The sequence below is a fragment of the Lynx rufus genome, unplaced genomic scaffold, assembly GCF_022079265.1.
Source record: "Lynx rufus isolate CCGP_SWC_20201006 ecotype Redwood Valley unplaced genomic scaffold, mLynRuf1.p SCAF_3, whole genome shotgun sequence".
NCBI lineage: Eukaryota > Metazoa > Chordata > Mammalia > Carnivora > Felidae > Lynx > Lynx rufus.
The window spans coordinates 133,507,413-133,795,770 of NW_025814845.1; the positions used below are offsets into that span (position 1 = coordinate 133,507,413).

A 288,358-nucleotide genomic window follows, 5' to 3' on the forward strand; every position below is an offset into this window, starting at 1 on the left:
CTCTCTCTGTCTTTCAAAAATAAACATTAAAAAAATAAAAAATAAAAATCCTCTTAAAAACAGTCTAGTAATGTTTTAAATGACACCTTTATCTACCAAAACTCCAATTGCACAATGACTAACAGGAGACATTTGCATTTGTATACAGAAAACTTTTCCTTCTAATCATGTTTATTGCATAAGTAGATTTTTAAAGTTACCAATAGTTTAATACCTTTATGAGAAATGTAAATGATAACAGACCCAAATCATAAGACTTCATGGGCTAAAAGAAATGTCTTTACAATTTATAGTAAGACCAATTTTCTTGTTCAAACTTACCTCCTTATTATAAAACTTGTAGTAATATTTAGTTTTTTAAACAGCTGATTTTTAAAATTTTCTGGATATCTTATTTCACTACAAAATAATTACAATGAAGTTGGAATTTTATATATATAAATGCTAATATGTATTGCATGTTTACTGCGTGATGAGTTTTCTATATACTTCATATTGATTTATTTTTTTTTAAAGATCTTATTTTTAAATAGTCTCTACACCCAATATGGGGCTCAAACTTACAACCCTGAAGTCAAGAGTTGCTTGCTCTACCCACTGAGCCATCCAAGCATCCCTATATTGGTTTATTTTTATTATTTTTTAAATTTTTGTTAAAGATTTAAAAATTCTTTTTTAGGTAATCACTACACCCAGTGTGGGGCTTGAACTTACAACCCCAAGACCAAGATTTGCATGCTCTACCGACTGAGCCAGGCAGGACCCCATATTGAGTTATTTTTAGAAAATAAGTTACACATTCACAGAATATAATCAAAGAATGAAAAAGACATGTAGTGAAAAGTTTCCGGGACATTCAGGAAATTCTTACACAATTTCCACCAGGAAATTCCAGCTGTAGAGGACATCAATGCTACCATTTCCTGAGTGTTTTTCTTGAGCTTTTCTGTGATCATAGTGTTTTTCTTAGGCTTTTCTGTGATTATACGAGTAAATGTATATATATGTCATGTACTTTCCATCACCTGTTTATATACATTGCTTCTTCTAATTACCAATAATATATTTGGGTAATATCCCATTAAATAATAAAAATATTTCCTTGTTTGGGGCACCTGGGTGGCTCAGTTGGTTAAGCCATGGACTTTGGCTCAGGTCACAATCTCGCAGTTCACAGTTTGTGAGTTCGAGCCCCACAACATGCTCTGTGCTGACAGCACAGAGCCTGGAGCCTTCTTCAGATTCTGTGTCTCCCTCTCCCTCTGCCCTTCCCCCATTTGTGCTTGCACTCTCTAACTCTCTCTCTCTCTTCCCCTCTCTCTCTCGTAGAAATAATAAATGAATAAACTTAAAAAATATGTCCTTATTCTTTTTTTAATGTTTATTTTTGGGAGAGAGAGAGACACAGAGCATGAGCGGGAAAGGGGCAGAGAGGGAGACACTGAAGCAGGCTCCAGACTCTGAGCTGTCAGCACCGAGCCTGACTCCAGCCTCAAACTCATGAACTATGAGATCCTGACCTGAACTGAAGTCAGACACTTAAAGGATTAGCCCCCCAGACACCCCATTTTCTTGTTCAAATTTTTGCAGCATGGTATTTGATTGCATGGGTCCAAAACAGTCCTTTGTAGATGGAAATTTAGATTGTTTCCACTCTTCTTACTATAACAACACTGCAATAAATTTCAGCATATGATTAATAATTTGTTCATTTAAAAGTTCATCTGCTTGGGGCACCTAGGTGGCTCAGTCGGTTAAGGGTCCAACTTCGGCTCAGGTCATGATCTTGCGGTCTGTGAGTTCAAGCCCTGCGACGGCCTCTGTGCTGACAGCTCAGAGCCTGGAGCCTGTTTCAGATTCTGTTTCCCTCTCTCTCTGACCCTCCCCCTTTCATGCTCAGAAATAAATAAACGTTAAAAAAGAATTTTTTTTAATAAAAAAAAGTTCATCTGCTTGAACAGGAGTGCTGTTTCGAAGGGGCACATGCACCCTAATGTTTATAACAGCATTATCGACAATAGCCAAAGTATGGAAAGAGTCCAAATTTGTCCATCTACTGATGAATGGATATATGTATGTGGATACTTATACCACATATATATAAATACAATGGAATATACTCAGCAATCAAAAAGAATGAAATCTTGCCATTTGCAACATGGATGGAACTAAAGTGTATTATGCTAAGCAAAATAAGTCTGTCAAAGAAAGACAAAAATCATATGACTTCACCCATATGTGGAATTTAAGATACAGAACAGATGAACATAAGGGAAGGGAAGCAAAAATAATACGAAAACAGAGAGGAAGATAAACCATAAGAGACTCAAATACAGAGAAACTGAGGGTTGCTGGAGGAGTGTTGGGTGGGGGGTGGGCTAAACAGGCAAGGGACATTAAGGAGGGCACTTGTTGGGAATGAGCACTGGGTGTTATATGCAACTGATGAATCACTAAATTCTATTCCTGAAATCATTATTACACTATATGTTGACTAACTTGGATTTAAATTTTAAAAAATAATTAAAAAACAAATAAATAGTACCTCTGCTTGATAAATTCCAGCTAGAGGAATTGCTGGTCAAAGGTTTGTACTTGTGTTTGTGATTTTGATAGATAGCCAAACTTTTTTAGGTGGCTGTACCTATTTCTACTCCCTCAAGCAATATATGAGAGTACCTGTCTCCATCATATTCACACCACCCAATATATGATTAAATTTTTTGATCTTTGCCAATCAGGAAGGAAATGCCATACTTATGGTTTAAGTGAATTTTCTTATTAATCCTTATAACAGTAAGTACTATTATCATCACCATTTTATATATGAGGAAATTAAGGCTTACAGAAGTTAGATTACTTGCTCAAATTACTCAAGTAAAAGGTGGAAGGATCAAGAAATTCACTCTCTACATTTTGAACAAAACCCCTATTATGTCATACAGTATTTCCATTAAGGAACACAGCCAAATAGCCTTGAAACTTATATTCTTATTTTTTTTAATGTTTATTTATTTTTCAGAGAGAGAGAGAGAGAGAGAGAGAGCACAGGCAGAGAGCCCAATGCAGGGCTCAAATTCATGAACCATGAGATCATGACTTGAGCCAAAGTTGGACGATTAACCGACTGAGCCACCCTGGTGCCCTGAAACTTAAATTATATTTCTCATAATTATTTTTGATGATTCAAGAACTTAATTCAAAAGTTTTGGCTGTGTTTTGCAGTATATCTGTGTCAGCATTATCAATATGATTATCACTGAACAATAAATGTGTGTTCTAGTTCAAAAAACATCATAATAGATACCAGGTGAAACAGCTTTAATGGTCTGATATGACATCATCAATTCTGAAAAGTTTCATTCCATTTCTCAAAATTTCGGCCCTCATAATCCATACCCAGTGACCTGGTTTCATAGCTAGTTGAACACAGAGAGATAAATTTATACTAATCAAAATAAAACTTCATTAACCCCAGAATGCTGATGTTACAACAACATGCTTGATGTATAAAAGGTTAACATGAGGGTTACAATAGCAGTTTTCTTCTCCATAGTTCAAAGCGATTTGCAAATATTCTGGTTTTCCTCACATATTAAAAAAAACAGCCAAAAATCATGTGACTATTTCCTGCCATCTTTTGACATTATTGGAGAGTGTGTGTGGGATGGAGGAACTAACGATATGAGAATCATGTGCTCACAACATTTCAAGCTCCAATTTGAAGACATTATGTATGCATTTACTGGGTGTGGGTTTTCAGCATATTACAGGTTTGACCTGTTTGCAGCTTTCATGGCAAGTTTGAGGTCTCTGCCTGCCAGCAGAGGTTTCCAAAGAGAAAACACGTTGTTACATCAACCTAAGCTCACAGCCATTAAAGTTTGCCTAAGAATCTCCTGAGTGGCATTTTATGTCAATGGAGAAAATAGAGCATTTAATAAATGGTGTTGGGACAAAATAAGTGGCTATCTGGAAAAACAATAAAATTGGAAATATATCTCACATCTTGTATCAAAATGAATTCCAGATGGATAAAAGATTTAAATGTTAGGGGGGATAAAAGTATGACTAAAAAAATTATCGCAGGTGGGAGATATTGTATGTTCTTTTATGGTATGCCACTATACTCAGAGCCCAAAAAAAGGAAATATTAATGAATTAGATTTTCAATTTTTAAAAATTCTGCCCACCATAAATGAAGTCAAAGACCAATGACAAACCGGGAAATTTTTATTCTAACAGATATGACAAACTAGGTATTCGTTTCCATGATGTACAAAGAGCTTCTACAAATAAATGAGACCAACATCCTTAGAAAAGTGGAAAAATGATATGAGCTTCCAGTTTCCAGAAATGGAAATACAAAGTGCTCTTAAATTGATATTTAAATTCCCTCATAAGAGAAGAAATAAAAATTAAAACTACACCGCTTTTGTGATTGTCAAAAATTCAAAACTCAATTGAGGCTCTATTCAAGCCTCAATTGACCAGGTTACGGGAAACTTGTATATTCGTATATAACTGGTGAAAGTAATTCGGTAATATTTTAATATCAAAACACAAATGCTTATGCTTTTTTTAAAGTTTATTTATTTATTTTGAGAGAGAGTGAGTGGGGGAGGGACAGAGAGAGAGAGTGAGAGAGAGAGAATCCCAAGCAGGCTCTGCACTGTCCATGCAGAGCCTGATGTGGACTTGATCTCACAAACTGTGAGATTATGAGCCAAAATCAAGAGTCAGTCACTTAACCAACTGAGCTACCCAGGTGCCCCTTATGCTCTTTGACCCATCAATCTTACTTCTAGAGAAAGGTAATTTTAAAGAGAGTGGCTTGGAAAGGATTCACTGAAAAGGTAAAAACCTGAAGGAGGTGAAGGAGTGAGCCATGCTAATATCATGGGAGGAACATCCCAGGCAAAATACCAAATGCTAAGGTGAGTTGAGAGAAGGTATGTTATAGAAACAAAGAGGACCACCCTGGCCTGAGTAGAATAAGCAAGGAGGTAGAATATTGGGAGAAATGTCAGAGAAGTGTTAGAGCGGCACATGTAAGGTCTTAAAGGCCATTTTATTAACTTCACCTTTGACTGTAAGGAAATAGGGAAATCACTGGGATATTCTGAGCAGTGGAATGACCTGATGTGACCTACATTTTTAAACAGATCATTTTAGGGGCGCCTGGGTGGCTCAGTGGGTTGAGTGTCTGACTTCGGCTCAGGTCATAATCTTGCGGTCCGTGAGTTCGAGCCCCGCGTCAGGCTCTGTGCTGACGGCTCAGAGCCTGTAGCCTGCTTCAGATTCTGTGTCTCCCTCTCTCTCTGACCCTCCTCTGCTCATGCTCTGTCTCTCTCTGTCAAAAATAAAATAAACATTTTTAAAAAAATTTTTTAAATAAAAAGATCATTTTAGCTGTTATAATGAGAACAAAGGACTGGGTTAGAGATCACCTGGGAGGCTATGGTAAGAGGCAAGAGATGACAATGGATTGAATCAAGATGACAACAGTATATGTGGGGATAAATGACCAGACTGTGGGTTCTGCTGACAGATTCTATTTGGAGTGGAGAGAAAGAAAGTGTCTAGAATGATTCTAAGATTTTTGACCTCAACAACTGGAAAGACGGAGTTGCCATCAAATAAGATGGAGAAGTCTAAAGAGAAGCAGATTTGGAAGGAGTCAGGTATCAAATTATGGACATGATCAAGTTGAGGTGCTTGTGAGGCACTCAGATGGTTATGTCAAAGAGCTGGCTGTATGAATTTGGATTTCTTAGAAGAGATCCAGTCTGAAGCTATAGAGTAGAGACTGGATAGCAGGCACATCTACCAGTTATCAGGAGGGGCAAAGAAAGTGTGAGGAGGAAGCATTGCTTTTGTTTTAGGGAACTAGCCTACAGGTACCACACGCTACGTAGGCTCATATTCCATCAGCAAAATTTTAGTTCCATGTCTGTGGTTAAATGCAAGGAAGCCTGGGAAATGCAGTGTGTATGGTCAGGTCTGTGCTTAGCTACAGTTCTATCATTTTGGAAGAAAGGAGGACGGATTTTAGTAAGTAATTAGAACTCTCTGCAAGGGAGTGAGTCTAATTACTGACCGAGGCATTTAATGGTAAGTGATGAGGAATGAGAGGATCCAAGGAGAATGAGACATAACCCATAAGCGAATGGTGGTAGAGTCAAGGGACTGTAGATCTCAGCAGAATGACAGGGCTGTTGGAGTCAGGGTCCTAGAGGGAGTAGGGGTGGTACTAGAGGGACGCTTGGTGTTGAGAGTAGGAAGGAGTTACTGTTACAGATAATGTCTATGGTATGGTTTCATAGTGAGCGATTGGTAAAGGGTGAAAGGCAAAATTATAGGAAGAAGAGGTTAAGGAACTAAAGCCAGGATATTTGAAAGCTGACCAAATGGATATTGAAATTACTTAGAATTATGTTAGGAGTACTACTGGAGAAAGTGACCACGAGTCAACTGCTAATCTCTGAGAAATAAGAGCAAGTGACAATAAGGGACAGTAGGTGGTATATCTAATGACATGAGATTCAAAGCTGGAGATTTGGGGGAAGCAAGGAGCACCCTCACTCTGTCTCTAGGCCAAGGGCATGTAGGATGTGATGGAGATAAGGACCACCACTAGAGAGGGCTACAAGGGAAGAGTTCATCTCCTGGAGAGGTTCAGAATTCAGCTGGAGCAGGACAATGAAAGGGGACCTTCACAGGACAGGCTGAGAATATGTAGGAATTTTGCTGCTGACAGATTAGGCATTATAGTGAGCACAGGGGATGCATTTTGAGAGTAGGGGAGGGTGGGAGAAGGGAGGAGAATGAGATTAAGAGCTGTATGGGGATTGGAGTAAAGGAGGTGACCTGGGAATCCACTGGCTTCTCGCAGTGATGATGTAAACCGGGATAAAGGGATAATGTGATTAATCCTGATGGTTTCAGGGTAGATAATGTTAGTAAGGCTGTGCATGTTGTGGGGTAGGAAGGACTGAGGCCTTTCTAGAAATTCTGAGACCACCTCTTTGCTCCTGCCACTGCACAGAAAGCCAGGGGAAGGAAGGGTCTGAAGTCCTACAGAGTAAGAAAAACAGATGTCATTTTAAAGGACTTCCCTCTCCTGAGGAAGAGCAGGGTTCTCTTCAGGCTTCTCTGGATTAAAGCTTCTAATGTTTTCTGGTGGCTCCTCAGCCTCACTTGAGGCCACATGACAACAGGGAAGCCTGCAGGTGAAGCTGCAAAAATGATCAGTTCTTTCTCCACATTCCCAGGCTCTATTCATTAAGCTGTGGCAGAAGTCTCAGGTCAGGGGAACTTCCTGTCACATTCCTGCTGCCTAAGAAATCTTCCACTTTCAATTTCGAACTCCAGAACAGAGAGGGTCTCTCCTCTCGGCAGAGGTGCAACCTCTCTAGTGCCTCGGCAGAGGTGCCTCTGCACCTCGGCAGAGGTGCAACCTCTCTAGTGCCTCAAACATGCCACCCCCTGCCACCCATCGCCCCACCCACAGAGTACAGAGGCTGCACACACTTTTCTTAGCCCATAGCAATGGCTACCGACCTCCATGGCCATGTCTATAAGGTGGTAGGTAGACACAGGAGGATGGGAGCAGTCTGCAATGATGATAATCTTCCAGGAAACAGACTAAATGTGAGTGGTTGAAGTGATAGACAAAATGTACAGAAGGGCTCCCCTTAAAAATCCCTTCTCCACCTCTGATACCGCTTAGTCTGTGGGTGTAACATGTTCCTTACTTAAATGACCAATTATATCTTTGATGTTGAGGCAGCAGAAACCCTTTTTAAAAGAAAAGTTTAAATTACCCTTGATATGCAATGAAAATAATATTTCAGGAAAACTCACAGGTAGAAAAACTTTAGCATTTTTCTCAAAGTCTGAGGAAATCAGAAATATTTACCTCCTCTGGATCTCTGAGTGACTCTACAGGAGGAGAATTTAATATCCAGGTCATTTTGTCTCTTTAATTAAAACCAAAAAAGTGTGTGTGTCTATGTGTATGTGTGTGTATAGGGGTGCTTGGGTGGCTCAGTCAGTTAAGCATCTGACTTCAGCTCAGGTCATGATTTCATGGTTCATGGGTTCGAGACCTGCGTCAAGCTCTGTGCTGACAGCTCAGAGCCTGGAGCCTGCTTTGGATTCTGTGTCTCCCTCCCTCTCTCTCTGCCCCTCCCCTGCTCACGCTCTCACTCTCTCTCTCTCTCAAAATATAAACATTTTTTTAAAGTTACATATATGTTATATGTGTATTTATAGAACAGCCTGTCAAGTCTGTTCTGTGGTATAACCAAGCCATAATTTGTCATCCATTTTAAGGAATTATAATTCTTTTGAGGCCTTTCCTGGAATATCCCCTAGATTCTTCCTGTTGCATTTCTAGTTTATGAATCAAGCCTTTCATTCATTTATTTATTCAACAAGTATTTCTTAGCAACCATTCTAGCATAGCTTTAATCACTTAGGAGGTTATAAGGGCAGTCCATTCCCAATCCTGTGAGAATTTACAATCTATTTGTAAGAGACTATAGCAAGAGAAAAAGAAAAAGGAAAGAAAGAAGAGAGGAAGGACACAGAAAGAAAAATGCATTTAAAGTGGTCAAAATATATGTGTTATCTTAAATTCTAAAGAAATGTGAAACTCATGAAAAGAAAACTAGAAAACTTTACTGTGGGACATGAAACAAGGCTTGCATAAACAGAGAGACTTGGTAAGGTCTTGAATGAGCCGACAGTATTGGAGCTATATCAAATATGCCCAAATTAATTTAAAATTCAGTACACTTCAATAAACATACTAACCCAGGATTTTAAAACTTGACAAGTTTGATCATAAAAACCTTTGAGAAAGGTAAATACTAGCCAAAATAATTTTGAGATTGAGGGACTGGCCCTTGACAGATATCAAAATATCCTCTAAATCTTTAATAATTACAGAGTATGATAATTAACTGGAAAGGGGGAAAACAAATAGAAGAGAATAGAAAGCCCATTAAAAACAGTTGAGACTTGGTGGAGCCTGGGTGGCTCAGTCAGTTGAGTGTCCAACTTTTGATTTGGGCTCATAGTTCATGGGACTGAGCCCCATGTTGGGCTCCATGCTGATAGCACGGGGCCTATTTGGGATTCTCTCTCTCACTCTCTCTCTCTGCCCCTCCCCTGCTCACACACTCTCTCTCAAAATAAACAAATAAATATTAAAAAAAAAATTGAGACTTAATGCTAACTTCTAATAGTTTTTCACATTACTGGACACCAGTCTAATTTATGATGATAGAACACAGTAATTTTTTTCTAGGTTTATTTATTTTGAGAGAGAGAGAGAGAGAGAGAGAGAGAGAAGGAGCATGAGTGGAGGAGGGGCAGAGAGAGAGGAGAGAGAGAGAATCCCAAGTGGGCTCCAGGCTGTCAGCTCAGAGTCTAACACGGGGATCCATCCCACAAACCGTGCGATAGAGATCATGACCTGAGCCGAAATCAAGAGTTGGACGCTTAACTGACTAAGCCACCCAGATGCCCCGGAACACAGTGATTTTTAAAATATAACTTAGATGGAAAAAATTATAATGCTGTGCAAACTTTCTTGCATTCTCATCTCCTTATTTATATTTAATAAAGTTTCTCAGCATTTATGACTATAAAAACAAACAAAAAGCATAAATGAATGTTGAACCTGTCTCATTCTTACAATGAATAATCTTCATCCGGAGGAGTGAATAAAATTGAATCCAGCTCCATTTGTCACCGAGAAAAGCATTTACAACACAATTTAATTTTTTATGTTTAAGAATGACAAATTTTGGCACAAAAACAGACACACAGACCAATGGAATAGAATAGAAACCCCAGAACTAGACCCACAAACGTATGGCCAACTCATCTTTGACAAAGCAGGAAAGAACATCCGATGGAAAAAAGACAGCCTCTTTAACAAATGGTGCTGGGAGAACTGGACAGCAACATGCAGAAGGTTGAAACTAGACCACTTTCTCACACCATTTACAAAAATAAACTCAAAATGGATAAAGGACCTAAATGTGAGACAGGAAACCATCAGAACCTTAGAGGAGAAAGCAGGAAAAGACCTCTCTGACCTCAGCCGTAGCAATCTCTTACTCGACACATCCCCAAAGGCAAGGGAATTAAAAGCAAAAGTGAATTACTGGGACCTTATGAAGATAAAAAGCTTCTGCACAGCAAAGGAAACAACCAACAAAACTAAAAGGCAACCAACGGAATGGGAAAAGATATTTGCAAATGACATATCGGACAAAGGGCTAGTATCTAAAATCTATAAAGAGCTCACCAAACTCCACACCCGAAAAACAAATAACCCAGTGAAGAAATGGGCAGAAAACATGAATAGACACTTCTCCAAAGAAGACATCCAGATGGCCAACAGGCACATGAAAAGATGTTCAGCGTCGCTCCTTATCAGGGAAATACAAATCAAAACCACACTCAGGTATCACCTCACACCAGTCAGAGTGGCCAAAATGAACAAATCAGGAGACTATAGATGCTGGAGAGGATGTGGAGAAACGGGAACCCTCTTGCACTGTTGGTGGGAATGCAAATTGGTGCAGCCGCTCTGGAAAGCAGTGTGGAGGTTCCTCAGAAAATTAAAAATAGACCTACCCTATGACCCAGCAATAGCACTGCTAGGAATTTACCCAAGGGATACAGGAGTACTGATGCATAGGGGCACTTGTACCCCAATGTTTATAGCAGCACTCTCAACAATAGCCAAATTATGGAAAGAGCCTAAATGTCCATCAACTGATGAATGGATAAAGAAATTGTGGTTTATATACACAATGGAATACTACGTGGCAATGAGAAAGAATGAAATATGGCCTTTTGTAGCAACGTGGATGGAACTGGAGAGTGTGATGCTAAGTGAAATAAGCCATACAGAGAAAGACAGATACCATATGGTTTCACTCTTATGTGGATCCTGAGAAACTTAACAGGAACCCATGGGGGAGGGGAAGGAAAAAAAAAAAAAAAGAGGTTAGAGTGGGAGAGAGCCAAAGCATAAGAGACTGTTAAAAACTGAGAACAAACTGAGGGTTGATGGGGGGTGGGAGGGAGGGGCGGGTGGGTGATGGGTATTGAGGAGGGCACCTTTTGGGATGAGCACTGGGTGTTGTATGGAAACCAATTTGTCAATAAATTTCATAAAAAAAAAAAAAAGAATGACAAATTTATGTTATATTGATAAATTTCATACTACTAATAATTACACTGATAGAGTATTTTAACATTTAGAGCCTTAATTAACCCATATTTTTTTATGGAGTATAACAATTGAATAATCAAAGATTTTCAAGTATAAAGGTTGTTATACATTAAGATAAAATCATGTGGGAGAATTGGTGTAGAAATATTAGTTCAGGGATATCAAAGCATGATGAAAAATTTCTGGCTACTTTTTTTGAGTTTATTTATTAATTTTGAGAGAGACAGAGTGAGTGGGGGAGGGGCAGGGAGAGAGGGAGAGAGAGAGAATCCCAAGCAGGCTCTATGCTGCCTGCACAGAGCCTGATGCAGGGCTCAAACCCCTGAAACTGTGAGATCATGGCCTCAGCTAAAATCAAGGGTCAGACACTTAACCAACTGAGCCACTCAGGCACCCCAAAATTTTTGGCTATTAAAGAAAAGCTGGCACTTTATTAGGACACTTAGATTTAATATGATATATGTTTTTTTTTACACTGATGTAATATGGTTTAGCAACTTTTTTCCCAAAAAATGAAATGTAGTTATATTTAGCTCTCACTTACACCTTGATTAGAAAATAATTAAGAAGTGTAGCTCAAAGAATAAGCATTTAATTGTGGGAAGGAGGAATGGGAAATGCAGGCTTGTTAAGCAAGCATTTTGGTAGCCAGAGGGTTGCATGAAGGTGTCTTCTTACTAAGTCTTGAAAGAGAAGAAACTGAGGGGAGTCAAGTAAATTTAGAAGAAGCTGACAGAAAGACCCATACCTAAAAAGGAACAACAGAAATGAAAATTTCAAACCATTCTTTAGGCCTTCATTTCAGAAAATGTGTTCCCTGAAACATGAGGTTTCCACAAGATGTCAGTTGCCGGTTGTTCTGCGAAAACAATGAAAACAAATTTTATAGTGATATTTTTCTTTTAAAATACATCTTTTAAAAATCTACATGAGAAGTTACTATATATTGATGTAATTGTTTATGTGATTGTTCTACAATAATATGCCTTGTGGGAGTATAGCAGAGCAGTTAAGAGGACAGATTCCAATACCAGACAGATGAGTTCCGTTTACAGCTCAGCTGTTTACTGGTTGCGTATAGCTACATAGCTTTGTGTATCAGTTTTCTTATCTGTAAAATAGGAATAATAATAATACTTCCCTTGTTGTCACAGACTAGAAGTCTGGAGTTCTCTCTTGTCTAGCAAGAGAGTGGACGCAGAATTGTATACAAGAGAGGGTTAAGTCTGGGAGGAGACAAGAGACCCAAACAGCGTTTTTGTCTCCATATTTACTGAGCTCACAAGATATTACCCACGTGGTGAACGTGAAGAAAACAAGATCTCACACACGTGGTGAACGTGAAGAAAACAATCATAGAGTAATCATTAACTTGTGTGTGAGTAGCAAAGGCTGGGGGGTGGGGAGTGGAGTTTGTGATCAAAGTACAATAGATTATTGGCTTCAGATGGAAAGCGATTTCCTGCAGGTGATATAACAAGTTACTCGTGATCCCATTACAGTACAGTATCTGGCTAGCTAACCTTGGGTGTTTTCACCCTGTGGTGGTGGCTTTCTGCCCTAAGCTTTTTTCTAACCCATTTATGTAAGTAGAACCTATTTCCCCACACCTCATGGGTTGCCAGAGTTAAATGAGATAATACAAGGAAAATGCATAGAACAAAGTCTGGGACACAGAAAGTGGTATGAATGGCCTTGCTATTATTTTTTTGTTATTTATTTATTTATTTATTTAGAGGGTGGAGGGAGGCACAGAGAGAGAGAGAGAGAAAGAGAGAACCTATTTCCCCACACCTCATGGGTTGCCAGAGTTAAATGAGATAATACAAGGAAAATGCATAGAACAAAGTCTGGGACACAGAAAGTGGTATGAATGGCCTTGCTATTATTTTTTGTTATTTATTTATTTATTTATTTATTTATTTATTTATTTATTTATTTATTTAGAGGGTGGAGGGAGGCACAGAGAGAGAGAGAGAGAGAGAGAAAGAGAGAATCCCAAGCAGGATCAGCACTGTCAACGCGGAGCCCGACTTGGGCCTCAATCTCACCCATCATGAGATCATGACCTGAGCTGAAATCAAGAGTGAGGCCCTGAATGGACTGAGCCACCCAGGTGCCCCTGACCTTGCTATTATTTTTAAGAAATGGTGTGTCAGGACGCCTGGGTGGCTCAGTCGGTTAAGCGTCAACTTCAGTTCAGGTCATGATCTCGTGACCCGTGACTTCACCTTCGGCACTGTGCTGACAGCTCAGAACCTGGAGGCTGCTTTGGGTTCTGTGTGTCTCTCTCTGCCCTTCTGCTCATACTCTGTTTCTCTCTCTTTCTCTCTCAAAAATAAATAAACATTAAAAAAAAAAAAAAGAAATGGTGTGTCACATTTAAGGATATCAGAGATGACTTAATATATGAAAAAGGGGCACTTGATATGCAAATTGGTGCATAATCAGCTTAAATAACTAATAATAGCCATGTTGTATGTTATTATTCATACAACTAATTTTAACTTGTTACTGATTTGTGCTGGTCTATGTGATTTATCTTTTAAAATGTTTCATACCTGGAGCGCCTGGGTGGCTCAGTCAGTTAAGCGTCTGACTTTGGCTCAGGTCATGATCTCATGCTTTGTGAGTTGGAATCCCCATTCGAGCTCTGTGCTGACAGCTCGGAGCCTGGAGCCTGCTTCTGATTTTGTGTTTCCCTCTCTCTCTGCCCCTCCCCTGCTCACGCTCTGTCTCTCTCTCTCAAAAATAAATAAATGTAAAAAATAAATAAAATGTTTCATACCTTTTACAGTCACTAAAATTAAAAAATTCGTTTCTCTAACTTAAAGTATAAAGTTTAAAGAAAAACATAAAACAAAATTTAATTCCTTCTAGCAATTAATCTGAAATCACATTTTGCTGTCTAGTTTAATCCAAATCACATCTCATTAACTCTTGTAATGTTTTATAGGCTGAAAGCTTAAGTTTGAGAAAGGCTGGATTTCACCATAAAATTACTAAATTTGTTAAATAAAAGTATGAATTGTCAGAATACCTGCATTAAGTTTTCTAGTTGGACTCTAGCACTATGCAGCACTATTTTACTGTTAAAGATAACACTAAATGACCATATATGAACATTTTTTTTTCAGCTGGATAAATTTAACTGTAGACTTGGTCAACACTACTGGTAGGTGCCAATGGATACACATTAACTTTTTTAAGCTACTAGATTTATATTCAATACACTGTAGTAGTAATGCTCTGGTTTTTACCTTGGTAGTATACTAAGCAATTGACTAAGAATTTTGCCAGTGATTTCAATACATGTGATTACGTAATGAGTTTTATGAAGTGTTTCATTCACTACAACAATAATTAGCTATCTTTTGATCTTAAATAATTAATGGAATCTCAATTATTCTTGGAAGAAAGAAGGCAGACATAGAATAGCAATTTTTAAACTTTTTGGGGGGTTTGAGAAATCAAAGAAAATCAGAAAATTATGGACTTCTTCCAGAAAAAAACTGCACATTCTTACAATACATCCTATATAATTTAGGGGATCTGGGTGATATTTCTCAAAGTATCACCCATGAACCATCTGCATCCAAATTTCTTGAGGTTCTAGTTAAAAGTTCAGATTCCTGAGTTACACTGAAGATTTACTGGATTGGAATCTCATAGGATCAAGCCCCAAAATAAGACTTTTAACAATGTCCACAGTAAATCTACTTAAAAAACTATTTTGGGGGGTGTCTGGGTGGCTCAATCAGTTAAGCGTCTGACTCTTGGTTTTGGCTCAGGTCATGATCTCATGGTTTGTGAGTCTGAGCCCCACACTGGACTCTGCCCTGAGAGCACAGAGTCTACTTGGGATTTCTCTCCCCTCTCTCTGCCCCTCCCTAACTTGCTCTCTCTCAAAAAATAAATAAATAAACATAAAAAATAAATTATTCTTTTAAAGAGTTTACTTTTAAGTAATCTCCACACTCAATGTGGGACTCAAACTCACAAACGCTAGCTCAAGAGTCTCATGCTCTACCAACCGAGCCAGCCGGGCACCACAAAAATAAATTATTTTTGTCAAAGGAAAAAGCACATACACACACAAGTACATTCATATATATCGTTTTAAAAGTCAAATAGTACTGTAAAGCTTATGATAAAAACCAGCGGTCTTCTACCCAACCCTTCTCCACACCCATTCCCAGCCCTTCAGGTCAACACCCTCAACTTTCCTAGTTAGTTTCACTGATAATTTTCCTCCATATCTTTATATGCTTATATCACTATTTTCTTGATTTGCCTGTTGACTTCCTGCCATTGTGAATAAATACTGGAATATCACTTCCCAACTCCACTTTTCTTCTTCTATGCTCCAATATCGTTATGTATAATTTTTTTAATTTCATTTTTTATTTTTTAAAATTTACATCCAAATTAGTTAGCATATAGTGCAACAATGATTTCAGGAGTAGATTCCTTAGTGCCCCTTACCCATTTAGCCCATCCCCCCTCCCACAACCCCTCCAGTAACCCTCTGTTTGTTCTCCATATTTATGAGTCTCTTCTGTTTTGTCCCCTTCCCTGTTTTTATATTATTTTTGTTTCCCTTCCCTTATGTTCATCTGTTTTGTCTCTTAAAATCCTCATATGAGTGAAGTCATAGGATTTTTGTCTTTCTCTGACTGACTAATTTCGCCCAGCATAAAACCCTCCAGTTCCATCTACGTAGTTGCAAATGGCAAGATTTCATTCTTTTTGATTGCCGAGTAATACTCCATTGTATATATATACCATCTCTTCTTTATTCATCCATCGATGGACATTTGGGCTCTTTCCATACTTTGGTTATTGTTGATAGTGCTGCTATAAACATGGGGGTGCATGTGTTCCTTCGAAACAGCACACCTGTATCCCTTGGATAAATGCTAGTAGTGCAATTGCTGGGTCGTAGGGTAGTTCTATTTTTAGTTCTTTGAGGAATCCCCATACTGTTTTCCAGAGTTGGTGCACCAGCTTGCATTCCCACCAACAGTGCAAAAGAGATCCTCTTTCTCCGCATCCTCACCAACATCTGTTGTTGCCTGAGTTGTTAATGTTAACCATTCTGACAGGTGTAAGGTGGTATCTCATTGTGGTTCTGATTTGTATTTCCCTGATGATGAGTGATGTTGAGCATTTTTTTATGTGTCGGTTGGCTATCTGGATGTCTTCTTTGGAGAAGTGTCTATTCATGTCTTTTGCCCATTTCTTCACTGGATTATTTGGTTTTTGGGTGTTGAGTTTGATTAGTGTTATATATAATTTTTTGTTAAATCAATAGCATTACATCATTGAAACTGTATAAATATTGTTCACTGAGCCAAGTAATGCATTGCAATCACACCTCTATTTCTGTATAAGCTTTTCCTTTTTCTGAAGTTAGTAATTGCCTCATTTTATCTTTTGTATGGTTTTCCATCTACCTATTGTTAGTTTTTCCTCCTTGTTCCAGTATCTCTGCCATATACTTATTTATATTATGTTCTGTATGCTCAAACACTTCTATTCCATTTATCTCAGCTGTTCCTGGAGCCCTCTACCATCCTCCTCGTCTCTGGCCTGGTTGTTTTTCACAGGTCCTGGGACATTCCTTCCTGCCACAACTTTCCCTGCTGCTTTTCTTTCTAGGATCTTCTCCTGTATCTTCCATTTTCATATTTTAATCCCCTATTTTGCTAAAATACATCTTCCAGCTTCTTAAGAAAGAATGGAGGTATAATGCTTGAGACCTTGTATATATGAAAATTTTGTATATTCTACATTACTTGATTTACAGTTTAGTTTTGTGAAGGATTCCAGGCCGAAAACAGTTTTTTCCTCTGAATTGTTAAGGTAGTGCTTTATTGTCTTCTGCCATCAAGAGTGGTTAGTTGCAATTCCAATGCTATTTGAATCATTCCATTTTTTGTGATCAGCTTTTTTTCTCTGAAAAGTTTTATAATTCATTTCCTTATCCAAGGTGTTCTGAAATGTAATGATGCTATACCTTGAAGTGGGTTTTTTAAAAAGTGTGTTGTTCTGGGTGGGCCCTATCCGGGAAGTTTTCTTCTATTATTTCTTGGATAATTTGTTCCCCTGTGTTTTCTCTGATCTTTTTTTTTTTTTTCAAGTTTATTTATTTTTGAAAGAGAGAACGAATGAGCAGGGGAGGGGCAGAGAGAGAGAGAGATAGAGAAAGAGAGAATCTCAAGCAGGCTCCCTGCTGTCAGTGAAGAGCCAGACATGGGGCTCAATCCCATGAACCATGAGATCATGACCTGAGCCAAAATCAAGAGTCAGACACTCAACCAATGTAGCCACCTGGTAGGTGCCCTGCTTTTACTTTCTTCATGCTTTTCTTACCATGTTGGAGATATTCATCAAATGTTGTGATTCTTGGGTTGCTATTCATATTTAAGAATGAGACTCTAAAAATTGTATTAGAGGGGCACCTGGGTGGTTCAGTTGGCTGAGCATCTGATGTAGGCTCAGGTCATGATCTCGTGGTTCATGAGTTTGAGCCCCATATCAAGCTCCCTGCTGTTAGCATGGAGCCTGCCTTGGATCCTCTGTCCCCACCCCAACCCACCCCTCCCCTGCTGTGCTCTCTCTCAAAAATAAATAAACCTTAAAAAGAAAAAAAAAGTAAACATTTCATTAGAAATTCCCTGTGTGAGTACTAATTTGGGAAATTCACAAGTAGATGCTGTAGTAATGAACTAGCATTTTACTGAGCTACCCCAACTGTAAATGTCTGGAGAGCTTTTTTTTTTTTTTTTTTTTTTTTTTTTTTTTTTTCTGTCACTCTTCTATTTCTCTGGGAACTGAGCATTTCCTTAATGCACCTTTTCTGATCCACTGAGCAAAAGTTGTCTGGCTGGGCAGGGTCATTTTAGAAAGGAAACTGGGGTCTAACTATTTCATATGTAGACTTTCACCTATCCCTCCTATTTTGAGTCTGCACCTGATTTCCCCTTCAGTGACCTGGCAGATCCCAAATGTTGAGGATTTACAGAGTCTCTGAGGGGAGCTGGCCCTCCCCTTCATTCTTAGATTTTGAATTCTTCCTCTCTGCTCAATTAATTACTATTCCTTCGTCTACTTTCTATCTTCCAAACACTTATCCTTGGCCAAATACTTGTTGCAATCTGTAATTCTCTGTTTTTCCCTCCTCTTATCTTTGTTTTTTGTGGTGCATACCTTTTTTGTTTCTTTGCTGTCATTTTAGTGGGATTTGACGAAATGGGGGTAGAAGCAGAATGCTTATAGACAGATCACAATTTTAAGCAGTACTCCAAAGTGTGTCTTATTCAACACACACTTCAGTGCTACTGGCTAGAACACAGTTGGAATACTGGATGACTGCTAAGTACATGAACTTGATGAATTTATGTAGTATTAATGATTTAAGAAAAACAAACTGGGGCGCCTGGGTGGCGCAGTCGGTTAAGCATCCGACTTCAGCCAGGTCACGATCTCGCACTCCGTGAGTTCGAGCCCCGCGTCGGGCTCTGGGCTGATGATGGCCCAGAGCCTGGAGCCTGCTTCCGATTCTGTGTCTCCCTCTCTCTCTCCCCCGTTCATGCTCTGTCTCTCTCTGTCCCAAAAATAAATAAACGTTGAAAAAAAAATTTAAAAAAAAAAAAAAAAAGAAAAACAAACTATGATGTTTATTGAACTTTTGACCTAAGGCAGGGGATCATCAGAACCTAAAATTAAAAATCCCTGTCAAACAAAAAAATGAATAAGAAAGAAAGGGAGAAAGAAAGAAAGAAAGAAAGAAAGAAAGAAAAAAAGATAGGAAGGAAGAAAGGTCATAAACATGTTAACTGTAGCTATTTCTTTTTTTTTTTTAAGAGATCCTACATTTATTAATTTTTTAAAGTAACCTCTACCCTCAACATGAGGCTCAAACTCACATCCCTATGACCAAGAGTTGCGTGCTCCACTGACTGAGCCAGGCTAGTGCCCCTACTTGTAGCCGTTTCTATCTATATATGGACACAGTATTATATTCATCTTTGTATTTTTATACATCTTCTAAATTTTATGCATTGTGGATCAGTGTATTGAGTGTGAATGAGTGTATGGGAGAAAATTTCAGACAGAGTTGTGAGCTGGAGGAGGGAGCATTCCTGGCAGAGGAGGCCTGGTAAAGAAATAAAAGAAATAAAAGAACATTAGTGTGGCTAGAGGATAGCAAGTGAGTGAGAGGGTGATGTGAGATGAATTTGGAGAGGGAGAGACCTAATAAAGTGGAAGGCCACGTGAAGAATTTTGGATTTTACTAAGTGCAATGCGAAGCCACTAAAAAGTTTTAATCAAAGAAGTGACAATAAACAATGTGCATATATATACTAAAGTAGGCTCCATGAAGGGGGCATGTGGGTGGCTCAGTTGGTTGGGTGATCTCATGATTCGTGGGTTCAAGCCCCATGTTAGGCTCTGTGCTGACAGCTCAGAGCCTGGAGCCTGCCTCAGATTCTGCGTCTCCCTCTCTCTCTGCCCATCCCCCTCTCAAATAAATAAATATTTAAACATTTTTTCTTTTTTTTTTTTTAAGTAGGCTCCATGCCCATTGTGGGGCTTGAAGTCACAACCCCAAGATCAAGAGTCACATGCTCTATCAATCAAGCCAGACAGGCACCTAGAAACAATTCATATTTTTAAATGATCCCTATTGCATGTAGAATAGATTGGAGATGGGGCAAGAAAGTAACCAATTACAACTCTTGGAGACAGGAGATAATGGGGACTTGGACTAGGGTGGTAATGGACAAGGAGAGAAATGGATGTGAGAAATATTTTGGATGATGAGAGAAAGCAAAAGGTTAAGAATGCTTTCTAGGTTTCTGTTGTAAACAAATGTGTGAAAGCAAATTTATGTGTAAAGAAGAAGAAGGCAAGAGACACAGGATTTGGAAAAAAAAATAATTGGGAGTTCAATGCGGGATGCTTGTAAGTTATCCATTGGACACATCAAATAGCTGGTTATCAAGATCTAGAATGGAGGTTAGGATCAGAGGTAAATGGTTAGGTATTATCTATATATAGATGGCATTTAAAGTCACAGGAATGGATGAGTTTATCTAGGAAGAAGAAAAGTATGCATGAAAAGAATAGAAGACAGAGAAGAAGAGAAGCCTTGAAGAGTTTCAAATTTAAATTTTTTTTTTAACGTTTATTTATTTTTGAGACAGAGAGAGACAGAGCATGAACGGGGGAGGGTCAGAGAGAGGGAGACACAGAATCTGAAACAGGCTTCAGGTTCTGAATTGTCAGCACAGAGTCCGATGCGGGGCTCGAACTCACGGACCGCAAAATCATGACCTGAGCTGAAGTCGGCCGCTTAACCGACTGAGCCACCCAGGTGCCCTAAGAGTTTCATATTTTAAAGGATAGGGAGAGGAGGACTCTCCTGAGGAGACTGAGGGAGTAACTAGTCAGGTAGTTTAAAACTAGAAGAGGTCTATGGTACCAAAAATGAGGGTTTCAAAAAGGGAGAAAGTGGTCAATTGTATTTATTGCAAAGAAGACAGGAAAAACGCCCCTTGATTTCGGCACCATGGAGGTCATTGATGGCTATAGTGAGATTATCAAGTGGATTGAGTTCTGCTGTAAATACCAGAGAATCAATTTACAGTGGATTAACCCTTGCAACATCAGAGTCAGTTGGATCCAATTTTAGAGTTTGAGTTTCTTTTCTGAGAGGTTCTAACTATTTACAAGGATGGGTATTTCATGACCTTTATTCTTTCTTAAACTCCTGTTTTTTCCAAAGAACAAAAAGTAAGTGTACTTTAAAAACGGTCTAGCTTGCAATTACCATATGGGTCCACTGAACCCTTTCATAATTTATGGGATCCCACTGATCTTAATTTTCTTTACCTTTAAACATTTTGCTATAACATCATCCAGGAATTATTTCAGCATTACTCAACAACTATTCCCAACTATGCTAGAGAAGACAAAAATAATAAGAAAACAATTTGGAATTGCCTAGAAGGTTGATTCAATGGTAAAATAAATCATCACTATTACATCATCCTACTATTATCTTATTGTATTGTCCAAAGCACTACATCATCTCTTAAGAAGGTATAAAAAAAATCTGGAGACATTATCTATGTAGTTTTTTATTAAAGCTTTTATTAATCACTGATGAGAATTCAAAAATTTCAGTTTTTCCCCATAATGCCAAAGAAAAGAAATTGATAGAGGAAAATACTTCAAATATATTATAAAAATCAGAAAATAATTGCAAAAAGATAAACAAAAGCACTCTAGACTTTAATGATGACGGTGAAATCTATCATATACAAGTGAAATACCAGATGATCAGTCTTTATTTATTTTTTAAAGATTTTGTTTTTGTTTTTGTCTTTTAAGTAATCTCTGCACCCAATGTGGGGTTCAAACTTACAACTCTGAGATTAACGGTTGCATGCTCTACCGACTGAGCCAGCCAGGTACCCCTAGATGATGAGTCTTTAGATAATGGTATCCTAAATTTTCTCAAACTCGAGAACTGATAATTCCACGATATATTTTTATTTATTTTTTAAATATCTATTTACTTACTTTTGAGAAAGAGAGAGAGAGAGAGAGATCAAATGGGGAAGGGACAGAGAGAGAGGGAGACACAGAATCCGAAGCAGGCTCTGTCCGGGCTACGACCTGTCAGCACAGAGCCCGACATGGGGCTCGAACTCACAAACTGCAAGATCATGACCTGAGCTGAAGTTGGAAGCTTACCCAATTGAGCCACCCAGAGGCCCCTCCACAATATATTTTTAAAGATAAAAAGGAAATATGGTATTCTTAACCATTCCACAGGAATGACTTCATTATTCGTTATTTTGCAACAAGGACTTGAGCCATCCAAAAAAGACATGATGTATTCTGTCATCTTTTTTGACGTTTTGCATCATATATACTTGATATAGTTTGCAAGTCAACAACTGCTAAAGGCAATGTATATGCAAAGGTGATTGGAAGGAAATCAAGATGTAGAGAGGAAAAATGCATTGAATTGCTAATTCTTTTTTCCTTTAGTTTTATTGAGATATAATTGACATGTATTGTATAAGTTTAAGGAGTCCAATGTGTTTGAGTTGCTAGTTCTAATGTTGTTTATAAATCTAAAAATGAAAATGTTTCACAGCCAAGAAGTAAAGAAGATGGCTATCTTCAATACAATTGCAAGCCATCAAAAATTTCAGAAGTGTTTTTGTTGATTCAAGTGCAAGAAGAAGCAAAAGTAATAATAAGCTAGTGCATCTGAGATGTATTCTTAATCTGGAGTCAGTATTTATGAGATGATTGTGTTCCTGGTTCAATATGTTATGTTGACTGATCAATAGTTGTATTTAAAGGATATGGCCTGGGGCACCTGGCTGGCTGAGTCAGTGGAGCATGTTCAGTCTTGATCTCAGTGTTGTTTGAGTTCCATGGGCATAGGGATTACTTTAAAAAATAATAATAAAGGACATGGCCCATTTAGGGTAATTTTCCTTTAATTGCAGGAAAATATAGAATAAAAATTTGAATTTACTATGTTTAAATTCTTATTAAACATTTAAAATTGTTTTATTATTCCTTTATTCTTGCTTCTTATAAGTGACTTGCAAAATGACTTAAAAATATGAAGTAAAAAGCAGATCCATTGGTGATGATTGGTGTACTGAGGGTTAAAGAAGCAGGGGTTTATTTGTTTCATGTAACAAGCAATAGAGGACACAAAACAGGACCCTCTCTTACAGACTGTTTTTGGCTTCAGATAACAGAAATATCATCTCATCAAATGGGGAAGGTCAGCTCAGGGTAGAGGTATTATGGATCAACAATGTATTAAGGACACAGCTTGCTTCCACCTCTGTGCTCTGCCATCTCCAGAACTGGTTTCATACCCAGGCCGGTAGCAAGATCGGTAGCATTACATGTAAACACACAACATATACAGGGAGAAAACAACAACAACCCACATCTCTCCTTACAGTTCTCTATTAAGACCGAGAAAACATTCTCCAGGATCACTTTCCTCTGGCTCCTTTCCTTCTTGGCTAGAATGGCCTCAAGCGCTCATTCCTGAACCAACACCTTGCAAAAGCAATGAGATTACCCTTAGATCACTTAGACAGAGTTTGGGGATAATGTCCGTTTACCCTGAGGCACGCTGGCCTGGGGGAGGGATGGACACCTGAACAAAACTGGGGTTGCGTTGGGAGGAAGGGGTAACAGATATTAGGTAGGCTACAGTGTACCAGGCAGTCTAACTGTACAATTGAAACTCCTAAAGGAACTTCCAGAACACGCATTAACTGGAGAGAACTGTCACCAGGACTCAGAACAGAATAAGTAAATCAGCTCTTTTACAATTCCCCCTTTTCCATCTTAAGTGTTACTCTAACATCTCCCAAGAATTCAGGATATTGTTTTACTTCCTCCTCTTGACAGCTGCATACAGGAGCAGCCAGCTGATAGATTTTCTAAGAGGGAGTGAGGGTATAAAGTGAATTAGATGTATGGAATCAGGAGACAAGCCACACAACTGTGCTGGAGACTGGGAGTGGGACAAGCTTCAGGGAAGAGGCAGTGACCAGTGCATGACAGGCAAAAGATGAGGTTTTGAAGAGGCCTTGAAAAGACAAGAAGAGAAATAATGAAACTGGGATAGGAGAGCTGTCTAGAGCTAGCTCCCCAAATTTTGCTGGTTAGGATTTTTGCTTGCTTTTAGAATTTAGAGCGAGAGGTGTGGCCAGAACCAGAATGAGGAAGAATGTTTGTTGAAAGGAAGCAAAGTGAGAAAAGGGGGAGAAGGGAAGCATTTTAGTTCCTTTTTTTTCTCTCCTAACTGAAGTTGGTCCTTAATAGTTTGAGATGCACATACTCCCTTTATAGTTGCCCAGTGAGGATCAAAATTGAGGGTGATGTCTGGGGCAGGCTGATTTTTAAATTGCCTCTTTTGGGTGATGCTGCACATTTGGACTGGGCTGGAATTAAACTAGTCCTTGGAGGTGAGGAACAAGGGACATCATGCCAAATTCCTCTTTAACGTGCAGTTACAAAAGTTGTAGGCTATCAACAGTATGCACTTCAGTTTGGGGAATAAAGGACATTTTCTGAGCAAGGACAGGGTAAGGGAGGGTGGTGAAGTTCCCCCCATAATATGACGTGGGGCCATGTCTTAATAAAGTCACAATAGATGAAGCCAGTATCTGCTATATAGGATACTAACCAATACTAGTGGTCTCATGAGGTAGATGCTCCCAGTAAACAGAGAGAAATACCAAAGTTGCAAATCAGGGTTCTGTATACACTCCATTGTGCAAAACAAGGATTGCTTACTGGCAAGAACACTTAATCCACCATTTTAATAGTAGAGATCTGAAAGGAAAACGTGACTGAGTTTCAATTTCTACCATCTTTCCCTTACCTTTGTGAAATTTCAGCACATCATTGTTTACAGCTAGTTTACTACAAGAGCCAGAAGAGGTATTTTTGATTACTTATATCTACGGAAATACATTTGCTTTTTTTGAGTTTCCAAGAGTCCTTCTTTGAACAAGTCTAAGGGAATCCAGGTGAGTCACCGTTCACTGCTCATGAAGAAGCTAGGAGAGGCAGGGTTGGAATCTTACTTTTATCTCTATGACTCCTCATCAGAAAAACTGAAGATCTAACGCTATAAGGCAGATTAAGAAGCTGCTTTGAGTCAGGCACGTTCCTTCACCACCACAGCCTGTTGGGAGAGTTCTGCACCAGAGACTAAAGTTCTCACCGAGATTGGGTGGGACTGGATAGGAAAGCCAAGTCAAATACCCCTCCCTTCTCCAAATCAAATAACATCTATCCGTTGTTGCTATCAGATTATTATGTGCCTTGATGGTTAAATATGTACTAGGAAAGCATTCTCTTGTTATAAAATAGCTTCTCTTAATTTTCTAAATCTATGTGGTGAATTCCATGTGTTTTTTAATTTCACAAGCAACTTTTTATATAACTACGGTATAGTGACCCAAGATGCTAAAGATTGAACAACTAAGGAGTTTAAATTAAAAATCAAAAAAAAAAAAAAAAAAGACGGAGAGATCTAATCGATATGGTAGAAACATGCCAATATCTTGGGTGTTGTGACATTCGAATCAGTCCTGTGAAACAGCAACCTCACGTCTTAAACCCTTTCCAGCGCCATGGGGTTTCTATAAACGAGCCCTTGCACCTGCACAAAGCCAGGACCCAAGTTCAGGGGCTTTGTCTCAAAAGAACAAAGATCGGCCCAGCCGCTCTCTCGCTTTCGAAAGAATGCAGCCACCTCCAGCCCCACGCGCCGCTCGCGGAGCCGCGTCCCTCCCGCAGCCCACCCCGGCCGCGCGGCGACCGCCCCCGCCTCCTGGGCCCCTTTAAGCGCCGCGACCGCCCCGCCTCCGCTCCCCGCGTGCTGGGAGCACAGGGCCGCCAGATCCGGGCCTCGCCTCCCACCGGGGTTACGTGAGCCCGGGGCGGGCGGCCGCCCGGCCAATGGCCGCCGCTTGGGCGGCCGCGCTCCTCCCGCGCCGCCGCTGCCGCCGCCGCCGTGGGGCTGCGGGCTCCTCCCGCAGGAGATAACTGTCAGCGCGCGAGGCGGCGGCGGCGGCGGGCCGGCTCAGTCATATGACCGGCCTCCGGCGGCCCCGACGCCGAGCAGAGTTACTCAGCCGCAGCGGCCCCGCGCTCCCACAAGGCTGGGCGGCCGCGCCGCCGCCGCCGCGATGGCCCCGCCGCCGCGGCCGCCGCCCCCGGCTGCGCGCTGAGCTGCCGGCCCCCCGAGCGCCACGGCCGGAGCTGCAGCGGCGGCGGCAGCATCATGGCCCCGACCCTGCTCCAGAAGCTCTTTAACAAAAAGGGCAGCGGCAGCGGCGGCAGCTCGGCGTCGGCGTCTGCCCAGGGCAGGGCTCCCAAGGAAGGACCCGCGTTTAGGTGAGGGGGCGCCGCGAGGCGAGGCTGGAGCGGGACCGGAGTTGGCTTCGGTACCCGCCGGGGGAGGGAAGGAGAAGGGAGTGGGCCGCCCGGGACGTCGCAGCCCAGCGCCGGCACCGGGTCCCGGGCTTGTCATCGTGGACGCGCCTGATCCGAGTGTGGCTCCGAAACCTCTGTGACCGGGAGGGTCCTTTCCTCCCTTCCTCCACTTCCTCCCTCCCTCTCTTTCCCCGCTACTCAGGGTCCCTTCCTCCTTGCAGAGAGTTCTCTTGTGTTCCTTGGGATTCCCAGGCGTGCGCTTGCTTGGCTGTGCAGACGGGAGATTCGCCCTGAATTGGGGTGAACCCCTTCCCGGCAGAGCCGCCTGGACGCCTCTGCGGGCGCTGCAAAGCTGTGTGCTGTCATTTTGAGGGCAGCTCCAACCCATTGTGTACGTGACAGTATTTTGAAGTTATGAAGGAGCAACAGTCACGAAAAAGGCATCTTCCTTCCTTCTTGTTGTGTGTGACAAGCTCTCAAACGGATGAATGAAAGTGTGTAATTTGCACATCTTTTCGAAGGTTGATGCCGCCTGATGTATGGAAAGAGGGAGTAAAATGCTTTTATGAAATGGCTGAGGTTTTAATTTAACAGTGCTGATGCACGTATTTAATAGATCCGACCTTGTGAACACACACCTTTGACTAAGAATTGACAGTATTTATTGAGCGCTTACCATCTTAAATGCTTTATGGTGATTTCTTTCATTTATGTATTTTTTTTAACAACCCTGTGAGGTAGGTGCTATTTTAACTCCCATTTTACAGATGAGGAGACTTAAAGTCGGGAGAACTTCAGCAGCGTGTCCGGGATTCACCACAGTACAGCGGCAGAGCCTGCATTTTGACCCAAGCAGTTTGACCCCAGAATCCACTTTTTAAAATGTCTGCGTTAATTCTGCGTTCGAGAGCTAACTTTTAGAAGATGACTTAAAATGCCCGGTGTTGCCTTTCAGCACACTTATGTTGGGAAGTTTATTCATGTACCTATACCAGTTTTATCCAGCAAGTTTTTAAATCGAGTATCCACTTCCAATGGTGACACGCTGCTACCGCTTTTTGGCCAGAATGTCTTGCAGAAGCAGTTTATTATTAAACAAGTTCAGAACCAGTATTAATAGACCTTTTAAGAGTTTGAAGTGAAACTTCCGAGTAAATTTTGGATTAGGTTTTGTATTCTAGAGTTTGCTTTTCTTGAATTCCGTTCATTTAAAAACATAGCTCCTCGCTGCAGTTTTGTGAGTATTACATACCAGTATTTTGTGTTCGTGAAGTGTGTGTGGGTGTGGTGTTATTTGGAAGGTAAATCGTGAGGACTTTAAACTACCCTAGTTAAATTCTCCTGTTTCCTTTAGGCCGACTGAATCCTTATAATCTGAGTAGGGAATCCCGTTCCGTTCACCACTTTGAGTACTACTGATGTCGTGTCCCTTCTCAGAATGGTAGAATTACTTCAGACCCAGGGTATGGAATTTCTTCTCTTCCCTGCAAGTAACCCAGACTCGACTAAGGGAACAAAGCCCGGAGAGAAAAGGGCATGTGTGTTACCAGTGTCTTTACTTTGGCAGCCCTTGTCAAGGACATTTAAAGCCATTTTAATGTTGGTGGAGATAGTGGGGTTACACTGTCACTGTTTCCTGTGCTCTCTGCCCAGTTGCCCACCGCCATTTCCTCCAGCCACAAGTTTAATTGAGTGTATTTTGAACAAAAAAATTGTGGCTATATTTAGGGCCTGGCCATATTAGGGAAATTGATTCCCACTTTGTGGGAACATTTTCAGTATAGTGTTCTGATGTCCCATTGCTGTATAATGAAGAACACAAAAGTATGCCAAAGACTTTTTTTTTTTCTTGACCTCGTTAGGATTTTCTACAAGTTTTTGAGGTAGAGTTTTGAGATAGGTAGGGAGAATTGGAGCTCTCAGCTGAACGTTTCACTTGATGAGGCCCTTTAGCAGTGTCCCTGCCAGGGGTCATCATGGAAAAAGAAGTGAACTAGCAGATGCCTGTACAGACTCAGGAAGGTGGGGACAAATCAACCAGCGCACATCAGATCAACAAAGGACACCCAAGCAAGTCTTTCCTCCTGCTCTCTCCACCTAGTGTAACTCTGAGATGCAGTATAGCCCTCCTGGGAAAAGTCTCCTAGAAAATTTCCTGTAGTATAACCCTCCTGGGAAAAGTCTCCTAGAAAATTTCCTTTTCTTGCCTTGTGCTTCATTTTATTCACATTTTACGAAATAGGAGCTGGCATGTGCTTTTTGGGGAAGTGGGTGCCTTCCTTATACAGGGGATTAGCTGCCCTTAGGAATCCACTTTATATATGAATAGATTTTGAGAAGTTAAGCTAAAACCCTCAGGTTAAAAATCTAGTATTCCTAACATGAATTTATTTGTCAGGGCATTTAAATACAGTATGTAACTTGTAAATCTTGAGGATGAAATTCTGCTGAGGAATCCGGTAGACTTTTTGGGCAGTTTTATAGCTTTTATTACATATTTTGGAGAAAAGCCTAAGTAAAATTAAGATCCAAAACTGTATTTATTAATTAATTTGTTGTTTGTTTTAGAGTTTGTGGAAGCCTTTTTTTTAATTTTAATTTTAATTTTTGAGAAAGAGAGAGAGCGTGAGCAGGGGAGGGGCAGAGAGAGAGGGAGACACAGAATCCGAAGCAGGCTCCAGGCGCCCAGCTGTCAGCACAGAGGCCAACAAGGACTCAAACTCGTGAACCGCGAGATCATGACCTGAGCTGAAATTGGAAGCTTAACCAACTGAGCCACCCAGGCACCCCAGTGGAAGCCTTTTTATATCTTTTCTCTTTCTGTCATCGACTTTCACTAGTTATTTTAAACTTTTCTCCAATTCTCTGAAGTTCTGCCTTTTGTCAAGTTTGCCCTTCATGTTACTCTGTTTACTCTTGTGCACCTCCTAGTCACTTCCCTGGGTTTCTTACTGTTCTCTCACCCCCTGGTTTTCACTCACTATAGTTGATGAAAGAGGAAATTTTCTGTCCAATCTGAGTAGCTAATATCATAGGTCGTTTTCAGATCTTCATGTTTTCTGGCATTCCATCTAAAAAGGGAATCATTGGGGCGCCTGGGTGGCTCAGTCGGTTGGGCGTCCGACTTTGGCTCAGGTCACGATCTCGCGGTCCGTGAGTTCGAGCCCCGCGTCGGGCTCTGGGCTGATGGCTCAGAGTCTGGAGCCTGTTTCCGATTCTGTGTCTCCCTCTCTCTCTGCCCCTCCCCCGTTCATGCTCTGTCTCTCTCTGTCCCAAAAATAAATAAACGTTAAAAAAAAAATAATAAAATAAAATAAAATAAAAAGGGAATCATCACAGTCAAGGTTCCTTCTTAAATGTATTTTATTTGGGATATCAACAAAAGCCCTTTCATAGCTTTGAGGAAAGAGACTTCTAGGAAAACAAAAGAAATCAAAAGAGATTGAATTTCCATGTTTGGGAGAAGTAGTTAGGAACAATATATGATTATGGTATCTGTGAAGTGTAAGCTCTATTTAAAGTTATAAAGTTCCACTATGGTCTTGAAATTTGAGAGTATCCTCTATTTGCTGGTCTTCAGAAAGCTTTCACTTTGAATTAGTTGGTATATAAATATTTATTTGAACAACTCTTTGTCCTAGAAAGTTAAAGTAGAACAAAAAGAGGTGATATGTCTAGAGGTTCAAGTCAGGAATAAAATTGGGTTCCTGGTCACCTTGGATTTGAGATCAGCATGTTCATATAGGAAATTTTAAAAGCCAAGGTATGCCTGTATGCTCATTGACTTGCATATCTGGTTCAGGTTTGAGGTTTTATTTTAAAGTTTGTGTTTTGTTTTTTTTTTTCAATGTCTCTTAAATTAGTAGACCAGTCTTCACCTAAAATATATATATGCAACAGAGAGGTGAAAAGCTCATAGGTTGTCAAAATATTTTATTTTGGACCCGTTAGATGAAGTGAGTAAGCTTATATATCACCTGGGACATGAGGAATGAGTGGAGGCATTTCAGCTGTTTGGTAGCTAGCTATAAAATGCTAGAAGTAGACTCCATTTTTTCTCCCCTCCAGTCCTGAATATCTAAGGCCAAATGGCCTAGTTAGTACTAATCCATATTGTTCTGTTAGAACAAATTTAAGTAATCTGTTACAGGGTTAGTATAAGTATAATTTAATCCACTTATCATCATTATCAAATAACATCTGATGCCCATGTGCTTGTGGCTTTGGCTCCACCTGTACAAATCAAGGTAGGACACTCATGACACAGGACACAGATTATTTGCCAAGATAAATAAACGGCAAAGTACACATTGGACACTATAACAAGAAGATCACTGAAACACTGATAAAGAGTAAATCTTTACGTTAAGTAAGGCATTAAGAACTCGCTGTTCTCATGTTTCGTGTGACTGAGGGTAGGAGTATAAATTAGTCTTCTCTTGGACAGAGGGAAATTACACAGAAGGGCTTCCTCCCCGCCCAGTGCCAGCTCCCAGGATATATGCATTTCTAATGAGATTTTTCTGAAGTAGGGAGAATATTCTGGAGAAAACTCAGTGTAGTTCCACTGCACTCATTTTTAATGCCTATAACCTAAGACATGTGACACACATGGGACAAATAGCACTTTTGATTTCTTTTTTTTTCTACTTTCTAAAAGTCTTCTTGGAAGTTTCCTTGCCTGCTGTTTTGGATTTATTGGCATACTCTTTACATCCTGTCTCCTTGTCCTGATACATGCCGTACACCGTTGGGGGTTATTAGAGATTTTTGGCAGAGGTAAAGAAGGGACTGTTCCAGCTAATGCAGTGGGCTCTGTTAAAAGCACTTGGAAGACAAATTGAGGAGATCATTGATTTAGTCTTGCCTCAGTCACCATGTCGACATGGGCCTGAACAAGTCTCTTCATTTCTCTGGTTCTCAGTTTTATCATTTGTAAAGTCACAGCACCAGTCCTATGTCATAGGATTACATAGGTGGTACGGAGGTAATATGATGAGTTTGAAAATCTTTTTCAAAATAATCAAATGTGGTGCAAACTGATTTTAAGTATTACCAAGGAGCCTTTTAAGTCATGGAGTTGAGTATTATTCACATTCAGGCTTTTATTAAAATTAAACCATTTTTCAGAGACTTGAGATAGAACTGAAGTGACATGTTTTTATTTTATACTTTTTTTTTTTTTTTTACCTTGACATTGTTAGTGGTGACATAGAAACCCAAGTTTTCAGAGGAGTGTTAAAGACACACAGCAGGCTGTAACTCAGACCTGGATAGAGGTGACTGAGAGTTCAGGAATATTTTTAGGAGTATGGTGTATTTGTTTTTCAGAATTATATGCTATTTTTCTTATCAAGAAAAAAATCTTATTTAGCTGAGGGGGGAATATTGTTAGGCAGAATGATACCGTTGCACAATGGATGATACTCTGCAGCAGCCAAATCATTGTTTTGTGTGTGTGTGTGTGTGTGTGTGTGCACACGTCTACGTATATGTATACACACACAGAAAGGAGTTCTCAGTATAAAAAGCAAAAGCAAGATACAAACTTACAGGGATAGTTTTTAAAAATAGGAATGTGATTGATGCTGCATGTACGGAAGAGAGCAGCCCTGCACACCAGCCGGTGGCTGCCAAAAGGGGTGGCTGAAAATTTAACTTTACTCTTTTGTGTAGGATTTTTTGCTGGATTTTGCTCTGATGAATTTGTGTGGCTTTTGTGGTTTCAATTATTTTAAATGTTGAATGCCTTTGAGTATTTTACACTGTGAGGTGGAGGTGTGTGGGGAGGGTAAGGATAATATTTGTGGAGAAGCCTGATTTGAATAAAAACTCTTTGTAGAAGTTTTCCTCTTCATTAAAATAACTGGTAGTTCCTGTTATTAAAAGTAATATGCAGTGAATTTTAATGTGCTTAAAACCTCAGTCCATTACAAGCCTCAGGAGGCCAATTTAATTGTTGGTATTGATAACTGTAGGCAGTATACATGTGCAAAATTTTTACTAGTTGGGCAGGGTCACTGCTTCCCCCACGCTTCAGAGCCCACTGTAATCTTCATCAGAACGGAGGTTAGGAGCTGCCTGCAGGTCTTCAGTTGGTGACTGAGAGAGAGCTCTAATTAAGATTTATTTGAAATGTGTTTAGAAAAAAGTGTCACAACCTTCTAGATGTGGGAGAACTTGGAGAAGTTAAGGGACTGGGATCAGATATCTTTAAAGCTAGGATATGTATTATAATTTTAAGTTCTGAAATGTGAATTGGTCATGTTACACATTGTCATTTGGCTTAGTACGTGGTATTGAAAGATGGGCCAGGCATGTGGTGTTGTAATGCATAGAGTATAGATCTAAAGAGAGCGTTGATTTTTGTCATTGTGGCTTAAGGTTGTGTTTCTCATGGCTTACTTGTGAGGTCAGTGTAAGGAAGCCACTTTGCTGTTTTGTTTCCTTGGCAAAGGAAGTTGTAAAAGATTGTCTTTGCGCTCATGAAATGCTTTGGCTGTCTGTGTGAACTCCTGGTGGGTGAATCTGATTTGGAAACTGGCACTGTGCTGATTTCTCCAGCCACTGTTTTTCTTGGTGTGGGCGAAAAGGAACAAATGTTTTATCCTGATTGTACGAGTCCCTTGCCTAGTGTGAATTGTTAGGACTGCACTATGAGGTCATGTCCTTGGCTGTAAAAGTAGTATGTCTTTCCCTTTTGCTGAAATATTTGGTGAGTTCCTACTTACCAAGTATTCTTTATCTCAGGTTTGTGAAAAATGATTATTATGTAAAAGAGGAAAAACAGGATGGACTTTTCCAGCTAACTGGGCATGTAATAGTGATTTCCCTCAACTCCACCCCGTCTGTAAATGGAACATCCATGACTCACTTCTCAGGGCCACACAGGCACTTTTGTAACCAGTGCTTGAATGGGAGGGTGGGATGGGGATGGAAGGAGATGGGCTGGCATCCCACTTGTGTTTAGCCAGAATCTGTCCAGCTGCCTTTATAATGGACTTCTGAAAAGGACAATGTGCCTTCTCACACACCATGCTACATATTTTTTTTTCTTATTGCATTTTCTGTTTGTGCCAAAATAATGCAATATATTAAATGCAATAAATGCATTCATTAATACTGTAACGTTGTGGGTAAGTGTTGTATAGCAGAGTGTTCTTTCTGTTACCTAAGATTTTGATATTAGCATGGATAATCTGGATCCCTGATTACCATATTGCTTTCTCCTTAACTGTATGCCTTTCATTTATATATATTTAGAATAGTTTCCTAGTTATTTGTCCCCGTATTCTTGCTTGTACTCTAGAATTTGTGCCCAGCATAGTGTTGTAAAGAGATAATGTATACTGCTTAATAAAGCTGACCTTATCACCACACCTGACTTTTTTAAGTCATAAATGAGGACTTTTCTGTACTTGCTAGAATACATCTTTATTTTTTTTAATGTTTTTTTTTTTAATGTTTTACTTATTCTTGAGAGAGAGAGACAGAGAGAGCATGAGCGAGGGAGGGGCAGAGAGAGAGAGAGGGACACAGAATCCAAAGCAGACTCCAGGCTCTGAGCTGTCAACACAGAGCCTGACATGGGGCTCGAACTCACGAGCCGTGAAATCATGACCTGAGCCGAAGTCAGACACTCAACCGACTGAGCCACCCAGACGCCCCTAGAATACATCTTTAAATAAGTGATCACTGGTGTTTGATTATTCACTGATGTCTAATTGAAAATGACAACCAGGGGCGCCTGGGTGGCGCAGTCGGTTAAGCGTCCGACTTCAGCCAGGTCACGATCTCACGGTCCGTGAGTTCGAGCCCCGCGTCAGGGTCTGGGCTGATGGCTCAGAGCCTGGAGCCTGTTTCCGATTCTGTGTCTCCCTCTCTCTCTGCCCCTCCCCCGTTCATGCTCTGTCTCTCTCTGTCCCAAAAATAAATAAACGTTGAAAAAAAAATTTTTAAAAGAAAATGACAACCAATTCATGCAAGGTCCCTAAGTGAAAGTATGCGTGGGTGCAGTAGAAATTTATCTCCAGAAAGCTGAGGGGGACAGACTGAGAACCTACATATCTGGTGGGGACTTCAGTCTAGTTTCCAGCAAGGTTAGTTGCACGTTGGAAGTTAATGATTATGTAGCACATGTGAACAGCTTAAACTCTGTGTGTTTATGATGGAAATATTTTTTTTCTAAGAAAATTGATAGTCCACGTATTTAAATACACCCTGGGTTACGTTGTATAATAGACATAAGTAGAAATTGAACAGGTACATGAATTTACTTGACAACATAGCAAGAAATAAACTTACAAGTGTCTGCTTTTCCTTGATTTAGGGTACTTGAGACGCTGTAATACTGAATGTAATTCTAAGTGCAGTACTGCTAAGATTTAATGGTCAGTTATCGTTGAATTTTATTTATTGGTGGCCTACTCTAACAAAAAAGTATGTGTGTGTGTGTGTGTGTGTGTGTGTATTTAATGTTTTGTCCCTGAAACTTTCCAGAGAATAGATTAACATTTAATCTAACAGTTTGACAAACAGAAAAAAAGAATTTGCTTACAAGTACACATGTATCAGTTAAATGGCATCAAGTGGATTTTTGCATTTCATTGGATAAATTATGCTAACTAAACTTTTCATTCAGTTGTCATGGCAACTCTATTTCTTCACAAGTTGAAGACAAGTTAGATGTTAACCTGCACATTCCTGGAGAGATGAAACAGGTGTTGATTTAAGATGTGTTAGGAAGAGGGAACAAAATCACCAGTCTAATCTGTTCTGCCTTTTAACACCTTGTAAATACTTCATACTGCCAACTCTCTCTCCCTGGTGTATCCTGAAGATTGGACATTTTCTTTTTTCTTACACTTGAAACCATTAGGGTTATAGAAAAAAAATTGTGTGTTATCAGTTACCTCTTAATTGTCCTTATTTACCCAAGTCTTTTATAAAATATGATGGAGAAATAGTAATAAGATCCTGTAAATTTCCCACTTTATTTATTTGTGATTTTTTAAAATTTACTTGTTTTGAGAGACAGGGAGAGCAAGAGGGAGAGAGAGACTCCTCATCAGCACAGAGCCTGATATGGGGCTCGAACTCCTGAACCATGAGATCATGACCTGAGCCGAAACCAAGAGTCAGATGCTTAACTGACTGGGCCACTCAGGTTCCCCTAAATTTCCCACTTTAAAGCATATATTTGAAGTAATTGAATGAAACAAGGAAGTGTACATGCTATGGTTAGAGCACTGATATGGGAGTTCTTCTAAATCCTAGTCCTGTCATTGTGTCTGTAGTGCTTAAGGTAGTGCTAAATGGTTGCATTTAATAAATAGCTGTTGAATGAATGAATGTATTTAAGAGTTTTGAAAACTGACAATCCTTAAAGATTCTCTGGTATTCCAGAATCGGATCTCTTGAAATAATAGTGCTTTTTTTGTAGGGAACTTCTTTCTTTATGTTTCTGGCATGCATTGTGGCATTGCTTAAAGGAATCTTATTTTATACAACTCAATTTCTTTCTTCCCAGTAATTATATGAAAAATTTTCTGGTATATAAATCATAGGATAAATATTCTAAAGGGAACTGTCTTCTCTTCAAAAAACAAAAAAAACAGCAAACGCACACACACACACACACACACACACACACACCCAACTAAACTAAAAAGACACCTAAGTAATATGTCTGAGACCCAGTTATAAAATCTCGTAGCTGTTGAAAGTAAACTATTGGAAAAGTATTATGTATTATGAACCTCTCAAATTATTAGCCATGTTGATAAAATGTAAAACTCTGTTCTATACTTTTTAGATTTATTTGAATTCTTGTGTGGTTTGGTAGAACTGTAATACATTATATGATGAACTTCACTCAATTGTTTTTTTCATGTTTATGATATAGCACACTTAATTATAAAAACAATATTGGTATTTTGAACCCTACAGGAACTGTGTGCATGTTCCATGAAGTAAGTACTTTAAAGAAAAGGTGGAATTATTTCTGCTTTCCATTTGAGAAACTAACTTAAAAATGGGTTAGAAATCTGACATGTTCTGGGGCGCCTGGGTGGTGCAGTCGGTTAAGCGTCCGACTTCAGCCAGGTCACGATCTTGCGGTCCATGAGTTCGAGCCCCACGTCAGGCTCTGGGCTGATAGCTCAGAGCCTGGAGCCTGTTTCCGATTCTGTGTCTCCCTCTCTCTCTGCCCCTCCCCCGTTCATGCTCTGTCTCTCTCTGTCCCAAAAATAAATAAATGTTGAAAAAAAAATTTTTTTAATAAAAAAAAAAAAATAGAAATCTGACATGTTCTTTAAGAAGCTCTTAACCCAGACTGATGTATAAAGATGACCTATGCTGTGTGAGGAAGTGAGCTATGAGTAAACAGTTTTCCCAAGCATAACAGGCAATGACTATTTGCTTTAGAATGGTACACTGAATAAGTTAGTTGCTAGGGCAGAAGGAGGTAGAAGAGCAGGAACTACTGTCTCTGCCCAAAGGGTGAAGAAGGACCCCTGGTAGCCTCTTGGTTGTTTCTCAGTGTGAGGGTCTCCACAGAAACCCCGTGAATATTGCTGCCTGGCCCCCGCTGTGGGATTCGATACATTTCTTAGTGCCGTGTGTTCCTGAAAATTGTCTATAAATTATGATTTGACTTTGTTCAAGATTATGAATTTTAAATGCACCTGATGAAGAAAAATGAGACAATATAAAATGATATACATTGAAATATAAACCTGTCACTTCACACCCCTGATCACTCTTTCCAGAGGCTACCATTATTGTAACAGTTTCTTTTATATCCTTTCAGAAATATTCAATGCAAATATAAGAAAAAAAAATACTCTCTTTTCGTTCATGCAAGATGGTAGTTGCCTGTATACTGTTCTGCGTTTTGCTGATAAGTTACCTACTATTCCATTGAATAAATGCATGTATCAGTACTTTAGTTAGTCCCCACGGTTCTGTTTTTTTTAAGTTTATTTGTTTTGAGAGACAGAGAGAATGAGCAGGGGAGGGGCAGAGAAAGAAGCAGAGAGAGAATCCCTAGCAGGTTCTGCACTGTCAGCACAGAGCTGTGGGGCTCGAACTCACGGACTGTGAGATCATGACATGAGCCTGAACCAAGAGGCAGACACTCCACTGACTGAGCCACCCAGGCACCCCAAACCCTGTGGTTCTTAAATCTGGCTGGACATTAAAGTCATCTAGAAAGATGTAAATGCCCAAACTGCTCTCTCAGATCCAGATTCTGAGCTGAAGTCAAATGTTTAATCAACTGAGCCACCCAGGGGCCCCAGGGGGGGCTTCCCATTTTAATTGTGCCAAGTAATAGATATTAAGTGTAAAAAGCTAAGTGATAATATGAGAAGCAGTGGACTCCTGGGCCAAATATCCAGTGTCAGATTAAGATGAAAGCAAACAGCAAGGGCTCTTTAATCTGAGCTGGTTAGGGGAGGCTTTACAGAGGAGATAAAATCTGATGGGAAAACAGTTTCCGAGAGATGAAGAGGAGGAAGATGATTTATCTTAGAAGTATTCCTGGATTAATGAATGAGCTGTTTGTTTTTTTGTGTGTTTTTTTTTTTTTTTTTTTTTTTTTTGAAATAAGAATGCTCCAGTGAGGCAAGATCCATTGGGACCAGATTGTGCAGGGCCTTGAAAGCATTATTAATTTTCAGTATAAATTTAAGTATCCCAAAGAGACGATGAGGGGTCTTCAATCTATACCTTGAAGGTTAATAGAAAGTGTAGGGACTTTGTTATGGGTCTGCATTTCTTGTGTTCAAACCTGGCTCCCCCACTTACGAGGTATGCCACATCATCCTCTCTTGAAATTTTTTCAACTGTAAAATGGATGTAAAATCGCTTTTCATGTAAGGTTGTTATGAGGACTAAATATATGTCAGTTGTGTTACACGGTGCTTGGTACCTATCAGGCATTCGATAAATGGCAGCTCTCGTAACTCTCAAGAGACTTAAATATAATGTCTCTCCCCCCAGTTTCTCTAGCTACTTCCCTGCATTAATCCCATCTCTTGAGCATCTCCAGACTGTAGGGAGATAGCAGGTAGCTTGTCGTCATCAAAAAGTGGAGTTCCTTCTTTGAAGGCATTCGGGGAGTCACTACAATTTTGAGTAATGGATTGGTGAAGCGTGTTGCTCAGCACAGGGACCTTAACCTAACTTTTGGTGCTGGGCTCCAAGTTAGTGCAGTTTTACTGTGTATGATATCAGCAAGCAGAACTTATCTGTATTTCTTAGTCTTCCCGCTCTCCCCCAATCCCAGACCTCTCATCTCCAAAGGGAAAAGCCTTAACACAAGCCAGTAACATCATGCTCCCACCTTTTATGACTTTCTTCCCAGCCTGTGACAGAACCCATGCTTGGTAAACCTATCAGATATAGTTATCTGGGTTTTGCTTTTTGTTTTTTTGTTTTAATAAAACTTTAGTGGTTTAGAGCAGTTTTAGATTTAAATAAAATTGAGGGGTAGGTACAGAGATTTCCCATGCAGCCCCTGCTCTCATGCATGCATAGCCTCCTTCATTATTGTCATCGGTGTGGTACATTTGTTGCCAGGAATGAACCTACACTGACCCATTACCCAAAGTCTGTAGTTCACTTTAGGGTTCACTGTTGGTATTTTAGCTTCTGTGAGTTTGGACAAGTGCATAATGGCATGTATCCATCCTTATAATATCACACAGAATATTTTCACTGCCCTAAAAATCCTCTGTGCTCAGCTTGTTCATCTCTCTCTCCAGCCCCAGATATCTCTTTTTGTATCTCAGGACCTCTTTTTTTCTTTTAAGTAGTTTCCTGATAGTTCTGCTTCTTGTGTTGATTAACTTTCCAGTCATTGGTGAAAAGCCAGTTTTGGCTGTGTCCTAAAATTCCAGATTTACACCCAGGAGAGGAGTGTGTGTTTGAAGACTAGCTCAGTTACTCATGATAAGTCACATTTTTTACAAATGGAAAGGGGGGTGCTGGGAATGGGGAAATGAGGAAACAAGAAAAAGGAAAAGCTTTTAATTGTCCAGTAATCTTATCTTACTGAAGTGCTGAGTACTGCCCCTAATAATTTCATGCAGTACTAGTTTAGATAATGTGCCAAGAGAAGTGTGCAACCTCTGCTCTTTCCAAATAAAGCTATTAAAAAGCAGCCTAGTTCCAGTAGGCGCAAACTCAGCACTTCATAATTTGTTCGTCATTGTGTCTTCCTTCTTCCAGTCTTCCCTCCTTCAAGTCCAGGGTGTGTTGGACTTTGATCTTACACCTGATTACCGTGCTGTACTGCTCTTTGGATTATGCCGAGTATTGAGTTTTACAGCTTGGACCGTTAAAGTCAATATTGTGTTGAACGCAGCAGTAGCTATGTGAGTTCTCTTGAGCTTGCCTTGACCTACTAGCATGTGAAGTAGCTGTTTAAGAGGAAGATTCTTTTCAGAATTGTGTCATAATTGGCACTTGATTGTCAGAATTGTTTTTTTAATGTTTAGTTTTGAGAGAGACAGACAGAGCATGAGTGGGGGAGGGGCAGAGAGAAGAGGGAGACAGGATCCTAAGCAGGCTTCAGGCTCCAGACTCTGAGCTGTCAGCACAGAGCCCAACACGGGGCTCGAACCCATGAACTGAGAACCTGAGCCGAAGTTGGATGCTTAACCAACTGAGCCACCCAGGCATCCTGATTGCCAGAATTGTTGTGGTCCAATCAGCGGACCATAGTAAGTAGGTAATTTACCTTGGATTAAAGTATTGCCATGATGTCAGACCTCCTTCCTTTTATTTTAGAAACCTTTATGTGTAAGGCACTAGGTCACAAGTACCTCAGAGATACTTTTAGTGGAGGAGGGATACAGTAATCCTCAAGGAGAAAATAACAGGGTCTCTCTTCTCCTTCATAACAAATCCTAAAGTATTATTCATCTATCAGTTATCACCTTTTTGTTTAGAAGACTCCCCTTTTCTTCCCATCCTAGAAATATTTGGGATATGGGGCCTTGGCCAACTCTGCCCTAAGAGGTGCAGCAAGGAGTTTTTATATTTCTCTTCTTTTTTTCTTTCTTTTCTTTTCCTTGCTGGCTGGAATTCCCAGTGAGGGTTTTTCTTCACCATCAGATTAGTTCCTGTGTGACCTTTTGGGGGCAGAGGAGAAGCTCATTTGACCTGCATTGGTTTAGGCTCTGGGTGGCCTAAAATCCTGATAGCTAGAATTCTCCATCTGGTCCCATCCAGTTCCAGAGTCTGGCCCAGCCCAGCTTATTAGGATTTAAGGGTGAGATTTGGCATCAAAGCTTAGCAAGTAATTAAGGGCTTATATGTCTTCCATTGCTTTCTCTGAATGTAGTTTCTTTGAGGACCTAACTGGTATGCAGGGAGGAATGTATATGAGGCATATTTTAGAGGAAAAACTGAATGGGATATGAAAGTGAGGGAGAGTGAATTGTAAACGAAGAGAATAAATAATTTTTAAAAAGTAGTAATATTGTGGCGCCTGGCTGGCTCATTCGGAAGAGCACGCGACCCGTGATCTTGGGGTTGTATATTCGAGCCCTGTGTTGGGTGTAGAGCTTACTAAAAAAAAAAACAACAACAACAAAAAAAAACAGTAGTAATATATAAAATAACTTCAAGGTTTTGAGCCTGAGTAACCTGGGAGAATGGCAATAGGACAGCTGTAAGGAGAAATTACTTCTAAAAAGAGAGTATATACGTTTGATTTGCACATGCTGAATTTTTTTTTTCAGTATATGAAGTTTATTGTCAAATTGGTTTCCATACAACACCCAGTGCTCATCCCAACAGGTGCCCTCCTCAATACCCATCACCCACCCTCCCCTCCCTCCCACCCCACAAGCACATGCTGAATTTGAGGTGCAGTTGGATACTCCACAAATAGTGCTGTTCTTGAGGCAGTAGTTATTAGGGCAGATACTAAGCCAGTACTTGCCAGGGGGCCCAGGAAACCCATAGTTTGTTCTTAAGACTTTTCTTTTTCTATTCACTTCCCCAAGATTACTTTTGTCACAATTCTATTTGTTCTTTCAAACTTCGTTCAGATGCCACCTCTGGGATTGTCTTTGTGACTGCCTCAAACAGGTGTGCCCTCTGAACTCTTAAACTTCAAGTTTTGTTTTTGTTTTTTTTTAATGGCACTTACCGCATTCTACTAGCTGGTTTTTTGTTTTGTTTTTTAATTGTCTAAGCACTACCAGATTATACCTTAAGTGCACGGAACATTATATGTATGTATGTTCCTGCAGTGCATAGCATAGCACTGAGTCCATTAATAGGAGCTCAGTAAATATTTAAATATACTTATTTAAACCTGTTTATTTTCAGCCAGTACCTCTAGTTAGAGAAATATAAATTTATTAGTTGTTATCTAGAATTCCTTTTAAAATTTTTGTATAAATTTTCCTCTTTGAAGCTTTAAGAATATCTCTTAGTGCTTGTATTTCAGAATTAACCAGCAAGTGTGTTTATCCCATTTATTTTGTTTACCCCCTTTTTGTAATTACTTTTCAGCTGCCAGGTGATGTAATTTTTTTTAACCTGAGACTTCTCTATAGATCATTTTATTTTTTTCTATACAAGTTTCACTTTAGATTTCTGAGGTTCACTGCCAAGAAATGTATGACATATTCTAGTAAGGATATCCTTTTTTTAGAGATTTGGTCTATCATAAGAATAGCTTGAACACCATCTTTACCTAAACTGACCAGACTTTTGCCCAAACCAAAATTTATTTGGCATTTACTTATCGTTTGTTCAAAGGACCCTGAAAGATCTGCTGTGTGTTCCCTTTAGTTGGGCATTTTCCTGGTGAAAATGTATAGTGCCATTTATAAGTATGGCCCTATCCCTGGCCACTCGGTAACTCATATCAGTTACAAAAATGTTCAGTTCAGTATTAACACCCATCACGGAAAGACCCCTCTGTTTATACTTCTCCTTCCAGAGAAATGTTTGTTTATTCCTACTTTTGTTTTCTGGTCCTAATCCAGTTCTCTGTCTAAGATAAATATCCCACTAGCTTCACACTGTTTTATCCTCATAAAAACAAGTGGCCAAATACCTGTCTACTAATGAAGTTAACATCATGAAAACGTTAATGGCAAATGAGATTCAGATGAATAAAAGGAATGCTTATTTTGGTTTCTCATGGACGTGGTTAAAAAAACAAACAAACCCCAAACCTAAGTTTACTAGTGCATAAATCATATACTATTACAACTTCACTGGGTTATCAGAAGTTCATTTCTCCCATTTGAATTTTATGGGTATCAGTTTTGAAATAAGTGGGCCAACCAGGGCTTGAAAGTATTTATTTCACCCATAAATCACGCCTATTCTCAAATGGTAATAAGAGTTGACAGCGGTTTTTATTTTCCAAAGACTGCACTTTAGTTAGGGAAGAGGAGAGGTTCTGATAGTCGACTCTCTGCAACCTTTATTCTGTGAGATTTCTTGCTCCCTGGTTCCTAAAAATGTAGTGACAGATTAACCAGAATCAAAGGTATTGCAATCTGATCTCTGGGAGGTTCCTTCTCCGTATTATTCTTTGTGATTTCTTCTTCATTGATGCTGTACCTTTAATTTGCCACTTTAATTTGCTTGGATGAGGTAATTTCTTAGTGGGATAGGGATAGAAAACACCAGGGGGAGAGATTATTTTCTGAGTATTGCTTTTTAAGGCCCCGAGTTTCCTCTTAATCCCCAGGTCTTTGATTTGAATTTTATATCTGAGACAGGAGCACCTGTGACTCCAGGTGGCTGCTGCCCTTTCCCAGTAGTCTAGGAGGGGGCCATCAGGGGTTGGAGGATCTTGTACTTAGATGTTGTTGAGAAAGTTAGGAATATTCCCTGCCCCCCATGAGTAGGATAAGCTAAAGGTCCTTTTAATTGAATCATTTCTTTTCCTTGGCAAAGACAACGAAGATCTGTTTAGCCCATGCAATGTAGTGGTGATAGTTTCAAAGCAGAAACAAGCCATGCTGTAGGATTAGGAGGCTGAAGTTAGGAATTACATGCGATGCAAACCAATTTTTTGGGGCGCCTGGGTGGCTCAGTCGGTTAGGTGTCCTACTCTTGATTTCAGCTCAGGTCATGATCTCACGGTTTGTGAGTTCAAGCCCCACATTGGGCTCTGCACTGGCAGTGTGGAGCCTGCTTGGGATTCTCTCTGTCTCCTTCTCTCTCTCTTTGTTCCTCCCCCCACTCACTCAGGAACACGCATGCATGTGCTCTCTGTCTCAATAAATAAACTTAAAAAAATAAAAATAAGACATATTCCCCATGATTTTCTTTTATAAAAATTGTGGGGAGAGATGTATATGGGTTGAATGTGCTGCTGTGTATTAAAGACCAGTATTTCAGAGAAAGGGTAATTAATAAGATGGACTTAACTGTAATAGTTCACATTTCCATGGGTTTTATTTTCCAAAGCAATTGTATTATATAGAATAGAAAACAGGCATATTGGCCAAGGTCACAGAGATAGTTGCCAGAATGGATATGGCCAGATCTGGAACACAGACCTGAGGCATTGGGCCTCAGCCAATTTTTAGTCCTATAAGTATGGCAAGTTCCTTTGTTTTGTACTTTAATAAAAGCTGCTATGAATTTGTAACTAAAATGCATCTTTTTTATTTTTAATGATCATAAATCTGCATTCTTTTTTTTTTTGGCATTCTTTTTTTCTTAATGTTTATTTTTAAAAGAGAGAGAGCAAGTGAGCACAAGTGAAGGAGGAGCAGAAAGAGAGGGAGACAGAGAATCCATAGCGGGCTCCACGCTGTCGGCACAAAGCCCAATGTGGGGCTTGAACTTGCGAACCAGGAGATCATGACCTGAGCCGAAGTTGGATGCTCAGCTGACTGAGCCACCCAGGCACCCCTTGTGTTCTTTTGTGTGCTGAACCTTTGTGTTATTTTCATTATATTTTGGTATTGAGGTGCTCAGAGCTGTAACCTTTAACTCTTAAAGATACCTTTAAGCTCCTTCACATGGCTGGCCCTGTCTCGTTTCTCTTTGCTCTTCCCCTCACACTTCTTAACACCAGTCAAAGTGAACTTGTCTCAGTTCCTCAAAAAGCTTTGAGCTTTCCCTTTATAAAGATGGCTTTGCCTGGAACTCACTTCCTCCATTCTACCTTAACCTACTGACTCCTACCTAGTGTGGTGGTTAGGAGTGGGTGTGGGCTTTGGAACCAGACTTCACATTTCCAGTCCTGACACCATCACTTAAGAGCTGTGAGATCTTGAATCAGTTACTGAACAGCTCTGTACTGTGCTGCTCTTTGGTACGTTGGGAATAGTAGTAACCACCTCATGGCACGTTTGTGAGATTTAAATGGGTTTGCTTTTGCGATGTGAGAGCAATGCCTGGCACTTAGTATGTGCTGATATCTGGAAGCCTGTGCTGATAATGCCCGGCTCTCCAGTGGCCTAGATATATGTACCTCCTGCTCTTTCTCATATTCATCATTGCACTTTGCACCCTACCTGCTGGACTGGAGTTGCCTGTGCACGCCCCTCCCTCTCTATTTAGGGCGAGGGATGACCATGCCATCTTTGTTTTTCTTTGTTTTTATTTTTTTAAGTTTATTTATTTATTTTGAGAGAGAGAGAGAGAGAGAGAGAGAGAGAGAGAGAGAGAGAAGCAGAGCACACAAGTGAGAGAGGGGCAGAGAGAGGGAGACAGAGAATCCCAAGCAGGCTCCGAGCTGTCAGCACAGAGCCCAACGTGGAGCCTCAACCCACAAACGGTGAGATCATGACCTGACCCGAAGTCAAGAGCTGGATGCTTAACTGAGCCACCCAGGTGCCCCAACCATGCCATCTTTGTATTATTCGCTTTGGGATACAGCTCCTGGCACTTAATATAGGCACTTGGGAAATGTTTGAATACATAAATAAGCAAGGCTGTGTCACTTTATGTCATAAGCTTAACGTCTTTGACCTCAGCTTTCCTTTCCTTTAGTGGAGACCTTTTAAGCTTTTATTTGGAACTTTTGATGGGGCTAATTTTAGGACAAGGGAGGTGATAGAAACGATCATCTTCTAGTTTAGCTTTGGCTTCATTATGGAAGCTTTTGGAGTTGTAACACATTATTGCTTTAGTGTAGTTTATTCTGTGAGAGAAGAGGCTGAATATAAGGACAGGCCTCCTGAAAAGTTGCTGTGTTCGTTAAAAAACGTTAAAGTGGGTTCCACAGAGAACAGGCTAGACTCATGAGGAACACCCGATTGATGTTGACCACAATCTGGATTTAATCTAATAATTGTTACAGCCTCCCTGGAAATCACAGGATTTCCCGGCATTCAGCTTTTGTTGGCAATCAGGTGTGCCTATGGCCATAATGTAGCCATTTAACTTTTCCTCCTTACTAGCTCTGTCTTTATAGTCAAGAATAAAAACAATGTAAAAGGAAAAGCTTATGTAAGAGTAAAATAGTTTCTGGCTGAAAGTAACAGATTTTTTTCTACTCTAGGGGTGGTAGTCATCTGGCATGGTCATGGCAGATCCCCTGATGGTAGGGTGTTCCAGGTGAAAATAATGCCTGACTTAGGGGAAAAGGAAGAGGGAGGAAGGGGTTTGCTATGCTGCTGTGATTCTTTTGATTAATGCCATTAAAAATTTGGAATACTTGGAGAATGAGACTAACAATTAACTGCTGCAAACTTTTGTATTTTCAAGGGACAGTAGTAAAAAGCAAAGGTTAACTCCAAACTGGACTTTCACAACAGTGTAATTTGAAAAACAAGTTCCATTTCTTGTTTGTTCTTGCCTTCCTATGTCTTATCTGCCATGATAGAATAATGATAATAATACAATTTAGTGAGCACAGACTATGTACAGGCACTGTTCTAATCACTTTCTATATGCAGCCAATGTGTGTGTGTGTATATATATATATATATATATATATATATATATAGTATTTACAGTTTATTATATAGCCTTTTATTCTTTCCAAAGAAAGCAAAGAAGGATGCATGGTAGTATATATATGTGTCAGGTTTGAACTCCACCTCTTCTGCTTACTAGCTGTGCAATTTTGGACAAATTACTTTCTATCTCACTTTTTCTATCTAAAAACAGAAATAGAGTCTCAATTAGATGAAGTAGTGAGAGCAAAGTACTGTGCTAGGCTCATAGAGTGGCTCAGTTGTGTTAGCTAAGTAAGTAAAGAACCACTTGTTATACTGTCTTCTACTGAGTGTGACCTTTGACTTGATTGGTATCCAGGGAAATTTATGAAAAATTTCAGAGCATTTCTACTATGGCTCCAACCGGGAAGTTAATTAGGTATGTTTATCTGTGCTTCTGCTGGTGTTACCATTGTCTACCAATAAGAGATGAGAGTACTGTAACCTCTGCCCAGGCTTACTAGACCTTTCCCCATCTCCAGTCACCCCTTGTCATTGGTTCGTTCTTTCTTTCTTTCTTTCTTTCTTTCTTTCTTTCTTTCTTTCTTTCTTAATGTTTATTTATTTTGAGAGCCAGTACAAGCGAGCACAGGGGAGGGAGGGAGAGAGAGCGAGAGCGAGAGCGAGAGAGAGCGAGAGAGAGCGAGAGAGAGAGAGAGAGAGAGAGAGAATGAATCCCAAGCAGGTTCCATGTGCTTTCAGTGTGAAACCTGATTCGGGGCTCAAACTCACAAACTGCAGGATCATGACCTGAGTCAAAATCAAGACTTGAAAGCTTAACCGACTGAGCCACCCAGGCACCCGGTTCCTTATTTCTGTGCAAAGTCAGAAAACATTAGAGCAGTGTTTCTCCACATGAGGAAGCGATGCTTCCTCATTGAACTAGTCTGTTTCTCAGACCAAGAGGGGACTGTGATGCATTCATGGTGTCTACACCACTTCATATTATTCTTCTTAAAGCTATACTTTCCTGCAACAACAACTACTCCTTATCCTCTTGGTTTTTGAGCACTCTCCTGCCATCCTTCCTTCCCCGCATAGCCCCTAAGAGCAGGATTGGGGTGTGTGTGTGTGTGTGTGTGTGTGTGTGTGTATGTATCTAGGTGTGTCTGTGTAAAATAGCAGCCTCTTACCACTTGGAAGGCATTTTCCCTTGGTTAAGATGTTAAAGATTTGTTATGAAGAACAATTCACTTATTTATTAGAATAATGGCTGTATTATAGGTTAACTTGATTTTTGTAGGAAAGCCAGGTATTCTGACCACACTTTATAATAATGTTTCTGATTTGTACTCTGAACTCTAAAGTTATTGAATGGATTTGTAGACCCTATACAATAAATCTTCAAAAACTTCTATTGAACATCTTTGATATTTCAGATATAATGAATTGGTAGAATACAGAAATGAGTAAGACACATCCCTGCCCTGAGCAGTTCAGTTCCTGAGGGTTTATTTCATCCTGTTCCATTGTAACGTGTAATAGGACCTAACAGGGTACCAAGGTAGAGGCAAGGAGGCCTTACAAAAGTGCTTAATGCTTGTTAAGTGACTAAAGTCTCTAAGCTTGGTAGATGCCTTGATTTTTCAGTACCCCCCCGCAGTTAGCACTTTCTTAGGTTTTTATCTTCCCATATAGTTAAATGCTAAATATATATGTTGTTCTCATATTTGAGCTCATAATTTTTTTATTCTTGTTGTCTTTCCAGTATTGTTTCTACATGGCTCTGTAACTTCATTCTTTCTTTTTGTGTTCACAAATACTCCAGGCTTTAGATATTTTTTGTTTCATTTTTGTTTTTCTTTCTGCATTGAGAACCTTTAAGAAGTTTTCATGTTGGTATGTTTGTGATAGTAGGAATGTTACTAGTCACAGCTGGCCAGTGTCTAAATGCAGGAAATTCTCTTTTGGAATGTCATTGCTTTCCACAGGCTTAGAGGGTAATGCCTGCCCAACTGTCAATGTATGCCGTCAGTAATGACCATGTGTGTTTCATTTCCCACACCTTCTCTGCCTTGTATAGAATAAAGGGTGAAGGTTATATAAATTGATAATTTTGAGTGCATTATTAAGGGCTGGGATAGGTAAGAGGTGGTGGAGGCAGTGTCCCTGAGCAGGTGAGAGACAATGAGACTCAGAGACCAGGGTCTATCTAGTCTTTCCGCTGGACTAGAAAAAGCAAAGCTTTTTCCCATAGGAGGCAAAGGTGCGTGTGGGTAAGTGGCTTCTGTATGCCAAGCACTGTGCTAATTTCTGGGAACAAATGGAAGATTGAGACATGATCTGCTCTCAGGGAGGTTTCAGTGTAGCAGAGGAAATCACCACAAAAACCTTATCAGGTACTAACTACAGTCCATCTTCATTATTCATGGATACTAGCTTTGTAAGTTCGCCTATTCATTGAAATTTGTTTATAACCCCAAAGTCAATATTTGTGATGTTTTTATGGTCATTCAGGGACATCCACAGAGTAGCAAATATTGGAGTCACCTGATGTGTATATTCTGAGCCCAGGTCTGGCAGGACAGCCTTTTTTTTTTTTTTTTTTTTTTAATGTTTATTTATTATTGAGAGACCGAGACTGAGCGTGAGTGGGGGAGGAACAGAGAGAGAGGGAGACACAGAATCCGAAGCAGGCTCCAGGGTCTGAGCTGTCAGCACAGAGCCTGATGTGGGGTTCGAACTCAAAAACCGCGAGATCGTGACCTGAGCCGAAGTCGGACGCTTAACTGACTGAGCCACCCAGGCGCCCCAGGACAACCTTCTTATATCAGCTCTCATACTGTAAACCAGTTTTTTGTTTTTGTTTTTGTTTTTCTTTTTTCAGTCTATTTAGTGTTGAGGTCGAGTTTTTTGTTTGGTTGGATTTTGTTTTTGTTTTGTATCTTTGTGCTTTTTGTTGGTGATTTTGCCATTTAAAATGACCCCAAAGTATTGGGCTGAAGTGCTGTCTAGTGTTCCTAAGGCAGGAAGGCAGTGATGTATTGTGCATATAGAGACCATATATATGTTACGTAAGCTTCATTCAGGCATGAGTTGTAGTGCTGTTGGCTGTGATTTCAATGTTAATGAAGCAATAATACATGTATATTATATACATATGTGTATATATATTTACATAAGTATCTTTTTAAAATTATTTTAGAGAGTGAGTGTGTGTGCCTGAGTGGGCAGAGGGGCAGAGAGAGAGAGAGAGAGAGAGCGAGAATCTTAAGCAGGCTCCACACTAAGTACACAGCCCGAGGTGGGCTCGATCCCATGACCCTGGGATCATGCCCTGAGCCAAAATCAAGAGTCACATGCTCAACTGACTGAGCCACCCAGACACCCCAAGATTAAATATTAATCAATTGATGAAAACACTGTGGCCACAGACCTCCAGGAACTTAACCCTGTATTTCCCCTGAAAGCAATGGTTTATTACTCTCTAATTCACTTGTTGCAGAGACTTTGTAGAACATAAGTAGTACGAATGATGAGAATTGATTGTACAATGGAAGCTGTGCAACGTTAGAGTAGAAAAAGTAAATGGGCAATTTATTCTGAGTTTTGGGGGCTGTTCCACCTTGAGGGAATGATGAGGTGGGGAATCAAATCAAAGCTGAATTGTAGGGCTTGAAGATAAGTAAGTAAAGCCAAAATGGGTGTGATGCAGGAAGAAACAGGATGATTATGTAGTCAGAGGTCAGGCTTGGAGGGAATAAGATAGCTAGAAGACTAGGAGGTTGTAGTCACAGTCATATTGGAAAATGAGTGGGGGTAGAAATCAAGGGTATTTTTATTTTTTTTTTTAATTTTTTTTTCAACGTTTATTTATTTTTGGGACAGAGAGAGACAGAGCATGAACGGGGGAGGGGCAGAGAGAGAGGGAGACACAGAATCGGAAACAGGCTCCAGGCTCTGAGCCATCAGCCCAGAGCCCGACGCGGGGCTCGAACTCACGGACCGCGAGATCGTGACCTGGCTGAAGTCGGACGCTTAACCGACTGCGCCACCCAGGCGCCCCAAGGGTATTTTTAAAGCCAGAGAACAGCAAGCACATTTGTTGTTGGATTGACCCTTGATGGGAACAATGTTGAGTTCCCAAGGGATGATGTTGTGATCAGAGGGCCCAGAGAGTTAACAGACAATTTCAGTGCCCATGGGGTGTAACTGTGTGCATGTTTTCAGAGATTCCAAGAACCCTGAGACACGTTCCAGGAATCTTAAAAGCCCTGGTGTAAAAGCAGATATAAAGAGGCCTGTGCAGAGTATTAAATGAGTGGCAGGGTTCTTTACTGCACAGAGTACAGTACACCTTTTTGGTTTACACCCCCTTTGTACCATGGGAAGGACATGAGGAAGGATCAACAAGATTTGTTTGTTGATTAGATTTAGGGAGAAGAGGGGAGAAATGAGGTGAATAGTGAAGGGTTGGTCGAAAGTGTTGACTAATTGTCATGAGATCCTTTTTATTCTATAGAGGAGCTAGGTTGATGTTATACTTCCTCAGTTTTCTCTGTTATCTCTTGGTGTCCCAAGTTCTTCAATTTTCATTTCCCTTGTCATGTGATTTTCATTATTATAACATTTGAGATCGGCAAGCGTGCATACTTACGGTTTGGTAAATAGAGGTAATGATTCTTCTCAGTTCTGTTTGCGTGGGGGTCTGGAATGAGCCAGCTTCCTCTTGACTGTCTGTAAGGTTTCACTGACAACCATGGACACTCTGACTTGGACACTTGCTTTGCAAATTTTCCCACCGGCCACCAGGTTAGGTTTTGTATTTTTTCTCATGGGTCACTGTGATGGGGTTTGGAAACAAAGGAGAGGCAAATCGTATGCATACACCACCACTGTAATTCTTCTCCAGAGTTTTCTAGAGCTGTGCTGCTCATCTGGGTAGCCACATGTGGCTCGTGGACACTTGAAATGTGGCCAGTCTGAATTGAGATGTTCTTGAAGTATAAAATTTACACTGGATTTTAAGGATTTAGTGTGAAGAAATGGATGGAAAACAATTCATTAATTTTTATATTGATTACATGTTGAAATAAGATTTTGTATATGTTGGCTAAATAAAATAAATTGTTAAAACCCACTTCACCTGTTTCCTTTTGCGGTTTTAAAATGTGAGTAATAGAGGGGTGCCTGGCTGGCCCAGTCAGTAGAGCATGGAACTCTTGATCTCTGGGTTGTGAGTTTGAGCCTCACACTGGTATAGAGATTACTTAAAAATAAAATCTTTAGGGGCGCCTGGGTGGCGCAGTCGGTTAAGCGTCCGACTTCAGCCAGGTCACGATCTCGTGGTCTGTGAGTTCGAGCCCCGCGTCGGGCTCTGGGCTGATGGCTCAGAGCCTGGAGCCTGTTTCCGATTCTGTGTCTCCCTCTCTCTCTGCCCCTCCCCCGTTCATGCTCTGTCTCTCTCTGTCCCAAAAATAAATAAACGTTGGAAAAAAAATTAAAAAAAAATAAAATCTTTAAAAAATATGGGTACTAGAAATTTTTAAATTATATAGGGTCTTGCAATATATTTCTGGTGGACAGTGTTTTAGTGCTCCCTTTGAATTTCCAGGGAATAATTTGAAAATGACTATTAAGTGGCACTACTTTTTTTTTTTTTAAGTTTTTAATTTTATTCATTCTGAGAGAGAAAACACAAATTTGGGAGGGGCGGAGAGAGAGGTAGAGAGAGAATCCTAGGCAGGCTCCTCACTGTCAGCACAGGGCCCGATGTTGGGCTCAGACTCATGAACTGCTAGATCATGACCTGAGCTGAAGTCGGACGCTTAACCGACTGAGCCACCCAGGCATCCCTAGACGGTGCTACTACTAAAGACCAAATTCTTGGGACCGTTGAAGTTGCTGATGTACCTGAATATAGCTCTTGTAAAAAATCCTGTCATGAATACTAAAAATCCTCTGTGCTAAGAAAACTTCTCCCTAAGAAATTTTTTCTTTTCCTTTGGAAATACTCCAATAATAAATAAACATTCATGACATTCACGACAGTTCTGCTGGATGGTGCATGACTGAATCCCTTTAGGAATCAGGGTTATCATTAGATTGTGTTTTGGACTAATCAAATACGGTCAGATTTTTAAATGTGTAATTATTTTTCAAAGGAGCATTTGAATCTATGTCACCTTGTGCTGTGGTATAATAGAGTTTTGTTTTCCCTGAGAGTGTGACTATTTCCATAATTTAGGTGAACAGCTATTTGTGAGGCAGCCTCAGTAAATGTGACAGAAAAGAGGTTAGTTCTAACTTAAGCACCATTTACTAAGTGCCTTCTCTCTGCTCAGTGTTAGCTAAGCTACACATGTAAACACAACAGAAAGTAAAGATGTGTGCATGTCCTCAAGAAGTTTGTCATTTGGTTTAGGAGTTCATAACAGACATTCTAACATTGTGTATGTGGTGAGGTATGAGGAGAGATGTATACCTTACAATAGTGGCAAAGCATTGAAATCTGAGAATTATTTATTACAAAAATGCAGATTCAAGGTTACTTTGGACAAACACCACTTCCACGTGTGTTTTTTTGTGTGTGGGAATTGTTCATGGCCTGCAGCTGTTCTTCCCTACACCGTGACAATGGCAGTGTGTTAAGGCACAGAGACTGTTGTCTAAGGTGTGGCCAATGGGAAGAGTTTAACCATGGTTGTTGGGAGATTCTGCACTTTAAGAAACAAATAGAGAATCCTCCGGAGGCATTGCGTATAGAACCCATTCTGTCTTCCCTTTATAGATGTTGAAACCTCTTCAGAAAAGAGTCATTGTGGGGTGGGGAGTTTTTATGGGATAGATGGCCCTTGGTTTGGGTCCTGGAAAAACTTTGAGGATCTGACTTGGAGAATTAGAGGACGGGTGTCTTGGGAGGGGAGCTGGTATGGTTGAAAGTACACAGGAGGTGGAAAAGGAATTTATCAGTGGAAGAGAGAATGCTTTATGTTAATTTGAAAGCTAATTATTTCATAGATATAATTTTCTAGCTGTTGCACTAATTTGTTCTAGAGTTTATTATTCCTAAGGGACTTTGCAATGAGTCTATTTTAGACGGCTTAATTGCCTGGAGCTTCCAGAGAATTGGCCGTGTTTTGGGGTGGGGGGGGGAGAGGTGACTGACTTTCTTGGATAAAATTATTATTTGCCACATGTCATTGTGGCCAAAGTTATTTGTCTTGGCTTCGTGTTGTATATATACAATGCAGTCATCTGTGAGTGTAGCAACTCAGATAGGACAGTGAGTACTTTTAAACACGTGCATGTAAAACACATCACGTTTGTCTAAAGCTATACAGTTTTGAGGGATTTTCACATGCTCACGTGTAATATTTTTAACATCCTTCTAAGACCGGTAGAATAAGAATCACCATCACCCATTTATCCAGCTGGGGAAACTGAGGCTTAGAGAGCTGAGTTTCTTTTGTCTGAGTCACGTGGCTAGTGAGTGACTGTGCCAGAACTAGATATAGCTCTTTCCTTCTAGTCCCGGGTTCCTTTCCCTAGTATGACACCCTCTCAGCAGAGACACTGCTGACGGTGACTGCTCATCTGGTTGCTGGCATCTCCTGAGTTCCTAGTACTCAGCCTTGTCATGAGGAACTGACTCAGAGAAATGAGAGTCTGCTGATTCAGAGCCCAATCTTTTTCCCAGCCTCTCATTTCCCAGCTTTCTCTTCTCATAAGTTGATTTCTATCCACTCCCAAGCAACTTTTTTTTTTAGTATCTGTGGCTACTAGAGTGGTGGCAGTGGAAGTTGTGACGTAGACTGCCATGTCTCCACAGGCAAGGGTCAAGAGGGAATTAGAAGTACTACATGCTCCAGATAAATAAAACTTCTCCTTCTCCAGCTTTCATGTCACCAGTGGTGAGTGAAGAGAGGGCCTTGTACTCTGATACTTCTACTAAGACCCTCTCCTCCTCGTAACCCCACAACCCTGATAGCCCTGTTATACCACCACCACATCTGCCTTGAGACCGTTAGCACACGAATTCCATTTTTCTGTGTATCATCAGCATCCCGAACAGGGCCTGGCACATCAAATATTCGAAAGGATAAATAAATGGAGTCCTAAGTCTTTAGATAGCATATATTAAAGGCAAGTTCATAAATTATTCTGCAGTGCCAATGAGATACCTTTTTTTTAAGTTTATTTACTTATTGAGAGAGAGAGAGAGAGAGAGAGAGAGGATCCCAAGCAGGCTCTGCACTGTCAGCACAGAGGCCGATGCGGGGCTCGAACCCATGAACTGTGAGATCTGTGAGATCGTGACCTGCGCCAGAATCAAGAGTTGGATGCTTAAACAACTGAGCCACCCAAGTGCCCCAAGATATCTTGATAAATTGTAGAGGAGTGTCATATGCTTTTTATTTTGTTTAATCCCATTTGGTGTTTTGTTTACAGCACAGATTAATGAATAATTTGTAGTTACAAAATTATCTCCAGGGCTATAATAGTTATAATAATAGTTATTGTTTGTGTAATGCCACTTACAGTAATTTGATTGCATGATTTATTCTTCTGTGGGATAAATAGTTGTATCTCCATGTTATAAATGTAAAATTATAAATGGTTAAAAATGTTTTTTTTAATGTTATAAATGTAAGAGAGAGGGAGATAAAGGTCTTTTTGCAATGAAACCTTCTCCAGAAAGACTGAGAGACCAGTTTCGTGTGGGACACAGGTTAGTTTACCTGAATGGAACAAGGTATATAAAAAGGTGCAGAACAGGGGCACCTGCCTGGCTCAGTCAGTGGAGCAGGAGGCACTTGGCTGGCTCTTGATCTCTGGGTTGTGATTTCAAACCCCATGTTGGATGCAGAGATTACTTAAAAATTAAAAAAAAAAATTAAAAAGAAGGTACAGAACAATGAGAGGGCTTATTGCAGGGGGGTTTAATGCTCAGCCAGGGTAACTAAACCTGTAGTTGTGGCTTGGGTGTGTGAACTGCTGTATTTCAGTACTAACATCGTTTTAGGGCTTGGACTTGGAGTAATCCAAGCTAAGTCTGTTCCAAAGCATCAACAGAAAAGTTTCCTTATGTTATAGCTGTACATCCAAATGGAAGGGAGATGGAGATAGTGGAGAATTCTCCACTTGGTATTTTTTCCAAGCATGCTTCTCATGAATTATACAATTTGGTAAGAATAGTGACAGTTTTGATGGGGAGATTGGGAGCACTGAAAACTGGCAAAAATGCAAAGCCATTTTTGGTCAAATGAGTAGAGCAAGCAAGCAAATGTGTTGAATAGGAATTTCTGCAACAACTCTTCAAGGTAACTTTTTTTTTTTTTCCAAATTGAATTCATGTTTAATAATTACAGGTACCATGCGCCCCACCCCTTCCCCCTGCCCAGGCAGCAGCAGGGGTGGTGCAGGGGCTGGGGCATATGCCCCTAGCAGGGAGGACAGCAGTCTCATGAGTGATGTGCAGAAAATAAAAAAGGATCCTAGGGGCAGGCAGTGGTGCCCCCCAAAAGACACACCAAATTTCAAGATTTTGTCTGTATCTCAGTGCCCCAGGGGGAAGAGAGGAGACATCAGGCAGCATCCTGGAGAGAGGCTGCAGGCAGCCCCACGCCAGCCTGCCTCTTCAGCCATTTTATTAGCTCAGACACACGGCACTACAGGCACCCATTGCTGCCACCACACCCCCTGCAGTCCTGGCCACTGGCCGGGTCATCCGAGTGTCCATGGGACTCCAAGTCCCCAGCCCCACCTGCCCTCAGTTGTGGTCAGATTCCTCCTCTTCTTTACTTTGTAACTGGGTGCCCTGATCACATGCTTTGCTGAGAATCAGAGACCTGTGAATGATTTCAGAGATGATGACCCCAGCCCAGTGGCTCACTTTCCAACTTCTTGAGCAGATCTGGACTGCTGATACTTATGCTAAGGTCCAAATGCTAGTGACAGCCCAGCTTGACATCAGAGTTAAACTTTAAAAGTTGTGTAATATTTTCTTGCTAAGGTTTCTAACTTTAGGAAGTCTTCAAAGTAATTGTGTGGTTATTAATTTCAGTGAAACATGGCATGAGTTGTAAAAATCATGCATAAGGAAAAGAGATTCTAGATTGAAGTCTGATATTGACCCTTAAAAAAAAAAGTGATTAAGGTTTTTATCTAAATTGCTGGTTAACTAGCTGATTCCAAAAAGGGTGAGTCATTTTACGGAGACAAAAAGGCAAGTAATGCCCCTTCTGGTGGGTGGAGAGTTACACAGCAGAGCCTTACAACCTTGAATTAGCAGGCCTGGTGCCTTTTTTTTTCCCCCCATGTGAAAGTTTAGAAATGAAATCAGTACAGCCGCAGTTTTATTGTAACTCTCATCCTCAGAACCACTGTTTCATTTATTAGACTGGGAATCTCCAGGAGTCTCATCTTTCTTTTCCTTATTTATGTTGTCAGCATGCTGGTACTTGGTTAGATAGCCTTTTGAATAGCACTTTTTCCAAAAAAAAAAGTATAATATGTGTAGCTTAAAAATCATGTCATTGTTATGTATATTGTATTGCTGCTAAGTACTAAACTAAGTCTCCAAATAAAGGGAAATTGGGAGTTTTGTTTTTAGTTAGATATTGAAAAAGAGTATATGCTATATACTTTTTTTTTTTTTTTGCTAGCTTATATGAATCTTAATGATAGCAATTACGTTGAAGGACAAATTGTGTTGAGTAGAATTGCACTCTTACAGGGTGAATGCTTTGCTTTTCCTTTCAGCTGTCTAAAAATGTTTTGACTCTGACAATTTCCTTACAATAAAGCCTGCAGAATTGTTATAAAGAAATCAAATGATCATTACTGGTTTGGCAGGAAGAATTTAAAAAGTAAAGTAGCTTCACCCATTGTTTGTAAATAATACATACCCTACAAATGGAAAGTAGAGAAAAATAAAAGGAGAAACATTCTTAGTCTTGCTATTCAAAGACATTCTGATATTTCTTTCTAGTTCTTTTTTTTTTAGGTTTGGGTTTAAAAGCACTCTTGTTATCAGAAGTACATATACAATTTTGTATTTTTATTTAACTTTGTAATGTGAGAATTTTTCTGTGCTTCACAGATTTCTTGAAGACATGCCACTTACTCATTCTTTCATTTGCTGAGACCCTTTTCTCTGCTGGGTGACAGATGCTTTGTTCTTCAAAATATGGGTATATGGGAGTGGGAAATAATCTGCATTATAATTAGGTACTGCAAGATCATCCTGAATTTTCATGTAACTTTTATCTAAAGCTGAATGCTAAATTGTCTCCCAGGTAGCTCCTCATTTTAAGTCAAAGAAGTAATATGGATTGATTTTATTGTACACTTGAGCTAACTGTGTCAGGCTTAAAAAATCCCTCTGCTTTGGAGTCTGCCCCTCAGCCGAAGGGCTGAACTGGGCAGGGTCAAGAGAGGAGGGCAGAGCAGGCATCCTGTGGGATGGCTGGTGTGCTTGGCTCCTGTACAGGGATTGTTTACCAGAGAGCAGGGCAGGGTTCATGGCAAGGTGTCTGACAAGAGACTTAGTCACCCACAGTGCACATGACTGGGGCCTTGTCCTCACAGAGGACTGAATTCGTGAGAATCTAAACATCATAAGTGGCATGAGGTTCAAGATGTAGGAGAAAGAATTTGACTTAATTTATCAGTCAGTGATACCCAACTGCCTCCTCCATACCCTCTTCCTAAATCAGTCCTCAGAGGGTCGGGTGTAGATGTGCACCTCCCAGCAGAATACTGTGAGGATGAGTGGTGTGGCTCACTCCTTAGCAGGGATGCCTGGACTTAACATCCTGGCTCTGGCTCTGCCTCTGGCAGGCTACATACTTTGGACCAGTTCCTTAACCTTTCTGTGCTCCATTCTCTCCTGTTAAAAGAAGATAGTAGAGCCACCGACTTCCTGTGATCAAATTGAAACACTGTTAGAACAATGCCTGGCATTGTTAATAAGCACGTAATAAACCTAGCTGGTTATTATGTACCTTGTGTGACCCAGTTTGTACATTTTGCCAAATTTCCTGAGTGCTGAGCTTGTCAGTTAAGTTTACATGGCATTATGGCAGGTGTGTTCTTTTCTGATTGCACACTGAACTAGTCTTGTGAGGATGGGCCACTGCTTAGGTATTGCGAGCTGTTCATGATCACACATATGTGAAACAGCCAAATATTGACCAACTAGGTGTTGATCCTGGATCTGTTTCTAAAGCCCATTCTCTAAAAGCACACTGCTTCAAGAAAGGTTCCTCATCCCCTTACCTTATCCATTTGTGCTGGCCTAGCGTGAGTGCTTTTTCTTTAAAAAAAAAAAAATAATAATAAACTTCAAATTGAACTATAAGATACAGACAGAAAAGTGTACATATTCTTGTATATGTATATTCTTGCTATGAATTCACAGCACCAGCACCCAGATAAGAAACTCAGTAGTTTGCCAGCATCTCATAACCTTTTTGTGCTTCCTTCTGGGGATTGTGCTTTGAAAACTACTGGTAAAAAGGCTTGTGATCCGTTGTTCGTGGATATGGAAAAGGTTTCATGGAAGAGAGGGAATTACCCCAAGAAAAGGATGGTTAGTTGTAGTGGCTCTGGATCAGGAACCCCATACCTTCCCCTTTGTTTGTTGTTTCTTTGAATAGGCAAAGAAAGATTTTTTATAGAAAGATTTACAGATAATTAGACTTGACTTTTTGGGGCCTATGTTAGGCCTTCATTTTTCCTCTCTTTAAACCCATCTCTCTCAATTGTGGCTTTGGAGTTAATTTTTCATTACATACAGTGATCGCTGCTTTTATCACCTGAAGAGTGTGAAGTCAAGGGAATGCAGAAATGCTTGAAACATTCCTGACTTTAATTGTCCCAACTCTAAATCAGGCATGGGAATGGATTTTTCCTCAGATGCCAAATCTTTAGAGTTGCAGTGGGTTTCCAGAATATTGCATTGGAAGGATTTGCAGAGGAGTCTGGGGACAACAGGAAACAGTGTTCTGGTTGATTAGCGATTTTGGCTAATGGCAAAAGAGATTTGGACTAGTGTTTTCAGTAGCAGTACCAGATATTTGCCTTGTATGATCTGAGTGATACTTAATGCCATTTCTTGACTTATAAACTTAGCACTATTCTCTAGGACCACTTAGTACTGGCTGTGAGAATGGAAGCAATGCACATATAGGTTAAAAAGTGGAACCAGGGGTGCCTGGCTGGCTCCATCGGTAGAGCATGTGACTCTTGATCTTGGGGCCGTGAGTCCGAGCCCCACACTGAGGGATTGAGTTTACTTAAAAAAAAAAAAAAAAAAAAGTTGAACCAGTAGTCTTCCTTCCTTACACATATCACATGACCTCAGAGTACTTCCACACTTCCCTCATCCTCCCTCTAACATCTGATCAAGTTCATGTGAATTATGACAGTATCTGTGGTGTCAGCAGCAGTTCCAGTCAATGTATTGAACTGCAGGTGGAGTGTGGGAGTCCAGGCAGTGACTGTAGATACTTTTCTAAATGTGGAAACATGGCTGAACCTTGCGAAGGAAATAGAGAACTTTACCATGGGTAGCATTACAAATAGGTAGTAAATTTTGTATGTATATTACTTAGTATTTAAGAGCAGGATATCCAGGTGCTAATGAATAACAGTATGGGTACCTATATTAGAGTATGATTCCATTTTGGGAAAGAGAAGATTGAGAAAAAAAGAAAGATCAGACTGAGGTACAGAACAGAATTTGGGGCACTGAAGATCTAAAGATACCTTTCTCTTAGCTACTGTGTGAGCTGCTCTGATTATTGTCAAAAACTGACCTCTGTGCTTTGGAGCCAAAATGTAGACAGAGTTTGGGATAAAGAGGAATGATAGCTTTCTTGCTTTGACAGGCAAAGGAGGCAAAGGAGACTGGCCTTCAAAAACTGCAAGCCCTCCGATAGGAAGGGGTTGGGGGGTTTTATAGGGAAATACAGGATCTAACTGGTTTTGGGAGGAACCGTACAAGCTCCTAGCCTTCTTTGTCAAGTCTTTAGGGTGGTACTGGGTTTCTGAAACAAAAGGGTAAGAAGGGCGGAGGGGAGGTTTGCAGAAGAGAAGGGAAAGGTTATTGTAAAAATCGAGCTTTGCTGAAGCATTAGAGCAGCCATTTTGATTTTTGTTCAACTTTATGCTTTTAAGCAGTTTCCTAATGTCTCAGAAGAATGGTTGTGATGATACAATTATTACTTGTTTTTCCATTTACTGAAGAAGTTTTAAAACTCTCATTTAAATATAAGGACATTTGGAGTCTTATAGAGGCATCTCTTTTAAGTACAATGGTTGTGGATTTGATGTACATCTGTATTACGTTTTATCAGATTTTGAACTGTGGAATTAAGGATTGTTAAGGGGAGGGACGGAGGAAATGGCTTTTTCACTTTTTAAAAGTTTTGAAGTTCTTTCCGTTAAGATACCACATGAGTCTGATTGGAGTGAACATGGAATATTAAAGCTTCTAAAGGAACTTCTGCTGTAATAAGTGGAAGAGTGTGTGTTGAGTTTGTGTGTTTAATCACAGGCATCCTCTTGGTCAGAAAATGTGCATCAGACTGTTAAAGGAGCACTGACACTGCTTGTTGCAGGCAGATTCATATCAAAGTGTTAATGTAAATATTCAGTGGTATTGAACCTATCAAAAAGTGATCTGTTGAGTATCTACCAAGTATAAGACCTGTATGACGTACAAAGATGAATGCCAAGACCCAGATTTTTTATACTCAAAATATTTATGATCTAGTTAGGCTCATGAGATATGTACACCGCTCTGTTGCCAGGCAGTTACATGTTAAGGGTTAAAGGTGTGGTTTAAAAAAATTGTAGGGGAATTCAAGGGAGAAAAAGATCTTCCAGCCTAGAAGTCATCATAAGGAAGATGAAATTTTTACCAAGGAAGTGTTTCTCAAATGTGTGGTTCCCAGGCAGGCAGCAACAGCGTCCTAGGAACTTGTTAGAAATGTACATTCTCAGACTCCACCTCAGAACTGCTGAATCAGAAACCCTGGGGGGTGGGCCCAGCAATCTGTTTAAAAGCATCCGAGTTTGAGCCCCACTCAGACAAGGAAGTGTTGGATCAAGGGTATGCTGACTGAAGTCAGGGAGAAACAGTGACTGGTGTATAGTGTTTGGTTAAAGGCGGCTGGCTGAATGGAAGGAACGTGAAGAAGAAGGGGTTTAGTTAGAGTTTCTTGAGCCGTGTGGTTTAGCTTCTGTTTAAGGGAATTCTTTCCCAATGCACTTTGATCCTTATTTCATCCAATTATCCTTCGTAATTATATTGTCATGTTCATCTCTTATTATTCTGATCATTGAAGATGTTTGCATCATAGAGATAAGGGATAGAATTTGTATTTTGTAAGAGAATTTAAGGCTTTGGAAAATGTAAAATATCAGAATGATTGAACAGCTTTGTGGCTAGCTATGAGGTTAAATATTTGTTCAGAATACATGTTTAAAAAAAGGGTTTCATGTCCTTTCATCAGGTCCTAGATAAACATCTTTTAGAGATTTTAGTTTTAAAACTTAAATTCAGTTTTACATGTAAAAAATGGGGTATGTTCCCCCAGCATTTCTTCTACATATTTTAGAAAATTCAGTTATTTTGGCATTTTTAAACATCCTACCCCTTCAACATTGAACATGTTAAAAAATAAAATTCATCCGAGTATATGTGAAGATCTAATTGGCTTTATCAAATGATTCATGAATCCGGCAATATCCCATCTAGAAAATAGAGGGGTGTTCTGAGGAGTTGTACAAAATGGAAAGTTTTTATGGGAAGGAGAGTGGAGCAATAAAGGTATATGCAAAAAAAAGAAAGAAAGAAAGGAAAGGGCAGGGGTCTCGTCTTCCTTTGTAGGAAGGGAATGGAGGGGACCCAGCTGATAGATTTCCTCATTGGTGCTTATCTGAAAATTCCTGATTGGCAGGTGAAGACATTTCTGGGGGAGGTTGAACCTGCAGTTAACTTAGTTATGAAGCTCTGGTTTGATGACTTGGTCTGGCTGGAGTAACACCATGTGAGCCCTGTGGTTTTCTTTTTGGCAAACTATACTTTCATTTCTCCTGTGATTTTAGAGGAGGTGGACCCTTGGTGTTGGAGACATTGATTCGGGGCCTCACTTGGGCCACTTGGGAAGTGGAAATGATAACCTTCCTTTCAGCCTTTGCTCATCCAGCTGCGTGGTGCCTAAAATGGAAGGGTTACAGTGCTTCCATAAGTGAGCTTCTGATTCTCTGTTTAAAAAGAGAAAGTGATTTTAAAGACAGTTCAGGGGAAAAAAGAAGAACCCATGATCACATGGTGGCCACACAGTTAAGCTTTAAGGTCAAAATGTGTTCCCCTTACTGGAAAAATGGATTCATTCTCTCCTAATCTGGTTTTACCTTGGCACTATCAATTTATCACGTGCAGAGAAGTCTAGTCATTGTTGTAGGTGTGTTGCAATCTTTACTTCTCAAGGGAGGATGTATTTAAGATCTTTTTTGGGTTTGTTATAAAGGAACTTTAGGGTCACATATATAATAATGTCATAAGGTAATTGTGGCCTCTACCACGATATCGTTAGATTTTTCTCACGCTTATGGAGTGAAATATTTGGCTTCCGTGTATAAAGATACATTTAAAACCTCCTGAAACTTGGGGCACCCCGGTGGCTCAGTTGTTTAAGCATATGACTCTTGATTTCAGCTCACGTCACAATCTTATGGTTCGTGAGTTCGAGCCTTACATCCAGCTCTGCGCTGACAGTGCAGGGCCTGCTTGAGATTCTTTCTCTTTCTGCCCCTCCCCTTTGTGTGCTTTCTCTCTTAAAGTAAATAAGCAAACTTAAAAAAATAAAATAAAATAAAACCTCCTGAAACTGAAGACCTGCCAAAGGTTCATCAGATTTTAGTGATCTATTAATATTTTCTTCAGCCTAATTCGAGGATGAGAAAGAGGAAAAGGAGTTGAGACAATCCCTTATAGTTTTCAAGATCTGACCTGTGTTTTAGGGACCAGTGCTTTTTATTTCTTCTAAAAGAAAAATTATTTTTTCCATGAACTCACAGTACTATGGAAAAATTATATTAATTCCATAGCATTATTTCATTTTACAAATGAACTATGTTAGTGTCAGAAGTCAAAACTGAACTACTTTTGTCCTTGTGTTCTGGTATTTCAGGGCTTTCTTGGCTTGAATATACCCAGGAATTAGGAACTCAGTGCAAGAGTTGTGAGGATTTATGGCTTCTCACTTACTACTTTTCTTACGTATGTGTGTGTTTATATAATTTTTCATATACACACACATCTGTATATTTGGTATTAAAGAAAGGATGTGTCCCTACTCTCCCTCCCCCACATCACCTCCTGTACATCAAGCCCTACCTTTGTTGTGCGTAACCATCTCCCTCACTTGCTATGGGTAGAGTTTTGCAAGGTTGCAGAGTAAGACCTGTCAGCTGACGCTTGCTCACATGAGAGCCATTAAGAGGGTGGTGTGGCCAATGTCAGAACAACCTTGCAGCTGAAGGCAAGTCACTGCATTTGCCCAGAGCCATATGAATGGGTCTTGTGACCAATTAATTGACTACTACATAATCTCCAACAGGGGAGCACAGATGGAATGAGTCAGCCCAAGCTGCTCAACCTGTTGAGTGTTTTGTCTTTTGCTGACCCAGAGTACAAGCTTAGGAACAAAAGTAGGAAGTGGGATTTGGACTTGCTTGTTTTAATGGTCCTGCTGAGAGCATATTTTATAGCATTGGATACATCTGACTTCCTAATACTTTGGCAGGCTAATTTACGTAACAAATGAATGTTCCTTTTTTTTAAACTTTTGAAAGAGGAAATTAGTAGGCTGCTGCCAAGTAGCTTGCCTCACCTACTGTATAGGGAGTACAGGGATTACTTAGGACGGCTGGTCAGTGTGGAGTATCCCTCAAACAGCAAAGGATCTTCAACATTTGTGTCCACGTCCATGTTGATAGTCAGGATAAACCGGAAGAAAGTTCATACACTCAGGACATGTGTGGCGGCACTACGAAGACAGCAAACCGGCCAGGGGCCCGGCAGGATTCAGCCAGATGTGTGTGCGGTGCTGGTTCTGGTGCTGCGAGGACTTACAAGACGCTTTTACGCACAAAGACTCGAAAACGTGCCAGGGTAGGAAGGGGCACTGATCGCTCGGAACTCAGCAACAGGTTTGAAACTTCAGTTCTGTTTTAAAATCTCAGAGAAATGTTTATTTAATTCACTGTGTACCAAGCGGGATGAAATTCTGTTGATCCAAAACTTGTTTGTTAAGAATACTTTGTTTTAGTAGTACGTGGGGCCATTGATGGGTGTGCGGAAACAAGTCCTTTCCAGTACAAAAAAGGTGCAGGCATGGTTCTTATTATTTTTTTGACTGTTTCAATTCTACTACCCATCTGCTTTCTTAACTTTTCCTTACTTATCCTGGAGCCAGCTCGCAAGAAATGGTTACATCCTTGTCCTGTGTTGAAGTTTGAACAATACTATTCACAGAGGTCATCAGGAAAACGAGTTGCGGTCCTGAGGGTCCACCACAGTTGGTAGATGGGGCACAGGACTGGAAGTTATCTCTTAGTCTGAATGGTAGGTGGAGGCAGGATGGTGGGAAAGAGCCCAGTTTCTTCTGGCAAATTATTTTCATGAGAAGGATTGGAGTTATGCCGGAACTAATTTTAAGAGTGGAGCTTACTTAAAGAGAGTAACATTATACTTGCTGTAATCTTTTAGGTTCATTATGTCATCCACTTTGGAAGAATTTATTAATTTAATTAGTAATAGCTCTTAAATGAAACATATTTATAAAGAATTTTATTGCATATCAACCAAAAGGAAAAATGCAGTGAGAATCTGATGTAGATAACTACTAAAGAGAGTCAAAGTTAAAAGTTAAGCTCTGATTCTCATGATTAGTGTAAAAGTAAGTTTCTAAATTCACTTACATATTTTTTTCCTTATAAGAAGTTTTCTTAAAATTATGTTTTATAAACTTTTTCCATCAATATGGTTCTTGGTTGGTTGAAAATAATCAGGATATAGTTTCTGTCATATAAAAATCATTGTCTTTCTTTAGTAGAAACTTAATAAAATGGTATATAATCTACTCCAGTATAAACCCAGTAGATTGGAGAGTTAGGGAGAAGTGTGGAAATCATTTTATAGGGGCTGGGTCACATGCTATCCACTCAATTAAAGGGAGATATTTATAGAGGGAGCAGTAATGAATGATGTGGTACATTAGAAAAATACATTTGAGTGTTCAGATAAGAATTTCACTTTTGTACTTTTTTTTGGTTAATTTTTTTTTTTTTTTTTACAATTTATTTATTTTTGGGAGACAGAATGAGACAGAGCATAAGCAGGAGAGGCGGAGGGAGAGAAAGAGACACAGAATCCAACGCAGGCTCTAGGCTCTGATCAGCAGAGAGCCCGACGCGGGGCTTGAACCCATGAACCGTGAGACCATGACCTGAGCCCAAGTTGGATGCTCCACTGACCGAGCCACCCAGGCACCCCTGTTTTTATCTGTTTCTTATCAAGATAGAACAGCTGAGTGATACAAGAGAGTAATGGATTGGCACTCAGTTGATCTAGATCCTGATTCTGATCCTGATCCCCACCTCTGCTGCCCAGGAAAAGCCTTTAACCATGTGGGAGTCTCCTGGCTTTTCTGTGTCTCACTTTTCAACTCTAAGCTATGAAGTTGGTTTAGACTATTTTAAAAAATCCTTTCCTCCTCTGAAATTCTAAGATGTAGCATCAGGACCTTTTGTATTCCCTATATTTATTCATATGATTCTAGATTCCCCAAATACATATTAGGGGTGAGGGGGATAAGAAAATAATATTCAGGGCCACATAAAGTTTTCTTAAAAACTTCAAAACATTTTGGTATGAGCTTCTGCTTCTCAGTTTCAGTGAACTTAATATTCTTCAGTGGATTTTAATCATTTTTATTTAAACAACACGTTAACAAAAATTTTTCATATCCATTATTGCCTTTTCTTATTTTAACTTCCTTTAGAGTTACTTCTTTGGTGCTGAGACTTTTTTTTCCTCTTGTTTAGAATTTTGCGCAGTGATGACGTATACTCGTCAATTAATTGGAATTCATCTCTAGTCAGACCAGTTGTCTTGGTAGACCTCATCTACTTTGTCTCCCCCTTCCTACCATCTTGAAAACGTGATCGTTATTTGCAGCGTTGTGCTTGGTTTCCTGTATTTCTTTAGGACTTGAGCCAGTCTCAAGGGTAGAGTGAATTATTGACAGGAGCTTGCACTGTAGGGATCTGGCTCGAGAGTGCTCACGAGTTATCTGTTTGTCCAAGTCAGGTGGCAGTCAGTTAAGTATGACTTCCAACTCCCTCTTTGCTCTTGGGTATCTTAAATCAATACTTTTAGGTGGTCTTAGCTGAGTGCACTGATAAGTAGGTTTCCCCCCCTATCTTTCCTCATGATTTTCCAGTTACTCAGAGGTGAAGAGAAAGACTCCACACATGTAGAGGAGTCATGTTAGATACCTAACAGTGGCCACAGTGTAAAACTGCCACAGTTCAGTGCAGAAGGAAACGTTTTTCTTTCTTTAATTTTTTTTTTCTTTTTAACGTTTGTTTATTTTTGAGAGAGAGAGAGAGAGTGAGTTTGTGAGTGAGCGCTGGGGAGGGGCAGAGAGAGAGGGAGACACAGAACCCGAAGCGGGCTCCAGGCTCTGAGCTGTCAGCACAGAGCCCAGCGTGAGGCTGGAACTGATGAACTGCGAGATCATGACCTGAGCCGAAGTCGGAGGCTTTACTGACTGAGCCACCCAGGTGCCCCTGCTTTTCTTTCTAATTATGGTCCACGTGGAATCAGACTTTTCAGGGTGGAAGTGTGTCCTCCGTATCTTCACTTCCATTCTCCTTAATCTCTAGAACAAAAGATATTGGAGGTTCATTTATTTCACAGAATTCCAGAATCAGCAAAAACCTACAGAGTTTGATGAAACATTTTAAGTGGTTTGTCAGTTAAAAAAAAAAAAAATCCTCTCTAAAACCTCACATCTAGTAACTGTTATGAAGCTGGACATAGGGTGCAGTCTTCAATAATCACTTCCTTCTTTTTTCTTAAAATATCAACCACAACAAAGCTGCTAATAACTTGATTTTGCAAACTTTAGTAGCAAATTAGATAAGTCCAGAAGGCTGTTTTTGTGAGAAATCCGGGAGTATTTGCCAAGCTTATCAGTGAATCATTGTTTCTCTGATAGCAGGAGAGAATTTGACATAACATTTTCTTAAAAAGTATACGCTACCCACACCAAAGAGGAACTGAAACAGAGCACTTCAGAATCAATTGTGCTTTAAGTTGCATATCTTGGGAGTTTGGATTCAGCAGAGACTCTCTGTACTGCTTTAGAATCACCAGGATAGGAAGGGCCAAAGAATTAATGAGTGTATGTATTAGACTTGTCTACGATCTGGATGAACGAATTCATTACAAAAAAGAAGGAGGCATAGATTGCTTGTGGTAGTTACTCAACAAGAAAAGAAGTACAGAAACCAGGGTTTATTTTCTTTCCCCTAGTTAACTGCTTCACAGAGATAGGCTGACCATGATTTTACTACCAGTCTTTATTTATAGCAGTTAGGACTACTGACAAGGAAATATAAAAATAGTCGCAGATTTAGAGAGATATGCTAAGGCAACAGACCAAAGAATTCTGTTCTGGAAGATTTTAGCAAAAAGGACTAATGCAGGTTGCAGGGTTAGGGAGAGTGTTTTTCATTGTCTTCTTCACTTAGCTACGCTGTGAAAACTCTTCTGCTTTGATACTATGTAGAAAATGTAGCTGTCCAACAGGTTGAATGAAGTGGGTAGAGGAAAAAAAAAAAAAACAACAAACCCTAGTCAGCTGATGGTCTTGTGCTTTGTGACAAGCTTCACCGAGAGGTTGAAATTGCTGGGTGTGACTCTTTCAGATGCATTGAGAATTGCTGTCACAAGTTCTTCTGCCCTTTCTGCATTCCTTCCCTTTTCACTGATTTTATGTGCCATGAGGAATTTTCTTTGACTAGCGAAGAGTTTATTTCCACTGGTTGATGGTTGGGATTTAGAGATATAATTTGAGAATATGTGAATGAATGAAAGCATGCAGTGGTAACTTAATGTTGCTGCAAAGTCACGTCTAATTTAGGTTTAAAAACATTCAACTTGACCCTCTGAGGCCACGTCTCTTCTTGGGAATGAATCAGAGCAGCCTTGGTATAGAGGGGTTTTGAAGGGAGTGTGAACTTGCTTCATGTAGACTGACAACTGACATAAACTTTTGTCTGGGTCTTATCCTGATAAGTGTTAGTTACCATAACTAGTTAAGTCCAGAAGACTGTGTTTCAGACAGAGGACAAGGATACTCCAACTCTGGGGTCTGCAGCCCAAGTCATTGGGCAGCTTCTGAAGCCTTTATCCCTCAAGTTCCCGCTCAGCTGTACACTGAACTGGAATACTCAGCTGCACGGGTCCATGATTCCTGGTTCTTCTGTTAGGACTCCTGTTGTGAGTCAGGCTGTGGCTTAGCCTTATCCTTTTATTGTTATAGTAACAAAAGCTGAATAACTGCTGAATAATGATGCAGCAAGCCCTGGTGGGAATTGGTGAGAACAGTAATCTGTGACCCATCTAAGATTATAATTAAAGTCCCCATCAAAATTCACCAAAGAAAGAGAATCTAGCCTTTGGGCTCTAGAAACACCAAGATCCCTGGCAATTCTCTTCCCCTTTTGTGGGATCCCAAATTTATATGGATTGTTGGGTATCAGGTGTATATCCATCCATTAGAGTTTTATCTTGAAGGGTTTAATCCTTCTCTTATTAGTTTAGAAAGGTTTAAAAAAATACTCTCAGGTCTTTATAGAACAGATGTGAATTAAAATGCTATCTTTTTTTTCTTAAAGTTTTTTTTCAATGTTTATTTTTGAGAGACAGAGTGTGAGCGGGGGAGGGGCAGAGAGAGACAGGGACCCGGAATCTGAAGCAGGCTCCAGGGTCTGAGCTGTCAGCACAGAGCCCGATGCAGGGCTCAAACCCAGGAGCTGTGAGATCATGACCTGAGCTGAAGTCGGAGCTTAACCTATTGAGCCACCCAGGCTCCCCCTTTTTTTTTTCTCTTGATGTGCCCTTTCCTTTCACTTGCACGCCTCAACCTGCCCAAAGGCAAAAAACAAATAGTAACACTAAGCTAGTTGTTTCACTTACTGATTTTTAAAAACTCTGATTCTAGCGGCACCTGGCTCAGTCGGTTAAGTGTCTGACTTTAGCTCAGGTCATGATCTCACTGTTTGTGAGTTCGAGCCCCATGTAGGTCTCGCTGTTGTCAGTGCAGAGCCTGCCTCAAATCCTCTCTTCCCCCTCCCCCCACACCCCCCCCACTCTCATCTGTTCTGTTAAAAATAAACATTTAAACATAAAATTAAGTTAAAAATCTGACTCTAACATGTGAGAACCTACACCATAGTACCAGATACAGTGGAAGCATCTTTGATCTGGGGATCTTCTCTATCCCGATCTCATGATCTGTGTTTCTATTTTCTCTTGTACAAAAAAATAATAGAAGTGGTAGATTAGGTCAGTGATCATCAAATATGTGAACTGTTTTTTTAAAAATGTAGCTTCATGAGGTTCGTTTCAGATCCACTTGAGCAAATTTCTAGAAGTGGAGCCTGTGAGGCTTTATTGACTAAAAACAAACAAACAAAACAATTGAAAGAGTTTCTGGGGTGATTCTAATGATGTGTCAAGTCATCAGATGGGTGGTGTCTGAGGTCCCTTCCAGTCCTAACATTCTGAGTATCTGTCAGTGACTGACGGGTAACAAAACTGTTAGAGAAATGTGAAGACCTTGGGTAATCAGTGGAGCCAAAACTGTCTCAGTGGTCATCTTTGCCATGTGAGGGAGCAAGCCGTACGGATATTTGAGGAAGTGTATTCTCAACAGAGGAACTAGTAAGGACAGAGATCCTAAGGCAAGACCATGTGTGCCGTGCACTCTAAAAAGAAAAATGTTGCCAAGGGGCAAAAATCATTTGGATTCAGAAAGTGAATTGTCCTTCAAGGGAATGTGAACGGACCCAAGGTGGACTGGTAGATAGGGCTAGCAGCTGCACATCGTGATAGGAGAGGCAGGTGGGGGTTGTCTGCTGCCTAATCTCTCCCCCATTGGCCGTTGCTTGATAACAGCAGTTCCTATGATCAGAACTCATTTCTTTGTGTTTAAGCATTGTTCTGTCAAGGCAGTCGGTGATACCTTAATGTGAGCTATTATGAGAACTTGTTCCTCTGTCAGGAAGAACAAGACCACATGAAAGGATTGGGCTCATTCTATAGAGCAGAAAATGTAGGACTGACCTTCTCCTTTCCAGCTGAGTGGACAGGCTGAGGGGAGACAGCTTGTAACTCAGCCGAACAGGGGCAGAGACTTTTGATGGCCATATCCAAAGCTCAAATAACATGTCCTTGGTTTTTATCTTCACGGGGAATTCTCTAGCTGACTATAACACACCAAAATGCTCTTCAGAGAATAATCCTATCACAAAACTGTAAAACTAGTGCTCATTACTGAAAGTTCCTGTGTTTTAAAAGTTCCCTTGACAATTGAGAAAGTTTTTTTTTTTTCCTTTTAAATAGACTTTATTTTTTAGAGCAACTTTAGGTTCACATCAAAATTGGCAGGAAGTACAGAGAGTTCATCTGTTCTTTCTGCCCCCCCTCACGTGCACAGTCTCCCCTACTATCAATATCTTGTATCAGAGTAGTATGTTTGTTGCAGTTGATGAACCTGCACTGACACATCATTATCATTCCAGACCATAGTTTACTATGGTTTATTAAGGTTCACTTGTGGTGGTGTGCATCCTATGGGTTTTGACAAATGTATAATGAAATGTACCCATCATTATAGTATCATACAGATCAGTTTCACTACCCTAAAAATCCTCTGTGATCTGCCTATTCATCTTTCCCTAACCCCTGGCAATCACTTATCTTTTTACTCTCTCTATAGTGTTGCTTTTCTAGAATATCATTTGGTTGGAATCATGCAATAGGTAGCCTTTCTATTTTATTTTACTTTATTTTTATTTATTTTTATTTTTTACTTTTAAGTTTTTAAAAAATTTATTTTGAGAGAAGGAGAGAGAGAGAGAGAGAGAGAGAGAGAGAGAGTGAGTGAGTAGGAGAGGACAGAGAGAGAGAGGGAAAGAGAATCCCAAGCAGGCTCCATGTTAGCATGGAGCCTGACATGGGGCTTGATCTCATGGACTGTGAGCTCATGACCTGAGCCGAAATTAAGATTCGGTTGCTTAACTGACTGAGCTACCCAGGCGCCCCATATGTAGTCTTTTTAGATTGTCTTCTTTCAGTTAGTAATATGCATTAAAGCTTTCTCCATGTATTTTCTTGGCTTGATAGCTCATTTCCCTTTACCACTGAGTAGTTATCTGTTGTCTGGATGTAGCACAGTTTATCTATCCATTCACCTACTGAAGGACATCTCGGTTGTTTCCAAGTTTTGGCAATTAGGAATAAAGCTACTGTAAACATCTCTGTGTGCGTTTTTGTATAGACATAAGTTTTACTCCTTTGGGTGAATATCAAGGAGTATGATTGCTGGATCATAAGGTACGAGTTTTTTTTTTTTAAGAAACGGCCAAACTTCCAAAGTGGTTATACCATTTTGCATTCCCACCAACAGAGAATGACAGTTCATGTTAATCCACATCCTTGTCAGTATTTGGTTTTGCCAGCATTCTGCCATTCTAATAGCAGTGTAGTGGTATCTCACTGTTGTCTTAATTCGTGTTTCTCTAATGACGGATGACGTAGAGCATCATTGATACATTTATCTACCATCTCTGTATCCTGTTTTGGGGGGTGTCTGTTCAGGTCTTTGCCCATTTTTTAATGGGGTTGTTCATTTTCTTATTGTTGGGTTTTAGGAGTTCTTTGTATATTTTGGATGACAGACCTCTATCAAATATGTTTTTTTGCAAATGTTTTCTCCCAGTCTGTGGCTTGTCTTCTCATTTTCTTGTTACTGTCTTTCATAGTTGAGAAGTTTTTAATTTAATTTTTTTTGTTAGTAGTTTTTCAGGCAGGGGAGACGTTTTTAATTTTAATAAAGTATAGGTTATTGGGGCACCTGGGTGGCTCAGTTGGTTAAGCTTCCAGCTCTTGATTTTGGCTCAGGTATCTGTGGTATTTGGCATCAGGCTCTCATGCTTGTAAAATTAAGCCCTGCATCCGGTTCCATGCTGAGCATGGAGCCTGCTTGGGATTCTCTCTCTTGCCCTGCCCCCTCCTCCCTCCCCTACTCTTGCTCATGTGTGAGCCTTCTTTCTCAAGTAAGTAAACATTAAAAAAAAAAAAAATAAAGTCCAGGTTATCAATTGTTTCTTTCATTACATGTGCTTTGGTTGTCATCACCATGTCCAAGGTCATCTAGATTTTTCTCCTATGTTATCTTCTAGGAATGTTAGAGTTTTGCATTTTACATTTGGGTCTGTGATTCATTTTGAGTTAAGTTTTTGTGAAGGATTTAAGATCTGTGTCAAGACTCATTGTTTTACGTGTGGATGTCTATTTGTTCCAGCGCCATTTGCTGAAAGGCTGTCATTTCTCCATTGTGTTGCCTATGATTTTTTTTGTCAAAGATCAGTTGACTATATTTGTGTGAATCTGTTTTTGGGTTCTCTACTCTTTTCTGTTGATCTGTTTGTCTGTTCTATTATCAGTACCCTCCTGTATTGGTTACTGTAATTTTGTAGTAAATCTTCACGTTGGGTATTTTTAGTCTTCCAACTTTGCTCTTGTCCTTCAGTGTTATGTTGGCTCTTCTGGGTCCTTTGCCTCCACAAATAAGCTCTAGAATGAATTTCTTTATATCCACAAAATAATTTGCTGGAAATTTGATTGGGATTGTATTGAATCTATAGATCAAATTGGGAAGAACTGACATCTTGAGTCTTCCTACCCATGAACATGTAATGTCTCTCCATTTATTTGGTTCTTTGATTCCCTTTATCAGAGTTTTATAGTTTTCCTCATATAGATCTTATACATATTTTGTTAAACTTATACCTAAGTATTTCTTTTGTGGGATAGTGGGCTAATATTAATGGTATGGTGTTTTTAATTTTAAATTCCTCTTGTTGGGGCGCCTGGGTGGCGCAGTCGGTTAAGCGTCCGACTTCAACCAGGTCACGATCTCGCGGTCTGTGAGTTCGAGCCCCGCGTCAGGCTCTGGGCTGATGGCTCGGAGCCTGGAGCCTGTTTCCGATTCTGTGTCTCCCTCTCTCTCTGCCCCTCCCCCGTTCATGCTCTGTCTCTCTCTGTCCCAAAAATAAATAAACGTTGAAAAAAATAAATAAATAAATTCCTCTTGTTAATAGCTGGTATATGAAGTATTTTTAAAATATTTTAACAGGTGTATTTTTCAGAACAGGACCACATTTATGTCAAGCTAGCTACTTGCCTTTTTTCTTTTTTCTTTTTCTTTGTTTAAGTTTATTTATTTTTGAGAGAGACAGAGACAGCATGAGCAGGGGAGGGGTAGAGAGAGAGGCAGAGAGAGAATCCCAGGCAGGCATCCCACCATCACACAGAGCCCCATGCATAAACCATGAGATATGACCTGAGCTGAAACCAAGAGTTGGGCACTTAACTGACTGAGCCACCCAGGCACCCTGTCCTTTTTTCTTTTTAAATTCCTCCATCTTTTTCTCTTTGTAGTTACTAAACTTATTTTAAGATAGTTCTTAAATGTTTTTTTCTGATTACCAAAATGATACAATTTTATTATGGAACATTTGGAAGATGCAAACAAATATAAAAATGAAAATTCAAGTTACTCATAATGCTATCACACAAATTTTACTACTGTTAATACTTTTATTTTCTTATAGTCTTTTATTGGTACATAAATATAAGCTGTATTAACTGAATCATATTCAGATATCAAGTTACAGAATCTGCTTTTTTACTCAGTATAATATTTTCCCCATGTTATTAAAATGTTTTCAGGAGCAAGTTTTCATGACTCTGTAGTATGTTCTTAAATGGATGGCTTCAAAACTTAAGGTATGTTCTGCTGGTGGATGTTTGGGTTTCTAGTTTAGAAAGAAACCTATTCTTATTCACATTTCTGACAGTCTTCTTGGCAGATAATTTTCCTTGTAGGAAATTTTCCTTCCCCAATGGAATTTGAAAATTGGGAGATAGAAATTGGTCAGATAGATAGAAACCAAAATATCTACATTTGGAAATGGTTACTATATGTAACAACAAGGAGTTACCTAATAACCTTAGAATTAGACCTGTTCACCCACCTTGTCATAAGCAGCTGAAGACACACATAGGCCTTACCACATAGGGGTTCACCCCTATAAAACTTGATGTTGAGTAGTTGAAGGTTAGATTAGTTTGTGTGTGCTCTGCAAACAGATAGATACCAAAGCATAAAGGACAGTTTATCAATCAGAAATCATTCTTCTTCCCCTGGGAAGGAGCAGGTAGGAGTGAAGACAGATAGGAATGTTAACACTAATCAGGATTGTGCCTCTACTTGGAAACCTGAATCAAAGGTAAGGAATACCCCGCCCCCCAACTCTAACACCTTTTATAGGTTAAATCACCTCTTGAAGCATATGAATGTGAGGATTTTTTCCTTAACATTTTAAAAGCATTTTCTCTATATGCCTTCAGAGATAATTCATTCACTTGGTTCAACAATAAAAATATATATTTGAAATATATTTTTCCCACCTCATTATTCTTCCCCATGCCCTTCAGGTAATCGATTTTATTAGTTTTTTATAAATCCTTTTTTTTTTCCATTTAAAAATCCATTTAGCATTTTCTTTTTCTTCTTTTTTTTTTCTTTCTTTTTAACTCCGGCATTCTCCCCTTTCTTGATTGCTACATCTTGATCTTCTTTGCTGAGTCCTCCTTTTCTCCCCACCCGTTAATGTTGGTGTGCTTGAAGGCTTAGTCCTGGACCTCTTCTCTACCCACACTCACTTTCCTTAGTGATCTCATTCAGCCTTTGGCTTGAAGTACCATCTGTTTGCCAGCAACTCCCACATTTATAACTCTAGCCCAGACTTTTCCCCTGCCCTCCAGGTTTGTATACCCAACAACTTGTCCCACCTGCAGCTTTCTCTCTCTTGATGGTCGTAGTTATGACTCCTCTTTTTTTTTTTTCCCTTCCTTACACACTGTATCCAATTCATAGCAATTCCAGCGGGCTCTACCCTCAAATACTACCCCAAGTCTGACTACTTCTTGCCACCTCCACTATTACAACCTGGTCTATGCCAATGTCCTCTCTCTTTTTATTTTTCATCATGATGAGTATGCTATTTAATGCCTATTCAATCCATCCCGCCACCCACCTCCCCTCTGGTAACCATCAGTTTGTTGTCTATAGTTAGGAGTCTGTTCTTGGTTTGTCTGTCTTTCTCCTTTTTTCCTTTGCTTATTTGTGTTTCTTAAATTACACATATAAGTGAGATCATGTGGTATTTGTCTTTCTCTGACTTATTTTGCTCAGCATTATACTTTCTATCTCTATCCATGTTGTTGCAAATGACAAGATTTCATTCTTTTTTATGGCCAAATAATATTCCATTGCATGTATATATGTGTGTGTGTATGTATATATATATATATATATATATACATACACACACACATATATATGTGTGTACACACACATATATGTATATATACCCATACATCCTTGGGTGGGGTGTGTGTGTGTATATATATATATATATATGTGTGTGTGTGTGTGTGTGTGTGTGTGTATAATATTATATATATAATATCATACCTTCTTAATCCATTCGTCTATCTTGGGCTACTTCCATAGTTTGGCTATTGTAAATAATGCTGTAATAAACATAGGGATGCATGTATCCCTTTGAATTTGTATTTTTGTAATTGTGGTGTAAATCCTCAGTAGTGCAATTCTTTGATCATAGGATAGTTCTCTTTTTAATTTTTTGAAGAACCTTAAAGGGATTGAAGATTTCCCTCAAAGGGAAAAGGATTTTCATTTTATTATGAAATATTTCAACCATAAGGAAAATACAGAACATGGTATAATAACCATATGTGTACCCACAACCAAGTTTTGTTAAATCTTAACATTTTACCACTCTTGCTTCACATATATAATTAAAAACAAAAGATCTAAAACACGAGGGGAACAGATGTTGCTTCCTACATAGTCCTTACTGGGCCCAGTCTTCTCCCTTCTTCCTCCTTCCAGAGGTAACCACATTCTGAATATTTGCCTCTGCTATATTTTTAGTTTACTGGTTATAATGTATCCATAAATAATACTGGGTCACACATATTTAACATTATAGAATGAGTAGCATACTGTACATATTATTTTGAAGAATTGCATGTTTTTTGAAATTTATTCATATTCATGTACCTCTAGTTCGGTAATTCTAAATTCCAGTATAGCATTCACAATTTATGTATCCATTAGTCTATTGATGAACATTTTAATTTTGTTTTTACAAACTATTTTACTGTTATAAACAATGTTGCAGTGAATAGTATTGCCCTTGTCTTTTTCTGCACATCTGTATGGATTTCCATAGGGTATATGCCCAAGAGTGGAATTGTTAGGTTTTACGATACGTGAATCTTTGGCTTTACTAGATATCCTTCAAAGCAGTTGCCTCAGCTTCTTTCCCAACACAGTGCATGAGTCTTCCCACTGCTCATCATCCTTGGGTGGGGTGGCGGTGGGGGGCCTGTACACAAAATGTATCTTGTTTCTTTTAAAACAGCTTTATTGAGATGATTCACATACCACACAATCCTCCCATCTAATGTGTATTTATACTTCAGTGGATTTTAGTGCATTCACTGAATTGTGCAGTCATCACCAAAATCAACTTCAGAACAGTCCATTACCCCCAGAAGAAACCCCACACAAAATTTAACTGTCATTCCACAATTCCCCAATCTCCCTACCTCCAGCTCTAGTCAGCTGCTAATTTGCTGTCTCTGTAAATTTGCCTATGCTAGACATTTTGTATAAGTGAAATCATATAATATATGATTCTCTGTAGTTGATTTCTTTCACTTACCATGCTTTCAAGGTTCACTCCTGTTCTAGCATGTATTAGTATTTCATCCCTTTTTATTGCCAAACAATACTCCATTGTATGGATGTGCCACATTGTGTTTATCCGATGATGGACATGTGGTTGCTTTCCACATTTTGGCTATCATGAATAATGCTGTATAAACATTCCTGTACATGTTTTTTTTTTTTTTTAATGTTTATTTATTTTGAGAGAGCACATGTGTGCGCACTTGAGCACCAGAGAGAAAAAGTACAGAAGAGGGGCAGAGAGAGGGGGAGAGAGAGAATCCTAAGCAGTCTCCACACGGTCAGCACAGAGCCCAGTGTGGGGCTTGACCTCATGAATGGTGAGATCATGACCTGAACTGAAATCAAGAGATGGACACTTAACTGACTGAGCCACCCAGGCACAACCCCAAACCCCGGACATGTTTTTATGGACTTTTTTTAGATGAAGAAATCCTGGATGCCAGGAACAATAGGCAGAGGTCACAGGTGTCCACCTGGTGCAGGTGGGTGAGAAAGGAGCAGGGAGCCCTTTCTCCAGCTCACTTGGCTGCCATTGCTTGGAGCTTCCCCATCATCCTCACCTTCATGTGACAGGCATGGCAGCATGAGCACTTCCTAACCACTGCTTCAGCCTTTCCCTGTGAAGACTCATGGCCACTCACCTGCCTTTCTGTGGCCTTAATAAGTGTTCCGGCCTCCAACAGCATCTTATTTCAACTACCGACTCCCAGACTGCTGGTCTCTCTCTCTCTAGGACAGCAATCCAGTATTGTCTTTTGGAAGGCTTGTCTTCCCTGCCCAACCAGAGAGAGCATTTTCAGGCAAATTTGTCAACTATCTGGGCCATATAATTTAAAAACCAGTCTTTGAAGGTGCTGGCCAAGCTCCTGGCCTTGTTTTGTCTGCTTCATCCCCATGCCTCTATAACCAGGAGTAGACTATAAAATCTGGAAATCTCTTAGAACCAATTGAAGAAAAAACTACTTCTGATAGACTAATCAGGCTTTTTACCTGGGAGACTAGAGTATTCTTGTGAATTTTGCCTTCAAAGGTCAGAACTATTCTTCCTTTTCCTACTTTTTAAAATTCGATTTAGGGGCACCTGGGTGGCTCAGTCGGTTAAGTTTCCAACTTTGGCTTGGGTCATGATCTTGTGGTCCATGAGTTTGAGCCCCACATTGGGCTCTGTGCTGACAACTCGGAGCCTGCAGCCTGATTCGGATTCTGTGTCTACCCCTTCCCCGCTCACACTCTGTCTCTGCTCTTTCTCAAAAATAAATAAACATTAAAAAAAATTTTTTTTAGGGGCACCTGGGTGGCTCAGGCGGTAAAGTGTCTGAATTTGGCTCAGGTCATGATCTCGAGGTTCGTAAGTTCGATCCCCACGTCAGGCTCTTTGCTGATAGCTCAGAGCCTGGAGCCTGCTTGGGATTCTGTGTCTCCCTGTCTCTCTGCCCCTCACCCGCTCATGCTCTATCTCTCTTTCTCTCAAAAATAAACATTACAAATTTAAAAACTTTTTAAAATAAAATTCAATTTTTATAAACTAAATTTTTAAGTGTTTCTTTTATGTAGAAATCAGCAAAAACAAATCTGTATTCTTCCTTCTTATACAAAAGGTAGCATGTTCTTTTTGCTGTTTGAACTTTCAGTATAATTTGGAGATCTTACAGGCATTGCTGTCATACTTGCACACTCTTTACAGTAGCTGCTTGGTATTTTGTTGCGTGAATTTGACAAATGATATTATTTACCCCTACCAATGTCTTCTCCAGTTGTTTCCAGTCTTCTGCTCTTAGCAAACATGCTGCAAAGATATATGTATCTATGTACATACATATATATGTATGTGTGTACGTACATAGATACACATATATGTATACATACATAGATATATGTATGTATGTCTGTATATGTACGTATACATATGTATATGTATGTACACATATATATGTACACACACACATACATGTTTATATCTGTTTAGTTCCAGAAATAGAATTGGTGGGTCCAGGGTTAAAAATAGTTGTAATTCTGATATCTATGACAGTTTACTCTCCTGCCCCCACCATGTAGTTCTACTTTTTTGTGCCTCTGCTCGTATTAATTGCATAGGGTGTCTAACTTTTGGAATTTTGCCAATCTGATAGGTGTATGAATTTAATTTGCTTTTCTCTAAGAGTAAGATTTAACATCTTTTCATATATTTAAAAATCATCTTAATATTTTTTCTATGAACTATCTGTATACATTGCCCAGGTTTCCATTGGTTTGTGAGCCCTTTTCTTCATTGGTTTCTGGTCCTTTTTATAGTAGGGGGATTAATCTTTTGTCTGTGATATGAGCTACTAATTTTTGGTGAAGTTTCTTTGATAGCAGTTTTTGTTTTTGTACATAGTTGAGGTAATTCATACTGTATACATAATTCTGTGTTCTGCTTTTCAGTCTTAACATTGTATCACAAATATTCTTATTTTTCAAATGTAACAGGTTTTTATACTTCAGAAAGAAATGCAGAGGGATGTCCTGGAATGTAAAGGATGTTACCCTGACTTGTTTGCTACTAATATTAAGGTGATAACATAGCAGAGTTGGAACAGCACAGAATCTGGAATCAGGAAACATTGGTTTGTGTCCTGTCTTTGCCACTTACTGGTTACAATTTTTTTTTTTTTTAATTTTGAGAGAGAGAATCTAAGCAGGGGAGAAAAAGAGAGAGAGAGAGAGAGAACACGCAAGTTAGCCCCGGGAAGAGGCAGAGAGAGAGAAAGAGAATCCCAAGCAGGCTTTGCGCTGTCAGGGTGGAGCCTGGTGCAGGGCTCGAACTCATGAACCGTGAGATCATGACCTGAGCTGAAACCAAGAGGCCAACACCCAACCAGCTGAGCCACCCAGGCGCTCCTGGTTATAACTTTTTAAAAGTCTCCTAATTTCTATATAAAACATGTAATACACGCTCTCACGGGACTTTTGTGAAGATTACTTCAGGTGAATTCTGTAAAGTGTTTGGCAAACTCTAAAATGTTAGGTAATTATTTGTGCATGTGCTGTGTGGCTCTCATCACCAGAGCCTATATCCAGACGTCAGACTTTCTGGAAGTTGTGTCTTTAGGCTCTGTGAGATTGTGCAGTAAAAAAAGGTCAGCTATTTAATATGATAGAAATCAATTTGATACAGTACTAGAGCAGTAATAACAAACTCAGAGGCTATATGTAAATAGGTTTAATAAATGAGAAGAGGGGTTACTTTTTAGAGAGAAACTTGTCCTGTCCTTGGGGAAGCAGGGGATGAAGAAGGGCAGGACAATGTGGTATATGAATACTGACAAGCTCAATAAATGTCATTGTATGAAGCCAAACTACATATTTGAAACTGAATCTAAATGCCTTGAATTCATTAAGGTGGTTTCCCTGTGGGAGTTCACCCACTGCCTCATGCTTCAGCTACCAAGAAGCTTTTTAAAGCAAACAGTAATTAAGGTTGTTTGTCTTAAGGCAATAATACAATCTTTGATGGGTTAAAAAAAAATAGAATGTTTCTATTGTATTCCTCAGTTTCATGATTTATTTTATTTTTAATTTTTCAAGAAGTAGTATAGTCATATGGTTAAATATTCAAAAGGTACAAAGTCTCAGTGAGTACTTACAGCACACTTACTGTGTGCCTGGCTCTTTGTTAATCCTCAAACACTTATGAGGTAGGCATTTTGCAGATGAGATACTGAGGGACAACGAGGTTAGGTAACTTCCCAAAGTCACGAACTAGAAAGAGGCAGAGTGAGGATTTGAGCCCAGGCCACCTGGCTCCAGGGTCTATATTCTATGCTGTTTTAACAGATGTGTATTAAATAGTTTTAGACACAACCAGTCTTACAACTCATTATTTATCTTTCTAGAGATACTCTATGTACATATAGTAAAATCCAGAGTTTTTCCTACATTTTTTCCTTTTTTAAAAAAAAAATACATATGAGAGCATTCTATACACAATGTTTTGTACTTCTTTCTTCCTATTAAGATGATATCCTAGCTTATTATAGAATCATAAGGATCTTCCTCATTTGTTATTGTATCTGTATAGTACTCCATTGTATGGATGGACCATAGTTTAACAGTCTTGTGTTGATGGTTGTTTCCAGTCCTTTGCTATTCCAAACAGTGCTACAGTGAAAATCTTTTTGTACATAATCATTTTGAACTTTTGCAAATTGATCTGTAGGATCAATGCCTACAAGTGGAATTGCTGGGTCAAAGAGTATGTGTGTTTGCACCCATGTTGTTCTTCCCCCTCTCCCCCAACCCTCTTATTTTGGTTCTGCCCTCTGCCCCATGGCCCGGCCCTGCACTGCTGCCCTCTGACCATTCCACACGTGCTCGCCTGTACCCATCTCTTTTAGAGCTAATATTTTACAAACAAAGATAGGTACAGTTTCTGTTGATTTTGGCTTTCTCATTTTGCAAACAAAAGACCTTATGGAGATAACAATGATTTAGACCTTGGGAATCTTCTAGGAAAATAGTATTATTATGTTATCTGTGTACAATTTAAATGGATCTAGAATTAATGTATAAGCCAGTGTCTTGAATATTTATCTGTGATTAGCATATAAGTTCCATGGGTGGGTGGAGAAGGTGGGGAAACCTTACTTCAAAGAAGATATGAAATCATGTTGATGCAAGTTAGCTTTCAGCAGGGCCATTATGCATTTCAGTAATCCTAAAATATAGTAATGAATGTTGACTGTTGGGGTTATGCTGACAAGAGTGTGAAAGAATTAGCTCAGTGAATATTAAAATTAAAGCATGCATGGAGGTGTACAGTGTACAGCAAAGCTTTTTTTTTTTTAAGTTTTTTTAATGTTTATTTATTTATTTTTGAGAGAGTGAGACAGAGCATGAGCAGGGGAGGGCCAGAGAGAGGGAGACACAGAATCAGAAGCAAGCTCCAGGCTCTGAGCTGTCAGCACAGAGCCCGACGCGGGGCTCGAACCACGGACTGTGAGAACATGACCTGAGCCGAAGTCGGATGCCCAACCAACTGAGCCACCCAGGTGTCCCAAAGCTTTTTTTTTTTTTTTTTAATCTATACACCCAACATGGGTCTTGAACTCATAACTCTGAGATTGAGTCACATGCTCTTCTGACTGAGCCAGCCAAGCACCCCCCACCTTTTTTTTAAATATAGGTAGCTTCCAGTTTATAGATACCAGAAAAGAATGAGTAGTGCTCTTTTATGAATTCAAGAAATTATTTTGGAAAATATGGTCCATATTTAGAGATTCTGTGAGTTTTTAAAGGGCAGAAAGAGAAAAACCTATTAATAGCAACAATAAAATCTGGCAAAGCTAGTCAGGGGTGGAATTCTGGTTGGCATAGTCACCTGCCTACTCAGTGACCCTCTTGCCTCAAAAGAACTTGTGCTTTTCCTCTGCAGATTTTGTTAGCATCTTTTGAAAATTCTATCAGTTAAAGATGCATTTATATTAAGAAACATGTTTGTCAAAGTATAGAGTATATCTAGAAGGGTTAAAGGATGCTGTGCAGTAATGTGGATTAATTAAGATTGCTTTCCTCTTAGTACTTGGCTGGGGTCATCTATTCCAAATTATACTGTGCACACACTTTATAGACGATTTGGAATTTTAGTGTGTTAGAGTTGGAAGAATGAGACCTTGAGAGGTGATTTTAGCCCCAACCCATCATTTTTATAGGGGAAGAAACACTGGACTGAGAGATGAAGCAGTGTGACCAGGATTGAACTGTCGATCTTGCCTAGAACTCAGGCATTCTAATGCCCAGTACAGTGCTTTGCAGTTTTGTGGATGCCCATGGTGGCCCCAGGGCAGTGGGGGTGTGGGGCATGGTGACTTGAGGGCCACACATAAACTTTACCTATTTCAGAGTCTTACCTGACATGACCCTGAACTCAGGAAAAAAGGAAGGAATTCTGTCTTTTCCTCCTCTGTACTTCATAGTTCCCTGTTCATAGCATCCAAACCTCAGGCTATATTGTGACTCATAATGTTTTGTTATTGCTGTGTGAACTCATTATATGAAGATTTACGTGGTTTTAGCTTGTGACCCTTACAACCATTTATAGCCTTATTTCAGGGGGAGGGAGAAACAAGTTCTGAGTTACAACCTACTTACACATAAACTTGATTGTCATCTTTGTTATGGATCAGTTATATTTGGAATAATGTTGGTTGGACTGAATGTTACTTATTCCAGTCTTTTGACCTTCCTTAAGACATAGTAAGTATTGCATTGGTCAACAATCTCTTATCCTACAATTCTAAAATCCTAAAATCTCTGAAAAGATTTTTAGAATTAACCTGAACTATTGTGAAGCTATGTATAGTTTCTGTCTAATCCGCTCAGCATAAATATTCATAACTTGGCCTGGTGTTACATTTGTTTGATTTGGGGATTTGGTTATACCTTGAACCCTGGAGGAGGTATTACATAATACCTTCTTTCTAAAGTATAAAAAATTCTGAATTCTTAAATACCTGGCCGCAAAGATCTCAGTGAAAAGATTGTGTATCTGAACTTATCTTTGATTTATGCTTTACAGTTTTAAGAGTACTTTCATACTTAGTCTTTGTTTTTCCCAACAACCTTGGGAGAGGTAGATAAGGCACATAGATACACTTTGGGAAAGCTAAGCCCTGGATAAGTGCTTTCCTAAAGTCACCTGACTTGAAAGTTGCAGAGCTAGAATTAGAAGCTCTGTTTACCCTGGTTAATACTAATCCATGTCCCAAGCATCACATCCTCTGTGACTTGCACCCATCTCTTTCCCCTACAATGTGGATTCGACCTCTTTGTCCTGTAAGTTCTACAAGACATATGGACATTAATCTCAGTATCTGTGACAGTATAGTTTACTTAAGTGTTTGTATGTTGGCCTTCCCATAGCAAATTGTAAGAATTTTGAGGTGGAAACTGGATCTAGTTAATTTCTATTCCTGGTATATCTTTCATGGTACCTGGGTCAAGCCAGGTCCTAAAATTGCATGGAAGGAGGGGCACCTAGATGGCTCAGTTGGTTAAGCGTCTAGCTCTTGATTTCTGCTCTGGTCATGATCTTATGGTTTGTGGGATCGAGTCTAGCATCAGGCTCTGCGCTTGGGATTCTCTCTCTCCCTTGCTCTCTGCCCCTCCCCAACTCTTGCTCACATGCTCTCTCTCAAAATAAATGAACTTCAAAAAAGAGTTTTTAAAAATAAAAAAATAAAATGGCGCGGAAGGAACGAATGCAGGAGTGTGCTTTAGGGCTCTTGTTACTAACAGTGCTCTTTGTACGTCATGCTGCTGATTATAGGGATTTATTCTTTCCCCACATTTCTTCTACAAAAGGAGTAAAGGATTTACATATCACCTACTTTGTTAAAGACAAAGTTGTAGCCAATATCCAGTATAAATTTTTTTGGTAAAATAACAATGGGATACATTTAACTGGAATCATTTTTAAATTATATCTTTAGGCTAGCTTTATGCATAAAAGTTTCTGATAAGAATTGGAGTCTTTAAGTACTTTTCTTACTATACTGTTGACCACAGAACAGAAATTCAGTGGTGAGTTTTTATGTAGTTACTCTGCAAGTAAACTTGGCAAGTTTTACAGCAAAGACAGTTTCACTGTAAAATAGGAACATCAATTAATTTCCAAATTACCTTTCCTGTTTGCTTTCTTTCTGAGAGTAGTAACCCAGACCAAAACAAAACAAAACAAAGCAGAATTCCAAATTTGTTACTGCCATTATTTACATAATTCTTTTTCTTGAAATAATTAGTGTGGTACTGAGTGGGGAATAATGTACATTTGTGCTGACAGGGTGAACGCTGTTGCCATCTCAAACACAATTTCCCCTTTTCTCCACCTCTAGCTTTCCTTTATTTTTAGGTAAGAGTCATTAGGACTTCCTCTCTACTCTTTTTCCCCAAAATTTACTTATTTTGAGAAAGAGAGATCAAGTGTGAACATAAGCACGGGAGGGGCAGAGAGACAAGAAGACAATCCCAAATAGGCTCCATGCTGTCAATGCAGAGCCCAACGTGGAGCTTGAGTTTATGAACTGTGAGATCATGACCTGAGCCAAAATCAAGAGTTGGAGGCTAGGGCACCTGGGTGGCTCAGTCTGTTACGCATCTGACTTTGGCTCAGGTCATGATTTCGCAGTTCGTGGGTTCAAGCCCTGTGTGTGGCTCTGTGCTGACAGCTCAGAGCCTGGAGCCTGCTTCAGATTCTGGGTCTCCCTTTCTCTGCCCTTCCCCCACTCACACCCCATCTCTCTCTCTCTCTCTCAAAAAATGAATAAACATTAAAAATATATATTTTTTAAGTTTGATGCTTAACAGACTGAACCACCTAGGCACCCCCTTCCTCACTATTCTTGAGCAAACCTTTCTAGAGGGTTTCTGTTTGATTTTAGAAACTTTTTTGAGAAAGAGAAGAGGAGCAGTGAGAGTTGGTAGAAGAAACACAGAATAGGGCTTAAGAGTAAAATATCATCATAAATACAGTAAAAGTTTCATCAGAGCAGGAATTATGATTTGTTCACAGCTGTATCCCAGTGGTTGGAAGAGTGCAAGCACCCAGTAGGCATGTGGGAGCTACTTGTTAAATGTTTTTGCCATTTTCTGTTGTGATTGTTATTGTTGATTTTTTTGTTTAATTTTACTTTTTCTTGGACCACTTAAATTTCTCTATCATATTTTATTTATTCATTTATTTACTTTAAATGTTTATTCATTTTTGAGAAAGTGTGAGTAGGGGACGGGCAGAGAGAGAGGAGGATAGAGAATCTGAAGTGGGCTTTGTGCTAACAATAGAGAGCCCGATGTAGGACTCGAATTCATGAACTCTGAGATCACCACCTAAGCTAAAGCCAGCCAGTCAACCAGCTGAGCCACCCAGGTGCCCCCTACCTTTTTTTTTTTTAATTTTATTTTTAATTTTTAAAAATTTACATCCAAATTAGCTAGCATATAGTGCAACAATGATTTCAGGAGTAGATTCCTTAATGTCCCTTACCCATTTAGCCCACCCCCCCCTCCCACAACCCCTCCAGTAACCCTCTGTTTGTTCTCCATATTTATGAGTCTCTTCTGTTTTGTCCCCTTCCCTGTTTTTATATTATTTTTGTTTCCCTTCCCTTATGTTCATCTGTTTTGTCTCTTAAAATCCTCATATGAGTGAAGTCATAGGATTTTTGTCTTTCTCTGACTAATTTCACTTAACATAATACCCTCCAGTTCCATCCACGTAGTTGCAAATGGCAAGATTTCATTCTTTTTGATTGCAGAGTAATACTCCATTGTATATATATATACACCACCTCTTCTTTATCCACTCATCCATCGACGGACATTTGGGCTCTTTCCATACTTCAACTATTGTTGACAGGGCTGCTATGAACATGGGGGTGCATGTGTCCCTTTGAAACAGCACACCTGTATCCCGTTGATAAATGCCTAGTAGTGCAATTGCTGGGTCCTAGGGTAGTTCTATTTTTAGTTTTTTGAGGAATCTCCAGACTGTTTTCCAGAATGGCTGCACCAGCTTGCATTCCCACCTACCTGACTTTTTAAATATTCACATTCTTAGATCACAGGACTGCCCTCTAAACTCTTCCTGTGAACTTGTTGTTGACTATATAAGGGTTATTTCCTTGCATGAGAGCAAAAGGGAAAACATTTTTGAAGTATTCATCTTTCATAGATCATGTTTCAACATGGCTATACTTGAGCCCACTTCTAGCCTGACTCCTATAAAAGTTCAAAGGACCAGTCAAGCATGAACACTAGAATTGGTCTTGGAGGATGTTGGCAAATCATACAACTACTTGTCTCATCCTTATTAGCCATGACTCCTTGAAACCCTGGGTATGCAAGTCACTACCACCATTCCATTTGCTCTGAAAATGGCTTTGTCAAACAGCTTTAGTTCTCCTAAAACACAAGTCAGATGATGTCATTTCCCATCTCAGAAAGTTGGAATGGCACACCACTGCTTGTAGAAGCAAACATACATTCCTTGGCTTGACATTCAGGGTCCTCCACAAGTAGGCTTACACTGTCTTTCCAGCCTCATCTCCTGCATAATTCTTCTGTAGTAGACATGTTTCAAGAAATTAAGACTTTGACTTTGTACCATTTGACTTTTTGTATTTATGTCATGCCCTCATTCTGCAATGACTCTCTCCCCTGTTTACGTTACATGTGGCAAGAAAAGCCTTGCCATTCTTCCTAACTTCATCAGTTCAGATATTTCTTCTTCTGGAAACCTTTCCTGGTTTTTTTTGTTTGTTTGTTTGTTTTTTTTTTTTTTTTTTTGCTTTCTATATTCTGCCTAACCCTTTTATTTTCATGTAGTTACCTATATGATTGTATCTTGTAGATTTTAAATGCCTAGAGAATAAGGACTTACCCAGTTCTTATTTATTGTATCCCCCTGACTGCCAGGCTTCTTTGGCCTTCATTGGCTCGTAGCAGCATAACTCCACAATCTGTCCATCATCACCTTCCCTCTGTGTCTATGTCCAAATTTCCCTCCTCTCGTGAAGACACTAATCACCCTCATCTAGTATGATTTCATCTTAACTCGATTACATCTGCAAAGATCTTCTTTCCAAACATGGTCATGTTGACAGGTACTGTGAACTAGGAATCGAACATACTATTTTGGGGGACACGATGAAACCCACAACACATGGTTTTATATATTTTATTTTATTTTATTTTATTTTATTTTATTTTATTTTATTTTATTTTATTTTATCTATTTAGAGAGAGAGAGAGTGGGAGTGGGAGAGAGGGAGAGAGAGAGACTCAGGCAGGCTCTGTACTGCCAGTGCAGAGCCCGATGTGGAGGTCAAGTTCACAAAACTGTGAGATCATGACCTAGGTTGAAGTTGGATGTTCAACTGACTGAACCACCCAGGTACTCCTGATTATATTTATTTTATTTTATTTTATTTTATTTTATTTTATTTTATTTTATTTTATTTTATTTATTTTATTATTTTTTTAATGTTTGTTTATTTTTGAGAGAGACAGAATGTGAGTGGGTTGGGGCAGAGAGAGAGGGAGCCCCAGAATTCAAAGCAGGCTCCAGGCTCCAAGCTGTCAGCACAGAGCCTGATGCAGGGCTTGAACTCATGAGCTGTGAGATTAAGACCTGAGCCGAAGTCGGACACTCAGTCAACTGAGCCACTCAGGAGCCCCTGATTATATATATTTTAAAGAGAATTCTGTTTTCTGTACTTAAACTCATTTGAACTATTGCTTGTCACCTTTCAGATAAGTAATGTAGACTTTGGTCACTTTCTTCCTGCTCTTGATGAGTAGTTACAGAAATAACAGCTGGTTTCAGTTCCAGCCGGCAGATGTCACCATCATGGACTCTTAAAACTGAAAAGGGTCCATCTAAGTCCTTTTGTTTAAATTTTACAGTAAGAAAAGGTAGATAAACCATCTTACTTTTTTGTGCGTCAGCTCAGATGGCCATGACCAGAGTAGATAAATAAAACCAGGGGCCTTACTTTCAACCAAGGCAAAGCAATGAGGTAGTTCTCATTAGAATAAATATCTCTTAAATAGATATTTTAAGGCAAAAGCCCACGGCTTATTTTTTTATACCTCTTTGAGTCATGCAGAGTTGCCCTTAGTAAAACACCAGGAACCATGGCTGTACTCACAGAAGCCCCACAATAACTTTGGTTGAATGTTGAAGTGAATGTGAACATGCAGAAAATGCATGTGGCATGTGATTATGACTCAGTGAAGCCCTGTGTTATGGAGGATCCCAGGGAAAAAAGCTGACAGTGCGCTGGGAGATTTCCGCAGATTATCTCCTTTAATCTTCACACCAGGTTTTACAAGTACTGCTTGAGGGGGGACTTTCTTAAGGCTGTAACTCCAGTGGGAGGCAGACCTGAGATTTGATCCCAGGCCTGCCTTATTCTGAAGCACTCTTTTAATGTCCTTTGTCCTGCCTGTATTTTCTTCATCAAATTACTCAACTGTAATTTCCTCTACATTAGTATTAGTGATGAAATTATAATTAGGCATTAAATAAGGCAGTATTCATATGGAAGCTGGAGAGTGGAGTTTGCCTTATATAAAGCATATCTTTTGAAGGTATTTGGGTCAAAAAATTAGACAATCCAACGTATGTGCTTTCTGCCTCCTATCTTTTATTTCCATTCCTTTAAAATTGAAAAATAGCATGAAACATTTAATAAGGTGGTATGATCCTTATTAAATCTTAGCTCTTCTAGTCAGGCTGTCCTCAGTTTGGTATTTGAGTCAGGGTTACTCCTCAAAAATAAGGATTGAACAATTTGCTGTGTAAATTATAAAGCTATTTTGGCAAAGTGTAATTGTTAGGGCAAAACAGATGGAACAAGAAAAAAAGACAAATCCTCTTTGCTTTTTCATTTTTAATAACTTCAGCCTATGTACTATGTCTTAATAATTTCAGAGGTTTTTTTTTTTTTTTAAATTCTTAAAAATGTTTTTTATTTATTTATTTGGGGGTGAGGGAAGGCCAGAGAGAGAATCCCAAGCAGACTCCCATGCTATTAGCACAGAGCCCTATGCCAGGCTCAATCTTACAAACCGTAATATCATGACCTGAGCTGAAATCTAGAGTGGGATGCTTAACCAACTGAGCCACCCGGGCGCCCCCAGATATTTTTGTTATGTAATCTCTGTACCCAACATAGTGCTCAAAGTTACAACCCCAAGATCAAAAGTTGCATGCTTTACCGACTGAGCCAACCAGGCGCCCCATAGAGGGTATTTTTAATGGCTTTATGTAATTTAAAAATTTAGTGGTTTGGGGCACAGTCTTCAGGACTTCTTGGTTGTAAGTGACAGAAAACTAACTCCAGGAATAGTGCTCACTCAGAAGCTGTTGGCTTCGATTGCCAACAGGAATCTGCCTCATCCCACTCCTTCCCTCTGCTTTCTTTCACCCTGACTTCATTTTCAGAGATAGGCTTTTACCTCATACTGGCAAAAATAGGCACCAGGGTTATCATTTCCTAGCTGAGCAGCTAAGTTGGGGGACTGGCTTTCATAACCTAGCTGGAGGTTGTGTGGTCATGTCTGATTAGCCAGGCCTACATCACAGACTGTCTCTGGACTGAGAGTAGAAGAAAATGATTTCTAAAATAAACTTGCCATGTTGTTATCAAAACTGGGAGGAAGGGATGCTTGGGCATGATAACTCAGAATATAGGTTGTTAGAAGAAGGTACAACCAGAGCTTTATATTTTTTGGTGTTGGGATTTAAGAAAATTAATCTGCTACCCTGAAAGAACATATTCAATATTAACTACTATTGCCTGAAAAAGGAAAGAGCCAATAATGCACAGTTTGTGGCTGGTAAAAAAAAAAAAAAAAAATATTGTACCATTAACAATTCTCTTAAGTAATTATTAACATTTTGGAGCACTTACTGTGTGTCAGCCTCTATGTGAAACACTTTACATATTTCATTTAATTCCTATAGCAGCCTTGTGAGGTTGACATTAATATTCTCATTGTGCTGATGAAAAAAATGGAAACTCAAAGTATGGATTTGATCCAGATGTGTCTGATTTCATTGTAGTTGACTGTCTCTTAGTTTAAACAGTTTGCTTTTGTCAATCTATCTATGTGACTTCCTATCATCCATACCTTGGGGACTCCTCCTACTTCTCCAGCTTTCTCTAAGCAGGAGGCATTCCTTTTGTCTCCAGTACCCTCGCAGCCTACCGCTAACTCTTATTAGTTCTGCCCCTAATATCTGTTCTCTTTCTTCCACCTCCGTTGCTGTTCCTCTAACCTTCCTGATGAAGGGCCTGAACTCTGATAATAAATTCTCTTTGGCCTTCTTACCTCCAGTCTTAATCTCCCCACCCATGTTTTCCTTAGAGGAACCAGGTTGAATTTTTAAAAAGTGTAGACTTGAGTTTATCAACCTTTGTACATCTTGGCTTCTCATTGCACTTAGGGCATGATCCTGACCCCTGCCTGTCTTCCCAGCCTACTCTCTTCCTACCCTGTTCTTCATTCTCACACCTTATCTCTTTAGCTCTTACTTCTTCAAGTCCTATTTAAAAATCACTTCTTAAATCCTCTGTCTGGTTGTTGTTGTTGTTTTATTAAGTAAGCTCTGCCCCCATCGTGGGGCTTGAATTCACAACCCAAGATCAAGAGTCACATGTTTTACCAACTGAACCAGCCAGGCACCACCTTCACTTCCTTAAATCCTTAGGGACTTCCCTGCTCTTCAGATCTGAAAATAAGAAACACTCATCATATCCTTTTCCTTTTTGCACTTATGACAATCTGTAGTTATACATTTATATCATTATTGGCCCAGTATTCCCCACTAAACCATGTTCTCCATGAGGGCAGGGACCAATTCTATTTAGTTAACTTCTGAATGTCTAGCATCTGGACCACAGTGCCTGAAACATAGTAGGCACTCAAATATATGTTGACAGGATTAACAGACTAATAACTGAATATGTCCAAAGCAGTGCATTTTATATTTACTTTTTTACTTTTTTAAAGTAAGCTGTATGCCCGTCATGAGGCTTGAACATAGGACCCCGAGATCAAGAGTTGCACGCTCTATTGACTGAGCCAGCCTGGCGCCCCAAAGCAGTGCATTTTAAGTGATTGCCCTTTTTTATAGTCCTCACATTCTGATTACATTTATTACTCAAGAGCAAACTTATGTTTAGAGCAATTTTATCCCAGCAGCTTTTAATGTGAAGTTATAATTGACTTTATTAAGCAATTCATAAATGTGGCTACATCCCATCCAGCAAGTAGAGGGGCTCTCTGAAGAGTTGTACAAAATGGAAGGTTTTTACGGGGAGGATGGAACAAGGAGTTAATAGTAAGAGACAAGAAAGGATTGTTTCAGGCTAGATCATTTTCCCTTAGGGGGAAGGACAAGGGTCTTATCATGCAGATTACTTCATCTTCTTTTAGGCTAGGAGTAGGCCCATGTGACAGATTACCTCATGTTAGTCAGAAAATTCCTGATTGACTGGTTAAGACTATTTCTAGGGGAGGTCTAAACAGCAGTTAAGCCAGTCCTGGTTTGGTGACTTGGATTAAGTGACACCATTTTGGGCCTGTGGTTTTCTTTTTAACAGGAGTAAGCTGTGCTTCCTCCATTGCTGATTGTTGTTAGCAATTCAGATTCTGTACAGTGATGCACTTGGTTTTCAAAACTTCTGTATCCAAGCCAGCTACTTGGATCCAAGTTCTAAAATTTAGGATATGTAATTCCACTCATTTTCACCTGAGCCTGGTGGGTGGGAGAGGAAGAGAGGAGAAGGCTCCACTCACTTGCTCCAAATGGTTCCCTGGCCAATAACACAGAAGCTGGAACATTCCTGTACCTCAGGTGTACCATTCCCAGAATCCAGGAATCCAAATTTAGCTTTCTGCACACATCCTTATGGTTTTTGGTTGCTATCTTTGCCCAAAGTGGCCTTGGAAGGAGAAACTTTCTCTCCAATGATTTATTGTTTACAGCAGTCTTCCAAACCTTTGCCATGGACAATGGCCCATTAAAGCCCACAGACAAGGCTGTCTGCCCCTGGTCAGAGGCACATAGGCATGTTGGCTGGGAATTTTAGCTCGCCATGACCATTCCAAGTGTTGTGGATTGTGGATAACGTAACTTCTTTCTCTCTTTTTAATCCATAGTTGGTCATGTTCGGAGTTTGACCTGAATGAGATTCGCCTGATAGTTTACCAGGACTGTGAGAGAAGAGGAAGACAAGTCTTATTTGATTCTAAAGCGGTTCACAAGATTGAAGAGGTAGCAACTCAGGTATGAAATGCAGATTTGCTTTCATCTTTTTAATTTGTGCTTTTAACCACCTCTCTGAGCAGTCGTTTATTAGTTCATAATCTTCTCTTTGAGCTCTACTGTATGTGTCATTAAGGTTCAGAAGCAGCATAAACAAAGGCTCTCCGCCACCCCGTCCTGCCGCATTTGTATTCTTATTAATATGCCAGGTGAAACTTTTACCAGAGAGTCATGACAGATGCTCAGCAGTGTACTGTAAATATTACTAGAGGTAAATTTGCTGGTGAGTTGTAATTCAGTAGGATTTTGATGCCAAACACGTGCTATGTAATAGGAAAGCTGAGCACTCTAAAATTCAGAAAGTGTTAGCCTGAAGGGAAGTTAATAGATCCTTCTGTCTGGTATTTCTCATAGATAGTAAAGAGGTATTACATAGCACTGGGTTCAACAAGATTAAATAGCTTTTCTTACTATAGGGCTTCAGTATGCTAACATACACTGTCCTCTTCAAAAGGGAGTGTTTCTCAAACCCATTTGACCAAGGAAACTTTATTTACTTCCTTTTTTTAGTGCAAAGCAGGGGGAGGGGAAGGGGGAGTGTTGTGGGGTGGGGCACGGCAGGATCTGGGATTGGGTTAAGTGAGGGCAGAGCAGCCCTTGATCCCCTGGAGCCAGAACAGGAAAGGTTAAGGTCACATGTCCAGGTGAGGAGTAGAGTCTGGTCCTCCCTGAGTCTTCTGGACCTCAGCCTGAGGTACTTCTAAGTTGTCGCCTTTAGACTTTTGATTCTTTTCATGTTCAGTAGCTTGCTATCTATACTGACCAAATTCTGGAAGTTCATCGCATGTGTAGCTAAGTAAATGAATAGTTTATATCACAGTCTTTGTTTCATCAGGGCCAAGGAGCTGTTTTCCTGCTTTTGATAAGGATCATTTCTGCAGGAAGGAAGCATTTGGTTAAAGGCAGTTTAGCTGGGTAGATTCCATAGTACTTTATAGTGGAAGTCTGCCAGGTAGCTAATCATTACAGTAGTTGTTGGGCTTGTTGGGTTGGGGGGGGCGGGGAATCTCTCAGGTGATTCACCTGTAGGCTTTAATGGTAGATTTGTATCAAAGTTTAGGTGAGCCAGCACTTGACAGGACATGATTTCTCCCTTAATTTCCCATATCATTTCCTGTTTCCCTGAAGGCCTTGCACAGATGGTTTAGTTGAAACACCCACACAGCATCACTAGGGCTCCTAATGGTGGTAACAGGTTGAAGAAAAAATTCTCACTGGCTTTTCTTTTTTTAAAGTTTATTTACTTATTTATTAATTTAGAGAGAGTACATGCGTGCATGCTGGGGGGAGGGACAGAGAGAGAGAAAGAGAGAATCCCAAGCAGGCTCTGCACTGTCAGCACAGAGCTAGATGTGAGGCTCGATCCCATGAACCATGAGATCATGACTGGAGCCGAAATCAAGAGATGCCTAACCCACTGAACCACCCAGGTGCCGCTCACTGGTTTTCAAAGGCAACTGGAATTTTGGTATATCAGAGCAGTGATGACACTGGAGTCGGGAATATAAGCTTTCTTGGAAGTGCTCATTTAGTCAAAAAGGTAGCTAGGTCCAGAGAGGTTTGTCATTTTCCCAAGGCTACAGAAAGAGTCCAAACAAGTAGTGCTCGACTCACCATCCCAGGTGCTATCTCCAATTATAGACTGCTCAGTATGTTGTACCCCAGCCAGAGGGTCTAGCAGTCTGTGAGGCAGGTGTGGACTTAGTGTCACTTTGGGCTCTCTGAGGGGCTGTGTTGGGTTAAGTGGTATTAAGTAACAACTAGATCTGAAGAGGGTGTTGAAGGAGTGCCTGATACCCGGGAATTACCAAGTACGACTTTGAATGCTGTCACTGCTGGAGTGACTAATGTTATGGACCAGCACAGTATGTGTTTTCCGTACATTCTTTTCCCATTTTCAGCCCCCCACTCCCTTGGCAAGCACAAAACATCATGAGTTTGTATCAGGCACATGACTGCAGGCATTTGCATTAGACCACCAGTGTGACTGTCACATTGGAGATTAGATAAGCTGCAGTTGCATTCATGTTTTTCCAAGCAAAAGCTGCACACAAAAAGGCAAGTAAGACTCAGACAGAATAGAAATAACCTACCATAGATGGCACGGGATGCTTCTGTAGGAAGCAATATAATTTGGTGTAGGCGGAAGGGAAGAATTAATAAAGGTGTATCTTTATACCTTTATGTCACTGTCATAAAATTAGCAGTGAACTCTGTTTAGGGACTGTATAGCAGATAATCTTATATTACTCCTAACCTTTAAAGGCCACTTTTCCATCACATGATGTATAATTCACAGGAGCTCCTGTTTCAGAGTTTTGGTTTATCTTTCACAAACTCTCTCCTGTTACTTTTAAAGGAGTGCTAGAGGAGGTGTGTCATTAAAAACACAAACCCAGGCTTTCCAAATTAGTAATTCTGCTTTCCTAGTTCGTTGCATTTGCCTGGTACAGGGCTAACATTTGGAGCATCGTCTTTCTCCACATGAATTTTATAGATTAGGACTTTCCATTAGTACTAATGGGTCCTCTAGTGACCCAAACAGAGAGATCAGATCTCACTGACGATTTCAGGAGTCGAAATCCATGAAATCTATGAACTGAACTGTAAATAACAGTTGAATCACTTATGGCGAATAGTCCTACTACAAGACCACCAACTCCTGTCTAGTTACCCTTCTTCAGACCCCCAGGGACCACATTCTTGTCCTCATAGAGAAGGAAAAAAAGCTTCTGGTTTTCTGTGCAGCTTAGGCACAGCATAACAGAATGATTTGACAAAGAAGTTCCCAATGAAAAGCGTGCTGAGGAAGCCCGATATACTTAGCAATCCCTTATCTTGCCTGTCTGTCAACCCAGAAAACAGAGGATGTGTCTCTTAAAATGTCAGCCAAGTGCTGTCAAGGAAGCGGCGGCGGTGGCAGCAGCAGCAGCACCTCTTCCCATAGTTCTTCCGGGGCATCTTTACAACATGCTAAGGAGCAGCTTCCAAAGTACCAGGTAAAACCATCCCTGCCCAACCAGATGCCCCGTGGGGCTGAAGTCATTTACTGTGATTTCTCCACAGGGAATAATAGCTGCTGGAGGATTCTACTCCAGGGACATGAGCATAAGTATTCCACAATGTGCTCTTAAATGTGTCCTGTCAGTGCTCTTTTCACACTTTGGCTTTTCTCTCTCCATAAAAACTGTATCCGAGTCGAGGTGATCAAGTATAATATATGAATTCTATATTATAATGATGAATGAGGAAGACATATTGCAAATGAGGTAAATGCTTTTGTTTTGCTCTCTTTGTTGTTAGAACTAGATTAAAACACACAGTTTCCAGTTTTGGCATAAAAATTCTAAGGATTCTGGGAATGTATATGGGCATCCTAAGAAAATAGCACTTGCCAGTAGGAGGAAGAAAATCTTGTTTAGAAGAAAGAAATGGTAAGATCTAACTTGAGTGTGAGGGATAACAGGGCTAGTGGCATCTGTGTGTGTGTGTGTGTGTGTGTGTGTGTGTGTGTGTGTGTGTGAGAGAGAGAGAGAGAGAGAGAGAGAGAGTGTAAAGGATAGGGATTTGGGTTATTGAGAAATATTGGCTAACTAGAAATAAGGGAAGAAATGTTTCATAAATACTGAAGAGCAGGAGGATATAAACTGATGAAGAATGTATCAAATTTTTTTTTTCTTTTTTGACTCGTGGAATTTTCCATGTTGCTGGAAAAGCAAAACTGGGTAAATTGCCAGCAGCCACAGGTCTATAGAACTTTGTTAATTTCATGTTCAGGATTTGTGCCACACATTTGCCCTTATTTCGCAGTGCTCCTCAGTTTCCAGGAGGTTTGTGATTTAAAAAGTATACAGTGAAAGTTTCAACTAGTTGAGAATCACAATTGGCATATAGACCCTGTACCCCAAGGAAAAGCAGATTATAAAATGGAGGCGGTAGGTGGAAGTTATTAATAAAAAATGTGAAAGACAGTTGGTTTCTGTCTGCATGTAGTGAGAAGAGGTTGGCGTGAGCTATAACCAAACAGAGAGGAGCCTCGTTAAACAAGGCTGAGAGATTTGTTTCTCTTTCCTCCTCTGCAAACATGTATAAGTAGGTTGTGTATGTGTTTGTTAGTGTGTGCATGTACTTGTGTGTATATAATGTGTGTGTGTGGATTTGAAGTTTAAAAAAAAGATTGAGAAGACAGTGTTAAGAATGATTCCCATGTTTTGGCTTGGATGGAAAGCACGCTAGCAGAGAATGCAGGGCTGGATGGGCTGGATCCTGGACCATTGTTTTGTCTTGGTCAGGGTGTGCTGGGGTGCCCGCAGCACACTAGTTTGGTTGACATTCACATCTATCATGTTCATCAGGTGTCTAGAATCCTACATCCAAATACATTCATTCACGTATCGTTATAATACATTATTGTATAATATGTGTTACATTATCTTTACATACATATAATGATACCTGAATGAATTCATTTGGATGTAGGATTCTAGAGTTCAGGGAGAGGTCTGGGCCTGGAGATAAAAGATGTGGGAAGTATTCCTATGTAAAGAATAACCAAAATCCTAAGAGGGGTTGAGAATGCAGACGGTGAGTAGGAGTGTCCTCTGAGGAACAATCCTGTTCAAGGGAAGATCTAAGAAAGAAGATTCGACAAAGAGGGTAAATAAGAACACCAGATACCATGAGACATGTTTAAGAAAGCAAACTGGAAAGGGTGCATTGGATTTGACAGGAAGGCAGAAGTCATTACTAGAGCAGTTTGAATAGATGAGGCTGCAGTAGGTTAACAAGCAGATGAGATCTGGGAAAGTGGAGGTAGCACAGGCCCCCCTTTTGGATGACGAAAGGGATGAGAAAGACTGGCCAGAAGGTACAGGGGTCAGATGTTTTTGAAATATTTTTTCGTAAAACTTCAGAGGTATCAGACCATCTGTCATCTTTTGGACCCTCACAAAACCCTACCTGTGCCAATTGGCATTTTCATTCAACACTATTAATTATTGAGGTGAATAATGCTGAACTGTATTTTTATTCAGGATATATATATATATATATATATATATATGTATTTTGAAATTATTATTTTTTAGAATTTAAATTCAAGTTAGTTAACATACAGTGTAGTCTTGGCTTCAGGAGTAGAACCCAGTGATTCATCTCTTACATATGACACCAGTGCTCATCCTGAAAAGCACCCTCCTTATTGCCCATCACCATTTAGCCCCAACCCCCCACCTCCCTCAGTTTGTTCTCTGTATTTAAGAGTCTCTTATGGTTTCCGCCCCCTCTCTGTTTTTATCTTATTTTCCCCTCCCTTCCCCTATGTTCGTCTGTTGAATTTATCAAATTCCATGTATGAGTGAAATCATATGATATGTCTTTCTCTGACTGACTTATTTTGCTTAGCATAGTACCAAGAAAAGAGTTACCCTTTTTTTTTTTCAGAACTTAATCTTTAAAGTTTATAAATGGAGATAATAAAAATCTTTATTTTTCATAGCAAGATTAAAAACGATCTTTGATGAAACACTTGGATCCTACATGAAGATACTGTGTATACAAAATCATGAACATAAGTAATAATATGGGAAAAAAATAGGCAGTCACCATTATGGATTAAGACTGTAAAATGATCAGTTTCTGCTTTGAGAAATAGTTTTAATTATCTGCTAATAAACTAAAGAAGAACCCCATAGATCAATAAATGTTATTTTCTTAAAAAAAATTTTTTTTTTATGTTTATTTATTTTTGAGACACAGAGCACATGCAAGGGAGGGGCAGAGAAAGAGGGAGACACAGAATCCAAAGCAGGCTCCAGGCTCTGAGCTGTCAGCACAGAGCCCAGCAAAGGGCTCGAACCCACAAACCATGAGATCATGACCTGAGCCAAAGTCAGACGCTTAACTGACTGAGCCACCCAGGTGCCCCAAATGTTATTTTCTTTTGCATCGCACATCATGTTGTGCCACATATTAACTTTGATTTTGGTTTCTTTAATGTATGAAGTACACAAGACCCGCTTCTGATGTCAACATGCTAGGGGAAATGATGTTTGGCTCGGTTGCAATGAGTTACAAAGGCTCCACTTTAAAGATACACTATATACGGTGAGTTTGGGCTGCTTTTCCTACTATTTGTGAAAAACGGAATGGTGAAACTGCTTTCTTATTGAAAAATACTTTCTCTCTCTCTCTCTTTTTTTTCTTTTAGTTCTCCTCCACAACTGATGATTAGTAAGGTGTTCTCAGCTAGAATGGGCAGCTTCTGTGGGAGTACAAATAAGTAAGTGTGGGATTTTGTACCAATCCACCCTCCCTCCCCATTTTTTTAAGTGGCTGTTTCTGGAAAGAGTAGTTCTTTGAGAGCCATACATATTTTTGAAATAAGAAGTGAGATGAGTCCACATTAACAAAGAAATGGCCATTTTCCTGCACATAATGTATATGAAAAGGCCTTTGACTTTATTAGCTGGCCTTAAAGACAAATGACTGTTTATTTCTCAATGCTGTTTTATCTTAAAAACAAAAACAAAAAAACTGGTTGGCTAGTTAATTTATTTCTAAAGAAATGAAGCACATAGTGAGTTTTTTCAGGCTGTGGGGCACATGTATGGCAGGCTGGGTCATATGTGCTCACCATCTATTCAGCTGTCAATGTCGTCTCTATGACTGGTGGGTACCTGGACCAGGCCATATCCTGATCTTCACTCCTGAGTTTTTTCCTCCTCTAATTTTATATTTCTTTGTAGACAAAGAAAACTGATGTTAACTCTCATTCTGGTACATTTGTTCATACACTTTGAACTTTTCAAGCAGAAATATTTCATATGCTTCATTTTTGAATAAAACAAAACATTTGCTATACTTTCGTAAGTTTGAAAGAAGTTTGTTATAAATTAAAGGGATATTCTTAGAGGCCAAATGAAGGCCGTTCTTTTTTCATAATCTTGGGAAATTAAAAATATTTTTCTTTGTAGATTTGGGTACCTTTGAGTAATTCTGCTTACTCTTCAACAAAATAATGAATTTAACTTGTTTGAGCATTTAACATTGGTCTGGCATGACTTAAGCCTATATGAGAATTGATGTTTTTTTTTGTGAGATACTCTTTTTCAGACCCTTTCAGTTATACACTAATTCCCTATAATAGAATATCGAGCTCACATTTAAGTAAAAATTATTTTGGCCCTATTAATGTTGTATTCTCCTTGAAGTCTTGATATTTATTTTACTTGTTAATAAATCAAGTAAATTATTAAAATTGGCTTCTCTCACATTTGTGTCTATGAGTAATTCTAACTTCTTAGATGTTGTGAAGTCAAACTCCTATGGGAATCATAATTTCTGTTATATCCTCCTCCTGGAAAAACTTTCTAAATTGCTCATAGATGTTAACTGAGAGTTCAGCTCAATTTCATTTTGAAGTTTTATGTGAAATTACCCTTGAAATGAATAGTAACATCTTGAGTGTCAGTTACTAAAACACAATTTAGAAATGAATAGCGATATCCTAGGTGTCAGTCACCAAAGCCAAATTTGTAGAGTTCCATGTCGCATTATATAATGTAAAATTGTTAGGAATACGTTGTTTAGTTTTATAGGTTGGACTGCCTTCAAAAAGTTTTTTTGTTTTTTCCTTTCCCCTAAAGTTTAGTTTCCTTTGGTAGATGTGAGACTTTATTCATTTATAAGGAAAGTTGGAACAACTGGTAAATTGCCTGTGTTTGAGAGTTTGTTAGAAAACAGTCTTATTCATCTCTTGATATTTTTCTTCTCTCTCTCCTTTCCCCTCCTTCTCTGGACGTAGCTTACAAGACAGCTTTGAATACATCCACCAGGATCCTAATTTGGGAAAACTCAACACAAATCAGAATAACTTGGGTCCTTGTCGTACTGGAAGTAACCTAGGTAAAATCAGCCACATAACTGGGCTCTTTCTTTCTGAATACCACTATTGTGGGTGTGTGTTTTGCTTTATTTGAGTTTGTTGTTTTGTTTTGTTTTTTTTTGCATTATCTTTAATCTGTGTTTATTTTTGTGTGTGTACTTTGTTGGCCCTCTTCCGTGTGTCTCTGTCTCTAGGTCTGCTGCAAGCATGCGGCAGCAAACTGCTACAGGGCGTAGCTGAAGGAGGACCTCTCCGGCTCACCCGGAGCGCTTCTTTCTTTGCAGGTTTGTGTGGAATGCTGAGAACAGTGTGACCCACACACATTAGTAATAACTCCTGTGCAGTTTCTTAGAAAAAAATCCTGTTTGGTGCCTCTCTAGAAATCCAAGGGGCTCTTGAGATAATAGTTTCAAACGCAGCCAAGTTCACGGTGTTTTGAAAAATTCCACCAATGAACTTCTATTGTAAATGTCTTTGCTAATACCCCAGTGTAAGCTGATTTTGATCTGAAATGAGCCCTTAGTGTTTCTAAGAGGATTATATTTTCTGATTTTCCTGGGCCTCTTCAGGTCTGAACTGTTTTCCTTTCCCATGGTATATACTTCTATCCATTTAGTCACCTGCATCCCCACCTGCACAGAGTTTCTTCAAAAGTCACCTAATAAGAGCATGGAAGACCTCTCTCTCTCTCTCCCTCTCTCTCTTTTTCTCTTCCTCAGCCACCTCATCTCTCCCTCTCTCTCTCTCTACTTTCCACCCCTACTCTCTCTAGCATTTAAGTAGTTTAAATGCAGTTTCTAGGTTCTTTACAGGTATAATCATCTCGGTCTCTCTGGGTAGGTAAATTCTTAGATTTAACTGGCCTTGCTAGCTAAAACTGTTGAATGTCTGTTGAAGTCTGGCATGATTAACAAGTGTGGGGAATCTTCATTACTAACATTAAAGGTTATGTTTATGACAAATGGTATTCCTCATTCTGTTCTTTGTAGCTGGAAATGTGCTAAGCTCTATTAGTTAACTGACACCCCGATGAAAGTGACACCTTCCCACCTACTTAGAGTGAGGCTAACATGTTTATATGCTCTCTTCAAAATTATGAAAATAAACAGTCTTCAAAAACTATCTGGAAAGTATAATAATCAGGCAGGGCCCTGGGTTTCTCATACATTGTAAAGCTTACTATAGCAATATGTCCTCTACCCTCTAGCTCAATATGTATGATGAATCTGAAGCATTCCTACAAGTCTGTAATACTTTGGAGTGTTTTCTAAAATTCATGCCAGGATATTCGTTTTTCTCAGTAACTCTACAGTGATACTGGGTGTATATGGAAAAGAAATGGAGGAAGAAATATTTGAAAATGAAGGGGTTTTTATCTGCCAAGAGAGTGGGTTATAAACAGAAACATTTTTTAAATTTAAGAAATGGTATTCAAATATTTCTGTTTCCTAAGTTGCCTATAGTTACTAATAAAACTGATTATAAAGCATTTTGAAAATACAGTGCTATTTAAATATTACTAATGATGAGGACAATGGCTGGAAGTATCTGCCTGAGAATGTTTGTTCATTTTATCAACTGCATGAATAGTTTATTATTCAGTTTGCTTTAGAAATAGGCACCACTCCAACAAGTTTTTGTGCTACAGTAGGGTAAAGACAGGTAATTACTTGGTTCTGTTTTTACTCTCACCATTGTGTTTTATGTATTTAATTTTGCTTTCTCGTTAATTTTCATATATACACATATGCCAACCATCAATAGCAGTAGCCTACTTTGAAATGTAAAAATTACTGTAGTGGCTTTTAAACAAGGCCTTCTTTGGAAGTTCAATAACATTGTTACCTTTTGCCTTTATCTTAGCACATAGCACTCCAGTTGACATGCCAAGCAGAGGACAGAATGAAGACCGGGACAGCGGTATTGCTAGATCAGGTATTTGCACTTCCTTTTATATGTTTAGTTGATAGAGTGAACTATCTGTAATGATTAAGTAGGTGGGAAAATAGAAGACAGGTCTCGCCTTCTGGGTTTTTTCCTTTGCCATATTCTTTTTTTTTTTTTTTTTAATTTTTAAATATTTATTTATATTTGAGAGAGAGAGACAGAGTGCAAGCAGGGAAGGGGCAGAGAGAGAAGGAGACACAGAATCCGAAGCAGGCTCTAGGCTCTGAGCTGTCAGCACAGAGCCTGACGTGAGGCTCAAACCCACCAACTGTGAGATCATGACCTGAGCCGAAGTCAGACGCTTCCCTGATTGAGCCACCCCGACGCCCCTCCTTTTCCATATTCTAAGGTAGTCTCATGTGTCTGAAGATCCAGAACGTTGATATACAGCATCTAGGAGTGATTGTACAACATGGACTAGTTTTTTCTAAACCTAAACTCATATGAGACTATATTGTATTTGAGAAATTTCTTTTTTTTTTAATTAAAAAAATTTTTTTTAATGTTTATTTTTGAGAGAGAGACAGAGTGCAAATGGGGGAAGGGGCAGAAAGAGAGGGAGACACAGAATCCAAAGCAGGCTCCAGCCTCCAGGTTCCGATCTGTCAGCACAGAGCCTGACGCAGGACTGGAGCCCACGAACTGAGATCGTAACCTGAGCCAGTCAGACTGACTGAGCCACCCAGGCACCCCTAAGACAGCAATTTTGACTGAGAGTGATTTTGGTTCCATGGTGGTACCCATTTCTTCTTGCCTTGAAATTCAACCCTAACGAAACTAGCTCCAGTGCCAGCCAGCCCTGTTCAGGTGGGCCCTACCAGGGCAGGGAGCTGAGCTTTGGGACGTTAAGATCTTCAGTACACATTCACAGCCTTTGAGGAACTGATGTACTGATGCACTGATGTAGCTCAAAGCTCAGCTACTCCTCTAGTAGAGAATGCTGGCAGCACCCCCTAAGGAATGGGGAAATTCTCCTAAGACCATTGAATACAAATCAAATTTAAAATTTAAAATTTAAAAACAGTGTTCTCTTTAGCATTTCATGAGTTACTCTTTACCTTCTCAGATTTCATGTTTGTACAAAAATTGCTTTAAATGAAAATGATACAAGTCTAAGCAGCAGGAGTTACATTTCTGACCAATGGCTCAATGCTCAAGTTTACAAAAAAAGATTATGAAGACCAAAAGCAATCAATTGTTTTTATTTCATCATAAATAAAATCCGGTGTACTTTATACGTGACATACATAAACAAAGGAAGGGGATTCAGTAACAAATGACATTTCATTTAATAACTCAGGAGCAGAGTTGTACCGAGTGGGATGAAGGACCCTGGTACCACACAAAAGAACATGAGGACTCCTTTGAGGTGTGTCTAAGGGCCAGAGATGGATACAGAAATGAAAGGAAGGCAAGGAAGAAAGGCATCTGAGGCACTGGCTGGCTGGCCTGTTTGGTGAAGGTGTCCTGTATCACTGGTAAAACCAGTGGGGTGCTCTTAGTCTTTAGTGGAAGGCAGAGGCTGCATGTCTGATGTGTGCATCAGGCAAAAAAAACCCACACTCCTCCAAGGCCTCCATTTCCAGATCACTGCTTCACTGCCCTTCTTCTACAGCACAGAATCTACCTCAGATCTAAACCACAAATCAAAAATCGTAGCGGAATCATGTACAAAGGCAGAAACCGAGAGATCTTAAAAGCAGTATTAGAAAAGTTTAAGCCTTGAAGGAATGAGAGAAGGGGTAGCTAAGATAAAATCTAGATCAGCCTGACTCTAGGACAGAAGAGAGGGTGACTGGCAGGTCCTCCCGCAGAGGTGGACGGATTTATCTCCACAGACACCTTTCTTCCTCTGATTTTATTTTCAATACTCAACAAGCAAATTCCCAGTAAAATTAGCTCAAGGAAGCTTCCTTTTAAAAAGAAATTTCTCATGGGGCACTTGGGTGGCTCAGTCAGTTAAGCATCTGACTTCGGCTCAAGTCATGATCTCACAGTTCTTGAGTTCAAGCCCTGCCTCAGGTTCCCTGCTGAGAGCAACAGAGCAGAGCCTGCTTGAGATTCTCTCTCCCTTTCTTTTTCCCTTCCCCACTATGCACATGCTTTCTCTCTTTCACTCTCAAAATAAATAAATTGACTTTAAAAAAAGTAGTAAAATAGGCAGAAGATCAGTATGAGAAAAACTTTAACATGTATTCTCAAACATTTTTATTCAAGTGTTTTGAAATGAACCTTCAGTGTAAGAATACACATCATCGTAGTATTCAACTAGGACATGTGTTTTGGCCACTCTGCAGGTACAGGGTGGACCCCACCCCAAATTTGGTTTGGATGTCGAGACTAGTGACACCACACACATGCAAGAGGGTATGAAAGTATTTATCACTCACGTAATGACACTTCCTGGTGAGAGCAGGATGGGCTTCCCAAGCTGGTCAGAAAATGACTTGACAGGGGTGCCTGGGTGGCTTAGTCAGTTAAGCGTCTGACTTCAGCTCAGGTCATGATCTCATGGTTTGTGGGTTTGAGCCCCACGTCGGGCTCTGTGCTGGCAAATTGGAGCCTGGAGCCTGCTTTGGAATCTGTGTCTCCATGCCCCTCTCTCTGCCCCTCCCCTTCCCACGTGTGCATGTATTCTTGCTCTCAAAATAAATAAACATTAAAAATAAAAGAAAGAAAATGCCTTGAGAGAAAGGGAAAGGAGATGATCTTCAGGTTTTTATGATGGTTAGGGGGTAGGGCCAGGGTGAGGGCTTCCACACACAGGTTGAACTTCCTAGTGGTTCCAAAGGAGAAAGCCTCTAGGCTTTCTCATCACCTTGCCCAGATGTGGGGCAGACAAGGAAGAGGTTTGAGAGGAGAAGCTTAAAAGGTATCAGCAGTCAGACATCAAAAAATGGAGTCAGACTATTTATTACAACGTGTGTCACCATTGAATAATGCAAAATGACATCCCACTTGGATCTGAATTCTTCATTGATTTAACTGATAGAGTGCTTTGTAAAGAGTGGCAAGAGTCAAGGAGGGTACTGCTTTGTTTGTTGTCTGTGTGGGAGAAAGGCCGTGGCATCCCATTGACCTTGAGTGTATAAATGTAGGCAAAGGCTTGAACTCACTTTATGTGAGTCTTGGCGGTACTGATTGTGCTCCTCTGGGAACACAAGAGAATGGGAGGCCCCAAGGAGATGCTGGGACATCATCTCCTACTCACTTTCTGTCTCCCCTGGGAAATTGTTGTGAAACTGTCTCATCACCTCCAGGCTTCAGATAAGGTTTGGAGCTTTCTGCCCTGCCCACCTGAGACTAGAAGTGCAGACTAGAGAATTGCTGAGCTGTGGTCTCCAACTGCTCCCCAGCACCAGGGCCTCCTACAACTCAGGGTGTGGGCATCTGATCCCTTTTGTGTCAGTACTGTCCTTTTTGGCGTGTGAGGCAGGGATCACTGGGGACTGGCACTTTTGGTTTATTCTTCTTTCCACAGACTGTGTAAGAAACTGTCCCAATCTAAAAATGTCTTGTTACATCATTACTCTCAAGCCTTTACTTTGGGCTTTGCCTTGCCTTCTATATATGAACTTGGCAGTCTGTAATGTAGCTTGGACAGAACTCCATTTCTTCATTTCTTTATACTTCTCATATTTTAAGTCAGACCTTTGGTTATTCTCCTGGCATGAATGTTTGTTTTCCATTTCACAAATTTGCTAACTCTTTTGCTTTACCTTTTTCCTTTCTACATTTGCATTCTTATTACCCGTTTAAGAAAAATTAGAATAAAAAAGTAATGCAGATAGCATCCCAAACTAGGGATCTAGAATAATTCTAAACAAAGATGTGTGATACAGTTATAGAGAGATTTTAAAACTTTATTAAAAGAAGACCTTCCCTTGTGAAGCCAGACAAAATAACTCTCACTTATATGGAAGAGCAAAGAACCAAGAGAATTTTTATTCTTTGCAAAAGTCTTTGTAGGCACTTCATTCTTAGACTACAGACTATGAATTAAAAGGCATACAAAGGTTAAATAACTTGGCACATAATTGTAGAGGCTTGATCACCAAGGCTCGGCTAGAGTTTATATCCTAACTAAGGAATTAAAATTTAAGGTGCTTTCAATGAAATATTATTCAGTGCTAAAAAGGAATGAGCTATCAAAGTGGGACAAAATATGAGAGAAACTTAAATCATATGGCTAAGTGTAAGAAGCTGAGCTGAGAAGACTTACCTATTATAGGAATTCAACTGTGTGACATCTGGAAAAGGCAAAATTATAGAGACAGTAAAAAGATCAGTGGTTACCAGGAGTGGGGACAGGGGCAGGGAGGGATGAGTAGATGGAGCACAGAGGGTTTTTAGGGAACTGAAAATATTTTCATTGATACTGTAGTAGACGGTACATGTCAGTACACGTTTGTTGGAACTCAAAGTACAACACTAAGAGTGAACTCAGTGGTGAACTATGGATTCTGGCTGATGATTTTGTTTGAGTGTTGGTTCATCAGCTGTATCAAGTATAGCACTCTGGTGTGTGATATTTGTCATGGGGCAGGCTCTGTGTATGTGACAGCGGGGGCTATATGGACAGAGCTCTGTACCTTCCACTAAGTTTTTCTATGAACCTAAAGCTACCCTAAAAAATTCTCTATTTTTAAAAATTAACGTGTTTGGGGGCACCTGGGTGGCTCAGTCTGTTGAATGTTGGACTTTGGCTCAGGTCATGATCTCCCAGTTCTTGAGTTCGAGCCCTACGTCAGCCTCACTGCTGGCAGCACGGAGCCTCCTTCAGATCATTTGTCCCCCTCTCTTTCTGCCCCTCCCCTGCTCACACACTCTCTCTCTCAAAACAAACAAACAAAAAAAATTAAGGTGTTTTGAAATCGTGGTGGTGAGGACATTTTCTTTGTCTTTTCACTGAGGGAACTTGATAGGAATTTTATTAAAACTTAAAAGACCTGGGACACTTTTGAGGACCCCATATAGTCTTAAAATCACTCTGTGGTTTGGTAACTATGATGTGTTAACTAAAATTCGATTTGCCAATTAATGTATTTATTTGGTTTATTGAAAATGGCATTTTCCTATCCGACAATAATCACAGCTCTATTAATTGACCTTTGAAAATGCTTCTGTTCCTTTGTAATGAGAAATACAACTGGTACACTTTAAGGAACCTTGTATTTTTCAAGTGTTGAAGCAAAAACTCTAAGCGAAGTACCATCAGTGTTACAGCAAAAAAAGATGATTGCTGTGTTTTGGATGTAGTGCCCTCTGTGCCAAATATAAAAAGTGTTCAGGGTCAGAGCTGTACTACTGCTGTCCATCACCATCACCGCCTCCACTACCACCACAAAACGACAACAACAACAAAAGAATGTTTTGAAATGAGGGTAGGGAGGAAAAAGGGAAAATCCATGTGCTCTGCATACAGCTTTGACCGCAGGAAACTTTTAACGAACTCACGCTTTGAATTCTCTGTAGAAATTTGCCTCCCTAATGCTTTGTTTCTGTCATAATTACCGATTGAGACAGACATCGCTGTTCTTCCCATAACCATTTGCTCACTCTTCATGCAGCAATATTTCTTGAGCATCTTATGTGCCAGGCGTTTTCGTAGGATATGGGGATAGATCAGGGATCATCTTGATCCATGATCTCATGGAGTTTATATTTAATAGAGGAAACACAGATAATAGATAGTAAAATGTAGGCAAGCACTTATACTGAGGAAAAGTAGAACATATGGGGTGCTCGTGGGAGGCCTCTCCAAGAAGGTGAAATGTTCAGCTGACTGGATTGCCATGAAGATCAGAGCAAAGAGCATTTTGGGCATGGAACAGCTAGTGCAGAAACTGAGAGTGGAAACAGGCTTTGGAGCTTTGTGTGTAAGGAATAGCAAGGAGGCTGGAATGTAGTAAGGGCGGGTGGTATAAGATGCACTTGGAGAGGAAATAAGGGGCCTAATCACATTAACTTAGTCTTCTCACTATGACGGGATTGTTTCCAAATACACATAGACCCGTGCCAGTCCAAGCTGCAGAAGAGACAGAAGAGTCTAGCCAACTACCAAATGCATTAAACGTTAATGAAACAGTTATCTGAATCCACCCTTTTCTCATGAAAATGGCAATGAGTTGTAGACCAAAATTAGGGCTGTTCTCCCATTTGAGAGTTATTAACTATATTAATAGCTTCCTATTGTGTGTGATCGACGATGATATACCATAGTACTTTAACATAAAAATCATATTAAATAGTATTAACATATTTTGATAAGGAAATGCTTGATAGCACTTAAGCCAGCACTTTAGCTTAATATTTCACTTATATACCATAAAAAATTTTATTCGGTATTTTATAATGAGAAAGGATTATTCTCTTCTGTGTTTTATTTTTTTTAATTGTTTCCCTTCCCTTTCACATGTCTATTACAAATCCTAGGTTGTTTTCATAATCAACTAATCAGAACTAATAACATTTTAGTACTCCAAAATGTTGTATACTTAGCTTTCCTGTTCCAAGAATTATCAGAGGGAGTAAATAGCCAGCATTTATTGTGGGGGCTAATAAGTATTTTGCATGTATTGATTTGTTTAATCCTCACAGGAACCTTATGAAATAGGTCACTGCTTTTCAAACTTCTCTTTTGTCTGAAGTTCATGCTAATTAATGCATTTTATGTTATGATCCAGTAACAAACATCTTTATACATAACAAAAGTTTCATCAGTTAATAGCACTGCAATATACTCTTGTGTTTTTTCTTTTTAATTTTTTATCTTTTTTAAGTATATTTATTTTGAGGGAGAATGCACAAGCAGGGGAAAGAGAGAGAGAGAGAGAGAGAGAGAGAGAGAGAGAACCCCAAGCAGGCTTCGCGCTGTCAGTACAGAGCCCAGTGTGGGGTTCCATCTCACGAACTGTGAGATCATGACCTGAGTTGAAATCAAGAGTCAGATGCTTAACCAAATGAGCCACCCAGGTGCCCGCTTTTTTTTTTTTTTTTTTAATGGTGGTGTCAGTTCACTAAATAATTCACAATGCACTAGCAGATTGTAGTTCTCATGGAAAATACTGAGGTGTGGTGTTTTACTGTCCTCATTTTACAGATGAGAAAGCTAACAGTTTAAGTAAACTGCCCAAGTGTTACATGTAACAACTGGTGAGTAGCAGAGGTAGGATTTGAACCAGGAGCCTGGGCTTTTACTCAGTTTACTAAACTGAATTGTATAGCTATACCTTTAATTTCCAGAATAAATTTGGCTCTCAGAGTCATCTCCATCTTGCCTCTGTGACAGGGAAAAAAATGTTTATGAAACAAGTACTGCCCCTCAGACCTGTCCTCCACCTGCCAAGAAGTTGAATTGATTAGCATAAGTCAGGGAGAGACAGGGGACCCTGAAGATTTAGGAATAGGGAATGAAGAGTTTGTGTACCTTATGGGGGACTTTTAGAGCTTGAGGATGTGGCACAAATGTCTAATTGGGATTTTTTTATTAAGTAGTTTTGTGTGATTTTGAGGAAAAACTCTCTTCTATCTCCCTTCGACATTGTCAGGAAAATTACCCACCACTGATATTTCAAATAAGGATTTGACTTTGGGCAGTTAAGTCCAGCCTCAGGGTGAAACCAGGTCAGAACAGAGGCAAGCCTGTTGGGGCCAGCCACATCTGGGTGATACTTTAGTGAAGAAGTGCCATACGTTCACTAACGATTTATTGCCTGTTGTGTTCAAGGAGCTGTCCTGGCTGGATACAGGGATGCAAAGCTGATTTAGATGTACCAAACACATTTGTTATGAGTAGTGACTAAATTAGAAGAAAACCATGTCACACACCTCTGCTGTGCAAAGAACCTTGAGTTGTTTTGCATCTAATTCCGTAGCCTGGCAAGTTCATTGCTATTCATGTAGGTTTGAAGCTCCACGCAGGCGGATGTGTGTCTGTCTTGTCCACCAGTGTATCCCAGTTGCCACACGCAACACCTGGCACATTGTACACACTCCAGCATTTGATGACTGATTATTGACTAACAGCCAAGTAACTCCTGGGGTATTTAAGAAATCAGGTCAGGGAGTCAGGTTATTTACATCTGCCTATGAAAGCATAAATTAAAATGTAAAACTTTATATGGGAAATTACCTTATCAAGTGATATCCATGAGCATAATATATTATGTGTCCTGAAGTCAATTTCCTTTGTCCTGTGATCTGCTTCTGAAAACATTGACCAACTTTCAACATAGCACCCCATTTTCTTTTCCACTGGACTGACTTTTCAGTGTCTAATTCCTTAGCCCAAGGAAAGTAAAAGAGTCTATCTTCTTTCATTCTTCCAAACGAGTAGACCTCCATCAAGCAGCTCTGCTTTGTAAGAATGCCTTTGCCTACCCTGAAAGGGACGGGTCCCTCCCTGCCTGTTAAAGAAGTCTGGGCTGGCATGTCAGCTCACACTGAGAGCCTAAGTGCAGGCATTTAATACTTTGTAGACGAAAGAAGCAGAGAGAGGCTCTGAGGCAAAAAAGTAATCCAAGCAGAAAATATATTTAAGACTAGAGGTTGCTTTTTCACAGCCAAGGAAGTGGCAATGGGGAACTGGTTGCTGGAGGGAAGGAGCATAAATATGTATTGTGTATTTGGAGATAGGGGATTGGAGAGAGGATACTATGTGGAGGAACCACTTATTTGCCTAGATTTCACCTCAAAATAGAGAATGAAGAAGTAGTTAAGAGGAGAAAATATATGTCCATAAACATTGTATATGACATTAGTTATCAGGTGTGTAACAATGATGCTGTGTGAACCGTTGTCCTGGAAATCTGCATTTACATTCTGATGAAGTTAGTATTAATTATGTTGCCTTTTTAATGTGGGGACTCGTGATTGATGCAGTTGCTATGTCTGTAATCCCTATTTTTTAAATTTATTTTCCTTTTTAAAGGATGTTTTCTTTGTAAGAGAGAAGTCATAGTCTCCCCCTGCTGGATATGGCTGGTAGAACCCGAAAATTTAGGTCACTTGGCATGTATGTTGTGTAGCTACGAGAGGATTCATTTACCTGGACTTTGAACTTTCAAATTTTCTTCCCCACAGCCTCACTTAGCAGCCTTTTGATTACGCCTTTTCCATCTCCAAGCTCCTCCACATCCTCTTCCAGTAGTTACCAGCGCCGCTGGCTTCGAAGTCAGACGACAAGTTTGGAAAATGGCATCATTCCAAGGAGGTGAGTTGCAAGTTTGCTCTTGCCGAGAAAGGTACTAGTTGCAGGCAGCTCGAACAAACTGGCAGTACTCACCTGTTGTCAGTGGAAAAAGAACTAAGACCTCTTGGTTAGCTTCAGCTTAGGCTGAAAATTTGCAAGTGATAAGTTTTATAAAAAGAATAAATATAGAAGCCAAACAGCAATCTGGTTTGGAAGACACTGGGGAATAATCTGGGTCATTGTGCCATGTACGAGCTAGACTTGGTGTTATTTAAGGTGAGTGTGCTCTCTCTTTGAATTGGCTCCCTTCCAGATACAGCTCTTGGGAGCTAGAGGGGTGGAATAAATCTCTTCCTTGGCTTACTGTGACACCAGTGTGGTCTTTGGAAACCTGTGAACTCAAGGATTGGGACATACTCTTTTCATAAAACTTAAATTCTTAAACTAAGTGGTCACGACTCTGATTATAAAGATGGCCTCGAGGTATATTCTGCCTTCATTGCAGTTGAATTTTAGTTCTAAAGTTTAGTTGTTTTGCAAAATACACATGGTTGGCTCGTTATGATGTTACATCAGTAGCTTCCACTTTCTTCTTCCTACAACCCAAAACCTTAAAGGGAATTAGTATAGGTTGTATCTATAAAAATTCACATGTAAATTGGTTGATTTAGTGAGTTCGCTAGTAATCACCATGTGTAGGGATCTGTGAAGGTGTAAAGATGATTCAGTTACATGCCTGCATTTGTGAGCTACTAGTATAGTTTGTTGACTGGTAGGGAAGACGATATGCACATAAATAATGGCATAAAGACGTTAAACCGTAGGGGCTCTTGGGTGGCTTAGTCAGTTAAGTGCCCGACTCTTGATTTTGGCTCTGGTCATGATCTCACGGTTCTCGAGTTTGAGCTCCACTTTGGACTCTGTGCTGACAGCATGGAGCCTGCTTGGCATTTTCTCTCCCTCCCTCCCTCCCTCCCTGTCTCTCTTTCTCTTTCTCTCTCTCTCTCTTTCTCTGCCCCTACCCTGCTTGTGCATGCTCTCTCTCTCAAAATAAATAAATAGACATCAAAATTTTTTAATAAAGATGTTAAACTATAAATGCCATGGGCAGGGCATAAAGCACTTTGGGACTCAGGGGAGGGAGAGAATACCTGCTGGTGGTCATGGGAGGCATGGCAGAGCCATGCATGGAGGAGATGGCACTTAAAGAACAAGCTGAGAAACAAGGGTTAGGGTGTGTGTATAGCAGATGTCAGGCTGCTTGCCTCTCTTCTGTTATTCTCACAATCCTAGCAAGCTCGGCCAAGAGAAAAACATAAAGCTGCTTCACTCGCTGAGGAACTGTTTGGTGGTTAGTGGACTTTGAGTGGAATGGCGGACTTTGGTGTGAGGACAAGTCCTAGCTCTGCCACTCACTAGGTGTACGTGACAGTGAATTAGTCTGGATTCAAAGTGTTGCTTCGGCATCTGCCTTATTTGTGCTAGTACCAGCCTTATGGTGTTGTTGGGAGAATTAAATGAGATACAGCAAGTCAAGTCAAGCTAAGACAAGACATGGGAAAGAAAATACTAGTCAGGATGACTTATTTGCACTTATTGCCATCATTATCATTACCATCACTACAGTTGTCAAAAGAAGGCATCCCACCTCCCTCCCTGCCATTACAGCAGCTTCTGTGATTGAAGAGAATGACGGGTCTTGAAAATCTTCCGCTTTATGCATCTCTTTTTTTTCTTAATTTTTTTAACGTTTATTTATTTTTGAGAGAGAGACAGAGCATGGGTGAAGGAGGGCCAGAGAGAGAGAGAGAGAGAGAGAGAGAGAGAGACAGAATCCGAAGCAGGCTTCAGGCTCTGAGCTGTCAGCACAGAGCCTGACGTGGGGCTTGAACTCACAGACTGTAAGATCATGACCTGAGCCGAAGTCGGACACTCAACTGAGTCACCCAGGCGCCACTATGCATCTCTTTACTAAAAATGTTTTTCCATCCCTTCAGGATTAAATCTCAAGTTGAATAGCATTCTCCAACTCACTCCTCTAAAAATTCTTCAACATTCTAATTTGAATTGAGATCTGGCTTTAGAAACTAAAGAATCTCTAATGAACTTACAACTAAAATAAGTATTTTTAGTTCAAAAATGAAAATGCCCCCAGGGGCGCCTCTGTGGCTCAGTGGCTTGAGCATCCAACTCTTGATTTTCGTTCAGGTCATGATCCCAGGGTCATGGAGTCGAGCCCTGCAACAGGCTGTGTGCTGAGCATGGAGTTTACTTGGGATTCTCTCTCTCCCTCTCCCTTTCCCCTCTCCTCTGCTTGCCTTCTCTCTCTCTCTCTCTCTCTCTCTCTCTCTCTCTCGCTCTCTCTCAAAATACAATAAAAAAAAAAAAAGAAAATGCGGAGACCCTTTGTTCAAAAAGTAAGGAAAAGTACTATTAAAGGTACTAAAAGGTAAAGATTTAAAAAAATATTTTACTTACAAAATATAATAGGAATAATAGTGAAATATGAAGAAAAACTATAGATTGCAAAATTAATATTTCAGCATCATTATTTTACATAATAATGCTATATCTTGATTCATCATAAGTCTTTTCTGGCTCATTTTTCTATATTCCTTTGTCAGGTTATCAGAATTTATACTTTTTAGCAACTTTGCTTTCAATTGATATAATTGAAAGCAGCATTAGTCAGTCTTGGCAAATGCGAGATGGCAAATGATTTTTGACAATTTTTCGTTTTGAGAAAGATCTTTCTGCTGATGTAACTGTTACTGGAACTTTATGCGTTATGAAAACATTGGATTAAGTTTTTGATAAACTTTCAAAATATAAATTTCATTGCATCCAGATCTGATGATTCTTGTGGAACAGTTTTTCTAAAAAAATTTAATTCTTCGCACAAATCCATTTTTGTATAAGACTGAATTTAATTTTAAATGTAAATTTATACAAAGTTATTTTAATGTCTCCTCTGACATTTACTGTAACTCATGAAAGTCTTACAAGCAACTGAGTTTCTTCATGAGTTGTATATAATTCAAAATGCCTGTTTTTTCATTCTATCACTGCATCTTCAATTGTAAGGAAAATTTGTTTTATTTTATTTAAAAAATTTGTTAACATTTATTTATTTTTGAGAGACAGAGAGAGACAGAACACAAGTGGGGGAAGGGCAGAGAGAGAGGGAGACACAGAATCTGAAGCAGACTTCTAGGCTCCGAGCTGTCAGCTCAGAGCCCAATACGAGGCTTGAACCCACAAAGTATGAGATCATGACCTGAACCAAAGTCAGACGCTTAACCAACTGAGCCACCCAGGCGCTCCAGGAAAATTAATTTTAAATGGGCTTTCTTATTAATAATTTGTTTATCTGAAGCTTTAAATGAAAACAATGGGTTTTTTTCTCCGGTGCAACAATCTTTACATTTAATTTCTATGGGGCGCCTGGGTGGCTCAGTCAGTTGAGCGCCCGGCTTCAGCTCAGGTCATGATCCCACGGTCCGTGGGTTTGAGCCCCACATCGGGCTCTGTGCTGACAACTCAAGAGCCTGGAGCCTGTTTCAGATTCTGTGTCTCCCTCTCTCTCTGCCCCTCCCCACCTCATGCTCTGTCTCTGTCTCTCTCAAAAATAAATAAACTTTAAAAAAAAATTTAAAAATTTCTATTTCTATGCCTGTAGATATATACTTTGTAATGTTGCATGCTTTTCAAAACTGTAGATGGTAAACTCTGAAGAATTCTGATTACTCCTGGATGTGCTTTATTGCAGTGTCCACTGTGGGCGCTTTGTGATAATTCAGTGTCTTGGGTCTTGGGTCAGAGTTAAATATTTGTGCAGACTCTACAGGGACAGGTTCCGATGATGGATGGGCTAGCTGGCCTCGCACTGTGGGTCATGGCACTACCCAGGTCTTTGCTCTCTCCCATGGCTGTGGTTGCTGCTGCTCTCACAGCCACCAGTCTGGGCCCAGGTCCCAGGCTTGCTGCCTTGGGGCCTCCTGCTACCCTGGACTGCTCAGACACGTGGGCGTGTGCCTGACTGCCTAGCTAGTTGCTCAGCGGCTGGGTTGCATGCCCTTAGGCCGGAGCCCACTGTGCACTCTGCAGCCTGGTGTCTTCACTGCTCGCTCACATGTTTCATTGTCCCATCAGACTTTACCTACAGAATACAGGCTCAAAGATAAAATTACCAAGAATTCAAGATGGCAACCGCAAAACATTAAATCAAGCCTGGGGCCCATCTGGGAACAGGGCTCTGTGTGAGTGGGGTCTCATGCCCATGAAGCTGGCACACAGAGAATATAAATGTGGCTGACGTTTTGAATTGATCACTGTACCTATGCAGATCCCTTCATTTAAAGTTGCTGCAGTTGATTTCTTACTTTTGACAGAAATGGAGGTAGGAAAATTAGTTTTTTTATGTTAGACAGGAGAACAGTGGGTACCAAAAACACGATTGCATCTGGCTTTGAGAGAAAATTCACAGTAATCAAAAACTTCCTAACAGATAAAGATGGAAAGGATGATTTCACGGTCCTTAGCAGTTGGTTCCATGCTGGATACTCATGTCTCCAGGCCCCCTGCTGTGCCAGGCGGTAACTTTTGGTTACTGGTTGGGGAGTTGGGCTTGGACCTTTACCAGCTGGTGGGGAAGTACTGCCTGTAATAGAAGAGAAACTGCAGAGATTCCATCCCGTAGTGAAGCTACTGAAACCTTAAAGGACTGAGGTATTAAATTTCCCAGAAGGGCTTTTGATTCGAATTATTAAATTGAACCAACCCTATAAAGTTGATACAGGTTTGTTCTTTGACCTATAAAAATGGCAGTTTCATATGTTCCGATATAATACATACATTCAAATTAAATTCAAAGCTGACAAAAACAAACTAAGCAGTGGTGATATTAATTATAGATGATTGAGATGCACTTACATAATCATAGTTTTTGCTTTATTTATGATCTTGAAGTAAAAATAATGTATGTAAGTGCTTATTCATAAGTGTCAACAAAATTCTACTTGATTTTTTTGTAAGGAGAAGATTAAGAGTATAGCAGTGGGTTTTCCTTGACTTGAAGTCCTGTCAGCTGATGGGATTTCTCCCAGCTATTTGCTGTCCGTGCTCCAGCTGGCAGGATGCACCTGATGGCATGAACAGCAGCAGACAGATCAGGCATGGGGCAGAGTCCCTGCTCCTTTCCAGAGTCTAGGAAATGAGCCCAGACTAGAAGACAGAAACCCGGGGTTCTAGCGCCAGCATTGTCTCTAAGAAGCTTTCTGTTCCTGAAGCAGGTTGATGAATCACCCTGCCTCAGTTTCCACATTTGCAAAAAGATCTGTGTACCTTACAGGGTGATTTGAGGGTGAGAAGATACGGTGAAGTATTTGGGTACATACTCAAATGTTTTAAAACATTCTGAAATGTTCTTTCATTGTGGAATAATTTTAAAAATACAATTACAGTACTATATGATCTGATTTGCACAGTTGATCTAAGACTTCAGAATGAAGCTCTGTTGCGTTAGAATCCAGGAATCCAGTGGAGAGAGGGGTATCTGGGTGGTTCAGTTGGTTAAGCATCTGATTCTTTTTTATTTTTTTTTTACATTTAAAAAAATATTTTTATTTATTTTTGAGAGAGAGAGAGAGAGTGAGCGAGCAAGCATGAGCGGGGAAGGGCAGAGAGAGGGAGGGAGACACACAATCCAAAGCAGGCTCCAGGCTCTGAGCTGTCAGCACAGAGCCCAACGTGGGGCTCGAACTCTTGAAATTGTGAGATCATGACCTGAGCTGAAGTTGGACACTTAAACTGACTGAGCCACCCAGGAGCCCCAAGCATCTGATTCTTGATTTAGGCTCGGGTCATGACCTCAGGGTCATGAAATCAAGCCCGAGTAGGGCTCTGCACCGGGCATGGAGCCTGCTTAAGATTCTCTCTCTCCCTCTACTCTTTCCCCACCTCTCCCCCCACCCAAAAATAGAATGCATTAGACAGACACAGTGAAGCAAGTAAGAGCTACGCAGGGCTATTGTAGCTGTGGAAGTTTTTCAGAAATTCAGTAGGTGGCACTCTGTGCTGTGTTAAGACAGAGTTGGCTATTGTTTATACGGTAGAGATGAAGACGATGCATAAAAACGCATAGGGTTAAGTGTTTATTACAATTTCATTATTAAGGACCATATTGGCCAAAGATAAATGGACTGAGATGGTCATTTTACTTTGGGAAAAGAAGAGAAGTAGGAGATGCCAGACAAAAAAAAAAAGAAAAGGTTGCGAGAAAGTGTTGATAAATACAATCTCAGAACTTCCTATATAAAATAGAAATAAACTGGTGCAAAAAACAAAGTTATAGTACAGATACTTTGGAAAAGGAGAATATTTACTGTATGGAATTTCTTTGTATGAAATTAAAATTCTAAGATAGGCTCAGGGTCTTTTTTTTTTTTTTTTTTTTTAATGAGCAGATGATTAGGATCTAGGGATTTTTCAGAGAAAACAGTTGATGATTTACTATAATGCACAGCATTTACAACAGTACCTGGAGATCATGCCTTGCCAGTGGCATGTCTGTTAGCGCCTGTTACTGGCTTATCAACCACATCTGCATCTCTGGGATCTTGCTTGAAGTTGACAGAAACAGTAGCATATCTTTCCTGAGGTTAGAACAAGATGTCTGTCCCCTTTCCTTTAAAAGTAAAATGGCTTTCCTGACCAAAACACTTTTTATGCATGCATGTTTTCAGAGGTATGGATATGTTCAAAATCACAGGAACATTATAGGCTATGAGTGGAGCACTAAACAAGTTTAAGATCAAGAGTATGGAGGCCAGCTGCCTTGAATCCTGCCAAGCATAAGTAATTGCTTTATTGTAATTTGTGGTAAAGGAAATAGAGGAAGCAGTCCTCTCCCATATTCTGCAGATATACAAGACTAAATGGTGAAGTCAGTGAGAAAGAGAAAGTTAATTGCATACTTACGGTGTGCCAGGCAAGGTGCTTTCATTTGCAATATATTATGTCCTTTCCTTTTGGTATCTTTGTAGAAAAAAAATTATTTTCGCTTTTGCTGTTAGTAACTATGTGCTAGTTATGCTGTTTTTTTCAGAATAGCTAAATAAGAGGGTTAGGCCATATTTGTGAGTCTTCCCTCTTAAGACAAATTGAGTATATATTCATAATTTATTGGCTTCATGATTCTCTTATCATAGACGCGGAGTCTTTCAAAAGAACCGTAAGTTTTTTTAAGAATTTACACAGAAGAGAGAGAAGTCTTTCTGCTTGGGGGATTTCCCAGAGAGCTTAATCAATTGCGTGGCTTAATCTGAGCATTTACTGGAGTAACTTCATGTAATGGATTTAATAGCCTTGGGAAAGTCAGTCTCAACTACCAGTAGTTCCAAACATGATGCATTGGTTAAACAGAAAACCACAGGATCATTTCCCTTCTAATGTTCTTATCTTTTGCTATCTATCAACCAAAACAAAGGGCCTCTGTTTTGAGTGACCAGATGTGTCTCGCCCCTTCCTAAATACCACCAATCTGATGTAAAATTATCCTAGGGAAAAAGACTAAGAGTCTAACAAGAGGATATTTAAGGTTACTTTTAATTTTTATTTAAGTTTCTTTTTGTGTTAAATACGCTGTGGTAAGTTGAGGTTTTCATTTTTCATGACAGAATTAGAGAAAAGAATGAATTCCAAGTAGATGAAACTCTTGGTTCAGACTCCTGAGTGTTCACATTAGCTTTCTGAATTTCTGAATGGCATCCCCTGGCACTGCAGTTTATCTTCAGTGTGATTCTTTGATGTATGGCAACTTTTCAAACTTACTGTTCCTGCAGGTCAACTGATGAAACATTCAGCCTGGCTGAAGAAACCTGTAGTTCTAATCCGGCCATAGTTCGGAGAAAGAAAATTGCCATAAGCATCATCTTTTCTCTGTGTGAGAAAGAAGAAGCACAAAGGAATTTCCAGGACTTCTTTTTTTCTCATTTCCCCCTTTTTGAGTCTCACATGAACAGGCTGAAGAGTGCAATTGAAAAGGTAATAAGAATGTAATCTAGGGGCACCTGGCTGTCTCAGTCAATAGAGCATGCAACTCTTGATCTCAGCATTGTGAGTTCAAGCCCCATGTTGCATGTAGAAATTACTTAAAAATAATATCTTTAAAAAAAAAGACTGTAATCTTGTGTCAAATAGAGAAGTGATTATAGGGCTTTAAGATGGTAGAATCTCATGGTTTATGATCAGATCCCTTTTTTAGAGAACTTAAATCACCTGCAACAGTAATAGATCCTTTAATACGTTGATATTAGATAGCAGACATTAGATTGTTTTAGGAAAGGAAGTGACTGCTTTCTGATGACTTAAGTCATTACTACAGTGAGTGTTTTCATTATACTAGTATTTTATTAATAAATGCCCAGTGGTAAACAGTTATAAAGGAATTTCTTCTCAGAAAGTAAATTTTTTTTTTCTCTTCAATGAAGGCCATGATCTCCTGCAGGAAGATAGCAGAATCAAGTCTCCGTGTCCAGTTTTATGTCAGCCGTCTGATGGAAGCTCTGGGAGAATTCAGGTACGTTGACAAAGTCTGGCAAATCCAACAGGATAAATTTATAAGTGGCAGTAGCGGTGGCAGCCATGGATCTGGGGATACATGGAGACATTACTTGGAAGAATTTAGGGGCTGGCAATTACTGGTCACTTTAGCAGCTCCTTCCTTCAAGATGGAAACCCAGATCAAATAGAGCAGAATGTTTAAGTCACACAGCACCACATAATCCACACTGCTGCCTGACAGTCTTTGATTGCTTTTAATGAGATGAATGGAGAAAACTAATATTTATGTGTCTCTTATAAGCCCGTTCATTATTTCATGTCATCCTCACAAAAGCCCTACGAGTAAACACTATTAACTGACCCCACTTTACAGTTGTGAAGGCTTGAGTTCAGGGACACTCATCCAGAGCGTAGCTGGAGAGGGGCACCTGGGTGGCTCAGTCGGTTAAGTGTCTGACTCTTGATCTCGGAGTCGTGAGTATAAGCCCCATGTTGGGCTCCACACTGGGAGTGGAGCCCCCTTAAAAAAAAATTTTAAAAGAAACAAAAATAAAAAGAGCGCAGCATAGCTGGAGAGCGTATATGTGTCAGGCAGATATACCTTCCAGCTTACCAGGACAGTCCTTGTTTATACCCAGTGCCCTCTCATAAGTATCCTGGTCTGAACACTAAATTAGTGTGTCTTCATTGTCAGTTTTTAATTCATGATCTTTGTACTCTGGAGACTGGTTTTCTGTAGTCTTTGCTCCTAATATCTGGGTAGGAAGGTGTAGTGTAGAGGGTAGGACTCTCCTTCACCATGCTAACCTGGGATTCTTGCACCATTTCTTTGAGCCAGTTTCTCAATGGGGAGTGGAATCATATTCCAAAGCCGTCATGAACTAATAAGTCAAACTGTTATTCTGTAGCTGAAAGATAAAAGAATTTTTACAGGGGTGCCTGGGAGGCTCAGTTGGTTAAGTGTCCAACTCTTGATTTCATCTCAGGTCATGATCTCACGGTTCATGAGATTGAGCCCTGCCTTGGGCTCCACGCTGACACCCACACCCACACCAGTGTGACAGTGTGGAGACTGCTTGGAATTCTTCCTCTTCCTCTCTCTCTTTCTCTCTCTCTCTCCCTCTCTCTCTCTCTCTCTCTCTCTCTCTCTCTCTCCCCAACTCGTGTTCTCTTTCTGTCTCAAAATAAATAAATGAACATGAAAAAAAATTCTTTACAGTTTTTAGAATTTTAGAACATTGGGGTTTTTTTGTTTTTGTTTTTGTTTTTTTAGTTTATTTTGAGAGAGAGAGACAGAGAGAGGGCACACACACTTGGGGAAGGGACAGAGAGAGAGAGAGAGAGAGAGAGAGAGAATCCCAAGCAGGTTTCACACCATCAGCACGGAACCCCATGCAGGGCTCAAACCCATGAATCTCGAGATCGTAACCTGAGCCAAAGTCGGATGCTTAACAGACTGAGCCACCCAGGCATCCCTAGAACATTTTTTTGATGATTAAGGTATATGCTGGTGAATTCTATATGGCTACTTGAAACAATATCCCCAGTGGTCTTTGAACCTTGCGTTATGTATAAAGTACTCAGATAGCACATTTGTCATTATCTGGTGACTGTCAAGACCTAAGTCATATATTTGAGAAATAGTGTGGAGTTGTGCTAGTTTGATTAAAGTATTAATTTTTCAGAGGTCAAGAATCTGAAAGTACAGAACCAGAAAGCCTCACTTATTCAAAGACACGTGTTATTCTTACTTCAACAACCTACCCTTCCAGAAATGGTGACAAAATGTAGTGTTACCAATGGGAGACCTAGTTTTAGTAAATAATTCCCAGTTCTGTGTGACTGTAATCTGTCATTGCTACCTAACTCAGCAGATGTGTTTTGGCCAAGGTGACGTTCTCTTGTATCTCCGTTCATTTAGGCACATAGATAGAAAATCAGAATATGTCTTATCATCTTTATTTGGAGTGAATATGTCCTCCATTGGGGGTCCTAAGCTAAGTTAGTGTGCTCTTTGGAAAAACATTTATGAGTCATGAAGCTTAGAGTAAGGCCTTGGCACCAGGTGTTGGGAAACCTGAAGTCTTATCCTGACCTTGTCATTCAGTGTCTTATATAAGTAACTTAATTTCTCTAGGCCTCAGTTTCTATATCTGTAAAGTGATAGAGCTACATTAGTCAGTTTTGCTAATAGCTTATAGTTCTAAGAATTTGATTCTGTTAGTCCATATAGAAACTCAGTATATATCATGAAGAAGAGCCATTTATGTAGTTTTTTCATCTGAAATCAATAGGGTGCTTTGGCTTAGAGAACTAAGCACTAACTAGCACTTGGGAGAGCTGAGTTGCCTTTGGCCACATTTTTAAATAGCATGTACTTTCTTTCTTCCTTTATTTCTTTACTGTAAAAACAAATGCAAATTTTGATAATAGGCATTGTGAAAACAAATCGTTTAAAAAATGGATATTGTATATCAAGGGTTAGTATGCCTTTTCCATAAAGCGTCTCTGTCATTGCTCCTCAACTTTGCCATTCTGCTAAAAGCAGCAATAGATAATGTATAAATGAATGAGCTTGGCAGTGTTCCAATAAAATGTTATTTACAAAAAAGGTGGCAGGTTTGGCCTCTGGATCATAGTTTGCTGATCTCTGTTTTATATACTGTTTGAATCCCTTAAGGGCTACATAGATCCAGATTATTGTTTTCTTCTTTATTCCTTTATACAGAGATTATCCAAAATAATATTTGTGACAGCTTTATGTCTCCCTTCTCTTTTCTATAGAGGAACTATCTGGAACTTATATTCCGTTCCAAGGATAGCTGAACCCGTATGGCTTACCATGATGTCCAGCACCTTGGAAAAAACCCAGCTCTGCCAGCGCTTTCTCAAGGAGTTTACACTTCTGATAGAACAGATCAACAAAAATCAGTAAGCTTCAAATCTCTGAAGCCTTTTTGCAACTTCCATGGCCAGTGTCTGTGGTGTATGTGACATGCCTCTTCCTGCATTGACTCATCTGGTTGTATTTTCTTCCATTTCTCCAAGGTTTTTTGCTGCCTTACTGACTGCAGTGTTAACCTACCACCTGGCCTGGGTACCGACTGTCATGCCTGTTGATCACCCTCCCATTAAAGCCTTCTCAGAGAAACGCACCTCTCAGTCAGTGAACACGCTGGCCAAAACACATCCATATAATCCTCTCTGGGCACAGCTGGGTTAGTACCTAATTTGACTATTCAGAGACTCTATGGGGTGGAATGGAGAAAATGCTAGAATTTTTTGTTGATATTGGCTCTCCATCCCGGAGATTCAGGGGTTGTCCCTGGACAGGCAGATGACAGGAGACTGGCCCACAGGGTCTAGTTGTAGGGCAACCCCTTCCTCTCCTTCCCTGCCGCTGGCAGCTTTGTTGTGCTCTTCTGAAGCGGAACAGGTAAATCGTTCTCCCATACCACAGTGGCAGTTCACCCTAGAGCAGGGTTTCTTAACCTCAGCATTATTGATATTTGGACCAGATAATTCTTTGTGGGGTGGGGTTGGGGAGGGCTGTCTTGTGCATTTAGGGTGTTAGCAGCATCAGTGGCCTTTGTTCACTAGCTACCAGTGAAACACCCGCTTCAGAGTTGTGACAATCAAAAATGTCTCCGAACATTGTTCCTGGGTGGCAAGACACTCTCTGGCTGAGAACCACTGCCCTCAAGGATGGACTTGGTTGGAGAAAAATAGGAGAAAAAGAAAGTAACATACTATAATTTTACTACCTTTACAACTTTAGCTTGAGTTAGGAACCTTGTCTTTCTCTATACCACTTCCTTGCAATTAGATGGTGGCATTTATTTCCTCAAAGCTTTGCACGTAGGCATGGTACAGAAATCTAATGCTTTGGCATAGTTGGTTATAAAGTTTGGGACTTGTGAGTTCAAAGTGGCATATTTGGGTTCATGTGGACAAGAGGTCTACTCTTGGACCTCTCACTCATCAATCATGTAGAGTAACACAGTTAAACTTGCTGCCCACGCGGATCCAGATCCTATGCTAGATGCTAGGGATATGGGGTTAACACACACTGCTTAGCTTGGGGAAGCTAGCTGCCTAATGGAGGTGGCAGATTTGTATTCAGATGATCTCAAAACATCCTGATTACTCCTTTGATAGGAGAAGGATGCAAGACAGAGACAGTATAGTGTGAAGGTTAAGGGTATAGGTGCCACAGCCAGACTACATAGATCAAATCCAGTCTCCATGGGCAAGTGCCTTAACCTCTCTGTGTCTCAGTTTCTTTATCTGTAAAATGGGATGATAATAGTTAATGGTTGCTGTGGGATTTACTTCTATATAAAGCACTTTTGTTATTTATGCTGCTGATGAAAATATTAATGTTAGAGAGGCACTGGGAGACAAAGTGAGGGGATGGAGGGGATTTTCAAGGAAGGCTTGCTTAAGGAAATGTTAAAATGGCATTTTCCGGAAGTACGGACTAGGGAAGCGCACTCTAATCTTAGAAAATGGCATGTTATAATAACAATAATGAAAACTTGACACTGTGAACCAAGCATTGTTTTAAGTGCTTTTTGCATGTATTAATTAATTAGATTCTCATTCCAAACCTATTATTATTTGTCCTCACATTATAGATAATAAAGATGTCTTGCCCTTGTGACCCGGATTTAAGAAAGAGAATACATGTCTCACAGTTAGGGGGATAATAGGTACATGTTAAATGAATTAATTAAAGAATTTATGGATGTTAAAAATGGACTTAATACAACCAATCAGTACCGAGCTCAGAAGAACTCAGAGTATGCCTCACTCTGGGTTATACAGTTCTGGGGAGGACAGAGCATTGTTGTTGTTGTTATGGAACAATAGTCTTGAAAAAAATGCAGTATCGTTAAGTGGCAAAGGGAAGGGGGCTAGATACTAAGGAAACATGGTGTTTCATGCTGCCGGGTCACCCATTTAAAAACAATGCTAATTAAACATTGTGCATTTAATTAGATGAATGTATTTATAATTAGACACGCTTCCCATTTGAAATTTAAATAATTGAGAGCCTGTGTTTGGCATTACAAGGCAACGTCCCTTCCTATGAGCTCATAGTCGTGTAGTAGGTCATGTATTATTGCCCTCCCCTCCCCCAGACCATCCAGCAGGGGTCTGGCGGTTGACAGAGCAGAGTCTTGTGATAGCTTTGTAAAGCCAAGTGTAAATGGTGGTCGAGTTTCCATCATTACAAAAAATCAAGCAGCTTCAGTGGGGGAACCACTTCCAATTATTATTATTTTTATTAAATATTTACCAAGTCCCAGTAAATAGGAAAATACAAATTTCTGGGAATATGCAATGGTGCGGAGGTAATTTTATTCCAGGTTCCTAAGTTGGAAGAAAAGACTCTATTTTGAATTATTTCAAAGGCTTATCTGAACGCTTGCCAGAGCGGGTACCACTGCTGTGCCCACCTCTGCCTGGCTCGTTGGCATTCTCAGGAAAGTGGGGAGAGAAGCTGAAAGCAACCAGCCCTTGGGGTCTATCACACCCTCACTGGCCTGCTCTCCAGGAGCTCAGCCATCCTCACCCTGCCTAACATGAGCACTCTACACAAGGACTTTCCAAAGCTGGGTCACCAGCCATTAGTGGCTTGTGGAAGCAATTTTGTGGGTCAGAAAAGCATTTAAAAGGGTCAGTACAATAGAAAACATCAGAGTGACACAGGTACTGTTTTGTAAAATGTTTGTTTCAGGGGATGAGTGAGGTTGCAGTATAAAATGTATTTCTGTCGTGGGATGGGTACGCATAGTTTGAAAGGCAGTTTCTTTCACCACTGAAATTATAATGAAAATAACTTTAAAAAATGATACGGAGAAAATTCCCACCTGCTCAGAAATTAAACAACCCATTTTAAATAACCCAAAAGGCAGATAATACTTCACAAGGGAAATTAGAAAATATTTTGAATTAAATAATAATAAAGATAGAATAAATTACAATGTGTGGGCCTCGGGAAACACTGTAGAGGGGAACTTTGTAGCATACACATTTATTAGAATGTAATCTAGGAGAAAGTGGCCCTTTAAGATCCTTGGCTTCTCTCCTCGTCTCTTTTTAAAAACATTTTCTTTCAGTTCCTCCCTCTGTTTTGGTTTCTCCCTCCATATTCCCCCCACCTTTCCCACCCTTTCTCTGTCCTCCCCTTATAGTGCTCCTACATTCTCAGTTTCTCAGCTTTCCGGTTTCTATCTATTCACTGTCCCCTTGATAGTTTTTCATGTCCCCCTCTGTGGGCGTCACCCTTACTGCTTTCCTCACCTCTTTTTGCTTCTCTCAGATTCTCTGCTGTTTGTACCTCTTCACCTCCAACCTCCTTTCTTTCTCCTTTCCTCTCACCTTTTGCTCTGTCTTCCTCTCCTCCTTTTGGACTCCCCCCTTTATGTTCTCTGACTGAGCCAGCTTTCCCTTCCTCTGCCTGCTCTTCTCACTCCTTGCTCCATGCTGGTTGTCTCCTTCCCTTTGGGTCTCTCCTCTCCCTGCACCCGGCTCCCTTCCTGCTTTATGCACTCTCTGCCTTTCGTCTGTCTCCTTTACCTTCTCTCATTTTCTTGCTTTTTTTAAGTTTAAATTTTATATATTTTTTCTTTTGAATATATTTTTTAATGTTTCTTTTTAAGAGTGAGAGAGCATGTACAAGCGGGGGAGGGGCAAAGAGAGGGGGAGACACAGAATCTGAAGCAGGCTCCAGGCTCTGATCTGTCAGCACAGAGCCTGACACGGGGCTCAAACCCACAAACCGCGAGATCGTGACCCGAGCCGAAGTCGGAAGCTTAACTGAGCCACCCAGGCGCCCCTTTTTAATATTTATTGATTTTGAGAGAGAGGGGGAAAGGCAGAGAGAGAGAATCCCAAGTAGGCTCCGTGCTGTCAGTGCACAGCCCGAAATGGGGCTTGAACACACAAACCGTGAGATCATGACCTGAGCCGAAATGAAGTCGGACGCTCAAGTGACTGAGCCACCCAGGCATCCTTAAATTTGTATTTTAAATTGTGGTTTAAAAAAAGCCCAGAACATAGCATTTACCATCTCAACCATTTCTAAGTGTACAGTTCAGTAATGTTAAGTCTATTCACATTGTTGTGCAACTTCATTTTATAAAATACTACCCATGAAAACAAAGGAATCTACTCTAAAATTAGTGGCTTTGTCAGTCCAGGGCTCAAAAAATTGTCTTCCAGTTGAAGATCCAGTAAATCTGTAATATTACAGGTCTCTTATTTTCATGATGCATTATTTTATGAAGACTGACCCTAAAATAAAGGCACTGTTTCCACACACAATTGCTGTCATTACTTTATACAGCTTAAATTATTGTAGATCGTATTTTTTTAGATTTTTCAGAAATGTTTATTTATCTTGAGAGAAAGCGAGAGAGAGTGAGTGGGGGAGGGGCAGGAGAGAGAGACTCTCAAGCAGGCTGTGCTGTCAGTGCAGAGCCTGACTCAGGGTTCAAACCCACAAACCGTGAGATCATGACCTGAGCCAAAATCAAGAGTCAGACACTTAACTGACTGAGCCATCCAGGCACCTGATAAATTGTATTTTTATTTTTATTTTTTATTTTTTATTTTTTTTATGAATACAATTTATTGTCAAATTGGCTTACATACAATACCCAGTGTTCATCCCAAGTGCCCTCCTCAGTGCCCATCACCCATTTTCCCCTCTCTCCCACCCTCCCATGCACCCTCAGTTTATTCTCTGTATTTAAGAGTCTCTTGTGGTTTGCCTCCCTCTCTCTCTGTTTGTAACTTTTTTTTTTTTCCTTTTCCCTTCCCCCATGGTCTTCTGTTAAGTTTCTCAAGATCCATATATGAGTGAAAACATATGATATCTGTCCTTCTCTGACTGACTTATTTCACTTAGCATAATACCCTCTAGTTCCATCCACATTGCTACAAATGGCATGATTTCATTCTTTCTCATTGCCAAGTAGTATTCCATTGTATATATAAACCACATCTTCTTTATCCATTCTTCAGTTGATGGATATTGAGGCTCTTTCTATAATTTGGCTATTGTTGAAAACGCTGCTATAAACAATGGGGTAAACATGCCCCTATGCATCAGCACTCCTGTATCCCTTGGGAAAATTCCTAGCAGTGCTGTTGCTGGCTCATAGGGTAGATTTATTTGTAATCTTTTGAGGAACCTCCACACTATTTTCCAGAGTGGCTGCACCAGTGTGCATTCCCACCAACAGTGCAAGAGGGTTCCCATTTCTCCACATTCTTGCCAGCATCTGTAGCTTCCTGAGTTGTTCATTTTAGCACTCTGACCAGTGTGAGGTGGTATCTCAGTGTGGCTTTGATTTGTATTTCCCTGATGATGAGTGACATTGAGCATCTTTTCATGTGTCTGTTGGCCATCTGGCTGTCTTCTTTGGAAAAGTGTCTATTCATCTTTCTGCCCATTTCTTCGCTGGATTATTTGTTTTTCAGGTGTTGAGTTTGGTAAGTTCTTTGTAGATTTTGGATACTAGCCCTTTATCCGATAGGTCATTTGCAGATATCTTTTCCCATTCTGTTGGGTTGATTGTTGTTTTTGTTGATTGTTTCCTTTGCAGTGCAGAAGCTTTTTATCTTGATGAGGTCCCAGTAGTTCATTTTTGCTTTTATTTCCCTTGCCTTTGGAGATGTGTCGAGTAAGAAATTGCTGCGGCTGAGGTCAGAGAGGTTGTTGCCTGCTTTCTCCTCTAGGGTTTTGATGGTTTCCTGTCTCACATTTAGGTCTTTTATCCATTTTGAGTTTATTTTTGTGTATGGTGTAAGAAAGTGGTCTAGTTTCTTTTTTCTGCATGTTGCTGTCCAGTTCTCCCAGCCCCATTTGCTAAAGAGACTATCTTTTTTCCATCGGATACTCTTTCCTGCTTTTCAAAGATTAGTTGGCCATACATTTGTGGGTCCAATTCCGGGTTGTCTATTCTATTCCATTGATCTGAGTGTCCGTTTTTGTGCCAATACCGTACTGTCTTGATGATTACAGCTTTGTAGTAGAGGCTATGCAACCACAAAAGACCCCGAGTAGCCAAACTAATATTGAAGAAGAAAACCAAAGCGGGAAACATCATAAATTGTATTTTTAGTAGCTTTCCTTGCTTTTTTTCCCCATTTATTAGTTATTAAAATGTGCGATGCCAAATGTTCAATGCATTGCTAAAAAATATTGTCATTCTGAGTGGTCTTTCTTTCCTCTGTGTTTTTTTTTTGTACCAGATTTCAGATATGTAATGGTTATCCTCTTTATTAACATTGAGATTGATTTAACAAGAATATCCCTTGAATTCCTGAAATGACTGATCCCCCTGCAGCAATGAGAGGTCTAGAAAGTTTTCTCAAACAGAAATACTCGTCCTAGCATCAGACTACAGTCTTGAGTTATTCTTTTGAATTCCTGAATGATCTGTCAGTTACAAAAGCCTCAAAGATAAAGCTTGATTAGCCTGTAGTCTTTTTATAGAAAGGATTCTTTAAAGTCATTTGTGTCCTGCCCTTTAAATGTTTTCAGGAGCAGTAGTTTTACACTAGGGAATACTCTCCAGAGGGGGTATTTCCTGATGGTTCCCAGGGGCAAGTACTTCCTGATGGTTCCCATAACTTTTTCCTGTCTCAATCTGTTGGTATAATTAGTTTTATCTAGTATGTGCTCTAATAAAAATGCATTCCCTTCTCTCTCTAGATGCATTCCTGAGATGAGTTCTAACTTCCTGAGCTCTTATTTATAACTGTTACCATGTACCTCCTCTCCTTTATTTAGTATCTTTGCAAGTTTTGATTTATTCCATCATTCTGATTATTCTCTTAATGGTTTCTAACTCAGGGTTGGTTATACAGGGATATAAACGGGATAAATCCACGCGAATCAGCACTGTGCCTGCACACTCAGTAAATGTTGGCTGTTTGTTGTAATTGTCAGTATTATTATTATCAAAGCATTTCAAACTGTAATCAGATTGTCAAATGGCAATACTTTCAATAGGCGTTTAACAAATACTTTTGATGGAAAGCTTATACTGCTGGGCTCATTGACATATTTGCTCTTATTAGCCCTTCTTCCACCTTTAAGCTAAATTTTTGTGGTTCATTACATAGTTTTTAATCAACTTGTCAGGATATAACTTATGGGACGTGTTTTCTTCCAGTAGGATTTTCAGGTGAAGTAATGGAAAATAAATTCAGATTCATTATTCATGACTAAGTGATTTCTTCCTGTTAATCACATTGGTTCTACTTGGTGTGTGTGTGTGTGTGTGTGTGTGTGTGTGTGTGTGTGTGTGTATTGAGGGGATTCTGAGCAGGCCATTTCATTAAGTATTTTGAATTGATTCACTACACTTCTGTTCAGAGATCCCTGAATTTGGATTTTACCCCAAGGTCTATTGTCCTGGGATTGTTCTGAAAAAAATCCCATCATTCTTGTTTCCAAGATACAGTATTTGATTTGTATAGTGAGCTGAGGGAGCCAGCTCTAGTGGGGGCTGGCCTGCCCAGCGAGCTGTGTGGGAAGTCCTAACAAGCACGGAGAGGGGCCCTGTACACCAGCACTGTGTCCGTGCACCAGGAGCGGTGGGCCGCAGCCTTACGCTTTCCCTTCCAGAGGCACAGCTAAAACATGGTCATTAGTAGGAGTTACCTCTTTGCCCCAGTCACGTGTGTGAAGAAGCAATCCTAATTTGGGAGTGTAAGTCTTCTGTTTTTCTCTTGTAAAGGCTGACATATCCATGACATGCTTGCCCCCAAACAACTTGGTGTGTGTTTTGCTCTCCAGGAGATCTTTACGGAGCCATTGGCTCTCCAGTGAGGCTGACTCGCACGGTGGTGCTGGGGAAGCAGAAGGATCTGGTCCAACGCATACTTTATGTCCTGACCTACTTTCTCCGTTGCTCTGAGCTGCAAGAGAATCAGCTGACCTGGAGTGGGAGTCACAGTGAAGGAGACCAAGTGTTAAATGGGAGCAACATCACCACAGCCTTGGAGAGGGGAGAAGTAGAGGAGTCTGAGTATGTGGTTGTCACAGTGAGAAGTGAGCCTGCTCTGCTTCCCCCCATCCTGCCACCCTCGATGGCTGAGGGAAGGAGCCCCAGGCCTGAGGGGCTGGGTGTGTCCCCAGAGGGCACTGACATTAGAGACCTGTGTCCCAAACCTGACAAAGAAGGAAACAAAAGGGCAGAGCAGAGTTCTCAAGTCTGCGGCGTGGAATTCCAAGAGCCAGCATTGGGCAGCTCCTGGAAGTCTCAGGGTGCATTTTGTGGGGAGGAAGAAAGTGAAAAAGAGGCACCACGAGATGACTCTTCAAGACTCTCCAACTGTGAAGGGTTGGGGGCAGGAGTGAAGATCGGCCAGCGAACTGTCAGTGAAGAGTTGAAAGGGGAGATGCCCAAGAAACTCTCAGACCGGTCAGCAGCCTGGCCTTGCCCTGACAGACATTCCTGGGAGAAGCCTCCCTTAGAAAAGGTCACTTTCCAAATTGGAAGCTCCGTATCTCCAGAGTCTGACTTCGAAAGCCGCACACAAAAAATGGAGAAGCGGCTAATGGCCTGTAGACAGTATCCAGAGTTAGCCTGCCATCCCTCAGCGGAGTCTGGGATGGCCGCTGACCTGGCTCAGGACCAGCAGGCTTCTCGGTGCTCCTTTACACCTGGCTTCCAAAAGAACATCCCCTGTCCTCAGAACCCGTCTTCTGAGAGGGATGAAGGTGAACTTGAGAGGGGTTTTGCTGAGGACAGAGGCGTCAGAAGCGAGCTTGTGGCAGATGCCGCTGGGCAGCCCGGCCAGTGTGCTGACACGTTGGCACCTGATGGCGGTGCCGCAGGAGCCGGCACGAGGATTCTGGAGAAAACAAGAGGTTTGTATCTGAAGGCTGCGGAGGGACCTTTGATACAGCCTGTTCCAAGCAGGTGTGCACAGCAGGACTCTGGCTTCTCAGGCGCTGCAGATGTCCCCTGTGGGGATGCTGACAGGAAGGCCAACTTCAGGATGGAAGGAGACATTCCCAGGAACGAAAGCTCAGATAGCGCTCTTGGAGACAGTGACGAGGAGGCGTGTGCTTCAGCCTCGCTGAATCTAGAGCACAGTGATGACTGGACTGAAGGAGCCTTGGAAGTGGAGCTGCCTCTGCCCAGGTAACACCGGCAGGCTGGGAAGCAGAAGGAACTGGGTTCAAATACTGGTTTTCTGACTTAACACGCATGATCACATTAGCTGCCCTTGGCCATGTTACACATGATGGCTTTTTTCTCAGAGCGTTAGTGTTAATCACACCGCTGCACAGGGTTTCGAGCCTGCCCTTTCTCCAAGGGGGATGACAGTGGCTTGGTGCCTCTGAGCTCTCTGAGTGACGAGGCACGCCGTTGCCTTTGCAGCTCTTGTGACATTTTGGGAAGCTCGAGGATATGGTGGAGGTGAGCAGGTATTTTAATTTTCTGTCATCCACACGGAAGTTGTATGGCTGGCAGCAGATGCCTTGCATCGGAGGCGGTGGATTGCCCTCACCGTGTGGCTTCTCTCCTGCAGCTCAGAGCAGCATGACGGGGTTGGGAAACAACACCTCTTCCTTAACACTCCATCAGGTCGATTATTTGGGCTGTGATGACTGAAAGCAGTAATTAGAGATTTCTGCTGTTCTTCTGCCCTGGTGTGGGCGCCACCCTGTGCAGATGTGTCACGTTCCTAAAGCCAGGTTTTTGGCAAGTGCCTCCCTGCCTCCCCCGAGTAGACTTTCTCTTTCTTCACTCTCTTGACACAGACTGCCTGGTGGATGTTTGATATGAGGTACATCATGTCAATATGTGACAGAAAATACTGTTTCTTCTACCCTTCCATCAAAAAAGAAATTATTTTTCTCCTCCCACCCCCTTGCTTTTCCCATGTCAATGATCCACTTACTGGAGGATTGGTGAAACGGACCACCATGAATCTGTTTTTTGCATCTGTGTTATTGGGGGTTTTGTGCCAATGGTGATGCGAGAAGGGGGTACATTTTTAATTATGTATTCTAATGGGCCAATATTGTTTTAGGTCTCAGAGCATTAGCAACACAAACGTAAGAAACTTTGGCCGCTCACTTCTGGCGGGTTATTGCCCCACGTACATGCCTGATCTGGTGCTTCACGGGACCAGCAGCGATGAGAAGCTGAAGCAGTGTCTGGTGGCCGATCTGGTCCACACAGTCCATGTAAGTAATCCCAGCTTGGAGCCTCTGGCTGCTGACAATATGTCCGCCAGGGTCTGGGCCAGCAGCAGGTGTCTAGACTGAAGGGGGTGCGGTTACAGGATTGTTTATAGAGATGCGGGTGAGATTACAGCAATCAACAAGGGTTGGTGAAGCACCCAGGGAGTAGCAGCAGCTGGAAGCTTTGGGCACATGTGGGCCTGAGGGATAAGTGGCGGGGGGGGGGGGGCAGTGACACCAGAACGGTGGAGAGCTGTAGCTGGAAGAGCAGCCACCTGGCTGCACGAGCTCTGGGGAGGGTGAAGGATAACTCCCTGACACCCTTTCCCTTCAGCCTCTGAGCTCTTCTGTACCTCTCACTGGCTGAGCCCAGCTGGAAGCCAGAGAGCAAGGTCAAAACTGATGCAGATATAGTCCCGAGGTCCACAGAGGTCGGCCTCCTGGGGCCTGCACAAGACAGACAAGGGCAAAGAGTGGATCTGGAGGGCAAACGGGCCCGGCAAATAGAATAAACAGCACAGATGGTGACAATTATATGCCGTCACGGGGAGGACCGAAGAGATGTCACATATGGTTTGCTTTTTATCCGATCCTTACAAGTTCCTAAAAGTAATTTATTTTAACTGATTTGTCATTAAGTTCACTTTGATGGCTGCATGAGGATGACTGTATAAAGATTAACAAGTCTTACTGGAAAATTGCCTTGTGGCTGCTGTTAAGTGCTTTTCTGCTATCTGCAGCATGACAGGAACTGAGCAGTTAAGGAAACTGTGTCAATCTGATGGGCCTGGTTTTAATTGAGCTGCTATTGGGCAGATGTGCAAAAATAGATGTTTTGCACCGGAAACATAATGTATCTTGTGCGATAGGGAAAGTCCTCACTGCATTAAGAAAATTGGAATTTGGCTTGTTACCTACCTCCTCGACCAACAAGTAGTTTTTGAAAGGTGGAACAGAAGGCACCGCGTGTTATCTTTGGCCTTGAGCATCTCCTCTGTGAAGACTAAACATACATCAGACACAGGCTAAACAGGCTAAAGATATTTGTGTCAAATGGGAAGAAAAGCTCAGTAGTGAAGCAGATGTCTTCATAACCCCCCTGAATGGGGAGGGAGGAGAGATGGGGAGGGGGTCATTGGAAGCTGGGGAGGCCAGCCCAAGGTACACATTTATACCCGAACATTCCTAACCCCACCCTGCTCTGTGGTCAGACACCACCCCGCACCAGGATATTCCAGGAATGAAGCTATGAGGTTACTTTCGTCTTCTGTAAAAAAAATGTCGTTAGGGGCGCCTGGGTGGCGCAGTCGGTTAAGCGTCCGACTTCAGCCAGGTCACGATCTCGCGGTCCGTGAGTTCGAGCCCCGCGTCAGGCTCTGGGCTGATGGCTCGGAGCCTGGAGCCAGTTTCCGATTCTGTGTCTCCTTCACTCTCTGCCCCTCCCCCGTTCATGCTCTGTCTCTCTCTGTCCGAAAAATAAATAAACGTTGAAAAAAAAAATTAAAAAAAAAAAATGTCGTAACATTTTGTTTTCAGAGTTGTAATGAACATCGTATACTTGTTTATCATGTCAGTGATCCCTACGTCAGTGACATTAGGGTAAGAACGGTGCCCTTATTGTGTGATACTATCTGTCTAGGTTGTCTCATACCACGGAAGCCTCCGTGATTTTAGACTCACGTACATTTTGTAGCTATTGGTAGCATGAAGGCAGGGAGGTAGAGGCCCTCTTTTCCTTTTCTATCGGCTGCCTATGTGTTTATATCCACATATGCAAAACCTGTGGGGTTTTCCTCTCTGTTCTGCCATCAGTTTGATCTGTAAGAACATCGGTATTGCTTGCTGGACCCTTCTTGCATGAAGCCCGGTGTCCTGCTTCTGACAGAGGCGCCAAGAGAGCGAGTATGATCTGGCTGGGTTGTCTTCAGTGCCATTGATCTTACCGGGGGGGGGGGGGGGGGGGGGGTGTGGCCCAAATGCCCTGGACTGGCTCACTTACCACTCTGGAAATATAATTGATTGATAACCGTCCTTGAGCTTATCTGGAAAACCATTCATGACTTTTTTTTTTTTTTTTACTATTTTCCACAGGCTGACAAGTTCCAGTGTTTTGTGTATATTAGGTGTTAATGGTGACCAGTGAGCTCTGTAATTCTGACATTTGAAAAAAACAAATCCATGTTTTCTCTATTTGTACTCTTAAAGGTTTTTCATATATTATTTTCCCTTCCTTTGAGAAGTAGTATTTTCACACTGTAGCTTTTCTCATTTTTTCAGACTATGCAATCACCCCGAGAGATCGGAAGTTATTAAGCATAATAACCTATATTGTGTCAAATTGTGGGTACATCCAAAGTGCAGCCATGCATGGGTGTTAATAGGAAATTGCAAAGGGTTCATAAAAATATCTTCGGAAGTTTAATGCATTCAGAGTGCATCCAATTAGCATTAGTAGATTTCTAATTTCACTTGGCGCATTCATCATAATGAAGTTTGTTTTTGAAGTAGTGTTCCATTTAAACTGCCTCTCACATGGGGACTCTGGTCTGGGACAGTGTTTAAATAAAAATAGCCTTACTCTCAACTGCCATTTACAAATATTTGTTGAAAAATAAATTAGGGTTTTAATGTTATATTGAATTTATTGCTCTATAAGTCTAGTAATTATTTAAATTCTTGGGTATGTTGCCAGAGAAAGAAGCAAAGATCCAAGAGCAAATGTTCATGACCACAGTTAGAGCTGGAATAATAATTTGTTAAGGAATAAAAGATTGGGATAAGTTGCTTTACTTAACTTGTGTTCAAAAACCTATTTTTTGGACGTTAATAATTTTTAGTGTTCATGCAAGACTTCATTGGGCTTTGATATTCATAATCGTTTTTAGCAAAGGATTTTTATTAACTGTTTGAAAGCAATTGATTTAAGTTATTGATCTATTTTCTAGACCTATGCATGAGTGGATTGTAAAATCTGTCTTATGTAAATGTGCACTTTTATAACTATGATAAACTAGTTTGTGGAATTTCTTCTCTCATCGAGGGATTGCATTCTAGAGCTTCCAATACTACGAATTTCTTTTTATGTTCTTCCTTATTCCAGTCTCAGTAAAGAAAGACATATTAGCTTTATTTTATTTCCATTTTTACTATTGGCTTTTCCATATCAAGCTTGTGATGGTCTTTAAATATTTAAACACATGTTCTTGTTTAATCCATACACTACCTCTTTTCTGTCATTTGAACTATTTCTCCGTCTCCTAGCGTGTAGCTTATACAGCTGCCTTAAATTAGGCTAAAGTAATATTTAGCTTCATTTTTTTCCTGCCATATCTAAATGTGCATTCTTTCTCTGTTTTCCTTTTGGCTTTAAATGTTAAAGTGGGAGAGACAGAGTGAGAGAGCCAGCTTCATGCTGTACCTATGACCCTCAAGTAGCTTTATCTCTCCCCTTTTTTCCTCTGGTGTGTTTGTCTGCCTGTGAATACTGCTGTCCAGGGCAATGTTAGGGGTATTAAATTATGGCATAGTAGGGGAGGAGCACTGACTTAACTTTGATGCTGGATTCACGTTTTAGTGTTACCACTCATTTGCCGATAGGTAAATCAGTTGGCATCATGAAGCCTCAAAAAAAAAAAAAAAAAAAAAAAACGTATTTGAAGGAACAGATGAAATATAATCCAGTGGTTAAAAGTTTGGCTTCTAAGGACAGACAAACCTGAATTTGAATCCTGGCTTGCTACTCAGTGGCTTTGTGGCCTCGGGCAGTTTCTTTACTCTTCTAAGCATCAGTTTCAGCTTTTGAAAAATGAATAGTACTTACAGGTCTGGTTTGAAAACTCTGAGATAATGCATATCAAGTGTTTAACGCAGTGCCTGGCACATTACTAATGCCCAATAAATGTTAGCTATTAAAATAATATATGTGAAAGTGCTTTGTAAATAAGTTTCCCGGGACACTCCTACTGGAGATAACGGAACAGAACACATGCACACATTCATTCCGTGCTAAAAGCGTCCACTTCTCTTTGCTGGTGACATCACAAGGAGCAGGCCAGGCGGCTAACTGCAGGGTAGGGTCATCAAGACCAAAATTAACATTACATTGTAATGCTTTTTTGAAAACTATGTTCCAGAGCTTCAGGCATTTTACAGAATAATCTAGAAAACAAAATTAACAGTTGGATATTGCAGGCTCTTTCATTTAATTTTAAGAGTAGCAACAGATTGACTCCAGAAATACCATGCAGAAATCAGTAGCACAGATAAGGAGCTTTGCTAAGAGCTTGGCTGTGATATATGCTCATGAATACCTAATTATGCCATGCAGTGTAATCAACCAGGGAGACTACAAAAGAACAGAAAGTCACATCAAATGGTAAATCATTACCTAAGTAATACAGACAGCATCAAGGTGCCCCAAATCAACAATAACCTTAAAATCAATAGTGTTGCAAAAGAAACATCCATGTAGGGCAAATCTGCTATTTGAGAACACCTCTTGTTGCTTTCATTTTCCTAAGTTGCATAAATGAGAATGACAGTGCCTTGGGCCTACAGCACTGTCTTACTGTGTTGAGAAATCTTTGTGTGTGTGTGTGTGTGTGTGCATGTGCACATGCACATTTGTGTATGTACACACATGTTCACACGTGTACGTGTATATGTAGGGTTATGATGGCAAAATGTACATTTTATTGTGGATTGTGGTTTTTTTAATATTTGAAAAATTATATCGTTTTGGGTATTGTCAACTCCAATCTGAAATCTTCGTGATTCTCTCTCCTTCTCACAGTGACTACAATATAATCTTATTTAAGCTCCCCTTAACCTTCCCAACTAGAAGTCTTGCATCCAATCTCTGCCCCTTTCAGTCATCTCATACAGTGCCACAGAGGGCCCTTGCCCATCCTGAATGTGATCATTTACTCTTCTCTAATAGTTTTCCATTATTTTAACTCCTTTGCTGGAATTGCCCCCCAGATAGAACTTGACACCTGCGGGCTCCTTAGCACATTGCACCACACCTTTGTTCGGTTTCCAGCATCTTTCTACCACTAGGGCTGCAGGCCCTTGAGAAGAGAAGGGAGCCTTAGTTCCTTTCATGTTCCCAGCACCTCCCGCAGTGTACATAGAAAGTGCTCAGTGATGGTAGTTGACTGTTTCCTACAGAACTGGATTTAGGAGTGTGTGTTTACTGCTAAAACTATGGTGATTAGTGTGTCTTCTTCTGAAGTAAAGAGAAGTGGAAGATAGTCTTTTAAAAATTGAAGGGAAGAGTAACATGTTTAGACATGATGCCTTTGGCCCTTTACCTAAACGAGAATAAAAAGCTTATTATCGGTCTCTCAGGCTTTCATTCTCTTACATTTTGTACATGTTAGACACATGGCTATTTTCAAAGTTTTCTGAAATTTTTTTCACTGTGTACAAAGTCTCTGAACATCTATGCCACTCTTTGTAAAAAAAAAAAGCTACCAACTCTCTTGCATTTTATTTTGGAGTCATGTACATCATCACATAACTTTAGTCTGATAACTCTTTTTGACCTTGAGCACCTTTCCTAGACTTTAAACTGTTTCTTTTCTAAGCAGGTGGCAGGCCTGATATAAGCTGTGCCCAACATTGCACACTATATCTATAAATCTGTAGTCTGAACTTGGGTGTCAGCCCAGTGAGCCTGGTGATCATAGCCGCAGGCACAAACCCACAGAAGGACAGATGTTTCCCTTGCTGCCTCTCCCAGACCCACCTCACCAGACCCTCCCCTCCTTCCCTCTGCCACCAGGTCCTTATGTCTTAATGATGTCTTTGGGCTTCCCAGAGCCCCCTCCTTGATATACCTACCAGGATCCCTCAGCAATGTCCATGGTCCATAATGATTGATTTTCTCTTCTTCTCCACCTCATTACAATTCTTAAGCCTTTGGTGACTGCCATTGAGTCTGTTTCCAAGAGAAAAATATTCTGATAAACAAATGGCTTATGTTTTTATATGTTATAATTATATATTTGTTTTTATTATTTATAATACTACTTATTACCTTTTCTGGTATTTTTATATGTTAACAGTATGCTGGGTATAAACTAGAAGTCTCTGATGGTGGCATGTCATTGATCTGGCTGACTTGTTTGGCCAAAAATGAGGCAGGAGGCTGGAGATGGCTTTTGGGGAAGAGGAGGAGAGTCATGCCTTGGAGATTTACTTTCTATCAGAAAATATTTAGTACTTTTTGTGTCTGGGTGCTGTTTTTATAGGCACAGTCCAGGTGTAAGGTTGGAGGAGTCCAGCACCATGTTGCCCTGATACAAATGGTGTGCCTCTCCTCTAAAACTTTAAAGATGATGGGTAAAATATTACCATCCCACCTAGCCTCATTGTTATAATACCTGTGTATGAAAAAAAGTGAAAATCCTTTTGTGCCAGAAACAAATTGAAATCAAAGCCAGAACAAGTAAGTTTGGACTGATATAACCATGGCTCTGTAAGATTTCAGTCTGGATACAGGTCCTAGGAATTGAGTGCTGAGTTTCTAAGATCTACTCAGGATGAAAGATGTGGTCTCATATACACATAAGGCTTGGGACATGGACCTGAACCCTTCCTTAAAGCCTAGAGGTTCAAAGAGCTATCCTTCCATGACAGGGGGACTAGAAAATTCCAGCCATAAATAGCAAAGCAGCAAAGAAACAAGTTGGAAACTTGGGTGGGAGAAAATGAAGTCACCCATGAGATATCAAAGTCCCAGGTCCATTCTATGAGTGGGTTGGAGGTCCAGATTTATTCTACCCAAGTGATTTGGGAATCCCTGCCCAAGAAGTAAATATAAAATCTAGAAGCATAGAAACCTCTAGGACTCTGGCAGAAGGAAGCACACTGGGTGCTTTCATAACCACCAGCTTGTTTCCTCTTCTCTACTTTATTTTAACTCTTAAACCATTAGTGACTGCCATTGAACCTGTTTCCAAGAGACACACATAGGACATAAATAACGCCAGCAAGATGGGCTCATGTTCAGAAATTACAAACCATGTTTGAGGAAAACATGATGAGGGAGAGTAAGCAAATACAAGCTGGAGAATTAGCACTCCTAGAACAATCTGAAATAACTATTAAGTCACTGTGTTTAAAAATGGTTACAGTCATAAAAAAGAAGGAATCGGAACCTTAAAAGAGATGGGGTGATGTGATAAAAGATGATTTAGATTTGTAAAAGGACTAAAAAGAACTTCTAAGACTGAAAAATATGGCCATTAGAGTTCAATCCCAAGGAATAAGTTAAAGAGCAGAGTAGATTAAATACCACTGGAGAGAATTTGAATTTGTGACATGGAGGCTAGAATGAGAAAATCTGATAGCATATTCAGAAGGTGAGAACTGAGAAGGCAAGGGAAAACAATATTTGAAGAGAGAGAACAGCTGTGGTATTTCAGACTAAAGAAGCACACTGACTCCCAATCAGGGAGTCTTAAGCTACAGGACACAAAAGACAAAACTCTTGTAAACAGCCCAAGAGACAATATGGCACCTGCCCACAAGGAGTTTGAAATCTGTAACAGGAAGTACAAAGAAGTAAATAAGCAGTAAAAACAGTGTGGTAGAGTCTACTGCAGTGGGAGACACAGGATAGGTGTGGAAGGACTTCCTGGAAGCGATGCCTATACCAGGGAGGCAGTAGGGAGCGAGCAGAATGAAGGGCGAGAAGTGGGGCAAAGGGGGACGATGTGGCTCTTTCAGGAAACTGAAGATTCTTCTGGCTGATTATGTTGATGAGCATCTTCTTAACCTACAGACAAAGCTGGCTTTGCCACCACAGGAGGTTCTGTCTGTCCCATTTCTTGGTAAAGCTGCTGTCAGGAAAGTCTAGATGCCGATCATTTAGTAAAAGACAGTATTCTGCATCATTTTATAGGCCAGATGAAGTGTTTAAGAATGGTAGCGATATCCAAGTTCCCTTTTCTCTGAATGTGTGTGATACTGAAGGGTTTTCAGTTTTTTTTGTGGGGACTTTTGTTTGTTTGTTTGCTTGTTTTACTAAAAAAAAAAAAAAAAAAAAAAAAACAAACCCACTGGTCAACAATCCACACATAGCTGCAGTCCTTACATGTGGTGCTCAGCCATCCAGAAGTGGGGTGGGTTGGCCAACGACTCTCTCACATTGCTTAAGTCTTCGGTTCCAAGGCGGGGAGGATATGGTTATGCAGGTGGGCCTTCACTTCTAATGAGGTAGAAGAATAAAAAGGTGGATCTGAGGGCATTCAACCAAGAGCAAGTGCAGAGAAGGGCAGCTTCACTGCCTTAGTCATCCCATTGTCTTTGTATGACCAATGAAAGGGGTTACTTAAAGCTATGTAAAGGCTAATATTACTAAGTCATGTTGCTGTAACATAATGCTGAGAATCTTTTTGAAAGGTACTTTGTCATGTGATATACCCTCTTATTCAAATTTATTTTAATAAAGTTATAAAATGTACCGGAATCATATAGAATAACAAATTGATACTCAAATGATGCTGAAGAATCTTATGTTTTATTCAGAATATTTCAAAGAAAAATAAAAGATATAGGGTGCTGCTTCCAATCCTGAATCATAAATCACCTGCTTTTTTATGTTTGAAAGAGGCCACACAGTGGCTTGTGCCTAGTGATCAAATCTGTACTGTTATAACTAGTGTGCAGATTTTAGAGCTGGTTATGGGTACAGAATCTGTCTACACTACTGCTGTCTATAATACACCTGTGGGCTGCACATCTTTAAGGACTGATAAAGGGTCAGTTCAGAGTATGTATTGGGCAGTGCCAACAGCATAAATATGGGGAAGTCATAATAGAGGCAACTGTATTTTCTCCTATTTTGACCTTAAGTTCAGACTGTCATTCACACTTCTTGCAATCTTATCTTCCAAGAGATTTCCATCCTGACACGGTCCTAGGATTTCAAAGTTAAAGGGCTTGGCAGACTCATTGAGCTAAAAGTTGAAAACACTTGCATGAGGTGGTAGCTTCTAATTCTGACATACCAAGATATTTAATAAACTCTTATATTTTTTGTCCCCAATGTTTCTATCTGTAGAGCAGTGCTACATTCCTGGCCACCCCACAGGAAAAATGGCATGATGAATTAATAAGTAATTATAGGAAGCGTGTAAGTGAGGATGGTATTTTCCTGCTCTTACGTTAAAAACAGGTGATCGTGTAAAATGTCATTTAAATGTGGTACATGGAAAAGAAATATATTAATTTTTCAGATGACTTAATAGGAACTGGACTGAAACCAAAAGTAAAGAAATCTGAATAGAGGGGGGTGCCTGGGTGGCTCAGTCAGTTAAGCGTCCGACTCTTGATTTAGGCTCAGGTCATGATCTCACAGTTTGTGAGCTTGAGCCCCACGTTGGACTCTGTGCTGAGAGCGCAGAGGCTACTTGGGATTCTCTCTTTCCCTCTCTCTCTGCCCTTCCACTGCTCGTGTACACACACACTCTCTCTCTTCCTCGCTCTCAAAAATAAATAAATAAACATTAAAAAAAAGAAATCTGAATAGAGAATTGTTCAACAGAACCAGCATGTATTAGATACTTAGCACGTGCCTAGCATTTTGTTATGCTCATTTCAGAGGCTACAGAAGAAAAATAAAATGTGATTTCTTTCTTTGAGTTACTTACATAATCACTGAGTAGGCAAACAGATGTGAAACTGAGAACCAGTTAAGACAGTGATTAAATGTCAAAATGTAGATTGCAAAAGCTCTCAGAAGTCAAAGGAAGAGCAGTGAATATGGGAAAGACATCTTGCTGTGGGGTGAGGTGGGGCATGGGGATGGGACCCAAGTTGGGTCCTTGAAAGGTTGAAACATTTAGAAGGTAGCAGGGGAAACATTCTGGGCACAGCTTGAGGTAAGAGGCAGGAGTCCTCTCAGCCTGGAGCAGGGGATCCTTAGAAAGTCCTGGAAGTAAATATTTGTGGGTAGATCTGGCCCAGATTGTAAAGAGCTTTAAGTATGGAAAAAGAAAAGTTTGAACTTAGGTATTTGGGTGATAGGGACTAGAGTACGTTTCTGAGTTGGTGAGGGAAATGATAACGTGGTGTTTTAGGAAGTTTGAGGGTTCAGTGGCCATGACTAATAGAGACAGGGGGTGGGGTAAGAGAGCAAACCGAACATGGCGAATTAGTATCTGTGCTACAAGTGTCATATACGTTTTTCTCACAGAAAGCCTCCATGAATTTAACCGCACTTAAACTTCACAGAAACTGTGAAGTAGGTCATCTTTTACAACAGATGTAGAAACTGAAGCCCCGGTTAATGAGCTGCTAGGGTCCTGCAGCTAGTGTGTGACAGAGGCGATGGTCAAGCCCAGCCCTGTCTTCCTTCAGAGCCTTTGCAGTTGTCTTATCATTGCCCTTCACTGAAATATCAAAACCATGGCTCTTCTGATGACTCAAACCTTACAGACATTTCTCGTTTTTGCAAGTTTAAGTTAGGCGGAAGTCACGTGTGTGTAGGTCAAGGCAGCATATTTGCGTACTCAGAGATCGACTCCAGAATGCTGAAGTTGGTATGTCGCAGCCATCTACACTCCTGGGAAACAGACCCACACATCCTTAGTGGCTGTGAATTAACCAGGCTTAAACTGTTGATTCAACAAAATGTAATAGCCAAAGAATATTTGAGAAACCTTTAAAGATCTATATAATATAAAGCATTTCATTTGTCACTGTATCTTGAGAAATCTTCAGAGGAGAGTAGATTGGATAAATGAGATATTGACAACGTGGAGCTAAATAAAGACTTTCTTTTAAAAAAAAATTTTTTTAACGTTTATTTATTTTTGAGACAGAGAGAGGCAGAGCATGAACGGGGGAGGGTCAGAGAGAGGGAGACACAGAATCTGAAACAGGCTCCAGGCTCTGAGCTGTCAGCACAGAGCCCGACGCGGGGCTCGAACTCACAGACTGCGAAATCATGACCTGAGCCAAAGTCGGCCGCTTAACCGACTGAGCCACCCAGGCGCCCCTAAAGACTGTTTCTAACTCACAGAGCAGAGCAAGGCACAAAAGGCAATGGCTTATTGCCACTGCCTCATTCCTGCGACGGAGATTGGCCATCCAGCCTCACAGTCGCCTGCAGCTCTACTGATCTGCAATGCTCTCACATCCTCCAGTCCCTGTCTGTAGTTTCTGAATTGTCTGGTCACGTTTCCGAGGGAGGCACAGGAACGGTGGGCAGCTGCCTGGAAGACGTGGCGGGAGGGCATTAGGGATCAGAGGGCCGGCCGCTCTGCAGTGCCATCTGGAGTGTGGGCACTCATGGGCTGGGGAGGGGGGGGAGGCCTAAGGCAGCGGTTTTGGACATCTCAGATTATGGAGAATATAGAAACATTGCAGGTTTATCCTGATAAGAGAATTTAACGAACCCTGTGGTTTAGAAACTTACTTTGAATTTGCTTTTCTTCAGTTCGAGAGAGAAAAAGAAAATTGATACTAACAGTGTCTCTAAGGTTTATGAAGTTTTCAACCAAACAAACATTTTAAGGGGAAATGACTGTTTTTAATATTAATATTTGCTTCAGATTTTCATTCAAAACTCAAACATCAGAGGTCTCGTTTAATCTCAGACACAGTGGTTGGGAGGAGAACTTTTAAAAGGGTAAATGTATGATGGGTATTCTGATGATATTTAGTCAAATTGACAAAGCGCCCCCCACCCCTTAAAGGGTTTTTTAATACTAAGAAGAGGAATCTTACTAAGTAATCATACTTGCTGATAGCTATTCATATTATGTGTTCCTTCTCTTAAGATCCATACGAAGCCAAAGTCTCCATCAGGATGCAGCCATGCCTTACCTCTCCTGCCCATTTCTTTTTTTTCTAGTCTCCATGCCCAAACTCCAAACCCTAAGAATAGTATATGGGTGGGTCAGGCTTTTAATACGTGTTTGAATCTTTCAGAGGTGCCTGGATGGATCAGTCAGTTGAGCGTCCGACTTTGGCTCAGGTCATGATCTCACGGTTCGTGAGTTTGAGCCCCACATCAGGCTCACTGCTGTCAGCCTGACAGTTCAGAGCCTGCTTCAGATCCTCTGTCCCCCACTCTCCCTCTCTGCCCCTCCCCCGCTTGTGCTCTCACTCTCTCTCTCCCCCTCCCTTCTCTCAAAAAATAAATAAAACATTTTTAAAAAGTGTTTGGGGTGCCTGGGTGGCCCAGTCGGTTAAGCATCTGGCTTCGGCTCAGGTCATGATCTCGTGATCCATGAGTTCAAGCGTAGGGCTCTGTGCTGACAGCTCAGAGCCTGGAGCCTGCTTCGGATTCTGTGTCTCCTCTCTCTGCCCTTCCCCAGCTCGCGCTCTGCCTCTCATTCTTTCTCAAGAAATAAATAAACATTAAAAAAAAAAAATCTCCCTGACAGATTTCATTATTAATTACTTCTATGATTAAGATATGGCTAAGAAATTAGTGTTGAAAAGAAGGATACATGTAATTTTTTGTTTGTTTATTGTACTTCTACATATGCCTTTAAAGTAGAGCCTGTTGTAAGAGGAATTTTAAATTGAATACCAGTGCATAGGGTGTGTGTGGGTGTGTATTTCTGTGATGAATCCAAACATGGTCTTCTGGATCTTAGAGTTCTTTAAATTCTAAAAGCTTAGAGATTGACTAATAAGCCAAATCGTAATATGTTTAAACTGCCTTGTCTTTAGTGGGGTTGTGTTTTCTTTGGAAAGATGTGTATCAGAAACCTCCAGAATTATCGAAACTTAAGCTTCAACTCTCTGACCCCACAGAAGTGTAGACAAGGTCAGTGATTGAGAGCCAGTAGCCCTGGAGCTCCTTATATTGTAGCTAAAGTAGTTGCTCGTGATATTTTTATCATTTCAGCATTTCTTTTTTTTTTTTCTTGACTATTTACATTTTCCTCTATTTCCATTTACTTTAAAAAGTGTTTATTCAGTAAATAATTGAGTAGCTACTAAATGATATAGTTAGATGGAGACATTGGGTTGTCTGGTGGATATATTCAGGGAGTTCTGTGTTAGACATTTAGTAGTCTGAGAATGTGTAATGCTTCAGTATTTCTTTTAAGGTGCTCTTCTGTAACTGTTCGGCTGGTTCTTCTCTGTTCTGGAACCTGTAAAAATAAAAGTCAACAATACCGTGCTGTGCTAGGGGGTACGGGATGCTCATCAACTCCCTCATTTGCTTGTATAACCTGTCTCATTTTATTTTTTTTTTTTAATGTTTATTTATTTTGAGAGAGAGAGAGACAGAATGTGAGCGGGGGAGGGGTAGAGAGAGAGGGAGACACAGAATCCGAAGCAGGCTCCAGGCCCTGAGCTGTCAGCACAGGGCCCGACACAGGGCTGGAATCCACCAACTGTGAGATCATGACCTGAGCTGAAGTCAGACGCTCAGCCAACCGAGCCACCCAAATGCCCGTAACCTGTCTCATTTTAATTTAGTAACATTTCTCAAATGCCAGGTCCTGTGCTAGGGGCTAAGAATACAGGCAGAAAAGATTTAGTCCCTTCCTTCAAGGAATGGGCCCACCAATTCCTGTCAGTTTGTCCCAACCCTTGGACACTTTGTCTTTAGTCTTTCCTCTGATTTCCACCTCCGATTCTGCCTGTTTGATCCAGTGATTTAAAAATGACTCATGCTGGGCTGCCTGGGTGGCTCAGTCTTTTGAGTGTCTGACTCTTGATTGCGGCTCAGGTCATGATCCCAGGGTCATGGGATTGAGCCCCATGTCAGGCTCCTTACTGAGCATGGAGCCTGCTTGGGATTCTCTCTTTTCCTCTCTCTCTCCCTCTGCCCTTCTCCCCTGCTCACATGCTCTCTCTTTCTCTTAAATAAATAAATAAATAAATAAATAAATAAATAAATAAATAGGCAGGCTCATGATCATTTTTCATGTTTGATTTTTTTTAAATATATTTCTCATACCCATTAAGTATCTCCTTTTAGAATAATTGAGCCAACTTCTCTGTCCCTTTTTGTTATCATACCTGGATCTACAGCCCTTCTAAAGTAACTCATGCTTGGAGAATCTTCCATCTATGACCTCCCCCAATGAGCCACATTGCCCTGATTACAGGAGCTGGTGATTCCAGGGGCTGGTGATGAAGCAGTTACACTTTGACCAGTTTCAAGACCTTAGATTTTTTATTTCTTTCCTTGACCGCTTGACCCTGTTTGCCCTGTGGCACAGTTTACTAGTTGCCAGCCTGCTTTATCCATCACTACATAGTTACCGAGAATTTTGCATTTTAAGTTATTCATCTGTAGCCATCCTTTGGCCTTTTGGCCTCATCTAGATAGTTGGTTGTGAGAGTTGATTTATGTATGTAGCACGTGGTCACTAAATAAATACTGCTTAATCATTAAAGCTGTAACTTTAAGGGAATATTTAAGTTACCCTGCCTAACCTTCTTTTGGAGAAATGGCAATAGAATCCTATACCTTATTCTAATTGTCTCCATTTTAAAAGGAGAGCTTAGTCTTTCAAAAGGAAAGGAATTTTAATATCTTGGAATATAGGGAGGGCACATATCCTTTTGCTTTCCTGTGAACATTAACAACATTTACGGTGTAACTCCTGGGTGTAAGAAAGAAATATTGATTGAATGCAGTTTTTATCACATTAAGTTTAAATGTTGAGTTGAGGACACTCCTACTATTTTAGTCACTCTAATACCCTAAATTTCTGTAGCTCCTGCTGGCAACTTCTGAACTTTTAGGCTAATGCTACCTGGAAGCATTCTGAACGTTTTGAGTGCCCCTTGGCAGTGTTGTGGAAAGTTGACCCACTGTGTTTCTCTTCCAGCATCCAGTGCTTGATGAGCCGATAGCCGAAGCTGTCTGTATTATCGCAGACACGGATAAGTGGAGTGTCCAGGTAGCCACAAGTCAGAGGAAAGTGACGGACAGCATGAAACTGGGCCAGGAGGTCTTGGTCTCTAGTCAGGTGTCCAGTTTACTTCACTCCATTTTACAGCTTTACAAGCTTCACCTCCCTGCTGATTTTGTAAGTACTTGTTCTCGTATTACCAAAGAAATATAGTTAAAAAAATACTTTTAACAATATTTTTATTACAAATTCACAACTGAAATGTATTGTTTTTAGTATAATTGGACGGTAGCCTAAGTAAAAATGGAACATGCAACATAAAACCAGCAAACAGGATAGATTTCAGTAACAATAGTTAAAACAACACGGAGTGACACTGAAATCTTTTTGGATAAGGTATACGGTAAAGGAAATAAGGTATGGGGGAAGGGATCAAACATAAAAGGAAATTTAAATTCTTCCTTTAGAGAACTCATTAGTTTTCCTTTTTTTGGATCAACATCAAGCAAACCAGTCACTGAAGGGATTGTAGTTCCTTTTGTTCAGGGACCGTTCTCATAAAATTGTTAAGGATAAAACAGAATATCATTTGTGTAAACATTTAAAATTTTGAAGTACCATACCCATAGAAGATGGTATCAGTTGTGTTCCTTTTCAGGTGGGATTTTAAAATCGATTTCATAACGTTATATTAAAGGCAATAAATAGAGCCCATAAACTCCTAGAAAATGATCAACAGCTCTCCCTCAGTCACTGGAATGAATATATAAAAAATATATGTGTGTATGTGCAGAGAGACTGAGAGAAAATGTAGTTTGAGAGGGAAGGAGGGAGGGAGAAAGGTCTTAAAAGTGGAAGAGAGGTTTATGGACACATAGCTGGGAAGAATGAAAGTGAGCTGACCTTGGGGATTTGCACTGAGGTGAAAGAGCACCCACCTTCTCCGCTGTTACCCCTACACTCGGCTGCCCTCTGCAGCATACTCCCAGACCAGAGCATCCGTTACCTCCGCATGAGGTACAGAGCTATTTAATCACAAAGTGAGAAGCTGAATATGAATTACCCACACTAACCATGAATGGAGTGGCAGTTTCTCTGAGATCTTGTGACCTACCTTTGCACCACAGTCCTCAGAGAGTCAAGACTTTCATGGCCTTCAAGAAGGTGATTTGAAGTACTGTGTGGTTGTTGTGGCAGTGTGGCATGACAGGGAGACCCTGCAGTGCAGCCAGGTGAAGCCTAGGCTTTGCCATTGTTGAGTTGTGTGACAGTGGACAGTCCTGAGCATCTCTGAACCTCAGCCGTCTCACTTGTAAAACAAAGGTAGAATCCATTCAACAAGCATGTTGTGAGAATGCTCTGAAAATTCGGTCTGAGATACTGCTTTTTAAACTTCCAAAGCACCATGCCCGTGTGAGATGCTTTACCAGTCAGGGTACAGCAGTGGCCAGTGCATGGCCTTTGGGATCCAGTAGTCTAGGGTCATATCCAAGCTCCGCTACTTCCTAAATGTGTGACTTCTCAAGGTCTGCATTTCTCCATCTGTAAAGCTGAGGAAGTAAGAGAACTTATCTCATATGGTTATGAAAGTGAAATTAGAGGATTCAGGTAAAGCACTTGGAATAGTGTTACATGTGATAAGTTCTCAGGAAACAGGTACTATTAGTGTGACTACTGATAATAATCAGTTTCATGAATAATATTAATGACTGACAACACCTTTTCACCAAAATCTTTATTTGGGCTTTATACTGAAGCATACTCTTGCAGGACTTCTGTCCCAGGGGGTGATGTGAGAAGCACTTACGGGTTATGACGGCCTTACTTTTGTTCTATATTTGCGGGCAGTTTTTCTTTCTAATAGCAAGCTGCATCATGCTGATTTAGTGGCCGAACTTTGCTTTTCTATAAGGAAAGAAAGATATATTCGATTTTATACTTTTTTTTTTTTTACTATTTTAAGTATTTACCATGTTTCATATTTTTTTCTGTAATATATAGCTCTTATTACATTTGACATCTTAGTTATCCAAGCAATAAATCACTATAATTAATTCTTTTTACTTCATTTGGGCTAAAGTATGTTTTTTGGTTTGTTTTTGTTTTTGACAGAAGTATGTTTAGCCACTCAGTAGTATGAATGGAATGACTTATTTAACCTGACAAAACCAAGCTGAAAGAAAATTTCATTTGCAGTTTAAAATTCTCCCTAAAAATCACTTGACTGAAACACATGAGTAAATGGCTATTAGAGCCTTCAGTATAAAAAAATGAAAGTAGCTATTTAAAATTTCAGAAGTTAAAAATTAAACAAATCCATCTCAGGAATAAAATCCCAGAAAAAGGGGAGGGCAGAGCCCAAAGTGGTTCTATATGATAATCAGACCTTTTATAAAAAAATTCTAAATGATTTGATTTTGAGTTTAGTATACATTCCATATAGACCAATGTTCTCTTTATTTCCACATTACAACATACAGCTTTCATGGGGACTATGAAAACACCATAAATTAACCATTTAAAACAAAGGATTCAACATAATGTGAATGTTCTTTTTAATATTTTATAACACTCTTATTAAAAACTTTGTGTTTATAAGAAATTGAAACTTAACGGGAGCTCCTTTTACCGCTTAACTCTGCTTATTTGGAGGAGCATTTCCATGAGGATTGGTGAAACCTTCCTTGCTTTAATTATTACTCTTACTAGACACTTACCAGTTGTTTTTCCTCAGCACAATACATTTAAAAGATTTTAAGCCAATGAAAAACTGTAAGATTGCATCTCGAATACTTTTTCTATGTCACTGATCAGCCCAGATGGTCAAGATCAACATTTTCAAATGCATCTGTTAATCTTTTTACCTTGAAAATAACAGGCGTAATGGTCTAGAAGAAAATTATGTATGATGGAATTACCCTTGCCAAAGCCGTCAGGTGTCTTACTGAAGATGCTTGGATGGCTCTGCCTGCCAAATGCAAAAGCATTTGCCTCTGGTGAAAGACACAGATGGTTGCTATTCTCTAAAAAATGAAGTTGGACACAATTCCAAGGGTAGAGATGTCCTGAGAATAATTGCCTTTTCTTTATTGTTATTAAAGACCTAGTTAAAATGCACTCTTGAGTGCAAAAACAAAAACAAAAAATTTAAAGTAACCTTGTTCCATTTACTCTACTTTTGGGGATGTATTTCGCCAAAATAATCTGAGATATAGGAAAACGACAACAAAGATGTTCTTTAAAAAATTATAGCAACAAAAACTCAGATTGCCATGTGGATAAGCAAATAATGATAATTTACATTCTCAGAAATTATTTTGCCATAAAAATTACTTTGATAAAGATTTGTTAATAACATAGGGAAAGGATTATTATAAAGTTTTTTAAAAGTAGGAAATAAATGCACTTAACGGAATGATTTCATCTATGTTAAAAATGCTTTTTAAAAAAGACTAGCAGATATGTATGAAAATCTTAATAGTCATTAGAAGAAGTAAACTGTTGTTTTATATAAACCTTTCCTTATACCTACCAGTGGTAGGGTTTGATGCGGTCTGTAATATTTATGTGTATTTGAAAGGAATGAGGTTATAGGTGTGTACTTAGAAAGGAATTAAGAGAATTCCAGCTCTTAGAATATTGGCAGAGGTTTGAATGCTGCCCCTCATCCTGAATGTTGTTGGCTCCCCAGTGCATCATGCATCTTGAAGACAGACTACAGGAGATGTACCTGAAAAGTAAGATGCTGTCTGAGTATCTGCGTGGTCACACACGAGTCCACGTGAAAGAATTAGGTGTCGTCCTGGGGTGAGTTGTGTGACGTGCCGCCGTTTCTCCCTGTGATGGGGCTGACCCTAACACTGCTCCCACCAACCACGTAGCCTGTGTCGCCCACAACCTGCGGGCCCTGGCACCCCGCTGAAACGTCATCAGACGTGTGCCCCTGCTGCTTCCCATCTTCGTAGCTCTGACACTGGAGTTCCGGACCTGGAAACGAGCGCAGAACTTTAAGCTAGTGGTACTTTATGTTAGTCTTCTCCCTGGATTATTTTGTGCTTGAAAGTGAAAAATTTAACCCTACTTGACCTGCCCATTTCTAGTCATTTCAGTAAGATGTCAAAGGCGCAGCCTCTCAGACCTGCCTTTTGCTCCCTGGAGGAGGGAAGAAAGGCCATGATCCTGGACCTTCAGGGGCCACCTGCATGTTTGCAGGGTGACAGCACTTGCCCCTCCTCCATTACAGGCCCTTTGGAAGAGGAGGCATATTGATGTTACTGATAATGTACATTGTCCTCCACAGGGTCTTTGCCAGAACTTCTCTCAGAGAAGAAATTATGACCTTTGTTAGTCTCTGCTTAATTTTTCAACAAAGAACTAACAAGAAGACACTGTGTTTATGGGGAATTGACCCCCTTAACTATGATGAGGATTCCCCTAAGTTTGAGCAAGAAAAAATTGCATATATGATGTCAGCCTTGAAATTCTCCATCAAGCCTGCTAATCAAAGTATTATTTCAAGGCTCGGGTCTTTGCATTCTTGTCAGACTTTTTCATCTTTCACACCCAGGATGTGACTTACAGTACTGTGACTCTGGCATTTCCTGTCATACATTTTTTTTTTCCATACTTTATTCAAAAAATATTTTTCCCTTTTTAGGCGTTTGCTTTTGCAGTTAACTTGCAACATATCTCTTTGTTGTTGTTGTCGTTATTGTTCCTAGTTTTTGTTTAGCTCTCTTTACCGGCTTCACACTTTGGTCCTGCTCACTAGGCTCCCCACTGCCAGATGTGTGACTTGTATTTCTAGGATCTTTCCCCGGCTGGCAGGTGTCCACGGACACTATTAGAAAGACCAGAAGGATTTATTTACCCCTCTCATCGCTAGGTCCTCTTAGTGCGCGATTAGTGGGGGTCACATGCAGCCTCTCTAGCCCCTTCCCCTCCTAGTCAGAGCCAGCAGCACAAAAGGTACTGAGGAACTTCTTATGTAGCCTGAAAGGAGATCTGTAGGGAGCGTTACTGGAGAAAGCATAGAACATTCCATGAAGTAATGGCAGCTACCTTTTTAAATTTTATTTTTAATTTTTCATTTTTGGAATTCAAGGGGAAAAAATAGGACATATTCCACGGACTGAAGCAGTCCTAATTTTTTTCAGGACATTTGGCAGCATTTAGCCAGTGACCACGCTGTAGCCGCTTCTGCTGTAAGAGAGGCAGCCGAAGCCACGTCCATTTGATGCTGTGATGTCTCTTGATTCAGCATCTGTTAGTGTCACTTTGCTGTCAGAATGCTGTGGCTCAGATGCCTAGTGAGGATCTAAATCGTGTAACCTGTTGAACAAATCCTCAAGTGTTTTGAAAAAGCTCCCACCTTCATCATTATCCTAAGACTGATTTGAGCCCAGGTGCAGAATCTCAGTATGCGTTCAGCAGTGTTGGCTAGAAGAATGATGAGCCACTGGAGAAAACATTAATTGTCGGGGAATATAGAAAAGTTATGGGCTTAAGACTGAGTGACCTCTGCCTTGGGAAGAACAGCCTTGTGTCCACACTTAGGCATAGCACACCAGCATCTTCCTCTGCCTCCTTGGGCGGCATCCACTGGGAGATCACAATAAAAGAACAAGTTTATTGTCTTTCCATCTCTTACTTTATCGTTAGTTTTAAGCAATGATCTGGCAAACTTGGTACCTAGCAATAATACTTTACTGTAAAATCATGCTACTTTAATATTCTTTTCTTTTTTTCAATATTCAGGATTGAATCAAACGACCTGCCTCTGTTGACTGCTATTGCCAGTACTCATTCTCCTTACGTCGCTCAGATACTCTTATAAGCTAAAGCTCAGGACAGTTCTTCCTTGGAAGAAAAAAAAAAAAATCAGATTCTCAACCGAAGGCGAAAGGAGAAAGCTCTCTGTGACGTCAAAAGCATGAGAAGAGCAAACAGAAACCGTCATTCCACTGCTTTTGTTTTGTTTTGTTTCGTTCCGTTGCTTCAAGTGGATGCCTCGTTGGACGACTTAGGTTTACTTGACATAATGGCATTTGTGTTTTTCACGAATACTTTTGGCCTTTTGTTACCCATGAATCAACAGAGAGAGTGACTTTTTTGGCAGGAGAAGACATAAACACTACACTAAACACTAAGCTGTCGGTCCAGAGCGCCTGTGTGTTTGGGCAGAATAACGACAAGCGACTTTGGAGCAGGGGTAACCAGTGTACGTACCATTCCAGTAGGAGAATGTTTCAGAGTTTAGGCGTGAGCTCTCCAAACAGGAGAAAGTGTAACTTGCTATCCTAAGACAGTCAGAACAGGGTGTCTGGATTCCAGGGCAGGGTTTGCTTTTTACAAAAGGTGAAAGAAAGCAAGCCGCATTGTGCCGTCTTCCCGTCTGGTGGCCATAGGAGTTACCGCCTGACGCCAAACAGGAAAGAGGATCGACCGTTGGGAAGAGAGTGCTTTAGGGACCCACTGTTTTCACATCTTCTTGGAGTTTACCTTGTTGCAGATGCAGCCACAGGTAGGTTAGAGATGGACTGTTGGTGCAATAAACCCAGGAATCAATGTAGCATCTTAATCTCATCAAGATGTAGTTCATAGCTGCAGAGTGCACAGTCTGATACCATATATTTTATCCTCATACTTTAGAGCTTTCAGCGGCCTTTTTAAGAGAGGCCATTTACCAAAGTTATTTCTATGAGCTCAAGAGTGTTTCTGTTGCTAAATTCTTCCAGCCGAAGCCACTTTCTTCCTAAATAGTTAATACAAATGACTATTTCTACTTTAAAAGGCACAGCTGGCCTGGTGGGAAATGAAACCTGCAACAGTTCAGGATGACTAATGAAAGTAATTAGTTTGTACATTTATAAACAATCCATAAATGATCTAAATTTTTACATTATCATCTCTGTGCCTTCTAATGCCTAAGCCCTTTTCAAAACACCTCTCCAGAAACTAACTTACCCATTATAAAATCTGCCAAAATGAAGGATTGTTTATTAGCATAGTTCACTTTAAAAAAAAAAAAAAAACCTTAATTTTTTGTTAATGTAAAAGGAACTTTACTTGGTGTACTGGTCATGAACTCTGACCATGTCAGAGTGTGTCCCAACATCCAAGGTAAAGGAGGAGAGTTTAAAAATATTGATTGTTAAAAGACCGGTGCTAATCTAGCCAATCAGAAGATTGTCAGCACCTTGCAGATCTTGAATACAGTTGATTCTAACCAGGCTCTCATTTCCTTAACACTATTTTATAAATTAATTCCAGTCTTTTTCATGCATCCATTTGTACCCAAGATTATGAAGTAACTTTCCTTCTAGGGCTTAGAATGACTTCAGATCTTTTATTTGATACAGTCCTGATTCTGAACACCAAGTGACATAAATTTGTTTCTTCTTTTACAAATGCAAGTTCATTATGCAAGTACCAATGGAGAAAAATGGGTGTAATAATTCTTTAGGAATAGGTCAGAACTGCTCCCTTTTCTTCTCTCTCTCTTTTTATGATGTGAAATGTAGGTGGGTGCATTAAGGCTCTTAATAAGATCTTTAATTTTTATTTTATATCTTTCTTTCGTAAGATTGAAGTTTTCCAGCCTTTTTATGTTTTTCTTATCCCTTTCGTCTAACATCTGAGTTTGGTGTTCTAAAGTCTCTATCCATGATGTCACTGCTTGTTGTTATGTTACCCAGAGAATGAACCTCACCTGTGGCTCAGCTCACTCATCATTTGTTTCTCGTTATATGTGAATAAATTATAATAGCTGACATTGTATCATTTCCATCTGCACCAGTTTAGAGCATTCCCCTCATCTCTGTTTCCCTTTTCCTTGTTTACACGTTTTGAGCACTTTCCCTCATCCACCACCTTCCACGGTTTCGTAGAAAATAACTAGATACAGAACCAGTTTCATTCAAAATGTGTATGTAGTGGCACGTTGAAAACTAGACCCACATAGGGGGAAATTGGGCTTTAAATGGCTGATTCTAAACTCCATACATAAAAATTTAGCCCAGTTGTCTCAAAGCCTGAGAAAATTTAATTTGCCTCTTAATCTACTGTTCTAAAACTCTCTCTTGGAAAATGTCTGTTGGAAACTACAGGTGGGTCGTATGTGGGGGTTGTCTCAGTGACACTCAGGATTCCAGTCAGAACCTAATCCTCACATCTATTGCCTACAAAAACAGACCAAGAATGTTGCTGCTCTTTTATAATCCTCCTCTAAATAACATTCAAGTTTTCTTTGTCTTAAATTCAGCCTCTTCCCAAAAGTGGAAAAGAAAAAACTCTCATGGAATTGTGTTGAGATACACCCACTCACACCACCCAGTGGCTTCATTCTGTCTTAGCCCAAGAGGCAAGAAAGGGATCCCACCCTCTCCCAATGCCCACTTCAAGAAAAAATTAAAATTAAAAAACAAAAAAAAGAAAAAAAAAAAAAGAAAACTACCTCAGTTGACAGGATTCCACCTTTAGGGTTTCTTCAACTTTTAAGTCTTACCTGTTGAGTGTAACTTTTGTAGCATCTTGCTTTTTTAAGCAAGCTAGTGAGGCATGACAGAGCAGAAGTGTGTAAATGTTACTGTGATGGACCTCTTTCTAGCATGTTGCAGTTTTATTTTTAATAGATCGACGAGTGATATGAATGTAAAGATAATTGTGTACGTTTAAACATGACAATGAAAATTTAAAATGTAGCTTCCATACTTGTGCATAATTCCAAAGTATTTTATTTTTATCAGTGTTAAATAGCTTTTTGTACAGGCTTCAATCCATTTTTCTGAAGTGTGCTGTTTTTTAATAAAAGTAACTATAATCTTTTCACATCCCATGGAACTGCCGTTTACACATCGCAACTTTTTAAACTTAACCATATTTTTCAAAAGTAACTTTTTTGGAGGGAGGAAAGTCCCTGCTTGCTAAAGTGACACTAAACTGTCGTTTAGGCTCTTATAATTAGGTCCTGAGATTTTATAAAAATTTAGTCTGTAGCTTTTTAGGTTCTTCACTAGAGTTGGTTGTACATAAAAATAAAGAATATAAAGCGGCCCTGAAATTCTTTTAAATGTCTGAATTTTCCCACTAATATGTACTTTTGAAAGTATTTTGTTCATGCATACTTTCACCATGAAATTGAAAAAGTCTTTAGCTTCTCTTGGTAAATGTGAACCATTTGTTTTTTTATTGTGCTGTGGGGGAGGGGATATTTTAATATAATATTTACCTAAATCAAGCAGCCCCCATCTGAGTGTTAATTTTTAAATGTCAGAAGTATGGTGACTATATATCTTGGGAGCAAGGTTGCAATATGCTTACATTTAAGTGGTGTTTAAAAAAGGAGAAAATTCTGGGATTTGTTATTATTGAAGCTCCAGTAAGACAAATTGATAGGTCTTTATATTTTTGATCAGGTAAATAGATATCAGTGTCAATGTATAGAAATTTTTTCTTAAAACTTGTTCATGTATTATTTTGATCCATTTTTCTGTGGCATTTGGTGCAATAAACCTTTTGAATTTATCTTGAACATTTTCCTGGTACTGCATGTGGTTTGTTACATTTAATCTCGGAACTTAAAAACCTAGAGGTCTCATTTCCATTAGTTCATGCTGAAACAAGTTGGTAATATATGTCAGTGATTTTCAGCAGGGGTGTTTGGGAAATGTAGGGACATTTTTGGTTAGCATAATGGTGGGTGACAGTTACTGGCACATAGTGGATGGGGGCCGAGGATGGTAAGAGAAAGGTCGTGTAATGTACGGGACCCCCCACGGAAGGAGAGCTTGTCCCACCTCCTGCATGACTTTTATAAATGTTCTGCCGGACAGTCCTGTGGGTGAAAAACCTGTTTATAATTATCTAGGCTGAGAATTTAATTCTGCTTTACGTAAAAGCACAATGTGTTTCTCACATGATTTTAATATATGCTGAATTTTCCAGGAATGCCACTGTTGTATAAATCGAGGGAAGACTTTACTTTGTAAGATTCAGAATTTTTACAAGAATTAACATAAATTTGGAAAACAACCTTACCGACCGCTACTGTATTCATGAATTTGAGTCATTTGTACATCTGCATCCGTCTTCCTTTGTAATTGTAGCATTCCTGCAGATGGCACATAGATGTAAGATCTGCCTGCTCTGTTACATTTCCTGTTCCAATCTAGTGTTTCAATGTCTGTGTATTAAAATATATTTTAATAGGTTACTTTTTAAATAGTACATCTAGGGCATTATATTGGTGTGTTATAAATTATGTGTGGAAGTAGGTTATATTCTATATGAATTTTATTTTAGGAAAGTAAAGGGCATTATATAATATTTGCTATGTAAAAGATGAGGTCATTCATATATATATATATTATATATATATATATATGTATATATATATATAAAGTCTCAGAAAAAGAAAATGCTTTTATGTATAATTTTTGTAACATACATAATACCATACTGAATCATGTCATCTTAAAGACCATAGGGAGAACTAACATTAGGTATCTCAAACTCCCTTATTAAATGAAAATTTCGAAAGTGTTTCCCTACTCCCTCAAGCAACTTCAAAATCATGCCATTGGTAAAGAACTTAAGCACATACATACATACATGCCACCTTGCTTCTCAGTTCCCTGGTGCCTAGACTGTTCTGTCAGGTGCGTTATAGAAAATCCCCACACCTTGGGGCGCCTGGGTGGCGCAGTCGGTTGAGCGTCCGACTTCAGCCAGGTCACGATCTCGCGGTCCGGGAGTTCGAGCCCCGCGTCAGGCTCTGGGCTGATGGCTCGGAGCCTGGAGCCTGTTTCCGATTCTGTGTCTCCCTCTCTCTCTGCCCCTCCCCCGTTCATGCTCTGTCTCTCTCTGTCCCAAAAAAATAAACGTTGAAAATAAATAAATAAATAAATAAATAAATAAATAAATAAAAGAAAATCCCCACACCTGGATGAGATGGGTACTGTGACAGTTAATTTTATGTGTCAGCTTGGGTTAGGCCATGATATCCAGATATTAGGGTCAAACACCCGTGTGGAAGTTTCTGTGAACGTATCTTTTTAGATGAGATTGAGATTTATTTTCTAAGCTTGGTTGATATATTCTTTAATCCTTACCAATTCACTCATCCATTCAACAAATATTTCAGTGCTAGGTGCTAGTCAAAGTGGAAAAAGCAGTCCAAGGGAGATCTTCCTGGTGGCCAAAGGGGCGGGTGGGGGGGGGCGGTTCTGCATTACAGACTGAGCACCTATAATAACCTATCGATCAGGGATCAGGCCGTGCCAGCTACCTGAGAATCTGGAAACCAGGTTGGGAGGCAGAGGGGAATGCCTCCAGAGGGGGTGGGAGGGGGAGGTTGCTTAAAACATGTCCCACTTTGGGTTGTATTAGGTAAGACCTGGTTTTCAGCAAGGAGAGGAAGGTTCAGGGAGGTGACTGACAAAATTGCTGTTTCTCCCTAAGTGTTTGCTACTTGAGGGCTGACTTCCCGCAGGGCATTTCCACAGAGCTACCAATCAGGAAAGTAACAGAGTCCTGCTAACAAGTGAGTCACAGAGCCCAGAGCCGAGGCAGGGTGGGGCCGGGACGAGGCCGCAGACGTCTCTCACAAAACCATCGGTTACAGGCTTCGCACCTGCAGACCCGTGTCTGATCAGCAACCCTTCTCCCTAACAAGGTCCACATTGTCTTCTTACAGCTTCCTTCTTGTAGACTCCTTCAGTTAGCATGGCCCGTGCTCCAGATGCAGGTGGTGTCTGTGGACAGGGTGAAGGTTGGCTGTCTGGGTTCAGATCCTGACTCGGCTGCCTACTAGCTATGTGACACTGGACAAGTTTCTCAACCTCTCTGGCCTCGATGATCACAGCTGTGAAATGAGGGTGATAATAGGTTCAACCTGCTCTAGGATCCTGAGGATCCAGATGGATACTAACGACTACAGGGCAGCACACCTGGCTGCTGGGCTGCTGTGCGAGCAGCGTTCTTTCCCCACAGAGGGGACAGACCTGAAGAGCCCATTAGGTTGGGGCACGTTGTGCTAGTCTCAGTCCTCACAGCTAACTACAGGCTTTGGGGAGAACCAATGAGGAAAGAAATATACGCCCGCCAGGTAAAGCCAGGGAAAGGGGGAGGGTCTCAGGCGAGACAGGAGGGGAGGTGGGTCCGAAAGAGACCCAAGCACAGTCACAGAGGTTCCCGCTCCTGCTGTAGTTCGTTCCCCGCCCCAGCTGGGCCCTGCCTGGTGGCCAGTACTGAAGCTCCTCTCACAGAAGGGGGCTTCGAGCATGCAGACTGCTCTCATCACAAAGCTCCCCTGCCACAGACTGCATCCCACGCCCCAGCCCCAGTTCTCCTGCCTTGGGCCAGAGCTGGGGGTGGAGTGGGGGGAGGGGCTGAGGCTAGCGCTCTGAAGAGATTAACTTTTAAATGAATAGATTTTCAGTAAAGCAGATTACCCACCATCACGTGGGTGGGCGTCATCCAGTCAGCTGAAGGATTTAAGAGATTGAAGTCCCCAATGAAGAGGAAATTCTGCCCCCAGACTGCCTTTGGACCTGAGCTGCAACGTCACTCTTGCCTAGTCTCCAGCCTTGTTGGCCTACCCTGCCCATTTTGGATCTGCCAGCCTCCACAATCCTGTGAGCCAATTCCTAATTCCTTAAAATCAATCAGTCTGTCTATCTGTCCATCTTTGTGGTTCTATGTCTCAGAAGAACCTTGGCTGATAGAGGTACTTCAGATATAAGTAGGATGATATATATTTATGACCCCCCCCTCCCCAAAAGCAGTTGGATGGTCAGAATATTGTCATGCCAGATTATAAGAAGCAGGCTTTGAAGCAAAGATCTTTAACACAGTAAACAGTACAGGCAGCAGTTATCCTATAAAAACTGAGATACAAGTCCTGTATAGTCTTTGGGTATATGCGGCAAGGGAGATGTGAGAGGATAGGGAAAGTGTGTTAGAAATAAGCCTCTGAGGGGCACCTGGCTGGCTCAGGTGATTAATAAGGGTCCGACTCTTGGTTTTGGCTCAGGTGGCGATCTCACGGCTTCTCTGTGGGTTCGAGCCCTGCATCCGGCTCTGTGCTGACAGTGTGGAGCCTGCTTGGGATTCTCTCTCTGTGCCCCTCCCCCACTTGTGCTGTCTCTGTCTCTCTCAAAATAAATAAACAAAAAAAGAAAAGAAAAAGCCCTCTGAGATGGCAAGGAAGGAGGTAGCACTTCCTTCACAGTGGGAGCAAAAACGCCCCCTCCCTGTAAGGATTAACCCCTGCAGTGCTGTGTTAATTCCTAGAGCCATGCATCTCGCTCAGCTTGCTTAGTACCTTCAGTCAGCATTTATCATCCGTCCCCCTTTCTCACCTGCACGTTCTCAATCTACAGACTATAGTCAAAGTGTAAACAAAAATTGTTTCTCCCTTGTTAAATTTTTGTTCTGTGTCTTCCTGCCCCCTCTTTATCCCAAATTTCTTTTTCCATTGGCAACTAAGTGTTTTAAAGGGCACTGGCTTCTTTGCAAACTACTCATTCTCTGCGTGTTGCCCCCTACCCTGCCCCCACCCCTCATGAATTCTGCGGTGTTCTTTGGCCTCCTTCTCTTCCCATGGGGAGAACTGTTGAATCTGCTACTTTCTTTGTGTCTCAGACGCATCACCTCTTCTCCTTTCTCTTTGCCTTCTTCCAATCCCTCTTCATTTCTCAACTGAGTTCCCAAAATGCCTCGGAACTCCTCTTTCTGCCATATCAAACAGTTGTAATCAGTCTTCCTGGCTGATGTCTAAATCCCTCCAAAAATGAAAGTTTAATACTGTTACTTCTGTTTGAAAGCCCAGCAAAATCCAAGCTTGTTAGCACCATGCACTCAAACAACGCAGCTGGTTCCTCTTCCCCAGCCACTTCACGAGACACCCTCTGCGTGCTATTTATTATCCAGCCATCTTGAACCACATGCACTTCCCCAAAGGCACTACACGAACATTGCCTTTGCCCTGCCTGTCCTTTCTTGTCTCCCTTTCCCCTGTGGTCCAAGCCCCTCCAGTTCCTAGCTCAAACTGCAATTCAAACCTTGCTGCTCAAGGTCCCAGACTAGCAACAGCTGCATTGCCTAGAAGTTCATAGAAATGCAGACCCCAAGCCCTGTCCCAGCCCGGCTGAATCAGAATCTGTGTCTTTATTCGGTCCCTAAGTGATTGATACGCACATTAAAATTTGAGAATTACTGACTTTGGATTCAACGTGAGTGAACAGATGAGGGAGAGAATGTACCAATCACTGAGATTATGTCCATGTATTGGAATGAAAGGGGGTAATGAGAACATTTGCAAGCAAAGAAATGAAATAGAAATGGATGGTGCTAAAAGTGCATGTAATATACACGTAAAATTGACAACACTTAAGTGGCTATTACTTATGTGAAAAAAAAAGTTAACCAAAAATCAAGAAGGGAAAATAACATAAACTAGAAGATTGAACTTTAAATTAAAAAAAAAAAAAAAAAAAACGGGGGGAAATACAGTAGAAGAAACAGTGTAGAAATTTGCCCAATATGTAAGAGCATTTTTAAAGAGCATTTTGTTTTGGATAAATGTATAAAGAATGATACATAATGTTAAATATCATAAATTGTACTTTTAGAAACATTGTAATTAAGCTCCAAATGTAATTTATAAATAAAGATCCAAACTCAAGAATGTGAATATAAAATATCCCATTTTCAACCATCTATCTTCATGAGAAAAGGGATTTCCCTCAAAGCCCCCCAGTACCATTGACATTTATTTCATTGAGGCTGTTTTCAGTACATGGTTTTGATTCTTGCAGCATAAAATGGAAAATGTGCGGGCATCCCAGGTAAGTGTAGCAGTGGTAACCACTCATTGGTGGCTGGTGTAAAGCATTATGTTAGAGGCTTGACACATGTTATATCCATTATTGGCTTTTGAATATATAAGAACAGTTGCTTCAAGTCATTTTCACTGAAGAGGATTTACATTACGGGGGGGGGGGGGGGTCGGGCCGGGGGGTGGGGGGGGCAGGCTTGAGTACTTGTTGAAGTATCATCCACAAGAATCCTGTGAGATGGTCCAAAAACTGGACATAGGGAACAAGTTTCTAATGTATATCTAGAAATTTAGAAGAAAGACTAGTTTAGAAAAAGAAAGATTATTTGGGGTGATATAGTATTTTGTTTATCTCTGGAAGGGAAAAGATGTGTCCAAGTGATTAATTAACCTTACTAACAATGAGTTAAACTCTCGTCAGGTGCCTCTTTGATGTGAAGCACTGAGAATGACATGATGTCACTTAGCTGAGGTTCCTGCCCAAAACACATAACCAGAATCTATTCATGAGAAACCGTCAGATAAACCTAAGTTAAGAGATATTCTACAGAACTGGTCTAGACTCTTCAAAAATGTCAGTGCTATAAAAGACAAAGACTGAGGAACTGTTCTAAATTGAAGGAGACATGGGGACTAAATGCAATATGTAATTCTAGATTGGATCCTGGATGAGGAGAAACTACAAAAGACATTATTGGCTCAATTAATAAAATTTGATTATGAACTATAGATAATTACATTGTATCAATGTTAAACTCCCTGAATCTTAGAATTGTACCATGGTTATATGAGAGACCACCTTTGTTCTTAGGAATATACCCTGAAATGTTTAGCGGTAAGGAAGAATCATGTCTGCAACTTAACCTCACATGATTTGGAAAAACAAATGTACACACACACACACACACATTTAGAAAGCATTAAAGGAAATAAACAAGTGACTGTTCTCGATAGAATATCAGAGTTCACTTTGTACTATTCTTGCAACTCTTCTGTAAATTTGAAATCATTTCAAAATAAAAAGTCTTAACACGTTTTTTTGTTTGTTTGTTTTAATGTGCAACTCTCCATTGGATTTAGTGAATGATAGAAGGAGACATTTGGGGTTGTTTAATCCATGATTGCTCTAATCCTACACAAAATTAGTTCAGTGACAGAAGGTAACTAACCCAACCTTCATCCACACACACTACAATAAATCATTTCATTTGGAACCAGCCCAAAAATCAGACCACAGAGGAATGTTAGCAGCTGAACTGCTCCCTTTTTTAATACAAAGTGCCCCTGGGGTCAGGATCTACCAAGGAGGACTTCCATGGCTCCTTCACAGAATGTTTCAAATAGATGTAATTAATTGCTAATGAATCAGATCTCTGGTGACGGAGGGCAAGCAGTCGTCTTAGGGGGTTGGCAAGATTCTTCGATGGAGCAAGGAGACTGTCTTCATGTAGGAAATAGGAATCTTTGGATTAATGAGAGCTATCCCATTTCCTTTCTTTTGTGGAAATGAGACTCAATATGGAAATACTGGATTACTATAAAATGCATTGTGCTGTGGAATTATGCAAAAGGACCCTAGGAAATAATTATTCATTTGTATATACTTACACATTCTTTACTTGATTCTTACGAGCAATCTTATCAAATATCTGTACAAATACTAATTCCCCACTTCACTTACAAAAAACCCATATAGAGAAACTATGCAACCTGCTCAAGGTTTCCTAGATAGTAATGGGAAAAACTTGAATTTGAACTGATATACTCTTTTAGGAAGTATCACAAAACAGTCTGCAACAGTCTTGACAGGACTTACAGATTTACCTCCATTTCATACGCTGAGAGCTTTCTCAGCTTTTGCAAACCAAGGAGAAGGCTATTTTCTCCAGGTTCACCCATATGTTAAATAAGCACTTGTAAGGATTGAAATCTACAATATCTTGTTTTATTTAGCTATAAAATGGGAATAATACCCAGCTACCCACAGTATGGGCATTACTGTGGAAATCCCATATAAATTTCAAAATGTTCTCACGGGTTAAAAGGAACCACAAAACTGATTGTTTACCAGTATTGCTATCAAATAGCATTCTCTAATTCATGTTGAAATAATTTGATGTTTTCTATGATGATTCAGGAAAGCAAATGATCGTTCCTCCTTTCTTGGTCGCTTTGGCAGCTTCGGTTGTTTGGAAGCTCTTGGCAATTCTGCCGTGCTCTGCCTGACAAGGACAGCCGCTTTGGAATTTCTTTGATCGGTGTTTTCATAATCACCCATATGCCAGGCAATAGAACCACGACTGAATCTTCCTTGCATATCCATAATATAAGGTTTTGGTTGCCTGAAACAGGAACAAATTGGTTGGTTCTCAAATTGGAAAGATCTAGAAACAAGGTCATTAGTTTCCAGAGAATTGAGATTTTTCTGTCTTATGATTCAAGATTTGTCTGTTTCTCTTGTGATTCGAGAGGATTTCTAGCCATGTGGCTTGACAAAGCTAAGGACCTGAGCCATCAGCCAGTGTTCTGAGAAGTTTCTGGACTCTGCCTAGGCCACTGCCTAGGCCACTCCAGCCAGCTGCTGGAGGCTCAGGAAACCACCTCCCAGGATAGATACCTATCTAGGAACCTTGTTCATGAATTCACCCCTGTATCATGACTGCTCCTCGTGTCCTTCAGAGCCATACATACAGGATGCTCAGGGAGGCATGTTCAAGCTGAGACCTCATGAGACCTATGAGTTCTGCAGGACATGGTCTCTCTATCTTGAGATCTCAGGGGAATTCAGAAAAAAACCTAACTTCATGATTCCAGAGTCTGACATTGGACAGTATTGTTAGAGGAAAGATCTACGCTTCATTCTCTTTCCCCATTGAAATCTTGGTCTAGGTTCCAACATCCCTAAATTAGAATACTATTTAAGTCCTGCCTTCCCATTATAAAGGGCCAGCTCTGAGGTGCCTGGATGGCTCAGTCAGTTAAGCATCCAACTTTGGCTCAAGTCATGATCTCACAGTCTGTGAGTTCAAGCCCTGCATTGGGCTCTGTGCTGACAGCTCAGAGCCTAGAACCTGCTTCTGATTCTGTGTCTCCCTCTCTCTCTGCCCCTCCCCCCGCCTCACAAAAATAAAAAATAAACATTGGAAAAAAAAAAAAAGGCCACCTCTGGGGAAAAAGCAAAAAGGATCCTAGGATGGGATTTACCATCTCATTTGGAAGCCTGTTGTTCTGGAGAGCCTCTTGGAGCCCCTTACCCCACCATTCCTCTGCCTGGGGACTCAGAACCTCCTGGCCACTGCAAATTTCCTTTCCTAGAATCTGGGGTTTATGGGTTCCCAGGTTCTTTGGACCAAGATCAGTGGCAGGTTTGTATTACCCTTCACTCTTTCAAGAACATAGGTGCGCTTACTATGCCCGGCACCAGAACGAGGTGCTGGGGAGACCGCAATAATAGAACAAAGTGTCTGTTATTATTATAGAGCTTATATGCCAGTATGGGAGGCAGACAACAAACAGGCAAGTCAGATATTTAGGAAGTATCATGAAGACAAAAGCCAGATAAGGAATAGAAAATGCCAGGCATGCTGTTTTTGTGGGGGTGGGCTGAAGAGTGGGAGATATCCTTCGAGCAGGGAGCTAACTGCAGGGAGAGAGCCAGCAATTGTCCCAGTGCAGGGGGTGGGGGGAGGGGCCAGACACTCCCTTCCACTCCCTAGAATCACAGATCCCTGCACAGAGAGGGAGCTGACCATGTCATTCTCCAGCAACCCTCCACTGACCCCCCCATAGCCTTCAGGATAAAGTCCAAATTCTTTAGCACAGCACACAGGGGTGTGTGATGTTGCTCTTTGTTTTTTGTCTGTTTTCTTTTTTTAAATGGTCTGCCCACATGGGCCTTTCTGGTCTGTGCTCAGCCCATCCCTCCTCTCAGACACCCACACAGTGCTGCATTGTGCATGCACCCTTTCCTCTGGGAACTCTGAAGAAGTCTCGCTTTCAGACTTTCAGCCTTGTGCTTCAGTTTCTCCTTTTGCCTGTAATTCCCTCCCTCCTCCTCTCCTGACAAACTGCAGCCAAGACTTTAAACATCACCTTTTCTGTAAAGACTTTTCTTATTCCTGTCAGGCAGCCATTTTTGTCCTTTGATAGTGCATTGTATTTGACTTTTTTGTGGAAACTATTAGAATATACCTAAATGTCTATGCAGCCCTCTCTCTCCCTCTGAAGTCAGCGTTCCTTCAAGAGCCCAGCATGTTTCTCGTTCATCATTGGACCCCCAGTGCTCATTACTTGGAATGACTCATAGTTGACACTCAACTAGTCTGTGGTGGACGAAGTAATGAGGAAGGGGGGAGAAGATCAGAGCTGAGTTACTGCAGAGGTTCTTTCCTGCCCACTCCCCTCCAAGTGCCTGCCAGCTTCTTCTCTCTCTTGCCACCAGCGGGCACGCAGAAGCGGATCCCTACAGTCTGGTTTGTCTGCGTTTTGTTATTTAGAAACAAGGTTAATAGCTGGGAATCATTTCAAGAAAGTTTGAAGGACTAGCAGTCGCTAGTGGGTAGAATGTATGAACAGGTATTGTTTATAGTTTCTATTAGCTTGATTAATGATTCATAGGAGAACTACTTCATGCAAATGTGCCACATTTTCATTAAAAATAATACATTACAACCTGAAACTAGTATTATACTCTATGTTAACTAACTGGAATTTAAATAAAATCTTGAAAATTTTTAAGTAAAAATAACATATTCTAGAAGTAATTATACCAAATAGAAAAGGAAAATCCTTGCATGCAAGCAGCCTTCATTTCAGTGCTAAAATATTTTATAATCTTCTATTTCAAATTCAGAATATCGTACATCCCCGAATCTTGAATCCCCAGGAGCAATGGAAAGCTAAAAATAAGTTGTAATCCAAAGATTTTGAAGAGCTTATAAAAACAATAGCCACATCAACTATGGAGATTTATACACACTATATTGAACTTGACAACCGAGCCACAAAAGTCAAAAGAGGTAAGCCAAGGAGCAGAAGGTTTGGCTCCAGAGGGGTTTGGAGAATGAATGGTAGGCCATCATCAATGATTCCATGGTATACAAACACAGAGCAGCCAATACAAACACAGAGACCCCAAAATAAATAAAACCAAATATTCTTAGTGTAACAATCTTACTATTAGTTCTTATATTAAGTAGGCCCCTAAGGGTCAGATTTATTTCTTTTTGAAATAATTTCAAGCTTGCAGAAAAGTGGAAGCACAGTAAAAAAGCTTTTTTTTTTTCCTGAGCAATTTAGAAGTACATAATTGACATGATATCCATCATTCCCAAATACTTGAGTGTGTTAATTCCTACAAATAAGGACATTCTACATAATTTCAGTGTAACGGTCAATGTCAGAAGGAAATCAGCACAAGCAATAAAAGCAAAAATAAACAAGTGGGACCACACTAAACTAAAAAGCGTCTACACAACAAAGGAAACAATCAACAGAGTAAAAAGACAACCTACAGAATGGGAAAATTTATTTGAGACCATATATCTGCTAATGTGTCAATATCCACAATATGTAATTCATACAACTCACTAGCAAAGAACAACAACAAATAGTGCACTCCCCCCCCAAAATGAGCAAAGGACCTGAATAGACAGTTTTTCCAAAGATATACAAATGGCTAACAGGCACATAAGAAGATGCTAAACATTATTAATCATTAGGGAAATGCAAGTTAAAACCACAATGAGATATCACCTCACGCCTGTTCGAATGGTCATCATCAAAAAGACAATAGACAAAAAATGTTGGTGTGGATGTGGAGAAGAGGGAATCCTTGTGCTCTGTTGGTGGGAACGTCAACTGGGACAGCCACTATGGAAAAGAGTATGGAAGTTCATCAAAAAATTAAAAATAGAACTACCATATGGTCCAGCTATTCTATGTCTGGGAGGATATCCAAAGGAAATGAAAACATTAACTGAAAAAGATAACTGCTGTCCCATGTTTATAGAAGCATTACTTACAATAGCCAAGACACGGAAACAACCTTAATGTCCATCGGTGGATGGAAGAATGAAGAAGTTGTGGTATACATACACAATGGAATAAGCTTCAGCCATAAAAAATGAGGAAATCCTACCATTTGTGACAACATGAGTGGGCCTTGAAGGCATTATGCTAAATTAAATAAGTCAGACAGAGAAAGACAATGTGTGATCTCACTTATATGTGGAATCTAAAAACAAAAACTACCAAACTCATAGGAAAAAAAAAAAGAAAATCAGACATGGAGGCAGAGACATGAGTGGGGGTTGGGGAGGGGAGATTAGAAGAAAGTAGTCCAAAGGTGTAACCTTCTAGTCACAAGATGTAGAAGCACTAGGGAGGTAATGTGCACCGTGATGACTATAGCTTAACACTACTGTGTGGTGTACAGGAAAGTTATTAAGAGAGTAAATTCTAGGAGTTCTCATCACAAGGAAATTTGTTTTTCTCTTTTTTGTATCTACATGAGATGCTGGATTTTACCTAAACATGCTTGGTGATCATTTCAAAGTATATGCGAATGTAACTAAAATCATGCTCTACATCTTAAACTTATGCGGTGATGTGTGTCCATTATTATTCCCCAGTGAAACTGCAGAAGAAATCAGAGGAAATCAGAAAATTAACATGTTTGTACTGCCACTACCCAATCCTCAGACACCATTCAAGTTTCCCAATAACGTCCGTTTTGCAAACGGATCCATTTAAGAACCACACATTGCATTTAGTTTTCTCATCTCTTTAGTCTTAAATCTGGAACCCTTCCCTGATATTCCTATGACTTTCACACAGCCTTGATACTTTGGAAGAACACAGGCCAGTTATTTTGTAGATGTTCCTCAGTTTGGGTTTATCTTATGTTTTCTCTTGACTAGATTCAGGCTATGCATTTTGGGGCAGGAATAACACAAAATGGCGATGGTATCACATCCTATTATTAGCAAAATTCACTAAGGTCACTTGGTTCAGGTGGTATCTGCCATGCTTCTCTTTTGTAAAATTACTTTTCTCTTTTGTTTTTAGTATTTTGTGAGAAAAAGCTTTGAAGTTATGTAAAAACCTCATCCCGTGTCAAATGTCCAATTAATTAACATCAGTTTGGACTCATGATTTCCTATTTTATTCATTGGGTTATAATCCATTCATAACACTCATTTTCATGCTCAGGTTGTCCCAGATTTGGCTAGAGAGAACCCTTTCAATCTGGCTTCTGTGTCCTGATGACTGCTCCCATCATTCTTTGAGCACTTCCTTACTTTTTTAGCAAAAAAAGATGTTCCAGGTTCATCTATCCCTTCCTCAGCTCTGGAACAATCCATTTCTTGAAGAAGCTCTGGTTTCCTTTAATGGAGAATGATATTTAGAAACCAAGATCCGGGTATTAGGTATTCCTCTTAGTGTTGAGGTATCACTGTCACACAACCTTCTGAGACAACATTACACAGGGTGCATTAGAGGGTTTATTCTCATTTTCTCCCTTTACATATTTGTAACTCACTTCTCCTATGGTGGGAAACCCGATTCCCATTCTCTTTATGTATTTACCTATTTGCTCAGTCCTCCTGTCAGTAATCAATGTCTCATTGCTACCACCATCCCCACCTTGTACATGTTCTCCTCACCCCATTTGGGATTCAACACTCCACTCTAGGATACCCTCTTGTAGCCTTTATCACCCTACTTTGTACCGTCAAAGTTTGTCTCCTACCTTTTTGTTGAAAAATCCGCATTTCAAATAATATAATGCCAATTCTACACATGAGATTTCTTTCCCCTCCCTAGGTCTTGTTGTTGCTGTTTGTTGTTTAAGTGATTTTCCTGGACTAATTGTCTAAATTTTGTCACGTGTGCCTCCTGAATTTCCTGCCCAGTTAGCTCGGTGATCATCTACTGATTGGATAGAAATTGCCTTAGATGTCTCAAATCAATATGTCTTCTGGCCGTTGTGTGTGTAGAGACCGTGCCTTTAGTGCTTTGGCAGGCAGCTGACAACTCCACCTTAGCCTTCATTTCCTGCTTGCATAGAGCTTCAAGATTAGCCAAAGGTGAGGGATTAGGACCTTCTTGGGTTTTTCCTCAGCACGTGCACAGCACTGCGCGTGTGCATAGCCTCCTAGATTTCTAGGCATACGTTGGAGCCTTTCAAAATCCCCTATGAACATCTCACTTCTCAGTTTTTCACTTTAATGTTTGTAGCCCTCTCCTTGTTTGCCCCACTGGTGTTGTCCCCTCAGGCAGCTGTGGTATCAAACAGCTGCTGCTAATGGTTTTTGATGAATGCCCATGAGACACAGCTGCTTCACACAGTCAGGTCAGATAACGACAAGCCCTGAGAATGGAACTTTTCCAGGGATTTTCAAGATGGATCAAATATGACATTTCTCTGAGCATGAGTTTTTTTCAAGGAGCTTCAAACCCATGTTTCCCCTCCAGTGACTGGTAGGCTTCTAGTTTTCACAGCTACCATGGTTGTGAAGCTATTGGTTTTTTCAAGGCCACCATGGAGCTGAGAAGGGAGAATGGGAATAGAGAAATTTATTTTGTTTTTAATTTCTTTATTAAGTTTTTTATTTTAATTCAAGTGTAGTTAACATACAGTTTTATATTATTTTCAGGTGTACAATATAGTGATTCAACAATTCTATACATTACTCAGTGCTCATCCTAAGTATGCTCTTTAATCCCCATCACCTATTTCACCCATCCCCCCACTCACCTTCCTCTGGTAACCATCAGCTTGTTCTCTATAGTTAAGAGTCTGTTGCTTGGTTTGTCTCTGGGGAATAGAGCAGTTTAAATTTAAAATAACCAAAGATCAGGGCACCTGGGCGTCTCAGTCGGTTACGCGTCTGACTTGGGCTCAGGTCATAATCTTGCGGCCGATAAGTTCAAGCCCTGCATAGGGCTCTGTGCTGACCGCTCAGAGCCTGGAGCCTGCTTGGGATGCTGTGTCCCCTCTCTCTCTGCCCCTCCCCCACTTACGCTCTGTCTCTTGCCCTCTCTCTCTCACTCTCTCTGTCTCAAAAAATAAACGTTAAAAAATTTTAAAAATACCCAAAGATCATTGTTCTTTCTGAGACACAGTGATTTTTTTCTTAAATAAATACTCCATGGATCATTGGAAGTATTTGTTTATTAGCTTCCAATGTTTTTAAAAAAAGTAATTTTGACAATTTTTGCCCAGTGCTCTTATTTCTTTTTGGAAGAGTATATTTTTGGAGGTCCTTAATGCACTATGCCTGAAGTGCTTCCCAAACAGAATTATTTTAAAGTGTCATGGAGGCTCACTGTTTAAGGAGAACTTGTCTGTGTCTTCTGTTTCCACTTCTTCATTTGCACCTCCTCCATATTCTGCCTTCTGCTTTCTGTTGCCATTACTTCATTGTGATGATTCTTACCTCAGCCAACAGCAGCCTCCTTCCCATCTGCCAGATCAAACCATCTCTTCTCAGACTTTCTAGTATGATTTCCCAGAAGCTTTTGCAGTTGTTGACATTGCCCTCCTCCCTCTTTTCCACTTGGACTTCCAAAGTTCTTCTCTTTATGTCTCTCCTCTCCTTATATTAATTCATCTACATTCTTTTAGAAGAATCTCTTATTCTTTTTGCTTCTTTATCATTGGTATCCCCAGAATTCCGTCCTTGATTCTCATCTCTTGGTATGCTACCACCCATCTCCAAACCAGGAAATAGCATTTACATCCAGTGATCCAACCCACATCAAAATACTGATGTCAAAAATTTCTACTTTCACCTCTGTAATTTAAACACAAATTCCAAGATTCTTACTGATCGTAGTACCAGGATATCTCATAACTAGTAATAATTTCTAGCATTCATTAAGATATATGAGCTTCCAGGAACTATGCTAGTTGCTTGATATGTATTACCTCTAATTTTCATAAGAATCCCATATGGTAGATATAATTTTCTGCTTTTTACAGCTGAGGTTAGATTGACTCACAATTTATCCAAGATCAAACAGTTAAAAAGCAGTAGAGCTGGGACGTGAACTCAGTTGTTGGATTCTAAGCTTATGCAATCTCATCTGTAAAATGGGGGTAATATTATAATACTACTCTTCATGAGAGTTTCATGAGTTAATGTTTATAAAGCACTTAAAACAGTATCTGACCCGTGGTAGAAATTCAATAAAGTGTTGGCCATTTATTGCCTCTCACCTCATTTCCCCATCTCCCTACCTCTGCTCCTCCCTCAAATACCCTCTCCTTTCCATATTCCCTATTTTGAGCAATGACATAACCATATACACAGCCACCCAAAAGAGACAATCAGAATCGCCTTCGACTTTTACATCTCCTCCGTTCCTCCACATTTAATTGGTTGCCAAGTCCCACTGAGTCTTTCTCTAAACCATCTCGCCATGCCCACCTCTATAATTCCGGCTCCCTTCATTGTGATGATTACAATATCACCAGTCTTCCTTCCTTCGGCCTCCCCTTTCTCCACTCCATCCATTCAGCAAACAGTTTTCTACGCTCATTATGTGCCAGGTATTCTTTCTAACACACAGATTTGATTATATCACTTTCTTACTTGAAAACATAAAAACAACAGTTTGTTGCCTCCAGAATTAAACGCAAAATCTTTGGTTATGGCATTTGAAACGGTAAACAATCTGGCCCCTGTCCTGCAGTTCCAGTCTTGCCTCCCACCGCACCCCTGAACCAGTACCCGTTTTAGCCACACCTCAACACATCATGCCTTTGCTTATGCAATTCCTTATGGCTGAGGTTCCTTTCCTAGCTCCACTTCCACGTTCTCCTTATTTCCCACGCCTTCATAATGTAGCTCGTGTTACATCTTCTACAAGGTCTGACCTTCCACAGTGGGCCACAATCATGACCTACTTTGTTCCCCATACTACGTGGTATACCTATTATACTGGTGTCGTCATGGTGACTCTCACTCTCAGTAAATCTGCAAGTAAAAGGAAGGAACTGTTTCTTACTTTTGTGTGTTTCCAATGTCTAGCAGGGTTCCTGACCTAGAACATGTTTTTTGTCCATTTTGTTCACTTGTATAAAGATACAAAGAAATAGCTTTGTAGTTACCTCCAGCGGGAGGGTCTGTGACAGTCCGTGATGGAGGGTTTGGAATGAGGTGGAATTGATTTTAAATTCATACTCTCTCTTTTGCTGTTTGAATTTTAAAAGCCGTGAACATGTATTATTTTTATAATAACACATGTCTGAATTTTCCTTAAAAATTGTTGGTTACTTGGGAAATGACCAAAATTTTCCTAGCAGCCTGGACAGCGGAGAAATGGGCTGAGAAGATAAAATAGATTTCAGTGCTAAGTTAGGAAATGACTGGCTGGGCCTCGCTTATGTAACTGTCTAAAACTGATGGGACAAACAACTTTCATTTAGACACTTCTGCCAGAGAAAACACTCTGGATAGCTGAGAACAGGGCTCTGCTAGGGCTGGTGCTCTGCTCAGTCTTTGGGGTTCCCGCCTTTTTTATAACTAGAGTTGGACCCATAGGAAACTCCGGGCAGCCTCTTTGATTCATGACCCAACAATTCAGTGAACTCTCAGTATGTTGGCGAAATAACCAGCTTGAATTAATATGTTTACTTAAACTGATCAAAGTAGCTGCTTATTCTGGAGATTGACCACCCAGCATCAGTCTTTCCCAAGAGCAAAGCTTTTTCCACTATTTGGACATCTTTTGGATTCCCTCTGGTTGGCTAAAAATAGTCCTAATAAGTGGTAAAATTATGGTCTTCTGGATTCCACAGTTAAAGAAACAAATTACTAACTGTTTAGGTTCCAGTGAGTCAGTCTGGTTGTCTAATATAGACCCAGAAACAGTTATTCACTTGAGTTTCAAAGAGCGAAATATATGGAAACTTCCCCTTAGGGCCTCAGCATTTTCCCTGCAGCATCATAAAATGATGTAACTGTGTATATCTGGCCTGTGGAGAGACTGCTGCTGTATCTGTATGGTGACTGAAAAGCGTGACTACCTATTTTCTCAGCAGGCTAGTTCCCTTAAATGTTTGCTTTCTCACAGGGTCATTGATTTCTGCTCTTTCCATTTCCAGAAGTACTCAACAGCCGTGGATGGCACATGGAAATTTTTGAGAAACACATTTAGAAATCATTTGGCAGGATCTATGCTTTCTGGGAGAACAGGCCTTCTCTCTCTCTGTTATTTTCTCTTTGGAACATTTGCAAGAAAATAAGACCCCTGTTTTTTTAAAGAATCTTTCTGAATTTATGGTGTAGTCTCCACCTAAAGTCAGAATCTGCCAAGGAATTACCATTAGGGCTTTAAAGATGTTTTTAATTGTATTTTTTCCTTTTCTGAATTGGCCTTCTACATAGATGGAGTGGGTGTTCCTGCTGACATAGGCAGTCACATATGTCGTATGATTTCAGACACCAGCTGCCTGAGAAAATACTCCCTTAGACTCTGCCTTGCTGTTTCCTTTTATTCCACAAGCAGAGACCAGGCTTCCAGTTCACCCAGTCGGGGAGAGGTACTATAAAGCGTTATTACCTGGCCCTTCTAGTGGGAATATATCTTTTTTTTTTTTTTTATTAATCTTTTTTTTTTTAATTTTTTTTCAACGTTTATTTATTTTTGGGACAGAGAGAGACAGAGCATGAACGGGGGAGGGGCAGAGAGAGAGGGAGACACAGAATCGGAAACAGGCTCCAGGCTCTGAGCCATCAGCCCAGAGCCCGACGCGGGGCTCGAACTCACGGACCGCGAGATCGTGACCTGGCTGAAGTCGGACGCTTAACCGACTGCGCCACCCAGGCGCCCTCTAGAGGGAATATATCTTGAAGGGGCAGTACCACAAAGGAAGAACTGAGGAAATTGGGGTGCTGCAAGTCAGTTTTAGCCATATCCTCATTTAGTTAAGTCCAACCTTACCGCTTATACGTTGATCTTCTTTCCCTGCCCCTATAGAATCATGCAGGATGATGCTGTGTCTTGTTTTCAAAAGACATAAACTTAATCCTCTGGGGTAACACTTACTTGATCCTAGATCAACAGCTGTCGTAGAGATTATTAAAAACATATTTTCTGGATATTTCATATTTGGACAAACAAAATGAGTGTGCAATTATATTCAGCAATTATTCATGGAGAAAAATTTAACGTCGATAGAATTTATCCGAGGTTCATTGTTGCCCAGGAGATTCCTACTGAGTGGAAAGAAAAAGAGGCTTATAAAAGAAGCTAATTTTTAGTAATTCCTATTCAAAGGAGCTTATAGAGATTTATCTGGAAGGCATATGTCATGCTTACTTGTTTAATGTTCTGTCTTCAGGATACTAGGAAAATTGATGTGCCACCTGAGTTGTAACTTAACCTATTTAAGATACATGTTCAAAGTAATATTCAGCTGAATGATTAGGACAATTTGGAATAATTTATAGCATCAAAGATCCAGAGCTGTCTATATGCTGATTCTGTCTTTAGACAAGCAGACAACTAGAACTTATTAGCTATTAGTTTTCTTAGCTAGAGTTTATTGACCAAACGCCTGGTCTGTGTTTGGTAGTGTAGCAGGTCCTCTGGGAGACTGTAGAGAAAGCTGACAGTCCATGTAAAATGGACACATGGCAAAAGGGCAAAGACATTAGTATATGAATAAACAATTGCTTATTTACTGCTGTACCTGGATGAGTGGAATGATTACTACGAGGTTATTTGACTACAATACACTTCGTGATGAAGTTCATCATTCATGATGAAATGTAGAAGATAAGCTTTTATGTTTGTCTGAATCTTTTACTCTTGGTTAATAGTGCCCTTCTTCCCCAAAAGGCAAAAATGCCTATGACCAGTTCTATGTCATTAGCAATTCAAAAACAAATTTATTAAACAGGTCTCCGTATCTATGGGCACAAACTGTTTTGCAAAAGTGGATAGGATTATTTAAATGTATAAACAGAAGTGTGTAATTCACATTAGTATGAAACATATACTGCCTCAAGGATAGAAAAGAAATTGCTTCCCAAAGAAGTGTTTGGGAAAACACAAGAGAAGTCTTCCCAAACTGCCAGCATATTTCAAACATAAGAATATTGCTTAAAAGCTATTTTTAAAAGAAAGAGATCGCGAACGGTAAGAATATTTTTCTTTTAAGTAGAAAAAGCCCACTCTCAGACTTTCTTCTAGAAGGAAAGCATCAAAGGCTTGTGCAATTCTGTAAAATTACACACACCATATGCTTCAGACCTCGGATTGTGATTGTTTTGGTTTGATTTATTGTGTTACTTCATAGGAAGTGAAACCACTTTATTCAAAAGGCTTGTTAAATATTCTACCACTATGTTGAAGTAAAGAATTAATTTAAACAAGAAAGATTTCACATTACCCTAAGTGAACACTTTTTCATTACTTTGCCAGATTGTCTTCTCCGAGCTCCAGAATGTGAAAAATGCTGTCCTTGCCACAGTGATGTCACCAGCACGTTGCTGGTTGCCCTTCTGGGTGCCAGCTGGGCTTCCAGTTCCACGGGTTATGCAATCGAAATCAAACACGTTGTCTTCCTTTGCGGAATAGCTTACTCCACAAGGCTCCTGTTGCCGAGAGTGTGTCCAACGGTGTAGAAGTACACAGAGGTGTTCATTGACTCTCATTCAGTATTTTAAAATGATTTATAGGAAGTGACTGTCTCTCCAGCACATAGACTCAGAGGCAGCTGTCCCACATCTTACCAGAAATGGCAGCATATTGGATTGACTAGGAATTGACATTTTAGGAATGTGGAATATAATTCCTAGTGTTGCTAGAGAAATGAGAGATTTTATATACGACACTCAGGAAGTTCTGCCAATTTCAGCAGCTAAGGACTTCTGAAATTATCAGGTCCGGGGCTTCTCTTCATGCTGGTGCTTCCTGGGCACCACTTACTTATTTGTGTGAGTATCAGAGAACCAAAAGGCAAAGGAAGGAGAGCAACATTTATTTCAGCTGCTTGACAGCCATCCAAGTGAAGGTTAGCTGGAAGACTGTAACAGTATTGACTCAATTTAGTTTTGGACAAGTTTATCTATCCAGATGGTGAATCTTGACCTTCATTAACTAAGGATAAAATTGATACAATTTCATTTTAGTCACTTTGGAGATTTGAATATTATACACATAAGAAGAGACAAATTAGTTTAAAGATCCCTAGGTACCCATCACCCAACTTTAAACACTTTAATTTGTAGCCAGTCTTATTTCCTTTCTATCCTACTTACTAATCTTGCCCCTCTAAAATATCATATCTTTCTGGTATGACTCTCAACAATTTAAAACCTCTTTTTCTTGGGGTGCCTGGGTAGCTCAGTCTGTTAAGCATCCGTGGCTCGTGAGTTCGAGCCCCACGTCAAGCTCTGTGCTGACAGCTCGGAGCCTGGAGCCTGTTTCAGATTCTGTGTATCCCTCTCTCTCTCTGTCTTTCACTCACACTCTGTCTTTCACTCTCTTAAAAATGAATAAGCTTTAAAAAAAAAAAAAAGAAACTTAAAAAAAATTTTTAACAATTTCACTGTATAGTCAGCATTCAAAATTTTAGTTCCTTCTGTTTGTATGTTTTTAGCAGAATCCAAATAAGTTTGATGCCTTCAGTTGGTTGATAAATCTTTTGAGTTTCTCTTAATTCGTAGGTTCTATTTCATCTCTTTTCTCCTTCTCCTTCTATACCTCCCCCCACCTCTCCTATCCCTTCTCTTCTCTTTCTTGCTATTTATTTGTTGAAGAGACTGGGCCACATGTCCTATAAAACTTCCCACAATACGTTCTTCTGACATCTCCATGATGTCATTTAACATTTTCTGCTGCCAGCTTATTTCCTGTACATTGTTAGTTGGATTTAGAGGTTTGATCTAAGTCACGTTGGGTTTTGGGGGCAAGATTGCTGTATTAATTTGCTAAAGCTTCTATAACAAAGTACAACAGACTGGGTGGCTAAAACGATAGAAATATATTTTCTCACTGTTCTGGAGGCTAGAAGTCCAAGATCATGGTGTTGGCAGAGTTGGTTTCTTCTAAGGCCTCTCTCCTTGACTTGATGGTTATCACCTCCCTGTGTCTTCACGTGATCTTCCCTGCACGTGTGTGTGTGTGTGTGTGTGTGTGTGTGTGTGTGTATATGTGTGTATGTGTTCAAATCTCCTCTTATAAGGACATCTGTCATATTGGATTAGGGACTAACTGATGGCCTTATTTTAATTTACATATCTCTTTGAGGGATGCCTGGGTGGCTCAGTCAGTTAAGCTTCCAACTCGTGATTTTGGCTCAGGTCATAATCTCACAGTTGGTGGGATTGAGCCCCGTGTTGAGCTCTGTGCTGAAAGCATGAAGCCTGATTGGAATTCTCTCTTTTCTTCTCTCTCTGCCCCTCCCCCACTCATGCTCCCGTTCTCTCTCTCTCCCACTCTGAAAATAAATAAATAAATAAACAATAAAAATAATAAATAAATAAATAAATAAATAGTCCCTCTTTGAAGGCGCCATCTCCAAATACAGTCACATTTTGAGGTACTAGGGGTTAGGACTTCAGCACATGAATTTTTTTGGGGGGGGGCAGTTCAGCCCACAATAACTTTCTAGGTGGTGGTATTTCCATCAAGAGGTACATAATATCTGACTGTTTCTCTTTTGCAATTTTGGTAGCCATTGATAATCAGTGCCTAGATTCATTAATTTATTACAGTTCTCAAAGATGTGATGTCCTAATTCTGTTGTTCCTTCTTTATTAGCTAGATTATATTGCTTATTAAAAAGTTATTTTAACTTCTATTTGGTTTGCAGTGGTACAGTTAATATTAGAAAGTCAAAATTAATATTTGATTATTTCCTTTTATTCACCCATTTTTTAAATAATAAGTTGATTTATTGGAATCCTCCAATATGACCAGTTTGTTGTATGTTTTTAAAAAAATTTGGGCGGGTGGGGCACTCCTGGATGGCTCAGTCTGTTGAGCATCCGACTTTGGCTTAGGTCATGATTTCATGGCTTGTGAGTTTGAGACCCACGTCGGGCTCCGTGCTGACAGCTCAGAGCCTGGAGCCTGCTTCGGATTCTGTCTCTCTCTCTCTCTCTCTCTGCCCCTCCCCTGCTCATATTATTTTTCTCTTTCTCTCCAAACAAATAAATAAACTTTGAAAAAAAATGTTTTCAATGGGGAGAGGGGCAGAGAAAGAGCGACAGAGAGAATCCCAAGCGGGCTCTGTGTTGTGGGCAGAGTGTGACTCGGGGCTCAGTCCCACAAACTGTGAGATTATGACCTGAGCCAAATTCAGGGGTCAGATGCTTAACGTACTGAGTCATCCAGGTGCCCCTGTTGTAGTTTTTAAAGTAGCCATTATAAACTCTTAAATGTTCATGTATATGTATATGTATGTATAATATCTATTAATCCACTGTGGTTATTACCCTTTACTTAAAGTTGTCCTATTTTTGGCTGATGGGATCCTCTTCAAGTTTGGCTCCTAGGTCCCTTAGACAGGACTGTAGCAGTTTTGGGTAGCTTCCTCATCTGGTATGGCGTGATGTACCATGCCTATGTTTTCCATTTCCTTCTCCAGATCCAGAATCAACCATTTCTCCAAAATCCCCAGTTCCTTTTAGTGGAAGAAGTCTCTGAAGAGTAGAATCTGGGGACACCTTGCTGGCTCAGTCGGTAGAGCATGCGACTCTTGATCTTAGTGTTAGGTGTTCAAGCCCTACGTTAGGTGTGGATCTTACTTAAAAATTAGTAAATAAATAAATGAAGAGTAGAATCTGGGTAGTAGGAGAGCTCACAGCTACTGAGTTGGTTCCTATGTCTAGGCCTTCATAGCAAATTGAGCCATGAAAAAATATATAGAAATATGTACAGTCAAACATATGTGCACATATATAGCTCCCAATCCCATTCTGAGTTTGATTTTTAGCTCTTTTATCTTAACATCTGTATTTCCTTTCTGCCACTTCAGGAATCCTGGCAATTAACCAACCCAGTAATGATTCAATAAGAACATCACATTCTTGCTCATTTGCTTTATCCCACAGCAGTCAGAGTAACACAGCCAACACTTCTCCCAAGCTTATTGAAGTTCTTTTTGTTCTTAGAACATACCCCGCCAGACACTGTACTCAAACTACTACTCTTTAAAGTCCCTTGGAATATTTCCTCTCTGTAGGCTAAACCATCAACTGGGTACACATCCAGTTTTTTTTTTTAATTTTATATTTAAATTATTTTATAAATTAAAGGGAAGATATAAGGTAACACACATATCTTACCTGTAAGATATGTACATGGTTCCAAAGTCAAACCAAGTGTGGAACCGGTATCGTTTTCCTATTCTTTCTTGTTACCATATGCAGCTAACAACCAAAAAATAAAAACAAAAAAACAAAAAGCAAAAAAATCCAGGGTCGGGTTGTGTCTTGATAGATTTGGAGGAGGAGGTGAAGCCTGAATCATGTCCTACTGAGCAGCTGCAAAGAGTGACTTAAATTCAGGGAGAAACTGTCTTGAAGGCCTTAGCTGGGCTCAGGGTAGAAAACATTTGTTCTGCCGCCCACCATGTAATTCATCTGTGAATTTTAATGAGTTAGCCTTTAGGCTGCTAGACAGAAAGCAAGCTACAGCATTCTGTAAAAACCCTACCATCTTTACACATTGCTATGGAGGCCAGAAGTGAAAAGTTTTTGTCAAATATGTGGGAATGTGCTTCAAGGTGATGTATTTGAACATGTGAAGGTGATGTGTCTGAACATGATGTATCTGAACATGTGTCTGGACATCTGAGGTCATGTATCTGAACATGATCTCCACATCTCTAAAGAGATAGCATCTTGGAATCTTAAAACAGCAGTTCTAGAAGCTAACTCCTACACATCCTTCCAGCTCAGGGGACCTTAGGGAGCCTTCCTGATCCTCCCTCAAAGTTTCGTATCCCAGATACGTGTTTTTGTTGCACCCTCTAAAATACTCCCTATTTTGCACTTTGTTGTTTCACTTTGTTAAGTGTATAAACACAGTACCAGACCTAGTCAGGCACAAATATGTAATCAATAAATCTTGACTGACTCAATATTCTATCACTGCATCCTAATATACTCCAGTATAATTATCTGTTTATGGGTCTCTTTGCCCTAAATGATAATTTTTTGAGGGCAGGAATTGTCTTATTTACTTGGCACTGTAGTTGTCCACGGTTTGGATGGAATAAGGAACAGGGGTGATACTATTGAAAATTGAATTCAAATTATTTGGTATAAACCCAAGATGCTCCTAAGGATCCTATTGTAAGTATGAAGCAACATTTGGAGGTAAAGTGATGAAGAGTACACTCTTAAACTCTCGACTGCGGCTTAATGCTACAGCCTGACATCTCTGTACCCTCAGACTATGTAAACATAATATGAATGTTCCTGTATATTTTATTCTATAACATTTCACTTTTAAAGTGGTTAATTGTTTAGTCCCTCTGGAATTTATCTTATTGTATGTTATGAGGTACAGATATAATTTTCCTTTTCCAAAATGTGGGCAGTTGCCCTGACTCCAGTTTTTCTTGGCTCCTATGTCAAGGTGGATATGGAACACTGGATATCCTTGCTGATGTAGACATGTAGTCTCCAACCTCAGTTGAGCCTTTACTACTCTACAGGCCAGCAAGCTTTTTAGTTGTCCTTAGTGAATGTCTTCAACAATGTCTTCCTGAGGACAAGGAAACAGCTTGTTTCCTCAAGACTCCTACTCATATCTCATTCCCACTACTTTCATTGGTTCTCGAGGACAGAGCCTTGCGCAACACTTCATGAACCGTTGAATGTACACTTAACAATGATTAAAATAGTATTCTATGTTATGTATATTCTACCACCATAAAAAAATCTACACACAAAAAATACTCCATGGAGAACACTGAGGCCATCAGCTCTACACTCTTTCAACCACCACCATCAATGCCTACCCCACATTTACATGTACAAGAACATCCCCAACTACCTAGTTGAGGAAACCCTATCAGTCTCTGGGAATGAGGGGGTTTTTCTCTTCATCTGTGATCTCCACATTGACCTGGGCCATTGAGCCCACAGTCGCATCACCACTTAACCAAGAATATTGCTCCATAGCAGTGAAGCCTTCTCTAGGATAACGTTTCTCCCATCCTAAAAAAGCCTACACTTGGCCCTTCACCTCCTCTAGTTACTATTTATATTTTCTTCCTTTCTTATCCAAATTTTCCAAAACCTTGCCTTGTACTTGTTGACTCCACTTCATCTCCCATTCATACCTCAACCCACCCTACTTGAGCTTCCCTCCCTCTCTTCCTGCCTCTTCTCCCAAATTGTTTTATTTGTTCTGGTCTCACCACGGTCTCCGATGACTTCCTGTCTACTTTCTTCAGTGGACATTGTTCAATACACATCTTATTTCGCTTTGGACATCTGATTCTCCTGTTTCTCCTTTGTTTCTTCTAGGACATGGTTCTTCTCCTTTTTTAAACACAGTTTGAATTCCTTAAAATTCTGTCTTTATTCCTCTGTTCTTCTCTCCTCTCATCCACCCACGTGTTTTCAGATACAACATAATTATGATGACAGAAAAAGCTCCTCGGCATAGTTCTTTCAAATAGTTTGACATATTTATCTATCTGCCTCTTACTGGATGTCCCACTGGTACTTCACATCCACCTGAACTCAGCATCTCCTTACCTTCTTCTCTTTAATGGAGATGCTCCTTCTGTGCTTGGTCTGAGTTGCTCCACTATCAAATCATTCATGGGGTTCCTGTGGGTGGCTCGGCTGAGCATCTGATTCTTGATTTCAGGTCAGGTAATGATCCCAGGGTCATGGGATCAAGCCCTGTGTCAGGCTCCATGCTAAGCATGGAGCCTGCTTAAGATTCCCTCTTTCTCTCTCTGCCCCTCTCCCCTGCTTGCTCACTCTTTCTCTCTCTCTCTCTCTCAAATAAAAAAAAAATTATTCACTCAAACTAGAAATTGGGAGTTGCCACTGCCTTTAATATTACTTTCATCTTCTACACCTGATACCTAAGTCTTGACAATGTTCATCCTTTTTAATTCTGGAATTTGTTCCCTCCTCTCCATCTTGACTCCCATCCCTGCAGATTGCCATCATTCTCCTGGCCCTAACAGACTCCTGCCTGTCCTTCCCTGTCTCCAGTGATGCCCCCTCATATCCATCCCCTATCCAAAATCTAAACTTGACTTTACCACTTTGGGTACTGTGCAGAAAGGATAGGTGGATAAAATTTAAGTTGCTTCTTGGAGTTCTCCATCTTCTAAAAGCCAGAACTCAAGAGTGAACTCTTGAAACTAATATTATACTGTATCTTAACTAACTGGAATTTAGATAAAAACTTTTAAAAAAGTGAACTCTTGGGGCGCCTGGGTGGCGCAGTCGGTTAAGCGTCCGACTTCAGCCAGGTCACGATCTCGCGGTCCGTGAGTTCGAGCCCCGCGTCGGGCTCTGGGCTGAGGGCTCGGAGCCTGGAGCCTGTTTCCGATTCTGTGTCTCCCTCTCTCTCTGCCCCTCCCCCGTTCATGCTCTGCCTCTCTCTGTCCCAAAAATAAATAAACGTTGAAAAAAAAAATTAAAAAAAAAAAAAGTGAACTCTTCATAGTGTAAGTCCTGACCACAATTCTGGCTTTACCTGCCCCTGCACCATTCATTACACTTTGGGGTCCAGGAGCACTAAAGCGTTTATTCATCCATCAATGTTATTTATCATTTCTGAATGTCTATTGCTGATGTCTGCTCTTCTGAGAACACTCTGTCCCTGCATCCCTACTCATCCTCTATTACCTAACCTCACCTTTTCACACTCCTCCACAGGGAGCCTTCTGTAACTCCTCTCCTCACCCCTGTGCTGGGTTATATGCATAATACCCCTGTGTGGCTATAACCTTGTTCTGTCCATGTTTCCAAATTATCTGCATGTCTATTTCCCCCACAACGCTGTGAGCTGTTTGATGGAAAGGAGAGTACCCCAGACATATTTATTGATTTATTGACTCAATAAATGAGTGGTCCAATTAAAGCCTATAAACCAAAGTAGTCACAAAAGTGTATTTACTCTTTGAATATCAAGGAGGCTATTTAATTTGGAGTAAAATTCATGCTGAACAAGAGAAGTCCTTCTGATTATTAATAATTTCAAAACATCCCTGCTACAGGGACTCTCACAGCATTTTTTTAATTTGTTTGTTTTGTTTTGGTTTGGTTTTTCGTTTATTCATTTTTGAGAGAGAGAAAAAGCATGAGCAAGGTAGGGGCAGAGAGAGAGGGAGACACAGAATCTGAAGGAGGCTCCAGGCTCTGCATGATCAGCACAGAGCCCTATGTAGGGCTCGAACCCACAAACTGTGAAATCACGACCTGAGCCAAAGTTGACACTTAACCTACTGAGCCACCCAGGTACCCCTTGTTTTTAGTCTTTAAATAGCCCATCTGAGCACTGCAGGTCTCTTCCCCATCACTGTGCTCAATGAATGTTTGGGGAAATGTACCCATCACAGACCTAATGCTAACACTGATGATAAATGATATACCACAGATACTAAATTCACCACTACAAAAAGCTGAAGTTTTTCCAAACTCAAATTCTTTGAAATGGTTTTATTCCCTACCAGAAAGATGGAAAAAAAATTTTTAATGATAATTTTTTTATTAAAAAATTTAAGTTTATTTATTTTGTTATTTTATTATTTTTTTTAATATGAAATTTATTGTCAAATTGGTTTCCATACAACACCCAGTGCTCCTTCCAACAGGTGCCCTCCTCAATGCCCATCACCCACCCTCCCCTCCCTCCCACTCCCCATCAACCCTCAGTTTATTCTCAGTTTTTAAGTTTATTTATTTTGAGAGAGAGAGAACACAAGCAGGGAAGGGGCAGAGAGAGAAGGAGAGACAGGATCCCAAGCAGGCTCTGTGTGACTAGCACAGAATCCAACGTGGGGCTGGAACCCATGAACCACGAAATCATGACATAAGCCAAAATGAAGAGTTGGATGCGTAATCTACTGGGCCACCCATACACCCCAATGATCATTTTCTTTTTAAAGCAGAAAGCAAATAATGTATCTCAAAACAGTCTAGTGCTCACTGACAAATTTTATGGAAGAAAATAAAATTATAATTAATCAATTTAGGGGCACCTGGGTGGCTCAGTCAGTTAAGCATAGGACTTCGGCTCAAGTCATGATCTCACAGTTTATGAGTTTGAGCCCCACGTGAGGCTCTGTGCTGACAGCTCAGAGCCTGGAGCCTGCTTTGGATTCTGTGTCTCCCCCTCTCTCTGTCCCTCCCCTGCTCGTGCTCTGTCTCTGTCTCTGTCTCTCTCTCTCAAAAATAAACATTAAAAAAAAAAACTTAAAGAATTAATTTTGAGGTGATAGTTTTCAAAAATGAATAGAAAGACTTAAGAAAGTGGCCGATTCTGTGGTCCTTTTGAGACTTTCTTAAAATGGGGAAGGGAACCTTTTGTGTGTCATATCCATGCTTGGTATTTTACATATATTGTAGTACTCTCCATTCTCAAGAGAACCCTATGAGATAGATTATCCCCTTTTTCCTTGAAACTGAGGTTTAGAGAGCATCTACATTTATGACAACATAAGATCCACATCTTCTCATGTGAGATAAGGGGATTAAGCACAACCCTGTCCATTTGCAGAGCCTTGATCTTCCAGTTACAGAAACCTAAAATTATGAGTGGGCTTATAAAAATGTAAAGGAAATAATGATAAGCAGAAATGATAGTAATGCACATTAAATGGGCTGAGTGATTATTATTCTGTTGCTTCATCTGGTGCTACAGATATTAGCTAAGTGATACTGTTGATCTCTTGTAAACCATTTATATGAATGTTGGTGATGTAAGAATGTTTAAGATTATCATGATCACGATATGCTTGCGGCTTTACCAAATTGAATAGGTAATAGTGAAATAAAAACATGCTGAACACTTATACCTCATTCTTGTTTTTCTGTACTCTTTTCAGTACGTAAACTCTCTCTGCCTGGGCCTAAAATTTTAGCTCATCTGTTTACTATTAGTTTGCAAGGCATGCTTGAATTTCATTGCCATAAACCATGTTGTTGGGCCCAGCAGCTGCTCTCTCAGTAACCCTGGTCTTCTGAACAGGCTCTAAGAGCTACAGTTCTGACATCTGAAATGCTGAGAAATTATAGATGATAGTCCAGGGAATTGATAGTGCCTCTTTCTTACACACTTCAGACACCCGTATCTTTCATAAATTATACGGAGAGTAATGCGTTGTGAAGAGCCACGTTCTGAAAGGAACACCTGGGCATCAAGTGATAGCCTAGTAAGCTTCCTCTTAGGAGTAACAACACCGTCTCTTATTTGGCTCACTTTTCTTTCAAAAACAGTAGGTTTTCCAAAATGGTTGCATTTTACCCTTTTGCTGTAAGTGCTCTGTCCTGTGATGAGGAATATTAATTCATTCCATAAGAAACATTTACATGCATCCTGCGTTCCTCCCTATGGCACGTCCTACAATTAAATTATCCATCGTGTTTTAGGCTGTTTCTGCCCTGCCTTCCTGATAGAATGTAAAAGACGGCAGGAAATAATGTCTGTTTTGTTCACACCCGAACCCCCAGACCCAGCACTGTGCCTGGGACACAGTTGGCAGGTGGACATTTATTGAATAGATAAATGGGCACCGGCTATTTGTGTGGTGCTATAGCAGTGACAGCTGCGGGTGTTCCTGTGCTGACCTAACAACACCTGCAGCTTCGATGAGAAACCCCCACATCCCTCTCTACCCAGCTGAAGAGGAGGCTGGAGGGGAGGAGGCTTGGTGGAAGGAAGTGCAAAGACAGCTTTTAGGTAATGGACCAAAGGGGCCGAAACAGAAGCAGGTGCTGATGATTTCAAAAGTTACAGAATATTGTTACTTAACACTCAACGGAAATCCCTCCAGTGGGCCAGGCACGGACAGCCTTAAAAATAGAAAGCTGTCAAGATTTATGGCTGTTTTGAGGAAAACAGCTCCAAGAAAAAAAGCACACGTTTATATACCAATATATTTTAAAATAGTGGCTGTCATTAAGTCTGTGCTAGTTTAACGACTGGTTTTGGCAGTGTTTCATTATGGAATAAAACCAGCAGTTTTCTACACATCCCCTCACTAATGCCAGATACAGGCACATGTTACACCTTTCCGAGTCAACAGAAGGCCCTGTTTATTCAGGTCAGTGAATATTTCTTTAATACTAGAAGTTCTAGTTTTAGACAGAAATTTTTTTCAACTTAAGGGCCCAAACTGCTAAAGTTCTAGTTGGCTATTCTACTTAACTGTTATTTTTATCAAAATAAAATGCTTGTACATTGTGCATAATGCAGTGTTAATTTTTTTCAATTTTAATGAAATAATTTAGGTATAGGTACATAATACCTATAAATAGTACTAAAAAGCTTGTAGTAAAAACAATACTCCCTTTCTCTCCCTGCTCCCTGCCCAATGTTCTCTTCTCCAAAAGCAACAACTTTTTAGCTCATTTAGTTCTTTTGGAAGTTAACCCAATATTTGCATACAATAAACGCTCTCTCTGAAGCCTCCATTTGTCGTGTTCCTATCTGATTTGATAGATCCCTGGGCCCTGTATAACCATATTCCTGGTATGTTCCTTTAACACCACCTTGAGAATTCTCTTTGCCTGTCAAAGGAAATTTGTTTCTTGCATTGAGTCTTTTATTTCTTGCGTTGTCTTCTTTTGTCTTTTCTTGATTTATACCCCCATTGTCTTGCTATAATATTTTCCAGTTGCTTCCTAGGACAAAATGCTTTGAGGTGTATTTATTTTTTGTACATACTTGTCTGAAAATATTTATTTATGTATTTATTTATTTTATGTTTCATTTATTTATTTTGAGAGAGAGAGTGCAAGAGCAGGGAAGGGGCAAAGAGAGAGAGGGAGACGGAGAATCCCAAGCAGGCTCCACCCTGTCATCACAGAGCCCAACAGGGGGCTGGAACCCAGAACCAGGAGATCATGACCTGAGCCAAAATCAGGAGTCAGAAGCTTAACTGACTGAGCCACCCAGGTGCCCCGAGAATGTCTTTTTTCTACCCTCCCTCTTGATTGTTTGGCTGGGTATAGAATTCTAGTTTGGAAGTCACTTTGTGACAGATGTGGAAGGCATTGTCCCATTGTCTTTTAGAGTTTGGTATTGCTGTCAAGAAGTCTGATAACTTATTGATTCCTGATCATTTGTATATATCCCATTTGTCCTCTCCAAAGCTTTAAAATGGTCTCTTCATCCCTATGATAACCAAGTTTGTCAGTGACATGACTTGTTATATTTTGTTTTGTTTTGGATTTTTTTTTTTTTTGCTTTGATGAAAACTTTCAATTTGGAAATTCATATTATTCCCTTCTGAGAAATTTTCTTGTATTATTGATTTCCTTCTGGTTTTTTTTCTGGTCTTTTTCTAGATCTCTTATTGGTAAGTTATTAGAATAATTTAATTTTAATTGATTTTTTATTTTCATATTTTTCCATTTTTCACTTCCATCTCTTGGACTTTCTGTTCTACTTTTGGGAGATTAACTTAGAGATATAGTATGGAATTTATATCCCATACTAAATCTCTATACTGTTTGTTTTTAGCTAACAATATGTATAATATGAATTCTAATAAATGCATTTGCCATATTATTTCAATGTCCTTCATTTATTTAACTAATAGAAACATTTATTAATAGAGTAGCCTGATTTGTTCAGTTTAGTTTGTTGTTCAGGTGACCCATTTGATTAGTTTTCTGTTTCACTCTCAAAAGTATCCTGTACTGGGTGATAAGTTACATGGTCACACTATTTACTGAGTACTTAGCATGTACCAAGTATTTTCTATTTTTTCAGATTTTATTTTTAAGTAATCTCTACACACAATGTGGAGCTGAAACTCACAACCCTGAGATCAAGAGTCTCATGCTCTACCAACTGAGCCAGCCGGGCGCCCCCACAAGTGTTATTTTAAGTGCTATGTATATAACAATACATCTATGTAACAACCCAATGGAGTAGATTCTGCTACCATCATTATGTAAATTAGGAAATTGAGGCATACATAATTTAAATAATTTTTCCAAGGTGTCTCAGCTAATAGGTGTTAAAGCTAAGACTTGAACTCAGGAAATCTGTCTGCAGAGCCCAGGCTTTAATCACTGTGATACTGCTTTCTAACTCTTCACAGTCTCCTATTTGGGAGATATTAGGTTGTTTCTGACTTTGTATTACTGCAAACACTGTTGGACTTCCTTTTAGCAAAACCTTTGTGATCTCCTTTATTATTTCCTTGGGAAGGATAAATTCCTAGCAAAACCAGCTTTCTTGATTTTCAGCTCAGCACTCTTTCAACGATGCCATGCTGTGTACGTCTTGAGGATGGTGCTGACTAGCAAATCCTGTCATTACGAGAGGCAGACAATAAGAAAGCAGATCGGGAGAAACGGCACTCTGGAAAGAGCCGTGTCTCTGTGACTCCCAAGTAAATGAAAAGATAGAGAAGGCTGTCGTTATTTCTGATCCTTTAAAACTTTTGCTGCTCTTCTTTTCCTGGCTAACATCATGTGTGCTTGTCTTTACCTTGGAATTTACAGCCTTCTTGACAACTGCCCTCCACCCCTATCTACTGTCCACAGGAACTTGAAGTGTTCATTAAGACACCATCCCTAAGATAAATCTACAAATTAGCAAATAAGTGGCTAATATCATGGGCTCTGGTTGGCAAAGAGGCAACTTTGTCATGATGTTAGGTCAGAGACAGGTCAGCAGCTCCTTCCTGGAATGATGGTTACCTGTGAATAGTTCTGTTGATATAATCACCTCAGCAAGTCTTTCATTTGCATGAGTAAAAAAATCCACCCAAGGAGGCAGCCAGAGATTTTCCTAAAATCTTCCTTCTAAATCCAGCTTAAATTTCGTCTCTCTCAGGAAGTTCTCATTGCTTGAATTCCTCCAGCTTCTCTGGCCTGATCTATACCAATTTGCACCATTAGGAGTATAAGAACTAGGATTTGTCTTTTATATCTGATTCAGCAAATATGAATGGAGTGCCCATACATGCCAAGCACTGTGTGAAACATAAGGAAAAGAAGAAGAAAACAAAATATTTCCATGCCCCACGATCTTCAGTAAAGGCATGCAGCTTCCACAGAACTCACGTAACTTCTTAAAATGAAAAGCCCTACTGGTTCACTGTTTACAGGGCATTCTCCTATGACCTCTTTTAATCTGACTGTAAGCTATTCTTTCATTTCCTATCTGTGTTTTTTATGCTTCTTGTTGAAATTAGAAATACCATATGTATATAATGGAAAACACCCAAGTGCAAATAGAAGAGACCGTATGAAAATGAGTTAACCATAGGGTCCTATATCTAGAGAAACTTAAGATATTTGAAACAAGAGAATGTTTTCTTTAATTCAGAAGGGAAAATAGAAGTAGCCCACACACAGTTACTGCAATTGTTCTCCATCAACGTATATTGTTTTAAAATCTTCTGTTTACATCTCTCTGTATGTGTGTGTGTGTGTGTGTGTGTGTGTGTGTGTGAGCTTTTGGAAAGGAAGGACCCTGCTTATTAATTCTTTAATTCTGACCACCTGGCACAGGGCAGGTTTTCATTTCATGTTTGTCAAAGTATATCTTTATTGGCCTTTAGGATGCAATAAATTGTATAACACACCGTTGATTTAATAACAGCTTTACGTGTGAGGGAAAAAAAAAGAGGCACCACATCTGTATACAACATTTGTAAACAGCTATTATAAAACACATCCTGATTTCAAGAAAGCCAAAGTTTAAAAAGTATGCCTCAGAATGGAGGAAATCCTTTAATTGTCCTTTACTGGACTTCTGGTCTCAAAAACAGAGTAAACTTGCCTCCATTATGTCAGCGAACAAAAATTCTTCTTCTTTTTTTTTCTTTTGGACAAAAATTCTTTAGTGCTGGTTGTGTTGACTCAAATCATCCTACCCTTCCTTCAGTGCGCTTTTTGAGACCACTGATAACTTCCAAACATTTGTCTGTTATTGTTTTCCTAGATTTCCATTTCCGTGTATTAAACACCTCTGTTTGAAATTCTCCAAGCCTTCTATTGTCTCAAGGGCCCTTCCTCCAGGGCTCCTTTCTCTTACTGTAGCTCTCATTCATCTTGTCCCCAATGTGGGCACCCCCCAAGGCTCAGTCCCCTTCTTTCTTCAGTCTTCACTAGCGGTTCTCAGCCCAGGCTGCACATTGCAATCACTCAGAGAGACCTTTTAAAATATCCACACCCAGATCCCAACCCAGATCAATGGGATCAGTCAATTTGGCTGAAATATTTAGCACTGTGACCCTTGGTCATGGAACTTAACCTCTGAAATTCAATTTCTTCACTTGTACAATTAAGATGATGTTAAAATCTGCTTCATCAGAATGCTGAATACATTCTTATTCCCCATGATGACTGCAAATACCGTGTCCTCTTCTTTTTTTTTTTTTCCATTTATTTAAAGCCTGCATTTCCTTGAAAACTCAAATCCTTCCTCCTCCCCCATAGCCTCCATAATCACAATTTATTTTGGTTTGTTTGCAAGTTATACTGAAAACTCAAGATGGGCCTATGAAATAGTCTCCTTGCTGATCTTCCTACAAGTTTCAATTCTTTCTCTACATAGCCGTCCAACATTCCAGAGTAATCTTAAAAATTAGATCATGTTGCTTCCTACTTTAAATCACCCAATGAATTCTCTTTGTTCTTAAGTTACAATCCAAATTCCCTAACCTAGCTACGAGGTTCTATGAAATCTGACACTCATCTTGCTTCCCTCCCACTGATCCCCATAGTCTAGCCCCCCTGGTTCTAATCTGATATACTCTTTCCCACCTTGGAGATTTGCTCATGCTGTTCACTCTGCCAGGAATGATCTTATGCTCATCTTTCCGAAGTCACCTTAATAATTACCTACTTGGTGAACACTTCTCTGACCCTCAGGCCCAGTAGTGTCCCTAGAAAAATCAAGTCTTTATATCCCATAAATATCCTTTGTAATGAAATATTTTATCATGAGCTGGATGGAATAGAGCAGGTTGTTAACTTTTTCTTAATAAACCTCTATATTGATTGATTTGTTGCCACAAACATGAATTATATTTGTAATGTTTAAAAGTTACTAAGAAGCATGAGAGGGGTGCCTGGGTGGCTCAGTTGGTTGAACATCTGACTTTTGATTTTGGCTCAGGTCATGTTCTCATGGTTTGTGGGATTGAGCCCCCCATAGGGCTCTGTGCTGACAGCATGGAGCCTACTTGGGATTCTCTCTTTCCCTCTCTCTCTGCCCCTCCCTGCTCTGTCTCTTTCTCTGTCAAATAAAAATAAACTTTAAAAACTTTTAAACTTTTCTAGTTATCATTTTGTAATGATAATTGTCTTCATTACACAGTCAGTATTTAACATATGCAGATTGGTTTTGTAATTTATACAAATATATATATATAAACTCCAATTTCCCAATTGAATCCACAATTCCTTGAGTATAGTCTTTTCTTATAAATGTTTGCATGTCATGACCTGGCATAATCCGTATCATATTCCCTAAAAATGAATATAGCCAACATTCTTTCATCCAAGGAAAGTAGTCAAAGCTTCAATATTTCTCAGATATTTTATTTCTTTTCTTTTGTTTTTTAAATTATTTTAGAGAAAGAGAGAGAGTGCACAAGCAAAGAAGAGGGGTAGAGAGAGAGAGAGAGAATCTTAAGCTAAATCCATGCTGAGCATGGAGCCCAGCGTGGGTTTCGATCCCATGACCTGAGCCAAAATCAAGAGTCTAATGCTCAACCAACTAAGCCACCCAGGTGTCCCTCTCAGATACTTTCTAACAAGTTTTCTATGTTTAAATAAATACAGCAGATTTTCATACTTCTATCACCAAAGTTTGTTGAAGTTTCTTTGATTTTCAGTGGACTCTAATGAGGTTTTTGGCTTAGAAATATTTGATAGAGCATTTGTAGATAGATGCCTGCAATGTTATCTGATCAAGTGAGGTGGATATTTTAATGAGAACGTGTGCTTTGCAAGAAATAAATTGTAACTATTTCTCTATGGATTTAAACATAGGCTTTGCTTTGTAAGTTACAGGAATTGCCCAATGAGATCTTTTGTTGTCTTGGATTGTGTTGTAGTGACTAGTAGGTTTTTGACACGGGGTTTGAGGGCTTTTCTCTTTTCAGTAATTTATGTTGTTGTGGTAGAGCAAAAAGAGACTGGAACTCATTAATTTTGCACATGATAATAGCTATATCCTTCAACAAGTAAAAATGAGTGAAACAGGCTCCAGAAACTCTCACCTCCAAAAATCTAAGGATAACAAAGACATGTTGAATCTGCAGTCTTATAAAAGCAATGCTGATTGATCCCTTCCCTCTTAGGAAGCTGAATTATATGTGACAAACCTACGTTTTGCTCTTTTCCTGTAATTTAACATACCTTGAGGTGGACATGTTTAATTTAGGTTGCCTTATGATAGCATGAATTCAAGTGGATGTGTGACTTCAGTAGAATTACATTTATTAACCAAGGTTACCCATGATGATGGTTTCTAGGCCAACAGCATGAAATGAGGGGTTTTTTTTTTAAACCAAAAAAGATTATATTGTTGCTATTTCACAGAAAGCGTTATTTATATAGTTAAATCTACCTTATCCACTTGCTACTCTTAATAGCTGCAGGCTGGTTCTCTTTTTCTCCACTATATTCTAACAGTTGCTTACTCTGTGCCTGTTCTGCCCCTCTTTCCTGCCCTTAATTAAACTTAATAGACCATGAAAATTGTGTTTTTATTAGGAATAAAAATTCATAGCTTTACAAAGAAATGTACCTGAAATAAAAAGAAATAAAGCGTTAATATACTTAAAGAAAAATTAACCCTGTTACTAGTTTAGGAAGGAAACACATCAATTAATTGGCTAATTAATTAATTTAAAATGTAGGAGCATGTGCTTACCATGGATTTTGGTATCTGTGTCCTATTTTATCAATAGTGGCTTGACTTTGTTCTCCATACTGCAAAAGAAAGAAAACTAATGTAACCTAATTCCAGGGCAAATTGATACCAACATGTCTAACAGTTTATACTCCTAGTCAAAAAGGGAGTCAGTCTGGGAAGTTAAATATCAATGGTAAATACAATTAAAAGAACATAGCCTTTGATTCTTGAGTAGAGTAAAAAAATACAAGAAGTAAAATAAATATGATCCTGTGTGCTTACTTTCCCCGTCTGTAAAACGACAGATATTAGCAGCAGGAAGAGTATAGTCCATAGTCTCTAAGCTCCTTTCTGTTTTTATGATTCTCTCTCTAAATACGCAGGTATTTTAAACCACTTTTCAGACTCAAACAGTCTAGCTCTTTTCACTTCACCTTATCTTCACAGAATTAGCAAGTGTGTTGGCAATAATGTAGGAAGAGCTGGGTTATATACAGCCTGTGGTAAAGTGCAGATCTGAAAACTCCTTTCAGAAGGCGTAAGTTAGAATGTTGATAAAATATTTGTATCTTAGAACCAGTTCCCACATAAAAAAATAATCCAATAATCCCCACACTCTCTCATGAACATTGAAATGATCTGTTATCACTGAATAAATGACCTCTCTATATGGGCTACTTTACCCCAGTAACTAACCAATGGATGGCACATCTTTTTTTTTTTTTTTTAATTTTTTTTTCAACGTTTTTTATTTATTTTTGGGACAGAGAGAGACAGAGCATGAACGGGGGAGGGCCAGAGAGAGAGGGAGACACAGAATCAGAATCGGAAACAGGCTCCAGGCTCCGAGCCATCAGCCCAGAGCCTGACGCGGGGCTCGAACTCACGGACCGCGAGATTGTGACCTGGCTGAAGTCGGACGCTTAACCAACTGCACCACCCAGGCGCCCGTGGATGGCACATCGTATGAATAAGCATGGGGAACAGAGGTGACAAATTTTTATTGAAAAGAGTTTTGATTTATAATCATTGCTGAGTTTTCCATACTAGGGTTGGGAAACCATGATATGGATTATAAAAAGTATTTCACTTAAGTTTTGGAATGCATTTTTCACTTACGTTGATATGGGAGGCTACATTCATAACATCTCAAAAAGTAGCAAAATTATAATTCCAACATCAGAGGAATTACTTAGTCCTTTTTCTTTTCTTCCCCTTTTCTTTTTTTTTCCTTCAAGCTTACTTTAGGACATTCCTGATCAAGTCCTTCAGAGTTATTTGTGTTGACAAAGCAGATCTATTTATTTAAGTCATCTTCTCAGGGATGAAGATGAAATGAAATAGCTCTTTAATATTCATGTATAATATATATAAACAAAGGAAGGGACAAGAAAAACAAGGTTTAAAGATTTTTAAAAATATTTGTTTATTTTTGAGAGAGAAAGACAGAATACAAGGTGGGGAGGGGCAGAGAGAGAGGGAAACACAGAATCTGAAGCAGGCTCCAGGCTCTGAGCTGTCAGCACAGAGCCAGACACGGGGCTCGAACTCATGAACCTGAGCCAAAGTCGGGACTTAACCAACTGAGCCAGCCAGGTGCCCCAAGAAAAACAAGATTTAAATGCAAGGTCATCCCATTACTCCATAGAAAATATGAAAAGTGGCAATCTGTATACAGTGGTAAGATCATGGTATAACTTTGTTTCTCAGTTGATTCCTGACATGTGATACCCTAAAAATTGACCTTATCAATTAACTTATAAATAACTTTATTATCAGCATTTTGACAAAACTTCCAGGAATTGGACAATCTTCTTTGATCTTTGTTCTCATTTTTAGTAATCAAAAATTGTATCATTTTAATCTAGACAGACTTTTATTAGAAACAGGCAATAGGGGCACCTGGCTGGCTCAGTTGGTAGAGCATGTGACTCTTGATCTTAGGGTTTTAAGTTTGAGCCCCACATTGGGTGTGGAGCTTACTCAAAATTAAAAGAAAGGAAGGAAGGGAGGGAGGGAGAAAGAAAGGAAGAAAGAGAGAAGCAACAGATTTTTTTGCCACCCTTTTGTCTTATAACTATTAGTGTACATATAATGTCATAAAATATTCACCTAAAATAAACTGATGCTTCTCATCTTAATTTATTGATGAAATCCATCACAATTTATTTGGACAGTGGTATTAAATCTAGTGAAATGCAGAATCAAAAAGATGGGGTTTTTTTTGGTTTTACAGGTGAATTCATGAAAGACTGATCCAAAAACTAATTCAGCATCTCCATAGAAACAGGTAACAACTGATTAGTACAGTCTCTCTCTCTCTCTCTCTTTTTTTTTTTTTTTTACTTCTGTTGAACACATCTCTTGAGATTTTTTTTTTCTATAATTTATTTTTTATAATTTATATCCAAGTTAGTTAGCACATGGTGCAACAGTGATTTCAGGAGTAGATTCCTTAATGCCCCTTACCCATTTAGCCCATCCCCCCTCTCACAACCCCTCCAGTAACCCTCTGTTTGTTCTCCATATTTAAGAGTCTCTTATGTTTTGTCCCCCTCCCTGTTTTTATATTCTTTTGTTTCCCTTCCCTTATGTTCATCTGTTTTGTCTCTTAAAGTCTCATATGAGTGAAGTTATATATTTGTCTTTCTCTGACTGACTAATTTCACTTAGCATAATACCCTCCAGTTCCATCCATGTAGTTGCAAATGGCAAGATTTCATTCTTTTGATTGCCAAGTAATACTCCATTGTGTGTGTGTGTGTGTTTGTACACCATATATATATATATATATATATACACACCACATCTTCTTTATCCATTCATCCATTGATGGATATTTGGGCTTTTTCCATACTTTAGCTATTATTATTTTTTTCTAATTTTACTTTTTATTTTTTAAAATTTACATCCAAATTAGTTAGCATGTAGTACAACAATGATATCAGGAGTAGATTCCTTAGCGCCCCTTACCCATTTAGCCCATCCCCCCTCCCACAACCCCTCCAGTAACCCTCTGTTTGTTCTCCATATTTATGAGTCTCTTCTGTTTTGTCCCTCTCCCTGTTTTTATATTATTTTTGTTTCCCTTCCCTTATGTTCATCTGTTTTGTCTCTTAAAGTCCTCATATGAGTGAAGTCATATGATTTTTGTCTTTCTCTGACTAATTTTGCTTAGCATAATACCCTCTAGTTCCATCCACGTAGTTGCAAATGGCAAGATTTCATTCTTTTTGATTGCTGAGTAATACTCCATTGTATATATATACCACATCTTCTTTATCCATTCATCCATCGATGGACATTTGGGCTCTTTCCATACTTTGGCTATTGTTGATAGTGCTGCTATAAACATGGGGGTGCATGTGTCCCTTTGAAACAGCACACCTGTATCTCATGGATAAATGCCTAGTAGTGCAATTGCTGGGTCGTAGGGTAGTTCTATTTTTGTTCTTTGAGGAACCTCCATACTGTTTTCCAGAGTGGCTGCACCAGCTTGCATTCCCACCAACAATGCAAGAGAGATCGTTTCTCTGCATCCTCGCCAACATCTGTTGTTGCCTGAGTTGTTAATGTTAGCCATTCTGACAGGTGCAAGGTGGTATCTCATTGTGGTTTTGATTTATATTTCCCTGATGATGAGTGATGTTGAGCATTTTTTCATGTGTCTGTTAGCCATCTGGATGTCTTCTTTGGAGAAGTGTCTATTCATGTCTTTTGCTCATTTCTTCACTGGCTTATTTGTTTTTTTGGGTCTCGAGTTTAGTAAATCCCCTATAGATTTTGGTTACGAACCCTTTATCTGATATGTCATTTTGCAAATATCTTCTCCCATTCTGTCAGTTGCCTTTTAGTTTTGCTGATTGTTTCCTTTGCTGTGCAGAAGATTTTTATTTTGGTGAGGTCCCTATCGTTCATTTTTGCTTTTGTTTCCCTTGCCTCCAGAGACGTGTTGAGTAAAAAGTTGCTGTGGCTGAGGTCAAAGAGGTTTTTGCCTGCTTTCTCCTCAAGGATTTTGATGGCTTCCTGTCTTACATTGAGGTCTTTCATCCATTTTGAGTTTATTTTTGTGTATGGTGTAAGAAAGTGGTCCAGGTTCATTTTTCTGCATGTCACTGTCCAGTTTTCCCAGCACCATTTGCTGAAGTCTTTTTTTTTTAATGTTTATTTAAAAATGAAAATGAGTGGGGGAGGTGTAGAGAGAGAGGGAGAGAGAATCTCAAGCAGGCTCCACACTGTCAGCTGAAAGACTGTCTCGGGGCTCGATCTCACAAACTGTGAGATCATGACCTGAGCTGAAATCAAGAGTCAGACACTTAACCAACCGAGCCACCCAGGCACCCCAGTATAGTCTCTATCTTAAGGAAATTAGTTAATTTGAATGTTTTTATCCAGCAAAAATAATCATAACTCAAAAGTCGGTATTACATATCAAGCAATCTTTAAATAAGCTGTATTAAATAAGACATTAATAAAAGGGAAATACCTGCTAACTATATTCAGGTACTGTGAATTAGATACAATTTCTGAAATGAATTAAAAACTTAAATTTGAGTTAGTTAATTGCAGACATTTGGGGCCCATTCTAGTTAGCAATTGGAATCACTGCTTAATACGTTCACTTTTAATCTCAAACCACCTCTAGTCTAGTCCTGACATACTTAAGAAATCTTTTTGGGACTGATCACTGAGGAATCCTCTTGGTTTTTTTGCTATACTTGAGTCAACATGCTTTTCTTAATATATCCAATTTTATTTATTTATTTATTTATTTATTTATTTATTTATTTATTCATTCATTCATTCATTCATTCATTTGTTTACTTACTTATTTATTACTATAAAGAACTATTTTCCATCTCTGTAACTATGAGGTCTTTCTTACCAGTATAATGAATACAATGGCAATGCATTTCAAGAATGCATAGACACTAGGGTTTCTCTTCTCTATCTTCCTCCTTGGTAACATAGAGCTCTTAGTACCAAACATTTGAGTGGAAAATTCCCTAAGGCTACCCTTTCTTATGCTAATGTATTTTTTCTTCACTTGCCTCAATTTGCAAAATATTACTGTTAACCCCTTAGGTGTCTTTCTTCCAACAGCCAGTGAGAAGCATTCTTATTGTTATAGCTGGATCACTAAATTGCATAATGTTGCCTATTCTAGACAGAAACTATTGAAGGGAGAAAGGGGGCATAAAGGCCTTTGTATGAATGGAGCATTTGAAGTATTCATTTTATATTCAGAGCATGAGTAGAAACAAAACAATTCTTTCTGGAAAATGTCAGTGTTTAAGGCATGGATTCTGTGATGCATTTTTTTTATTAAAATGCAAAAAATGAACAATACAGAGACCTGTAATTCATTTTATGCTACATTATACATGGGCTTGAGTTCCAACATAAATTATATCCTAGTATCTCTTTTTTTTAACTGCAATGTTTTTAAATAATTTGAATTAAAACATCAACTTCCAGCAAATAGATTAAGCACTGGGTTTTGTGAGTTTATTGACTATGGCCCCAGCATCTCTGTTTTCTGTGGAGTACCCAAATAATGAGCAAGATATTCCATCATGGTTTTAATGTGCTTGTAATAATATAATTCAAAAATCCGTGTAGGCAAGAAAATATAGTATATATAAACATTAGTGATACTGAATCCCCTTTATTGAAACATTGTCCTAGATATTATGAGAAGAGCTGTACACACATTTTGAATCCATTTAACAATACTCTAAGGTATTACGATTATTATCATCATCATCATCATCATCATCATCATCATCATCAATCCCTGTGTTAGGCAGAATTCTAAGATGACCCCCCACTATTCTCATCCCTTGGTGTATACACCTTCTCTCAGATATTCCACCAAGTACTAATATAACTACTGTTGTGAAGGGATTTCACAGCTGTAATTAAGACCCTAAATCAGTTGACTTGAAGAAAGGGAGATTATCCTCAGTGGGCCTCACTTAATCAGGTCAGCCCTTAAAAGGGTCTGGGCTCTTCCTGGAAAAGGGGATTTGAAACATGAGAGGGATTTGATATGAGGGAGATTCTCTGTGGTGGTTTTAAAGATAGAGGGATGATAAGGAATGTGGGCAGCTTCTAGATGCTGAGAACAGCCCGTGGCTAATAGCCAGCAAAGAAGTGGGACCTCAATCCTACAACCACAAGGAACTGAAATCTGCCACAACCACATGAACTTGGAAGAGACCCCCAACCTCAGATGAGATCACAGCCATGGCAGATACCTTGATTTCAGCCTCCTGAGACCCAAGCAGAGAACCCAGCCATGCCTTCTGGGACTTCTGACCTACAGAACTATGAACAAATAAGTGAATGCTGTTTTAAGCTGCTAAATCTATGCCCAATAGAGAGCTAATACAAGTCAGAGAAAGGTAAAGATCATATGATTTCACTCATAGGTGGAATTGAAGAAACTCAACAGATGAACATAAGGGAAGGGAAGGAAAAATAAGATAAAAACAGAGAGGGAGGCAAACCATAAGAGACTCTTAAATCTAGAGATGAACTGAGGGTTGCTGGGAGGTGTTGGGTGGGGGGGGGGATGGGCTAAATGGGTGATGGGCATTGAGGACACTTGTTGGGACGAGCACTCAGTGTTATGTGTAAGTGATGAATTACTAAATTCTACTCCTGAGACTATTAAAAAACAAAATTTTTAAAAAAGAAAGAAAACTAATACAATTCCCATTTTATAGATGGATAAACCGAGACATAAAAAATCGGCAGCATAGCATGCAAAGAGAGAAAAAGTGGAAGATGAAAAGTTCTTCAACTGGCTACTTTTGCTTGTAAGTTACATTCCATTTTTCATTAAGGCCACAAACATAGATTTGTCCTGAAAAGCATCATGAATGCTAGTTGCCCCATTTATTCTCAGAAAACAAATATCTGTTTTTTCCCCCCATACTTCTCCAGGGCTATAAACATTCTCCTTATTCATTCTATATTCAAGGTACTCAAAGATTTTCTTTTAAAACAAAACTAGAACTTGTTCTGTTGGAAATTGTTAGGATTTGTGATGAGTAGCCATTCTGCTATCAGTCCTTTATCCAGAGTGGGTTGATGATTCCTACCAGGGTCTGAAATCTGAGCGGATTCAACTATTTGCACTACAGAAAAGCTACATGAGAGTTTCCCAAGTCTCTCTTTGTGCTTAGTGCACGGTTTCTGATATATAATCAAGTGCCTGTTTTGCAACAGTTCTCACCCTTGGAGTTTTCTAATGTGTTGGCACTGTTGTTAATTCAAAGGCTAAAAAGTGTGCTTCTCCCAAGTTAATTGTCCAATTAGCTTTACAACACAGAATTGCACCAGGCTTGGCAGCTCAGGCCGTATGAACAGTAACAGTATAACTCAGTTTCGGTACAAAAAAAAAAAAAAAAAAAAAAAAAAGATGGCAAATAGTTTTCAAATGACTATTGAATAAGCCAGGAGTAGAATAATTCTCAATCTAATGCACACTTAAAACTTCATTTCTTCCCTTCTGCAACTTAGTCTCTCGACAAAGACACTGCAGAAGTGAAGCCATCTCAGCACCCATCCCCCATCACTTCCAGACAATCATCTTCACCATCCTAAGCAGTAGAAGTGGTGTTGCTGTTGTCAGTACAAAGTTCAGTAAAACCCATCTCAGACCTCAAGTTGCTTAAAGCCATTTGGAATTGTGGCCGGATTGTGCAGTCCTGTTGCTGACAAGAGCCACACTATAACTTCAACAACACAGAGAAAACTTTCCTGTGAGTTCTCCCACAACTAAGGGGGCTCACGTGAATTCCTAACAGCACTTACTTTCGGTGCCATTTTGTTGGTGCCCAAAGACAGAGATGGGACCACATAAGAGGGATCCCCTATAGTTAATGAATCGTTGTCAGTTTGCTCAGCTAAGATTTCTTGATATCTTAGGTTCAGTCTTGGAAAAAGAAGAGATTACTCCAGATTGCTAGTCTTGTTTGCTATGCATTCTATGCATTTTTGTCAATACCACCAAGGTACTCTGGGAATGTTGTACCTGAATGGTAGGGGGAACTATAATCCTAAATTGATAATAGTTAGATTAGACTAGAATTTCTCCCAAAGATCTTCAAAAGCCAGGATAAGTGCCAGATTTAGAAAACAGATGTCCTGGTATTTTAGCCACTTGTGCTGGGGGGATTAGATGGTGCCCAAGTCTCAATTCGTTGACGATATAGTTAAAGGAGGCGGGCCTTCGAGTTAAACCACAGGTTTACTAGAACCCATTCTCATTTATACAGTCTTTTCTTAGCTTTGTATTTCTTTATCATCATCAAATGATATTTGTTGAAAACCAATGGCCTTTGCTTAATTGCTAACTTTAGGTAGTGTGATTTAAAAAAAAAATATGTTTACCAGTAGACACATACTAGAGATGTTATGTCAGGCCCTACAAAGTTAGTAACCACCATGGGATATTTTAAGCCTTCTTTAATTAAGGAATAAGATCATCCCCTAGGCACTAAATTACAAAGTTCTTTTTCTTTCTTTTTTCACATTTCCACATCTTAACAAAAGATGTGAAAATTAAGATGTATTTATTTCCCGGTTCACCAGTGGTATCTATAAAGTCACCTCAACAGGAGAGAGAAAGCTCTGTGCCTGGTTGGGGCACCAGGTCAGCAGGGTTGGGGTGTCCAGTAAGATATAGAGTGGCAGTGTCCCTAGCTACCAACACAGATGCTTTCCATCCCATAAATGTTATTCCTCATGGAACTGCTTTGAACACAATACAGAATGCAAAGCAGTGATACATGCCTCCCTTATTGTTTTCATGGTCTGTTAGAGAAAGGGAACATTCAACATAAAATTTATTTTCCAGAAGTTCAGCTACAAGTAAGATTTTATAAGGTAACTAGTTCCTTCAGTTTATCTGAGGCATCCTACAAAGCCAAGTTTTGTAAAATGGGGAAAATATAACATCTATGTATAAGGAGGTTAATGGTGTTAATATATTATTTTCAAGAAAAGGGAGGGTTATTTGGCCTCCCTCGTCAATGTTCCTCCTCCCTCACAGATGGTCAGCATGTGGTGCTCCCTCACAGAAGGCTTTCTGTGGTATCAGAAAATGCATGACTTTATACAGCACCTAAGGATGAAAGGTGTTAATGTAATTATTTTTATATTAAACCACAAACTGTTAGGATGCAAATAACTCTAGGAAGTATAAAGTGAGAGCTAAACACACACGCCCATCTGGAGCAGCAATCCAAAGAGGTGCCTAATTTTAGAAAAGCTATTTCCTGTTTTCCCTTTATAACTTGGTTAATAAAGGGAGCTTTATTATCTTTTTAAAAATCTTCTGTATTGATAATAACATCTGGAGATTAGGAGTGTGAGATCCTAGGAATTCTAATGAGACTGTTTCGGATTTATCTAAATAAACCCAGAGGTAAATGAGAAATTTGATGTGAAAAACCCTCAGACATCCTGAAAGATGTGATTGGTGGTCTACATAGTGATCACCTCCGTACCAGCAATACTTTTTCCCAGGTGATTTTGAATATTTTCTAGGATACTGTTGCATGAAGGTGGACACTTTGGAAGAATGCACGGGGTTGGGCTAGCACAAGAAAGGAAGGGGAGGTTCACTAGGACCTCATTCTCTTCTCTTTTTTTTCCCACAATGCTGAAGATTGTATTTGATGATATGTTTTGAAGGACTACAAAGTCCCTATTAAATAGAAATTCAAAATTAAAAAAAAAAACTCAAAAATATCAAGCTATTTCTCATTATATCAAATAGGTGGGTGATATCTACTCATAATTCATTTTAATATTGTAAATGAAGTCTGTGGGGTGCATATGGAGCAGAATGGAAAGCTGGGAGAAAATTGAGAGAACCATGAAGAAAGAATTCACACTCTATAAGAGAAGGCAGTTGGGATTGCCGCCAGCCAGACCCTGTCTTACAGAACAGCGACAACACAGATGTGCCCTTCACATGCTGGCTTCAAGTCGAAGGTTCTGACTCCATTTTCTGTCATTTCACCTCAGGTGAAATACAGTACTCCTGCTAAGTAAGTCCTTGAATTCACAGCCTGGGTTGAAATCCCAGCTCTACCAATTCCTAGCTGTGTAGCCACGGACAAGGAAACTCACCTGTCAGTACCTCAGTTTTCAACTGTAAAATGCAAGTAATTACAGAAGCCTCCTCACACAGCAAATACTCCAGCTTTTCCCACGTTTACTTTCTCTAAATAAATTCACAAAGAGAAAATGTCTAATGAAGCCACCAATCTTGGATTGGTCTATTCGCAGCCAGCAAGAAACACAATGTCTCATCAAAAGTCTGTTCAAATATCCCTAAAACTGTCACAGAGAAGACTTCTATTTCATAACACTGGAATTTGTGGCAGTTAAAAATGAGGCAGAAGTCTCAAAGTCTTGAAGATTATACTTTTTATTATATTATACTGTATCACATATAAATATATTGATGGGTTATTCTAGTTCTCTTTATTACTTCCTATAGACTTTCAAGTTGTTATGCCCCATGATATATTGGTTGTGATATATGTTATGATTAATTGGTTTAATATTGTCTTTGGGATCACACTCTTGAAGAGTTAGTTGTCAAGTCCAGTATAACATTATTTCTGTGAGAAAACCAAATGACTTAAATCCTTTGGTTATGAGGTCAGGGTGGGAGCAGAAAATGGCCATCAGAAAGCCAGCTGATACTATTGAGGTTTGGGTTAAAGAAAGACCAGGAGAGAGGAGACATGCCCAGCTAAGAAGGAGTTAGAAATGCCCTTCAGTTTAGCACGGGGTTTGAAACCAAAAGAATTGTTTCAATCAATGATCTTCATATATTCTTGCAGAAATGACACATACATTTTGGCAGAGGCTAAATCCATTTTTTTTTAAAAGAAGAAGAATGTACTGCTCTTCCATCTAAGATAATAGCGAAAGCAATGATCTTTGCTGGTTTATATACACATGCATTATGATGACATTGCATCGCATATAAAAGTGAGGAGGAAATACCTAAACATAAAAAAGATCCAGAAGAGAAACCCAATATTGTGATTTTTACTGACCTCTGTGATGTGGAGAAATTTTTCAGGTGTCACTCAGCCTGGAAGTTATTATCTTTCTACCCAAATCCAGATGATCTATAGAACCCTCCTAGTGCCCCAAATAGGAGAGACCATTGCCAGGTAGGAAGCAGCTGCCTCAGGCATTTTGCCAAGAGTCTAGTGGAGGTGCCTGAGTTTCCTTAGCTGCCAGTCTTCTCTAAACCTGGAGCAGTGGATTAGGAAGAGCAGCTGTTCAGGCTATAAACACCCACTAGGTGAAGGTTTGTGTTTCAAACCAAAATTCTGATCAATTGCAGTGAGAGACACTGAGGAGTCTCTGAAGATGGACTGAAATGAAGTGCCATCTTGATTGGGGTTATTATGGACAAGGATGGTGGAGCTATGTAGAAGGGGTCCACTGAAGACAAGGAACCAGAGAAAGAACAGGAGGTGCCTTGAGATGTTGCCCTAAATTCCATCAAACTAAGGAATTAACCAACCACCTGGTGAGGAGGAAGGTGAGTTAGTGGCAGGGACTCTCATATACTGTTTGTAATTAGGAGCTCATTTTTATGAATGGAGTGTATGTGTTTGTATCAGCTGACATGTCAATTCACACCAAGTCATATTGACCAGAGGTAGCTGCCTGAAGCATTGGGTTGATGAGGAATCTAAGTCTGAGGCTAGACTCAAAAACGAATATAGCCATCTGCCTTGAATGTCGAGAGGCAGCCATGCCTGGGTGTGGAGGGGAGCATTAGCAGCCTTGATGACAAAGTCTAGGCCTTAACTGCTGGGTAAATTACATAAATTATGGTTATTTGCTAATTATTATTATAAGTTATGGTTATTTGCTAATATGTACAGTTGACCCTTGGACAACATGGGTTTGAACAGCACAAGTCCACCTATATGTGGAATTTTTTTGGATAAATACATTACAGTTCTATAAACGTATTTTCCCTTCCTTATGATTTTCTTAATAACACTTTCTTTTTTTAGTTTTAGAATATAGTATATAATAAATATTCCAAATGTCATCATCATCATCAATTATTTTATATTATCCTTAAGGCTTCAGGTCAACAGGAGGCTGTTAGTAGTTAAGTTTTGGGGAATCAAAAAGTGTACACAGATTTTCAACAGTATGGGAGGTGGTCAGAACTCCTAACCCCTTCATTGTTCAAGGGCCAACTGTAGTCATCCTCAGTGAATCTTGTTTTCATTATGAAGTTCTGTGTCCAAGGAATCCTCTAATATATGTTCAAGATTGTTATAAGACGGGTAAACCTTTGAAAACAATTCCCGCCAACAAGCCAGAGCCAAGAAAGTGCACCAATGATAAGCAGCAGCTCTTACAGCTTATGCCAAAGAAGACCAGCTTCTGAGTGTGTCACAAGTTGGAGAAAATCAATGTATGGTTCAGCCTCAATCTCACAGGGGTTAAGAAGACAGTGCTAACCAAACAGAGCAGTGATTTAAAGCCGTCTGTGAAGTATGAATGAAAGAAACAGAATAAATACCTTCCTGGAAGACTAGCTCGTGGCTGACATCTCTTTTGGATTCACAGCTTGCTTCAAAGTCCAAGGAATACATGAATATGCTTCATTTGAATAGACAAATGTGTTCTTAATTTAAAGATAAAGAAGGAAGGGAAGCTATCTACACACTCAAGACGGGCAGACAGATTGAGGGCCGTGTACGAGAGCAAGATGTCACTGAAAGAGAGGCAAAAAGGCAACCAAAGTTATGGACTTCATTCCAACAAGCTACCTTGCTTGCTCTTCTCCCTGGTGGCCAGTTTTGATATTTAATCAAATGTCTGGTCTTCATCTTTCTTGCTTAAGCGAATAGGACACAGTTTAAGAACCTGAGCATTTGTTCTGTTTAAATGACACTGAGTAACATTAAATGCAACAACCACAGTACTGAGAGCTGACGTTTGTCTGTCAACCACTTGCCAGGCATCATGGTGTATTCTTGTGTTCTCATTATGTAATCCTCACAACAAAACAAAAATACTATTAAATAAATACATAGAGTAGTTGATGCGTGCAAGGCACTGTTCCCAGCACTTTGAAAATATTAACTTGCTTAACGTTTACAACAGCCCAGTAAGGTAAATGCTAAGATGCATAATGAAGACCTAGAAGAACAGAGGTTAAGGAACTTGCCCAAGGCCACTCACAGCTAGTAGGCAGCAGAACTACATTAGGATCAGGTGATCTTACGATGCAGGCACTCCACCCACTTCCATGTGGAAGAGAAGGGAGCAGAGACACAAAGGTGAACTCGCTACCTCAGGGTCACAGAGCTAAACCTAAGTCAGAGTCAGGATTTGAATCCGAGGTCCGTCTGACTTCAAAGACTGAGCTCCCAACCACTTTCCTGTACTGCCGTACGTTGGGACAGAAAAAGGTTTTTCTTTTGTTAGCCGGTACAATGTAATGCTGTACCATATTGCCTTAAGCATTTGAGAAATTCCAGTTATTTCACGACTGATACATGTTCAGTCTTCAGATAATGCAAAGGCCTGCCTGGGGAAAAAGTCTGAATTCTCAGATTTTTCTTCTAAAGTCACCTGGGTTCTCTCTTGTTTCACAGGAGACTGTATGGGCTCGTGCCTATATACACAACACCAAATGGAAATAAGACAAGATTTCTAAGCACCCTTTGGCTAATTACCCTGGCTTATTTGATACAAGGTCATTATCAACACAGTGCCTTTTAAAGATCTGGGACTCTCTAGGCTTGTGGATGATGTCCAGCACAGGCTTCTTTTAATACCACCCACTCATAATGCAGTGCTAGGATGGGAGAAGTACGTGTGAATGTCGCGGCAGAAGTGTGAATCTGAATGCATTCCAAAGCCAAACACAAATGCTTTTGGATTATGCACAGCTTCCTTTTCTTCACGCCTTTCCTCTCATGTATTAAAGGAACTAAAAGAGAATGATAGCAAGTCCATTTATTCACACATTTATTTTTCTGAAAAACTCAAATCCCATTATTTCTCAATGACAAATCAAGAACATGACATTTTCTATGGAAGGATCCTCAGAAAGGATTCAAATCAGAAACAGCATGCTATGAAGAGCATATTTAAGAGCAATACCTTGATGTGAAAGCCAGTCCAAAGCCTTGTTTGGTTGATAAAATCATACTCTGGTATTCCCCAACCAATTTCACCAACATACTCATATTTATATTTTGCCGGTAAGCATCTGTTTGAGGCAGGCCTCCATAAATATCTGAGATCTCCAGTCTTTTCTAATGCTGGGCACTTTTCTCCTATATAGGAAGTGTGCTGATGAATTTTTGGTAGATGATCCTTTATATAATCTGGGCCTTAAAAAGACAGAAAGACTTTTTTAAAAACTCTATACTTTATTCTAAAATGCATTTGTCATTTTAAATGGTGAACATAATAATACTAATGATTATATGGTACTTACTAGGTTCTGGGTGCTATTACAAGCCTTTTAGATACATTAATCCATTAATCCTTATAATAACCAAATGAGATAGGTAGTAGTGTTTTCTCCAATTTTTAGCAGAGGTGGGGGGAACGAAGCAAAGAAAGATTGATTACTTTTCTAGAGTCACAACTAACAAGCTCTTCATTGCCAGACAGGCTGTCTCACAGTTGGGTTCTTATTTACCCCCCATCCACTGCTTTTTTTTAGAACTAATTTAATCCAGATGTATCTTTATTTTTTTATTTTTTAAAAATGTTTATTCATTTTTTTAAGAGAGAGAGAAAGAAAGAGATAGAGACAGAGCATGAACAGGGGAAGGGGAAAGAGGGAGGGAGACACAGAATCCAAAGCAGCCTCCAGGCTCTGAGCTGTCAGCACAGAGCCCCACGTGGGGCTTAAACTCACGAACCACAAGATCATAACCTGAGCCGAAGTTGGACACTTAACCAACTGCACCACCTAGATGCCCCCAATCCAGACATATCACTTGTGCCACACTTGCGGGATGTAGGCCTTCAGACATTGGGGTGTCTGATCTAAACAGATAAAATCTTGAAATGAGAATTAGGAAATTTCCCAAATGTATCAGAAGCAACTGGAAAGTAGAGAAGACTCTCAGATGAGAAGACCAGCTTATAACAGACGATGACCAAAGGCAGAGACATTTAACAAATATTGGTATATTATTTTATTTTTAAAATGTCTATTTTTGAGAGAGACAGAGTGTGAGCAGGGGCAGGACAGAGAGAGAGGGAGACACAGAATCTGAAGCAGGCTCCAGGCTAGCAGCAAAAAGCCCGACGCAAGGCTCACACTCACGAACCGGCGAGATCATGACCTGAGCCGAAGTCAGCCACTTAACTGGATGAGCCACCCGGGTGCCCCTAAATATTGGTATTTTAAATGTAAGACAGTGAACAAAAAGAAATCCGTGAATTGTGGAAGTGGGTAAAATACACCAAAATATGAGAAGGTCTGGAAAGGATCACTTAAATGAACCTGGTGTTGAAAGTTGACGATGTGAAACATAAAGGGGAGCAAAGATCTACGGGAAGAATGGTACTGATTTAAAGTAGAAAGTAAGGGGCTGGCCAGGAGGAGTTTCAGAAGTCCCAGAACCCACATTGCTGCAGGATCATATGGACAAATTAGGGACACAAACAAAAAACTCCATTCCTGTTACCAGAAGTCGACCAAAGACATTGGAGGCAGAAGCTATGTTGTGGGTGTGATGTCAACTGGGCCCCTCTTGGCCCTGTGACTCCTCTCATTTGGCTCTTGGGTCAGGGGGCTCAGTGTTTGCAGAGTTTACGGGTGGGCTGGGGCTTTGACCAGGTACTCGGAAGGAATGGTCAATGTGCTAACAAGTCTGTGCTTAGAGAAGTCGTCTAAACTTTCCAAGGTAGTGGGAAACGTGAAACTGCTCGTCAGATGCATGATTTTGGCAGATGTTTTCACAGCCTCCTAATCAACATCACTCCCCATGGTGCGCTAAGTACTCACTGTGGCTAATTTCCCTTGACGGATACATGGTGGCTTCACTTTTATTCATGTCAGGTTTTCACTCAGGTATAACTATTTTGGTAAAGAATAGAATGGCCAGAGCATAGAAAACCATTTTCTTTCTCAATGTGACAGGTGTTGCGGTCTTACCTACAAAACTCCTGTCAGAAGGAATTTGTGCAGCAGGCTCCTCTGAACAGGATGAAATACAGAAGAATGGGGGTTAGTCTTGCTGAAGCTTCTGTGCACACTAAGGCCACTGTTTTCCCAAATGTGTCATCAAATGCCACTTCCTTGAGTGCACGATGAAAATATATGTGTGTGGGGTGGGGGTGCTTTATAGTCAAAAACTTTGGGGAACACCGCTTGCTACTTTTGCCTTTTAGTTGCCCACAGCACATGAAGGCATATTAAAAGCTCTGAGAAGTCCTACGGTAACTAAACCTGTTTACACTTAGGTGACCCAGTGTTTCCCAAACTTATTTAAACATGGGTCTCTGTCAGTGCAGAGCCCAAGGTGGGGCTTGATCTCACAAACCGTAACATCACGGCCTGAGCAAGAATCAAGAGTTGGACGCTGAACCGACTAAGCTGTCCCTGCGATTAATTTTTAAAAAGAGCCGTTACTTGAGAGCTGAATCAAAAGCACTCGGTTTTAGATAGTGTCATGGAAGGTGCACATACTCTACAAACCAAGAATATGTTTATGTGGGGGCGGGGGGGAGGGGCAGGGAGCTCCAACCAGGGTTCTCTGCTGCTTTAGTCAAGTCACTGGACTTTTCTCAACTCCTGTTTCCTCTTTCGTGCTTTAGAAGTAGCATGATGCAATATTCACAGCACAGGAGATTCCTGGGAAGACCCCGCCCTGGCCACCTAACTGACTCAGGTATCTGCCTTATGAGGCCGAGGCAGCTGGATGCCAGAGGCCAAGCTAGGCCCCCATTTCCAGCAGATCCCCTCTAGCCATCCCAGTGTTTACCTTACCAGAAAGCAAAAGATCCACATATCACTACCCAAACAGCAACACGCAGAAATGTGCTTTCCTTAATGGGACAGTTCCACAGGTGTTTGGCTTTAAATGACACACTTTTGTTTTTCCAAACCTCTTCCTCCAGGGCCTAGACTCTATGCTGGTTCTGATTCCCTGCTTAAGAGTAAAACTTCCAACTCACATGCAACCCATTGTCTCTTTAGTTTTCCTTTAACAATTATCATCTCTGTTCAGCTATCGTTGCTACATTTCTTAGGGTGTTTCTAGTTTTTTTTCATCATATGGAAGATTTCCTCCATCTTTCATCCTCTTTCCCAAACTCCAGTGCTCATTTGCCAACAGTGACGTTGGCAGCTCCTGGGTTAATAAGTCTCTCACCTGCCCATCTTCTTTAAAGTTCTCTTTTGCGTCTGAAGACTTGTCTAGTGGGACAACTAGCAGCTATAGCGCTTACACAGAGCTGCCCAACTTCTGTCAGTCAGTCCTAACTCTTCCTCCCCTGTGAGAGCCACATTGTGATGGGAGGAGATGTACTTCCATTAAAATCTGTACCAGGCTTCGGGGCTCCACGTTTCTTATTCGTCCTGCCCTGGAAAAACTGTATGCCCTTTCCCTCTCCCCTCTACATGTGCCCAACAGTACTTGCTTATTTGTACTGAAATTCTAAAGTTACAGTTAAGGATATGGTTTTGAAGCTAAACTACTGTAGGTTCAAATCCTGGCTTTGTCTGAAGCTGGCCTTTTTTTTTTTTTTCTTTTTTTAAAATTTACATCCAAGTTAGTTAGCATATAATGCAACAATGATCTCAGGAGTAGATTCCTTAGTGCCCCTTACCCATTTAGCCCATCCCCCCCCCACACCCCCTCCAGTAACCCTCTGTTTGTCCTCATATTTAAGAGTCTCTTATGTTTTGTCCCCCTCCCTGTTTTTATATTCGTTTTGCTTCCCTTCCCTTGTGTTCATCTGGTCTGTGTCTTAAAGTCCTCATATGAGTGAAGTCATTATGATATTTGTCTTTCTCTGGCTGGCTAATTTTGCTTAGCATAATACCCTCCAGTTCCATCCACGTAGTTGCAAATGGCAAGATTTCATTCTTTTTGATTGCTGAGTAATACTCCATTGTATATATATACCACATCTTCTTTATCCATTCATCCATCGATGGACATTTGGGCTCTTTCCATACTTTGGCTATTGTTGATAGTGTTGCTGTAAACATTGGGGTGCATGTGCCCCTTCGAAACAGCATAGCTGTATCCCTTGGATAAATACCTAGTAGTACAATTGCTGGGTCATAGGGTAGTTCTATTTTTAATTTTTTGAGGAACCTCTATACTGTTTTCCAGAGTGCCTGCACCAGCTTGCATTCCCACCAACAATGCAAAAGAGATCCTCTTTCTCCGCATCCTCGTCAACATCTGTTGTTGTCTGAGTTGTTAATGTTAGCCATTCTGACAGGTGTGAGGTGGTTTCTCATTGTGGTTTTGATTTGCATTTCACTGATGATGAGTGACGTGGAGCATTTTTTCATGTGTCAGTTGGCCATCTGGATGTCTTCTTTGGAGAAATGTCTATTCGTGTCTTTTTAAGGCTGGCCTTTTGACCCAGGGAAAGTTATTCAGCCTCTGAGTTTTAGGCCTCTCCTCTATAAAATGAGAATATTGATGCCCTCCTATATTGTAGCCATGTTGGATGGAGAGGAGAGAATCAATTTTATTTAAAGAGTTGCTTATCTGAGAATGTGGCATATAATATATAGCTAATATTATTATTGTCTTTTGTTTTTATTTGATGTTTTCTCTTATTACATTCCTTTAAAACATATTTTAGGAGCTTTCACTGATAAATGATTTATTCCTTATTGTGATTAAGTTCCAGTTCCTTTCGTGAGAGCTCATCTAGATCAGGGGTTGGCAAATTTTTCTTATAAAGACCAAGAGAGTAAATAGTTTTGGCTTTGTGGGGAATACCGTCGCTAACTACCTAACTGTCCCACTGTAGGGCAAAAGCATCAGTAGACAATATGTAAACAAACGAGCATGGCTGTGTTCCAATAAAACTTTATTTATGAACATTGAAATTGTAAGCTCATGTAATTCTCACACGTAACAGAATATTCTTCTTTTGCTTTTTCCTACTTGAAAATCTAAAAGCCTTTCTTTGTTCACCAGCCCTACAAAAACAGGTGGCAGGACAAATTTGATCCAGGAGCCAAGGTTGGCTGACCTCTGCTCTAGATGGTGGGAAGATGGTGGACACTAAGGAAGCAGATTGCCACAAAGGCTGGAAAGAGCACAGACAGGCGAATCTGGGAGGTTTTCCAATAAACTTCATCTGTTTAAGCCAACGCTTGAAAAGGACCAGCTATAGCATGTGTCAGTAGAAAAACAGAAAATTCCATCTCTGAGGCAAATGTCTCTTTCTGACCTCTCTTCTGCATTTACAGTGTTTCATTTAATTAATCAATTCATCCATTCATTTATTCTTTCACTTATTAAGCAAGTATTTATTGATCCATATGCAAGTGAGCAAAGCAAACCCCCTGCCTTCATGGGCCTTGCATTTCCTTTGAGAGGCCAGCAATACAAGTAAACACTCATTCATTATCTTTCATTTGGCTTATCACTATAACGTCCTAACTAGTCTTGGCTCTAGTTTCTATCCTTTCCAATCCATCCTCCACACAGCTGCTTAAAGTGAACCAAAACTCAACTAAAATTAATACCTCCTCTCCTAAACAACACATGAAGTGGTTTTCTGTGGTGCTTATAATTTTTTCCATCCAGCTTTCTTAGGATTGCTGATAGGTGTCTTCATAATCTGACCTTAGCTACTTATTCTTTTCCTTATCAAAATTCATCTTTCAAGGCATATTATAAGTGATGCTTTTCTAGAAAACACCCCTAATCCCTCCAAGTCAAAATTAGAGACTCACATGCTACTTTTACAGTAGTTTCTTTTAATTTCACCTTCCTTTTTATATCATATTTATTGGATCTTCTCTATTTAAATTTTTTTTTAATGTTTATTTACTTTTAAGACAGAGAGAGACAGAGTATGAGCAGGTGAGAGGCAGAGACAGAGGAAGACACAGAATCTGAAGCAGGTTCCAGGCTCTGAGCTGTCAGCAGAGAGCCTAACATGAGGCTTGAACCCACAAACTGTGAGATAATGACCTGAGCCAAAGTCAGATGCTTACCCGACTGAGCCACCAAGGCGCCCCTAATTTTCTCTATTTTTAAGCTCTTAGAGGGTAAAGGTTATGTCTATAAACCCTTTTCCAAAAGGTTCTTTAGGGGCGCCTGGGTGGCGCAGTCGGTTAAGCGTCCGACTTCACCCAGGTCACGATCTCGCGGTCCGTGAGTTCGAGCCCGCGTCAGGCTCTGGGCTGATGGCTCAGAGCCTGGAGCCTGCTTCCGATTCTGTGTCTCCCTCTCTCTCTGCCCCTCCCCCGTTCATGCTCTGTCTCTCTCTGTCCCAAAAATAAATAAACGTTGAAAAAAAAAAAAGTTCTTTAATTGAAATATATTTCATATATAACATTGTGTAAATTTAAAGTGTACAACATGTTGATTTGATATATGTATTGTAATATGATTGCCATTATAGTGATAATTAGCATGTCTATCCTGTCACATAATTAAAATTTCTTTTTCAAATGTTTATTTATTTTTGAGAGAGAGAGAGAGCAAGCAGGGAGGGGCAGAGAGAGAGAGAGGAGAGAGAGAATCTCAAGCAGTCTCTACACTATCAGCACAGAGCCTGATGTAGGGCTCGAACTCATGAACCATGAGATCATGACCTGAGCCCAATCAAGAGTCAGTCATTTAACCAATTAAGCCAACCAGGTGCCCCCAAAATTTATTTTTAATGGTTGGAATAATTAATATCTAGTCAATTGGCAAGTTTGATAAAATAATAGAGTATCATTGTCTATATTTACTATGCCGTGCATTTTATCTCTAGGACTTAATTACTACTCTTTGGAAATTTGTACCCTTAAACATCTCTCTGCCCCACCCCCAACCTCCAGGCCCTGGTAAGCACCATTTTACTTTATGTTTTCACAAGTCTGGCCTTTTTGGATTCCACATAAGTGATATCATATAGTATTTGTCTTTCTCTGACTTATTTCACTTAGCACGATGTCCTCAAGTTCCATCCATATTGTTGCAAATGGCAAGATGGCTTTCTTTCTCATAGCTGAATTATGTTCCATTGTATATATGTATTATGTCTGTAAAGTCTTAATTGCCAGCACAGTCCTCAAACATAGTTGGTCCTCAAGAAATACATGTTGAATGCTGAAGTGAATGGTTTGTCAAATAAATGAATTTAAAAATTCCATCGTAAGGGGTGTCTGGTTGGCTCAGTGAGAAAAGTGTGTGACTCTTGATCTATGGGTCATGAGTTCAAGCCCCATGTTGGGTGTAGAGATTACTTAAATAAATGAACCTTAAAAAAATTCCATCTAAAGACAGGAGGCATATAAACTCATATTAAAGGTGAAGCAAGCACTTCTTTAAGTATCTAAAGAACAATCTACTTTCTAGAACTGCCTCAAATCCTCCTATTTTGGATTTTATGATATGACACTTAAGAGTAAGGTCAGAGTAAGAATTGCTTTTCACAACATTTATTTTTAGTAGTTAGAGGCAGAGAGAAGGATGAGAGCTCATAGTAATATGACTTCATTCTATAATATTGCCTCATGAGGCCAATTCTCCACTTCAGTGACCAAGATGAAGCATTCTAGGGAAATAAATTGAAAGGAATCAAGTGGTTCATGGAAATGAGTGTTTTAATAAGTATGTTTGGAAACCTGTTGACAATATGGGCATAAATTTGCCATTACAGATGCGCTATGCAGAAAAGCTGGGCTTATTGGAGACTCAAGGCAAGGCAGAGGTCAGAGGAGACAGTGGGACTGTGAAACTATGAAATGAACTCTTCTGGACACATCTGACATATGCATGTAGAGGCAAGGAGAGAGGAGACAATGCTAGAAATTACTTTGTGCCACTGCTAATGTGAATAGGACTCTCCAGTTCCAACAATTACCAAGAATGGATCCATGGACTGGAAAAATTTTAAGTGCTTTATCTCAATCCCATTGGTGCAATTATGCATTGGGTCTAACCATTAAATGGACTGAAAAGATTAAGTTTGTCAGATTTCTGAAAGAGCCAAATAAACATCAGACAGAAACATCCTTGCTACATACATTCGTTCTTCACTCAAACAATAAACCTCCTGCAGATAATCTGAAAACATTAAGGACAGCCTCCAATAAACTCAAACTGCCTCCAATAAATCCATGGGATTATTATGTCAATAAGGAAACTTATATGATAATTACATATAAAATTATAAATTGGAACTTAGGGTTATGACGAATTAGAGATTTCACCGGATACTTATGCACAGTTCAGCCAATGGTTGAACTAATATTGATGGCACTCTACTGACTGCCCGGAGCTGGGTCAGAGTAAAGAAAGATTAATAAGACATGACCTCTGTTTTTCTGGTTTTTCATATGCCGTAGACTGAATGACTGTGTCCCCCTCCAAATTCATGTTATCTCCCAAGACCCAATGCGATGAGTTTCCTTCCCATAGGAAGTTGGGCCTATGGGAGGTGATTAGGTCATGAGGGTGGAGCTCTCATGAGTGGATTTGGTACCCTCATAAGAGACCCCAGAGAGCTCTCTCGCCCCTTCTGCCCTTTGAGGTTACAGCAAAAAACACAGCCATCTATGGACCAGGAAGTGGGCGCTCACCAGACACTGAATCTACTCTCACCAGATGCCTTGATCTTGGACTTCCCAGCCTCCAGAGCTGCGAGACAGAAATTTCTGTTGTTAATAAGTCACCCAAGGCTACGATATTCTATTATTGTAGCTCCAAACGCACTGACACCATACAATCTAAAGAAGACCATGCTCATCTCCTCCAGGAAACATTGTCTGCTCTCATGACAGACACTGTTATTCACTGAAACTTTAAAATGCAGTTTGATCTACGTTTCATGTGCCTGCTTAGGTTTCCTACTTTTTTCATGAATTGTGTCTTGTCTCTCTGCTTGTCAAGCCAGCCCGTGTTAGTTCCTTTTAAAGACCTGAACTGCCTTTTGTTCGCTTTGTAACTTCCACAGCATTCTGGGCAGTGCAACACACAATGCAAACACGGTGTAATTTTTATTGGAAGGATGACTACTTTACCATTAAAGTTGCTGTTATAATCCAAAATTATAAAATTCCACATTCTTCCCAGTGACTGCAGAAAGATGACAGGATCGAAAGTTTTTCAAACATCTGTGGACTTTTACTTGGAAAATAGAACTGATAGACTCATTCTGACAAACCTTTGCAACCAGGTGATTCTCCACGATATAAGTAGATAATAATAAATAGGTTTCGTTGTTTTGTTTTATTTATTTCGAGAGATTGTGTGCAATCGAGCAGGGAAGGAGAGAGACAGAGAGAGGGAGAGAATCCCAAGCAGGCTCCATGGTGTCAGCATAGAGCCCATTGTGGGACTCATCCTCACGAATCTTGAGATCATGACCTGAGCTGAAATCAAGAGTCGGACATTTAACCGACTGAGCCACCAAGGTGTCCCTGTTTTGGTTTTTATCTTGGGAACTTTCATAGTATACACATGCATAAAATAGTCAACTGTATTATAAGGAACTTTTACCGTTCGTGGAAACAGGCTCTCGATGTCCGTCTGAAGAAGAATATTTAAAATATTTACATATGTAGTACTAATAAAAACTCATTAGGGTACTGTAAATAACAGGAAGTCCTTGGCAAATGGATTAAATAAGAAGGAAAATTATTATGTCGTATAATAAGGTCTACTGCGATATGAGGACTCTATGGTTGCTTAATCCAGTAGTTCTGTGATGTCTTCAGAAATGCAGGTTCTTTCCATGTGTGCGTTCTGCATCCTCAGTGTACCAGGTTGCCTTCAGGCAAGCTCCCCTTGAGGTTCCAGCGAGGCTATCAGTTCCAGGTATCATATGCAGATACCATAATGCCCATGAGGGGGGGTATGTGTTTCATCAGTGGAGAAGCCTTTCCTAGAAAACCCCAGATGAATTGCTTTCTCATTTCATTGGCCAGGATTGAGTCATTCATCTCTTCTCAAAACCAAGCACTGGCAAGAGGATTGAGATTTCAGTGACTAGCTTAGATGAGTCAGGGTTTAACCCTGAGTCATGGGAGGCGACTATAGACACCCAAACAAAATGGAGTCTTTCTAGAAAGGAAGAGGGTATACTGACCTCTGCGTTATCTGCTACAAAGCATACAGGGAAATGTCCCTCAGAGGAAAAAAAAAAAAAGAAAAGAAAGAAAAGAAATCCACTCATACAACACATACATTTATGTAATGTAACTATTCACTGCTTTGCAATCAACTTTTAAGACACCGTCAATCATTTACAGTTTACCCTCCTTTGGTTCTTGGTCATGTGATAAATTATAATCTGTTTCAGTGTTTATGCTCTCATACTTGAAGATATAGCTTTACACTGAAATGATACAAAGAAATGGAGGCAAGCCATAGGCTCCATCAAAACTGTTCTTCTTTTTTTTAATTTAAAATTATTATTTTATTATTTTATTTTTTTTAAGAGAGAGAGAGCTGGGGAGGGGCAGAGGGTAAGAGAGAGAGAGAGTATCCTAAGCAGGCTCTGCACCCAGTGCAGAGCCTGACACGGGGCTCAATCCCACAACCATGGGATCGTGACCTGAGCTGAAATCAAGAATTGGACCCCTAACTGACTGAGTCACCCAGGTGCCCCAGAACTCATTTTCCTAAAATGTGAGGGAGAGAGAGCAGTTGTTAACTTCTATTTAAATCCTTTGAGAGAGAGCAGAGGTTTGCAAAATTTTCCATAAAAAAAAGAGAGTAAAGGGGCGCCTGGGTGGCGCAGTCGGTTAAGCGTCCGACATCAGCCAGGTCACGATCTCGCGGTCCGTGAGTTCGAGCCCCGCGTCGGGCTCTGGGCTGATGGCTCGGAGCCTGGAGCCTGTTTCCGATTCTGTGTCTCCCTCTCTCTCTGCCCCTCCCCCGTTCATGCTCTGTCTCTCTCTGTCCCAAAAATAAATAAAAAACGTTGAAAAAAAAAATTAAAAAAAAAAAAGAGAGAGTAAACATTTCAACTTTTCAAGAGAAGTAAACTTCTCAACCCTGTCACTGCAGCGCAAAAGCAGCCATGGGCAATAAGTAAACTATTGTGTGCCTACATTCCAATAAAACTTTATTTATAGATCCTGGGATTAGAATTTTAATAATCTCATGTGTCACAAAATATTCTTTTAATTTTTTCTAACCATGGAACATAGTACAAAACCAGGTGTCAAACTAGATTTGGTCCACAGGCTATAGTTTACTAATCCCTGGTCTAGAGCGCTTCTCATGTTTGCCTTTTATTTTACACACTTGCCATTCATATTTAGAGAGGAAGTTTCTGTGTTGATTACTTCACAGCAAAAGTAAGTACTTAAAAAAAAAAAAACATTTCCTTTAAATGCACTCTCTTGCATGAAAGAGTTCACTTTTTATTTGTACAATTGATTCCAATAGAGTACGTGGCTTTTTTGTATTTTGCTGATGTTAATTTGGTCTCATTTCACTTCTCACTTTGTGGTCATTGATTTTGTTATTATTAGTATTGCACATGTGACCCAGTGAGGAGATGCAAATATGGTTAACCTGCCAGTGCAAATAAAAAATAGAAGAATGGGGTGGGATACTAAATTATACAGATAGATTGGAAATAATAACATTAGGTAAGAATTACACTGGTTTTACCCCACTGGAAAGAGCTGAGAGGGTATGCATTGCTCCATTAGGGCTGTGAGTAATGATGGTAATTACCACCTAATCTAAAGAGAAGAGCCTAACTCACACTGGACTGGGTAGAAACAGCTACTCGAGCTATGGTGCTAAGAATTGTAAAATGTACCATTGACTTTTAAAATGTACCAGGTATGCTTCCAAAGAGAAAAGGGAAGAAATTTACTACTTCACATGTAGACATCTATAGTAAGGCACATCACAATTACAGACACGTTAAAATGTAATTTATTACAATAACACTTCTTCGCCTAGATGATATATGGCAATTTCCTTCTCTATTCCCTGGACAAACAGTATACCAGGAAAGGATCGTCTATTTCTAGATGGCAGAAAGTGATTTCAATTTAGACCTAGGCAATTTAGACTAGTAAGTGGTATTTCTCACCTTGTAAATTATTTAATAAACAAGTAGAGGGGTGTCTAGTTGGCTCAGTCGGTAGAGCATATGACTCTGGATCTCGGGGTCATGAGTTCGAGTCCCACATTTGAGTGCAGAGATTACTTCAAAAAAAAACCAAGTAGAAATAGCTAAAAGTATGCTGTAAGAAAAACATTGAGCCTGCTATTTGGATTATTGAGCAATACTTAATTGTAAAAAGCAAGAAAATGGTAATCAATAGCTAGGCACTCTTTACATTCGTTGTATCTTTTCTGTTATACCTTTAACCCTTTCTACTTGGATGGCTGGGGGACTCCTGCTCCCAGATAGTTAAAAGAATTGAAATAAAATGACTGTTTATTTATTCCTAGAATAGATTTCACTGGGCTGCAATGCTTCGCTTTTAAAATGGATTTGAGAACAGGTGCAATATTGGACTCACAAAACCACATGATAGCAGACATTTATAAATTATAAATTAATTTAAATTTCCTTATCACTCCATATTCAAATGTCCTTTGGGATATGTTTTTCCATCCCTGTGAGCAAACATTTTCCTCTAGAATATACTTGATATAACAGAAAGAGCATTTGGACAGGGAGAATGGTAACTGGGATTTTGGTTTTAGCCTTGCTGCCGTTAGTTGAGTGAACTTGGGAAAGCCATTTTGTCTTCCTTGGTTAACCTCAATTTTTCTTTTTTTCAACAACTCTATTGAAGTATAACTGAAATACAAGAAACTGCATATACTTAAAGTGTATACAACTTGTTAAGCTTTATGTATATGTATACATGTAACAAGTTTGCCAGATATATATAGGATACCCAGTTAAATTTGTATCTCAGGTAGGCATTGAATAATTTTTTTTAGTAAAAGTATGCTCCAAATATTGTGTGGTACGTATACTAAAAAAAAATTCTTTATCTGATATTAAATTTAATTGAGCATCCTATATTTTTACTTGCTAAATCGGGCAACCCTAGTCATGAAATATCACCACAATCAAAATAAAGAACATATCCATCACCCCCAAAATTTCATCATGCCCCTTTGCAAATCCTTTTTCTCATTCCCTGCCTTTTCCTATACCTAGGCAACCAATTATCTGCTTTCTGTTCCTATAATTAATGGGCATTTTTTACAATTGTATATAAATGGCATTATACAGTATATACTCTCTTTGGTCTGGCTTCTTACACCAAACATAATTATTTTGAGGTCATCTTTTTAATGACATGTACCAATAGTTTATTTCTTTTTATTGCCAAGCGGTATCTTATTATATGGCAGACAACAGTTTATCCATTCACCTGTTGATGGGACTTTAGGGTTGTTTTCAGTGTGTAACTGTTACAAATAAAGCTGCTATGAACATTTGCATACAGATCTTTTTATGGAAATGTGCTTTCATTCTTTTAGGTAAATACCTAGCAGTGGAAATGCCGGACCATATGGTGGGTGACTAACTTTTTAAGAAACTGCTAACTTGTTTTCCAAAGTGGTCGAATCAATTTAATTTCTGCCCACGTGGTATGAGAGTTCTACCTTCTCCACATCTATGCAAATACGTGGTAGAGTTGGTCTTAATTTTTGCCATTCTAATAGGTGTGCGGGGGTGTCTCATTGTGGCTTTATCTTGCATTTTTCTAACGATCGATAACGTTCAGCATCTTGTGCTTATTGGCCGTCTGTTTATCTTCTTGGATGAACTATCCAAATCTTCTGCCCATTTTTTAATTGCATTGTTTTCTTATTGAGAGTTTTGAGAGTTATTTACATATTCTGAATACAAGTCTTTTATCAATATGTATTTTGTAAATATTTTCTTCTAGTCTGTTCTTCTATTTCCATCCTCTTAACAGTGTTGTATGGAGAGTAATTTTGATACAGATCATTTTATAAATATTCTTTTTTAAGATTATTTACTTATTTGTTTAGAGAGAGAGAGAGAGTGAGAGAGGGGCAGAGAGAGAGGGAGAGAGAGAATTTCAAGCAGGCTCTGCATTCTCATCGCAGAGCCTGATGGGGGCTCTAACTCATGAACCATGAAGTCATGACCCGAGCTGCAACCAAGACTCAACACAACTGACTGAGCCACCCAGGCATCCATATAAATGTTCTTTTAAGGATCATATTTTAGGTGTTGAATCTAAAAAATTTGTCCAACCCAAGGTCACAAAGATTGTCTCCTCCATTTTCTTTTAGATGTTGTATAGTTTTAGGTTTTTCATTCAGGTCTATGATCCATTTCAAGTCAATTTTTGTATATGATGAGAGATATGGTTTGGAAAGTTCAAATTTTTTTGTGTGTATGTATATTTAATTGTTCTAGCGCCATGTTTATAAGACTGTCCTTTCACCACTGAATTGCATTTACTCATTTTTTAGTAATATATATTTCACTAACTTATTTTAGTTATATATATATATAACTATATACATCACCAAATAATTGTATACACACACACACACACACACACACACAAACATATACACACACAGTGGTATTTTCTTGGGTCCTTGTATAAAATGCATTTCTTACTGCAGGCTGCAGTTAGAATCTAAGTTTGAAAGCCACTGATATGATGCTCCCTTGAATTACTTTTTTCTCTATCCTACTTTATTTCTCCCCTCTGAGTTTATATCACTCTCCCTGTGTAATTTGCACCCTGCACTTTCATTCAATATTTCTTGCAATTTGCTGGTGGTTTACAGCAAGACATTTCCTTTGTCATTTGTTTTGCCTCATTGGGAGGCATCATGATGTGGAGAAAAGAGAAGGGACCATACTTTTTCTGAATTCTATTTCATAATAGGCTTGTGGCCTTCTTCAAAATATTTACTGTTTCTCTGGATGAGTTTCTTTATCTGAAAAATGATACCACATCTAACAACCTCATACAGTTGTTGTAAGAATCGAGAGATATGGTACGTATCATACGTGTACCATGCCTGGATGTATAACTGTCACATAACAGATGCCGGATGATAGATAGCTATTATCTTATTATGTACCTTCTGACCATTTCTGGTATTCCCCTCACCTTCTGCCAGGCCCGTTCCTTCTTCTGTGCTAATTCTATTGTAGCCTACACAAGATTAGGCCTGAGATGATTAAATGCAACACCCTCAGCTACTGTAGTGAGAAATGTTTAATGATATTACACAGGAAGTATCATGGTGCCAAACAGATGGAGATCAGATTTAATTTTAATCTAAAAAAGAAAAATTCTTCTACCCCAAAAGAGACCTTAAAAATCTCCCTTCCATTGTCAAGGCAAACAGAAAAATACCCCTCTCTGAACAGAACACAGCTGCTTGAAATGCAAACCATTCAGCTAAAAGCACCAAGGCTGTAGATTCCCCAGAACCTAAAAGCCAAAAATTAGAATGCTCTGTGATTGCCAACAGGGGCAAGACTATTCTAACTTATACCAGAGAAGAAACCGTCCGGCACTGAAAAGGTATTCAGACTGAACCACTGTCTACTTAAGAGTTATTATCTGTTAAGTGCATTGCAAAGAGGAATGGGAGACTTATATTTGTGTTTTCTTCATTAAAAATTAAAAATAAGCAAGGAGCCACTCTATGAATTCCTATATTCCTAGCCTAGCCTGATTATAAATAACTGAAATTCTGGCAGCTAGATTGCCGCATCTAATTTTGCACTGTATCACAGTTTTCATAAATTTACTCATTTTCACTGACACATGGTAAGCTTCTAGCTATTCTTCACCATAACTAATTTGTTATTCATCCTAATGATAACAGTGACCTGGTATAGAGGCTGCAGGTCAAGAGCGTTTCATTGACACCTCGTTCCAGAAATGTAGTTAAAAACCCATCAACAGGCGTGGTGTTTGGATATGTGGATGTTCTACAAAAATTTTAATCTGACCTTCAACAGGTCTAGAACTTTCAAGTATGGTAGCCATGGCCATAAATGTCTAGGAAGTACTTAAGTTCCTAGTTCAAATTGAAATGTGCTGTAAGTTGAAAGCACATATCAGATTTCCAAGACTTAGTACAAAAGAAAGAAGGTGAAACATTTCATTATTACCTTTTAATATGGATTTCATATTGAAATGAGAAGAATTTGGATCTATTGGATTAAATAAAACATATTACTAAAACTATCTCACCTATTTACATTTTCAAAATGTGGTTACTAGGGGGGCGCCTGGGTGACTTAGTCGGTTAAACGTCCAACTTCAGCTCAGGTCATGATCTCACAGTTAGTGAGTCCAAGCCCCACGTCGGGCTCTGTGCTGACAGCTCAGAGCCTGAAGCCTGCTTTGGATTCTGTGTCTCCTTCTCTCTCTGTCCCTCCCCAGCTCATTCTCTGTCTGTCTGTCTGCCTCTTAAAAATAGATAAACATTTTTAAAAAAGTTAAAAAAAAATAAAACGTGGCTACCAGGAAACTTTGCGTTACATGGTGTACATTATACTCCTATCGAACAGCACTTGTCTCGAGTTTGTAAACTTGTGAAATTCTATGATACTGAAGCTGGGGGATAATCATGAATGTGGTTATTAAGATCAGGAATACTTGTTGCAATGTTTGTTAGAGAGGGCGAGGTCCTTGTGCACATAACTCACTGAAGAGTCAGACAGAAGCAGTCTAGAAGGGTCTATTCAGAAGACCAAAATGAAACCAATTTGAGCAACCATGTTTATGCAGGGGAAAAGTTAGTGGCTTTAATGTGTGGATAAGTGACCACACCCTGTCAATGCAATGCAATGTTCAACTTGTTACTCATCCCTGAAACCTGCCTCCCAGGTTTCTATAGCTAATTGCTCACAGTTGGATCCCTTTTAAGGTGAGATTACACTCCCTACAGGATATGTTGCACAGGCTGACATCTTGAGAGTTTCTAAGTTTTCACTCCACATAGCACTCACTTTAGGTCATGTTATGGCTTTGAATAAAACACTGCGTATGAAAGATGATTGCAGGCAATACTAAATGGTGACAAACAGAAATTCCCTGGATCTATACTAGTTCTAATCAAATAGATTCAAGAGAACTTTAAGGACAGATTTTTTTTTTTAATTTTTTTTTTTCAACGTTTATTTATTTTTGGGACAGAGAGAGACAGAGCATGAACGGGGGAGGGGCAGAGAGAGAGGGAGACACAGAATCGGAAACAGGCTCCAGGCTCTGAGCCATCAGCCCAGAGCCCGACGCGGGGCTCGAACTCACGGAGCGCGAGATCGTGACCTGGCTGAAGTCGGACGCTTAACCGACTGCGCCACCCAGGCGCCCCAAGAACAGATTTTTAAGTCAGAGAAATCACAGACTAATAATAACCTAAGGATGAGGTACAAATAAAAATTATGTTGGGGTGCTTGGGTGGCTCAGTCAGTTAAGTGTCCAACTCTTGGTTTCAGCTCAGGTCATGATCTCACGGTTCATGAGATCGAGCCCTGCGTCAGACTTTGTGCTGACAGTGTGGAGCCTGCTTGGGATTCTCTCTCTCTCTCAATATGCACCTCCCCACCCTCAAAATAAATGAATAAATTTAAAAAAATACATCAAGCATAAATAGGTCAACTTCACTGAAGCATAGAAAGGAGAACAAGGAGGGTCAGGCAATTACAATTTAATGCCATCGAGGCAATGTTTCACATTGTTTTCCCTAGCATGTCAGTGTTCTTTTAGTATATTTTTGTGAAAGTGTTGATGCTGGCAGTATTTTCTCCTAATATCTATTAAAAAATACTAAAGAATATACAGATTATTTAATAATGTCGTTGTCAGTAAATTTTTAAAAATGCTGTTACTTGAGGTTTTCAGGACAGTACATGTGAGATTACCTAATGCACAGCTAACTGATAGTCCATACACAAACATGCCTGCTGTGACTCAATTTTTTTATCTGTAAAATGGGGATAACAATATCTATGTGACAAATTTTTGCGATAAGATAAATCATGTAAAGAATTTAGAACAGTGCCTAGCATATCCTAATCAGTCAATAAATGTTAGATGATGATGACGACAATGATGAAGAAGAAGTGATATGTACCTTTATTTAATGATCACTGGTCTATGTTCATTTTCATGTTATAATTTTAACACATAATTATGAAATGGGTCAAATGTTGACTTTTTACAGAAAATAATATAGTAAGAAAGCATACTTAATTATCCGCTTTAACTCAATAGTACACTTTATTTTCTTAACTCCATTAACTCCATTATTAAATTCTTTCAACACATTATAATTGAAAAAATATTGCTGTGGTTACATAGCTAGGACTCAAGAAACATTCATTAAATCCATGAATGAAGTTAATGTGGGCAATGTTGCACTAGACATTTGGTCATTCAGTATTTTCTTTCTGCTCTGAGTCTGTAGCAGTGGTTTACCGGTAAATGTTTCAACAACTGACTCTCAGAGGAAAAAGTTATGATTTTAGCATTTACATTTACCAATTTCTCTCGTGTAAATATTCCCACCATGGCCAATTTAAAGCTACCAATGTGATGTCATTGGATACAGTGTTGGAAAGAGCATAGCATTGCCTGAGAACTTATTAAAAGTGCAAAATCTCGGGCCCTACCTCATATCTCCTGAAACAGAAACCCTGAAGGTGGGGCCTAACAACCTGTGTCTGAACAATTCCTCCAAGTGATTTTCATGCATATTGAAGTTTGAGAACCACTCACTACCTTATCCCACTGCTGTTGTTTCTGAAGGAGCAACAGTGCTAAGTAGCTTCTAACATATATTAATTAATGTGCTAACTAATGACTAACAATGTTGATGTTTTGATTCTTAAAAGCATCTAATTATGGCCTCTGAAATGGTAACTCATATATTCCTGGAATCCTTATACCAAGCTGCTACTCTTATGGGAAGGTAGAAAGGTAATTTCATCTTCAAATATTTCCATGTTTCAGCTGCTATTCAAAGGCTCTGAGAATGGGTCATTAAGTGCTACTGGTTGTGATTTCTGTTGGCTTCGGGGGTAGAGACCATGAGCAAAATTCCTGTGCTAAAATAAATAGATGTCGTGTTGCATTAGTGGATATATTAATCAACTTGGGTTGCCAGTTGGTTTTGGAAATCACATTAATACAGCCCTAAACCTAGTTATTGCATTCACAGTTTTGGCAGAGAGGTACATGTTTCCAGCATGTTCTGGGGGGCTTTGGATTGGCGCGGCCTCTAGAGGTCAGCAGGTACAACCTTGTACCCTAGGTAAGGTTACCTCCTGAGGCTGGTGTTCATCCAACAGCCAAAATATTTCCAGCCACAGAACATGTTCTATTTTTGGACAGCTCTAATTATTCTTCCATATATTGAACTGAAATCTGCCTTCCTGTAATAGTCATCTAAATTCTGAATCTTATTTAATAATCTCTCTCTCACTGGGCAGCCTGTCAGATATAAGAAAGGCTCACAACTAGCTTCTTTTACAAATCAGGCTTCCCTACTTCTTTTGGGTGTTCTTTGTGTGATACGATTTTTAAACTCTTCACCATCCTGCCTCATGATGCTCTTCAGTATATTAATATCTTCCTTAAAATGTGGCACTCATAACCAGAGATAATGCTACCATGTGGTCCAATCAGGGCAGAGTCTGCTTGCTTGTTGAACACAGAACTCTGTGATTGTGTCAGCTTTATCAGCCACCATGCTCACTTGAGTTAGTTAACTTGAGTTGGGCTCATCTTGAATTCACTGTCAGCCACAACCTCCACACCAAGCAATTATGCAATGTGTTACCTATTCTTGACTTGTATTGTTGATTTTTAACCCTAAGTGCAAGGTTCATATTTATTCCTGTTAAATTATAATCCTGTTGGTGTCAGCTCCTAATTCTAAAATACTATCTTTTACAACCCAAATTGGCATCCAATTTTACTCTCTCTCTTCCCTTTTCTCCGTCTCCCAGGTTTATGCCTTCTGCGAACCTAAGAACATGCCTCTTTCCATTCAAATCCCTGAGAAAACTGTTGAGCAAAACAGAGCTAACTCCCACTCTCCTCCCTCAATCAATTATTAAACATCAAAACTTGGAACTGGAATACACTGTCCAGGGGAAGTACCAGTTCAATATTGACTCTCATTTGCCAATTGTATTTCAGTCTGCCTTTCTGCCAAAGTAACTTAAAAAACGAAAATACCACCATCGTTGTGAATAATTCCCAGGGAACACTTAGGATGCTTTAAAAATTTGATATATATCCCCATTCTTCAATGTGTGCAGAAGGTGACAGTTTAAGAACAATATAGAATAATTAAAAGCTCTAATCATAATCCTGTGTTAGTTGAAGTACTTAGAGAGCATTGATACTATACTGAAAACATTACTACAAATTTATTTTTTTGTAATTTTCTTTGAATTGCTTTTATGTTTATGGAAAACTATTCCTCCGGTGGCTCCTTAAATCTATAAAAATAAAAAATAATGATAAAGAAAGATTTTTTAAATCTTTTTAGCGCAGAGTATCAACACTTAGAGTTTACAGGCTATGTGAAGAAACATATTCCTAAACTCTATTTATAAGCTATGCGATTACGTAAGATGTGGAGGTGAAAGCGAATAACGTCAAATCACAAACGCCAAAATGCCATTCAAGGGGTGGTCTCTGAGATGATATCTGATCTGGCACCTTTAGACTACCCAGAGAGGAACGATTAGAAAATATGGTTCCATTGACACCAGTCAGGAGGAGGGGGTGGCGACTTTTTCTTTTTTAACATGAAAAACGCTGGCTAACCTAACATCACAGAATTTTGAAATAATTTTTGAAGTAATGCTGATACACCACGGCACTAAATATTTTTGTTCACTTTGAATCTCCCCCTCAAAAGCGGCCTTGTGTACTGTTGCATCACTGCTTACAGGAAAGCAAATTACTTTGCACATTTAAATGGATGGTCAATGGTGCCAAGGCTACAGTTACTGAGTAATCACAGCTTCCTCACAGTAACTAAAATATCCTATTTACATGTTTTTAAAATGAGAGATATAAGGCAATTGGAACCCTTGCACGCAGGTGGGGGAGAATGTAAAATGGTGTAGCTGCTGGAGAAAATTATGTGATGATTACTCAAAAAACTAAACATAGAATTACAATATGACGGAACAATTCCACCTCTGGCTATGTACCCGAAAGAAGTGAAAGCAGGGACTGGAACAGGTATTTGTACACCCATGTTCATAGCCACATTATTCACAGTAGCCAAAAGGTAAATCAACCCAAGCATCCATGGATGGATGGATGGAAGGATGGATAAAAAGTGTGGTATATACATATATGTTAGTCTGCGGGGCTGTCATAACAAAACACTACGGACCTAACATACCAATGGCTTAAACAAAATTTATTTTCTCACAGTTCTGGAGGGTGGAAGACCAAAACCAAGGTGCCTTTAGGGTTAATTTCTGGTGAGACCTCTCTCGTTGGTTTGTAGATGGCTCCCTTCTCTCTGTGTTCTCCTATGAACTCAACAATCACAGAAAAGGCACTCTGATGTCCCCTAGAATGGCAGTTCTAGGGGATTAGAGCCCCACCCTATGACCTTATTTATCTCCATAAAGAAATTGACTCCAAATGAGGTCACACCAGGGACTGGAGCTTCAACATATAGGTTTGGAGTGGGGTGGGAGTGGGGGGACAATTCAGTCCATAATAACATACAATGTAATAGTATTCAGGCTTAAAAAGGAAGGATATTGTGACACAAGCTACAACATGGAATAACCTTGAGGACGTTATACCAAGTGGAATAAACCGGTCACAAAAAGACAAGTGTTGTATGATTCCACTTATGAGATTATTAAAATAGCCTAATTCTTTGAGACAGAAAGTAAAGTGGTGGCTGCGAGGGACTGGAGAGGGGGAAATGGAGAGTTAAGTGTTTAATGGGCACAGAATTTCAATTTTGCAAGATGAAAAACTTGCAAAGATGGATAATGGTGATGGCTGCACAACAGTGTAAATGTACTTAATACTACAGAATTGTACGTTTTTCAGTATTTTCCATTTTATGTTTTAAAGTTTTAAATCTACCATTTATATATGTTTGTTTTACCATAATTTTTTAAGAAACGAGAAAAGCACTCTTGGATTAAACCATTCATATTTAGTATGTGACCCCAAGTGGCCCTCACTCTCGGTGGACCTGTCCTGAAACACATTTAAACACACACACACACACACACACACACACACACACACTATGGTGCCATGATGTGCCATCAGCCTATCAGCAAATAGTCTCAATTCTTTGTTTTATGTTTTTTACTATATTATCTTTTCAAATGTATAAGATGGGTATTTCATCATCTACATCTACCTTTCCATAGAATCTCATAAATTTTTGTATGAATTACAACATTTTTTTTCATGTATTGTCCTCATAGTGATGGTAATAAACTTGTATATTTACTGAATTACGGGAAAATCAGTTTGGGGACTTCCAGCCCTACAAGAATGTAAATAATTTAACAATATTGTTAGATGTTAGTTGAGTATAAACTAGCAGAATTGGGAAGTCCCAGATTTGTTTTGCCTTTGGTCTCTTTTTCCCTTCCTCAACCAATATCTAAATGCAGGGAATGCCTGGGTCCTGGCACGCAATAAATATCTGTGGAAGAAATGAATAAATATGAGATATGCGTGTTATACAAAGATTCCCTTGTTGAAGAAAAGGGAAAAATCCAATGTCTCATGTAAAACAGCTGGGTGTGAATGTCTAAGTTGAGTGTGAATACTATTTTGAAATAGTATTACAATGTTGCAGGAATAAATCCGCTTTTAAAATACAGCTAATAGTTTTCCATTTATTAAGAATTTTTTTCCAAGGGCACCTGTGTGGCATAGTTGGCTAAGTGTCCTGAATCTTAATTTCTGCACAGGTCATGATCTCACAGTTTGTGAGTTTGAGCACAAATGTCGGGTTCTGCGATGACAATGTGGAGCCTGCTTGTGATTCTCTCTCTCTCTCTCTCTCTCTCTCTCTCTGTCGCTCTGCTCCTTCCCTGCCCACGTTCTCTCTCTCAAAAATAAATAAATAAAATTTTTTAAAAATTTTAAGAATTTTTTTTTCAAGTATGGCAAAGCATTTAGGAATGAAAATTTTCAGTATCACTTAGTTGCTTTTGTAAAGCGAAAGCCAGAAACTCCAGTGTGGCTTCTGGGTATCTATCTTAATGCCTTTGCAAATATTGTGATTCAAAATTTTCAAGTTTTGCTAGACCCAAAGGAAAGAGAAACAGTCTATCCTATTAGAAGAGAGCTGGAACAAAGAAATTCAGGTCTTTGTAATGCTTTGCGCATTGTAATTTCTATATATATGCAAATAACATATATTAAAATGCTGACCAAAGATAAACACCTGGAACTGTGTGCAATTATACTGATTAATGATTACAGCCATTAAAAAGTTAAGTGTTTACTAAATGTGCAATGTTATGTTGATAAATGAGGAGGAGGCAAAATGATAAGGGTTGGTCTGGCTCTCCATGGTCTTATAATCTGGCCAAGAATATAATCTTACACACTGAACAATTAGGCCAAAGTTGGGTGATGCTGCCTTTTGTTGAAAAAGAAATTCGGAGAAGGTATGATCATTGAGAGGTAGTCATGGAAAATGTGGCTTTTGAGCAAGACGTGGATAGATTAATGAAGTCAACACACAAATTTGAAACAATTTGTGATTTAAAAAAATGTAAGCATACAGTCAAATACGTATGAAATCTGAGGATGGGAATCTGTTAAGGTTTTCTGCTATGTCAAAGAAATGGAATGTAAAGCAGATTTCCAACATCATTGCCGATCTCCATTAATCAGATCATTATGACATGAATAGGTTCATATAAAAAGCCTCATAGTTTTCTTCAAACACTGGCTACTTCTTACAGCAGATGAAACAATTAAAGCAATAAATATGGGCCAATTAGCAGGACTCTCTTTAGCCCAGTTCTGATTGCAGTGTTCACAAATCAGAGAATAACATTACCTTTACTCCATCAGGTGGTACTTTTTCATGTTATTATTGTGTAAAATGCAACAATTTAAAAATTATATTCCACCCCCCCCCCCCCGCTGCCAGTTTCCAATCTTCTAATTAACAAAAAAGAGGAGGGAATTAATTCTTTTTTTTTCTTTTAATTTCTTTTCCTTCTCTCTTAGGGAGGCTTTCCCGATTGTCATCTCAGTTGTATCTTCCTATCTTGTCTTTAGTAACCCCTTGTGGTTGTAGCCTGGCTATGCCATGCCCATTTGTCAGTTAAAAAGGCTAAAGTGGAAAGTCCTATTGTGCTCTCAATTTCTCATTTTTTTTACAACAGCCTGACCCCCACAAGGAGACACTGGGTGAGCAGCAGCTGGGTCCCTAGAAGAAGGAGGAGTTTAAATACATTCTCTTTGAACTTGTGTGGTTCCCTGCCATTGCTTCCCACAATGCACCTGCAATATCTTTATGTTTCCATTTCTGCTAAAAAGCAAATCTCTGTCTCCTCCAAAAGAGCATGAACATAACTAACCACCACACTAGAGAGCTCTGTAGGGAGTTAAAGGGAGGAGGGGGCTGGGCCAATAGAGTATAGATCAGAGGGAGCAGGTGGAAGCTTGGTCTGAAATCTGTTCCTGGATGTTGCTCTCAGCAGTGCTCTATTAGTGAACAAATCATGTAAGTCATTGAGAAAGTAGTGTTAGAAAAATTTTGGATGAGAGAAAGAAGGTACTGTGGAGGACTCTTCTCCTTTCCACCCACATCTACTCTAGGCAAAGAACTCAAAGAGTGAACAACAATGTGTTTGCTCTGCATTGTCTGCTTATGCTGAGATAATTAATGACCCAGTCTAGGGATAAACCAGTATCTAAAATGACTCTCTGGGTAGAACAGTTGGTCAAACCTGTAAGTTAGTGGCTATGAATAGTGTGATAAAAAAAAAAAAAAAGAAAAGAAAAGAAACCTAGACTGCATACTTCTCAAGGACTTGTGAATCAGCTCATGCACCCCTTCCTTCTACAGATTTTTTGAGAAGGTGCTCTTCCGGGCTGGCCCTGGTGCGAAGACTTTGTCGTCTCCCTATCCTTTGAAGCTGGAACCCGAAAAAAAGGTGAGTCCCAGAAGTCCTGGTTCCCCACCTGGAGCTGCCCAAAATGGCAGTGTCACAAGAAAGACCGTGATATACCCATCATGGATAGTCCATCCACTACCACCAGCTGAGGAGAGTAATTCAGACAGACTGTCTAGACTATCTAGTGGTAGTGTGGTCACCACTGGACATCTACATAGTGGTATCTGTGAAACAGCCTGAACCTTCTTATCTTATTCTGATTGCAAGGGAGGAAGTTAGTAATGGCCTGTATATGAGGGAACTCTTGCTTAGTACCCTGACGTCGAACACTTCCCTTACTTGCATTGTGCAGAGTTCAAATAATGAGTTCTATCTGAAGTTGAAGTAGATGTGTCGCAGTCGGGGAAGTTGGCCAGAGTTTTAGCACTGAAAATTCAGTGTTCTGGGAAAACCCTCCCTTGGGGGTAAATTAGGACAATTGGTCATCCTAGGATAGAATGCTGATGTGGCCGGAAAAAGATGGTCTCCATCCTGACAACAGGAGCAACTAAAGCCAGAGAAAAGGTAAAGGGAATGTACAAGGAGGTGGCACCAGCCGTCTGGCCTGCTGGATTTGCTGGCTGGAGGTAGGCAGACAGTAAACCAACTCTGTATCGGAGCTGAATTTCAAAGCCCTAATCAAGATTCCCTAAATATCCTTTGGTAGCTGTTTAAAAAAATGTAAACAAAGACCAACTATGGTTTGTGATTATCTATGCGCAGTTTTTTTTGCTCCTCATTCTTCTTTGTCTCTGTAATTGTAGAAGAGAAAAAAATAAGGAGAGATTGGGGGAGGGAGTAGACACAGAGGTGAAAGGCATATCAGTAATTTGGTGAAGGTAGGAGACAGTAGAGGATCCAAATCCTTGTGATCCTTTTTGATGAACAGACCACAGGAATCACCATTATGGCAGAAGTTATCTTTGAAGCTGCCTTATATTAGAGCACTAGCTCAAAATTTTATCTACTCCATTGTGACTAGTTGAGATGTGAAAAGGCAGGCGACAGGAGATTGAAGTATCCCTGATCGTGGAAGCTCTGTCTTTGGGCCAGGTAGGGTGGGATGTCATTTCCTTTCCATTCATCTGTGGGATGACACTCTCCCACTTTCTGTGACTCTCTACTTTAATAAATGGTCCTGACTTTTTGTGCAATACATAATTTTCCTCTGGGCACGACCTCAGCTCCAAATGTATGTTTTCAACTTCAAAACTGAGGCACTCTGTCATTATTTTAGGTGATTCACAGTGGTGAAGTAAACATTTACTGTACAGTTTTTGTCTGTTACATCATCACACAAAAATGACTGCACAAATTCCCATCCAAATTTGGAGATAATTTTTAAGACAGTCTGATTTCTTTTTGAGAGAGAGAAAGAGAGAGCGAGTGTATGCATGCGTTCGTGCAAGTGGGGGAGGGGCAGAGGGAGAGGGAGAGAGAATCTCAGGCAGGCTCCATCTCACTATCATGAGATCATGGTCTGAGCCTCAGACGCTTAACCGACTGAGCCACCCAGGTACCCCAAGAGACAGTCTTATTTAAAATAAAATCTGGGGGCGCCTGGGTGGCTCAGTCAGTTAAGCGTCCGACTTCGGCTCAGGTCATGATCTCGTGGTCCCTGAGTTCGAGCCCCGCGTCGGGCTCTGTGCTGACAGCTCAGAGCCTGGAGCCCGTTTCAGATTCTGTGTCTTCCTCTCTCTCTGCCCCTCCCCTGTTCATGCTCTGTCTCTCTCTGTCTCAAAAATAAATAAACGTTAAAGAAATCAAATCAAATCAAATCAAATCAAATCAAATCAAATCAAATCTGGATGTTGCAAATAAGTATCACAATTTTCCAAAATAATCTTTCAAGCCATTAAAATTGTGACTGCCAATTGGAGAAAGCCATTTCAAGATGCTGTGGACCCGAAAGACTGTGATCCTCAAACCCAAATTCATGAAGGCTGAGGCTTTCAATTTGTGAATGAGCTGCTTCTCCATGCTGCTATTTGTGCCTCAGAGTGTTCTGGGTGAGTAGCAATGGGAAATTATTTACGAAGCAATGATTAATGAGGTTGTTGACCAATATAGGGACTAATGTAAATAACTTCCTACTTTATAGTCCTTACAACAATCCATACATACAGGCAATATTTCCATAGCACCTCCCCTCCCTCAGAAGCAGAGGTAGAATTATCACAGTATTGGAGATTTATTGCAAGCTCATTTCAATCTTTATTTTCTGGGTGATTATATGCCAAGGTCAATGATAAGCAATCATTTATTTGGGGGGCCCATTTCAAGGGAGTCTAAGACACCTGGTTTGAGGGAAAAAAGTATTCCTGAGACCTAGAATTGATAGGTTTTTGTTGTTGTTGTTTTGTTTTGTTTTGTTTAATCCCTGCAGACAAGAGGAGCCAACATTCTGCAGGGCACTTTCACATGTCCAAGGGTGCACGTGTGAGCCACTGTGTGCACATGGGCACACGCACACACTGTGAGGGGCAGTGATGGAGGAGGGGAGTGTGGGTTAGCACTGGATCCTATATTCTAAGTGGCTGCACAGTCCTCAGAAAAGGAAATGAATGAGATTTACCACATCCGTTCCTAGGACTGTAGAATCATATGTTGTTGTTGTTGTTGTTGTTGTTTTAAATCTTCTTTATTTAGCCCACACGACTAGCATGTCTACTTTGTTCTGTTTCCATTGTGTGCCAAGAGGGTGGCGATAGCTGGTTAGCTTGCAGACTGAAGTTTGAAAGAGTCTGGAAATCTCTAAAATAAGGAGATGTGGGAGGTATTATTTCCTTGCTATGAACAAAGAATTTATGTAACCCAGTTGCTATCAGCCTTTATTCACTAATCTTCCCTTAACTTTAGATAGCTTTGTTTACGCAAGTTTTGAATACTTAGATTCTTGATTACCCTGTCATCCGTGCCATAATTCATTGGGCTGGAAAGCATATTTTGTTCTTATATAATCATTTGCAGAATGATATGAGGCACACTGATTCAAATTATACAAATGTTCCCATCCTTTTATTTTGTTAATTGTGGGCTTTTAAATTACTTGTAAAAATCAATGGTAGTGAGCCAAGATCAGCCAGCTTCTGATCTTCTGACTAAGGGCAAGTTAGACCTTACGGAGGAATAGAATTGGAGCATATGCGAGCTTCCAGGAGCAGAACACGTAACAGGCCTATCACCCTAGAGTCTACTGCGTTTCCCAGTCACATGGACCACCTGTATCATGGACTCTTGGTGTGTTTGTTTAACATGCAGAGCCCCGGAAAATCTCAGAAGTTTGGGTATTCTGCATTCTTAAAAGTCTCCATAAGTGGTTCTTAGGCATATTACATTTTGAGAATCAGTGCCCTAGATTTGGGATTGTGGTTAGCTCAGAGTCCCCTCAGGGATACCTTAGTATTACTGGTGGTAGAATACGACAAAGAACCCAGAAACTGGATTTGACTCACTTTTCATGGCACACTGTGTCTCTTTTTTCCTTTAGTAGCCACCTCCCTCCCTAATTTTGCATGTGTAAGTTTTGATCATTGTTTAGTACACTTGGGAGGGACTACACTAGATGTTCCGGCCACTTGGGGTTCCTAGCTCTGCCCTCAGGTCCCCCAACCTCCACTCCCAAGGTAATTCATTTGACTGTCAAGAATGAGGCTTAGAAGTAAATTGGGTCTCCCTTTCCTGCACCAGAAGATTTTCTGAGGCTGTCCCAGGTCCTCTACAGACAGAGACACTCAGTCCTGATCACACTCTGCTTGGAAATGAAGTAGTAGGACTCCTCGTAATGTCTGACTAGTTCAACACTTAATACAGAACAGGAGCAATCAGTCTGCTCATTTCTTCCCCTTAAATGATCGCTTGTGATCCCTTTTGATGAACAGACTACAGGAAAACCCATTTTGGCAGAAGTTGTCCTTGAAACTTCCTTATGTTGGAGTCACTTGCTCAAAATTTTATGTACTCAATTGTGTCCAGTTGAGATGTGAGAAATTCAAGTGCCAGGGAATTGAGTCTCCATCCCTGACCTTGGACCCTCTCCTTCAATTCTACCCCTCCTGCAATTGTGTAGTTTTTCAGAAATTATTGCTTTTATTTTAGAAAGTGGCTGCCCCAAATAAATGATTTGGCCAAATAAATGATTTAAGGTCTCTTTCAGTACTGTTATTCTTAAAGGCATGGATCATCTTCTATCTGCCTCAGAGTTTCCCCTAGAGTGTATTTTTCTAAAAGATGATGTCTGTGGTCAAAGGCGCCTTTTAATTGGCGCTTGGAAAGGTCCTACCTTTTCGGAGATAATTGCTGGCAACTGGGGTTAGCAAGACAGTGAGGCACTTTATCCTTTATCACTTGCTGTGAATGAAATGGACTAGGATTGTACACAGCAGGTGTCAGGGTAAAGTGCTTCCTTGCCGGATTTCAGCATGCATTACCCCTCCTCTTGCAGGAGAGGGAGGAAGGAAAGAGAAGTGGACTCCAGCTACACAGTCAAAGCGGGTTGCCTGTAGGAAAAGACGATCCACCCAGTGCACCCTAAGGAGATCTTTCTACCCTTTCTGACTGTATAGAATGACATATAGTTTTCACCAACCAAGATTACATAAAATAATGAGGTTTCTATGTAGTATTCCAAAATTTGCCATTCCACCACCACATCTTTTTTTTTATATATATAATTTTTTTTAACATTTGTTATTGACAGACAGAGCGTGAACGGGGGAGGGGCAGAGGGAGAGGGAGACAGAATCTGAAACAGGCTCCAGGCTCTGAGCTGTCAGCACAGAGCCCGACCTCACAAACCATGAGATCATGACCTGAGCTGAAGTTGGACGCTTAACCGACTGAGGCACCCAGGCGCCCCCACCATAACATCTTTTTGATGGCACTTGTCTCCTTTAGTATGATTTAGACCAGATCTATAAGAAAATCCAAAAGGCAAACAGTCAGCAGGTTAAAAAATATATTTTGTGAGAGCTCTAATTATTAGTGTCATAAATAACTTCATCTTCTGGGCACAGTAGCAAGCAGGTTTGTTACATTGCTAGTGATCTGTATCTGTGGACAGTCGTAACACATACAGGAGCTTACCACATGCTAGGCACTGTTCTAAGTTCTCGATGTGCATTAATTCACTTAAAACTCTCAGCAACCCCACAAAGTAGATATTATTATTGCCCTCTTACAGATGGTATCACTGAGGCACAGAGTGGTAAATACATGGTCCAGAGTACAACAGTAAGAAAGTGGTAGAGCCAGAAAAGTTTAGATCCGTATTACTCAAAGTGTGGTCCCTGGCCCAGCAGCATGGGCCTCACCTGAGAGCTGGGTAGAAATGCCCAGCCCAGAACTTTGCATTTTCACAAGACTCTCCAGGTGATTCATATGCAACGTTTTAAAACCACCAACTTAGATAATCTTAAATTATTTCTCTTTATACCCATTACACACCTGCTTATGGCTTCAGACTTTGGGAAGTAGAGTGTACTTGGCTGGCTTCTTAAGACAAAATGAGATTTTAGAGGGATTCTTGTGTCCTCTCCCCAGTCCCTCCCTCCTCTACTCATCTTCTCAAGAAAAAGATAGCTTTTTTTTTAATAGCTTCTTAAGAAAAAAAAGTTTAAAAAGTTAATTGAATTCATGTTATATAAAGGCCACTTTCATTCCACTAAATCATCCTAACAAGCCTTTGGAAATAGGTACAATTATCCTTAAAGTTAGGTTAAGAAAAAAAGCCATGATGATGCCTCAGTTTGCTAGTCTTTGCCTCTTGAAGCAAGAGGTTCATGTGTATCCATTTCCTAGTAGGTAGCATGGTGCCCAGCTTACAGTGAACAATCAGCTAAGCTTTAACAGAAACATCCATTTTTTCAAACCCTGACCCAACAACAAAAAACTTTTCTTGCTTCATCCCGAGCATTCGTCCCTGATTTAAAGAAATGATATTATGGGGCGCCTGGGTGGCTCAGTCAGTTAAGTGTCCGACTTTGGCTCAGGTCATGATCTCACGGCCCATGATTTCAAGCCCCACATCAGGCTCTGTGCTGACAACTACGAGCCTGGAGCCTGCTTCAGATTCTGTGTCTCCCTCTCTCTCTGCCCCTCCCCTCCTCACACTCTGTCTCTGTCTCTCTCTCTCAAAAATAAATAAACATTAAAAAAAATTTTTTTTAATGATATTAATGTAACCTACAAAGGATCAACTTTGGAAAATTAAATGAAAGCCTAGAAAGGCAAATAAATCCTACTCCTTCCCATTTGGGTTCATATAATAAAAGTGTTTATTGTTCTTCAAAACAACCCAAAATAACAAACAAACAAACAAACAAACAAAAAACAGAATATGAGACAAAGCTTGTCCTGCTTTTCAAAGTGAAAGCAGTAACTGATGTTTTGGATTTCTTTGTTTTTATTTTTGTTTTTGTTTTCTCACAAATTACATCAGTGATGATTTAGATGACCAGCAAGTTAGGATTGATTTGGAACTGCTGTCCCTTAGAGATAAATTTTGATTCAGGCAAATCATATATTGTGTCTACAGAATAAAACGCAGATTAGCCAACCGAATGTGTCAGTACCATTAAAATGTATAAGCTTTTGTCATGAATTAGTTTTCAAAAATGTAAAATATTTGCTTCATGAATTATAGTGATAAGGCATCAGGTGAATTTGCTGTAGGACAATTTTATTCTCTCTTCAAGTAGGAAACCGGTGGCAGTTCAGTGTGAAGAGTCATTTTCTATTTTTTTTTTTTTTTAATTTTTTTTTTTTCAACGTTTATTTATTTTTGGAACAGAGAGAGACAGAGCATGAACGGGGGAGGGGCAGAGAGAGAGGGAGACACAGAATCGGAAACAGGCTCCAGGCTCTGAGCCATCAGCCCAGAGCCTGACGCGGGGCTCGAACTCACGGACCGCGAGATCGTGACCTGGCTGAAGTCGGACGCTTAACCGACTGCGCCACCCAGGCGCCCCGAGTCATTTTCTATTTTTAAAGTAATTGAATTTGAGACATAACTATTAGTGTGACAGTTTCCCAGGGCAAAAAATGAGATGAATAAATGGGTCTGAAACCCAGGCTAATGGAGCAGTGCTTTTCAAAATTACATACACATTTATGTACTTCTACCACTTATAGTTTCATTCATCATATTGGGTTTTGGCCATTTCCTTGAGAGTATTTCCAATTCTAATATATTTCTAACAGAACTCCCATGCTGTGATCATTCCTTTAGATGGTAGGATTCTACAATATTCCTGATTTACAGGAGCAGATTTTCTAGTAGGTATATGATATCTGACTAAATACATCAATTTTTTATTCAGTCAGTAATCTGGATATAATGCACATAAATATGCCATATAAATAGGGGGCAAGTGAACACTTCTATTCTTCTGATCAAGGCTGTGTGACCTTAAGCAACTCACTTAGCTCTCTGAACCTCAGTATTTCCATCTGAAAAATGATAGGTTAAATTAGATCATTTTTTATGCTGCCTTTTTAATTTAATAACCCATATTAATTATTCCATCTATCTCTTTAATTTGGACCAAGTGGGAATTCATGAAAAAGTTTGAATGAAAGAATGTATTTCTTTTCTTTTCTTTTTTTGAATTTTAATTCCGGTATAGTTAACACACAGTGTTATATTATTTCAGGTGCACGATATAGTGATTCAACAATTCTATACATTACTCAGTGCTCATTGTGATAAATGAACTCGTAATCCCCATCACCTATTTCACCCATCCCCCACCCACCTCCCCTCTGGTAACCATCTGTTTGTTCTCCATAGTTAAGTATCTGTTTCTTGGTTACTGGAGGGGATATGGGAGGGGGGGGATGGGCTAAATGGGTAAGGAGCATTAAGGAATCTACTCCTGAAATCACTGTTGCACTATATGCTAACTGATTTGGATATAAATTTAAAGAATAAAATTAAAAAGAATGAAAGAAAGAAAGAAAGAAAGAAAGAAAGAAAGAAAGAGAGAAAGAAAGAAAGAGGGAAATTCTTGCTTTGTCTCCTGTTTGTTTTATTTCTTAAATTCCACATATGAGTGAAATCATATGATATTTATTTTTCTCTGACTGACTTATTTTTTTTAACGTTTTATTTATTTTTGAGACAGGGAGAGACAGAGCATGAACAAGGGAGGGTCAGAGAGAGGGAGACACAGAATCTGAAACAGGCTCCAGGCTCTGAGCTGTCAGCACAGAGCCCGACACGGGGCTTGAACTCATGGACCGCGAGATCATGATCTGAGCCACCCAGGCGCCCCTCTGACTGACTTATTTTACTTAGCATTATATACTCTCTCGATCCATCTATGATGTTGCAAATGGCAAGATTTCATTCTTTTTTATGGCTGAGTAATATTGCTCTGTGTGAGTGTGTGTGTGTGTGTGTGTGTGTGTGTGCCACATCTTCTTTATCCATTCATTTATTGATGGACATTGGACTGCTTCCATAATTTGGCTATTGTAAATAATACTGCAATAAACATAGGGGCACATATGTCATTTTAAACTAGTGTTTTCATATTCTTTGAGCAAATTGTATTGTGATGACTGGATCATAGGGTAGTTCCATTTAAAATTTTTGAGGAACCCCCATACTATTTTCCACAATGGCTGCACTGGTTTGCATTCCCACCAACAGTGCACAAGGGTTCCTTTTTCTCCACATCCTCACCAACACTTCTTGTTTCTTATGTTTCTTGTGATTTTAGCCATTCTGAAAGATATGACATGATAGCTCATTGTACTTTTGATTTGCATTTCAACATGAGTGATGTTGAGCATCTTTTCATGTGTCTGTTGGCCATCTGTATGTCTTCTTTGGAGAAATGTCTGTTCATGTCTTCTGCCCACTTTTAAATAAATAATGATGAAGATGATGATGATGATGATGATGATGATGATCACGATTTTGGTGTTGAGTTGTATATGTTCTTTATGTATTTTGGATATTTACCTTTTTTTGGATATGTCATTTGCAAATATCTTCTCTGATTCAGTACACTTTTCTTTTCTTCTTCTTCTTCTTCTTCTTCTTCTTCTTCTTCTTCTTTTGAGAGAAGGACTGAGGGTGCAAGTGAGCAAGGGGCAAAGAGAGAGATTCCTATGAGGGGGAGTGAGAAAGAGAAAGAGAGAGAAGCAGGGCTCACCTGAAGCAGGGCTTGTGTTTTACCTGAAGTGGGGCTCATGTTCATCCGATGTGGGACTCAAACTCATGAACCCATGAACCATGAGATCATGACCTGACTTGAAGTCAGATGCTTAATGACTGAGCCACCCAGGCACCCTCAGTAGGTTTTCTTTTAGTTTTGTTGATTGTTTCCTTTGACTGTGCAGAAGTTTTTTACTTTGATATAGTTCCAACAGTTTATTTTTGCTTTTGTTTCTTTCGCCTCAGGAAACATAGCTAGAAAAATGTTGCTATGTCTGATGTCAGAAAGATTATTGCCTGTGTCTCTTCTATGATTTTTATGGCTTCATGTCCTTAATACATTTTGTGTATGGTATAAGAAAGTGGCCCAGTTTTCTTATTTTGCATGGACCTATCCAATTTTCCCAACACCATTTGTTGAAGAGACTGTCCTTTTACCATTGCCCATTATTGCCTCCTTTATCAAAGATGATTTGACTATATAATCACGGGTTTAGTTCTGAGCTCTCTATTCTGTTCCATTCATCTATGTGTCTATTTTTGTGCCAGTACCATATTGTTTTGATTGCTACAGCTTTGTAGTATACCTTGAAATCTAGGATTTTGATACATCCAGTTTTGTTCTTCATTTTCAAGATTGCTTTGGCTATTCAGTGTCTTTTGTGTCCATACACATTTTAAGATTATTTGTTCTAGTTCTATGAAAAAATGCTGTTGGTATTTTGGTAGAGATTGTATCAAATCTATAGCTTTCTTTGGATATGGACAGTTTAGCAATATTTGTTCTTCCAGTCCACAAGCATGGATTATCTTTCCATTTGTTTGTGTTGTCTTCAATTTAAAGAACGTATTTTTAAATAAATGTAATTAAATTTTAAAACCTCATAGGACCTAGAACCGGGCAACCTGTTATTTTGTAAACAGATGTTTTAAAGATATATAACCATGCTCTAAAATATTTTTAAAATCTCTTCATAATTTTGTTTGTGATATTAGTTTTCATATAAGATCTCTGTAATGCAAAAATCACACCTTTACAAATCTCCTCACTATGTCTTAGAACTTAACAAATTGCTAATGAATCCTTTTTTTTAAACATTTTTTAAATGTTTATTTATTTTTGAGAGAAAGAGACAGAGCATGGGGGGAGAGGGACAGAGAAAGAGGGAGACACAGAATCGGAAGCAGGCTCCAGGCTCTGAGCTGTCAGCACAGAGCCCGATGCAGGGCTCGAACTCACGAACCGTGAATCATGACCCGAGCTGAATCGGACATTCAACTGACTGAGCCACCCAGGCACCCCTGCTAGTGAATCCTTTATGGTAGAATAAGCCCACAAACAAAATGTCTTAAAAGTATAAGTAATTAATTTGCCCTATCAGATTAAACTCACAGTTATCAAAAACATATGGATTATTGAAGGCAGAACATTGTTTGACTTTGGGGGGATTGACTGGGAAAGATCATTAAGCAACTTTTTAGGGTGATGAAAATGTTGGCTATCTTGATGTAAGAAGTAAATACATAGGCACAGTGTTCACTTCATAAAATGTTATCAAGCTGAATACTGGATTAGTGTACTTTCTGGAGTATGTGTTACTACAAAACAAAATTCAATGGAGCAAATGTTAAAGATCTTATTGGCTTTGCTCAGTGATTCATGAATTGTCTGGAACCAGTCTAGCAGATGGAAAGGAGCTCCAGGAGCTGTGCAAAACAAGAAGACTTTTATAGGCACGAAGCAAGAACAAGGAAATTATACTAGGCAAAAAGCGGATTGGTTATTACAGGGTTACTTTCCCTTAGGGGATTGCAGGCATCTATCAGGCAGATTATCTAACTAGTGCTGATGAGGCTAGCCTCATAGGCTGGTGTAAGTAAGACCCATTTCTGAGAGAGCCTATGCTGTTTGAGCCAAGTCTCAGTTTGGTAAGGTGAGGCTTAGCATGAGTAACTCCATTTTGAGCCTGTTTTGTTTTTAACAGTTACATGTCAACCTTTTTTTAAAGTTTAAAAGTTGAACTCACTGACACTTTTTTCAAAGAGATTCTCTATCCCTTTATTAAATGCAAACTAAATACATTCTAAATCCACCTATAATGTAGGAGGTAATTTATGCTAATTATGATATTTAAAAAGAAAAGAAATGAACAAGAAAAACAAAACAAAATGTATGGTTTAGTTTGTGGGGTGCAGTGTAATATAATTTTCCTCCTTTTCTACATCTTTTACATTATTTCTTAAGGCTTTGGAATTAGATTTGTGTTTCCTTTTAATACCACACTATGCTATGATGGGTATTTACATTATACAAATAGGATAACAGCATAACCTGTAATATTTTAAACATAGTAACAGATTATAAGCTTCTAGAAGAAAAAGAACATCTTATTCATGTTCATTTTTGTAAACTCCAAAGTTCCTGGGAAAGTTTTTATTTTTATTTACTTATTTTTTTTTAAGATTTTATTTTTAAGCAATCTCCACACCCCACATGGGGCTAGAACTCACAACCCCAAGATCAAGAGTCACAACCTCCACAAACCAAACCAGCCAGGAGCCCCAAATTATTTATTTTATTTGTTAATTTTTTTAGTAATCTCTGGGCCCAACATGGGGCTCAAACTCATGACCCTTAGATCAAGAGTTCCAAATGCTTCTTTTTCTGAGTAAGCCAGCCAGGCACCCCTCCTGGACAAGTTTTTAAGATTGAATAGGGATTCAGTTTACATTTGTTAAATTTAATTTCAGAGCATTATGCTAAAAATTTAGTTTTGGGGCACCTGGATGGCTCAGTCAGTTCAGTGCCTGACTCTCAGTTTCGGCTCAGGTCATGATCTCATGGATTGTGAGATGGAACCCCATGTCTGGCTCTGTGCTGTCAGCACACTGAAGCCTGCTTGGGATGCTCTCTCTCCCTCTCTCTCTGCCCCTCCCTTGCTTGTGCATGTGGTCTCTCTCCCTCTAAATATGTAAACTTAAAAAAATTAGTTTCAAAAATATATTTTGAAAGGCAAATATTAAAATTTGATAGAAATATAAAAGTTGATGGAGTGGTCAAATTAGGTAACCAGTCAAAGTACACTAAGTAAATACACACTGAATCATCTTGTAGAATAATGGAGTCTTCCTTTATCTCTCACCTGCTAATTCCATTCTTTGTAAATATACCACAAGAAAATAACAGAAAGAGAAAAATAATCTATGCAAAAGTATTCATGCAGCTTTATTATAACAGTGAAAATCTGGAAATTAAATATAAAATACAGGAAAATGTGAAGTTAATTATTCTATATCAATAAACTGAAATCTCTTGAAGATGACAACTTGGAACTATGTAAATACATGACACTAAGTATACACTGACATAAATTAGAAGAAATTTTAAGTTATCAGTGAAGAAAAACAGTTGCAAGTGACAGAAAACCTAACCTAAACTGGCTTAAGGAAAAGAGGAAATTTATTGGCTGATGTTCAATGAAAAGTTTAAGAAACAGAAAAATCACCTCAAAACAAATCATTGATCTAACTGAAAACACGTAAGGATAACATTTTTAGAAAAAAAAAAAAGAGAAGAAAAATCTAGGTGATCTTGGGTTTGGTGAAGAGTTTTTAGATACAACATCAGAAGTGTAATCCATGAGGGGGTGCCTGGGTGGCTTAGTCAGTTTAGTGTCTGACTTCAGCTCAGGTCATGATCTTGTGGTTCGTGAGTTCAAGCCCCGCGTCGAGCTCTGTGCTGACAGCTCAGAGCCTGGAGCCTGCTTCGAATTCTGTGTCTCCCTCTATCTCTGCACCTTCCCCATTCACACTCTGTCTCTCTTTCTCTCTCAAAAATAAACATTTAAAAAACCCCAAAAATTCCTCTATATGAAAAAGACTGTGCTAAGAAAATGAAAAGACAAGTCACAAATTGGGAAGAAGACATTTGCACATTTGCAAAACACTTACCTGATAGAGGACTTGTATCCAAAATATATACAGAACTTTAAAACTCAACGATAAGAAAACGAAACACCCAATTACAAAATAGGCCAACATGAACAGACATCTCACCAAGGAAGATATACAGATGGCAAACAAGTCCATAAACATTAGTCATTAAGGAATTTTGAATGAAAACAGCAGTGAGATGTAACTACATACCTATTAGAATGGCTTAAAGTAAAAAACAAAACAAAACAAATAAACAAAACCAAATGCTAGCAAGGATGCCACAGCAACAGGCATGCTCACCCGTTGCTGGTGGAAATGCAAACGACACAGCTGCCTGGGAAGACAGTTTGGCAGTTTCTTACAAAGCTACCCACAGACTTATACGACTCAGCAATCATATTCCTAGGTATTTACCAGACTGATTTGAAAACATATCCACACTCGGGCCAGCACACAAATGTTTGTAGAGACTTTTTTTCAGAGTTGCTAAAAACTGAAAGCAACCGAGGTGTCCTTCAATAGATGAATAGATAAATGATGAGATACCCATATGATGGAATATTTCTAAAAAGAAATGAACCATCAAGCCATGAAAAGTCATGAAGGAAGCTTAACGCATATTGGCAAGTGAAAGAAGCCAATCTGACAAGGCTAGATGCTGTATGATTCCAGCTCTGTGACATTCAGGAAAAGGCAAAACTGTAGACACAGTGAAAAGATCAATGGTTGCTAGGAGCTCGGGGAGAGCAAATGAAGAAATGAATAGGTGAAGTTCAAGTGATTGTTAGAGGGGTCAAACTATTCTGTATGGTACTCTGATGGTGGGTACATGGCCTTATGAATTTGTCAATAGACTTTACAGCACAAAGAGCAAATTTTGATGCATACAAATTTTTTTAAAAATAATTTAACAAGTAGGGGGGTTCCAGGAAGGAATTCAGACTGTGACAAGAGAGTCTAACTGAAGGGGATGGGGGGAAAAGATGTTCACCTAAGTAACTTTGGAAATGACTAGAGTCTTTAAGTCTAAAGGCAAGAGGTACTGCAAGGAGGCATTGTACTCTAGTTGATAAAGTTTGTTCTCGTGGGGTACAGGTTTCCAGTGCTGATACTTGTATACATGTATACTGGAATCGTACATGGATAGCAAATAGGTGGGGCCAGCTTTCCCATGATTCAAGTGGAACTTCATAGATAGGCAAGGGGGAGAAGCTTATAAAATATGCTCATGACTTCAAATTATGAAGGAAATAATACGAAATTTAGTTTATTTCTTGCAGACTTATCACCATTAGTCATACAGTATTCTATTTAATTACATGTTATTGTAATTCCACACAGAAACACCATTCAAATCATTTAAAGCAAGTTGAAGGAAAATGCAAGCCAACAATTGTTCTGGGGTTTAATGTACATTTTGCCAAAATGTTTATTAACCAAATATGTCAAACTTCTAAAAACACAAAAAGGTTAAATCAGTAATAATTAAAATTTGATCAAACATATACTTTTTGTTAACATCAAAGTAGTTCCCATTAAAGAAACATAAACTTTGTGATATATAAATGTTCCTTTGTGAAAGTTAGCTTAGATATAGTGAAAACTGGGATGTCGCCAATCTGTTGATGGCTGCATGGTGTTGATGCCCACACTGTGTGCGTAAGAGTAGCAGCATTGTATAAAATAAACGTATGTGATTATTTCATTCTTCCATCCATTACGTGAGTATCATATCTGAGCATCATAGAGGTGAGGGATAAAGAATTTATCCCTTGTGAAATTTCTTGTGAAATCCCTTGTGAATTTCCTTGTGAAAGCATACACAAAAACTCTTTACCTGTAACAATCATCCGTTTTCCCACTGTGGAAGATATTGGCTCTCGAAATGATACAGATGCCATGGCTCAGGTTTTAGCCCCAGAAAGAGTCAAAGACTGCAGTCTCTGTTCTCCCTGTCTCTGCCACGAACTGGGTGGTTGTTAAGGACTCTTTACAACAGGGAGATATGGTGTTCCTTCTAACAAAGTTCTGTATTCCAGTATCCAAGGAGAGATGGATACCGTCGTAACATTCCTAGAAACTGTAGCTAATAATACATTTTTTAAATCTGTCAGTATCAAGTCAGAACAGACCTGTTCAGGTACTAGATCTAGAATAGACTTATGTCACAGATAACCTGGCAGGCTCAATTAAGACCTCATTCAATATTTCCCAAAGAATGTCCTGCAGAGGGGTGTTATTGCAAACAAAACAATAGGCAAAAACCACAAATCATGATTAAGCGTATTTCAGAAACACTGGCTAGATAAATTACAATATAAAATTATATCAATGAATGAACAATTATATCTGTATCTATGTCTATGTATCTTCCCAGCCCCAATTCCGATACTTACAATATGTGCCTTGGTCATATCAGTTTATTTACGGTTCCCATAACATGTGATGCTCTTTCATTCTTGTGAGTCTTTACACATACAATTCATTCTTCCTATAATGTTCCTATGCAAATATTTCTTGTCATCTGAGAGCCAGAAGCCACCTGTCCTCTCCCAGGAGGATGCCTGCAGACATAGCTGAGTATTTTCTCCTTCATGACCCTTAAACTTCTATAGCGTATTGCTTATACCTGTCTTTTAAACTCTTACCATTTGTCCTGTCTATTTAATTATCTGCCACCCCACTAGAATCTAATTCCCAAGAATTCATGGGAAAAGCATTTTTATTCATCTTTCAATTTCCAGACACTTCGATGCAACTGATACTTAATAAACGTTTGTGGGGTGAATAAGTGAATGAACAGCTAATTTCAGCCTGCCCAGAAATATAATGTTGACCATCAACCTGATAATCTGTGGAATAGAAATTCTAATGATAATTTCAAATTCAACACTGAATATATGAGGTTCTTTACTAAATGTAGTACCTTTTGTTTGTCTTCGAAAAAAATTAAAATATAAAGAGTCTTGGAGCACTTGGGTGGTGCGGTTGGTTAAGTGTCTGACTCTTGATCTTGGCTTAGGTCATGATCTCACAGTTTGTGAGTTCAAGCCCCACGTCGGGTTCTGCACTGATGGCATAGAACCTGCTTGGGATTCTGTCTCTCCTTCTCTCTGCCCCTTACCTGCTTGTGCTCTTTCTCTCTCCAAATGAATAAATAAACTTAAAAAACTTTTTAAAAAGTACAAAGAGTCTTTATGAACTATGAAGAGGTTTGGTAGCATGGTAGGCAGAGAGATGTGCCACCCAGATTCCCCTTCAAGGAAGGGCTTGTTTTCTAGTTGCAGGAAATGCTGTCAGCAGACAGTCTCCAGCTGACAGCTCCTTCAGGGTTTGCTTTAGCTTCAGACAACTGCCCCTTCTGTTGGGAGTTGAGCCCTTTCCTGGGCAGCCTGTGTCAGGTGACTAAGTGAGGTGGGAGTATAATAGCCAATCACTGCTGTCTGCCCCAAAACAATTTTTTTACGTGATGGACTAAAATTTGTTGAGCCCTCATCACAGTTCAACTTCTCCCTCCGCCCAATCATGTTTCTATCTCCTTCTATTCACAGGTGTAGGTCCCAAAGAACCATCTTGCCCCCCCCCCCCCGCCCCACCAACTTCCAGAGAACCTGATGTGTGAGGACCAGACAGCATAGGTGTATGTATATGTTATACAGGAATGCCCCTCATTGTAACCGCTCAACCCTTCTAAACAGAAAATGATCCTGTTTCCCTTGTGTAGGCAACAAGAGTTGGTGTTTGTTTTGCTACTGATCTTCTTTGGTGTCATTTTCTTTGATCCTGACTTGCGCTGCATCTTTGTGCCCTCTGTAGTGGCCCTCTGCAGTTTCAGAAGTTTTCTACTTTTTCTTAAGTTGCCTAGTTCTGGTTATTACAGCCAGGGCTCTCTATCCCTAGCTGAAAGCTTCTCTCAGAAAATTCCCTATCTGTGTCTTTAGACCTATCATTTTCCAAGCTGTCTGTATTGGAAACCTACTAGTGGAAGATAGGAACCTGCTCCTTGGGCTCGTGGGTTTTGTGGTGCTGGGAAGAGAAAGGAAGGAAGAAGCTAGATGAGGAAAAGTAATTCCTTAGTAAAATGAGCAGAAAATAAAGGAGATCTTGGCTTTGGGCTGATGAACTCCCATTAACCCATGAAGGGAAATACAGTCTTCCCCTTCATCTTAGAAACTGTTACAAATGGGGGCACCTGGGTGGCTCAGTCGGTTAAGTGTCTGACCCTTGATTTCTGCTTAGGTCATGATTTCACAGTTCATGACATCAAGGCCCGAGCCAGGCTCTGTGCTGACAGCATGAAGCCTGCTTGGGATTCTCTCTCCCCCCCCACCCTGCCCCTCCCAGGCTCACTTTCTCTCAAAATAAGGAAATACACATTAAAAAAAACAAAAACAAAAGAAGCTATTACAAACTTCACATCTGTCCTGGTCTCAGGGTTCCCAATTCTGATGGCAAAGGGCTGGAGGGAAGGGAAAATAGAGGAGGAAAATTGGTTTTCTGTGAAATTATTTCACCAACTCAGTACATACTTAGGTTCATTTGTTTTGTTTCATGTTAGGGTTTTTTTAAAAAGTATTTTACAATTAAGTAAAATATTTTCCTGGTTCCAAAGTGAAATCCTTAAAATAAGAAATATTTACAAATGTCTAGCTTTTATTCTTGTCATCTCCATTCCGTTATTTCCTTTTCCTTACAGAAAAACAGTTGTTTGTTTGTTTGTTTGTTTGTTTTGAGAGAGAGAACTTGTGCATGCTAGCAAGAGGTGGGGAAGGGCAGGGAGAGAGGGAGAGAGAGAATCCTAAGCAGGCTTCTTGCTGTCAGCACAGAGCCCTACATGTGGCTCAATCTCATGAATCATGAGATCATGACCTGAGCCGAAATTGAGTTGGGCACTTAACCAACTGAGCCTCCCAGGTGCCCTAGGAAAAATTTTAAAAACTATAAGTAAATATATACTGTCCTCCCCTTTCTCAGAAAAACGGTAGTCGACTGAACACGTTTTCCACCTTGCTTTTGTCACTGAACACATCTGGCAATTACTTTATGGAATTATATAGATATTTCTCATTTTTGGACACCCTCAAAATACTCTATTGTATATATTTACCATAATTTATCCAACCAGTCTTCTATTGTTATATGGGCTGTTTCCAATATTTTGTTGTTATAAAAAGTGCTACAGAGTATAGCTCTCTACATACATCTTCTCATATATTTTGCAGAACACCTTTGGGATATATTCTTAGAAGTGTGACCAAGGGATAAAAGCATATATAAATTTGTTTGATATTGCCAAATGTCCCCCCGTAATGATTGTACCCATTTGTATTCCAACAGCAATGTGTGAGAATGCCTATTCCATATAGCCTCACACACAGGGTACGTTGTCAGACTTTTGGATTTATGACAGATAAGTAACGGTAACATAGTAATTTATATTTCTCTCATTATTATCAAGATTGAACACCTTTTCATATGTTTGAGAGTCATTTGCATTATTTTCTATGACCCTTCTGGTCATGTCTCTTGTGTATTTTACTATCTGCCTGTTGACCTTTTTCTATCCTACTTCTAACAGCATGAGTTAACATTCTATAGGAGGGCAACGGACACATCAACAGAGAGTTATGATAAAATGTAGTAAGGTCAATGATTATTACAGTAATATGTTTAGTAAACACAGGTTTCGTTAATATCCAAAGGCAGAGCAGTCCTATAGAAACCTTTTTTTTTTTTAGGGGCGCCTGGGTGGCGCAGTCGGTTAAGCATCCGACTTCAGCCAGGTCACGATCTCGTGGTCCGTGAGTTCGAGCCCCGCATCGGGCTCTGGGCTGATGGCTCAGAGCCTGGAGCCTGTTTCCGGTTCTGTGTCTCCCTCTCTCTCTGCCCCTCCCCCGTTCATGCTCTGTCTCTCTCTGTCCCAAAAATAAATAAAAAAACGTTGAAAAAAAAATTTAAAAAAAAAAAAAGAAACCTTTTTTTAGTATTTATTTATTTATTTATTTATTTATTTATTTATTTATTTATTGAGAGTGAGTGAGAGCACAAGCAGAGGAGAGGCAGAGAGAGGGGGGCGGAAAGAGAGAATTTCTACCAGGCTCTGCACTGTTAGTGCAGAGCCTGACATGGGGCTCAATCCCATGAACCATGAGATCACGACCTGAGCAGAAATCTAGAGTTGGTTACTTAATTGACCGAGCCACCCAGATGCCCCTCTATGGAAGGAACCTTTTGTAATCTGAAATGGCATAAAGGGAAGAGTCTCCCCGGTTTCTGAAAGTTCATGTTAGTTCACATTTGCTTTTACAAAAGACCTACAATAGTACCTGTTTTTGCTAACTGAAAGAAATCCTGAGAGTATTTTTGCTTTTCTGAAGAAAGCTGCTAGTGTACTAATGCACAAGAAAGGAAGATCACCTGCCAAAGCCTGGGACAGAAGGTGAGGGCTCACATGGGGTGAGACAGGGCTTCCTGGAGGAAGTGACATCTGAACTGCATTTCAAAGAATGGTGAGCATCTAGGTAAGGAATGAGGGAATGGAGGACGGGGTGGGCAGAGAGGACATTAGGACAAAGGGGATAGCTTGAGCAGAAGGCTGAGGTGGGAGAAACAGCCAAAATTCAAGTTCACTGCTGCTGGAGGTCCTGACTGAGATGGGGACAAAGGGGACCGTGCACAAGGAAGACCCCTGAAAGGTTTTTAATGGTAGAGCCTGGTCTTGGGTATAAATAGAAGATGCTCTATTGTGTGGAGAATGAGCTTGAGCAGAAAAGCCTGTGGACAGGAGTCCCCAGCTGGTGGCTGTTGAATTGGTTCAGGAAAGAAAAGATGAGAGCCTGAGCCAAGGCAGAGGTGATAGGAACGGAGAAGAGACACATTTGGGAATGTGTCGAGTAGAGATTGTAAGGAGTCAGGATGACCCCAGTTTTCCAGCTTGGGTGAGTAGTGAGTAGTAGTAATACCACAAAAGAAGACAGGATAAATAAAAGAAAAAGGAAACCAAGGCCAATAAATAAAAGTATTAACTAGGTGTGGATTTCTATATGCTACACAACAGGCTAATACAACAGTTACAATTAAGCCCAAATCATCATAAAATGTTATGACAGCTTTTGAACTCATTATAGGGGATGAAAGATGATCTCCTGTGGCCACCAGATGCACTTGTATTAGAGAAAATCCCTATTGTTTATGAATCAGTAGCAGCTTCCTCTAATGAAACAAACAGGCTTTGCTGCTCGGCACAAGTGAAATTCTGGCTATTGTCTGGCTTCGCCAATTTAACCACTTCAACAGTACAACTGCAGAGGCCTGTGCTGTGGCCCTGCAAAAATACCTTGTTCTAGCATTTGGGGAAGCATCGAGCTTTGCATTTTAATGACATATATGTGATACTGACCAGAAACTCTTATAATACAGGAGTGGTATGAATTTCCAGGTGCATATAGGTCAGAATTTGCTAAAGTCACATAATAATACTCAAATTGGGAATATGGGAAACTTTGGGAATTGGGGAGCTTTGCCATCTCTGTGCCAGCGAATCTTTCCTTACACTTTTAAGCACCAAAAATTTTTTTTAGATTGTTATATAGTAGTGCTTTTATTTCTATAAAATACATTTCTTTTTGTTTTGTTTTGTTTTTTGTTTTTTTAATTTTATTTTTTATTTTTTTAAATTACATCCAAATTAGTTAGAATATAGTACAACAATGATTTCAGGAGTAGATTCCTTAGTGCCCCTGACCCATTTAGCCCATCCCCCCTCTCACAACCCCTTCAGTAACCCTCAGTTTGTTCTCTCTATTTATGAATCTCTTCTGTTTTGTCCCCTTCCCTGTTTTTATATTATTTTTGTTTCCCTTCCCTTATGTTCATCTGTTTTGTCTCTTAAAGTCCTCATATGAGTGAAGTCATATGATTTTTGTCTTTCTCTGACTGACTAATTTCACTTAGTATAATACCCTCCAGTTCCATCCACGTAGTTGCAAATGGCAAAATTTCATTATTTTTGATTGCAGAGTAATACTCCATTGTGCATATATACACCACCTCTTCATTATCCATTCATCCATCGACGGACATTTGGGCTCTTTCCATACTTCGACTATTGTTGACAGGGCTGCTATGAACATGGGGGTGCATGTGTCCCTTTGAAACAGCACACCTGTATCCCGTGGATAAATGCCTAGTCGTGCAATTGCTGGGTCATAGGGTAGTTCTATTTTTAGTTTTTTGAGGAACCTCCATACTGTTTTCCAGAGGGGCTGCATTAGCTTGCATTCCCATAAGCACCAAATATTTTTACGTCCTTTCCCTATATTCCTGTTTTCAGGCAATAATTTAGAAAACTCACAGAATGAAGTCAGACACTTGGCTTCTAGTCCTAACAACTGTTCTGTGTAATATTGGCAGGTTGATTTTCTGTAAAATGAGAATTATTGTGCCTACCTTGAAGGGCAAAAAAAAAAGTAAAATGTTTGTCACAGTACTTGTCACATAGTATGTACTCAGTAAATACTCGTAATATTAGTCTCATCACCCCACCCTTCACCTTTGCCACTTCCCAGCTCTCCCTTTAGAAAATACACATGACTAATACACATTTAAACTGTGACCATAATAACCTTACTTTTTATATTTGGGTTTGCAAGACCAACTCTGGAAAGTATTTGTATTCTTCCTACTACTCATTTAGCTATCATTCAGATATTAGCACCAGGAATATAGTGGTGTTATTATTCCCTGTCTGTCTAATCAATCCAACTTCCCACAGTTGTAGTTAATTTAATTGGGGATCATGACACACTTAAGCTTTTTCTATAAAAGCACCGCTTTTTTTAAAAAATTAAAACCATAAACATTATAATTGCTATCCCCTAATTGCTATACTATGCATCAAAAAATGATAAATAATTAAAGCAAGTGTTTTAGCAACAGTAATGGTCATATCTTACAAATATGTGAATTGTTCTTGTTAAAAATGACCTTAGCTATTATGGAGACTGAGCCCCTCATTTTTCCCTCGGGCAATCTGATGCTGGGAGAGGTTAGCTAATGAGCTAACCAAGCCTACAGGGGAGCTGGAAGCTGAGCCAGGACAAAAAACCACCTTCCTGATTCTCAGTTCAGGGTGCTTTTCTCCCTACTCTACGTGATAAAAGAAACTGTCATCTCTCTTTCTCATGCATGGTGCCTTGGCTTTCAAAAGCCCTTAGAGTTTGCTCTAACATTTTATGTGGTCTTTCTTTGGCGACCAGTTTAATTTTCTGGCAAAACCGTCTTTAACGAGCAATGAACAAATATAATTGGACATTTACTATGTGCCTGGCACTGTGCTAAATACTCCCCCAAGAGTTTTCTCATTATCTGCACAATAATGTTATGACACAGAATTATTACTCGTGATTTATTAATGAGGTCAGTGAGTTTCAGAGACTTTAGTGTCAAAGTTTTGGCTTATTGTACATTCATGACACAGAATGTGAATTCTCAAATCCAGCTAATTTTTTCTGTGTTATTATAACTGGAATCTAAATTTGATCTTCTATAATCATATCAGTTAAAATGGTACTTTTAGTATGACTGAAATTCTCCCATAGGAAAAAGTGATTGTAAGTAGAAACTATTCTCTCTGGGTTATTATGGCTTTCCAGCCTGTGAATACAAATGAGGTGACAGTAACCTTCAATCCCAGATTTTCCTAGCTTAATGCCCCTCTTAGCTTGATAATCACAGAAAATCAAGCCCCTAGGAAATTTCTCCTCTTCTCCCTTAACCAGTACGGATCTCTGGAAGTCCCCAATGCCTGTACAATCTTCTCTATTCTCTGCTTTAAGTTTTAACTTAATTGTCGTTCAAACACATTTTGCTTAAGTCTCTCCACTGGCCAAAGTGAAATTCTACTAATCTCTGTTCTTCAGTTCACACAGTTACCAGTGGGCTCCTGGCTACCATTGCATTCAATGTACCGCCATTCTGACTCAGACTCCTTGACAAGACAGGAAGGGAAACAAGTCCCTTCCTCTATGAGTTGCTCTCTTAGAGTGTCACCAACAGATTTTCTTGGGTTCCAAAGGGCAACTCAGTTTTAGATGACAGCTTTATTATTATTATTATTATTATTATTATTATTATTTAATGAGTATACTGCTGGCTGCATTGGGTCAGGGTAGGTACTTTTGATTTGGAAGCTCCTCAACTCCACCCCTCAGGTCTTTAGTTGAATTCAGTGCACTATGCCATACTTCATTGTTGCTTGGAGTAAGTCTTTGTCCTGCCTGGAAAAATCTACCTGTGAAAAATTTCCTCCATCAGCACCCTCCCTCTACCCAACTCACTTTCTTCCTGTCACACAACCAGATCACCAGACATGCTTCAAGTTATTTTCTCTACAAACTCCCAGCTCTCTTTGAAAATACTAGATGCAGGGTACCTGGGTGGCTCAGTCAGTTAAGCGTGTGTCTGACTTCGGCTCAGGTCAGGATCTCGTGGTTCGGGTTTGTGGATTCAAGGCCAAGTCAGGCTCTGTGCTGACAGCTTACAGCCTGGAGCCTGCTTCAGATCTGTGTCTCCCTCTCTCTCTCTCTCTGCCCTCCTCTGCTCGTCTCCTGCTGTCTCTCTCTCTCTCTCTCTCTCTTTCTCTCAAGAATAAATAAATATTAAAAAAGAAAATTTTAAGGAAACAGATGCAATTAGCAACCAGGAGGGAAGCAGTGAGGGAAGGTTTCCCTCTGCATAGCCAGGAACGAACCCTCTCACTGATCCAAGGAAATGTATTTTTATAATGGAATTTACACCTATTGGGGAGAATAAGCAATTAAATGTCATCTAAAATGATATATGTTTTTCTAAAGCTCCTCCTTAGAACCAAGGTCTGAAGCTCAGTGTATCTTCATCCAGCTTCCTGAGGCCAAGCATAATTTACAGCAGCTCTACATTGTAATGTTTCATGTCAATGTCAGACATTTGCTATTGATATGAGATATAGCTTCTTAATATTTACCAATCATTTGCCAAACCATAGAATGAGCATCCTGATATGATCCTCAAAGAGGGCTCATAATTACTTGAAATAGTTTATACACTAGTTTACAGTACTGGTATTTGATCTAGGGTTAAGAAAAAAACTCCATTTCTTTGAAAAATTTCTTAGCACATGCAGCAGGATTTCAATGGGAGAACAACTTTTCTTATATGTTTTATTAGAATTTTTAATGTAATCTTTTTATTAAACTTTAATGTAACATTCAAAATCGTTATTTAAGAAATTTTTTTTTAATGTTTTATTTATTTTTGAGACAGAGAGAGACAGACCATGAGCAGGGAGGGGCAGAGAGAGAGCGAGACACAGAATCCGAGGCAGGCTCCAGGCTCTGAGCTGTCAGCACGGAGCCCGATGCGGGGCTCAAACTCACGAACCGTGAGATCATGACCTGAGCCGAAGTCGGACGCTCAACCAACTGAGCCACCCAGGCGGCCCTAAAACTGTTATTTTAAATGGCAGGAAACAGTTTGAACTGAGGAGAGGATAACAACATCTAAGAAGGAGCACATGAATGGGTCTGGAGCCTCTTTGGTGGTAGAAGTTGAGACCCCTCCCCACTCCTCACTGTCACTCTACCTAGATGGGGGAAGTTTAAACAAAACCAAGTTGAAATGCTTTGTATTAAGGAAAATTAAGGTCTGGTGGGAAGTCGATCTGGGGGCTCTTAGACTGGGGGAAAAATAGCAAGATGTAAGAGAAGGTTTGGCACACTGGGGGGGTCAGTTAGGAAGGGGCACAGAGGTCCCTGAGGAGGATAGTCAGGACTTCCCCATGCTGAGGTTATCCAAGAAACTGGAGAAGTCTAATTTCAGGAAACATCTAATTTTAAGTTGTTTGGTATCTGTGTTTTGCTGTGCTTCCATTCAGCGGCCTGTTGTTGGTGGCTTTTCAGGGAAGTTGAAGAAAGCAGGGCAGGGCCCATCATAGAACAAAACTCTGGCAGGAACAGGGTGGGGGGAGAAATTCCAGACAGAATGGTGACAAATGGGAACAGAAGCCTTCAGGGTATCCTCCAAAATCCTGGAAGAGAGAGGAATTTCTGCACTGTGAGGAAAAGGAGTGGCACAAAGCAGTTTATTTGGGGGTATTGAGGGAATAGCTGAGCCCAAAAGGCTAAAAAACAGAGATTTCAGGAGTGGACAACTCTCTCCAACATCTAGCAATAATTCACATCAAACGGTAGCCCCAAAATAACGAAAATATTTGAAAATAATGTGTTTTATTACTATCTAAAGTGTAAATAATAGGAAATAGAGTGTTTCATCATCAAAGGTTTTATTCTCTACTTTATAAAATGTGCCAAAGCTAGACTATGTTTTCTTCAAAGCTAGAATATTTCAAGTTGATGAAATCATAGGTACATTACTTATTTTGAGTGACGAACAATTTCTCGACATAAGCTGAGAACTGTTGTTACAGCAGCTAGCACTAGAGTTTCTCTCGGATTAAAAGCTTACTTTATTATTTTTAGGCCTCTTAAGGTGGAAAGGAGAAGCCCTGAGGCTATAGAATAAAAGAGCCTGTGAAACAGATCGTTTTAAATTGTCCACAGAAGAAGTAAAAGGAGGGGCGCCTTGGCGGCTCAGTCAGTTAAGCAGCAGACTTCATCTAGGGTCATGATCTCCTGGTTTGTGAGGTCAACTCCCACATTGGGTTCTCTGCTGTCAGTGCGGAGCCTGCTTCAGATCCTCCCTCTCTCTCTCTCTCTCTCTCTCTCTCTCTCTCTCTGCCCTTCCTCTCCCCTCTCAAAAATAAGTAAACATTAAAAAAAAAGAAAAAAGTAAAAGAAATGTGAAGGTGGGAATTGACAATGAGAGAGATGGGGGCACAGTGCAGGAAATGAGGAGGTGGACTGAAAACAAAAAACAAAAGAAACAACAGATATTTGTTTCCTCACAATTTCTGTGGGTCAGGCCCCTGGGTGCTGCTCAGGTTGGTGCCACTGGCTCAAGGTCTCTCATGAGATTGCGGTCCAGGTGTCAGCTGTCCAGGTGTCAGCCGAGGCCGAGGTCTTCTGTGAAGGCTCAGCGGGAGAGGATCTGATTCCAAACTCACACACAAGGTTGTTGATTCCTTGAGGGCTATTGTGCTGTCTCCCTAGTACAGCCCACAACATGGCAGCTGCCTTTCTTCAGAGAGAGCAAGTGAGAGAGCGCACCCAAGACAGAAGCAACAGCTATCCTGTAACCTAATCTAGCACATGACCTCTCATCACCTTTGCCACATTCTGTTTGCTAGAAACAAGCCACTAAATCCAGCCCGTATTGAAGGGTAGGGCATTATACAAGAGCATGTGTACCAGGAGGTAGGGATCACTGAAGACCATTTAGGAGCTTTCTGTCACAAGTGGCCAATGAGAAACCCTCAGTGGCAGTGTGGCAGAGGTATTTTAAGAGCAGGGATGATATCTATTGAATTTTTGTTGTTTACAAATCAGCTTCAACCTTTAAGCATCAACACTGACTCTGGCACAGTCCATCACCTGCCGGGAGATTTTCATATCCCTGGGGAGGTGGGGTGGGCGTGGTAAGGGTGGGGTGGGTGGACAGAGAGCTGGAACTTTTTAAGACTTGGGTATTTGGTTGTCTCCTTCTCTCATTACTGTTTTTTCTGAGGCCTTTCGGAGAATTCCCCTTTAGTGACCGTGACTCTATCAGTTCTGTTCGACCACAAGTATTCAGAAAAGTTTAAAAAATATATATTATTCATGTTTTTCTAAAACAAATACCATTCTTGTGCATTTTTAAGGTCATTTTTTAAAGAGCTACAAAAAGTAGGTTGTTATTACTGACAAACTAATCAACTCCTGAATAAATTTACTCTAAAAAAATTACTTAATCCTAACGGGAGACGAAAATCTCTACACTTCTATACATAAATACATTTATGCCTGAAACCATTTACTCATCTATTTAAGGAGCACTTTTCTTCCTTCATTGTGGATTTAAAAAAATTCCCTCTGATTCTTTACATTTTCTCTGATTTTGTTAAGGGCAAAACTTACACTAGATTTTAAATTGAAAAACATTCCTCTCATTCCTGCCTTGTTCCATTACTTGATTGATTACATTTTTTTTATCTGCTAATGCTTATCATCCATTCTTAGGAAACACAGTCTCCAGCAGTGATCTATCTTGATCTCTTTATCTGTTGTGTCACAAAGTCACATTACAACAGATACTTGGTAATCTGAAAAATACCAAGATACTTCTAGATTACTGACAAACCCAGTAAGTAGAATTTCCTGCACCCACTGAAGAAACTCTGAAGAAAACCAAAGCGAGCCTGGAGCCAGACGTTTCCATAAGGCTGCTCAAACCATAGTGTGGTCTGCCCTGCTCCCTGGTATTCTGTGATTTTGTCCTCAGTCTTCCAGTTTCTGTGATGATCTGAAATAAGTTACAACGTACAAGAAGAGGGATTTTCAAACATGAGAACCATGATATGATAGCACGTAATGGAATAGCATTTAATAGAGAAGAGCACAGAGTAAAAGTGAAAGGGCCCCATCTCCCAACATTTACAGAAGAGGATACTTACCACACTGGTGTAGTTCCCTCCACTCAGAGATGTTTGTTCCTTCTTCAAGTGATTTTTGTAGTGTCTATAAAGGTACTGTTTTGCCCTTCTCTAAGCCACCTGAACTGGCCCAGGAACCATAGGACATTCTTATCCCTCCTCCAGAGCGTGGTATTTGAGAACAGACCTGGCCTCTGTTTTGACCGTTTTGTGTAACCACAGACGGGGCTGGAGGAAGCTTTCCTGAGCTCATGACCATCTCCTGTTTAAGCCAGTTTATTAGCCTCGTGTGCAGGGTGCCCTGGAATGTTTGGCAAGTGGAAGTGCAGTGAAATGCGTCATTGTGCTGCTCTCCCAGCGCATGTTTTCCCACGTAGAACATTCAAAATGTTCAGTTCCCTGGAAAATGTTCTAAAGAAGTTTCACTGTATTAGGCTTTGTCTTCTCATCTTTCACAAAGCAGTCAGCTCTCTGTTCAGAGCAGGCTTTCCTTTCCATAGGCATTTCTGTTGGCACCGAGCCACAGAGACGTGAGCTACAGCCACTGGGCTACAGAGGAGAGAAGGCGGGGTGTCGCATCACAAGCTTTCCCCCACATTCAACGCACAGAAGGATGCCAACTTGAAAATACCTCTCCGTTGGCTTATGAAAACATTGTCAGGGAAATGTGCTTACAATGATAACTCCTAATTATTTTTAAGAATTGAGATAATTTCCCCAATAATAAAGACTTCCAAGAATCATTTAACATCAGAATATAAAACATGAGCTTTTAGGTTGAAATATGTGATTTGAATTACTTAAAATATCGATGTCAAATGTTTAAGGTTATGTCATACGTATTCATTCTACTTAACAAAAAAAAAAAGCAACAAACGACCAATGACTGATTTTCACAGAAAGAAGTTTTCTGATTAATGTGAATTCACAAAAACGATAGGGATTTCTGAAAAATTACTGGCAGGAAGGATAAAGTAACATCAGTTGGTCATATTTCAATGGATTCTACATTCAACACAGATTTGACTTATTCTTTTATATTTAGAAAAACAAGAAAACAACAAGACACAGCTGGACCAATTAAGCTTTTTTCTTTCTTTCACTACACACAAAAGTCTAAAAACATTTTTATTGATTTCCTGAAAGCACCACAATAAATAACTGAAAATTGTTGGGAAATTGTAAGAAAGAAGCTTGAATACGTGGATGATATCAAGATTCACAGAGATCGATTAAAGAATGGAATGCAGACCAAGTGATTTTAAACACACTCACTTGTTAGCTCCCAACTTAGGATTTTCAGTCTTTTCTTGAAGGTATTTGTTCTTTAGAAATGTTTTGAATTTTTATGATTCTTTGGGAATATTGGTCACCTGTTCTCAATTTTTTATATTGGGTCAGGATCTACTTAAAACTGAGTTAAAAGCCACATGAATTTTGTGTCTGTCTGGAAAATAGGGTTTGACTTCCACAGATGTCATAGAAATCTCAAATATATACGCTGCATTACATCATTGATATTTTCCCTGTCACAGCAGAGACGGAAGTACATTTGATATTGAGGAGGTATTGGTAGGAAATGGGCATTGAGGTAAAGGCTACTTTTGACTCATAGAATTAAAGCTTCTTGATAGATATAAAGCAATCTTTTGATAACACATCACATAACTCAGACATTATTTTTAAAATTGTGCCTTGCTAAAAAAGATGCCCAGCAGTGTTAACACATTGCTCTGGCCCTGTGCTGCCTTTTTTTTTTTTTTTTTTTTTAACCCAGCTAGGGAAGCAGTGAAAATAAAATTAACACTGGCATTAATCAAACCTCTCTTAATTTTGACAGCATCTGGATTTCATTCTTCTTACTAGGTGGCACTACCACTGATCTGTTTTATTTTTTGACTGGGCTTACTGATAACCCCATCAAGGCTGAGAAGTAGAAAGACAGGTTGACTACTTAACTTTAGTGTTGGTCTGCTGAACTGAATGGGAGGAAGAAGTGACTGCATTTTTAACAACTATGTATGAAATTCATGGTAGTATGAGTATAATAATAATAAGAAAGAAGGGGAAGGGGGAAAAAAAAGCAGTGTGAAGTAGATTTTACCGATTCAGATAGCCTTAAGATTAGATAAATACAGGGGCACCTGGGTGGCTCAGTCAGTTGAGCATCTCAGTTCAGGTCATGATCTTACAGTTCATGAGTTTGAGCCCCACATGGGGTTCTCTGCTGTAAATGCAGAGCCCGCTTTGGATCCCTTGCCCCTGTCTCTCTCTGCCCCTCCCCCACTCGTACTCTTCCTCTCAAAAATAATAAAAAATTTTTAAAAAGATTAGATAAATATAAATACTGTTTTATTGTTTAAAATCTTAAAGAGGCTTCCAAGAAAATGCTGTTCTTTGCATTTTCTTACAGAAACATAAAAACAAAATGGTTGTATAACAGGGTAACAGAGTTTTAGTAAATGTGGTTTGAATTATGTTCAGACAAATGCAAAGTGATATGTTTTCTGGGAAAGGTGTCTAGCAAGTAGATTTTTGTATTCCTTGAAACTGTTTTTTAAAATCTTTTTTTAGGGGGGCCTGGGTGGCTCAGTTAGTTAAGCGTCTGACTTCGGCTCAGGTCATGACCCTCAGGTCATGACCTCAGGGTCCATGAGTTCAAGCCCCGTGTCAGCTGACAGCTGGGAGCCTGGAGCCTGCTTTGGATTCTGTGTCCCCCCCCCCCCACTCTGCCCCTCCCCCACTCATCCTCTGTCTCTGTCTCAGAAATAAATAAACATTAAAATATTTTTAAATCTTTTTTTAATGTTTATTTTTGAGAGAGAGAGAGAGAGAAAAAGAGTGAAAATGGGGGAGGGGCAGACAGAGAGGGAGACACAGAATCCGAAGCAGGCTCCAGGCTCTGAGCTGTCAGCACAGAGACTGATGAGGGGCTCAAATTCACAATGAGATCATGACCTGAGCTGAAGTCAGATGCTTAGCCAACTGAGCCACCCAGGCGCCTCTGTATTCTTTGAAACTTTTTAAGATTTGATATGGGTTTTGGGAGGAGCTTTGTCCTTCTTGCAAATCTAATACCACTTGACTAGAAGCTGCTCAGAAGAAAAGATTACATCCACCATTTCCTGTGCCTCCCCCCCACCCCAGTGCCTGCTACTTTGTACACATCAGGAACTAAGAAATATTGTTGCCTCAGATTAGGAAAGGGTCACATTCAAAAAGCACTTTCATTAGCAAAGGCAGAGCAAGCCCACTTACACAATGGTTATTTATAAAATCTCTTGCAGCTAATTAATGCGATCATATCTGCCACGAGATGTAACATCTATTTAGAATGACGGAAATAGAATCTCTTTCTTTTACTGTCATTCTTATTCTGCCATTTATTTGTTTCCATAATAGCAAAAGCATTTGCCTCGTATTCATTACTCAGGTTTTCTCCCAGCACAGTAAAACTGTCTGCGATGTCAAAAGAGATGTGTTAAGCCCTAGTACCCAGCTGTGTGCTGAAATACAGTAAAGTACTGGCATGCTTATCACAGTTTCTTTGTGGCCCGTTACTCTCTATTGCATTAGTATTTAATATTTACAAGAGTGCCGTCAGTTCCATCCTTTCATTTCCTTTCCTTCGCAGGCAGCGCGGGTACATGGCTTGTCCTCATCCTTCCTTGCTCCTCCTTCCCTGCCCCCATGCCTTCTAGCTGTCTACCATCTAGCTTACTCCAGTTCAGGATGCTGAAAAGCCAAACACAAAGTTTCCTTTGACATCACTTGATTTCCAATGGTACCCAACCCCCCCCCCCCACCCCCAAAAGTGAAAATGCCTCAGATGGAGGGAAACAGATGAAAAAAAGATGAGGGATCCAGGGGCAGATATTCAGATCAGGTGAGAGTCTGTTGGAGAAAAAGGAGCAGACGCCAGTGACATCACCTTTCCACTCTCTCTGGGAATAAGGCTGGGAAGGAGCCAAGTACACAGATTTAAGGCAGAGGTCTCACGCTGGTGGCTGGCATGCTGGGTTTGCACAATGTGTTGATTTCATTTCTTTTGCAAATGCACCAATATTAAAATATCAGACTTTGTCTACAAGTATAAATGTCCAGGTTCTCTTGAAAAATTGGAAGACCTGGGCCCACATTTCTGCATGGCAATCAATCATCAGCTACAGCTGAGCAATGCTTCCCATGCCCCTTGATTTAAGGAGACTCTGAAAAAAAACAAAACAAAACCACAGAACTCGTGCACCCGGTAAAAGATTTATCTACCCAGGGGCCACAAACTGCAACTACTCAGTTGTGCAGGTACAGCTGAAAATGGAGAGAGGCTTTGGGCTTAGAACTCAGCTCCTCCACTTAGTAAGTGCATAACCTTCTAGACATGAGCCTCACTCTCTTCTTTAGATGCGGTGGTGATGCTGCTATGTGTCTTCACCAGGTTATCATGAGGATCAAATTAAAACGAAAAAAGTGATTTGAGTGGAAGTGCTGAGTACGCACAATATTTCCGGGCAGCTAGGTTTTGTTGGTCGACTTTTGGGGTTGTGTTATCTACTCTATGTGAAGTCTTTTAAAATACAAGTAGACATTGGTGGGTAGTGTATTGATTTACAGCTGCATAATAACACCCCTGGCAGGACACAACGACGGCTGTGGGCCAGTTAAGGGGCCCTTAGGCACAGGACCCATCCCCTCGTATTCCTGGTTCCCCTGGCCCACATCCACTTGTTTAAGGTCCCAGCCAGGGATCCAGCATGGTTCTCGAGAGCTTGAAGTATGTTGTGTTCCTGAGCTCCTCTCCATTTAAAGCTATTTCTGGAAGATATGGGCCACACTATTCCCTTTCACAGGATTTGTTCACAGAAGATTGAAGCCATGAATGGCACAGGATAGGACAGCAGAGATTTTCTTCCTTCTCTCCTTCCTTCCTTCCTTCCTTCCTTCCTTCTTTCCTTTCTTTCCTTTTCCTCATTAGAAACAAATTCATACTGTAGCAGTTTTTATTCCAACTTATCATCATTCCAGCTCAACTCTTTCTTTAAAATTCATATAATAATGATCTTCCTTCCCACTCCTTTCCCTTTCCCATTTTACAGGTTTGCAGGAAATACAGCCCTAACTCCTAACAATTCAGAGAAGCCAGGGGTCATGTTTCCCTGTTCTGCAAGCCCATTCTGGCTGCCACCATCCCTTCTCACTCCACACCTCAGTTGCCTCTTATGCTGACACCTCTCTCCAATCCACTTCCCTCTCCAAACACAGACACCTGTTTCCCGCACACTCCTCAATGCACTGCTAGCAGAAAACTCTCCTATTTAGCATTCTTTACCGAAGGGTAGGCAGTCACAGAGGGACATTATACATTGAAAGGAAAAACAACTTGAGACATAAGTTTTACAAATCTTGTTTGTGGAGGACAGTAGCCATCCCCTTCTGAGCAGCCTTCCTGCCTGCCTCTGTCATCCAGCTGGGCTGCTGGGTCCCTGAAACCTTCTTATCACTGAATTGTAGGAGCTGACATCTTTCAGGGTCTTATTACCTCCCAGCCCCTGCACCCCAGCCCCTGCCCTCACCATTCATACAGAAAATGCTTCAGACCATAATAATCTCTACAGCAAGCGCTCCACTCCCACTGGAGACAGCATTTTCAATCATTAAAGAGAATATTGAACACCCCAGGCTCAGGCATCTCTATTTTGCATGTTCTCTTGGTCCAAGGCTTCCACAAGAAAATCTACATGTCTAAAAGGGCTTATCAAAGCCCCCCACCTGCCCCCCCCTCCCCACATAAGATTTGAATTTGCCTAAAGACCGTATTTAAAGCCAGCAGAAGCGTTGAGATCTGGGGTCAAAGCATTTGGATACTGTCCTATTTCAGGAGAGATCCCGAGGCTTCCTTAGATCTCCTTAATGAAGGGCATGTTATCAGGAAATACCCGAAGAATTCGTCAGAAGAAAGCAAGTAGTGGCCTGCTACTGCGCATGTATCTATGGTGCCGCTTGCAGGACAGATGGGCCCTGCGCGCTGCTCCATAGTGCGCTCGTGACACTACCCGACTCTTTGCTTTTCTTCTCCCTTTTGACAATTTCCAAATGCCAGAGGATACTGAAGCATACGAGAAAAACACAGCATCCAGAAGCATTAGCATATGTGGTCTCTTGTTGTCACAGAGAATTATAAAAAAGTCTTGAAGGGAGAGGGTTTTTTTGTTTTTTTTTTTTTAATGTTTATTTTTGAGATAGAGACAGAGCGTGAGCAGGGGAGCGGCAGAGAGAGAGGGAGACACAGAATCCCAAGCAGGCTCCAGGCTCTGGAGCGGTCAGCACAGAGAGCGATGCGGGGCCAGAACCCATGAATTGAGAGATCATGGCCTGAGCAGAAATCAGATGCTTAACCGCCTGAGCCACCCAGGCGTCCCAAAGGGTGAAGTTTATATGGTGAGCATGGGTATTAATTATGTTCTGATCAGATTCTAAATTCAGGATGGAGAGCAGAGAAGAAGGATGTCCTTCCCTCTAAGGACTGTGCATTTTTCGAGCAAAGGATGAAGAAAGCTTTTCCTGCAGAGGTTGGCTTCCAGCTCCCATTGTAAATTTATGCCACTGACATTGAACAATATGCTATTCACACCTGTGTCAGACAGGGGAGGAGCCCCTTGTCTCAGCTTAGACCTCACCATGCTCACCAATGTTCCAACACCTCCCCCTCCTCCCCGTTCTTCATTTCCTTTCTCACTCCCAGAGGTATGTTGTATTTCATTTTAAAGTGCTTAGAGACTACAGCAATATGCACTATATAAATAATAAATGGAATGCAATAGAATTGAAATAGTCTTGGACCCCTGACTTTGGCTTATATCCCAAAACGGACAGATTTAGACATGCAAAAGCTGCTTCTCTGACAGGCTAGATGTTTGGGGTTTTTTCCCTCCCTTTCTTAAAACTGTCATTTCATTTACTTATTGGGATTTTTGTACGTCTGTTTGGAGGTTAGGGGAAGTTCATAGCCTTCCATCTCTATTGTTTATGGTGGATGTGTTCAATGTGGAATGTCACTGCATGTGAAATAGAAAGACTAAGGGCAGAGAAGAGAGAACAAGAGAAAAAAGCATGGCATACAGGAGGATAGAATTAAATAAACCAACAATAAACACAGGCTTATTTTGTGCCAGGCATTGTGCTAGGGTGATGTAGGTTACCAAGAGCATTGAGACATGGGCTCCATTTCCAAAAGGCATATGATGCCCCGTTTACAGCCATCACATACACCAACTGTGACAATGGCTAGAAGGGAGAGGGTGACACAGGAAAAGAAGCTGATTTCAGTCGGGGAGATCAGTTTGGAAAAGTTTTTTTATTTTGGTCTTGATAGGATCTTGGAGATGTGAGAAACAAGCATCTGATGGAGAAAATAGAATAAGTATAGGAACAGAAAAGCAACAGGTGGGCATGGGGATCTGTGGCGGACGGGGTAAAGGAGGCTGAGCCTATAGATTGAAGAGGAAAGAGAGAAAGGAATTCACCTTAAGGAAGCCCTTCGTTCTGGGCCCTTTCAAATAAATTCTCATCTAATCTTCTAAACAGCCTTGTAAGATAGGTACTATTACTTTCACTGTGCAGATAAGCAAACTGGAAGATTAAGTATTAGCACAGGGATGGGACTGGAACCTGTGTGTTCTGAGTCTACAGCTGTGCTCCTTCCAGGGTACTGCTATCCATAGATTCTTTCTGTTATCTTACAGCCACAATTTAGGATTTGGAATTTGTCTGTAGAGAAACTGGAGCCATTGCAAACTTTTTCAGCAAAGAATAAATGCAATCAGATCAGAAAACAGAATCATAGTTCATATGTTCAGGTCTTACACTTAACAAAAGGTCTCTAGAGCAGGGGTTCGAGGTGGGGCTCTTAGTAGTTAAGGAGGAGTAGCTCTCATTTCCTGACTGCCCTTTTATGATATCTGATAATTGATAATCTGATATAAGATTTTATAGATCATTCTCTAATAATCCAAAATTAATCTTAGTTTTTTAAGTAATCTGATGTGTGCTGCAACTGAAGTGACTTTTTTTTTCTTCTTATTTGGTTCCCAAAAGATTAATTACATCAAATACATGTATTCCAGGGGCCTGGGTGGCTCGGTCAGTTAAGTCTCTGACTTTGGCTCAGGTCATGATTTCACAGTCCATGAGTTCGAGCCCCATGTCAGGTTCTAAACCTCCAGTGGGGAGCCTGCTTCAGATTCTTGCTCTCTCCTCTCTCTCCGCCCCTCCCCCACTCGCACTTTCTCTCTCTCTTTCAAAATAAATAAAGTTAAGCAAAAAAGACACCTATTTCAAACTTAGTGCAAATTCAAATCACTGAAACATTCAGTGCTAGAGCACTCTGCGTGGCTGATGATAGAGAGATTAGAAGGATCATTTGAAAAAAGTAATTTGAAATTCAAGATCAAGTCCTGAAAATGCTAATTTTTGGAAATTTAGATTAAGACAATACTTCAGGGGCACATGGGTGGCTCAGTCAGTTAAGTGTCCAACTCTTGTTTTTGGCTTAAGTCATGATCTCACGGTTCATGAGTTTGAGCTTCATGTCAGGCTCTGCACTGGCACCATGGAGCCTGCTTGGGATTCTCTCTCTCTCCCTTTATCTCTGCCCCTCCCTTGCTCTCTCTCTCTCTCTCTCTGTCTCAAAATAAATAAATAAACATTTTTTAAAAATGGCAATACTTCAGTTGGAGAAAACTGTGTAACCAAACATACTTATTGTCTATGATTCCATAATAGAAAATAAACAATAGTACGTTCACTTATTGAAATATTATGAATTTATTAAAATGAAAGAAATCAGCACCATGTCAGAATATGGAAATATTTATGATGTAATGCTACATTTGAAAACTAAGTATATGATTCTAATTTTTAAAAAATCAGCTTATGTATTAGTAACTATAGAAGAGAAATATGGAAAATGGCCATTGTATTGGCTTGGGCTTTTTTTTCCCTTTAAAATTCTTGTGTTGCTGTTCTGAACATTTCCTAGTGGTATTATATTCTAATTGTCATGGATGTAGGCAAAGGCAGATAGGATGGAAGGGCACAGAAAACCTGTCCCCAAGAACAGTAATATCAAATCACAACCAACACTTTTTATGCTATGTACTAACAAAAGAAAAAGAGTTTTTGTTTGTCTTATTTTGACCTTTGTCGTTGAGTATTTATATTGTTAAACCAGAAGGATTTCATATCGAGTGACAGGAAGATACAGAACTTTTTTTTTTTTAATATATGGAAAATATTTATAATTAGGAAAATATTCACTTTATAATTTGTCAGTTGTATATGTTTTCATCTGTCTGATTGTGTTTTTTTTTTTTTAAATTTTTTTTTAACATTTATTTATTTTTGAGACAGAGAGAGACAGAGCATGAACAGGGGAGGGGCAGAGAGAGAGGGAGACACAGAATCTGAAACAGGCTCCAGGCTCTGAGCTGTCAGCACAGAGCCCGACGCGGGGCTCGAACTCACGGACCGCGAGATCGTGACCTGGCTGAAGTCGGACGCTTAACCGACTGCGCCACCCAGGCACCCCTGTCTGATTGTGTTTAAGGACAGCTCCACCTAAAGAGAGAGAAATGGATAAGCACTGTAAAGTCTCTTTTAGGTGTATGATTCTGTGACTATCATTATAGAAATGTGTAGCTACTGCAGGATAAAGAAAATAAATAAGTATAAGGGAAATAACAGAAGCTTGGATAAGAGTGACTTATTTCCAGGTAAAAACATAATTATAACACAGAGAACAATATGCCTTTTTTATTTAACTAGTCCATTTATGGAGACGTAATAATATAGAAATATCTGAAACAGGGCCGCCTGGGTGGCTCAGTCTGTTAAGCGTCTGACTTTGGCTCAGGTCACGATCTCACGTTTTGTGAGTTTGAGCCCCATGTGGGCTCTGTGCTGACAACTCAGACCCTGGACCCTGCTTCGGAATCTGTGACTCCCTCTCTCTTTGCCCCTACCCTGTCCACACTGTATCTCTCTCTGTGTCTCTCCAAAAATAAATAAATTGAAAAAAATTTTAAAAACAGAAATAACTGAAATAATAACTTGGATAGTATTTTACAAAGCACATACCCATTATCTTTACAGTTTTACATAAAGTAAAGTAAAATACTGATCCACAAATGGCTAATAAAACCTTTAATCTGCGTTCCCACTTTAATTTTAGGATAATCATTGTAACAAAAATATAGTAGTTGAAAAAAAACATCTAACTGCAAATATCATTGTGATTGATACTTTACAGAATAATATGTCTTGAACATAGGCCTGATCTGTGAGAGTTTATGTTCTAAAATGGATATCACAAGGGGCATCTGGGTGGCTCAGTCAGTTGAGCGTCTGGCAGATTGAGTGTTTGAGCCCTGCATCCGGCTTTGTGCTCACAGCCCAGAGCCTGGAGCCTGCTTCGGATTCTGTGTCTCCCTCTGTCTCTGTCCATCCCCAGCTTGTGCTCTCTCTCTCTCAAAAATAAATAAACATTAGAGGCGCATGGGTGGCTCAGTCGGTTAAGCCTCTGATTTCGGCTCAGGTCATGATCTCATGGTTTGTGAGTTCGAGCCCCCCACCAGGCTCTGTGCTGACGGCTCGGAGCCTGGAGCCTGCTTTGGATTCTGTGTCTCCCTATCTCTCTGCCCCTCCCCCACTCGTGCTCTGTCTCTTAAAAATAAATAAATGTAAAAAAATTTACATAAATAAACATTAAAAAATAATAAATAAAATGGAGAGCATGAATGTGGATAAATATCATTGGACAGCTCAGTAAAATGAATAACAAAGAGAAGAGATAATAGCATGGGTTGAAGGGTGCTGCTAATGGACATGTGTGAGTCGCAAATATAATACAGAGCAACTCTTCCCTGTACATTGGAATTCTGTAAGAGCCTGGGATTGATGTCTGTTCTTTGTTACAGACCCCAGAGAGCAAGTTTTCCTGAGGTTGCATGTTCTAAAATATGAATGTGAATCTAGTAGTGATAAAATATGGGCTCAAATATTTTCAACATACGGTAAAAGTTGAGTTGATTTTAAAATGCAGTTGAGTTTTGTGAAAGCATGCATGGGGCCTTGGGGAGGAGACAATTTCTGAGCAGGGAAGGGAGACCATCCCAGGGCTAACTGATGAGATAGCTGACTGGCTTCCAGAAGGTAGGGAGGGGCCGGGAATGGCAATGTCCCTCCGCACAAGAGGCGTACAAATGCTGGGTACTCGGCTGTGGAGGCTGACCTCAGAGATTCTTTGGGCTGAGAGAAAGCAGACAGGCCAACCACAGAGTACTTTCCAGTCGTGCTAAGGCCCAGTTTAGATCTACGGTGAGGCATCAGGGTTCCCACCGAGCCCAGGGCACAGCGTGGTGAATCCTGCCATAGGTGGGGTACCCAAGACTCCTGCCAGGCCTGACTGTCGAGCACAGGACACCAGCACTGGGTGGACCAAGTTGTGTTTCAGTAGGAATCTAATATGCTCTGAGGTTGCCCTAATGGGGTCCAAGACAGATTTCCAATTCTACCAGCCAGCCAGCTCAGCTAAGAGAATGGACTCAGGAGGTGAAATTTTAGAGAGGAATTCATTTACTGTGATGGGACAACGGGGCACCAGTTTAGAAACCTAGTGGAGACAGTGGGGGTGCTGCTTCCCAGTCGGGCCAATAAGGAGATTCAAACTCAGGGCCCATTGAGGATCTTGGTACTTGCTGCCCAAATCAGGAACTAAAGCGGAGCTGAACTGAACCAGCTCTTATGGCAAGTGTAAGCCACCATCCCTCAGATTACAAATCTGAGAAACTTTGGGGTAGCCAGAGAGGTGAGGACTGTAGTATCATCCTGGGATTTAATCCCGTGCAAAGCAAACCTACCCGTGAAATTAACCGTACGCAAACTCTAGAGTAATATTAAGTAATGTAACATACCCAAGTATGCTGACTACTCAGGGGACAAGTTGAGAGAAAAGGAGTGCAGCCACTAAACAACAGAAAAAAACCTGATGCTCAGAAGTCTGGCTCCTGCTGGGAGAATCCCTCTGCTGCACAGTCCTCAGCCGAGAGAGCTGGCCCTCGGCCTGTGTCTCTCTCCCCTGTCCCCTCATAACCCTCAGGCCCGATGCCCAGAGGCCTCTGCCTTACTACTGAAACACAGACACTTGCCTCAGCCTGAGACTAGGGATATGCTGGCCCTTGATGGTATTCTGCAATGCTCACGGTGGGCAGGGAGAGACCTTGGCACAGAGTCCCTCATTAATCCTTTGAAACAAAATGACAGGCTTGTGAAAGAACTGAACACTTAAAGAATAGAGCTGGAGCAGCAGGAGCAGTGTGGAAACTGAGGGCATATCTCTAGGAAACTTGCAAATGTCTTATCGCTGATGGCAGGAACCTGGCAGTATTGAGAGAGAGAGAGACAGAGAGAGAGAGAGAGAGAGAGACAGAGAGAGAGAGAGAGAGAGCCGACATCAACAGCGGGAAATCATGGTGGCACAGGGGCTGGCAGTGACCAGAGAAGCCAGCAGCAGTGGTGAAGTCACAGCCCACACCGGCAGGAGCAGCAAGTGTCAGCTCACAAGCCGCGTGTGTGTGGACAGAGCTAGATCTCAGCAGAACTTCACTGGCTGCCAGGACACAGGGCCACCCATGAACCTTGCCAGAGGAGAGAAAGAGGCTTGGTGATTCCACTTTGAGCAGCTACAAATCCGAGGCTGTTTTTGCTATCTTTTTTTTTTTTTTTACATTTTTAAACAATTTTTTTATTTTTGAGAGAGCACGAGCAGGGGAGGGACAGAGAGAGAGAGGGAGGCACAGAATTCAAACAGGTCCCAGGCTCTGAGCTGTCAGCACAGAGCCCAATTCGGGGCTCAAACCCAGGAACCATGAGATCATGACCTGAGCCAAAGTCGGACGCTTAACCGACTGAGCCACCCAGGCATTCTTTTGTTATCTTTGAAATAGGTAGTTATCTCTTCATTGTCCTCTGCCAGTCTGCTATGGCCTAGAAAGCAAGGCTTACAAGGACTTGAAACCAAGAGCATTGGCTTTAGTTGCAATGTTAAAGTAATTTAAGTTGTTTAATATTTTTCCATAGTAATAATATGAGCCACTATTTTAAAACACCTGTTACATGCTAGTCATTATCATAGTCTATTAGGATAGCCTATTTATACATTCATGAGAGATTTAACTACCCCCCTTTTTAGGTAAGGAAACTGACATTCAGAAAGATAGACTGAGACTCAAACCCAGTCTGGTGTCTAGTTCCCAGACCCAGGTTTTCCCCATAGTTCCCCTACCCCTTCCTTTTCCTTTTACTGTGTAAAGTGTGGTGTCCCAACTCGTAATCACCTCACCTGATTATCTTGGCTAGTCTTGATAACTGCTTGTGATTCACTGTCTATTTTGCTGATCCATTATCTTTGGTTCATTCTGGCTGATTGCATTTTTTTTTTTTTTTTAAGTAATCTCTCTAGGCCCAACATGGGGCTTGAACTCATGATCCTGAGATCAAGAATCAATGCCCTACTGACTGAGCTGGCCAAGCACCCCTGGCTGATTGCATTTTTAAATACTCTGCACAAAAAAGAGTTGATAAAAATATAGGAAGGCATTACCTTTTGGTTTATCTGTTTATGACTCAACCCCACGAAGATAATTGCAGAATGAAATGTTAGTGCGGCTTTGCAAAGCAAAGTCCCAATGCTTTTGGTTTAAAGATCAACAAGAGAGAAAGATACTGAGCAAAAATAGAAGGCTTCTTACAACATGCACTGAGGGCTGGACTGACTCAGTAGGCCATTTAGCCTCATTGTGTTCTAAAAATAAATAAACTTATATTTAAGAGGGTGGTATTTTCCTTGTCTTTTGTCACTGAACTTTATTCCTTAAGCTTTAGTTTTTATTTGTTTATTTAGGTACTTGCAGGGATAATGTCAAAAGACAGCCCTAAGAGTATTAACTTTGATATTTGTAATTTATGACTATCTATTATTAATAAGAGCTGATGAATAAATAATGAATAGCACGATGAACAATGAATATTTTCAAGTCAACGAAATTGGTTTGGGCGATGGTTAGAAGAGAGCGATTGAGGCTTGGTGTGTTGTGGGTTGCATTCTTCAAGTTTACCAAGCCAAAAGGATCACATGGAACAAGAAAAGTGTACTAGGAAATTTTAAAACATTTCAAATGAATCATTGCTAAAATTTTTCTAAAAAAGAAACTTGTAGGGAAATAAAAGTGACCTCTTAGTAGCTTCACTGCTCTTCTCTCTCAAAGATCATTTTAGTATTTTAAAGCATTTCCTGCAATGCCGATCAAAATAACACCAGCATTCTTCAAAGAGCTAGAACAAACAAGCTTAAAATTTGTATGGAACCAGAAAAGACCCCAAATAGCCAAGGCAATCTTGAAAAGGAAAACCAAAGCAGGAGATATCACAATCCCGGACTTCAAGCTATACTACAAAGCTGTAATCATCAAGACAGTATGGTACTGGCACAAAAACAGACACTCAGATCAGTGGAATAGAATAGAGAACCCAGAAATGGACACACAAACATATGGCCAACTAATCTTTGACAAAGCAGGAAAGAATATCCAATGGAATAAAGACAGTCTCTTCAGCAAGTGGTGCTGGGAAAACTGGACAGTGACATGCAGAACAATGAACCTGGACCACTTTCTTACACCACACACAAAAATAAACTCAAAATGGATGAAAGACCTCAATGTAAGACAAGAAGCCATCAAAATCCTCGAGGAGAAAGCAGGCAAAAACCTCTTTCATCTTGGCTGCCACAACTCTTTACTCAACACGTCTCTGGAGGCAAGGGAAACAAAAGCAAAAATGAACTATTGGGGCCTCATCAAAATAAAAAGCTTCTGCACAGCAAAGGAAACAATCAGCAAAACTAAAAGGCAACCAACTGAATGGGAGAAGATATTTGCAAATGACATATCAGATAAAGGGTTAGTATCCAAAATCTATGAAGAACTTATCAAACTCAGCACCCAAAAACAAATAATCCAGTGAGGAAATGGGCAGAAGACATGAATAGACACGTCTCCAAAGAAAACATCCAGATGGCCAACTGACACATGAAAAAATGCTCAACATCACTCATCATCAGGGAAATACAAACCAAAACCACAATGAGATACCACCTGACACCTGTCAGAATGGCTAACATTAACAATTCAGGCAACAACAGATGTTGGCAAGGGTGCAGAGAAAGAGTATCTCTTTTGCATTGCTGATGGGAATGCAAACTGGTGCAGCCACTCTGGAAAACAGTATGGAGGTTCCTCAAAAAATTAAAAATAGAACTACCCTACGACCCAGCAATTGCACTACTAGGTATTTGTCCAAGGGATACAGGTGTGCTGTTTCGAAGGGGCACATTCACCCCAATGTTCATAGCAGCACTATCGACAATAGCCAAAGTATGGAAAGAGTCCAAATGTCCACCGATGGGTGAATGGATAAAGAAGGTGTGGCATATATATACAATGGAGTATTACTCAGCAATCAAATAGAATGAAATTTTACCATTTGCAACTATGTGGATGGAACTAGAGGGTATTATGCTAAGTGAAATTAGTCAGAGAAAGACAAATACCATATGACTTCAGTCATATGAGGACTTTAAGATACAAAGCAGATGAACACAAGGGAAGGGAAGCAAAAATAATATGAAAACAGAGAGGGGGACAAAAGAGAAGAGACTCAAAAATATGGAGAACAAACTGAGGGTTGCCGGAGGGGTTGTGGGAGGGGGGATGGGCTAAATGGGTAAGGGGCATTAAGGAATCTACCCCTGAAATCATTGTTGCACTATATGCTAACTTGAATGTAAATTTAAAAAATAAATAAAACAGTAAAAAAATAAAATAAAAATAAAAGCATTTCCTTCATTATGTCTTCTATTTTAGTTTACAAAATGACCAAGTCAAGTAGGCTAGAAAAGAATTAAGGAAGTAAGAACTAAGGAAAAGTCACATTTCTGATGTCAGTGATCTTGGAATTCTTCATTGTTTCTTATTTGAAAGACATATGGATGAATAATATTTTTCTCCTATACTACTCAAAAATGTGCTAGGAAGATTGTTTTAAAAAAGCATCACTGACTTTTCATGTTAACTTTTTCTCCAACATTTATAGAGTTTAGAGTGTCCTTTCTCAAGAGTTGTTATTTTAATCATATTGAAAAAATATTAAATATAAATTAAATTAACTAAATAGTAAGTAGTGTATATATGTATTCAGAATATATAGAGAGAATATTAAACAGAATAATGTTTTCATTCATTCATTCATTCATTTATTGTCAAGTTAGCTAACATACAGTGTAGTCTTGGCTTTAGGAGTAGAACCCAGTGATTCATCTCTTATATGCAACACCCAGTGCTCATCCCAACAAGTGTCCTTAGTGCCCATCACTCATTTCTACCCCCTCACTCCCCACAGAATAATGTTTTTAAAACCCTTTTCATTAAAATGTCATAGTCTAATTCTACTGAGACTCTTGTCTTTAACCTATGAGGTTTTATATATTTTTCTTTTCTTTTCATTTTTTCCTTTTAGGGAGAGCATGCAAGCAGAGGAGATGGGCAGAGAGAGAGAGAGAGAGAGAGGGAATCTTAGGCAGGCTCCACATTCAGTGCAGAGTGCAGAGGCCGACTCAGGGCTTGGTCTCACAAACTGTGAGATCATTACCTGAGCCAAAATCAAGAATCAGACACTTAACCAACTGAGCCACCCAGGCGCCCCAAGATTTTTCATATCAAGTTCCACATATGGAAGGGACACACTTGTGTACTGAGGGGATTAAAGGAAGCATTAATTAGCTCTCAAGTTACATTAATGTAATACAACATTGGGTTTTCTATTTGATTCTTTACCTTTGCATTAATAATGCATGCAATTATTTGTGAACAGAATTTCACACTCCTAGGAAGATGTATGTGGTCAGGGGACCTTTTAGGATGTTTCAAATTATACCTACTCTCACAAACTTTAAGGCTATTCCTGTACTGAGCAATTTGCACTTTCATTTTGGAAGGCCTCTGAGCAAATGGTGTCTTGCTAGTTCCTCTCTAAGCAGACTTTAACATTCTGTCTTAGTCCTTTCTGGCCACTATAACAAAATACCATAAATTGTGTGGTTTAAAAACAACAGACATTTATTCCTCTGGAGACTGGGTGGTCCAGGATCAAGGCATTGACAGATTCAGTATCTGGTAAGAGCCTCCTTCCTGGTTTATAGATGACCATTGTCTCTTCTCTGTCTTCACACGGTAGAAGTGCCAGGGATCTCTCTGGGGCCTCTTTTAAAGGGCACCGAGCCCATTAATGAGGGCTCCACCCTCTTGATCTAATCACTTTCCAAAGTCTTCATCCCATTCCTAAATATTCTTACATTGGGAATTGGGTTTCAAGGTACTGTATGAGGGTCGGGAGCACACAAACTTTCAGTCTATACCAACTGATAGCTGATTTTGAGTATTTGACAATGAATGGAGACCCCGTCGCAGTACCTGTTTCGGAAAGGGAGGGGTGGTGGGGTAGACTCTACTCTCCACCTTCTAAGTAAATGTCCTGGATATGTCTAGACAAGTTCATCAGAACCTAAGTTTCCTACCATGAGGAAGAATGCCTTTTCATCAGCTTTTCATAGTAAATAAAATTGAGATTTTTTGATGTATTTATTCATTTAGTAAGTTTCTTTAAAAGCTATTTTCTTTAGAACATAAGCTCCCTAATAATTGAGGGTATTTGCATTTTAGAGACTGAAAGTGTTCAAGCACAGTATTGCTTTCCTTTTTTTAAAGCCATGGTTGGAAGTAAAATTATGTCATGTTAATTATGTGTTTAGATACAATATTAATAGATAACCAAAGGGGATTTGTATCCCTATATTTGTTACACTTGAATAAGTTCTCATTGAAAATAAGTGTAAGATTTTAAGGTATGAAATTTGACTGATTAAAACACTCTAAGGTATAGAAAACTTGATTTATGTCGTCTTCTGTGAGTTCCACTGAAAAATTGTATCAGAAAAGATTGCTTGAAAACATAGGGTTTGAAAAGAAGGGTAATCTAAAGAATTTATTGGAGAAATGAGTCACGGCTTTCTTTAGTGGGAAAAAATGTTAGATCTGAATAAATAAGATTCAAGCAAGGCCTTCACGTGGTTGTGTTACCACTATATAATGAGAAGAAATAACATTGAACTACATTATTCGTGTGACAGTTTCCCCTTTTCCCCTCCCCCATTATGTTGCTGCTTCTAGGCTGCACTACATCTCCCAGCCTCACAATCAGAACCAACATCCTGCCTTCCTTTCTCCAATCTAAACTCTCCTTTTTCCTCACACCATGTTTTCTGCCTTATTTTTCCCTTCTTAATGTCTACCTAATGTGTATACTCTGACAAATTACTTGTATCAATCGGATTGCCTTCTAGAACAGTTGAGTAGACATAGTTAAAAATGAGGCCAGTTTCCTGCTCACACTCTGTCTCTCTCTCTCTCTCTCAAAAATAAATAAACATTAAAAAGGGGGTGGGGGGCGCCAGGGTAGCTCAGTCGGTTAAGCGTCTGACTTTGGCTCAGGTCATGATCTCATGGTTTGAGGGTTTGAGCCGTGTCAGGCTCTGTGCCGACAACTCGGAGCCTGGAGACTGCTTCAGATTCTGTCTCTCTCTCTCTCTCTGCCCCTCCCCGGCTCACACTATGTGTTTCTCTCTCAAAAATAAACAAAAAATTTAAAAAAATGAGGCGAGGTTATTAAACAGTTAAAAATTACTAAATATTTAGTTTCTCAAGGGAAACAGTTGATAACTACTTTAAGTTTTATTGCCACATGTTTGGGATAACTCCTGCCCTCATAACCCTGAGAGTTATGAAGATCATTTCAAACAAGGGACTATCAATCTTTCATAGCATCTTTATGTGTTTTGCCCCTCTTCTCAGGGTAAGGTAGTTGCCATGGAAACAATGACAGTGGCTAAATTCAGCTAGAAATATTTGCTGTTATCTATGCCACATGTTAAATATGGTTCTTTCCTTCCTTCCAAGCAGGAAAGAAGTAATCTGAAGAGTAAGTAGCATTCTAAAGACATTGTAACACATTCATGTTAATTAGAGGGTCATGTCTTGGGATTTTGCTACATGTTGGACCTTATTATTCCCATTTCACAGATAAAGAAATTGAGGTTATGAGAAATTACTTTCTAAGGGTGTCACAGGGAGGATTCAAATTGGGCCAAGTCTGATGTCAGAGTCCTCTCTGCTATGTGGCCTTCAATCATTACTGCCTATGGTATGTATCTTTATGTCCATCATTACCTAGTTCTTTCTCAATGTTCCTAAATATCTGCTACCTATTTGACTCCGCTTACACAGTCTTATTCAGAATCCTAAAATTGTTTTTGCAAAATTTTGGTTTTCAGTCTTCCAAGATTCCAGTTACATTTCACACAACTTTTAATTCCCAGAAATATAACCTATTACAAAACTTAAGAAATGCTTTGCTATAGGGGCACCTGGGTGGCTCAGTTGGTTAAGCGTCCGACTTCGGTTCAGATCGTGATCTCCCAGTTGGTGGGTTTATGTGCCGTGTCGGGCTCTGTGCTGACAGCTTAGAGCCTGGAACCTGCTTCAGATTCTGTGTCTCCCTCTCTCTCTCTGCCCTGTCCCCACTTGCACTCTGTCTCTGTCTCTGTCTCAAAAATAAATAAACATTAAAAACATTAAAAAAAAAAAAAAAGAAATGCTTTGCTATAAAACACCTATAACTGCTGAAAAGAAATTGCTAATATGTAGCTGATTTATTAAGTGACACCTGTAGGAGACAAAAATAGTATAGGAGTGTGGGTACTGCAATCCCTAGAGGGGGTGCTGGTGTGGCAGGAAAATGTGCTTTTCTAGATGTAGGGGTTTGGATTTAAATGTCCTTAGGCTCTGGACTCATGCAAGATAGAGAGTTAGGATCAGTAAATCTACATGACCCTTCAGGACCCTCAAAAAGCTAAGCCCTTAGTGAAAGTATAGACTATTAAAAGACAAAAACAAAAGCAACCTCCTGAGTAGCAGATTGCGTCAACAAAGAAACTTGTCAGCTTCGACTCTGGGTGGAAGGAAATGGTCTCCTCCCTGAGAATCTGTACCCTTATGCCTACTCTTACTCTGGTTTAGGATTTGAATTTACACGGGGGTGTGGCAAACATTTTCTTTGAAGAGCCAGATGGTAAATATTATCAAGTTTATGGGCCTTCCAGTCTCTAATGCAGCCGTTCAACTCTACCATTGTAGAATGAAAGCTGCTGCAGACAATATCTAAATAACCTAGCATGTTTGTGTTTCAATAAAACTTTATTTACAAAAATAGACGGTGGTTTGCTGAATGCTGATTTATGCAATCTGCCTGGACCAAGTATCTCTGTCAACAAATTGGTATAAAAATTGGTTCTGTCTGGTGATAGGCCTAAGACTCCTAGCAGAGGCAAACGTAAAAACTGATGTGAAGGAACACCTTGTTAGCTCAGGCTGTGAGGGTTGCCCATGCTGAAAATGAACACATATCCCTAAATACAAAGCGCACAAGAAAACAGTTCACCATGTCTGACAGTCAGCAGAGACACACAACAATTAGGAGGATTAGGTTTCCCAAGACTTTCAGATAGCAGAACTATTAAGTAGGGACTATAAAATAAATATGTGATTAACAGCAGAAAAGGAATCTAAAGTATGAGAAAATAATAAGAGTCTATGAAAAACCAACATACAGATTTGAAAGAAATAAATATAATTTCTATAAATGAAAAACCAAAGTAATTGAAAATGAACATTAACAGAAGAATTAAAGAGCAGAAGATAAGACTCGGTAAACTGCAAAGTAGGCCTGAGGGAATTAGTGGTATATAACTTGGAGGGAGGAAGAGATGGAAAATATAAAAGAGAGGTAAATTGGGGGCACCTAGCTGGCTCAGTCAGTAAAGCATGTGACTCTCGGGGTCAGGAGGGAGTTCAAGCCCCATGTTGTGTGTAGAGTTCACTTAAAAAAATAAAATAATTAAACATCTGTTCTCTTTAAAAAAGAGAGAGAAAGAGTAGATTGGGATGGAGAAGAAAATTAAAATTAAAATTTATAACCGCCCTTATAAAACTTTTGGGTGTGTTAAAAGAAAGAATCAAGAAAATGGGAGACTGTAATATTTAAAGAGAGCATCTAAAGAACTTTTTAAAATTCCTAAAAGACATACTCCTTAGATACGTGATTCACAATGAGTCCCAAGAAGTGTAAATAAAAATACATTTTAGCAAGATTTCAGAACAAAGGCAAAGAGAATAGTTTAAAAGTAATTAGTGAAGGGGTGCCTGGGTGGCTCATTGGTCAGGAGTCTGACTTTGGCCCAGGTCAGGATCCCGTGCTTCGTGGGTTTGAGCCCCACGTAGGGCTGTGGACAGCTCTGCACTCCGAGCCTGCAGCCTGCTTCAGATTCTGTGTGTGTGTGTCTCTCTCTACCCCTTCCCTGCTTGCACTCTATCTCTCTGTCTCTCCAGAATAAATACAAAACTAATTAGTGAAAAAGAAACTACCAACAAAGGAATGATAATTGGAATGACACCAGACTTCTTAGAGTAACAGCATAAGCCAAAGGCAATGGACTAATTTCAAAGTACTAAGAGAAAGTCTGTCAGAGTTCTATATCCAGCTAGACAATCATCTGAAGGTGAGACAAAAGGGAATATTTTAACTTTTTAAAGTTTATTTATTTATTTTGAGAGAGAGAGAGCACAAGCTGGGGAGGGGCAGAGAGGAGAGACAGAATCCCGAGCAGGCTCTGTGCCATCCTTCATCGCAGAGCCACGTGGGGCTTGAACTTATGAAAGGCGAGATCATGACCTGAGCCAAGATCAAGAATTGGACCCTTAACCGACTGAGCCACCCAACCTCCCCCCAAAATGAATATTTTAGACCACCATTTCACAGTACTGATCATCTTATTCTTCTTAAGGCTCCCTCTTCCTCTTTCCCTCCACTTCCTCATTATCCCTTTCCTTTTAGTTATGATGGCTCTGTTCCTTCCCAACAAACTGTGAACCTTCCAAGAAATCTTATCCCTGGCTCTCCCCACTCTTCTTTGTCATTTACCCTCAAGGCTTTGATTTTCTGTGACTTGCAGATTCTTGTGTCTTTGGCCCATATCTCACTAAGATTCCAGTCCTCGGTCATAAAGCAACAGGAAATGTCCAGTTGATTATGTGACTGCCATCATCAGCTTCCAGTTACCTACCATTAAAACTTGGGAGTTAGGGCGCCTGAGTGGCTTAGTTGGTTAAGCATCCAACTTTGGCTCAGGTCATGATCTCACGGTTTGTGGGTTCGAGCCCCGCATTGGGCTCTGTGCTGACAGCATGGAGCCTACTTGGGATTCTCTCTCTCTTTTTCTGTTTCTCCTCCACTCATGTTCTCTCTCTCTCTGTCTGTCTCTCTCTTTCAAAGTAAATAAACATTCAAAAAAATAATACTTGGGAGTTTTTGCCCCTCTGTCCCTCAATTCTCATATGTAATCTGTTACTACAGCTCATTATATTTATTGAGAATAATAATTTATTCTTATTATACCTTCACAATTCAGGTATTTTGTCTCTATATTCCTGAAAAAATCAATAGTCTTTTCATTGATCTCCCTGATTTTCCGTCTCCATCTCTTCTGATCCAGTCTGAAGATTAACACATTTTCTTCTAGATGGTTACCTCTCTTAGTTTTTCATTCTTCATGAGTAAAATTCTAGCTTTAGCACACTGGCATTGAAATGCCCCTATATATTCTGGATGTCTAGTTTGAACTCACTTCATCAATTTCGTAATTAGCTACTTCCCACAGCTTTTTCTGGACCATTCTGTTTTTCCTTCCTTACCTATATTTTTGTTTCTTGTCTTAGATCTCACTACCTCAGGACCTTGTTTTGCACTCTGCCAAGACTGAAATGTTATTTGAAAACTGTATGAGCTCTCTTAAGTAACATAGTTATATTGTCACAAGGGCATTATAGGGACTCTGTGCCTGTGTGTGTTCCTCATCTTCGCCTAAATAAAAAGCCTGAACTTGAAAAGTTCTACTAGGGATGACTTCAGAAAAATTGGCAGACTAAGGGAAAGGATATTCTGGGAAAGACAGAGCCTTTGTGTTTCCCCAAATCACATCACTGGAGGATGTCTCCATTTCTTGGTTGTCCTGGGTTTAAATGTCTCAGTTTCCCAGTAGATTAAAGTTCCTTGACAATTAAAAACAACAGCAAGAATATCTTTTCTTCTATAAGTTTTGCATCTTATTCCCCCTTCTCTATATATCCAATTTTGGATACATAGAAGGTGTTTAATAAATACTGGTTGAATAAATACCGGGGCAGCATTTTGGGGATTGTAACACAACTTTGCAACTTTTCTACTTGAACTGATGTAGATCCTTTGGGAGCCCCTCCACAGCTCATAACACAACACCTCTGAACAGACCTTTCATCTCCTAGATTAGTCCCCATGTTGGTCCCTCCTAGAATGCATTTCCTTCTAATAAAAAAATTAAATAAAAAAATTACATCCTAGCTCTGGCTCCTTACACTTTCTCTTGGGATACTTTTGAACTTAAGCAATGGCAGAGATCTTTAGGAAATGTGGATTTATGTTTTTAACTTATTTTCCGTCAAACATTGATACACCTTGATGCAGTGCCAGTAATTTTCTTTTACTTTTTAGAAGCTCATTTTTATCAGTATAAAAATGATATGTATATTTTTTTTCCTCAGTTGTTTTTTTGTCCCCATGAGGCAGACAGCTGAGATACTTAAGACAAAGAGGAACATTCTTGACTAACATTTTAAATTTTGTCTCCGTTTTATGAGACTCTGACATTCACAAGAGTGGATTCCACCTGTTTCTCACAGTCTAGGGGAAGGCTTTGGAACCACAATAGCAGATGATGTGTATAGGGCCACAGAGAACAAAGGCTGTAACATTTTAAGCACCATTACTCTAAAAGAAGACAATGACTGCTAACCTCTTGCAAGACACCAGCAAAGAGGTGGTACGCTTTTTTTGTTTTTGTAACAACAATTAATCATGACAGAAGGACTCAGATGGGGGAAAAGGACAGATGGTTCTTGTTACAATCTGCCCCTAACCTGAATTACCATGCCCTACCATAAATAGAATGTTCGCATCAAAACTGTGAGAAAGAAAGAATCATTAGAGATGAAAATCTGCAACAGTTTGTACTATCAAAGTGTTTAAAACCATAATGTAATGATGAGTACACTTTAACACTGTGAATACAGTGGAGCAGAAAAACCTTCGGCATAATAAACATCAACAGGCAGCAAGTATTTGATTCAAAGGCAATATAGGTGCTGATGAAAGATAGAATGTAAATACGTTTTAAGTTATTTTTTGAGGTACATTTGGATACTACCATCACATTGCCTGGTATGACCTTGACAATCCCATACTAAGTATATGTTGCGTTAATAGTTTACTAAGCTTTGACTTACACGGGAAAAACTTTTCTGAAAGGTGGTTAAGTTTTAATGCCAGATCATCTCCGGACATTTTCAAATGTAAAGATACACATATGGTTCCAAAGGACCTTAAATTATTAGTATCAACCAAATGATAGATATGTGAATATTTTGCCAACTCTGTAGATATTTCTTTGCTTCTTTTTATTAGATTGTCTTCAATATGACAATATGTAATATAAGACAGAAGGGAAGGGTGCTGTAAAACAGAGACAGACTTTTATCACTTAAATGTGCATCTACCCATATAATCAGAATGTCCAGTATTCTGAAAGGTAGAGTGATAAGTCTGTAGGCAGGAGAGTATATGTTCGTGTGGCGATTGTTTTTATAAATGTTTTAGAGGGGAGAGTTGCCAAGTGGGAACTCCTCTCCTAAGAACTCTTGATGATGTGTTATAACCATTCTTTTTGGATCAATGCCAACCCTCAGTGGTCAATAATGATGATGAGCACTACAGGCTACGTGGTTTTCAGAAAGAACAATCAAAACAGACCCCATTTGTTGTCCCATGGATTGCTTCCAAGAAACAGTTTTGTTTCTGGATGATCAAAGCATGGTCTGATAGGCTAAGAACACAATAATTGGTATAATTAGCCAATAATTTTGCAGCAAAAAAAAAAAAAAGGTTAGCAGTGGCTGCTAGCTAATTCATTTACATGCTAATATTTTGGGAGGGAAAAGGAAAGGCTTTTGCTGTTTAAATGTTGTGTGTGTGTATATCAGAGTTACTTCTGGTTTTAGTTGTCACCAGAAGTTTTTGTAAAAGAGATTGTGCTTGAGAATCCTGTGAGGTGGCTCGTGGAAACTGTGCACGGTTTGTGGCACTTCGGTTCAAGTTGTCCAGAGTGACCTTTCCCTTGAGGCTCTAGTGAGAACAAAGGACTAGTGGAGGGGAGTAGCCTG

General features: G+C 39.9%; 2 protein-coding genes across 9 annotated transcripts; one reads left to right on the plus strand and one right to left on the minus strand.

Annotated features, from left to right (window-relative positions):
* The first annotated feature begins 26,080 nt into the window (after nt 1-26,080).
* On the plus strand, nt 26,081-158,424 carry FNIP2 (folliculin interacting protein 2). Of its 8 annotated transcripts, none has more exons than XM_047090512.1 (18): nt 26,081-26,230; nt 93,078-93,204; nt 96,102-96,242; nt 99,248-99,348; nt 99,452-99,523; nt 101,048-101,148; nt 101,323-101,412; nt 102,992-103,063; nt 112,160-112,289; nt 120,110-120,311; nt 120,758-120,846; nt 123,615-123,761; nt 123,879-124,048; nt 131,650-133,003; nt 133,899-134,055; nt 148,869-149,069; nt 152,584-152,699; nt 154,650-158,424. In XM_047090512.1, the coding sequence occupies exons 1-18, from the start codon at nt 26,118-26,120 to the stop codon at nt 154,726-154,728; spliced, it is 3,462 nt and encodes a 1,153-aa protein (XP_046946468.1). In that variant the 5' UTR covers nt 26,081-26,117; the 3' UTR covers nt 154,729-158,424. The 8 variants fall into 8 exon arrangements, with proteins under 8 accessions (XP_046946468.1, XP_046946473.1, XP_046946470.1 ...); XM_047090519.1 differs by lacking the exon at nt 26,081-26,230 and adding an exon at nt 64,082-64,374; XM_047090517.1 differs by lacking the exon at nt 152,584-152,699.
* Nucleotides 158,425-165,829: 7,405 nt separating this feature from the next.
* CUNH4orf45 (chromosome unknown C4orf45 homolog) lies at nt 165,830-211,886 on the minus strand. Its single transcript, XM_047092292.1, has 4 exons — nt 211,838-211,886; nt 209,971-210,203; nt 195,805-195,863; nt 165,830-166,073 (listed from the first exon to the last, which is right to left on the minus strand). The coding sequence occupies exons 1-4, from the start codon at nt 211,884-211,886 to the stop codon at nt 165,830-165,832; spliced, it is 585 nt and encodes a 194-aa protein (XP_046948248.1).
* Nucleotides 211,887-288,358: the final 76,472 nt, after the last annotated feature.

Excerpts from the sequence above, each read along its gene's own strand:
- FNIP2 (XM_047090519.1), top strand. The coding sequence starts at position 64,199 with ATGTGTGGCGGCACTACGAAGACAGCAAACCGGCCAGGGGCCCGGCAG. Across the intron at positions 103,064-112,159 it reads CAGCGGTATTGCTAGATCAG|CCTCACTTAGCAGCCTTTTG; the intron begins GTATTTGCACTT and ends TCTTCCCCACAG. Across the intron at positions 133,004-133,898 it reads GTGGAGCTGCCTCTGCCCAG|GTCTCAGAGCATTAGCAACA; the intron begins GTAACACCGGCA and ends ATATTGTTTTAG.
- CUNH4orf45 (XM_047092292.1), bottom strand. The coding sequence starts at position 211,886 with ATGAATAAAAGTGAAGCCACCATGTATCCGTCAAGGGAAATTAGCCAC. Across the intron at positions 195,864-209,970 it reads GGACTGGCTTTCACATCAAG|TATGGAGAACAAAGTCAAGC; the intron begins GTATTGCTCTTA and ends TTTCTTTTGCAG. Across the intron at positions 166,074-195,804 it reads CACAGATACCAAAATCCATG|GCAACCAAAACCTTATATTA; the intron begins GTAAGCACATGC and ends TTCCTGTTTCAG.